Source organism: Rhinatrema bivittatum, chromosome 6 (genome assembly GCF_901001135.1).
Source record: "Rhinatrema bivittatum chromosome 6, aRhiBiv1.1, whole genome shotgun sequence".
NCBI classification, from domain to species: Eukaryota; Metazoa; Chordata; class Amphibia; order Gymnophiona; family Rhinatrematidae; genus Rhinatrema; species Rhinatrema bivittatum.
In genome coordinates, this window is record NC_042620.1 from 297484074 (window position 1) to 297772431 (window position 288358).

General features: G+C 45.8%; 1 protein-coding gene across 6 annotated transcripts; it reads right to left on the reverse strand.

Moving 5' to 3' along the window:
- Positions 1 to 24811: 24811 nt before the first annotated feature.
- On the reverse strand, positions 24812 to 217987 carry OCRL (OCRL inositol polyphosphate-5-phosphatase). 6 transcript variants are annotated; one of them, XM_029607425.1, is made up of 24 exons: positions 217610 to 217985; positions 216407 to 216477; positions 205210 to 205289; positions 195542 to 195580; positions 175695 to 175808; positions 175498 to 175605; positions 169097 to 169217; positions 168826 to 168990; positions 168164 to 168265; positions 153035 to 153152; positions 125181 to 125297; positions 124546 to 124733; positions 118191 to 118302; positions 91769 to 91878; positions 83557 to 83692; positions 81537 to 81647; positions 80988 to 81153; positions 79519 to 79754; positions 58642 to 58665; positions 55589 to 55708; positions 48715 to 48799; positions 46695 to 46822; positions 31263 to 31374; positions 24812 to 29363 (listed from the first exon to the last, which is right to left on the reverse strand). In XM_029607425.1, the coding sequence occupies exons 1-24, from the start codon at positions 217649 to 217651 to the stop codon at positions 29239 to 29241; spliced, it is 2730 nt and encodes a 909-aa protein (XP_029463285.1). In that variant the 5' UTR covers positions 217652 to 217985; the 3' UTR covers positions 24812 to 29238. The 6 variants fall into 6 exon arrangements, with proteins under 6 accessions (XP_029463285.1, XP_029463284.1, XP_029463288.1 ...); XM_029607424.1 differs by having other exon boundaries at positions 216407 to 216486; XM_029607428.1 differs by lacking the exons at positions 216407 to 216477; positions 217610 to 217985 and adding exons at positions 177660 to 177766; positions 216998 to 217386.
- Positions 217988 to 288358: the final 70371 nt, after the last annotated feature.

Here is a 288358-nt window from a genome sequence, read left to right on the forward strand (position 1 = left end):
GGATCACAAGCAAGAAACAGGAACCACACGCTGGAACAACACGCACCAGTCAGGAGTAGGAGACCCGTTGCTGAGGCAAAGACGAGCTGTCCATGGCACCCTTCTATAGGAAGGGCTGTGTGATGTCATCAGGAGTTGCTGCGTGCCCTTGAAAGCTGGGAAGAGTGCACGTACGTGCACCTATGGAGGAGCTGGGTCATAGCATCATGGCGGCAGTGGAGACTGGAGCCGATGGCGTTCAAACTGTGCTAAGGCCGGGCAGCATCGGGACCAGGAGGAGAGGCATGGCAGTGCGGGGGGGACAGAAATTGGTGGCTTCCTGCCAAGCTGAGACTTGGCTGACGTCAGAGGTAAGTGCTGCAGCTCACAGGGCCACGAATCCTAACACACACACACACACACACACCACACACAATTTTGCGATCACACAAAAGCAGGAACATAGGTGGAAATTATCTAGGTTTTGATAGCATTAAGGCATTTCAAGTCTTCTTGTACTCTTATTTGGACACTGCAACACTTCTTGGGTGTTTGCTTTTTACTCATTTTATATTTGCACTCTTTTTTAAAGTAAAAGGTGTGCATGCATGCTGTAATTCGGCATGCAGCCAGAGAGGTTCCTCTCCAGTTTCTGCCTTCACTTTCAAGTGTTTGCTGGACTACTTTTAATTCTTTGATGAAGGTTTCTTGTGGTTTCATATGCAAACTTGGAACATTTGATTCAAGCATGTGCTCAGAATGCACCGAGCCTGCTCTCAGCGGGAAGCCAAGGTAACTCGTGTTAAGACTGATTTCAAATGATCACAGAATTTGGCTCCTACCAAGGAGGTTCTGGAGTGGGCTGGGGAGAGGGCTCATTGTACATCATCAGGTCATCATCAGGTCACTGGAGCTCACCTCTCCCTAAATGGATGGGCTCTTTAGAACATAAGGGAAGTGGTTAGTTAGGCCTTAGGAAACTGTATGTGAAGGATTTTTCAGATAAGGTAGAACTAAGAGAAACAGGTTACATTTTAGAGACGTGAATTCGTTTAAAAAGGAATCGTAATCTGAATCAAAAATGGCTATTTTCATTTTGTTAAATCTGAAATGAATCAAACCCCCCCCCCCCCCCGAAAAATGGTGGTTTTTTTGGGGAAAAGTGCATGCTATTTTCTGAAACGAATTAAAACAAAATTAAAAGACCCTCCCCCCCCCCCCAACCAAAACAAAATTTGAGCCAAAAAAGGTCTGAAAATGAAATAATTGCCACAACAAACAAAATTAGTGAGGCTGATGTTGAAAAACCTCCAGCCTTCCCGTGCTCACTGCTGTGTGGGTTGTAACCATGGTCCTTCCATGCAGGAGCCTGGTACATAACCACTGCTGTTTAGAGAGGTGCAGGACAGCACAGGTCATAGGGCTTTTTTTGTGCTTTTGCCACACTTTCTCAAATTCCGTTACCATTCTGGTTTCCTCCACTTCCTCCAGGATTCCCCGTCATGCAACCAACACCCTTTCAGTGAAGAAATATTTCCTGATGTACTGTGGCTTGGCTCCTCTGAAAAGGTTTGCTTCTTGTGCCTGATGTATACCTCTGGGGGAGAATTTTCAAATCCGTGTCCATGGCTAATACAGCATTTTAACCATGAAAATGGGCTCTTTTAAAATTGCTGATCCCGTATGCAGGTAAAAGTACATGAATTGTGCCACAACATGTGTACTTCTACCTGTATTAGAGGGGAGGCATTCCCTGGTGGGGGGGAGGGGGATTAGGTCAGGGGAGAAAACAACATGAGTGCTTTTATATTTTCAAAAGTTGGAGCTGATTTTTTAGTTGGAAAAATTATCCACAAGAAAAAGGAGGTGCTATCGTCTGCAGGTACTTATTCCAAAGTTAAAGTATATATGTACTGCCACTGCAAATTACTGCAAAATGTGCAATAATGTACCTAATGTCCCCATGGATGTTGGAGCTAGGCAACTGGTATGAAAATGGTCCCCTCGAGGTATTTGAATGTCTCTGTCATATCCTCCCTGTCTCTCCTCTCCTCTAGGGCAGGGTTGCTCAACCACTATTCCATGTATCGGTGGGTGGTCCGCGGCAGCTTGGTCACTGGTCCATGGAGTGGCAGCGACCGCTCAGTTCAGACAGCGAAGAGCAAAAGCCGAAGCACAGCTGGCGGGGAGCCCAGGACACACTAGCTGAAGGAGCAAGGGGGAAGAAGGAGGAGGAAGTGAGCAGCATAGCCACATCCTTCTGCCGCCTCCCTCGCCCCAACGCGTTTCCTTCGGCTGCATGCTCTGTCGGCAGCAAGGAGGTGTGGTGAAAGAGGGGGTTTTCATGTTTTGTAGTTCATTTTTCTGCCTGTAGCACTTTTCCCCAGAGATCTCATTTCCTGTGTGCGCTGGCCTAGGGGGTGGTGTTTGACCTCTTCACTGTAGTTCAAGCAGAGGCTTTGGGTGCTGCCTTGGCTGAAGCTGGCTTTGATCAGCCCTGAGTACATGTAGCACTGAAACACTGTGCAGTGCCATTGGCAGGAAATCTACCTTTTAATACTGTAGGCCCTGATTGGCCCTGGAGCCAGAGAACTCGCCCTGAGGGTTCTGGAACTCTCCACTCTCGGCCGGGAGTCCAGAGGGAGCAGGTCTCTGTGCTGAGGCCCTGTTCAGCTCCTGTGGACTGCCTTTTTCCTGACCTCCCCAGGTACTAGATAAGTGTAACCCCCACCCCAGTGTGCCTGTCCTGCACAGAGGGGGCCATAAACTTATTTTATTTATTTATTTATTGTTTTTGTTATACCGAGTTTCATGACATGCATCACATCAACCCGGTTTACAATTAACAGAGTGTTTAAAGCATAACGTAACGTAAACAATGTTCTCAATAAACGTAAACAATGTTCTCAATAAGAACCTTGAACTTTAGATATAGTGGATCAGATAGAGGATATGAGAAAGTTACAATAAAACAGGGAAATTAACTTGGAGCTGGAAGATGGGAGAGATAGAACAGAGCAATATTTACATTTCAGTCTATTAATGTAATAGAGTAGCAGAGTGAGTAAATAAAATATGTGAGTAACTGAGGTAGTACATCACTATGAAACGGTACATAAATAATCAAATGCATAAATACGACAATGGTATGATAAAAGCACCGCAGGTATTGATGAGTGTCAATTTAAAGTTGGTTAATTCGTATTTAGGTCCAGTTATTGGATAATAGTTTGTGCTATTGAGTGGAGGTTTTATTCAAAGCTTGGAAATGCTTTTTTGAAAAGCCAAGTTTTTAGTCTTTTCCTAAATGTTAGAGAGCATGGTTCCTGTCTCAAATCTGGTGGGATAGAATTCCAGAGAGTTGGACCTGCTGAGGAGAAGGCTCTGAGACTCAATGATTTATGTTGGTAGGTTTTGGCCTTTGGAATTTGGAGTGACTCTCTGTAGTATTCCCTGATGGGTCTGGCGGAAGTGTATTTTTTAAGCGGTATTTGTAGGTCGAGGTGCGTGTGTTGGTTAATAGTTTTGTATATGATGTTAATGGTTTTGTACATGATTCTGTAGTGGATCGGTAGCCAATGGAGGTTTTTGAGGATAGGTGAAATGTGGTCCATTTTCCTGGAGTTTGTAAGGACTCTGGCTGCAGCGTTCTGAACCATTTGTAGAGGTTTGGTGTAAGAAGCTGGGAGGCCTAGTAGTAATGAGTTGCAATAATCTAATTTGGAAAAGATTATTGCTTGCAGTATTGTTCTAAAGTCCTGGGCATGGAAAAGTGGTTTAATTCTTTTCAGAATATGTAATTTGTAGAAGCAGTCCCTGGTGGTTTGGTTAATGAATTGTTTGAGGTTGAGTCGATTGTCCAGTATGGCTCCTAAATCTCTTACGTGGGCTGTTTGAAGGAGTGTGAGTGGTTTTGGGAGTGTGTTATTGTTTTCCGGTGATATGATCAGGAATTCTGTTTTAGAAGCATTAAGTACCAGGTTTAGACTGTTGAGTAGAAGTTTAATTTCTAATAAGCAACTGTCCCAGAATTCCATTGTTTTTGATATTGATTCTTCTATGGGGATCACGATCTGTACGTCGTCTGCGAATAGGAAGTGTTTCAACTCTTCGGGGCTGGAACTCTTCGGGGCTGGAACCTTGCCAGGCCAGCTTGAACACAGTTTCTTATTTCCAGGGCCTGGATTATTTGTCGAGTTGAGGGGGGGGGGGGGGGGGGAGGGGGGAGATTACTTCTAAGACCCCGAGTGCTAAGAGTGACCCTTGATGTCTTTGTTCTTGTACCTGGAAGAGGGGTATCTGTATGTTCCAATGTGCAGAAGGTGCCAAATAAAATCACTAGAGTCACTGAGCTAGTGTCCAAAAATAAAGTTCTGGCATCAGGTCACCACCATCTCCTCTGTCCTCATCAAAGTTAAAAGAGGGGCAGGTCTTCCCTAACCTATGCAGCTCCAAAAGCAGGGTTCCTCGTTCCCTGAGTCCAGGTGGTGCACAGGGACTCACCAGACTTCCCTACAAAGTAAAGTCTTTTTAAGGCCAAAATATTCCTGGGATACAAACCACCAGGGAGTGGATAGGAAAGGCAAATGCCTGACCCAACTTTTAGGACTATCATCAGGGTTTGTTGAAGTTTTCAGAGCAGAGGCAAAAATTCAAATCAAGGCGAACACTCCTGTACACCTCTACTAACTCTAAAGATCAACTCACACTGCATCCAGAGGTCTAGCCAGAGTGCTGCTATAAAACCTTTCCCAGAGACGGCCATTCCAGACCCCTTAGAGGGAGGGGCTGCATTTGAATGGTGACCTCCCCCCTACACCAGCCTGCACTACCACTAGCTGACACAGGAGAACCCAGAACTTACTGGTAGCATGACCCTAGGGTCCGCTATATAAGCAGTGAAAAGTGTTCAGTTAACTTTTGCTGTACAACCTTTTAAATCTGACCCTTGGTTGCGAGGAGTCTCAGTGTCCCTAGAAACCGCCAGAGGATCGCTTGTGGGCGGGGAACTTGCGGAAAGACAAGCAGGAACCCAGCTGGCAGGTGAGAGGTTGCCAGCGTAGAAGCACGTGCACAGGTGCAGGCAAGTCTGGGCAATGCTTGACAGGACCCTCCGAGTGACGGCAGAGTTACACGAGTGGGTGTTATGGGTGGTGCTGTGGCATCACGTGACAGGAGGTAAGCAGGAGGGGGGCAAAGGGATGAGAGTAAAGAGCACATGCACGCCATCTGTTTGCTGACTGGAAGGGAGAGATCCAAGGAATTAATTTAAAAAAGAAGAGGAAAGAGGAAAAAAATGGTGGCTGGCTTCACAGCCACTACAAGCCGCAGGCACCACTTATAATGTGGTTGGGGGCTGGGTGGAGATTAGAGAAGATTCCTGAAGCACCCCACTTACCCCTCCACACACACCACTTTGGAAGAACCTCCTCCAGCTCTTATCAGTCAGCTGGTCTATGTCAGTTTAGAAGAGTTGCAACCAGCCCCTAACATGAAAAAGGTTGAAAACTGAGGCTCTAGGATACACATTGAGATCCTTCAGTTTCATTTCATATGGATTTTGTTTGCCTTTCTCTGGACCACCTCCAGCCTGTCTACATCCTTTCAGATGCACGACCTCCAGAACTGGATGCAATGTTCTAGGTGCGGTCTGGCCAATGGCCTGTACTGAGGCCTTATTAACGCCTGGTTATATTTCTCCCTGGCTCTGGTCACTGCCTAAGCACACTCTTTCATTACCTTGAGATCACCAGACACAATCACCCCTCTTTCCTGCTCAGCGCACACTGGTATTTGTCCCAGCACGTGTACCACTCTTTTGGAACGTTTTTGCACTGAATCTCAAAGGCAGTGAAACGGGGAGCGCCATCTGGGCCATGGCCTCACCAACTTTTGGCTGAACGGTGGAGTTAGGATTTGGCCAATTTTTTTTTTTCACAGTGTCTGGTCACAATCCAATCTGGACACTAATCTCCCGTCCAGTGATGGCTCAGAGTCATTCAACTAATGGGAGCCCACACACACAACTCCCGCATTGTTATTCTTGCACCTGTTCTGTTGGTGGGGCAGGTGCAGAAGAAGAATGCCAGGGCAAGGGGCAAACCGCATCCAGGAAGAGCTGTACCTGCTGTCTTCTCAGAGGAGCTAGTTCTCACCACTCGAACCTCCCAGCCTGGTGGGTCCCACTACTGTCTCCCTCTGTCGCCACTACTCTGTTTATTTATCGTCGTGCTCCTGACTGATTCACACAGCAGCTGCAGCTGTGGCCTCGGGTAGTGGTTCCCCCGCTGTGGGCTGGGTGTCCTGCTGCATTCAACATTATTTCCCACTGCCTGCCCTGGAGTCTGCTTCCCGGCTCGGTCCCACTGTCCCAACAAGACCTTAGACAGACATTACAAGTGGGGGGGAGATGAGATGGAGAGGGTGGCAGGGGAAGAGAGAGAGGCATTGAAGGAAGACAGTTTTCCCAGAGCTCACTCCCAGAAATAAACTAACCATTTGAAAACTGCCATCATTGTATGTGAGCTATCTATAGAGGAAGGAAAGTTGCTGACATACAGAAATCATAATAAACTTCACAGCCTCAAATTTAAAAGCCTGCATATCCAAGCCTTATCAAAGCAAGGTTTATAAAAGCATAACAAACAATTATAACAATAATAAAACATAAAATAACACAGCAATAATTACAAATGTGGCTGACCTTGGGATGACCCTTATTATGTTGGGTTGAAGTGTACAGAACTGTCTGGGTAAGGGATACCGTGCCCTCATCATGTTTTGACTGGTTAACAAAATAGTCCTGGGGGAATTCTGTGCTACTGTGGAACACAGGATTTATGCAGAATCCCCCACCCCTGCGTAGAATTGCCAAATTCTGCACAGAAAATGTCAGAAGAGACCCCGGTGTGCCGCGAGCAGAGCACACGCTATTTGCGGCGAAGATGAAGGCCCTAGCCCTAGCCCAGATAACTGGAGCTAGTACCAGAAATAATTAACTTCTCCCAAGCTGGCAAAATCACAGCATTGTTTTAAAAGAAAGGCCTGGAAAGATTCCATGAATGTCTAATAAAAGTGTAACCAGTGCGTCTGAAAAATAAATCTTTACAACTATAAATGTGGGGATCATGTAAACGCATCCTATTAATCTACTAGAGTATTTTTCTGCATGTCCTGCACATTTCATGCTGACAACTTGTACAGTATATTCCAACAAAGGGGCCCCAGTCAGAGCTCTCTTAGCTGAATGAATCCAAGCTTTTAATAAAGTTCCTGCCTCTTCTTGTTATGACCATCGGTGGCAGTACCCTTGTTCAACCACCGATGACTGCCGGTACTTCCCGCTCCTCGGGCTTGTCTACGTCATCACCTGGAGACCTGAATCGGGCTTTCCCGCTCCGTGGTTTAGCCTACGTCATTGTATCAGTACCTCCCTCGCTGCGCAGCTCCACCCCTCGGGGTTGCAGTATACCTCCTGTATGTCCTGTCTCGTGCTTCCCGCTCCTCGGGTCTGCCTAGCACCAACCCCCCTCGGAGGTCTCAGCTCAGGTACTACTCTCCAGCCTGCCTACTTACTGTGGGGGGTCTCTCCTTGCTGTGTCTCTTACCCCGCTCCTTGGGACCTCTCCACAGATTCTCACCCAGAGCTCCTGCTGTCCCTGACCTCGCCTCCCAACGGTGTGGACTTGTGGGGCTCCTCCCCACAGGTGGTAACAACTCTCATCCCGGGCCAAGGGTCCACAAACCCACAAACCATTACAGATTGCCAAGTCCATGGACCCGGCAGAGGTCTCGGCCCTCCAGGCCATTCCTGGCCTGGCACAAAGGATCAGCGAACGGCAAAAATTCCTGGAGTCTCTGGCAGCTGCCATCGACAACCTGAGCACTCGTCTAGTCGCTACCGTGACTGCTACCACAACGTCTATCAAGCTCAATACCTCCACCTCTACACCGGTTCCCTGGCCGACCGTGCCCTTGCCGGCATCTCCACACTTTTCAGGGAACCCTCTTATGTGCAGGGGTTTCTTGAATCAATGCAATATGCACTTCCCAGACGTGATCACCAAAACTACCTACATCCTTTCCCTTTTGGATGGTAAGGCCTTGGCCTGGGCGTCACCCCTCTGGGAGCATGCTGACCCAGTCCTTCGAGATCTCCCAGGGTTCCTGACCCAATTCTGGTCCATCTTCGAAGATCCTGGTTGAAGAGCCATTTCCGGGGCATCACTTCTTCATCTCCAACAAGGCTCTCGCTTATTAATGGACTATGTTCTTGAATTCAGAACCTTTGCTTCGGAACTTCACTGGGACTCAGACTGTTTATATTCCATCTTCCTCGAAGGCTTGAGTCCTCGGATTAAAGATGAGTTGGCGGCTCACGAATTGCCCACATCATTGGACTCTTTGATTGACCTTACTGGGCGTATCGACCGGTGCCTTCAAGAACACTCTCAAGAGTCCAGAAAATCCTGGAAGTCTAACTCAGGCTCATTTCGGACTCAACGCTCTTCTTCTCCCAGGATGAACATGTCTCAGAACCTAGCAGAGGAAGAACCCATGCAGATGGGTCAGAGTAGACGTTCTCCTAAGGAATGACGGCGTCACCATCAATCCGGTCTCTGCCTGTACTGTGGCCAACCCGGACATGCCATAGCCTCTTGTCCAATCTGTCCGGGAAACTCCCGGGCCTAGGTTCTGCTGGAAGACTACTCCTAGGCCTGACTTCACCATCTTCCTCCATTGACTGTCCCCGTTTCCGATAAGATGGACAACCAGGAGTTTCACACTTTGGCATTGGTGGACTCCGGAGCTGGTGGGAACTTCATATTAAAACAACTCACGGAACACTTGCGGATTCCCACCATCTGCTCTCCTGTGCTGTTACTACTCTCATCTATCCATAGAGAACCTCTTCCTGGTGAGGTTACCCACACCACGGCCCCTATTCAGCTTCGCACAGGGACCTTGTACGTGGAAATCATTTCTTTCCATATATTGGACAAAGCCATTCATCCTGTAGTTCTGGGACTGCCATGGCTACAGCAACACACTGCGCAGTTCGACTGGGCTACTCTACGGCTCTCTCGTTGGGTCCCTCCTGTTATAAAAACTGCCTAGAGTCCGACTCTCCTCTGTTTTGTATGACTACCTCGCCCTCTCTTCCCGGCCTTCCACCGCAATACACTTCTTTTTCCGATGTGTTGTTGAAGAAGGCCGCAGATACTCTACCCCCTTACTGCTCCTATGACTGCGCAATTAATTTGCTGCCTAACACAGAGCCTCCTTGGGGTAGAATCTACCCTCTATCGCAGACAGAGACCCAAGCCATGTCAGAGTACATCCATGAGAACCTGGCCAAAGGCTTCATTCGGCCCTCCAAGTCTCCTGCTGGAGCATGATTTTTCTTTGTAGGGAAAAAAGATGGCTCCCTCCATCCCTGCATCGATTAGTAACGCTTAAATGAAATCACTCTAAAGGACCATTACCCATTGCCTCTTATCTCAGAGCTTTTCGACAGGCTTCAAGGAGCAAAAATCTTCTCTAAATTAGACCTCCATGGAGCTTACAATCTGATCCAGATCTGCAAGGGCGACGAGTGGAAGACTGCCTTTAACACACGTGACACCCACTTTGAATACCTTGTGATGCCATTCGGGCTTTGCAATGCGCCCGCGGTATTTCAAAACCTGATGAATGAGGTTTTCAGAGATATGCTTTCACAGTGCGTAGTTGTGTACCTTGAAGACATTCTAGTCTTTTCACAAGATCTTCAAAGCTATCACCAGGATATCTCTCATGTCTGCCAGTGTCTGTGAGACAACCAACTTTTTGCCAAGCTTGAGAAGTGCTCCTTCGAGCAGGAGAAGGTTCCTTTCCTTGGCTACGTGGTGTCCAGCCAGGGGTTTAGAATAGACCCTCAGAAATTGAAAAGCATACATGATTGGCCTCAACCTAAGGGCCTCAAGGCTCTTCAGAGATTCCTTGGCTTCACCAATTACTATCGCTCCTTTATTCACCATTATTCAACACTGAACACACCACTCACGGCCATGACTTGCAAAGGGGCCAACCCCTCTCAGTGGTCGCCCGAAGCCATGACTGGCTTTCAGGATCTTAAGTCCGCCTTTCTCAAGGAACTATGTCTCCGCCATCCGGATCCTACGCGACCATTTGTCGTCAAGGTTGACGCCTCCGACGTAGGAGTAGGAGCTGTGTTGAGCCAATACTCCACTACTCATACACTACACCCTTGTTCATTTTTTTCCTGGCACTTCTCTCCAGCGGAACGTAATTACACCATTGGGGATAAAGAATTGCTGGCCATCAAGCTGAGGAATGGTGACCCTGGCTCGAGGGAGTCCAACATCAGATCACCATATGCACGGATCATAATAATCTTGAGTATTTACATCATGCTTAGTGATTAAACCATCACCAGGCTCTTCTTTACCCGATTCAATTTCATACTGCATTACCGCCTAGCCAATAAGAATGGTTGCGCCGATGCTCTCTCCAGATCCTTCACTGCAGAGGATGTACCCGATACCCCGCGGCACATAATAGACCCTGCCAAAGTCATTCTGTCCACCACCTTTCCAGTACCACCAGGGAAGACGGTGATCCCTTGCCAGCTAAGACGAAAAGTTCTTCGATGGGCTCATGACTCTTTGACCTTTGTTACAGCAAAGAATGCATAGTCAAAAAATGAGGCACAGAAGCTTAACGGCATGCTGTATATGAGAGATTATGGGAAAAGACAGATGAGAGAGGAAAAGTGGCTGTAAAGGGATGTAAAAAGATTGATTATGTAAATTAGGAAATCAGTGAGTGGAAAGCATTGGCTATGGTTCCTTATGACTTTAATCCATTGCAGATTAAGATGGAAGAGAGTACTCACTCTTCCCGTAAACATTATTGAGCTGGTTTGTTTAAAGGGCCATGCTCTTTTGAAGCTTCTGCAGATTTGTATTGTGCTCTTCTGTTAGATCAGTTGGCCAGGTCACACAGTTCAACTAACCAAGTGATATTAATGGCTTGTATTTCCCCAGAAGTGACAGACGGCCTCTACACTGGATACAATTCCAGGAAGCCTTCGTGGTGAGTGATGACAGAACTCGGGTAGATTCAAAAATAAAACTAGAAGCTTTAAGGAACTGGAGAAGGGCTGGGTTCCATTAAACTGTAAAATGCAAGCAAATATGATCCCCCTTCTTTCGTCACAGCCCAGAAGCCATAACAAACATGCAGATGTTTTCATAGGCACCCATAGAAGGTGTCAAGATGAGGGAAAGCTTGATGCCAAAACTTAAACTATGAATATAATATAATCAGATTTGAAATAACATAATCACAAGGAAATATAGCTTTGCGGGCATTTTTACACCATAGTATGTAAGCATCAGAAGTAAATATCACAGGGCCGGATTTTAAGAATTGTGCGCGTAACCCGGCGTGCACAAATCTACACCCGATTTTATAACATGCACACGCAGCCGCATGTGCACCCCCTGCGCACCAAGCCCTAGGGGAGCCCCGATGGCTTTCCCCGTTGGCTTTCCCCGTTCCCGGAGCGGCCCGTTCCCGGAGCTGCCTCGGAGGGAACTTTTCTTCTGCTCCCTCCCACCTTCCCCTCCCTTCCCCTATCTAACCCATCCCCCAGCCCTACCTAAATCCCCCCCTACTTTATTTCAAGTATTTTCGCCTGCCTCTGGCAGGCATATCTTGCGCGTGCCGGCCAGCTGCCAGCTTGCCATCCCCCGGCACAGCCGCTGTGCCGAAGGCCTTGGTCCTGCCCCCGGACCACCCCTTTTTCAAAGCCCTGGGCATATGCGCGTCCTGGGACTTGTGCGCACCTCCGAGCCTATGCTCGCATAACCCTTTGAAAATCTACCCCTTAACTTCTAAGTTGCGCCTGCCTCCGGGCAGGCATAGGTTGTGTGCGCTGGCCGACGGCTGGCTCGCGATCCCGGGCACAGCGGCAAATGGCGGCTGTGCCTGGAGGCTCCGCCCTGCCCACCCCCATTTTCAAGCCCCGGGACATACACGCATCCCGGGGCTTGTGCGCATCACCGGGCCCATGCAAAATAGGCTCGGCGCACCTAACCCTTTTATAATCCGCCCCACAGTGAATAAGGGTCAGCAAAAATATGAAAGAAAAGTGTGCGATGACTGTGTGCATGAAATGGGATGGCATGAAACTTTCGAAACAAGAGCATAGAATATATGCGCGACCGAGTTTCAAAGTATGAAATATAAATCCTAAAACAGAAAAATATTTAAAGTCCCCAATTTCTTTTTCCAAGAAACTTCCATAGACTTATTCCAAGGGGGAAAAAAAAGTAATTCCTGAAACTGTAAAGAATGAAAGCGAATCAATTTTGAGTGGATCATGCAGAACGTCAGAAAAAAGGTAAAAAAAAACCCCCAATAAATCAGACGGCTGGAGTGATTTCTTTGCAGCATCGGTGGTCACATCCCTTTTGTGAACTGTGCACAGAAGAAAAGGAAACCTGTTAAAACATTTTTCTGCCTGGCTGTACGAGCTACAGTTCTACTCTGCAAGATCCCGAAGATGGCGAATAAATGTGTTAACCTGAGATTTATCAAATAGAGGGCTTAGCCATAAGCCCTTCTGATAGATTTATGAACATGATGGAGTACCTAAACAAGGCAGAGGCAAAGACAGAAAAAAGAAGAAGAGAGCAGCGGTGGAGCAATTCACCCCAAACATCCCCCCCCATGGGATCTGTTCTGTGCTCAGTGTTTCCCATCCAGTTTGCCCTGGTACACTGCTGTGCTTTCAGGCTGGATCAGGTGCGTCACAGAAACGCCACCGCAGTGTCTAATGCTCAGATCTAGGCCAGAGCCTTGCAGTCACAAGAGACACCAGTGATGGCTTGTAAAGTTTAGCAACTCCTTTCTGAGAGCAGGGGTAATCATGCAGGCTTCTTCTTTCAGGCTAAAGCACGAGTCCCTGAGTCTGGTAATCATTAATGGTTAGCATGCAGGGCACAAATAACTAGGACCCCGCTTTGTGCAGCACACACATTGCACACAGCACTGCCTCATTTTCCTCATCTGGGTCTTCTCCCCGGTGTGATGACTGGCATGGTTGTGAACCTTTCATGCTGTGGCATAGCTGATGCAGCCTCATAGGCGAACCCATGAGGCCCATGCCGACAGCTGGCAAATGCACGCTGGCGCGAGACAGGCTAGAGCTTCACCTATACCAGCCGCCTCCCCCGCAGGTTGAGCTCTTGGGTTCTGGCGGCTGGCAGGACTTAGGTGGGTCCCAAGAGCAGTATAGAGAGCCAGAGTCCAAGGGCATGCCGGGGTCAGGACAGGCAGAGGGCAGGAGATACCGGGACAGGCCAAGGGTCGGGGCAGACGGCAAGCAAACATAGTCAGGTGCAAGGCAAGAGGTCAGGTCCAGGCAGCAGGCAAACATGGTCAGGTCCAAGCAAGAGGTCAGTATCATGAGGTCAGGCCAAGGATGGGCAAGGACACACAAGAGACACTGACTGAGACAGGCAGGGCAAGACAAGGGCTGGACAGGAACGCAAGAACAAGGAACCAGGAACACAGGAGCAAACAGGAACGCAGGAGTAACACACACACACTGCTCCAGGCAGGTGATCCATTGCTGAGGCGAGACCTTTGCTTAAACAGCCCGATAGGGCTTGACATCATCAGGAGGTGCCGTTCTGTTTCCCACCATGGGGCCTATATTATGAGCGCACCCACCTCAGGGGAGGTGGTGGCCTGGCTGGGATGGCGGAGAGCGTGCACTGAGCACTGGATGTGACTGAGGGTTAGAAACAGCATCGGCAGTGAAGAAGCTCTGGCAGCTGTGTATGGCAGGCAAGTTACCTAACTCATAGGGTCATTCTTTATTATGCAATGTGCCGGCATCGCGGCGGTATTACTGAAATGGAGAGCAGGGGAGGAGGGTGAGCGGGGCTTGGGCGGAGCTATGTCCCGGCAGCGCTGCGGGCGATAATGTTTTCCACACTGTCGCCGGCAGCACCGGGGGAAATAACAGCACCTTTCCCCATGGCGCTATGGGGGGCGACAGTTCGTGGCCCGGCCGGCTGCCCACTGTCACTCACCACCCCCGTTTTTTATTCGCCACAGATCATTCTGCTGTAAATATAGCAGAATGACGAATCTAGGGGCGAGCTGGCTATCTGCACCTCACCAACTTCTCCCTTCTCTTACACTTGTATATAAAGGGAACTGGTCCATGGTGATGAGTTCATTTGTGGCTTCATCTTCTCTCTCCCATCGTTTTAAGTTTCCTAAGCGAGACTGGTAGGGCCTTTCAGTGCTTCCCTAGCTCTTCCTTTGGCCCTACGAGTCCTCTCCGTGTCTGCACTGCCTTCTCCATGGAAGCTGGTGTACCACCCAAGATTTTTGTTAATGTAGGTGTGCCTTGGGCATGAAAAGGTGGGGAAGCCCTGCTTTAGCTGAAAAAATAGATCCTTTGGTAAGGGCGACCCCTTTAGAGGTTACACTTGTGAGCTTGCTGGCTTGATTTGGAAGTCCACACTCGCCCTGAGATTCTGAAGCATGTTAATGTGCAGCATGCAACAGCATTATTTATTTATTTATTTAGAGATTTTTATATACCGCAGTATGTAAGGATATACATCACCGCGGTTTACAATTAACAATAAATTAGCAACATATTATCAGTGATTAAATCAGATATTCTGTGGCATTGTAAATTTAACACAATAAAAATAGATCCAAAACTAACCCCCCCCCCAAAAAAATCACCAACTCTGTTTTATACTTATAAATGGGGACAATCATACCTGGAAAACAATTTAAAAAATACTGCAGACAAAACCATTCTTTTTTTTTGTAATCATAGTCCCAATTTTAACTTCTTTTACTAACATAACCAGTACGAATCTCAGGTAGTCAAATTATTTCAAAATTCTCTTTAAATTTCACAAAGTGATAATACACGATTGAAAAAACCCCACTTCCCTTATCTTCTGATGATCGGAGACAGCATGCCGACACAGCTTCGCGTTTCCTTCATCTGCTTCAGGAGCGCAGTCAGCACTTCCGCAGCACACTGTATCGACGATTTCAATGTGTTATCCCACTATGATGCCTAGATTTCTTTCTTGGGTGGTAGCACCTAATATGGAACCTAACATTGTGTAACTGTAGCATGGGTTATTTTTCCCTGTATACATCACCTTGCACTTATCCACATTAAATCTCATCTGCCATTTTGATGCCCAATTTTCCAGTCTTACAAGGTCTTTCTGCAATTTATCACAATCTGCTCTGAACAATTTTGTATCATCTGCAAATTTGATTACCTCACGCGTCATATTTCTTTCCAGGTCATTTATAAATATATTGAAAAGTAAGGGTCCGAATACAGATCCCTGAGGCACTCCACTGCCCATTCCCTTCCACTGAGAAAATTGTCCATTTAATCCTACTCTGTTTCCTGTCTTTTAGCCAGTTTTTAATCCACGAAAGGACATCACCACCTATCCCATGACTTTTTACTTTTCCTAGAAGCCTCTCATGAGGAACTTTATCAAATTACTTCCACCATCGAAGATGCACTGATTCTAGCAGCCTCTCACCTTGAGTCGATTAGTAGAGATGTGAATTGGAACCAGAATCGGTTCGGATTCTGGTTCTGATTCACATCGTGGTTTTTTTTTCGTCCGGCCTGATCGCGGTTTTGTTTATCGGCTGCGCCCGAGCTGATAAACAAAAAACCCACCCGACCCTTTAAAACGAATCCCTTAGCTTCCCCCACCCTCCTGACCCCCCCCCATAAACATTTTCAAAATAGTCAGAAATCGGGGGCTCCCCCAAAACGATAGGAAAACCCCACAATATTGTTCGTGGGGGTTCTCTTATTGTTTTGGGGGAGGGTGGGAAAAACGGCACACAAAAAAACCCCCTAAACCCACCCCAACCCTTTAAAATTAATCCCTTAGCTTCCCTCACCCTCCCGACCCCCAAAAAACTTTTTACAGGTACCTGGTGGTCCAGTGGGGGTCCCGGTAGCAATCTCCCGCTCCCGGGCCGTCGGCTGCCACTAATCAAAATGGCGCCAATGGCCCTTTGCCCTTACCATGTGACAGGGTATCCGTGCCATTGGCCGGCCCCGGTCACTTGGTAGGAGCACTGGATGGCCCACGCGATTTTTAAAGATGGCACCGGCCATCCAGTGCTCCCTGAGAGAGCGAGCGATGGTAACTCACAGATGTAGTAGGCAGTGCTGACTTCCAGGCAGAAGTGAATTCGAAGAAGTCTGGGAATAAGGGCCCTCGAGGAGTGAGTGCCGGTTCCAGACTGCAATCTACAAAGTAAGAGAGAGAGCGAGGCCCCTGAGGAGGCAGAGTAGCTTAGATAGAACGAATCCAAGTCCGTTGTCATTCCTTATCCTTGCTAACGTGATGTGTTAGCAAACTCTAAGACCTTAAATATCCATCGCGGGTGATGTCATCTTCGGGGGACGCCCCCGAGGTTCGCGCCCTCGCCGGAACTTCAGTCGGGGCCGCGCGCGCGTCCCTAGGCCTCCAGGAAACATGGCGGTTAGCAGCGTGCAGCTGGTCCGGGGATGCCGGGGGGACCTCGGCAGAGGAACGCCGCGGCAGCAATCTTCCCGCGGGCGAAGAGGGAGGTGCCAAAGAGATGAGGAGGGCGGAGAGAGGGTGATGGGAACTGACGGACACAACAGTTCTCCCCTCTCCTGCCTATTTCACAGCTACAAAGATCTTTGCCTGGGGCTATACATTTGGAAGCAACAATTGTAAGTAACTAAAAACTACTTGTACAATAAATAATTTCAAATTTAAAGGATCTTTGTCTGAAGACTGATTGGGAAGGAAAGTTAGCTGTTTGGATGAGGGGAACTTGGACGTTTTCTATTGAGCCAGCACAGTGGCTATGAGATCTAAGCTAGTATTGTAGAACCCATGCGTGTAATATATGCATCTTTTATAAAATGCACATATCTCTACTCTGCAGGATATGTGCATATATAGGGCCGGATTTTAAGAGGTACACATGGGTGTACATTTGTGCGCGCAACCCGGCACGCACAAATCTACACCCAATTTTATAACATGCACACACAGCCGCACGCATGTTATAAAATGTGGGGTTGGCGCACGCAAGGGGGTGCACACTTATGTACCTTGCGCGCGCCGAGCCCTAAGGGAGCCCCGATGGCTTTCCCCGTTCCCTCCGAGGCCGCTTAGAAATTGGAGCGGCCTCGGAGGGAACTTTTCTTCTGCCCCCCCCCCCACCTTCCCCTCCCTAACCCGCCCCCCAGCCCTATCTAAACCCCCCTTATCTTTGTTTAATAAGTTGTGCCTGCCTCTGGGCAGGCATAGGTGGCGCACGCTGGCCAAGTGCCGGCGCGCGATCTCCCGGCACAGCCGCTGTGCCGGAGGCCTCGGTCCTGCCCCGCCCCCGCTGCATCCCGGGGCTTGCGCGCGTCGCCGGGCCTATGCAAAATAGGCTTAGCGCGCACGTAACCCTTTGAAAATCTTATCCATAGGCTTATGCATGAATACATGCACTATATTGAAAAGGCATATACCAATGCACTGAATGTACTGAACGCACTTTTTCTATCTATTATTTAAATATGTGACGGTAACTTTTAAACAGCCACATGGGCACACATGTAAGCTTGTATGCCAGCTTGCACCAATAGACATGGCCATTTTATAGCATACGTGCATATATGTGTGATTGTTATAAAATAAACAGTATGCGTGTACGTGTGCCAGTTTTCTATGGACGCTGCATGTGTGCCGCTACTGTGTAATTTGGGGGATTTTGCTAGGCAGGTACGCATGCTGTTGCAAATACCTGTTTCCCCAGTTCGTTCCCAGTTCACCCCAGTAAAGGATAGGACTTCCTAACCTCCCTAGCTAGATGGTCTCCCTTTTACCCTATTAGCCCTGACCCTTCAAACCCCACGGACTAGCCCTGCTTTTTTTTATTTTTAAACTTACACGCAGACCCGTGGCTCGGCATCCTCACCTCTTTCAAAGTACTCCAGCATCTGATTCCTCATCTCTGGCGACAGTGGAACGCCAGCTCCGTCCTCGGGCTGCCCCTAGTGCCTCCGGCTCTGCTACAGCTTCTGATGTTCCACGGAGAGACGCCGTCCCGACCAGGGCCGCGCCCCGCCCTAGGCACGTGTGCACAGCTAATCTTTAAATAGGGCCCGCGGCAGGAACCTGGCCGCGGCCCCGGCTGATGACGTCAGCAGAGCTCTGGTACATAAGCCCGGGCTGCGCTCTCTCAAATTGCCTTTGCAACAGGTCCCCTTGCTCGTCGAGTGCTTGTTGCTTCTACTGTTCCTGGTTCCTGATCCTGTTGCCTTTGTTCCTGTCTCTTTATCTGTCCTTCGGATTACTAACCTGGTTTGACCTCTGCATTGCCCGACTACTCCGTTGCCTCTCTCCATCCCCGGACCTCTGCATTGCCCGACTACTCCGTTGCCTCTCTCCAGCCCCGGACCTCTGCATTGCCTGACTATGCCGTTGCCTCTCTTCAGCCCTGGAGCTCTGCATTGCCCAACTACTCCGTTGCCTTTCTCCAGCCCCGGACCTCTGCATTGCCTATGCCGTTGCTTCTCTCCAGCCCTGGACTTCTGCTTCATCGGACCATCCCCTTGACTCTCTCATCTAGACCTCAGCCTTGCTTGCCACTGCTCCAGATTGCCACCAGTCCTGATCCTAGCTTGCTTAAGATACCTCTTCAGCTTTGTCCTGGACGTGGTTCATTCAGGCTTCGGCCTGCTCTTGCTCGGGCGCCCTCTGTCTAACTGTGTTCCTATTGGCGCCTGGGTCTCCGGGACTCTGCCTTTTCCAGTACAGACTGATACCTACACAATTTGCTGCCTCTGGGCTGATCTTGATCCACCCATCGACGTGCACAGACAGAGGCCACCTAAGTCCAACCGGCCATGGCACCCAAAGGCTCAACCCGCGGGGAACGAGGGCTAATATTGGTGAAGCACCAGCCGGCCTCCGTCCGTCAGCCCTCTCTGCCTGCTGACGGTGGGGACCTGTAAGTTCCCTCCTCGGGTAGCGTTAACCCCACCTCGGCCCAAGGGTCCACCTCCGGCGCAACAATATGTGCACAGTGTGAACATCTTTTTGATTTTTATAAAATACGGAATGTGTGAAGAGGTTACTTACGCGGGTATTTCCTAATTTCACATGCGTAACGTTTTGAAAATTCACAACAATTTGTTTTTTGTAAAATAGCACATCTCACAAATCATGAAGGTGCACAGAGTTCAGCCTAAGGCAGGCAGTATGAACGCCAGGCTTGGATTCATGAAACTGAATAAGAATGTGAGGCTGCATTTGATCTTTTGTTCACAGAGTCATTATCCATTTGGGAGCTGGAAAGAAACGGATCACCAATCTGTAAACTGCAGCGATGCCAGCTGGCAACCGACCTGCTGAACTAAAATTTGTGTTGGTTGCTGCAGTGTTCTGTATATTATAATGGGAATTTGGATTCAGTAAAAAAAGAAAACAAACAAGTCGTCTGAAGGAAAATAAACAGATTAAGCACTTATATCATAGTGTCCAAGAGGCATTTTTTTTTTTAATGAAATGCTGGTGCATAATAATTTAGGAAAGAAGACAGGCAAAAATCAAATATTAAGAAACGTAAACCAGCAAAACAGAGAATAGTAATTGTTATAAAATAGGAAAAATGTAAAATATGAAAAAGTGTATGCATAAACAATGAAGCAAATAAATAAAAAACAGTCCTAGGTGTTTGGCTTGGTAAATTAATTTGTTCATGCACTACTTACAATTTTGTTATCTTTAATATTTTTATTATTACAATTATTTCCATATTTGCTTGTTTGACACCATGTTTCCGATTTGCTGGCATAGTGCAGTTGGCAACTTTGGTGGCTGTTAGTAAGACCCTTGCTAACTGGTAAGGATTATCATGTATGAAAGCTGCCCTCCAGGGGTTTGGGGTGGGAAGAGAGCGTGGGGCAATTGAAATGAACTGCAAAGAAGAGGCAGTGAAATTATGGGCCGTTTGCCTGTGAAAATCACAACCAGGCTGAAAAGGAGATCAAACCCTATTATAGGGAGAGGAGTCAGAATTTCCGGTTGCAGATTTGCTTATGACAACCTCCTGACCTTTACTGCTAAATTACAGATAATGTCATTTCACTAACAAATAATGGCAAAGTCCTAAACTGCAGGAATTTGACTACATGAGGAATTTGTGTAGAAAATGTATTGAAAGATAGTCATTATTAAACAGGCAGATCCTTGCCCTGAGTGATAAGGGGTGGGGGGAGGGGGTGTTTCAAAATCCATGGGCATCTCTTTTTTTAGGGCAGAGAAGAGTCAAGGAGAGTTTGCATGTTTTCTCTTCCTATATCCTGCCTGAGTCTCAACCTTTTGGCTGAAAGAAGGTTTTTTTTGTTGTTGTTGGTTTTTTTTTTTTCCCCCAAGCAGAGTAACATCTGACTAGCAGGTAATGGATTTAGCTGAGTTAGAATCACTGTAAAATAAACCAAGATCCTAACTTAACTATAAACCCCAGCAGTTAAAACCCCTGCCACTGAGGAAGAAAGCCTCAGGATGTCGGAGGTAGTGGGGTAGAGTTGGGTCCCTCGGGGGAGCATGGAAGCCAGCAGAGGTGGAGTTAGGTTACCCAAGATGGTGCGGACCCCAGCGCTGATCGGGAGACAAAGTTCACTCACCCAGGAGAGTGAAAACTCAATAGCAGATCAGAAGGTGGGCGTTGGTCCTCAGGAGGGCTTAGAGCCAATAGCAGAACAGAGGTGGAGAAGAAGAGACAGCAGCAGATATCTCCTCCCATTGTGACTGGCAGTACCCACCAACCTAGTTGCATTTCTTCACATAGGAGACTTTGAGATAGAGTGAGAAGGGATAAAGAGAGAAGGTATTTGTATTGCATCACAGGGAATGCAAGAGGTTCTTCTCTTTTCTTTATCGTGTTACCTTTTGGGTATTTATACCCCCAAATAGCTAAATGTGCTGTTTGATATCTTGTAGAAATGTATACAGTCTTAGGGGTAGATCTTTAAAAAATACACGAGCGCGAACAAAAGTACGCTGGATTTTATAAGATACGCGCGTAGCCACGCGTATCTTATAAAATTCGGGGCTTGGCGCGCGCAAGGGGGTGCACATTTGTGCAACCTGCGCGCGCCGAGCCCAGCGCGTGCTGCCTGTTCCCTCCGAGGCCGCTCCAAAATCGGAGCGGCCTCGGAGAAAACTTTCCTTCGCCCTCCCCCCACCTTCCCCTCCCTAACCCACGCCCCCAGCCCTATCTAAAACCCCCCTACCTTTGTCGGCAAAGTTACGCTTGCTGAAAGCAGGCGTAACTTTGCGCGCGCCGGCCGGCAGCCCCGCTCCGTCCTCCGGTCCCAGGGGCTGGTCCGGAGGCCTTGACCACGCCCCTGGGCCGGCACCACGCCCCCAGGCCCGCCCCCGAAATGCTGCGGCACGCCCCCCGAAACGCCGCGTCGTTTCGGGAACGCCCCCCGGACACGCCCCCTCCCGCCCCTTTTCGAAAGCCCCGGGGACTTACGCACGCCGGCGGCCTATGCAAAATAGGTGCGCCGGCGCGCGCAGGCCTTTTAAAATCCGCCCCATATAGTCTAAAAAAAAACCTTGTACATACTTGTAAATATTGCCAGCCCCATTTATAGTTTCATTTGTGAAAGCTGAGAAATCCTACCACTAATACTTCTTCCTCAGGTGGATGCATGAGGTGCCAAGCACTCAAGGTTGATGGAGCTCAAGTGACTGGGGACTCTTGCCAGGTGCCTGCCCAGGTAACTGAACACGGGGGGCGGGGTGTTAACATGGGGACATGAACTTAAGAATGTAATCCACGTTGAAGTGGGTGAAAAGTGAAATATAAATAAATGCACAGGGATGACAGAACAGACGTTATAAGAACATAAGAAAATGCCATACTGGGTCAGACCAAGGGTCCATCAAGCCCATCATCCTGTTTCCAACAGTGGCCAATCCAGGCCATAAGAACCTGGTCCCACATCTCAGAGCCCGTCATGACTCACGTGGCTGCATTCTGGATAATTTTCATTGCTTGGACAGTGCAAGCTGGAAAGGCTACATGTAATGAATACTCGTTGCCTTTGGTTCCTAACAAATGTTTTCATTTAGCCACTCAATGATAACAGGGCTTAAGTCAGAAAGGGGAGAGATGTATTAATCTGCTGAAATGATCCTGGTCTTCTAGCCTCCATTCTTACCTGACTGGAAGATTCCTCAGCAGTTTAAGTGATTCTGAGAAGCTCCATCCTGACGCAGACAGCAATATTGCCCCAGCTTCAGAAGCTTGAGGACATAGGATGGGCTAGGCTGGGTCTATTGAGTCCAGCAACCTGTCTCCGACAGTGGCCACTCCGCATTACTAGGAAATACCCGGCTGATCCCATAGGGCAGAGCATTTCCTTGTTGCTACCTCACCGCAGTAATGTGGTAGCTTTCCCAAGTCTACAAGGCAAACAACTGTTTATAATTTTTTTCTTGCAGCAACTTGTCCAAACCCCTTTTAAACCTGCTAGATGTCTTGACCCCCTCCTCCAGCAACAAATGTCATAGCTTGATTGTGTATTGAGTGAAAAAAAATACTTTCTCCAATTTATTTTAAATCTGCTGCCTGTTAGTTTCCTGGAATGTCCCCGTGTCTTGGTAGTATTTGAAAGGCTAAATAACTGATCCCTACTCATCTGCCCACCCCACTCAAGATTTTAGAAACCTCTTATCATATCCCATCTTATTCATCTCTCTAAATTTAAGAGCCCTAACCTGTTTAGCTTTTCTTCATAAGGAAGCTGTCCCTTGCCTTTTATAATTTTTGTTGCTCTTCACTGTACCTTTTCTAGTTCCACACTATCGTTTTTGAGATCAGAACTGTACCCAGTACTCGAGATGTGGTCATAGAATGGCGTAATTGCTATTATGAAGAAACATGGCATGTTTTAGCCTTGCACCAGGTGTTTAATGCGTTTCTAAGGGTTGCTTGTTCCTGAGGTCATAGCATCGGAGATATGGTGGTACACTCAGACGTTCAGAATGAAACCTCAGCAGCTACTGAAATGGGAAATGGCCATCAAGCTTGTGGACACTGCTCGGCATGTAACACCACTATTACTTGTACACATCAAGCCATCCTACATCAAGCCATACACTACATCTCAAGAGTCATTGTTCATCATCTGGTGTTGTTGACATCATTTAATGCCTATGTAATTTGATATATGCTGGCCGATTCGAGTGCAGCTTACAGAACATAAGAGCTGCCTTAATACACAGAACACCACTGCACTGTTGCTTGTTGCTCATTATCTTTTGAAACAGCATTCAGCCTCCAATACATGGGGGAGATATACAGGGATCCTTAAACAGACGGAAGCAATTTTGGATTTTCATGGTGGGGGGGGGGGGGGGGTCTGTGCCCCTGGTTAGACTTAAATGAATAGATAAGAATGGTATTCATTGATTTAAAATTTTCAAAAATTTCTTCTCTATGGTTATTTTTTAGCTGATGATGACATTTCTGTTTCCTTTTAAACACAGAGTCTCACTTTCATTCTTTCAGTGACTTCTAAAATTGAATCGGGCAGGACCATAATATCCAGTTCAGGTTCGGCTTGGTGTGAGAGGATCAGCATGGTTTTGAAATATACCCAGAGGCAGTTTTCTATGAAACATGGCACCATGTTGGGGTCAACTAGTGTGAAGCTAAGCGTTTTATTATTATGTGACTGAGCTATACCTTAGGAAAAAGTCACCAGTTTTGGGCCCATTGGGATTTAAATCCCATATTTTTGTCTAGTTTGGAATATGTTTTTTTTTCCATTTTAAATGCATTGGATTACAAAAAATAAATAGCCCTTATCTGCCATAACATATTTGACACTTAAAAAAGGAAGGCATTATATAACTGTGCTTCCAAGGTAGCAGTAACTCTTATTAACTTCTAGGTTCTAAGTAAGGCCTTCTGGGCCAAAACACAGATTGTTCATCTTCTTGGAGTACAGCTTAGACTCAGGAAAGCTGTAACAGCACACAAAAATGTTTTTTTTTTTATAAATCATTTTCCACTAAAAGGGAATTCAGACAGCGTTGCTTACAAAAAGGCACCTTTTTTCATTTAAACTATTTCCCTTTGAGTAGCTTGCTGGCATTTTAACATAGTAGCACGGGAGCTGGCTTTCTATATTAAAAACAGCTGATTTTCTCTTATCAATAGCTTGCCAGCTTTTTGCTAGAGCGCCTTCTGATTTCACAGGCTTCTTTTAAGTCTGAAATTCTGTGAAAGTAAGGCATCCACCCAAAGTCTCATTGCCACAGGAACTAAAGCAAAACTGGGCAGTCAGTCTTGGTTTCTTGTTAACATGACCTGTTCATACCACTTGGTGTAGACTGAAAGTTAAATGGAACACAAAAAGCTAACTCTCCTTCCATGTTTTATCACTCTCCAATAAACAAAGTGTTTAGAAACAATGTGTTAAGTACCGAAAAGCAATTCCAATCCATCACTTGTAGGTAGATACGGAGAAGCAATCCTAAGGTTTCCTCATACAGCTCTCTTTGCAAACAGTATTACTGGATGCTAGCCCTACATGTTCCTGAGAGGTGTGAAATGGTGAGGTCAGCAGGGGGCAGAGAATATTTCACACCTGCTTACCACACTTCACCATGACATTGTGTGCGATGAACAGGTGAGACCGTGTGCAACAAGGGTTTGAAAACCCCTAAAAAAAACAAAACACTACTCATTTCCCTCCGAGATAAAAGTAGCTTTATTGATTGCACAATGTACAGTTATTGTGAATATGCTATTTTCCAATAAATTATTTAATAAACTGAAACATGAACCAGAAAACCTGCTAATGTTCTGCTGCATGACAGAAACTCATGTCTGAACATTGCAATGGCTATGGAAGAAAACATGAGGGTGGAAACAAGCATAAGAAAACCATGACAGAAAACCAGACCAGTGAATGCTCTAAGCACATTAAAGAACCACCTTCTTCGTAGAAAAGGGCGGTTTTGCTAAAAACAATCAGACTCTCTAGCTATATATATATATATATATATATATATATTCTCCTTTTGTCCCCTCACTCTCATGATGTTACAATGTCCATCCAGCTATTGTAATGACATTTTTCAATAAAACTAAAACAGTAATATCACCAAAGTACTGTGTGCTTCCAGATTGTACTAGTTACTGCAAAACCATCCCTCCAGAAGCACATCAAGATGGGTTCCCTTTGTTCACATATTACCAAAAATCACTAACAGTAAACACTGAGATCAAATGCTGGATTGCCTGTTTGAAAATAATAGTGTACTTAGATAGTTTTGTTGAAAGCCCTCTACAGTTTGAATAAGTTCAATTCATAGTCATTTTACCTTGGGATGTGAAGGAATTGGTGTCCTCTATCTTTATACAGATGATGAAAGCATACGCAGTAGAGCTACCCCCTCAGACCTTCAGTATGGGGCAGAAGAGAAGTTATCTTTAGCCATACTACCACATATTCTGAGTGATAAAACGAGAGCAAACACAGAACGGAGAACACAAGGGGAACACACTTGAACTTCATCATGGGCTCATTGTCACAGAGAGAATAAGTTACGGAATGAGGTGCTTTAAAGTGGCCTTTTAACAGAGTAGAACCTGCTGCTCATGTGGCTCTACAAATGATAAAGTTGAAACAGCGTATTATTAAGCAGCAGTGATATCTTTTTCTTAAGGTGGTCAGATGGCTTCAGTTTTGGAAGTCAAGCTGATCTAATCTTGGGCTTACTCCACTGATTTCCCTAAGAAAAGCAGGTTGACACATCCAAGCATGCAGTCAGGAAAAACCAGAACTGGAGAAGTTTACCCAGCAAATATAGAGCCAACAGTCACTCTAGAAATCTGGGTGATAAGTCTAAAACTGAGACTTTTAGGCTGCTTGTGTATATAGGGGCTTTAAATTTTTCTGCTCATATCTGCTTAGTTAACAGCATTTCTACTATGTACTCCATGACTGCAAACAGAAACTGTGATGTGAAGCCCAGACTGTGTTCTTACAAGAGAGCAGATCATGATCAGACTATTAGATGACATCACTCTCAATACACAGCACCAGTTTTTTTTTATTTTGCTGTCACTCTGCAGTAACTAAGAACGCTAAAACATGATCTGAATCAATAAACTGAGCAAAAATAAGTTGGAATTCATACAGCAATCACATATAGATAATCCTAAGGTTTTGTTCTTACATAGTAACTCGAAGTGGAGTGACACTTTATTCAGTTATTCTACAGATTGCATTTCTGAGGAGTAAACCCAGAATCGTAAAGGGCTTTTACAGACGATTATCTTTATGAAAAAGGACCTACCTATCTGGTAATTACTTTACCAAATAGGTAGGTAGGTAATCAGAGACTGATTGCTCTACATTCTCTTTATACTGCTAGCACCGATTACAGCACATTTCTTCAGATGGCTACTCTGTTCCTGTCTGACCTCTAGCTACATGGCCTACCCATGGCCGCTGCGTGCATTTTTACTGTTTGCTAGATGTAAACAGTTGTGACAAAATGTACGGCGTTATCCATATGCACAGCACTTCTCTAAACATATCTTACTGAAGTTGGAGCCCTGTTATGAATCTAATGGGGGTCAAACAAACTTCTCCCCCTCAACTCCAGTGACCATTTTCTATCCTACATGAAGTTCAGTAGACGATAAGAGTTGTTTGAATTTAAGTATTAGTTTCTTCCAAGCTTAACTCCTGGAGCACTAACACTAGAGGTTCTACCAGAAGAGCAATATAATGAATGACACAGACATCAACCCTGAGCGTATTAGGCTTCCCCATTAAAAGTCTTCATGGCCAAGATCTGCACCCAGTTTCTATGCTATGCTGTACACATGTAGGAATGCAGAGCTGAATATATGACTCGGGTTCCTCTCCCTTAGATCAGACACAGTTCAGAGTACTGCAGGCTCTACCACACAATTACATCCCCTGCGAGTAAAAAGTACCTGGGACTGTGATAGTGGTGGCAATTGCTGGCCATCTAAGAATGAGCGACAGAAGAATTGGCACTCTGCTCACTCAAAGAAGCTTTTACGGAACCTATTTTCAGCTGCAAGCCTGCAGAAAGAATGAAGGGGAGAGATGACCTAAAGTTGTGAATGAAAGCTTCACGACCCTGTAAGCAAGCAAGGCTGGAAAATATTGACAAGGCAGTGAGGGGCTGTCTGAAGCTGGTACATGTCTCAGTTCAGGATAAAAGTCTCAGAAAGTACCAGGAACAGGTTAGCTGTCCTAAACTCTTCTGATGATTCTGCATCACACCATTAAAAACTCTTTCAATGTAAATACTAAAGAATAGAGTAATTCGGTCCCTCATGGAGTAACCAAGGATAGGCTGGTCTTAGGACACGCTGGTCTTTCAGTGTCAGGCCGTGCTTATCCATGTCAAGTTGTACAGATTATGGGTGCCTCTCTATCAGGCAAGAAGGGTATAAGCACAGCGTGAGTAGATCTCAGAGCTATGACAGGACACAGGCGCATAACTATGTCTCAGGTAAAGACAGAACAAAAATTCCAAGAGAGTTTTATTCTTAAGTGCATATATAGCTCAAACAAGCTTGAAACGTACGACCGACAGACATCGAAGGCTAGAACCGACTGGATACCAATTTATACATCAATGCAACAAATCAAGTGCCGTCCCGTCCAGCTCTGCTTCCTGTCACAATATCACTCTTTGTAGCATTGCCTTTTCTCTAATCCCACCATAGCTTATAGAACACTGCTCCCACTGTTGGCACGCACATAGCATTACCAAATCTTCTCTGAGCAGCCCATCTCCGTCTCAAATAAAGATGGCCCAGAATTTAGTTGCTTCAGTCTAGTCGGTGTTTTACCTACATCACATAGAAAAATGGAATATCCTGCTGTCCAGAATCAAAAGAGAAAAGTGTCGCCTTGCTGCCCCAAACACTAGCCTTGCAAATTGTTACTTCTTTTCCTTCCCATCCCTTATGACCATAAATGCTACTCAGGAGTTGCACAGCTTTTCTACGACTTCATACATTACAAGACTGAATCATATGTATTTAGTGTTAATCTTGATAAAAACCCCTTCAATTAAAAGTTGGGGAATCTTGGCAGTAATCTGTGGTACCCAGAAGGTAAGTTGCGTGTGTGTGTGTGTGATGCTGAGAGGGTTTAAATGCTATAGCGAGCACACTTCCATCAGAAAGAAACACAACTATAATCACTGGCACTCACTAGTAATGCACACCCTTTCTGGAAGAGAGCTGTAAGACGACACTGGCAGAGATTCAGCGATGGTGAGGCGTGCAATACCCTTCTGCAATACTTCCATTTTCAGAAGAACCACCCAGTCTTGCTGTGCAGTCTTAGGAGTAAATAGCCCTACCCAACTGATACCACTACTGAGACCAACATATATTTACATGAAAAGCCATTCAGGAAGGACCACACAAACACGTAGAGACCGGCACAACATATTTAAATAACAGATGTATAACAAGCACTTACTCATTGCCACAGTGTATCAGAAACTACCCCGGTCCTGTGTATTGATGCAACTGTCCTTAACTTCACTGATTTTTCTGTCCCCAAAACAGTTGCAAACAATAGGCATGGGCAAAAAACAGGAAAAAAAAAAAGGAATATATGAGTGTAAAAAGACGTGAGCAATTCTAAAAACAAGAAGACTGGAGCTATAATCATTTATCAGGGTGGAATTAACAAGAGGCTGGGATGGAGCTGGTGGAGATGAGAATTGGATTTCATCACTGACCCTACAAACTGTTCAGAGTACCCTGTGAACTTGCCAAAACCCAACTGGATTCCACACAGAAATAATACACTTTCAGGGGAAAAATATGGAGCTTCAATGTAGTGTCCTTCCTTTTAATTAAATACAATCATCTGGACAGCAACGCTGGGTGCTGGAGTTCTACTTTGATGAGCAGGTCAGTTCACTGGGGCCTGTGGGGTACGGTGCTAGAAAGTTGTAAACCCCACCCTTCTGGACTGACAAAATATTACGGCCTGAAAGGAGATCCAGACCCACAGCTTCTGCATGACTCCGTTCCTCATCAGTTCAGGACATGCCTGCATGTTGGGGGGGAACATGATATTTTGCTCCATGGATCTCTTGATTACTCTTCCTCGCTCCCCAATAAAAAGCCAAGAATAAAATTGATGGCTCGCTGGCGGTCAAGATGAGTCTGTCTCCCAATCAGGTTTGGTGGTGGCCGTAATAGAAGAGTGGCAAAGAGAGTGGCTAGGAAGGAAAAGGAAAAACATTAGTGACATGACCTTAGGAAATATCAGTACTCTCATGATGAGAAAGAAAGGGCTATGCATTACCAGAAATAACGGCTCTCTATACAATGCATGAATTATCAGTGATGCATGAAACATAGGATCCCTAATCATGTACAGTGCCCACATCACTTTTTACAGGAAAGCGTTACTGGTGGGTATAATGATATAACTACTAATGCAGACATTCTGAGCTGATGGCTATATGTCTGAAGGAATTGTTATTTTAATTGTTGCAGCAAAAGAAAGGATGTGATATTGCCCCTGGTGAGACCTCACTTGGAATACTGTGTACAGTGCTGGAGACCGCACCTTCAAAAGGATATAAACAGGATGGAGACAATCCAGAGAGTGGCTACTAAAATGACCAGTGGTCTTCATTCTAAAGCATATAGGGATAGACTTAAAGATCTAAACATGTATACCCTAGAGGAAAGGCAAGATAAGGGAGATATGAGAGAGACGTTTAAATATCTTGAAGGTTTCCATGCACAGGAGGTGAGCCTCTTTCAACGGAATGGAGACTCTGCAATAAGATACTGTGGGATGAAGGTGAAATGAGGTAGACAAGGAGTCCTCTAAGGAAATATTTCTTTACAGGGAGGGTGGTGGATATGAGGCACAGCCTCCCAGTAGTAGTGATGGAGACAAGGACAGTATATGAATTCAATAAAGTATGGGATAAATACAGGGGATCTCTGAGGGCGTGGGACTGTAAAGCTGAATAGTTGGTGTGGATGGGCAGACTAGATGGTCTGTATAATTTTTTCTTTGCCATCAGGTTTCTCTGTTTTTACCATGAATTACCATGTAAAGAAAATGGTTAATAAATCAAAAGACAGTTGAACACAATGAACCTCTAGTCTTATAACCTATTCCAAAACATATGTAACATATATGTGGATAGGGCTTTTTAATCATGTATAGTGTATGCTGTATTTGCGAGAAAAGGATATTCAATAATTCAAAGTGTATTTACAGGGAGAATGAGTAGTCAAAATATTGTACAGGTGGGGTATAAATGTTTTAAGCAAATAAAGTGGCTGGAACCCTAGGTTAAAATCAAGAACTCAAAGTTTTAATGTCAGTTGTGTGGCTCTTGAAACAGTAGTCTAGGTAAACCACTTTGTCTGCCTGTGACGTTTAGGAGTATAACTGACACAAGCTAGCTACAACCAAACTCCTGGCTAACTGGGAATCAATCTAGTTAAGCATCAGGCTTGAAGTGTGAGGGAATTTTCAAAGACTGCTCAGTAATGGGGAGGTTTGTGTAGCAGAGATAATAGGGACTGGATGAAGTCATGCATTCCTTAGATAAGGTCCTCTATTCTTGCCCATTCAGCCTTATAGCTAATTTTTTTTTTAGATTTTATAAAACATGCTGATAAAATCCTGGGTTAAAAGTATAATCAAGGAGCTGAGCAGGAAAAAAAAAAAGACAGTAAAACTTGCTGACATTGAATAGATGGTAGTGACAGAGTTGTCTAGGTCTAAATGGATGAAGGAACAGGATGAACCAAGTGGTTCTCAAATATCTGTCAGAGGCAGAAGGATGAAGGGAGTGATTATCAACTGAATAAAAAAAAGAATGAAGCATCAAGAAGTGTAGTGATCAATTTTAATTCATTTACTAAGAGTCTTTAAAATGCAGCATAATGTAAATTAAAATATGAAGTGACCTAATTAATAAGATACTGTGCTCTTTTAACAAGCTAATGGGCTAAAGGATCAACAAAAAGATCCATATGTCCATAGGTTCCCAGGTAGGGAATAAGCAGGGCAGCAGGTGTTAGTGGGATGATTCTATATATTGGAGGAATTGGTGAGTAGGGAAGCGCAGAGGGAAGTATGTGCTTACCAATCATGTTGGCACTAACATTGTTGTCACTTGAATATTTGAGCAGCTCTCGTAGGAAAGCCATCAGATATCGGAAAACATTTCGGTGACACCGTGGCAGCTGGGAAATTACCTAGAGACAGACAGGGAAAAGATGGACTTCTATCAGTTAAGTATACCCTACTCTCTGTTTATATTCTCATACTAGGAACTAATATACCACATTTTTCCCATTAATAATAACCACACTAATCACAATATAAAATTATACATTATGGGACAACTCACAGTTTTAGTTTGTAAATAGGTTGTGTTTAGACAGGTTGCATTGGTGAATTCATTACTGATTTCTTATGCGAACACTGAATTTTGCAGGAAGCAAGATAACATTTACTATTATCTAATAATTTCCTTTCCTTGAGTCCAGCCAAACCAGTCCAGATGCATGGATTCTGCTCTCCAACAGGTAAATGAAGACGACAAGTTTGCTGACATCACCCTTATTTATTATTTATTTATTTAAAGTCTTTTATATTCTGCTTATTATGGATCCCATCTCTAAGCAGATTACAATAAATAAATGATATAAATAAAACAAAAGATACAATGTAAGATAATAAAACAGTTAAACATAATAAAATTTACATTATGAAAAGGCTGTTTGAAAGAGTAGAGACTTCAGCTGTTTGTGAAAAACCTTTATATCAAACATTTGAAGAGAACCTTGTAGATGATTCCAAACGGTAGGGCTGATGGCAAAAAAGGCTCTGCAATGAATGCTCTTCAATCGTGCTTTCCTAACCAAGGGGTCACCTAAAAGAAATCTCCCTTGCGAACGTACAGTCCGTGTAGGTTCATAAAGTATAAGGAGTGATAAGAGGTAATTTGGGCCATCCTGTTTTATGATTTTAAAAGTCATTGAAAGTAATTTAAATTTAATTCGATACTTTACAGGAGCCAATGAAGCTCCTTTAAGACAGGAGTAATATGGTCCCATGGGAACCCACCTACAAGAAGATGTGCTGCAGAGTTTTGTAAGATCTAGAGGACAAAAATTTGGAAGACCTATGAATAGAGAATTACAATAAGGATTTGCTAATCCTTCTAGGGTGTAACAAACTACCCTGCCACATAACCAAAGGGCTTCTAGAGAACAGCCAAGAAAGAATATAACACAAGTTAACCCCATGCACTCTTTTCTTCATTTCTATCCTCTAGTTCTTTAGGGATCAAAGGGACATGGGAGAAACACTGCGGATCTCTAAAAAAAACAAAACTAGAGGATGGAATGAAGAAAAAAAGTGCACGGGGTAACTTGCTGGTGTGGCGGTTCAATAAGCCTACATACTGTTAATGCAACTCCATTATTGCTCTCTGCTTCAAAGGCAGGGAAAAAGGGGAATGGGATTCAGACAGCAACCGAGAGCCCCTACCTTTTACAGTCTGGGGAAACAAATAAGCACAGGGGTAATTTGCTGGTTCGGCGGTTACTACCCTTAACCAATAAGCCTGATACTTTTAATGCAGCTTCAACGACAGGGAGTAAAAGGGAATTGGATTCAGACAGTAAGCAATGAGGGGCCTGACTTTTACAGTGTGGGAAACTGATAAACATGGGGGTAACCTGCAGAGCGTGGCAGATACAAGCATAAGCTTGCTGGGCAGACTGGATGGACCATTTGGTCCTTTTCTGCCATCATGTCTATGTTTCTATGATAGAAACTTTATGGGAGGAATCAAAAATAGATCACTCACCTGAACAAAGAATTCCATGGCTCCACCAGCACTAACACTGACAAACACACTTTCCCAGCATGAGCCAGTAAAGCAGAGTTGCTTACCTGTAACAGGTTCTCCTAAGACAACAGGATGTAAGTCCTCACACATGGGTGACATCATCAGATGGAGCCCGGCACGGAAAACTTCTGTCAAAGTTTCTAGAACTTTGACTGGCACACTGAGCATGCTCAGCATGCCTTAATCCACATGTCCATGCGGGGTCCCTCTTCAGTCTCGTAACATAGAATTACAAAAAAATAAAACAACAAACGTAGACGGGGTGGCGGGTGGGTTTTGTGAGGACTAACATCCTGCTGTCCTAGGTACAGGTTGCTTACCTGTTACAGGTAAGCAACTCTGCTTTCTCCTAGGACAAGCAGAATGGTAGTCCTCACACATGGGTGAATCCTTAGTTACAGACTGTCCCCGAAGGCAAAATGACCAACAGACACCTAATCACATACCAATGGGCACAACAGTGGTGCTGTTGGTAACTGAGGGAGACAGTCTGAACCCGAAAAAAGGGCACTAGGAAGGAAGAGTTGGGTTTACAGCTGAAAGAGATTCCGGAGGACGGACTGGCCAAACCTACTGTCACATCGGCCATCTCTATCCAGATAATAGTGAGAAGTGAACATGGGGGGCAACTCCACGTTGCAGCCTTGCAGATCTCTATAGGTACAGTCCTTAAATATGCCACCGAAGTCGCTATGGCTTTGATGGAATAAGCCTTGAAAGACCCCCAAGCTGCAGTCCCACCTATGTATAACAGAACAAGATGCAGTCCGCTAACCAGTTGGACAGTGTCTGCTTATCAACAGCAACTCCCAATATATTTTTGTCAAAAGAGACAAAGGGTTGCATGGATTGCTTTTGACTTTCTGTCCACTTCAGATAGAAGGCTAAAGCCCTCTTGCAATCCAAACTGTGAAGGGCCTGCTCGCTTTGGTGTGAGGCTTGGGAAAAAAGGTCGGCAGGATCACTGACTGGTTCAGCTGGAACTCTGTTACCACCTTGGGTAGAAACTTGGGGTGCGACTAGAGAACCACCGAGTCATGAAAAACCTTTGTGTATGGAGGGTAAGTTACCAGCGCCTGAAGTTCCCTGACTCTGTGCGCTGAAGTGACCTTCACTAAAAAGATGACCTTCCAGGTCAGGAGTTTCAGCTCGAAAGGAGCCTTCATCAGCTGAGCAATCACCACACTGAGGTCCCAAGACACAGCGGCAGGCTTCAGAGGAGGTTTCAACTGAAGCAGATCTCGCATGAAGCAACCCACCAAATATTGTATGGAGATGGGCGAGTCATCTACACCCTGATGATAAGCTCCAATTGTGCTCAAGTGCACCCTAACGGAGTTGGTTTTTAAACCAGCTTCCGAGAGGTAGAAGAGGTAATCAAGCAGTTTGTGAATGGAGCAAGAAAAATTTTCTAGACCACGTTGCTCACACCACACAGAAAACCTCTTCCATATCAGCCCATAAGACTTCCTAGTGGAAGGTTTTCTGGAAGATACCAGGACCTGAGAAACATCATCAAGAGGTCAAGGGGCAGCAGAATCAGCCTCTCAATATCCAGGCCGTGAGAGACAGAGCCCGAAGGTTGGGATGCTGCAACCTGCCCTGATTCAGAGAGATGAGATCTGGGGAAGTTCCCGGATTGGTTCCCGGAGGGAGAGATCCCGCAGGAGTGGGAAATAGAACTGCCTTAGCCAACGTGGGGCCACCAGGATCATGGTCCCCCAGTCCTGGCAAAGCTTCAAGAGAATCTTCAACACTAGCAGGATTAGAGGATACTCATACAGAAGGCCTTGGCCCCAGTGGTGGGCAAAGGATTCAGAGGCTGGGACAATGTCCGCTCCATACAGAGAGCAGAACTGAGTTATCTTGCTGTTGCAGGGGTATGCAAACATCAATGTCCGGAGTGCCTCAGAGACGAAAAATTTGGTTTGCCACCAACTGGTTCAGGGACCACTCATGGGGTTAGAAAACTTGACTGAGCCAGTCCGCTATCACATTGTTTGTTTTGGCCAAGTACATGGCTCAGAGCACCATTTCTTGGGACAAAGCACAGGACCAGATCTAGACCGCCTCCTGGCACAGGAGGAACGACCTCTTGTCCCCCTGCTTACTGATATACCACATGGTTGTCAGTCTGGATCAGGACCATCCTGCCCAGAAGGCGTACCTGATTACTCAGAACTCCAGGAAGTTGATCTGGCATTGTGCTTCCTGGGCGGACAACAGGCTTTGAAAGCAGAGTCTCTCCACGTGGGTTTCCCACTGCAGATGGGAGGCATCTGTGGTGAGTACAGCCTGCACAGGAGGAGACTGAAACGATACCCACACTCCAGGTCGGAGAGGGTCCCCCACCAGGATAGAGAGCCCCAGAGAGAGAGTAACCTGGATGCAGACCCAGAGGCTCTGAGTGGCCTGATGCCATACCTCAGAGTCCATTGGGGCCTACTCATATGCAAATGGGCAAGGGGAGTAACATGGACGGTAGTGGCCATGTGCCCAAGCAGCCTTAACATCTGCCTGGTGGAGACTCGCTGGCTCCACTGCACACTCCCGCCAGGGATGCCAGAGACAGCGCCCTGCTGTGGGGTAGAAAGGCCTATGCCTGTGTCGTGTCCAGCAGGGATCCAATGAATTCCAGACACATTGACAGTTTTCAGGTGAGACTTTGGGTAGTTGATAATGATTCCCAAAGGCTCCAGCACGTGGATGGTTAATTGCAGGAAACGTTGCCTCCATCTGGGTAATGTTTTTTACTAGCCAATTATCCAGGTAGGGGAAAACTTGCACTCCCAATCTGCGCAGGTATGCCCCCCACCACAACCAGACACTTGGTGAAGACCTGTGGTGCGGAGGCCAGGTCGAATGGTAACACCCAGTATTGAAAATGGCATTCGCCCACCACAAACTGGAGATGCTTCCTGTGACCTTGGAAGATCTCAATGTGGGTATAGGTGTCTTAAGTTGAAGAAGCATAGCCAGTCCCCTTTTTACAAGAGGGGAATCAGGGTGCCCAGAGACCATCTTGAACCTTTATCTTTTTCGAAACCTCTTCAAGGCCCTCAGATCCAGGATGGGGTGGAGGCTCCCAGTTTTCTTTTGAATCAGAAAATAACAGGAATAGAAACCCCGTTCCAATTGTCCTGGGGGAACAGGCTCGACCACTCTGACAGTTACTAGGGCGGAGAGTTCCTGCAAGAGGGTCTCCTGACAAGCTTATGGCCCCCAAAAAGAGCTTGATGGAGAATCTGGCAGGACATCCAACAGATTCAGCCGGTATACCTGCCGCAATATGGACAGAACCCACTTGTCCAAGGTGATCCCTGGCCATCGAACTGCTAAGAATCGTAGCCAACCTCCGACCTAGGGGTCCCACGGCATGAGAACGGGCATCTGGCTCCTGCTCCCTCCCCATCAGTCAAATCCCCGTAGCGGGGCTCGGCTGGGGAGCTGGCTGACCTTGAGTGCTCCCTGCTGACTCTAACGGCCCCAAGAGCTCACTCTCTGTGGGCAGAAGTGAGATACGCAAACAGGTAATACTTCCGCTGATGGTAGAATGGTCATTGCGGCCTTTGTCGCGTTGACCTTCTGGCTGAAGATGGCGGGTAAGAGGTACTCACAGAAAGATGCTGGAAGATCTCATGGGGGTCCCACAACTGAGCCACCGCATCCCTCACCTTATCGCCAAAAAGATTTTTGCCAGTACACGGCAAGTTAGCGAGCCTCTACTACACCTCCTGCTGGAGGTCTGAGGCCCGGAGCCAAGCCATCCTGCGGGCGCCAATCCCAGCAGCCGTAACTCAAAGACATCGAATGTGGAGCGTACTTCATACTTCCCACATTCAAGGCTCTGATGCACGACCGCCAATAGAACATCCTGCTGCTGTTGGGGCAGATGGTCGGCCACCTCCTGAGTCTGTTTCCAGAGGTTTTAGGAGTACTGAGTCATAAAGAGCTGATAGGAGGATATTTGGGCTATCAACATGGTGCCCTGAAAGACCTTCCTACCCAGCGCATCCAGTGCCCTGTGTTCCCTCCCTGGGGGAGCAGAGGCATGAGTCCAGGAGCGTTTGGCTTTTTTCAGCGCAGACTCAACCACCACCAATTGGTGGGGGAGCTGCTCTTTTCAAAACCAGTGGAATGCTGGACCAGGTACACTCCATTTACCTTTCTATTCACAGGCTGAATTGTGAGCGGGTGCTCCCAAATCCTGAGGAGTAGTTCCTTGAAGATATCATGAATCGGAATGGCCACAACCTCCTTTGGGGCATCCACAAACTGGAGGACTTCTAGCATCTTGTGCCTAGCGTCCTCCTCTGTCATCAGCTGGAACGGAATGGCTTCTGCCATGGTCCGCAAAAACGTACAAAGGTTAAGTCCTTTGGTGAGGACCTCCGCCGTTCCTCTGGGGGAGACGGGTTCGAGGGAAAGCCCTCGGAATCCTCTGAGGAAGAATCTGAGGTGTCATCACCCTAAAGGTCATAAGGGGCATTGTTCTCACTAAACTGGGCCAGAGACGAAGGTCCGGACATTTATTTATTATTTTTATATACCGACTTTCGATCTGAGATAGCACATCCGTTTACATTCAGGTACTGTAGGTATTTCTCTATCCCCAGAGGGCTTACAATCTAAGTTTTGTACCTGAGGCAATGGAGGGTAAAGTGACTTGCCCAAGGTCATAAGGAGTGACAGCAGGACTCGAACCCTGGTCTCCTGGTTCGTAGCCCACTGCTCTAACCACTAGGCTATTCCTAGTTAGGACATGCCCCAAGGCCTAAGCAACGTGGGCACAGATTGTGCTGACAGACCTGTGGGCAAACCCGGTAGGGCAAGCAGAGAAGCGGGAAGGCGCAGTGGCACCACCGGCCTCGAAGAGCCTTCCTCATCCGAGGAGCCACAAATGAGGATGGCATCTGGCCCCCAGGGCACTGGAGTCAGCTGAGTAGGGAGGACGCCGAGAAGAACATCAAGGTGCTCCAACAGCGGTTCCAGTAGGGAAGCCACGACCACTGGGGCCGGCGGCGGCACAGGCTCGATCCATCGCCAAATGCACCCTGCGCTCCAGGCTTCTCTTCGAAGGTCACAGACACCAGAACGGGCTGCGCTGGAGGAGGGGTGGCATGATCCTCCTCGGAGTCTCAAGGGAGTTCGGTACCCGGCACTGGAATCAGTAGGGACCGCTCCGTAGCCCCGGCGTTGGAGGGCGGAACCTCCTCGCCTCGGGGATGCTTCAGGGGCATCATGTCAAGAACTGGTGCCATCCCGAGTCCTACTCTGAGCACAACTGTGACAGATATCAATGCTTTCTTGACATCCCATGGTACTCGGCCCGGTCTTTCCCCCACACCGAGGTAGAAAGTGAAGATCCAGATGTCCTCGACCTAGAAGAGACTGAAGAGGTTCAATCCCCAGCTCCCCATTCCTCTCGGGTCACCAGGGGCGGGTGAAGATTGATGCCCATCGGTTCCCCCTGATCCTTCGATGTCAAAGACACCGATGCAGACATCGAAGGCTCGGACCTCTTAAGGCCGAACAGCCTATCCATCTTATTGAGGCGGGCCCACATGAACTTGGGGGGTCATCTGGTCACAAAGGCAGCACACTCGAATGTCGTGGGACACCCCCAGGCAGAAGATGCTCACTTTGCGTGGATCTGTAATCAACATAGTCCGAGGGCACTGGGGTTACTGATGAAAACCCAATGAAGCCATGACAAAAATTAAGGCCAGCGAACAGATGATGGCCTGCGGGCCCTGAAGGACACCGCTACTGGGAACTGACCGTGAACGAGAACGTACCACATCGCAAGACTGACTAAGGCCAGGTGGAACTGAGAGGGACCTGGCGCAGGAACAAGGCAAAAAACAGCCGAAATTTGGATTAGTTTTCCAGAAAAAGAGCAGAGGCTCCAAGACCGTGAGACAACAGCTTTGCAGGAAAAGAGAGGCGGAAAAAAAGTGACTGAAAAGGGACCCCGTGTGGACTAGGGCATGCTAAGCAAGCTCAGTGTGCCAGCCAAAGTTCTAGAAACTTTGACAGAAGTTTTCCATGTCAGGCTCCAACTCATGATGTCACCCATGTGTGAGGACTACCATCCTGCTTGTCCTAGGAGAACACCACAATCACTCTACAGAAATGGCAGAATAATTGTTGGCAGTCAGGGAGGGTTCTGGATTGGTTTGGCTGGACTCAAGTAAAAGGAAAGGAAGTTATCAGGTAAGAGTAAATTTCACCTCTCTCATCATCCAGCCAGATCAGTCCAGACCCATGCAATGTACCCAAGTTACCCCTCATATGGTTAGGACTACCAACACCGCTCTCAGCACCCTCGAGCCAAAGGCTGTTTTTCTTTTCTGACCCAGCTATCAAGACGATAATGCTTTGAAAATGAATGCAAAGATGACTAAGTTGCTGCATTGCAAATGTCCAGTGGTGATACCAGATAGAGCTCCATCCAAGATGTCACATGTGCTCGAATACAGTGAACTATCAATCTCTTAGGAAGAGGCAGACCCTTGTCCACATAAGCAGTGCCTATAGTTTCCTTAATCCATCAGGCTAACAAAGCTTTGGAAACCCACCTCTCCCTTTCTAGGACCACTGAAAACGACAAACACATGATCTGACTTCCTAAAGTCATTAGTTTCCTTCAAGTACCAGAGTAAAACTCTCTTTACATGCAAACAATGTAACACACTATAATTGTCTCCGCATGCAGCCCTCTGAAAAGAAGGCAGAGAAACTACCTGATTCAGATGAAAAGCTGAAACCACCTTGGGAATAAAAGAAGGCATTGTGCAAATATATACCATTTCATCTGATAAATTCAGAAAGGGCTCTATACAAGACAGGGCTTAAATCTCTAAGAACATAAGAAATGCCATGCTGGGTCAAACCAAGGGTCCCATCAAGCCCAGCATCTTGTTTCCAACAGAGGCCAAATCAGACCACAAGAACCTGGCAAGAACCCAAACACCAAGATCATCCCATGCTACTGATGCCAGTAATAGCAGAGGCCATTCCCTCTGAAATAAACCTAGCTGCACAAACAGCCACTAAAAATCACTACCTTCAGAGTAAGAATTTTAATCAAAGCCTTCCTCATTGGTTCAAATGGCTGACCAGTAAGGTATCTCAACAGCAGATTCAGATTCCAGGCATGAGCTAGATCTCTTACTGGAGGCTGAATATGCTTCATACCTCAAAGAAACTGAGTTACATCCAAATGGGAAACCACAGACTTGCCTCCCAAATTACCTCTGTAATAAGCAATTGCCGCCATCTAAACTTCCAGAGAGTTTAGGGCTAAGCCCTTATTCAAGCCCTGCTGCAGGAATGGAGAAATTACTTACCTGATAATTTCGTTTTCCTTAGTGTAGACAGATGGACTCAGGACCAATGGGTATAGTGTACTCCTGATAGCAGTTGGAGACGGATCAGATTTCAATCTGACGTCAGCCCTAGTACATATACCCCTGCAGGAAGTGCAGCTCTTCAGTATTCTCCTCGAAAAGCATTGTGGATATTTGTATGACTGAATAATTTGAATAACTTGATTAACTTTATAACTTGGTTAACTAGATTAATTTGAACTGGTTGAATCGGCTATAGCTGGAGACCGCCAGTGCCCTCCACTGAGAAACGTCGACATCCTGTAGGTGGGTGTCCTAGATGAAGGAAAGCATGGCTTACCCGTGAATCACTCGCTCCCGGGGATGTCCCCCGAGAATTCCATGAGTAACGGGATGCTGAGTCCATCTGTCTACACTAAGGAAAACGAAATTATCAGGTAAGTAATTTCTTCATTTCCTAGCGTGTAGCAGATGGACTCAGGAACAATGGGATGTATAAAAGCTACTCCCAAACCGGGTGGGAGGCTGCCCGTGTCCCACTTAGTACTGCCCTTGCAAATGCTGTGTCCTCCCGACCCTGAACATCCAGGTGGTAAAACCTGGAGAAGGTGTGGATGGAGGACCATGTCACCGCCCTGCAGATCTCGGCGGGGGACAGCATCTTGGTTTCCGCCCAGGACACTGCCTGGGCTCTAGTAGAATGGGCCTTGACTTGTAAAGGCGGTGGCTTGCCTGCTTCTACGTAGGCCGCCTTGATGACTTCCTTGATCCAGCGGGCTATGGTTGCCCGCGAGGCTGCTTCCCCTTGTCTCTTCCCGCTGTGAAGGACGAAAAGGTGGTCCATTTTTTGTATGGGTTCCGACATTTCCAGGTATCTGGATAGGAGTCTGCCGATGTTGAGGTGGCGTAGACTACGAGCTTCTTCCGAATTCTTAAACTCATCCGGCGATGGTAGCGAGATGGTTTGGTTAAGATGGAAGTGTGACACCACTTTGGGAAGGAACGAAGGGACTGTGCGTAGCTGGATGGTTCCCGGGGTGAGTCTGAGGAACTGCTCACGGCAGGACAGTGTTTGTAGTTCCGAAATGCGGCGGGTTGAACAAACTGCCAGCAGGAATGCTGTCTTTAAAGTTAAGAGTCGGAGGGACAGACCTCGGAGAGGCCTGAAGGAGGCTCCTGCTAGAAAATCCAGGACCAGGTTGAGATTCCAAAGAGGTACCGGCCACTTTAGGGGTGGGCGGATGTGTTTGACTCCTTTCAGGAAGCGTGGGAAACGTCCGGGTGAGAAGCTATGCTGTCGCCCTCGCTCTTGGAGCTGTAGCATGACAATGCAGCCACCTGTATCTTTATGGAGTTGAGGGACAGACCCTTCTGTAGCCCGTTCTGCAGGAATTCCAGGATCGCGGGAACTTTAACTGAGCATGGTATGATGTCGTGGTGTTCGCACCACGCTTCGAATACTCTCCAAATCCTTATGTACGTTAAAGATGTGGAGAACTTGCGTGCTCGGAGTAGGGTGTTGATTACAGCCCCCGAGTATCCGCTCTTTCTCAGGCGAGCCCTCTCAATGGCCAGGCCGTAAGAGAGAATTGAGCTGGATCCTCGTGGAGGATCGGTCCTTGTTGAAGCAGATCTCTGTGTGGAGGCAGCGGCAGGGGGGTCCCTGCCAGTAGTCTTCTCGTGTCTGCGTACCACAGTCTTCTTGGCCAGTCTGGGGCCACCAGAAGTACTAGATCCCTATGTAGCTGTATCTTGTGAATGATTGCACCCACTAGGGGCCAGGGCGGGAAGGTGTATAATAGGGTCCCCTGTGGCCAGGTCTGTACCAGGGCATCGATCCCCTGGGACTGAGGTTCCCGCCTGCGGCTGAAGTACCTGGGTACTTGGGCGTTGGACCGGTTTGCCAGAAGGTCCATGTCTGGTGTCCCCCACTGGTTCACTATCATTTGGAACGCTGCGGACGACAGCTTCCATTCTCCTGGGTCTAGACTTTCTCTGCTGAGGTAGTCCATCATGATGTTGTCTTTCCCGGCGATGTGGACGGCCGAGATCTCCTGGAGGTTTACTTCCGCCCATGACATTAGGGGATCTATTTCCAGAGACACCTGTTGGTTTCTGGTTCCCCCCTGACAGTTGATATAAGCCACTGTTGTGGCATTGTCCGACATTACTCTGACCGCTTTGTCTCGGAGTCTGTGAGCGAACCGTAGGCAGGCTAGTCTGACTGCCCGTGCTTCTAGGCGCTTGATGTACCATCCCAACTCTTCTGCGTTCCTTGGGCGGTTAGCTCCTCTCAGTGTGCTCCCCATCCTCATAGGCTGGCGTCTGTGGTGAGCAGGATCCAAGTTGGTGAAGATAGCCTTGTTCCCTGGCTCAGGTGGCTGACCTGCATCCACCATCGTAGCTGGATCCAGAGTGATAGACGTACGGCGTAGTTCTGAGACAGTGGATTCCATCGCAATAGAAGTGAGTGCTGTAGGGGTCTCATGTGAGCTTGCGCCCATGGCACTACTTCCAGTGTGGAGGCCATCAGACCGAGGACTTGCAGGTAATCCCATGCTGTAGGGCGAGGTTCGCTCAGCAGGATTTGTAACCAGTTCCTCAGTTTTGATCTCCTTGTGGGAGTCAGGCTGACCTTATCTTCTTTGGTGTCGAATCGGACTCCTAGGTATTCTAGAGACTGTGAGGGCTGCAGACAACTTTTGTTTGTGTTGACCACCCATCCGAGGTTCTCCAGTAGAGTTTTGACTCTGTTGGTTGCTTGGTGACTTTCCTCTGGGGATTTCGCCCTGATCAGCCAATCGTCTAGGTAAGGGTGTACGAGGATTCCTTCCTTCCTCAGTGTTGCCGCCACCACCACTATGATCTTGGTGAACGTCCGGGGTGCTGTGGCTAACCCGAAGGGAAGTGCCCAGAACTGGTAGTGACGGTCCAGGATTTTGAAGCGTAGATGGCGCTGGTGTTCCTGATGAATTGGGATGTGTAGGTAGGCCTCCGAAAGATCCAGGGATGTGAGAAACTCTCCCAGTTGTATCGCCCTTATTACGGAGCATAGGGTTTCCATGCGGAAGCAGGGGATCCTCAAGTGGTGGTTGACCGACTTGAGGTCCAGGATGGGCCTGAACATCCCCTCTTTCTTGGGGATGATAAAATAAATGGAATAATGCCCAGTATTTATTTGTTGTGGAGGCACTGGGGTTATGGCCTCGAGGGCCAGTAGTCTGGTCAGTGTAGCTTCCACTGCCACCCTCTTGGAGAGGTCGTGGCAGGGGGATTCCACGAACTTGTCTGGAGGGGTTTGTAGGAAGTCCAGATAGTACCCCTCTCGAATGATGGTTAGGACCCACCTGTCTGAAGTTATCTCGACCCATCTGTGGTAGAATAGGGCTAGTCTGCCCCCTATGGCTTCTTCCCTTGGACAAGTCTTCTGAATCTCATTGTGGGGTGTGGCTGGGGCCTGGGCCCGAGCTGGTTGCCCTCTTGTTGTGCTTGTTCCGAAAGGGCTGGTTCCTGCCTGTAGTGCGGGGCGCTTGATAGTTGTTTCTGTATGGATTGAAGCGCTGTGAACCTCTGCTCCTGGAGGACCGGGGGAAGGGTCGCTGGTTTCTCTTATTCCTGTCCTCCGGTAGGCGCGCAATGGGGACTCGCCCCATTTGTTGGCCAGTTTCTCTAGTTTGCTGCCAAACAGGAGGGATCCTTTGAAGGGCATCCTTGTGAGACGCGTTTTGGAAGATGCGTCGGCCCGACCAGCTTCGGAGCCAGAGTTGTTTCCTGGCCGCCACAGCTGATGACACTCCTCTGGCCTCTGTGCGCACCAGATCGGAAGCAGCATCTGCAAGGAATGATACTGCTGATTCCATGGCCTCCTCAGGGGTGTTGCTCCTGGTCTGAGATAGGCAGGCACTTGTCACTACAGTGCAGCAGGCCGCTATTTGTAGGGACATAGCAGCGATGTCAAAGGACTGTTTAAGGATGGATTCCAGACACCGGTCATGAGCATCTTTGAGTGCTGCTCCTCCCTCCACTGGGATAGTAGTGCGCTTCGAGACCGCGCAGACCATGGCATCCACTTTTGGGCATGTCAGAAGGTCTTTGGCCGCCGGGTCCAGGGGGTACATGGCTGCCATAGCTCGTCCCCCTTTGAATGTGGACTCTGGAGCACTCCATTCCAGGTCAGTTAGCTGCTGGACGGCTTGTAACAGAGGGAAATGGCGAGAAGTCTGGCGGAGGCCCTCTAGCAGGGGATTCTTCTTAGGCTCCCTCGAAGCACTTGCGCCCGGGATAGCAAGCTCCTTCAGGCTGTGGCTGACCAGATCTGGGAGCTCGTCCTTGGTGAAGAAGTGCCTCATGGTTCAGTGAGGCTCTATCCCCGGGGGGAGTTCCCCCTCTTCTAGGGGCTCTGCTTCCTCTTCAGAGTTGTCCATGTCCCCATAGGTGGGGCTTCTGGGTGGTGGAAACATTTGTCTGGGCCTAGAGGGGCCTGGGACATAAAGGACTTCTGGTGGAGGCTGTGGCTGTTTAGCTGGAGGCTCCGTCTGCATGTGAACGAAGGTGTGTAGCCCTTTGAAGAATTCCACCCATGAGATAGATGCTGGGTCCAAGCTAAGGGGCGTTGAGTCCCTGGCGGTCCCCCGTTTGAGGGGGGGTCCCGCTGGAATTTGCTAGGTCCGGGGTACTCACTGAGGACCTAGTACTCGGGCCTGGGTGGGACTGGCCCTGGGCTGGATCTCCCAGGGCCTCCTCGCACTGAGCGCTCAGGGCGTTGGCCTCTTCGCTTTGTGCGGCTCTGATGTGGCATGCTGGACAGAGGCCTTGAGCCTTGATCTCCGTTTCCGGTGGTGCCATGGCTATAGGCGCGTAAATCCTTATGCGCTCCGGCACATCTAAGATGTGCGTGTGGGTTGTGTGCGTAGGTGTGCGCCCAAGTCGCAGGTATGCGCCCAGCCCAGTAGGTGCACGGTGCGCGTATATCTTATGTGCATGGCCCTTGTGCGTGTAACTTTATGCGCACATGTATTTTGTGCGCCTAGCTAGCCTTGTGCGCCCGGGTTGAGATGGCGGATGGAGCAGCGAATAGGGCCAAGATGGCGACGGCGACCACGTGGGCAATATGGCGACCACCTCGGAGGGTCTCCATGTGGGAAGACCCTTGGAACTAACTGGGGCCTGGCCCTGCTAGGGCGGATCAACCTGGCAGCACTGGTCCCGGCTGGCGACCTGTGTGACTCCTCAAACCTCGGAGACCGGAGTCTATGCTGAAGATTTCTACCTTACCTTGTCATCTTCAGCGTTTCCCGGTTTCGTTCCGGGCGGTCTCCGGCTGCGGGGGGAGAGGGCAAATAGCTTCACCATTGCGCTCGAGGGTGCACCCGCTGCCTCTCAGCCGCGCCAAGATTGGGGGCTAGGTCCTCACCGCGAATCGGCCGCCGGACCGAGGCTTACCTCAGAGGGACCACGGAAATCACCTCGGGAATTTTCAACTAGGGGAGGGACCCGAGGGTATCACCGCAGGAGAGCGGGGCTCATCTGTAGAGGTAGGTTTTCTTCCAAATTTGGGTTTTCTCCATTGAATTTGTTCTAACGCTGTGAGAGTGTGCAGATAGTCCCTAACTGCTATGGACACGGAAAATACTGAAGAGCTGCACTTCCTGCAGGGGTATATGTACTAGGGGCTGATGTCAGATTGAAATCTGATCTGTCTCCAACTGCTATCAGGAGTACAGTATACCCATTGGTCCTGAGTCCATCTGCTACACGCTAGGAAAGTGTCATTTTTGACAGCCACATAAGGATATAATCTCCAACAATGCTTCTCTTTATTAAGAATAAATAACATTTTACATTCTTCTCATTCATGCATGTTCCACAGCCACATCTACCCTTCTTCCTACCTTATCTTTTGTAAGTTTGTCTACAGAAAAGGAAAAGGCAGAGGATTCAATGGGACAACTAGGCCATGAAACATGTTGGGAACAGAAACCCCCCCTCAATCTACTTAAATGTGCATACACTTAAAACCAGAGAAATAACGAATTTACATATACATGAATCTGAATATTAGAAACATTCTGTACTACATGAAACACAACTTTTCAAAATGTAACACACTGCAGCATTATTTCTCTTAGTTTACCTTAGCTTGTAGGGAAAGTGTCACTTTTATAATGATCTCTCTTTAAATGCCCAATATTTAACTGAGTAGTTGCTTCCCTATTCAAAATGAAATTAGAAGCTTAAGATCATTACCAAAATCTGGGATCTGGCTCAGAGAATGAAATGTCTATAGGGAATGAAGTTGAAGTACCTGTCTGCAGAGCCGGGTGTCATGTGAACAGTCCAGGCAACGCTGGTACAATTCATAACATATCACAGGCTCTGGCAGGGCCTCCAGGAAGATCAGAAGGGCTTCGGCTACAGAATGGTTACTGCCAGCTGGATCAAAGAAAGTTAAGGAGTCCAAATATAGTGCCAAAGTAGAACATCTTTACAGACCTGTAAGGCAATGACTGAAAATCTATGAAAGTCAAGTGAACTGTCATAAAAATCAAATCAGTGCATACTACTAAATGCTGTATCATAAAATACCTTAGTTTAGAACATAAAAACACAAGACATATCAAGCTGAGTGACAGCATCGAGCCTAGCATTCTACATTCGACAGTGGCCAATCTGGATCACAATTACCCAGCAGATACTAAAGAGTAGATCCATCCCTTGTTTCTCACTACCAGGGATAAACAATGGCTTTCCTAAGTCTACCTAGCTAATGTAGGATTGCTTACCTGTAACAGGTTTCCATTTCCATTTATTAAAATGTATTGATCGCCTAACACAACAAGGCCTAGGCGATGTACATAAATACATACATAATATAATTGACTAAATACAAACACCACTTAATTTCACAGAAACTGAATGACAACATACCATAAATAGTTGGTATTTCATATTATAATATGTCATTTACATAAACAATAGTAAAATTTAGACATCCTGATGCAATCTCCAGGGAAAACATCCATATAACTGAAACATCTGTAATATGCTATCAAGCATAATCCGGCAAATTCATACTGCATTATTACACATTGTACACACGGCTGAGCAGATATTCTTTAAAAGACATTTTAAACTTCTTAACATCTTCCAAAGATCTTAAATCAAAAGGAATACGATTCCATTGAGTGGGTGCCGCAATTGATGGCATCCTACTGTCCACTGAGGTGTTCTGAGTGGACAGCAGGATGCCAGTTCTCTCACATGGGTGACATCTTCGGATGGAGCCCGGCATGGAAAACGTATGTGAAAATTTATAGAACTTTAACTGAGCATCTCTGAGCATGACCTGCATTCCATTATATTAAGTATCCACACGGGGTTCCCTCAGTCTTATAGAATTGAGGAACAAAATTTAATTAAGAATGTTACCCAAAAGTGAAACCCAACTCCGCAGGGTGGCAGATGGATTTCGTGAGAACTGGCATCCTGCTGTCCCCTGAGAACACCTGTTACAGGTAAGCAACTCTGCCTTGTCTTGATTTAACAGTTTTCTCTTGCTGCTTTGGGCTTCTAGCTCAGTTAGAGTTGGTCACTATTAAGCTTTCATTCTATCTGTTATTTTATTTTCCTAGTTTGTATTTCCCTCCCAACTCACTTAGCTGGTGAATATTGCCATCGATAAGAGTTTATAACAATTCGCCATCATTGCCACTGACATGGAGAGCTCCCCTAATGCCTGAAAACACTCCTCCCATTGTTCCCTTGCCCCCATATCTTTTTCCCTCCCACCAAATGGGTTGCTGCAGCAGACTTCCCGGAGATAAGCAATTGATATACCTTAGATATACTATTCCGTAATTTGCTAGCAAGAATACAATAGCCCTCGAAAATTGAACGGCCTTGTTGCAGGTCCTATTGAAGTCCACTTGTAAGCAAAAAATGGGGCTAAACAACACTACTTTCCAGACATGGGAGGCTAGTCGCCTTGCAAGCTGGGGGCAGTTGTGGTCCAATGGGATTGTCTTCTTCTCAGAGTTACAGAAGACCTTTGGACTACCTAACATGGATTTTCTAGTCTATGCCCAAGTACGGCGTAACCCTTTGAAAATCTTCCCCTAAGTATTTCTATTGTAATCAAAGAGAACCTTATTGAAATACAGACATTACTGATCTTCTGGCATACATGAGTGCCTGTATATTTTTCTGTCTGCACACACCCGATTTTTAATCTTGCTTCTCTGTTCCAGCAGCATCACCCCTAAATATTTGTTAAGCACTGGTTGCTTAGTCCCATACCCTCAGATTTCTACAATTAGAAAGGATACGGATTGTCTCAGGAATACTGGTATCCAAACAATCAATGATCTGCTGCAATTCCTCTTGCATCCCTGGGGTCTGGAACAGGTCCTCCTGCCACAGAACACAAGTAAGAATCAAAAACCTAAGATGAGGATCCAGAGGAAGGGAAAGCACTAGACTAGAGCAGCAGGTTATATATTGAGATAGATGCTATGACACAGAGTTGTCAAGGAAGATGGGATAGCATCTGCTGTTCTACAGAAATCACAATACTATGCAGCAATAATAAGGTTCAGATTACATTTCCCTGCTGTGGGATGAGGTGAAGAAATGGGAGAGTGGAGATAGAAAAGTTGCTTACCTGTAACAGATATTCTCTGTGGATTGTAGGACAAACCAGCTACACAAGTGGGTGATGTCATTAAATGATGTCAACATGTAATGAACTTTCTCAGAGTACCTACAAGCCTAAGAGTCTTTCTGAGCATGCGCGGCTAAGCCAGTAGCTTGTGAATGGACTGATCTCATGAAGGTCGCTCATTCTGACGGCAGAAAAGCCTTCTCCTATAGTGAATCTATACATGCCCCAATGAATGTTATTTTCTGGGTTGGTTGCAGATTTGAATTCTTGAAATTCACCAGAAAGACAATCTCTGCAGAAGCTGAATTGCCTTGTGCAGAGAGATGAACAACCCCCCTTGGTTGCTGGCTGTGATAAGCCAAGCATCCATGTAGAGGAAGACTTGGAGTCCCCTCTACGTGACATGGCATCAAAGAAATCATTAACTGAGCAAAGGAGATGTCTTTCACATCTAAGAGCAGATGGGGTTAATAATTTCCATTTTTCAGTTGACTGAAGGAAAGGTTTTAGTTACTTTGTATACAATCATGTAGATACTGCAGCATATAAAACTGGTGAGCAAAGGTGTATTGTTACTACACCATGCACTTGGTGAAAACTTTCAGAGCTGCTGACAGAAGGAAGGAAAGATAATGGGAAGAACCCACCTGGAAACATCCATTCTCCTTTCTGAGTATAGGGAAGAATCATGCTGATGGAATTCATTTTGAATTTCTCTTAGAGCAGGTACTTGTTCAGGCCTTTCATATCCAGAATAGGTGCAGTTCCCCAAGTTTCTTGAAGATGAGAAGATATCAGTAGAATACTTGTCCATGCTGAGGCACAGGGACTGGCTCGAAGAGGAAGGCTGCTTGGGTCCTGTCAAGGGGAACCGGCCTGCAACGTTTTACTTTTATTTGCGTGACTGTTTCTCTAAGCTTCTCTTCAAAGAGATGTTCTCCCAGACAAAAGGACATCTGTCAACTTTTTGTACTTCATCAAAAATGCTGCTGGCTAAGTGGGCCATATGTCTAGCTACTATGGAGGCAGCTGAAGTACATGATATGGCATCAAACAATTCATTAATTCATTTAAGTCTGATACTTCACTTTGAATACATATACAGCGCAGCTCACTGCTTCAACGGCAGGGGGGATGAAGAAAAGAAGATTTAAATTAAGCCAATCAACAAGGCTAAATTGCACAGGCTGGGTAAACAAATAAGCGTGGGAGTAGCTTGCTTACTGCGGCGGTTACTACCCCTAACCAATTAGGCTTGATACTTCACTTTTATGCAGCTCCAGCACTGATCTCTACATCAATGGCAGGGGTGGAAGGAAAATTAGAACCAAAAAGTTACCAATAAGGGCCCTGACCTCAGCAGTCAGAGTAACAGAGAAGTATGAGAAAAATAACTGTGAAAGCTTGCTGGGCAGACTGGATGGGGCCGTATGGTCGTCTTCTGCCGTCACTTCTATGTGTCTATGTATATATTAACTGAGCAAAGGAGATGTCTTTCACATCTAAGAGTGGTTGAGGTTAATATTTTACATCTTCAGTTGGCTGAAGGAAAGGTTTTAGTTACTTTGTATACAGTTATATAAAACTGGTGAGTAAAGATACGAACAGTTAGCATAGAACTCTGAAAAACTTTTCTTCCAAAGTCATCCAGTAGACTTGGATCTTTCCATGAATCAAATTGGAATAAATCCTAATTGTCTTTGCCTTCTTTAGGCAGATACAACAACAAATCACTGATGAGGTAATTGCACTAACTGAAATCCAAGTGATTTCTGTACTTTATACTTGAGATCCAATTTTCTCACTGATGGAACATAAAAGATAGGGTTTTCCCACATTCTCATCTGCAGTTGATGCAGAACGGTGTGAACTGGCAGAGCTGCTTTTTCTGCTGGGGTACACAGTGTCTGAAGGAGATCAAAGACCTCTAGTTCTAGGGTCTTTATCCCTGTGCACAACAACTCTAAATATTTTTCCCAATTTCTCTATAAATTTTGAATAAGAGAGGTCTTTCAGGGGAGAAATATGTTCCAGAAGATCCAGAAGCAGATCAGAAGATATTCCTGTCAAACCTTCTTTGGAACCCAAGGGTGTGGGAACACTAACAGAGGATTCCAATGTTCAAGATGGTGAGCAAGAGGTTCCATCTGTTGTCTCTGAGGGGATGAGCTTGGTCAGCAACCTCTGAACAGGTTGACTCTGCTGCAATCAAATAAGTCTATGAAGAATTTCTCAGCAGGGGTTCTGATGATGTGCTCACTCTAATTGGGGAAACAAGGATTCCGGCTTGTGGGATTACAATAGCAATACTGAAGAGAGGTTGGAAGGTACTTTGTGTCAATTAGCCAAACAGGTAAAGACTGGCAAGTGACCAGCATGTCCTCTGACCTAGAGTGGGTGGTGGAACATCTTCCTTGGGGATCAGGATGGGCTCCTGTTCCTGAATAGGAGGCCTGTTGTAGGTAAGAGGTGCTAGGGAACAAATTAGGTCTGGTGTTTCCAATCTTATACCCTCTGCCATAAGTATTAAAGGGGTGAGGCTCTAGTAACAGAAGGTCGCAGGAGCAGCATGCCAGCCTGCTCTTGGCCAGCTGGCATAAAATTGTGTTGGCATTTCTGGGTAATGGCTACAGTCTGGGGTTTAACTCATCAGATGATGCACTAAAGAAATCAATGCAGCATGCTTTGATAATGCTTGGAAGTCTGCTGCAATTGCATCAACTGACTTTGCTTCAAGTGCATCATTAGAGTCAGTGTTGAGTGAGATCGCATCAAGACGCATGTGTCAACTGCATCAAAGTTGTTTGCATCGAATGCATAGCAGTGCACCATGCATCGACTGGCTATGTGTCAATGGTACCAATGCATCATGGTTCATTGCCAATCCACCATGTGATGCACCATGTGTCAAGGTCACGGATGCAGTGTGCATTGGGGATGCCAGTAGACTGTGCATCGATGGCGCTGAAGCATGGTGTTTGGAAGACTTATGCTTCTTCAGTGTAGGTTGCTCAGATGGTGCCGAGTGCTGCTGCTACTTCTTCAATACAGGGCAGTCAGCACTGCTAGACCGCAAGGCTTTGCCCTACTTACAGGATGGGGGAGTTTTTGAGGAGCTCCTGCTCAACTCATGTCCCGGTAAGGCAGATGATGCTGCACTGCAGAAGAGGACAGACTGCGATTCCTGAGAGATTTATACAATTCCTTCATTTTACATGTCCTGGAACACTAAGGGGCAGATTTTAAATGCCCTGCGCGCGTAAATCCGCCCGGATTTACGCTCGCAGGGCCCTCGCGCGCCGGCGCACCTATTTTGCATAGGCCGCCGACGCGCGTAAGTCCCAGGGCTTTTTAAAAGGGGCGGGAGGGGGCGTGTAGGGGCGTGGCACGGCATTTTGGGGGCGACGACGCGGGTGTGGTTCGGCCCAGGGGCGTTCCAGAGACGTGGCCGCGACCTCCGGACCAGCCCCCGGGACCGGAACATGGAGCGGGGCAGCCGGCCGACACGCGCAGATTTACATCTGCTTTTCGCAGGCGTAAATCGTGGAATAAAGGTAAGGGGGGGTTTAGATAGGGCCGGGGGGGGTGGGTTAGGTAGGGGAAGGTGGGGGGAGGGCGAAGGAAAGTTCCCTCCGAGGCCACTTCGAAATCGGAGAGGTCTCGGAGGGAACAGGCAGCGCGCGCTGGGCTTGGCACGCACAGGTTGCACAAAAAGCATGTGTATATGTGAGTGCCTGAGAGCATGTGTGTATAGGTGTGAAACTGAGAGCCAGTGTGAGAGAGAGCGCTGGTATGTGACTGAGAGAGGAGAAAGTTCCAAGCAAACCACCCCGCCTCCTGCTAATTCAGAACAATCTCAGGACACCTGGATATCAAACGTTTCCAGGTATGCAGAGCAAAACATTTTTGTATCCTTATTTTTCATTACTGAGTCTTTGTGTCTGCTATTTTGAAATGTTTTATTGGTATCTAGACATTTTTTATATGAGTTTTTGTTTTTTTTTAATTTTAATTGAATTTTTAAATTTTACACAATTTATACATTGTGACAATAGATAAGTGGTATCCAGATGCAAATAACAAACAATATTTCAATTATACTTTTCCATAATGTCTTCTATAATGCCACTATATAAAAGGAAATTAAGTGGGGGTTGTGTATATAAAGAACTATAAGCGAACATTATCTCCAAACAATAATAGGAATTTCAGGCGACCGGATGAAACCCTTACTCATTGCCATTCTGAACCGTATGGATCGGTTCGAGGTATGAACTAAGAAAAAAACGGAGCTGTGATGGCTCAAAGAACACATAGGAAAAACTTTGATACTTAATAATACACTTGCAAGGATATCTTAAAGTGAACTTTGAACACTTTAACACAGCTTCTTCTCTCAACTCCAGGAATTTCTTTCTCCTCTCTTGGGTAGATCTCGTGATATCAGGAAACATCCATATCTTTTGTCCCCGAAACAGTTCTTGGCTATTGCGAAAAAACAATCATGATATTATTTTTTTCTGAGGTAAATGCAAATGTTACTAATAATGTTCCTCTCGTAGTAATTTCTTCATTACTACTTAACTCTAGTAGCGCTGAAACATTCAATTATTGTTGTTGCCGCAGTTCTTGCTGTTCTCTATTTCTCTGTGGTAAGAAATATGCTCTAGTTATCAGAGGAGCTGCTTCTTTCGGGATCTTTAATATCTTATTCAAATATTCTTTAAATAGATCCATAGGTACAATATGATCTATTCGTGGGAAATTCGTTACTCTTACATTTAGACTCCTCAAGGAGTTTTCAATGTTTTCTAATCTCTTATCTTGTATTGTTTCCTTCTGAAACATCCTCTGATGATGGTTTTCTATGGTTTTAATCTTTTCTTCCACAGTTCCAATCTTTCTTTCTTGAACTTGCAATTTTCCTTCATTCTCAACTGAATTTTTCGCAACCACAGAGACTGTTTTAGAAAAGTTTACAATGGCACTCTCAATTGCTGCTAGTGCTTCCCATATTGCTTCATTTGTAATGGCTTCTGGCCTTACCAAAAAAGGAGTTAAAGGTTGAGATAACTCCACCCCTTTCCACGGTCTCGGTTACAGAGTCCCCTTTCATGCTCCCGCGGATCTGCGAGCTCACCGGCCTCCAAAGCGGCAGGAATGTATATCCCCAGTGCTGGGCTTTCACTAGTTTCTGCTGCAACTATTCCTTCCCGGCAAGATCTTTTCTCTCCAGCAGCTTGCAGCAGCTCTTTCAACTCCGCCTCTGGCACTGATCTCTGTCGCTGAGGCTGGGACAGCGTCTCTGGCTCGCCGGGACTAAGCGAGATCTCTTCAGCCTGACGCACGGGCGTTCGCTCTCCACCCAGGCCTCCCGCAGCTCTCGCTTCCAGCTCTTTCGGGGTTGACGCGTAGAAAGTGGAAATAGTAGTTTGTTTTAATTCTTCTAAATCTACATTCGCAAGGCTCTCTCGAAGACGAGCCTTGAGTTTAGTGTGAGGCATTCTTTAGGCAATATTGGCAAAATTTCAAGAAGGAAAAAACGCAGCTCCTTCAACAGCGTCTCATGCGGTCGCCATCTTGAACACGCCCCCTCTATATGAGTTTTTAATTATTGGATATTCCACTCATCAGCTGTTTCAAAATAATCTGTTCTTTTTGTTAGTATGGTATTGCTGCTACTGATTTTATATTTCTTGATTTGTTTTATAAGGATGGGTGATGTTTCTTTTTTCCTTTGTTACACTGCATACAGAGACTCTGGCTTATTGCAGTTTCCAATTCAGTTTTTCTGCATGCTTCTAGTTATGCGTTTTGGTCTCTTTATTAGGTGAGGGTCAGTACATGTGACTCAGGTGAGGTTTTCTTCTGGTGTGTAGTTTCTGTGTAGGGGTCTATAGCAGCCTGACTTGGTCCGTTTTCCTAATAGGAGATGTATTGGTGTCTTAAGGCCTGGTGTAATATTTCAGTGTTGCCTTTTCTTAGGTAAGGTGGTTACTGTTTAAGTGCTGGAAATTGGTGCTGTTTTGGTGTGGGATGTTTACTATTTATGCAATTTCTGTTCAGACTGAATATGTATCTTTTCCTTGTGTCATTTTAAACAATAAAAATAATTACCGGACCTTTACTTTTTATTTCCACCGTGAATTGTAATGAACAGTGTGTCACACGTTTGAGCGTGGCCTATCCGGTGTGTCACGATGGGAAAAAGGTTGAGAACCACTGCTTTAGGAGGTAGGAAATAGCATGTACTCTACCAAATGCGATAAAGGTAGCTTCAGGAGGCAAAGAACTGAGGCTCAGAAGCACTGACTGAGGAGTCTACATTGCACCAATTGCAGAACATTGACAATTTGGATGAGGATGGCAGAATGCCTTTCCTATAAGTCAAAGGACAATTGCAATTATGTGAGGCTTTGCCTATAAGGAGCAAGGAACAGTGATTCTTACAGAAAGGCTGGATGAGAATCTTAGGTTTCTCATACTTGTCAGCTGCTCTCCTTTGTCAATACAACTATGAAAACCAAAGCCTTACAAACCTGGTGGCAAGCATTTTTAAATAGGTGGTCTACCAAGAGCCAAATTTCCTTGGGGATCTTCAAAGGTTTTTCACTGGTCTCATCACACTCCAGTGGAAGCATCTGCAAGATTGATTTTTCCTGTGGGAAAGAGGATAAAAATCAGTAGCTGTTTGATACACAGACCTCAGTTGCTCTCAGAGAATGACACAAAGAAAACTCAGATAGTGCAGCTCTACCAGAAGGTTCACGGTCATCATCTGAATACAATGTAGTAAACCTTGCATATGGTTCGCAATGCACAAGCTGACAAAATAGCCCAGACATACAGAAGAATCTGCCTCTGATTAATAACAAAAATAGACAAGTAGCTAAATTGCAATTTCAAAATCTTCAAGCAAGTGAACACACCAAAAGAGGTCAGAAAGTGTTGCTTGTAAGGAAAACATAAAAGGTCAGAAGCTATTGTTTGTAAATAATTGGAAAACAGAATGGAGAAATATTACCTAATGAGGCAAAAGGAAAGTGGTACAGGGGAGGGTAGAGTGCTGAAACAGCTAGGAGATAAGATTAGAGGAAGCCAGTCTTAGAAGTATAAAAATAAGACATATTGCTTTATGCCTGAGGGAAGCTGCTCTCCTAATTGAGAACTAATTGATCTATTCCATTAAACGTCTCTATATGACTATCTTAGATTAGGTGAGTATGTTTTAATTTCACCATCAAACAAAAGAACCAAATTTGGATTCAAAGACTTGAAAGCTGATGGGCAGCAAAACTAATTTCTCTCTCCTCCTTAAATCTTTATCCCTGTCATGCTGACAACCACAGCTTCTCTAGCACACAACCCCATCGCATTCACTCTGATTGATAGAATGAAGACTGAAACATCATCTCTTTCCAGGCTGCCTGATAATTATGCAGTGTAGGGGGGCAAGGGTCAAGATGACCATGGCTTCAGGTTCTTCTCACGGAGTTGCTGCATAGCAGGTATCAGCGAGACGACAGCCTTAAGAAATCCCATGAGACAAGAAACTCAGGCTCCATCCAAAATTGACATCTAGAGAAAGCAAGGCATTAAGTGGAACTATTCAACATACATCTGCATTTTTTTCTTCTTTTAATTAACAACCATAAGAAAAATGATTCACAGATGAATTAAAAGGATCCATTTCAATCAGACTACCAAAGTCTCCCTCTTGCTCTGCAGGCTGCATATGTCCCACCATCATTCAGCTTCAATATTCCTAAAGAAGATAACCTGTACAAATAAGCAGATGCTAAGCTGGAAAGAAAGAGAATTAAGAGAGTGGAACTCAGTCATTCTGAATAGCAGAATCTCATGTATAGCCTAAGCATTTTTCCTATAGACATATGTAGAAAAGTCTTAGTGAATCAGGCCCTTATTGCCAGTCATTGCAGTTCTGAATGCTTGATCTTAGCAGCCTGGAAGTGCCTTAGGTGCCAGCAGTATAAAGAAACACCTTACACAGATCAGTTACACTTCTCTGAGTTACAAAGCACAGTAATGTTAAGACTAAGATGTAAAAACTATCATATTATTTGTAATTACCCATTTTCCTGGCCATATGTACTAGCTCAATTCCAAATGGCATAGAAACCATCATTAGATAGATGGAAACCAATGCCTACATACGTATACCAACATTGTACCCAATAGTTTTGTTTGTGTTTTGGTTTTGTTCGTTTGCTGACTGTATAACTACAAATGTCACCTTGTAAACCGTTGTGATCTATACATGGAATGACAGAATATAAAATGTCCAAATAAATAAATAAATAATGCAATTGAACCTTTAATGTTTACCTATATATTATTTCTTGCCACACCATGCAGTATTCTTTTATTTACATTTTGAGTAATGCTAAAATTGGCCAAGATTTATTCTAGCAATAACACAATGAAAACATGTTTTACTTACATTTACCCTAGTGTTTACTATATATCCTGTCAGCATGTCTTTACTATATATATTTTATATATATGTCTTTACTATATATATATTCAAGAAAAAACTTAAGACTTCACTTTTCAAACAAGTGTTTCCTTAAAAGGCTGCAAGTTTTTCACTGACTCGCGAACCATGTTGTAATCATGAAACCATCCCTGTGCTCAACCTTTCCCCCCCCCCCCCCCCACTCCTCCCTGACAACCCTCTTGTCAACCCCTCCTAAGTATATATCCTCATGTTTACATTGTTCCTTGCGGTGTACCCCCTCCCCCACCCTACTCTTCCCAACCCGGCTTATCCGGCACGTATCTCTTGATACCACAGCTCTTGTTACATAAGATATAAGTTATTCTGTTCTTATCCTTATTCTTTGAATCTCGCTCACGTTTTTACCCTCGTGATCCACTTGTTATTACCCAATCCAGGTTGTTCTGTTCAAGATTGCCTCACCAGGGTCATTACCCAATTTACTGGCCAAGTTATTACCCCCTCGATGTACTTCTCCCTTGTTTGATGTAAACCGATGTGATATGACTTCTCATGAACGTCGGTATAAAAAAAAGTATTAAAATAAATAAATAAATATCCTATATGAAGTAATAATATATCAGGTCTTAAATTTTATGTTCTCTATTCATCTTTATTAATGTGCTCTAGATAGTCAAATAAAATGTGGAATGTCAAATATACATAGAGAAAACAGTGCAACAATCTTTTCTGGCCAAGTGGAGACTCACCATTTAATAGACAACACAGAATATAACAACAGAAAAGGACTAGTAGGCCCATCTAGTCTGCCCAATTTTATTTCAAGTGCAATGACATTGACCTCAGTTAATGTGTCTTTCCCTTCACTTCTTCACAATTAGGGATCCTCTTTTCTTTTGTTCTAGCACCTTCTAGCAAAGCCCTGGTTGATATTCTGCTTCTGGTTCCTCCTCCCTTGCTTTGGCAGGGTTGAGGTTACTAGATTTCAGATGCAGACTTGTTAGAAATTGTTTACAACGTTAACACAGCAAGTATAAATCAACAATAAGATAGCAGAAAGTGAAACAGAAAAAAGGCACTGAAAAGATCCTGTCAAGCCTTGGTTACTGTTACCTTCTCTAGGAAGCTGTCTTCTCCCTGAGAGTAAATCAGCAAGCAGGAGAGAGAGAAAGAAAAGAGGAAGAGGATTAATGACTGGGAGAGTATGAGTTAGCATGAAGTTACAGAACTGAAAGATGAACAGATGTTGCTGCCTTGTTGCTTTTTCGCAAGAACCGCTCTAGATTACGGGTGGCTAATTCCAGTCCTTGAGAGCCACAAACAGGTCTGGTGTTCAGTATATCCACAATGAATATGCATGAGATAGATTTGCATACAATGGGGGCAGTGCATGCCAATCTATCTCATGCATATTCACTGGAGAAATTACTTACCTTATAATTTCGTTTTCCTTAGTGTAGACAGATGGACTCAGGACCAGTGGGTTATGTTCCCCTGCCAGCAGATGGAGATGGAGCAAGCTATCGTCACAGTACATATACCCCTGCAGTGACCCCAACCTGCCAGTATTCTCTTCAAAAGTAACTGAGGACAGACTAGCAAAAAGCTTGATTAAAAATAGCCAACCATAACTGTACTCAATTAACAAGAAACACTGAAATCACTTAAGAATCTAGGTACCCCAATCTAGGGACTGGATGAACAGTAATCCCTTGGGATCCAAAGCCCCACAGGAGGACTATTAACACAGCTATGCAACAGCTGAGGGCAGAAAGCTAAAGAAAACAAAATTATCAGGTAAGTAATTTCTCCATTTCCTAGTGTGTGGACAGATGGACTCAGGACCAGTGGGATGTACCAAAGCTACTCCTGAATAGGGCGGGAGGCTGCCCACGGTCCAGTCAACACCGCACATGCAAATGCTGCATATCCAGACGATAAAACCTGGAAAATGTGCGTAAGGAGGACCACGTCGCAGGTTGGTAAATGTCGATGGGAGACAGCAAGCTAACCTCCGCCCATGACACTGCCTAAGCTCTAGTGGAATGAGCCCTAAACTGAGTAGGCAATGGCTTTTCAGCATCCACATAAGTGGCCGTGACCACCTCCTTAATCCAGCGAGCTATCATAGCCCACGAAGCTGGTTTGCCCTGTTTCCTTCCACCATGAAGGGCAAACAGACCATCTGACTTTCGGAAAGGTTCAGAAACCTCCAGGTACCGCACAAGTCTCTTGACATCCAAGGAACACAGGAGGCAATACTCCTCTGCATCCCTGACCTTATCCAGGGACAGCAAAGAAATGGACTGATTCAAATGAATCTCCGAGACCACCTCAGGCAAGAAAGATGGAACAGTACACAACTGCAATGCCCCTGGAGTAACCCGAAAGAACAGCTCTTGGCAAGACAAGGCCTGCAACTTGGAAATGCGACACACAGAACATATAGCCACCAGGAACATTGTCTTCAGGGTCAATAACTGCAAGGAAAGGCTATGCAGCAGTCGAAACGTAGAGCCCGCTAAAACATCCAGCACCAGGTTAAGTCTCCACAAGGAACCGGTAACCGCAAGGGAGGCCAAAGGTGCTTCACACCCTTCAAGAAATGGACCACATCAGGATGAGACGATAGGGAGATACCACTTACCGTGCTTCTGAAATATGAAAGAGCCACAACCTGAACCTTCAAGGAATTAAGGGCCAATCCCTTATTCAACCCATCCTGCAAAAAATCCAGAATAAGTGGGATTTTAACCGAATGAGGAATAACACCGCGCTCCTTGCACCAGGCCTCAAGCACACTCTCCAAACCCGCACATATGCTAGATAAGTGAACTTCTGAGTGCGGAGTAAGGTAGCAATCGCTGCAGAGAATATTCACGCTTCAATAGGTGAGCCCTCTGGAGAGCCAAACCGTAAGACAGAATGGAGCTGGATCCACTTTAAGAACCGGCCCCTGCTGCAACAGATCTATGTGTGGCAGAAGGCAAAGGGGGTCCTCTACCAGGAGTCTCCGCAAATCTGCATACCACGGATGCCTGGGCCAATACGGAGCCACCAGGAGTACTAGCTCCTTGTGGCTTTCGATTCTGCGAATGACCGTGCCCAGCAAAGGCCAAGGAGGAAAGGCATAAAGCAACTCATCTTCCAGCCAGACCTGTACGAGAGCATCAATGCCCAGGGACCACCAATCTCTCCTGTGACTGAAGAATTGAGGAACCTTCGCATTGCGAGAAGTCGCAAGCAGGTCTAGGGATGGAAGGCCCCAGCGATCCACTATCAACTGAAATGTCTCAGTGGCAACACCAATTCCCTGGGGTCCAGACTCTCCCTGCTGAGAAAGTCTGAACGTATATTGTCTTTTCCTGCGATGTGAGAAGCCGAGATCATCTGAAGATGTCCTTCCGCCCATTCCATAAGTTAGTCTATTTCCTGCGACATGTGCTGGTTTTGGTTCCTCCCTAGTAATTGATGTAAGCCACCATTGTCACGTTGTCCAATATCACGCAGACCGCTTGATCCAGTAGTCTGAGGCTGAACTGCAAGCACGCCAACCTGACCACCCAGGCTTCCAGGCGATTGATGTTCCAGAGAGCCTCTTCGGCCGTTCAACATCCCTGGGCCGAAAGTTCCTGACAGTGAGCTCCCCAACCCTGGAGACTCGCATCTGTCGTGAGCACCAACCAGTTTGGGGAGGACAAGGAAATTCCCTTTTTCAGATAAGCCTACTGCAACCACCACTGGAGGCGAGAGAAGATTTCCATTGGCAAATGGAGTCAAACCAAATAGTCCTGAGACTGCGGGTTCCAATGAGACAGCAGTGAGTGCTGAAGAGGACACATATGCGCCCTCGCCCATGGCACCACTTCCAGGGTTGTCACCATCAAGAAGAGCATCTGTAGATAGGACCACACCGTCAGGCATATCGCATTTACCAACTGACGCACCTGAGAACTCAATTTCTGACTGTGAACTTCCAGCGGGAAAACTTTGCCCTGTCTCATGTCGAAGCGAACTCCCAGTTACTCCAACAAATGAGAAGGCTGGAGACTGCTCTTGGCCAGGTTCACCACCCAACCGAGTTCCAGCAGCAAGGAAATTGCCTTGTTGGGCACCAGACTGCTCTCTGCCAAAGACTTGACCCGAATCAGCCAGTGTGGGAGTACCAGGATCCCATCTTTTCTTTATGTTGCTGCCACGACCACCATAACCTTGAAAAATGTTCTGAGGGTGGTGGCCAGACCAAAAGGCAGCGCCCGAAACTGATAATGGTGACCCAGCACTGCAAAGCGTAGAAAACATTGGTGCTCCAAACAGATGGGTATATGAAGGTAAGCCTCAGACAGATCCAGGGAGGTCAGAAATTCCCCTGATCGTATGGCCATTATCATGGATCGTAAGGTTTCCATGCGAAAATGAGTCACTCGCAGGTGACGGTTGATACTAGAGGTCCAGGATGGGACAAAAGGAACCTTTCTTCTTGGGTACAACAAAATAAAAGGAATAGCGCCTTGTAATTTCCTGAGACGTAGGCACGAGAACCACAGCCCTCAGCCGAAGGAGCCTCAGAAGTGTAGTCTCCATTGCCTGCTTCTTCAGCGAAGAGTGGCAAGGAGAAACCATGAATACGTCCCAAAGAATACTGCGAAACTCCAGCGTATATCTTTCCCATATCATTTCCAGGACCCATTGATCTGATGTGATCTTGACCCACCTCTGATAAAAGAGAGATAGGCGTCTTCCTATCTCCACCTCCCGAAGGTGGGTCAGCAAGTCTTCATTGGGAAGCCCGGGACGGGCCAACACCCGAGCCTGCTCTTCTCTTGGACTATCGGGGATGAAAGGACTGAGACCTACCAAAAGGCTGAATCCTCTGAAAGGTCGGGATTCTGTAGGGACAAAAACACTTGGAACCCCTCAGACTACCACTCATAGAAAGGAGGTGCTACAATTGCTTCTTATCCTTCAGTAACCGGGGAACTGGAAATTCACCCCACTTACTTGCCAGCTTTTTTAACTTGCTTCCAAACAAGAGTGAGCCTTTAAGGAGCATTTTTGTAAGATTAGCTTTGGACGCTGCATCAGCTGACCAATTCTGCAACCATAGCTTTGGTCAGTATCAGCTGATCAATTCTGCAACCAAATCACAGCCCGTGTCTGCCAAAAAGGTGGCAGCGGGTTCCATAACTGCTCTGGAATTCACCCCTGAATCATCCACCTCCTGAGAGAGAAGCAGATATGAACATGCCACAAGAGTGCAACAGGAAGCTATCTGCAAGGTCATAGCCACTGCATCAAAGGCCTGCTTAATGATAGATTCAATCCGCCTATCATGCACATCATTCAAGGCTGATCCTGCTGCCACAGGGATAGTTGTCTGTTTAGATATGGTGAAGTCAAGCGCATCCACTTTGGGAAAATGCAAATACTCTCTCACAGCTGAATCCAGAGGGTATATACTTTCCAATGCCCTACCCCCTTTTGAAATTTGCCTCCGGAGCGTACCATTCAAGATCAATCAATTCTTGAATGGCATCCATAACAGGAAAAATGCAAGAGGCTTTACGCAAGGAAGCCAAAATGGGATTCTTCTTAGGCTCTAACATAGAATTCGCCCCAGGCACTCCCACCATCTTCAATGTCTGGGAAATCAGAGCTGGTAGTTCATCACTATGAAAGAACTGTAGCATGGTTTAATATGGTTCCAAACCAGGAGGAATTTCAACATCTTCCAAGGAATCATGATCCACCTCATCATCCAAGCCATCCGGGACTCCACCGAGGATACCCGTGTCGAATAAAGGCATGCCACGGCGCTTAACTGTAGGATTGGAAGAGGGAGGAGCCACCGGCTGAGGGTCCGACCTGACTGGAGTGGGCAAAGAGGAGGACTACGCCTGAACAAAGGTTTGTAAACCTTGAAAAAAAAACTCCACCCAAGAAAAAGCAGGCGGATCCAGACCAAGCCCAGAAGGTACTGGAACAGGTCCAACCAAACTGCAATCTCCTGCGGAGGAGCCAGTCAAGGGAGTACCAAGATCTGGTCACTTCCAGCCAAAACGTAATCAGACCATCATCAGAATGAGAGGATCCAGGTTTATAAACATTTGAGGAAGACAACTCTCCCTGAGCATCTGAACAGCACTGACACACGTTGGAAGACAGGTCAGGCTGAGAAGCCCTAATATGACAGGCAACACAAAGAGAAAGGCATAAGAACATGCCATACTGGGTCAAACCAAGGGTCCATCAAGCCCAGCATCCTGTTTCCAACAGTGGCCAATCGAGGCCATAAGAATCTGGCAAGTACCCAAAAACTAAGACTATTCCATGTTACCGTTGCTAGTAATAGCAGTGGTTATTATCTAAGTCAACTTAATTAATAGCAGGTAATGGACTTCTTCTCCAAGAACTTATCCAATCCTTTTTTAAACACAGCTATACTAACTGCACTAACCACATCTTCTGGCAACAAATTCAAGAGTTTAATTGTGCGCTGAGTGAAAAAGAACTTTCTCCGATTAGTTTTAAATGAGCCACATGCTAACTTCATGGAGTGCCCCCTAGTCTTTCTATTGTCCGAAAGAGTAAAAAACCGATTCACATCTACCCGTTCTAGACCTCTCATGATTTTAAACACCTCTATCATATCCCCCCTCAGCCGTCTCTTCTCCAAGCTGAAAAGTCCTAATCTCTTTAGTCTTTCCTCATAGGGGAGCTGTTCCATTCCCTTTATCATTTTGGTCACCCTTCTCTGGGTGACCAAAACGATAAAGGGAATGGAACAGCTAAAGGGACCTTCTCCATCGCAATTATATCTTTTTTGAGATGTGGTGACCAGAATTGTACACAGTATTCAAGGTGCGGTCTCACCATTCTTGTTTATCGACGCCATGAGCGGCGGTAACTGTGCGTTCAAACAGCTCAAGCTCAAAAAGGTTACACACACAAATTATGTGTCCCAGCAATAAGCATGGCAAGGCGCATGCACTACTAGCGTGCCCTGTTGGAGCATATCACTATGCTCAAAATAGTTATGCAAACAAAAGTCACGCCTAGCGCAGTGCACACTGCGCACTCAGATGTCCTGTAGAGGAGTGAAAGCATGCACAAGTATGCAAAAATGCCACCGCGGCCTACCTCGTAGCGTGCTGAGAAAAGCCTACTGCAGGGTTTAGCTCACTTGGGGCGCTCAACCCGCCAGGCTGCTCAGTTGCCCTCACTGCAATGGAAGCGGGAATGATGTCGGGACAGCGCGCCAAGCAAGGAGACTGAAGGAAGGCCTAAAAACCCCTTAACTATCTCTTTAGGTTAAAGCTCTTTTTCTTCTTTCCCTTTTTTTTTTGTTTTTAAACTTTCCAGAGCTCAGTGCTTACCGGCAGAGCACAGAGACGATTTTCGGCTACGGGGGGGCGAGGGCATCTGCAGTCACCGCCGCGCTTGGCCTTCTGCACCCACTGCCTTTCAGATGTTTAAGCAGATAAATCCATGCCGGGAACTGGCTACTGGACCAAGGCACACCTCGGAGGGACCACAGAAATCACCTCAGGAATTCTCAACTGAGGGAGGGACCTTTAGGTATCACCACAGGAGAGCACGGCTTTCGTTTTTTCCATATAAAATTCTCCTTTCAAAATTCACAGCAATCCCCATAGGGAGATGCATTTCCACCATCTGCTGGAGACAGAGAATTCAGGCAGGCTGGGGTCATTGCAGGAGTATATCTATACTGTGACGTCAGCTTGCTCCATCTCCATCTGCTGGCAGGGGAACATAACCCACTGGGACTGAGTCCATCTGTCTACACGCTAGGAAAAGCAGAGTTACTTACCTATAACAGGTGTTATCCAAGAACAGCAGAATGTTAGTCCTCACACATGGATGACATCATCAGATGGAGTCCGGCATGGAAAACTTTGACAGACACACTGAGTATTCCCAGCATGCCGTTACCCACGCGTCCACATGTGGCCCCTTTTCAGTCTTATAATATAGTATTCGCGAAAAATTTAAATAAATCAAAATAAGCCCAACTTGGAGAACACCTGTTACAGGTAAGCAACTCTGCTTTCTCCAAGGACAAGCAGTATGGTAGTTCTCACACATGAGTGAATATGTAGCTACAGGCTGCTTTCAACATAGGAAGCATTTAACAAGTGCAAACGTGCACAACTAGAACTGCTAAAACTTGGGGAGCAAGCCTGCACCCATAGAAAGGGCCCAAGGCAGGAAGAGTTGGGATTTCATGGATGAAATAGATTATGGAGGACTGACTGACTGAAATGAATGTCATGTCGTCCATCTTTGTCCAGATAATAATGAGAGGAGAATGTGTGGACAGAACTCCAGGTTGCCGCCATGCATATCTCGTGAATGGGCACCGCACGCAAGTGAGCCACCAAAATTGATATGGCTCGAACCGAATGAGCCTTGATGTGGTCCTCAAGTTGTAGTCTTGCTTGGGCATAGCAGAAAGAAATACAGTCTGTTAGCCAATAGGATAAGGTCTGTTTGGACACTGCAACTCCCAACCTATTTCTGTCGAAGGAGATAAAGAGTTGAGTGGACGGTAAAAGGACAGAGTGTGCAGGGCATGCTCACCCTGGTGAGCGTGTGGTCTTGGAAAAAATGTAGGCAATACAATGGATTGATTGAGATGGAATTCTGTGATCACCTTTGGAAGGAATTTCAGGTGTGTATGCAAGACCACCTTATCATGACAACATTTTGTATAAGGTGGATATGACACCAAAGCCTGAAGCTCACTGACCCTGTGTGCCGAGGTGACTACCACCAAGAAGATGACTTTCCAGAATAAGTATTTCAGATCACAAGATCGCAGGGGCTCAATCAGAGCCCTCATGAGATGGGCCAAGACCACACTGAGGCCCCAAGAGGCTGCTGGGGGCCGTGTCGGAGGCTTAAGTGGCAAAAAGCCTCACATGAAATGCACTAAAAGTGGATGGGTGGAAATGGAAGCACCATCCATCCCCTGATGATATGACCCAATGGCACGCAGGTGAACTCTCATCGAAGTGGTTTTCAAGCCTGCCTCGGAGAGATGCAACAGGTAGTCTAAAAGCTTTGGTGGGGAACATGGAAACGGATCCAGACCGTGCTCTGTACACCAAAGTGAAAACCTCTTCCACTTGAAATTGTAAGAACTCCCCATGGAGGGTTTTCTGGACTCCAAGAGAACCCGGGATATGCTATCCGAAAGGCCCAGGGCCTGCTCGGTCACCCAGTCAACGTCCATGCCGTGAGGAACAAGGCTCTGAGGTTGGGGGCCGAAGCTTGCCCTGGGGTCCTGTGTGATCAAGTCTGGAGCAGTCCTTAGCTGGATTGGTGGGCACGAGGCCAGTTCCCGTAGACGTGGGAACCAAATCTGGTGTGGCCAAAAAGGCGCAACCAGGATCATGGTGCCTCGGTCCTATTGGAGTTTCTGAAGTGTCTTCGAGACCAATGGCAGGAGAGGATAAGCGTACAGAAGACCGGTGCCCCAGTGACGTGAAAAGATAGACACCGATCCCCTGCCTGCTCAGTCCAGGGAACAGAATCGATCTACTTTCTTGTTCTCTGGGGAAGCGAACCAATCTATGTCTGGGGTCCCCAAACTCCTGTTTCAGGGACCATTCGTGGAGTCGGAAGGTCCGACTCAACGAGTCTGCCAGGATGCAGTCCATCCCCGGGAGGTACACAGCTCGGAGGAAGATGCCCCTTGTGAGAGCCCAGGACAAAATCTGCCCTGCCTTTTGGCAGAGGAGGTATGATCCTGTCCCCCCCCTTGCTTGTTCAAGTACCACATTGCCACTTGATTGTCGGTTTGAACCAGGACTACTTTGATTATCAAGTGCTCCCAGAATGCCCTCAGGGCGTAACAAATTGCCTGTAGCTCCAGGAAGTTTATCTGGAAATACTGCTCCTGTATGGACCAAGGACCATGAGGCCTGCAAAATGGGCTCCCCAACCCGTGTGAGATGCATCTGTGGTGAGGACGATTTAGGGCTGAGGATCCCAGAAAGGTATCCCCTTCTTCAGGTTGGATAGGGTTTCCCACACACGAAGTGGACCAGTGACTAGGACGCGAGCCTGAAGATCCTGGGCGACTTGGTGCCACTGTGAGCAGCAGGAGACTACCCTTGCCAGAGAAGCAAGGGTCATCGTCTGCTCTTGGGGTAAGAAGGCCTTCCCCTGGACAATTGTAGTGATGACTGGAGATGGGATTTCAGGTAGGTGATTAGAAATCCCAGGCCCTCCAGGGCACGCATGGTAGAATGTAGGGAACACAATGCCCCCTGCCTGAAGTTGCTCTTGATTAGCCAATCACAGAGGTAAGGGAAGACATGCACCCCTTGCCTCCTGAGATAGACCCTCACTACCACCATGCATTTTGTGAAGACATAAGAACATGACATACTGGGTCAGACCAAGGGTCCATCAAGCCCAGCATCCTGTTTCCAACAGTGGCCAATCCAGGCCATAAGAACCTGGCAAGTACCCAAAAACTAAGTCTACTCCATGGTACCGTTGCTACAGTGGCTATTTTCTAAGTCAACTTAATTAATAGCAGGTAATGGACTTCTTCTCCAAGAACTTATCCAATCCTTTTTTAGAAAAAGCTATACTAACTACACTAACCACATCCTCTGGCAACAAATTCCAGAGTTTAATTGTGCATTGAGTAAAAAAGAACTTTCTCCGATTAGTTTTAAATGTGCCACATGCTAACTTCATGGAGTGCCCCCTAGTCTTTCTATTATCCGAAAGAGTAAATAACAGATTCACATCTACCCGTTCTAGACCTCTCATGATTTTAAACACCTCTATCATATCCCCATCAGCCGTCTCTTCTCCAAGCTGAAAAGTCCTAACCTCTTTAGTCTTTCCTCATAGGGGAGCTGTTCCATTCCCCTTATCATTTTGGTAGCCCTTCTCTGTACCTTCTCCATCGCAATTATATCTTTTTTGAGATGCGGCGACCAGAATTGTACACAGTATTCAAGGTGCAGTCTCACCATGGAGCGATACAGAGGCATTATGACATTTTCCGTTTTATTCACCATTCCCCTTCTAATAATTCCCAACATTCTGTTTGCTTTATTGACTGCCGCAGAACACTGAACTGATGATTTCAATGTGTTATCCTCTATGACGCCTAGATCTCTTTCTTGGGTTGTAGCACCTAATATGGAACCTAACATTGTGTAACTATAGCATGAGTTATTTTTCCCTATATGCATCGCCTTGCACTTATCCACATTAAATTTCATCTGCCATTTCGATGCCCAATTTTCCAGTCTTACAAGGTCTTCCTGCAATTTATCACAATCTGCTTGCGATTTAACTACTCTGAAAAATTTTGTATCATCTGCAAATTTGATTATCTCACTCGTCGTATTTCTTTCCAGATCATTTATAAATATATGGAAAAGTAAGGGTCCCAATACAGATCCCTTCCCACTCCCTTCCACTGAGAAAATTGTCCATTTAATCCTACTCTCTGTTTCCTGTCTTTTAGCCAGTTTGCAATCCACGAAAGGACATCACCACCTATCCCATGACTTTTTACTTTTCCTAGAAGCCTCTCATGAGGAACTTTGTCAAACGCCTTCTGAAAATCCAAGTATACTATATCTACCGGTTCACCTTTATCCACATGTTTATTAACTCCTTCAAAAAAGTGAAGCAGATTTGTGAGGCAAGACTTGCCCTGGGTAAAGCCATGCTGACTTTGTTCCATTAAACCATGTCTTTCTATATGTTCTGTGATTTTGATGTTTAGAACACTTTCCACTATTTTCCTGGCACTGAAGTCAGGCTAACCGGTCTGTAGTTTCCCGGATCGCTCCTGGAGCCCTTTTTAAATATTGGGGTTACATTAGCTATCCTCCAGTCTTCAGGTACAATGGATGATTTTAATGACAGGTTACAAATTTTTACTAATAGGTCTGAAATTTCATTTTTTAGTTCTTTCAGATCTCTGGGGTGATTACCATCCGGTCCAGGTGATTTACTACTCTTCAGTTTGTTAATCAGGTCTACCACATCTTCTAGGTTCACCGTGATTTGATTCAGTCCATCTGAATCATTGCCCATGAAAACCTTCTCCATTACGGGTACCTCCCCAACATCCTCTTCAGTAAACACCGAAGCAAAGAAATCATTTAATCTTTCCGCAATGGCCTTATCTTCTCTAAGTGCCCCTTTAACCCCTTGATCATCTAACGGTCCAACTGACTCCCTCACAGGCTTTCTGCTTCGGATATATTTAAAAAATGTTTTTACTGTGAGTTTTTGCCCTTACGGCCAACTTCTTTTCAAATTCTCTCTTAGCCTGTCTTATCAATGCGCCAACGCTAGGCCGAAAGGCAGCACCCAATACTGGTAGTGCTCCTACCATGAATCGAAGGTACATTCAATCTGCAGGATAAATGGGGATATGGGCATATGTGTCTGAGATCGAGGGAGCAGAGCCAGTTCCTAGCTCTGAGGAGAGGGATCGGGGTTCCCAATGAGACCATCTTGGAATTTTTCTCTGACAAGAAATCGGTTTAATACCCTCAGATCTAATATGGGGCGAAGGCCATCAGAAATCAGGAAATATCTGGAGCAGAACCCGTCTAGCTTTTAAACTAGAACAAAGGGAATGTTGACAGTCAGTCAAAAGGATACCGACAATGCATTAGAATTAGGGCAATCCTAACAGTGAGGTTCCAATAATAAGACAAGTAGTCCAAGTGCCTGTAATTAGAAACTCACCTGAGCTAAAAGATTCCAATTTATCCCTATCAATTAAAACGCAGAATGAAAATACAAATAAAAAACATACTTTGAAATGTTTGTATGCTTGCCAGAAGTCTAAGAAGTAAAATGGGAGAATTAGAATGTATAGCAGTGCATGATGACATAGTCTGAAGGCATTTGTGACTTCCAAATAACTTAACAAAGAACGTTGAACATCCAGCCGACGAAGCTCTCTTGCGTGTTGTACATTGTTCGATAAATCAGGAAAGGCCGGAAGCTCAACGGACTGATTTAAATGAAAAGAGGAAACCACTTTGGGCAAAAAGGACGGTACTGTTCGAAGAGAAACCCCCGAGTCAGAGATTCTCAAAAAGGGTTCCCTACATGAGAGGGCCTGCAATTCAGAGATTCTGCGAGCTGAGCATATGGCCACCAAAAACACCGTCTTCAAGGTGAGGTCCTTCAACGTCACCAACTTAAGGGGCTCAAAAGGTGGTTCACACAATCCGCGAAGAACCAAATTAAGACTTCATGACGGACAGACCGGATGGACAGGAGGCTTCAAATGCCTCACCCCTCTGAGGAAACGCACCACATCCGGATGTGACGCGACCAAGCTACCAACCAGATTGCCTAGGGCCGCTACCTGTACCCGGAGAGAGTTAAAGGACAAACCCTTGGCCAAACCATTTTGCAAAAGCTTAACATCTGAGCTATCGTAGAATGTCTGGGAAGAATCTCTCACTCCCGACACCACGTCTCAAAAACTCTCCACACCCTATTATAAGAGAGAGAGGTAGACGTCTTTCTGGCTTGTAGCAATGTAGTGATAACTGCCTCAGAATACCCTTTCTTCCTCAATCTCTTCCTTTCAAAAGCCAGGCTGCTAGATAAAAGCGATCTGCCTGGTCGAAATATATAGGACCTTGACGGAGAAGATGTGGAAGATGCCCAAGTCGTAGAGGGCCATCTACGGCCAGATTGATGCAATCCGCGAACCACGGACGTCGGGGCCACTCTGGAGCCACTAGGATTACCCTCCCCCTAGGTGGACCTCTATCCTGCGAAGCACCTTGCCCACCAGAGGCCAAGGAGGGAAACACTTACAGGAGTACTGAGGCTAGCCAAGGAAGCACTAGCGCGTCGACCCCTCTGCGCCGTGATCTCTCCTGTGACTGAAGAAGCGAGGAGCCTTGGCATTGTCTCGCGTTACCATCAAGTCCATGTGTGGAGTCCCCCATCTGCGAGAAATGAGATCCATTGCTCGGTCTGAGAGCTCCCACTGTCCGGGATCTATGCGTCTGCGACTTAGGAGGGACGCTTGTATGTTGTCCTGCCCGGTGATATGAGAAGCCGCTAGCATTGCCAGATTTTGCTCCGCCTAAGTCATGAGCAACTCCGCCTCATCGGCCACAGCTTGACTTCTGGTGCCCCCTTGACGGTTGATATAGGCCACCGTCGTTGCATTGTCAGAGAGGACGCGAACCGTCTGATGGCGTAAGTGTGGCAGAAAGTGTTGCAGGGCTAAGCGAACCGCTCTGGTCTCCAGGCGATTGACCGACCATCTGGACTCCTCCGGGGACCAGATGCCCTGTACTGACAGATACTGGCAAACAGCTCCCCAGCCGGAGAGACTGGCATCTGTAGTCACCACTATCCAGTTTGGAACCTCCAGATTCACCCCTTGCAACAGGTTGTGTGGGCAGAGCCACCACCCAAGACTGGACCTGGTGAGATCTGTGAGTGGTAGAGGGAATTAGAAATTCTCTGACTTGGGATCCTATCGGGAAAGCAATGCTCGTTGTGACGGTCTCATATGAGCAAATGCCCAAGGCACCACCTCCAGAGTGGATGCCATCGAGCCTAGACAGTGGACATGTGGGAGAGCCAACAAGCGACGAACTTGTCCCATCAGTTTGTTCCTTCGATCTGTCGGGAGAAAAACTTTCCTTACAGTAGTGTTGAACCGGGCTCCCAGAAATTCCAACGTCTGAGAGGGGACAAGGTTGCTCTTGGCCTGATTGATCACCCATCCGAAGGATTCCAAGAGAGTGGTCACCTTGTGTATCGATTCCACACAACAATCTCTCGATTTTGCTCTGATAAGCCAATCGTCCAGGTAGGGATGAACGAGAAGGCCTTGTCTCCGGAGAAACGCTGCTACCACCACCATGACTTTGGTGAATGTGCGGGGAGCGGTGGCGAGACCGAATGGTAGAGCGCAGAACTGGTAATGTATTCCCAGCACCATGAAGTGAAGGAACTTTTGGTGATCCTCACATATGGGAATGTGCAAGTAGGCCTCCATTAGATCTAGAGAGGCCAGAAATTCGCCCTTGCATACCCTCTGCGATGACTGAACGTAGAGACTCCATGTGAAAGTGTGACACTTTGAGAGACTTGTTTACCTTCTTGAAGTCCAAAATTGGGCGGAAGGATCCCTCCTTCTTTGGGACTACAAAGTATATGGAGTACCTCCCTTTCCTCCAGTGTTCTGGAGGTACGGGCTGCACAGCTCCGAGAGCCAGGAAACGTTTGAGAGTCTGACGAACAATCTGCTGTTTGACTTGGGGACCACATGGAGATATTAAGAAGAACTCTCTGAGAGGCCGAGCAAATTCCAAAGCGTAGCCTCGTTCTATTACGCTTAGCACCCACTGATCGGAAGTAATTGTGGCCCATGCCTCGTAAAACCGGGACAGGCAATCCTTAACCCGAGGGATCAAGGGATGGGCCGGCCCCCATCTCACTGTGGAGTCTTAGAGGCGGAAGCGGATGAAGAACCACCTCCGCGGCCCCGGAAGGACGAGGACCAGGCTTGACTCTTGGCAAACGGCTATCGCTGTCTGGCTGCATGCTGCCTGTTCTGCCGAAACCTCCGTTGCCCCCGAAAACGAGAGCGGGATGATGGAAACCCTCTGGAGGGCTTCAGGCTGTCCTCTGGTAACTTGCAAACTTTGTTCTCCCCCAGGGACTTTATCAACTGCTCCAAATCATCCCCGAATAAAAAACCACCTTTAAACGGGATAGCCCCAAGCTGAGCCTTGGATGAAACATTGGCTGATTAGTGACAGAGCCACAAAAGATGCCTTGCCGACACTGCCGACAACATGGAGTGAGATGGGGTGCGGAGCAGGTCATATAGTGCATCCACCCCATATGCCACCGCAGCTTCCAAATGTTGCGCCTGCTCTGACTCTCCCGGAGGAAGATCTCTAGATGTCAGCAATTGCTGAACCCAGCGCAGGCTTGCTCGCAGCATATAACTGCTACACACTGCCGCTCGGACACCCAGGGCAGACACTTTAAAGATGCGCTTAAGCAGGACTTCCAGCTTGCGGTCCTGAAGATCCTTGAGAGCTGTTGAGTCTGCGACAAGAATAGTGGTCCTCTTAACAACAGCCGAAACTGCAGCGTCCACTTTAGGGGACCGCAGGAGCTCCAGAAAATCTGACAACGGATAAAGCTTATACATGGTTCGACCAACCCACAAACCAGCATCCGGAGCATCCCACTCCCTGGTCATCAGCTGCTGCAGCATGGCATGGACAGGAAAAACCTGGGTCAGTGTACGCACTCCCGCTAGGACCAGATCCACCAAGTCCTGCGGTGAAGCCTACAGAACTGCCGGAATGAGAGGTTCTAATTCCTCCCTCTGGAACAGATGGGTCACCTTAGGGTCATCCCCCTCTAAGGGAGTCTGTTTCCCCCTGATCCTCGTCCAATCCCCCACCGACAGGAGGGAAAGGAGAGGTTCCTGCATCTGCAGCCGCACTGCCCGGGACCTCCGGAACAGCTGTGCCTCCTGAAGCCACAGCGCCTTTTAACTTCACGACCCGTAGAGACGCGGGAACATCCGTGCACTTGGCTACCTTGGGGGCGGTCCCCGCGGCAAGGAACCACCTTGCAAAGATCTGGAAGCCATGAAGGCTTTGTTCTGAATCTGTTCTATGATCTCCTTGTGGAGTTAGCAATCTGTTCTGGACTCTGTGAGGAGTTAGCAATCTGTCAGAAAGCTCTGTTGTTAAAGCTGGTATTTAGAATAGTTGTGAGTGGATCCTTGGACCAGTGGCAGATGACCACGCCCTCGAGGGAAATCCCGAGAGGGACCACTGGTCAGGCTTAGTGTAGGAGACAGACACACTAGTTCTTTTATTAGACAATATAGTAGACCACCAGAGGTGGCAGTAGTGAGCTGGAAACGCCTGGCTGGGCTGTAGTCCCTCAGGTATTGGAACAGCGATCCCAGGGTGCCTGAGCTGTAGAGAAACTACGAAAGTGAGTAGGCAAGCATGCGGTGTTCAGAAACAAGTCCTTGATGGTAACACTCCCACAATAGTCTCCTAAGACAGCCCAGGAGTTGGTATGCATTAGGCCCTCGAGGAGCGAGTACCTGGTTCCAGGGAACGCTCTGAGAGAGATACAGACTCACAGATGTTAAGCAGCCAAGACTTCTTAGAAGTAATATATTAAACCACCAAAGGTGGCAGTAGTGAGCTGAAAGCGCCCGGCTGGGCTGTAGTCCCTCAGGTATTGGAACAGCGATCCCAGGGTGGCTGAGCTGTAGAGAAACTAAGAAAGTGAGTAGGCAGTATATGCAGAGTTCTGGAACAAGTCCTTGATGGTAACACTCACACAATAGTCTCTTGAGGCAGCCCAGGATATGGTATGCATTAGGCCCTCTAGAAGAGAGTACCTGGACCCAGGGAAAGCTGTGAGAGATAGATGGAAACTCACTGATGTTGTAAGCAGTGATGGCTTCTTAGCAGAAGTGGTATCCAGGAGCAAGTCCGGGACGTGGGCCCTCGAGGAGCGAATACTGATTCCGGACTGCGACCTGCAAAGGACAAGAGAGAGCGAGGCCCCCGAGGAGCGGGTACCTCTAGTGAAGTCCGAGGAGGCAGAGTAGCTAGGGTTGCGGAGAGCGAATCCCATCCGCAGTGACCAGGAGGAAGCTAGCTAACGAATCCCCTTGTTAACTCGTATTGTTAGCGAAAACTGAGACCTTAAGTATCTGGAGCTAGTGACGTCATCTCAGGGGGATGCCCCCGAGGTTCGCGCCAACATGGTACATCAGTCGGGCCGCACGGGCCCACCCTTAGGCATCCAGTCAACATGGCGGCTTGCAGCATCGAGCCGGTCCGGGAACGCCGGAGGAGGACGGCCTAGAGACGCCGCAGCAGCTAGCCTTCCATCAACCCCGAAGGGAGTCGCCAACGAGGTAAGGTGGGTGGAGCAGAGACGTTGGACAGCGACAGACACAACAGGCTTTATGCATAAGAAGGACAAAATCTAAAGAAAAGGAATCAGAATCAACATCCTGTCTCCCAGGGAAAACAGGGTCCTCCTGTAAAAAATCCTGGTCCTGATATAAATTATCAACAGGACTGGCAGGGACTGGTGTAAGCGCTGGGGGAAGCTCACCCTTCCCCATAACCCTTGCCTGAGCTGCAGCAAAAGTATTTAAGATGGCTGCCGTCCCTGCACTGAGGGGAAAAGGATCAGCACTGAGCTCCCGCGGAGCAGATCATTTTACAACCCCTCGAGACTTGGGTAATGCTGCAGACCCTGAAAAAGAGCTGTCTTCCCATCCAGGAAGGCTGCGGGAGCAAATACCGGCCCCTAGAAAGCCACGCAGACGATTCTCCACATGCCACACACAAACATGGCCGTGGCATCTGGGGGGGGGGGAGGGGGGGGAACGGCCCGAAAAACACGGCGAAAATAGTCAAAAACATGGCGATTCAGGTGGGGAAGGGTCCTGGAGTGCAGCAGACCAAAAAAGAACATTTTTGAAACATTTTGATTTTTTTTTTTTTTTTACACCAGTGCTCAGGAACACCACAGGGTAAGAGAGGGACTGGACCACCAGTAATCTCTTCCCAGGCTGCTTACCTTACTGGAGTCCTGCGGGGTTACCAACCCCCAAGCTCCAATAACCTGCTCCCAGAGAGAATGACTCCGTAGGATCTAACAACCCTCTGGGAGGATAGGGATAATACTCCCTGCTGCAGAAGAATTTCTTCCTTGTTTCTTTCTTTTTTTTTTTAAACTTGCTTGTTTCACAACTTAAAGCTAGTTCACTCTTAGTTAAATTTAAAGGGTAGCCTAACCCCAGAAACAGGGCAAGACTGCAGGGTTTGCACCACCTCCATCTGCTGGAGACAAAGAAATACTGTAGGGATGCAGATGGCAGACCAGGTTAAGTAAGGGTGCCTTTCAAGTTTTTCTCTGTCTCCACCTGCTGGAAGGGAGGCATAACCCATGATTTGGACTGATCCGGGTACGTACATGGAAAACTGGCTTCTTGTTGACTGTCTGGGAGGCTTCTTGCCTGACGGCTGGGTGTCCGAGATGCTGGCTGACAACTGTTGAAGGGTTTCATGATAATCCTTCAGTTGTGCTACAGTCTCTTTAATTTTGTCTCTGAAGAGGTTCTCCCCGTATCGAGATCCGCCAGACGATCCTGCACTTCAGGATGGAGGTTGGAAGTGCATAGCCAGGCCATGTGATGAGCCCCAATGCCAGATGCCACAATCCTCATTGCGGTTTCAAATGTGTGTCATACGCAGAGCGGACTCTGTGCTTGTCACATTCTAGGCCCTGTTGAACCATCTTCTGGAACTCGTCCTGAAATAGTTGTGGGAGGTGTTCCACCAATTCTTGGACTTGTTTCCAGAGGTTTCTGGAGTATTGGCCCATATAAAGTTGACAGCAGACAATCCTGGCTGCCAACATTGAGCCTGGAATTCCTGCCATCCAAGAGCATCCAGAGCTCTATGCTCATGACCCGGGGGGGGGGGGGGGGGGGGCAAAGCATGAGTCCAGACCCTCTTTGCCTTCTTCAAGGCAGATTCTACTACCACTGACTGGTGTGGAAGCTGCTGGCGTTCAAAACCTGTGGTGGGCTGGACTAGATAGACCGCATCTGTCTTCCTGTTCACTGGCAGGATGGAGATGGGATGTTCCCAGAGCCAGACAACTGGCTCTGAGAACATATACTGACACAGCCATCACTTCTTTAGGAGCATCAATAAATTGCAAGATCTCTAATATTTTATGTCTAGAATCCTGCTCTGTTAAGAGCTGGAAAGGTACACACTTCGGCATGGCCTTCACAAATCCAACAAAAGTCAGATCCTCTGATGGGGCCTTATGCCTCTCCTCTGGTGGAGAGGGTTCGGAAGGTCTCAGATTCCTCTGTGGAGGAAACTGATGCCTCTCCCTCCCAAGGATTGTATGGGGCTTCCTCCTCACTTTGAATGCCCGAGACACGTGATGTGGAGCCCCCACCGGGGTCTTAAGCCGAGACCCTGGAGGCCTTGGGAGCATTGGTGGAACCGAATTCGGCACCAAAGGCACCTGCAGCGCATCGGCACCAATGGATCCATAGGCATTGGGCGTGCTGGGGGAAATCGATGGCTCAGAGGGTACCGGGCCTGAAGGCCCCAGGAGGACTAGTGCCTGTCGAGGCATCATACGCGGTCTGGGCGCTGTCGACCCTGATGGACTTTCCTTGTCCGAGGAATCACTCTCCGGAATGGGAACCGGTGGAGGCAGCAGCAATGCACCCTTCGATAGTGAAGGGACTCGGGGCATCAGGGCTGGCTGAGTCGGTAAGACACCAAGCAGTAGGTCCAGCTGCTCCAACCGAGGCACAAACACCAGTGAAGTCGGCTCCTGTGGCAGTGGTGGGCCCGGTGGAACTGGAGGCTCGATGCCCTGCAGGGCCAGGCCGACCGCCAGCTGCACACATCTCTCCAACTCCTCCTCAAAGGCTGCCAAGGACAGGACAGCTTGAGGAGGAGGGGGCAGTGGAATCAGATTGCCCCCGGAATCGCAGTGGGGGGGAATGAACACTCCACCTGTATCAGTGGGGACTGCCAAGATTCCCTAGGATGTCCGGATGGTACAACATCTTCCGCATGGGACCGTTTCGGGGGAGGCACGGACGATGTTGGTATCTTCCCGTGCTCAGACCGCCTAAATAGATAGATCTCTACCCCACCGTGCGATATATAAAAACTTTTAAATAAATAAATAAATAAATAAATCAGATGTCTTCGAGGAGGAAGACCAAAGTCTGTGCTTCCTAAACTTTTCCCGGTGCTCACGTTGGTCCTTCACCAGAACTGTTGGGAGATGGAGAGGAACCTGATCTGGAACCCAAGGATATCAATCTCGCTTGGTCCCCTGCCCCTACCTCTGGACCGGGACTTGGAAATGGAGGGGAACACTGAAGGGGACGTGGCAGATACTCCCTTTCCCTGCGGCGTTGAGGTCCCGGACGCTGAAGTCGATGGTTCCGATTTTTTAGTGCCGAACAGTTTCTCCATTTTGTCCAGGTGTGCCCAATAATGCTTGGGGGGTAATTTGGGCACAAAGGTCACAGCCACAGACATCATGCAATGCCCCCAGGCACAAGAAACAGACCCTGTGGGGGTCTGTAATGACATGGTCTGGGGGCACTTTGGGGCAGCGGCGGAAGCTGGATGACGCCTTGGCAAAAAGAACTTGGCAAGCAGTCGATGACCCGTGGCCACCGGGAGGTGACAGTCGGTAATCGACCACAAAGTACCTAAAAAACTTTATCAATACTGTGAGAAAAGATCTGAAAACGCGCAGAGGGACCAGACGGGACACAGGAAAGAAGAAAAAAAAGTTATTTTCCACAGCAAAAAAGTGCGAGCTCCACAGCCGCGAGGCTTCAGTTTTGCGGAAAAAGAGAGACTGAAGAGGGACCCCGCATGGATGCGTGGACCGCGGCATGCTGGGCATGCTCAGTCTGTCAAAGTTTCTAGGAGCTTTGACAATATTTTTCCGTGCCGGGCTCCATCTGATGAAATCACCCATGTGGGAGTGCTACCATCCTGTTGGTCTGAGATGCCTTCTAAAACACATGTAAAGCACTTCTGGGAAAGACAAACATTTTTTCTGCGCAAGCTCCTCACATATACAAAGTAGGAAGAGGGCAGAGGAAATGTCACTGACAGTGACAGACGTGTACAGCACATGCTGAGAAGTAAGAAAGTGATTTCTGGCCCTTAAGACACATTTCTTAGGCTCAAGCAGCAGATGGGTGAAAGTATACTCCCAATAAGGCAGATATACAATCTATCCTCAGCAGAAGCAATTGCTTTTTAAAGGCAATGATCACTGCCTGGCTTCTGAAGTCCCTGCATTCACTTCTGAAAATATGGCTAGACACAAAGGTCTCCAAGAGTGTAGCAGAAAGCCACTTCTTACCAAATCTATGAGTTTGGTGATAGGAACTTCTCGAATTGGTCTCCTCATTCGGCAAAGAGCTTCCAGGGAGGTGCCAAAGCAGCTTGTCAGGTAGCTACCGCTGATGGTGAGAAAGTAATCCTTGCCTCGGTCCAAGTGAAGCACCAGAATATCCTCAATTTTATCCTCTCCTGAGTTCAGGATTGTCACCGAATCCTTACTGACATACACATCTAGAAAGATGTCCACAGTTTCATCTGGTATAGAAAAGAATAAAATCACATTAAGATGGAGACTTTATTAGCAAAAAATGGAAGCAACTGGGAAAGAAAGACAAAGAGGAAAAATGAAAGACAACCATAAAGAAATAAAGATCTGACAAGGAAAGAGAAAGAAAGAAATTGGAAAAGGAAAGGTGAAAGAACAAGGAGAATGAGAAAGATTTGAAGAAAAGGGATCCAAGAAAATCAAGGAAGCAGAGACACTAACCCGAGACAACAGTTGGCAAATATGAAATGTCTTGCACTAATGGACACAATAATATTTTGTGTGACATTATTGTAATCTATTAAAAATAAAGAAAAGAAAAAGAACTTCTGCAATCTGATTTGCTTGTAAACCCATAGAGATGTACACATGCAGTATTATGGATCGTAACTATCAGAAGCACTCTCATTACAGGGATGATGCAGATTTATTCTTGCTTAGTCTGGTTACCAGAATGTGATATTTTTACTTTGGCAACAAACGTCCTATCTCAGCAATATATTTAATTGTGCTGTAGATAACAATGCTAATGCATTTCGCTTCTCTTTCTTCATTACAAAAAAAAAAAAAAGTTGCGAGGGGTACAAAGATTCTTACAATTCATTACCATACATAATACATTCATCTCTTTCAAATATTAACAGCTAAACTGATCAAGCAAAGGTTTTATTCCTATCTGGGCTTATTAGATAACATCTTTAATAAATCACAATTTCTGGTAGCCAGATCTGTCTGGCCGGCTATGCAAGATGTTTAAGAGGCCAGAAGTTTGGTCAATGCCTAACACTGGTGCTGCTGGCTATTCAGATGATTACAGTCGTGGTTAGGCATGGGAAATGTGGGTGTTGGCAGGAACTAAGTGGAGATCTTGTATGCTATTCTACCCAAGATGGGTCAGTACAAGATAGGAAGACAAAAAAAAAAGACTGTCCTGGATAGCAAGAGCTCAAGTGGGAAAGGAAGCAGCCTCAGACACACAGCAGCTCCCTCTAGGCCTGGGATGGCCACAATGGCTCATCCTGAGTCTGGGCTTGCAGCAACTCCCAGGACTACACCCAGGTCACTGGCAGATCCCTGGTGCTAATTTTTAGGCACTTGGGAATTTTCTATCCATGACTAATTAGGAGGGGAAAGAACCCTGAAAGAGAAAGATATATAACCAAAGAGCTGGAGAATAGAGGGTTGATGGGAACTGCAGATCATCTACCCCGGATGGTACTTACTAGGCTCCAGGTAACCCTCAGAGGGCTCAGCTCGCAGCCAGGGTTTGCAGTATTGGGTGTCATTTAGTTTAGGAATGAAGGAGAAGTGACAGGTGACCTGCCCGTCATTTTTAATCTGGAATTTCTGTTTTTGAAGTTGTCGAAACTTTACATTTTCAAACCAGAACTGGAACAGAAGAAAGAAGCAAATACTTATTATAAAAACAGACATGTGCTTAAGTAAGATCACTGCATACAACTTGTGTTTATAAATGATTATGAGTGTTTAGAACTCAGTATATTGCACACTGCTAAAGTTTATTGCCAAACAAGTATAAGGTTATTGAACAGTACTAGGGTTTATAACACTGACTGAAGTTAGTAGGAATTACATGGGTTTCATGTAAACAGAGTTATTGCACAATAGTAAAATTTACAATTCATTTTAAGCAAGATTACTGCATACAGATGAAATATACAACTCATTTATTAAAAAAGTGAGTGAAAATGTGAAGGTTCTGCGTATATACTGATAGATTTATGGAAATTAGAAGCAAAATTCAAACTTGCCTCTCTTCCGCTCAGATTTAGTGAAGGAAGAAAATCGTTCTCCATTCTGTCCATCTCACGAACAATATCTTCAAATGTTTTTCTATACTTTTGCTCATCCACAACCTTCACCTGTCAAAGAATAGTAGATATTCTCTTTAATACTCTCATGCCCAGACAAAAATGACAACTATGCATATAGCCAACCAAACCAGCTGATCCTGTGAGCTCAATCAGTAGATGCAAGCTTCCACCCCAAATGCTCACTCATTAACAGGTGCAGGCTGAAGACCATGCATGCCTGCTTCTGAACATCAACCAGCTAATCCCAAAGGCTCATTGCTTAACAGGTGCCATCCCCAAGCATGTCTTCCAACTAACGCCAGTCTACTAACCCAGAGTGCCTGTTCTCCAACAGGTGCCATCAAGCTGACTCTGAGCATTTATTCTCTCAAGAGACGCCGGCCAATGAACCTCAAAAGTGCTAGTTCTTGAACATGTGCTTGGCATCAAATCCAAGCAATCACTGCCAGCTGTTGAACCTGAACTTAACCAACAAGAGCCTCTGGTGTTGACTCTGAGATACACCAATAGCCATCAACAGACTATAAGGTGATCCAATAAATACCACTCAAGAGCTCACCAAGTTCAACGTACTGGTCACTAATGCCAGTCAGATTCATGTGGCTTTGCACCACTGCACCTAGGTATCTATTTTCAAAGGATTTCATTAGCTAACCTCACGAGTTAGCCAGCTAAACTTCTGCTATTGAAAGCTCCCCCCCCTCTGAGTAACTAAATTTATAGCCAATTGAACAATATGTAGCCTCAAGAGTTGGATTTAGTTAGGGGAAGTAAGTTATGTATCCAAATATAGGTGTACCAAAGGCAAGCCTAAATCTTGGTATCAGTCAGTATTCAGGGATCAAAAACCAGCTTCCTTTCTTCCCCCAGTCAGCAACACACCGCTGCCATGGATCTATCAATCTGTGAATAAATATGCTTCCCTGATCTTCCTTCCCTCAGCCTGGTGACAAATAATCACATATAGGAACCCGAAGCTGCCCTCCCAGACCCAATCCTCAATGGACCCCACACTACCCATGTAACTCCTTCAGAAACAACACTTAGGATGCCAAAGGGTCCTGTTTTCACTGGCAGAAGGGATGCTATAGCTCTCTTGCAATGCACTGCGGCTGAGTGAACAGTGCCATCTATCTGCACTATAGCAGTACACGTGTTAAGGCACAGACAAGTGGTACCATTCAGCAGTCAGCTGTGCTGTCAGCAGAGGGCTCTGGTATCCATTTTGTTGGTGAAGATGGGACCCTCCAGAACAGTAAATGCTAATTTTGAAGGTGAATGTATGTGTGAATGACATGGGTCGGGGAGGTGGGAAGGATCTGGGGAGCTATTAAGCCAGGCTTGAAAGGGAAGATCAGAGGTTAATTAAGGTGGGTCTTTTATTGAATCAGGTGTCACCAGGGTAAGGGAGGGGGAATTGGAGATTTGGCAGTGGGAAGTGAGGAGTGAAGAAAGGCCTTCATATGATTGGATACTGCTAGAGTGAGGGGGGTGGGTTCTCTGCAGTATCAGTCTTTGGGAAAAGGAGTTGCTTGGCATGTCTGGAGTAGGGAGGGGGAATATGAATAAAAGATCAGGGCTTCTGAGGGGTAAACATTCAGTAAGCCACTCAGCGGAGAGATAATCAGCTAAAATCAAACTAGCTAAGTTGAACTAGACTACTTTTCAGCCACAATTTAACTAGTTAGATTGCAGCTGAAAATGTTCCTAAATTTCACTAAATAAAAATAGCTGGATATCTTAACTGCTCAGTGGCTCTTAAAATTTACTCCTTAGCTACTACCTTAAATTAAACCTTCAGACATCACTCATACTTCTTCCAAGTCTCCTAATGTTCCTGTTTTACACCATACAATTTTAACATGTGAACCAACAAATATTTATGTAATTGCATTTAACATGATTCTCACAGTATAAACTTTGCATGTAAGTAATAATGGCTGAAAATGAAAGTTACCCCAATAAGAAACAGAGAGCTGACTGGTTTGTGGTCACTAGTTTTCAGTTCCATGTGACTCCGATAATTAAGCTGCTTGATGTTTGACCCTCTCCACAGGATGCGATCACACCAAGCTGGCACTCGACATTTCCCACTACAAACACAAAGAGAGGTTAAACTTAGGGCAAAGGAATTATTATTTTTGGGCCCCCTTACCTTCAGAGAAGGGTTGCTTCTAGTCATTTTTAACCAGTTGAGGTAAAGCAAGTTTGCTTACCGTAAACAGGATTCTCCATAGACAACAGGATGAATTAGCCATGACATGTGGGTGACATCATCCAATGGCACTGATCGGACCTATTTCTATAGCTCAGTAAAATTTTATCACTGAGCCTAAGCAAGAGTTCCTCCATGTGCACTGCCTAATGAGCCCCTCTGTACAGTTTAGGATTATCTAGGTAGTTGACTCTCCATGGGGGCGAATTAGTATTAAGCATGGCTAATTCATCCTGCTATCTACAGAGAACCTCATTTACAGGCCGATACAGTGCGCGCCGGTGGAGCGCGCTGTTAACCCGCATTTGGATGCATGTTTTCGATGTGCTAGCTTTACCCTTATTCAGTAAGGGGTAATAGCGCGTCAAAAACGCGTGTCCAACCCTACCGAAACTAATAGCGCCCGCAACATACAAATGCACATTTTACTTTCAGAAATTAGCGCCTACCCAAAGGTAGGCGTTAATTTTTGCCGGCACTGGGAAAGTGCACAGAAAAGCAGTAAAAACTGCTTTTCTGTGCACCCTCTGACTTAATATCATGGTCGGAGGTCCCAAAAGTTAAAAATAATCAAAAAAAAAATAAATTTAAAACCGGCCCGCAGCTCGAAAACCGGACGCTCAATTTTGCCGGCATCCGGTTTCCGCTGTCGGCGGGTTTGAGGACAGACGCCAGCAAAATTGAGCGTCAGCTGTCAAACTTGCTGACAGCTGCCGCTCCTGCCCAAAAAGAGACGCTAGGGATGCGCTAGTGTCCCTAGCGCCTCTTTTTACCGCGGGCCCTCATTTGAATAATTTCTTTTTCTGAATCGTGCACACAGGAGAGTGGCGCTCGCCCGCTCTCCCACGATTTTTACTGTATCAGCCTGTTAATTTCTCTCTTGACATGCAGGGCTGAATTAGCCATGACAATTGGGAAGTCCCAAACTGAGGATTGTGTAGAGGAGCATATACTGAAAAAGCAACCCAGAACCCCTCAGTGCTTGCCCAAAGCTACTGTTGCTTCTTGTAAGATTGTCCAGACAGTTATGGGATGTGAAGCTGTGAAATGACAACGAAGTTGAGGTTTGCAGATGTCTTCAAAGGACTCAGCTCTTAGGTGAGCCATTGAGATATCATGGAGCGCAGTCTGCCAGCCAGTTGGACAACATGCATTTGGCAACAGCTACTCCCAGTCTGCTAGGATCATAGAAAACAAAAAGCAAAGAAACCTGACGATGTTGTCGAGTTCTCTTCAGATAATTCTAGGTCCTTTTACAGTGAAAAAACTTTGAGTACAGAGAATAACGAACCAACGCTTGCAGCGCCATGACTCTTCTAATCTAAATGATGGAGGCTAGAAATACCAATTTCCAAGTTAGCAACTTTAAGGAAGTTGACGCCAACAGAACGGCATGTAGGGAGACTTCATCAGTTGTGCCAATACATTGAGATCCTAAGGCACCAAGTAGTCTACTCTCCACTGAAGAGTTCTGGGTGCTTTTTCAGTAAGTGCTTCTCTACGCAATCTTCAGTTTGGGACTTCCCACATGTCACGGCTAATTCAGCCCTGATTGACAAGAGGTCAGATTTATATACCGACATTCAACCTGCGGCACAAAGGGTCCTGGCCAAGCCACCACAAAAGACTGGACCTGGAGGACTCTGTAAGCGGTAGCAGGAGATGAAACTGCTCTGACATCGGATCCCACCGGGATAGCGACGCTTTCTAAAGAGGTCGCATATGAACAAACACCAGCTCCAAGGTCGAGGCAATGAAACAGAGGACCTGCAAGTAATCCCAGACCCTGGGCACTCGGGCCTCCAACAGGTTCTGAACTTGGGCCTGCAGCTTGACAATCCGCTCCTCCATGAGAAATACCTTCCCCAATCGGGGATCCAAGCATGTGCCCAAGAACTCCAGCGCCTACGAAGGCGAAAGGTGGCTCTTGGACATATGGACTATCCATTCCAGTGATCTCAGGCATTGCAACACCACTTCTACCGCACCTCTGCAAATGATTTCCAACTTTTCTTGGATGAGCCAGTCATCCAGATTTGGGCGGATCAGCACGCCCTCCTTTCTGAGAGCCAACGTCACTACCACCATCACCTTGGTGAAGGTCCTCGGGTCCTTCACCAAGGTGAAGTCCGAACGGGAAAGCACAGAACTGAAAATGCTTCCCCAGGACCATAAACCTGAGGTACCGATGACGATCCAGTTGAATCCCTATTTGTAGGCATGCCTCCATTAGATCCAAGAAAGCCAAGAACTCCCTGCTTCTCACCGCTGCTATGATGGACCGCAGAGTCTCCACCCGGAAATGGGAAACTTTGAGAGCTAGATTCATCTTCTTTAAATCCAGAATTGGTCGAAATGTTCCTTCCCTGTTGGGCATCACAAAATGAATCGAATAACACCCCATCCCCTTCTCATCCCAAGAAGCGGGACCAATGGACCCCAACAATTGCAGCTGCTCTATGGTCTGCTGAACGATCACCACTTTTTCCGCCGCGGCACAAGAAGACACCATAAAAAGGTTTCTGAGCATCTGAGCAAATTCTAAAGCATAACCTTCTCCTATCATGCTTAGAATCCACTGGTCAGTCATAATTTTGACCCACTCCTCGTAGAATTGATTCAAATGACCCCCGATGACCGGAATTGAGGAGTGGGCCTGCCTCATCTCATTGCGCGGGCTTGCGCCGCCACTACCTTGTCCAGAGTCATCATTGAAATCGTCCGGTTCCGTGTGCTGCGGCAGTCAAAAAAGCAAACAGAATGATGGGAATTATTAGAAAGGGAATTGCGAATAAAACAGAAAATGTCATAATGCCTCTGTATCGCTCCATGGTGAGACCTTGAATACTGTGTACAATTCTGGTCACCGCATCTCAAAAAAGATATAATTGCGATGGAGAAGGTACAGAGAAGGGCGACCAAAATGATAAGGGGAATGGAACAGCTCCCCTATGAAGAAAGGCTAAAGAGGTTACGACTTTTCAGCTTGGAGAAGAGACAGCTGAGGGGGGATATGATAGAGGTGTTTAAAATCATGAGAGGTCTAGAATGGGTAGATGTGAATCGGTTATTTACTCTTTCAGATAATAGAAAGACTAGGGGGCACTCCATGAAGTTAGCATGTGGCATTTTTAAAACTAATCAGAGAAAATTCTTTTTCACTCAATGCACAATTAAACTCTGGAATTTGTTGCCAGAGGATGTGGTTAATGCTGTTAGTATAGCTGTGTTTAAAAAAGGATTGGATAAGTTCTTGGAGGAGAAGTCCATTACGTGCTATTAATTAAGTTGACTTGGAAAATAGCCACTGCTATTACTAGCAAATATAGCATGGAATAGACTTCGTTTTTGGGTTCTTGTGGCCTGGATTGGCCACTGTTGGAAACAGGATGCTGGGCTTGATGGACCCTTGGTCTGACCCAGTATGGCATGTTCTTATGGTCTGTGCCCATGAAATGGTTGGTTCCAGGACTGCGACCTCCCCGAGGCCTGCCTTTGACCACCACTCGGAACTCTGCTCTTGCGGAAATGCCTTTGCCCCCGAAAACTAGAGTGCACAGGGAGAAAACCTTTCGATCCTCTTGGCTTGTCTTCGGTAACATATATATGGGACTTATTATCTCCCAGAATCTTTATCATCTGCTCCAAGTCCTCTCCGAACAGAAGTCTGCTCTTAAAAGGCAACGCTCTCAGATAAGTTTTGGACAAGACAGCCGCTGACCAGTTCCACAACCAAAGAAGTCTCCTGGCTGAGACTGCTGACATCGTCGTTTGAGAAGACATGCAAACTAGGTCATACAAAGCATCCGCCCCATAAGCGACTGCCGCTTTCAATCGCTTTGCCTGTTCAGGCTCCTAGATTGTCAGATTCCTATCACTCTGCAACTGTTGCACCCATTGCAAACTAGTCTGGAGCATAAAACTGCTGCAGACAGCCACCCGGATGCCAGCGCAGACACCTCGAAAATCTTTTTAAGATGCACCTCGAGCTTCCTGTCCTGCAGATCCTTCAGAGCTGCTGCCCCAGCTATTTGTAGCTGCCAAAACCAATGCATCCACCCTGGGCACTTTCAAGAACTCCAGAGCATCCATGGCTCTGCTCACCTTAAGGCCAGTCTGTGGAATATCCGACTCCCTCACCACCAGCTCTTTCACCGACCTGTGAAAAGGGAAGTCTTGGCTAGACCCCTCAAACTGGACATAACCGGATCCAATTCTTCCAGGTCAATCTTCTCCTGCGGAACTGATATTCCCAGTTCCACCAGGATCGGCAGAATGAGGGATCCAAATTCCTCCCTTTGAAAAATCCGAACCACCTTAGGATCATCACCCTCCATTGATGGGGGCCTTTCCCGCGTCATCCTCTAGCCCTTGCGCTGAGTGAAAAATATCCGCATCAGGAGAACCATTTATTTATTTATTTATTTAATTAAAAGTGTTTGTATATCACTTTTACAAATACAATTTAATCAAAACGGTTTACAGTTTAAAACGTACATAGTTAAAAGACAATAAAATAGACAAAATTCAACTAATCTAATATACAACAAAAACGAAAGCGCTTTATAAGTGCTTTACAAAATGCCACAACTCGATTTGATCTTAGATGATTATTAGAGAGAGTAGGGGAGTAAGGGTATGTAAAATGGTATTTGAGATAGGCATTAGACAGGGAAGGACTAGGTGAGGGGACTTTATGTTCAGTTTGAAGGAGGAATGTTGAATGCTTTATGAAAGAAGTAGGTTTTTAAGGATTTCTTAAATTGCTGTGGGGTTGGTATTAGTTGGAGAAAATCTGGTAAAGAATTCCACAAAGAGGGGCCTGCCACAGAAAAGGCTCTCTTGCGGGTTATATCTAGTCTTGCTAATCTAATTGTAGGTATGTCTAGAAAATAGCAATCCCCAATCCGACTCCTCCAAGAAACCCTCCTCAGTGACCCTTGCCCCAGAAGGACCCAGGATCCTCCAATTCCTAGTGGCCCCTGAAGCCCCTGAAAATCTGGAATTCTTCCTGGGGGAGGATCGGGTATCCTCCTCTTAGAAGAGGGCCACTTCGCAGCCTTACGGGCGAAATAAGCTTTATGAGGCAACAAAACAAACTCTGGTGAAAAAAGGGTAGGAACCCTGCACATCCTCCTCCTGAGGATCCAGTTCCTCTACTTGGGTCTCCTTAGCTGAAAGATCTGCCTCCCCCTGCTGCAGCTTGTACTTTGCGCATGAAGGAAACCAAAATGGCCGCCATTCCCGCACTCGACGGGAACAGATCAACGGCCTCCCATGCTGCAGCTTTAGGCCCGCTGGACCCCTGCTGCAAAGTCAATGGCAGTGCGGTCCCCCCTGACTTACCCTCCCCACCAGGGAGGCAGTGGTAGAGGCGACTGGCTCTGAAGAGTTGCACAGCAGTCTCTCTGCACACAATGCAGCTGCAGCCACGCGGCATGGCCCCACACTGTAAAAACGACTGTGCAGCACATGCTGAAAAGGAGACGTGCTGGGATCTGTAAGGGTAACCCCACTCACCAGGAGCCCTTCTGCCACCGATGAGAATCAAACATGTTCCCTGTACTTTGCCTATTTCTCCCCCCCCCTTTTTTTTTCTTTAAATAAACTTTAGAAAAGACAGACAGAAAACAACGAGAAACAGCAACTAATAAGCCTTATCTGAAATTGGCAGAGGCTTCCTCCCAAGTCTCCTGAGGAGAGGGAACTGGACCATCGGCTGTCAACCCCTGCTCGTCCTCCTCTGAAAAAACCAGGAGGGTTGGTCCTACCAGGACCTGCCAACCTCCTAGGAGGGAATTTCACCTAATCTATCCTCTTCTATTTCTTCTTCCTTTATTTTTTTTTCCTTAGGTACAGAACTGCAGGTTTTGCACCTCCTCCATCTGCTGGAGACAGAGAAATACTGAGGAGGTGGCACACCAGGTTAAGAGGCGGTGCCTACGAAATTTTTTCTGTCTCCATCTGCTGGAAAGGAGGCAAAACCCAACAGTCTGGACTGATCGGGGTACGTACAGGGAACTTTGACTTCATATGCTTCTGCACCATTGTGGTAGCCCTTTTCTAGACTGTACCTCAATTATATTCAAGATGCAGCCCCCAAAATGCACACAATATCCAGATAAGTTATGCAGAAGCATCATCACCTCCTTCTTTTCTACTGATTTTTTTATCTCTCTGTATCTTAGCATGCCTTTGGCATTCACCACTGCCTTATTGCAGTTTGGCAATCTTTAAGTTATCAGATATGGCCACCCCGAAATTTCTCTCCTATTTGACGCACATCAGTACCTTACCCTCACCTTATACTACTTTTTTGGTTTCCATACCCTCAAATGCATCCTAGTACCTTGTCTTGTTTACATTTAGTTGCCAAACTCTTGACTACTCTTCAAGCTTTCTTAGATCACGGCCCATTTTATTTACTGAATCGCAGGGGTCTACCTGCTGGATATTTATTTTATTTGCTACATTTTTAGTTACTCAATTCTAACAAAACTTCTAGATGGAGCACAACAGAGGTTTGACACATAACATAAATAGGTGATAAAAAATAACAATGTTAAAAGCATTACTAAAATCTAAATACATCACCATCCATTGTTTGCCCAGATCTAATTCTTTAGTCACACAAAGAAATTGAACAGATTTGTATAATATGATCTCCCTCTAGTAAATTCAGGCTAACTTGAATCCTGTAATCTGGAGGATTCACCGACTTCTTTTAGTAGTGACTACATTAATTTATCCGCTACTAAGGTCATTATAGAATACCAACCTCCTTCCTTCTGCTTTTGCTCCAATGTCCAGAAAGTATTTGGACAGAACTACCAGAACCCCTTTAAGCTCTTAACATCCAGGGTTCCCGTCTGGCCCTACTGCTGTCCGCTTTCAGTTTTGCTAGTTCCTGCAAGCCCTCCCTTCTGTATCTAAGGCTTGACACGTGAACTCCTGCCATATAACTTCAGTCTGGCTTTTACCCCTTCTTCAGCGAGCATTAAACTTAAGTATTTGTTCAGTAGTTCTGCTTTTATAGAAACATAGAAATGACGGCAGAAGAAGACCAATCGGTCCATCCAGTCTGCCCAGCAAGCTTCACACTTATTTTTTCTCATACTTATCTGTTTCTCTTGGCTCTTAGTAACCTTATGTTCTAATTCCCTTTCACCCCCACTATTAATGTAGAGAGCAGTGATGGAGCTGCTTCCAAGTGAAATGTTAAGTTTGATTAGTTGGGTAAGCGGCAGTATAGCTCTCTGCCATGAAGCAGAGGGCAATGCTGGATATGTTGTCACTCTTCACGTTACTCCTTTTCACCTCTGTTTTACAATCCCATCCATACACTTTCTCTTTTCACTAACATGTCTGAAAAAAGGTTATCACCTTGATACCATGATCTTTTCTTAACAAATTGGCTAGACACCAAAACAATATTATAAAGCAGATTTGCTGAAGCAGAATGTAACTGTTAAAACATATAGGAGGTAATTTTCAAAGAAGTTGTGCACATAAATATAACATACTATCGTAGCAATTTTCAAAGCCCATTTTCATTGCTTAAAGTGCACTTATGTGTATAAAACCTATGGTTAATTCGATGACACTGTAGCAATTTTCAAAAGCCCACGAACACGCTAAAAGTGTATTTACATGTTTAAAACCCAGTTTTAAGCGAGTAAATCCTTTTGAAAATTACCCCTCACTCTCCAATTATTGAAGGAGACAAGATTTTTGTTTTCTGCATCCAGAGTTTATTGTAGCGGTGTTAATTAAAAAAAATGTGGTAGGATACAGTACATGTTGCCCAATAATACATTAAGATAATACAACTGTTTATAACAACTATGACAGAAGCTGATAATTCACCTGAATCCCTGCTTATACTAAGGATAAAACAGAAGCTGATAATGACTATACTGTATTGACAAAAACACAGATGTCAATGTGGATTTACCTAGAATCCCAGCGATCTGTTTTAGGGTCAAACTTATAGGTGGGGATGAAGCTAATATTTCCCTCAGTAAAATCCGAGAAAACATTCTTCAGACCACGCTGTATATTCAGCTGTAGGAGAGAAAGAAAATCAATAAACACCAGAATAAATTCTAAAAGGCCTGCTTCAGACTACATATTCAGCTGTGTATCAGATTTGCAGAAAAACAAATTCTTCACCTGACAAATTGGTGCCTCCATCAGATCCTGAGAGAAAAAGTGAAAGGCCATAATACATCACAACTATGTGCTTCATTGGAACCATTCTACCTACAGTATGCAAGTAATTTGGGTAGACAAAACCATTACCATCACAGCCAAACCATACAAGGAATGTTCGCCCTATACCCCTGCAACTTAAGATCTCTACCCAATTCAAACAAATTACTCCCCCATCCCTTCAGCTAGGCCTTCATAATGTTCACTCTGCAAATAGAAAATCTCACCACATTCAGGATCTAATTGAAGAAAACACATCCTATATATCACTGAGACCTGGATAGGAGACGGTGACACTGTTTTTCTCAGCTCTGCCTACCTGGCTACCAAATTCACCACACCACAGACTCATGGGCCATGGAAGAGGATTTGCTGTTATCTTCAAAAATTCACTGGCCCTGGAGTTAGTGACTACTAACCAGATAAGGAAATCTGACTGCCTAGTAACAAAGCTCCAAGAAAATAAGGGTCTTAACATCATCCTTACATATCACCCACCTGATAACCACTCTGACTCCTTCCTTAAACTATCTGAATTTCCTGTGTGACATCTCTACTACTATCAAAAACCTCCTGGTTCTAGGAGATTTCAACTATTATGCAGAATCTCACCTCAAAGGGCATGTTGTCTGATTTCAATGCAACATGGACAATCTTGGTCTCACCCAATCAATCAAGATCCCTATGCACAGACAAGGTCACTCTCGCGACCTAATTTTCTAATCTGTCAGATAGACCCTGACTCAATCTCAATGGTCTCCATTTCCTGGTTGGATCATAAACTTGTCCAGGCCACCATCTCATTCCCAAATCAAATCCCTCAGTGTTCCTACATTGAAACCTGCCACCACAAACCTATCCTGTGTTACAAGTGAAAACATAAGTAATCTCATCAACATACTCATAACTACCACCTCAATCCCATTAGAATTTCTAGTTCAGCAATGGAATGATGACTACTCTACAGAAATCGAGACTCTAGCCCCTCTCAAATACAATCCTACCAGAACCCCCAAAAATTCTCCATGGTTCCATGAAGATCTTCTTCTACGCAATCTCAACAACTTGAACAGGCATGGAAGAAACATAAAACTGACATCAACCTTTGTGCCTGCAAAGAATACTCAAAAAAATACAAAGCTGCCATCTGGCAAGCAAAAAATGATTACATTTCCAAACAACTAGAATTGTCTATGAACTACCCAAGTAAACATTTTGACCTGAAATGGAAACTCTCCAAACTGGAAACCCAAACTCCTATCAACACAGCTGAAGACTGTTAACTTTTTCACTGAAATAAATACAAGTTATTTAATCCCTCTTTGCATCCCACCACCTCTTCCACCTCACATACCCCTGTCACCAACCACCCCATTAATGCAAACATTTGTAAAGATGGTTGGAGTTTTAAACTACTGGCCCTGGAGGTGGTAGGCTGGAGCTCTGCAGAGAACGCTATTCTAACCATGGAGACCTGGGAAAGCAGTAGCATTATTACTCTCCTAAATATTGTGGGCAGAATTTTATTGGCTATAAAGTAGACCCACCTTGTTCACCCAGCTGTTTTAAGATCTAGCCAGCAGGCATTTCTCTGCTGGCATAACATCAATGTTTAAGGCTTGGCCTGAACAGGGCTGTGCTGGACTATACTGAACGGTCCTGGAACTCTTCCCTTGGTTGCCCGGTAAGAGAAATCACATTTCTTTTTTTTTTTATTATCTCTTTATTGATTTTTTAACAAAAAACACTCAAAGTATCCACTTTGAAACAGTAATATGGCATTACATACAGTTAAGGTAAAATAGGTTCTCAAAACAAAATACAGATCATATAACAATTTCTCCATATGTAACATCCATTAGACCTCTAGCAATTTGGGGGGGGGGGGGGGGGTGAGTACAGCAAGAAAAAGGAGAAATCCTAAAGAAATACTTTATATTCAACAATTGCATTGTATAACCATATTTTTACTCAGGACCAGTAACATTAATGCTTAGTTGGTGTATAGCTTTCTTCCCTTCCACAAAGCTTTTTAAATGTTCTTGTTGATAAAAAATATATGTGTCCTCTTTATATTTCACGATGCATTTGCAAGGGATGCGTAAAAAAAAAAATCGCTCCCAAAGCAAGCACCTCAGATTTTAAATCCAGAAATGCTTTTCTTCTCTGTTGTGTCATTTTAGTGACATCTGGGTAAATTCTTACCACAGCTCCCATGAAACTTTTATTGGCCTTGTTAAAATAGGCCCGCATAATATCTCCCAAGTCCTTTTCATTGAAAAGAGAAATTAGCAGAGTAGATCTCTCAGCAATTTCATACGCTGAAGACTCTAAAAATTCTGTTAAATTTTCCAGAACATTTGGGGTTATTATTTGTCTTTGAGTATTGCGTAGAGGAAGAAAAAAAAACTTTATCCAGAGGGGGAGTTCTTTCAGTGGCAATTTCCAAAACTTCAGCGAAGTATCTTTTTATAGTCATTCGAAGTAACTCTCCTACCACTCTGGGAAAATTCAACAGCCTTAAATTTAAATGTCTCGCAGCATTCTCCAGATTTTCAATTTTCCTATTAATAGCCCCAATGTTCTGTATCATGGTTGTCTGAACCGTTTTTACATGCTTAATATCTTCTTCCATTTTCTGAAAGTTTGCTTTCACTTCCAATTTGGCTTTCCCAAAATTATCATTAAGCAAGCACATTTGAGAAGATAGGACACCAATATTTGTAGAACACTCTGTCAAAGACTTTGCAAGACTTGAAGTTAGAGACCAAAGAGCCTCTAAAGTGACTACCTCCGGCTTCTCATAGTTCATAACTTTGCTGGGTATAATGGGGGTAATAGAAGACAGGTTCTCACCTCTTTGGCTGTTTAAATTCCCCTCCATTTCCAGCCCTAGGCCTCCAGTGGCATTTTCTCCGATTCCGTCGGGTGTCCGAGCGCCTTGCTCCCACGACGCCGCCCCCTCTGCACGATCAAGACGCACCTCCACATCGGGACTGCCGATCGGGCGAGGCGTCGAGGTTCCGCGTTCGGCAGGAGGTAATCTCTGGTCCGGGCTGAGAGAATGTAACTCCGAGGCAGGTTCGTGGTCTCCTTCCACAGAGCCTGCAGCCGGACTACTCAAACCCTGTTCCAATGGTTTGGTAACGCATTGCGAGATGGTTTTTTGCCCCGGGGGTAGCGAAGTCGTCGAGGGGTAAGTTCTCTGCTTCCCCTTTCGTTTAGGAGCCATTAGAATTCAAGAAACAAAACAAAATTGAGGAAAAAACGCCGGAGCAATTTCACAATGCTGCTTACTGCGACGCCATCTTGACTCCGCCCCCCTGAAATCACATTTCTTTTGATTACCTTGGTTGTTTGCCTGCACTTTGTAAGTCAGGGACAACATGTTATGTTTTCACCTCTCTTTTCTTTCATTAAACATCAGTGAAAGGAGTGGCTACTGTATTGCACTTTTATTAGACCTGGACAGATTGTGCCAGCCCACCTTAGAGATCCAACAGCTTCAGGTTTGTTTTTTTGTTTGTTTTTTTTTTACACAGGCAGAAAGGGAAATAAATTTCAGAAAGTAAGAGCTTGACTGAGCTAGGTTTTTTTTCTCCCTTTTGTTTATTTTTGATTGTGCCGCCAGCTGTAATGCTGCTGGAGAGTTGACTACACCTTTAGTCAGCTGACTCAAACTCCAGTTTTCGAGGTGTTAAGAAAAAGACTTTAAAGCCATTGGGAAGTTGCTGAAGTTAAAGGAAGCCTTCTTTTTTCCTTCCCCTTCATGATTTTGACAATGAAAACATTAGAGAATCAACAGCAGCAGATTCAGTATCTGTTACAGCAGATGTTCCAATGCAAGATGAAGACCTTATTAAATCATGGCAACAGAAGTGCCAGCAGCTGGAAAGAATGCACACACTTTATGAACACAAGTGTCAACAACCAGAGGCTATGACCTCTAGTTGCCCCCAGAGGAATTTGAAGGTGATAGAGGGCACTACCAAGGGTTTCTGAATAAATGTGGCTTACATTTCAAGCTTCACCCAGAAATATTTACCAATGAAGTAAAGAAACTGTGTTGGGTAATAACTCTACTCCCGGGAGATGCCTTGAAATGGGCCACCACTTTAATGTATGATGTGGAATACTTTGCTTCAGGAGTTTAAAAAGATGTTTTCCAATCCATACCAAAAACATATGGTGGACAGAGGCTTAAGACAAGTACAACAAGGGGCAGGTTCTATTCAATCTTTTGCTGCCAGCTTCCGCCAGTTACAAGCAGACATGGGATGCAGCGAGGAGCCACATTGGCATCAATTCCATCTGGGTTTAAGAGAAGAAAACAAGGACAAATTGGCCCAGACTGAACCTCCCTCCTCTGAGGAAGAGTTAATCAACACCTGTATCCAGATTGACAGACATCGGGAGGTCGCTCCTTGTGACCTTGGGCAAGACACTTTACTCTCCGTTGCCTGAGATACAAAATTAGATTGTAAGCCCTCTAGGGATAGGACATGCCTATAGTACCTGAATGTAATCCGCTCTGAAGTGCCAAAAAGCGGAAAATAAAAATCTAAAAGAAAATTTAAAAAAAAAAAGAATCCTGAGATGGTCACACCCTTTCCACATTAAATTCTTCTTTGGTGGTTGAAGAACTGGATATCCCAGAACCAATGCAAACTTGCATTGCCCCAACCTGGAAGCCAGTTTCAGGAGGTAACATCTGAATGCTGCAACCATGGCCCCGCCCCCGCAGGGTGGGGGTTTAGGATACTTTATGGCCCAGTATCCCCTCTGGGAGTTTACTCCAAGAAGTAACATGTTACCCCGAGGGATCCTGAGCAACTAGGGGAATGCGTGACCAAGCATAACCTCAAAACAATGGGAAATGGGACAGAACAGGACAAATTACTTGTGTAGTACAATATCGGGTGGCAAAGGCCAGGCAAAAGGATCACCTCAAAATTAATGGAGCAAACTTGGAAGGCATATGTCAGGGAAATTGGGGTGGTAATGGCGCCTCTCATCTTACAGTTAGATAAGTTAGACACTGTAGTTCTTCCTGCCATAGCCAATTTGGGTGAAGAAGGCCCATATATCAAGAAAGACCAGTGGGCAATGAATCAAGAACTCAAAGAGGTTACTGCTAATAGAGTCTGAAGAGAGTATAGCAGAGGCCAGGGCACTCTTAGGCAATCCTCAAAGCCTTGTACTCCCAGGAGAGGCTTTCACAATTTTGAAAAAGAAAGACCACTGGCAAAGGGCTAGCCATGCTGGAGGGAGGTCACTGTCACCGAAGAAGTGGGCTCCAAGTATGGAGTCATTTCGAAATATCCACTGACCAACACCTCAATGAAAAAGAATTGAGATACACAGTTACTGAGTCAGAAGAAGCCTTATCAGAGTCCATTCCACCATATATTAACTGTGCCATATGATCAACAGGGACACCCTTTGCACCCCTCTAGGGCAATGACTACCAAAGAGTAGCCTGTAAAAAAAAAAAAAAAAAAGACTTTTTTCTTTCTTTTTTTGTTTCAAACAATCTCTGCAAATAATGTGTGCCTCTTATGGTAGAAAGGTCAGAGGGATGGAGTGGGGAAGGTACAGGCTGAGGATGCTAGAAGAGTAAAGGTGCTGTGGGAAGCTTAGGGTGGTCGGTAGGGGCCCAGAGGACCCCCTTGGGAGGGGAGAATAATATAAGGATGGTTGGAGTTTTGAACTGCTTGTCCTGGAGGTAGTGGGCTGGGACCCTTCAGAAAGCTATGTTAACTGTAGAGAATTGGGGAAGCAGTAGCACTTTTACTTTCCCAGATATTGTGAAATGGGTTATGTCCAAATAAGCAAGAAGGGAGGCGATCTATGAAAGCCATAATGGTATAAACAAAAAAAGATAGATGCTGGATGTCCTATTAAAATCTTTAATATGGTGGAGACATATTAAAATGCCCGACTCTGGCCGAGTTTCACCACTATTCAAGTGGCTGCCTCAGGTGCTACAATTAAATGACATAAATAAATAAATACATATCAATAGTCAGAACAGGGAGACCACGTGATGTGGTGAACGGGACCGGACGTGTCTGGTAACGCTCCGGAGGCTGGGCCCCCCAATCCCTCACCATCCGCACAAATTTGACGATTTGGACACTTACAATTCTAGATTGACATATGTCGATTACCAACTACATGCATAAGTCGCCGCTGACTATGCCGCCGAGGGCTGCCAGGAGAGAGAAAGAAAAGACGCGAGGGCCAGAAGCTAAAATGGCGGCGGAAGTGGGGAAGCCGACTTCAGGTGCAGAACTTGGAGAAAACTTGCCCACTCACCCCTCCACACAGGAATTACAAGAAGCTATTGTGGCGGCGTTGGAGAGCAAATTCACTGGGCTCTCGAAACAAATCACCTCGGTCCAATCTGCGTTGTCAGAATTTGCACCCCGACTAGATCAGGTGGAGGGACGGACGGGAGTCCTAGAAGACGATGTGCTAGCTTTGACAAATCGGGTGTTCGCCCTTGAAAAAGCCCTTACCGAACAAAGAGATAAAGCAGATGATCTGGAGAACCGATCACGGCGATCGAACCTGCGATTGCTGGGAGTGCCGGAGTCGATTGCAGATCAAAATCTGCGGGCGATTTTAAAAACCTGGATTCCGGAGGCGCTGGGCTTATCCGATATTCAACAGTCCTTTGAAATAGAACGGGCGCACCGGCTGGGAGCCCGTCGGTCGGAGTCAGGAGCAGACACGCGACCACGCATTGTAATTATAAAAATCTTGAATTTTCACCATAAGGAGTGTGTGTTGCAAGCTGCTCGCAAAATGCCGGAGCTGCAGTTACAAGGCCATCGAGTGCGTATGGCGCCGGACTATTCACCACGTGTATCGGCCCAGAGGAAAGTTTTTGTACCGGTTTGTGACCTATTGATAAAAAAGCAAATCCGGTTTACCCTCCAGTTCCCGGCTAAGCTACGGGTCTTCAGGGAGGGGACTTGGACAGTCTATAATTCGCTTGAATCTACCAAGTCGTTGCAAGAAGAGCTAAATAAGTGATTTAACTTGTTTGTTTATCTTACGCTGGTATGCACCCATAGAGGTGGGGGAGAAGGAGGGCCTAGCCTCCTAACACATCATAGCGTGTTCTCTACATCAGGCTTAGCCTGGTGAGGTGTTATGTGTTTTAGGGTATGGGGAGGGGAGGGGGGAAGGGAAATGGGGGGATACTCTTGCCTTTATTGGGTTTTGGTAGATAATACATGTGGGTATGAAAATGAGCATGGGGGGGTTCAGAGAGGAGAAAACTTCTTCTGGCAGTTGGATGGGGCATATAATACAGTAGGAGGAGACCAGGCTGGGGGTCTTCTTCTTCCCATTACTAGCTGGGTAATACAATCTCACTTTTACACTGTTTTTGTCAGCTACCATGGGGTCAACTTATAAATTTATATCATGGAATGTGGATGGCTTGGGAAGTCCCATCAAACGTAAAAAGATCTTCCAACATTTAACAAGATTGAAGGCTAATGTGGCATGTCTCCAGGAGACGCATTTAAATTTATTGGAAAGCAAAAAGCTTTGCCGGGACTGGGTAGCGACTTGCCATTTTGCTCCAGCAGTGGGTAGGAAAAGAGGAGTAGTAATTTTAATTAATAAGAACACACCTTTTATGGTGTCCAAGGAATTCGCAGACCCGGAGGGCAGATACATCTTTATTACGGGTCAATTGGAAGGGCAACCCCTCACGTTATGTAATGTGTATGCTCCCAATAACCCCGACAAAGGGTTTTTCAGGCACCTAATTAGCCAATTATTGGAACATTCTCAGGGGAAACTACTTTTAGCAGGAGATTTAAATAGTGTCTCTGATGCCAGTCTGGATAAGTCCGGTATTCCAAGCAGTTTTAAAATTCCAGCAGAATCCGATATCATGTATACCTGCAAACGATTGGATCTGCTTGATATCTGGAGGGTCTTAAATCCTAATACCCGTGATTACACACATGTTTCCAGAGTGCATAATACAATGTCGCGAATTGATTATGTACTAGTGGAATCTGCTCTGTTCCCTACTGTTGATGATGCCGGAATAGGAACTGCGGTGGTCTCCGATCATGCTCCAGTGTGGGTGAGTCTTCGATTCACTTCAGTGAGACACTCGCCCGGGATCTGGCGTTTTCCAGCTCAGTTCAGTGATGACAAACAGTTTCAGGAATTCCTACTTCAGAAATGGGAGGATTTTGCGAGTAATAACAGTCAACATATAGAACAACCTGAATTATTCTGGGCCACCGGGAAAGCCGTTATTAGAGGAGAGATACTCGCATATACTATTAAACGACGTAAACAATTGTTGAGTTCCATTTTACAATTAGAAAAAGAATTGCAGGGGAGGAAGCGAGACCTAGCGCAAAACCCATCATTGGCTACCAAAGATGCCTATTGGGCATGCCTGCATCAGTTAAACTCCTTACTTCACCTACGAGCACATAAGGCATTACAAAACACGGAGATTAGCTTTCACCGTTTTGGGAATAAAGCGGGGAGACTGCTAGCCCGGTTGGTAGCCACTAAACGGAGAAAAAATTTTATTAGTAGTCTCCATACGAAACAGGGTGACCTAGTGACAAACACGACGGCTATATGTGCAGTATTAAGGGAGTTTTATGCTGACCTTTATACTGAAGACCGTACAGGGTCTAATCAGGATGAGTCGGAGTTTTTTCAGAATCTTCCCTTACCGCAGATGACTGAATCCCAACTTAATGCTTTAAATAAACCAATATTGGAGCAGGAAATCCGTCAAGTTATAAAATCTAGTAAAGCCCGTAAAGCTCCGGGCCCCGATGGATTTTCAGCGGATTTTTATAAAATCTTATGCGATAAGGTAACTAAACCTTTATGTCATTTCTATCGGGAGGCAGAGAAGGTGGGCAGTTTCCCGTCTGACTTTAATCAGGCATTTATTACGATCCTTCCCAAGCCTGGTAAGGATCCCTTGAAAGCCGCTTCATATAGACCAATTTCCTTATTAAATTGCGATTTTAAAATTTATACTCGCATACTAGCTGAACGATTGAGTCATATATTACCTGAGATAATTTCTCCATACCAAACTGGGTTTGTCAAATCCCGCAAACCAAGCGCTACTATTCTTAAGTTAATTTCAGCTATTGAGGAGACGTGCTCCCAGGGCCACCCGTCATTGGCTATCGGGTTTGACTCCGAAAAAGCGTTTGATAGGGTGGCCTGGGATTACATGTTTTCTGTGTTGCGCAGGTTTGGATTTCAGGGCCCCATTTATCAAAGAATTATTATGCTTTACCGAACCCCTGAGTCCCGATTGATAGCTAATGATTTCCTTTCTGATATTATACCCATTCAGAGAGGAGTAAGACAGGGTTGCCCTTTGTCCCCTATTTTATATGTTCTTTCCTTGGATCCCCTGTTGAGGAAATTGGGTACCTCAGAGGTCATTAAAGGGTTTAATCGGAAGAAGCATAGTTTTACAATAGCCGCATTCGCTGATGATATGTTAATTTTTCTTAGTAATCCCATGACAGCATTATCAGAGGTGTTAATGATACAGAATGCTTTTGGGAAGTTTGCAGGCTTAAAGATTAACGCTGAGAAATCGGAGGCCTTAGATATTACAGGCACCTTGAAACAGCTTTGGCCGGGTGCCTTCCCCTTGAAATGGGTTTCTACTGACTTAAAATATTTGGGAGTCCGGATTCCAGCGGACCTTAACCAGCTCTATGACCTTAATGTAGGATCCTTGAAACAAAAATTTTTACGCAATCTCCGCCTGTGGCGGGATCTCCCCTTGTCCTTGTCCGGGAGGGTTCAATTAGTGAAGATGATGGAGATATCTCGCTGGATATACTTGTTTCAGATGTTACCCATTTGGTTAGCACCAACTGATACTCGTGAACTTGATACTGCCTTACGCAAATTTATCTGGGGAGGTAAGCGGGCGCGTATACCTCTGAATATGTTAAAGTCTACCAAAGTAAAAGGAGGACTACATTGCCCTGATTTGGCTATGTATAATTGTGCATGTTTGTTGCGACATATACGAGACTGGCTATTTGATACTGATACGGTTACACCCTTGGATTACCTTAAGTCCTGGGTTGCCCCCTGGTCACTCAGTTCTATTTTACATATGCCACCTGGGTCCATTCCGGCCGCTATCCTCAACAGTAGAGTGATACTCCCGATGAGGAAGGCGTGGAGGTTTATTTGTAAGCAGATGGACATAGTAGCCAGCAGCACGGCTTGCTTGGAAATTACAGGCTGTCCTCTTTTTGACCCAGGAAGGCAACAACCAATTTTTCTCCGCTGGAGAGAGAAGGGACTGATATGGTTATCGCAATTATTTAGTTCTGGAGATGGTACTGGACATTTGCTAAGTTTCTATGAATTGAAAGAGCAATTCTCCCTTGAAAACAGTGATCATTATGGATTTCTTCAGCTGCGTCATTTTATTCAAGATATGATGCGGACAAATCCGAAACTTATCTCCTATTCCACGTTGCATCTCTTACTGTTGGGCCCGGATAATAAGCGTGTGAAATGTGCTCAATATTATACAGCGCTCATGGATCTACGGCCGAACTCACACATGCAAAATCTACTTCACTACTGGAATGGAGTTCTGGGTTGCACCCATATCACCATAGAAATGTTACTGATGTGTTTTAAAAGAATATTCATCATGGTGGATAATGTGACCTTACAGGAAAAGCAATATAAACTGTTACACCATGCTTATTATACCCAACAACATGCTTATTACATGGGATTGGTTTCGCAGCCCAACTGTCTACGCTGTTCAGCTTTAAAACCTGACTTATTGCACAGTTTTTGGGTCTGTCCTCCTGTCTACAAATTGTGGGATTTCCTTCAGCGTAAAGTGGTCAGTTTGTGGAACAGGGATATTCCCCTAAACCCTGAGATTTGGCTGCTTGGGATATACTCTTCCCAAATACCATGGAGTTCTTCCTCACAACGGCCTTTTCTGGATAAAGTGGCTCTGATGGCAAAGGCGGCAATTCTTTCTTCATGGACAGTGCAATCCCCAGACTTGGAGGCTTCTTGGACTAAACAGTTTCATCATTTACTTCAAATGGAGTTTCTAATTGCCTCCTCTCTCACCACTAAGAAGCTGTCACATTTCCATGCGACATGGGACTTATATTTGAAGTCGTTGACGGTGGAACTGCAAGCCCAATTAACCGCTACATGGAATTCTCAGCATAAGCCAAGTGTTTCGGTGATGTTATGACTTTTGGTGCGAGTTTCTTTGGTTTGGTGTGTAAACATGGGAAGTGGACTTCTTTGCTCATTATTATCTGGGGACTGGGCATGTCATTCACATAGTATGTTCCCTGATTCAACTGTTCTTTACCTTCTGTGCCTCTTGTGCTCATTGTTCCTATTTTGCCTGAATATTAGTGGTTATTATCAGAATCTATGTAATTGTATAGGCGGTTAAATTGTATCCCACTTTCTTATTCATGTGTAGGCGAGTAATAGGGGAGGGGGAGGGGGTAGGGGGGAGGAGTAGGAATGGGAGTTTAGTAGGGGAAGAGAGAGTTCATGATTTAAAAAGAAAATACTAGTTTCAGCCATGCCTGCTGAGGTATACTATGGTTTATACAGGCTGTTGTACTGTTAAAGTCTGTTGTTATTATTGGTATATCTTCTTATGACACTTGCCATGTCATTATATCCCTGTTTATTATTGTCTATGTTCTTTGACATTGATTTGGCATGGAAAGTGTTTCTTTGGTTGTATGCTTAACTGACCTAGTTTCAATAAAAATTAATGAAAAAAAAAAAAATAGTCAGAACAAACAAAAATATAACTCAAATACATAACTCAAATCAATCAAAGACAAATATACACACAGACTTCAAATATTACAATTAAAATGGTGACATAAAAATGTAAAACAAGAGCATAAAAATAATATAAGAATCAGAAATAATGTGTCTAAATGAGAGGGGGTAAAAGTATGAAAGCTATATACATAAAGATGAATTTTTCTCATGCACACTCATAAAAAGGCTTAATTATAAAAAGTGTGCGTTAAATATGATCAACACACGAATAAGCTGTGCTTGAGTCCTGAAGATAAAGGTAATTATACAAAAAAAAATGTTTTTTTATAACAAATATTAAAATACATGTTTAATTTGAGCCCTTGATGAGATATGAGTCTTATTAATTAAAAATATAAATTTTTCATTTTTTTATTTTTACAATTAAGCCTTTTTATAAGTGTGCATGAGAAAAATTCATCTTTACCTATATAGCTTTCATACTTTTACCCCCTCTCATTTAGACACATTGGGGCGGATTTTCAAAGGGTTACGTGCGTAACCCCGAGAATCCGCTCCTGCGTGCGCTGAGCCTATTTTGCATAGGCCCGGCGAAGCGCGCAAGCTCCGGGGCTTGAAAAAGGGGACGGGGCTGGAGCCTCCAGGCACAGTGGCCATTTGCCACTGTGCCCGGGATCGCAGGCCGGCCGTTGGCTGGTGCGCGCAACCTACACCTGCCCAGAGGCAGGCGCAACTTTTAAGTAAAAGGTAAGGGGGGGTGGGTGAGGAAGGAAAGTTCCCTCCGAGGAATCTATCTCCAGAGACACTTGCTGGCTCTTGGTTCCTCCCTGGCGGTTGATGTAGGCTACCATTGTTGAGTTGTCCGACATCATGCGGACTGCCTGACCCTGGAGTAAGTGGCTGAACGGTAAGACATGCCAATCTGACCGCCCAGGCTTCCAGGCAGTTTATGCTTCAGAGTGCATCTTCCTTGGTCCAACATCCCTGGGCTGTCAGTTCCTGACAGTGAGCTTCCCAACCCCCGGAGGCTCGCATCTGTTGTGAGGACCAGCCAGTTCAATGGGGACAGGTTTACACCCTTGCCCAGGTGAGTTTCCTGAAGCCATCACTGGAGCTGAGACATAGTTCCATTGGTAGGTGGAGGTGAATCAAATAGTCTTGAGACAGCAGGTTCCAACATGGCAGCAGGGAGTGTTGAAGTAGCTGCATGTGTACCTTCGCACTCAGTACTACCTCCAGGACTGACGCCATTAAACTGAGGACCTGAAGATAGCTCCACACCTTGGGGCGTATCATGTTCATCAACAGATGCACTTGGGATATCAACTTCCTTATTAGCGAAGGTGGGAGGAAGACCTTGTCCTGTTTGGTGTCGAACCATACTCTCAGATATTCCAAGGACTGGGAGGGCTTGAGCCTGCTTTTGATCTGTTTTTACGACCCAACCAAGCAGGGATGTCACCCTGCTAGTCACCCAGAGACTCTCTTCCAATGACTTCGCCCGGATCAACCAGTCGTCCAAGTACGGGTGCACCAGGATTCCCTCTTTCCTCAGTGTGGTCGCTATAACCACCATAATTTTGGAAAATGTTATGGGAGCAGTGGCCAGGCCGAAGGGCAGTGCCCAGAACTGATAATGGCGGGCCAGTACCGCAAAGCGTAGGAAACGCTGATGTTCTTGCCGGATTGAAATATGAAAGTAGGCCTCAGAGAGGTCCATGGAGGTTAGGAACTCTCCTGGTTGTAAGGCCATTATCATGGAGCACAGAGTTTCCATACGGAAATGAATTATCCGTAGGTCTTGGTTGACACTCGAGGTCCAGGATGAGGCGAAAGGAACCCTCCTTCTTGGGTACGATGTAATAGATAGAATAACGTCCCGTACTGGAATTATAGCCTCAAATTGAGGAGCCTTATCAAGGTGGACTCCACTGCCTGCTTCTTGTGCTGGGAGTGGCAAGGAGACACCATGAACAAGTCCTGAGGAGTGCTGCGAAACTCCAGTGCGTATCCTTCTCGTATGACATCCAGTAACCATTTGTCTGACGTTATCTCGACTCACTGCTGGTAGAAGAGGGATAGTCAATCCCTTATCTCCTCGTTTCGTGTATGGTCAGCAAAACTTCATTGGGAGTTCAGGTTGAACCTGAACCTGCCGCTGTCTTGGGCTGTCTGCTCCAAAAGGACTGAAACCTCCCCAAGGACCAAGGCCTCTGAAATGCCTAGTTTCAGTAGGGCCGATAGCATTGGGCACCCCTGGATCGACCTCTCATAGGTAAGGGGCACTGTGACTGCTTTCTCTTATCTTCCAGTAGAGAAGCGCAGGTGTTCTCTCACCACCGGATCCAGTAATGCTCGATCACCTTTAAAACTCGTTTCAGGGGCATCCCATTCCAGATCAATCAACTCCTGTATGGCTTCTAGCACATGAAAATAGCAAGAGGCTTTCTGTAGAGACACAAGAATGGGATTCTTCTTAGGTTCCGTCATGGAGTCCACCCCAGAAACTCCCAGGGTCTTCAGAGTCTGGGAAACCAGGGCCAGCAATTCGTCTCTATGGAAAAAACATAACATGGTCCAATATGGTTCTAAACCTGGAGGGATTTCGCCATCCTCCAAGCAATCTGGATCCCCCTTCTTCATCTGTGCTGTCCAAATCCCTGCCAGGAACACCTTTGGTGAGGCGAGGCATGTCTTGAGGTCTGCAGATAGGGCTGGGAGAGGGAGGCCTGTCATTCTGTCCGGACAGGGGCAAGAGAAGCAGACTGCATCTGTATGAAGGCTTGAAGGCCTTGAAAAAATTCCACCCAAGAGAAGGCCACTGGGTCCATACCTAGCCCAGGAAGAACTGGAATAAGTGCTGATGAATTTCCCTCTCCTTCGGAAGACCCAGTCCTGGGTTTATTCAGATTCAGGGTGCTTCTAGTTAAGGTTGTGGCTGACCTATCCTCCGAATGGCTTGGTAAAGTCTGCAGAGGTCAAATCTCTCTGGGCATCCTCACAGTGCTGACATAAGAAATAATCCAGGTCAGGCTGAGTAGCCCTAATATGGCAAGCAGCAGAGAGAGAATGGCGCTTATGTTTCTTTGCTGCTGGAGCCATTAGAGATGGCAGTTGCGAATTCAGTCGGCTCGTACTTGAAGACTCTGTGCGCACCTAAGCGGGCCGCGGCAAGATGCACACACAGCCCATGCGCTCAGGAATTCTGCGCCTAAGTAGTTGTGCGCATAGACTGTGTGTGAAGTTGTGCACATACGTATGAGCGCGCTGTTGTGTGCAGAGCCGGAACGCACCTGTGCATACCAACGCTGTATGGAGGTCAATGCAAGGCACACAAAACCGCACACAAGATGGCACCGCTGCCTTTCAGCTGCTTCTGCAGAAAGTCCACGCCGGGGAACAGCTATCAGACCAAGGCACACCTCTGAGGGATCTCGGAAATCTAGCTCATTGGGGGGCCCCATTGGGGGGCCGCTCAACCTGCTCGGATGCCCACTTCTCTTTACAGCAATGGAACGGGAACGATGTTGGTATGGCATGCTGAGCAAGAAGACTGGACGAAGTCTTACCGAAACCCCTCCAATGTTTCTGAATGGGAAATCCTCTTCTTTTATTTTTTTTTATTTTTTACTTACCTGGGCTCAGCTTACTGGCTGAGTACAGAGATGGTCTCTGGCTGAGGGGGGAGAAGGCTTTGGCCATCACTACCACACTCGGCTTCCTGCACCCGCTGCCTTTCAGCTGCTTCTGCAGAAAGTCCATGCCGGGAAACAGCTATCAGACCAAGGCACACCTCTAAGGGATCTCGGAAATCGTCTCAGGAATTCAAAACTGGGACAGAGACCTTTAGGTTATCACCGCAGGAGAGCGGGGCTCAATCTTTCTCAAATTTAAAAGGTAAAAGTTCCTCTTCTGATGAGTACAGCGATCCCGATAGGGAAGGCACGTCCACATCTGCTAGCAGACAGAGCACTACTGAAGGGCTGAAGTGTACCTAAAGTGACATCAGCTTTGAAACCTGACTCCATCTCCATCTGCTAGCAGGAAAGCATATAACCTACTGGTCCTGAGTCCATCTGGCTACATGCTAGGAAATGAAAAGTTGATCTTATCTTTCTCATTTTGAAGGCAATTTTCAAAGTAATTTGCCTTGGTAAATTCGTCCGTCTGGAAATTGTTCCCCTCTGCTTGGCAAGAATGTGCAAGGTTCTACAGTGTGCGTGCTTGTAACTGGGCTAAAATCGGCCGCTTCCATGGGCATTCATGTTGGAGAAGTAAAACAGTATGCATATATTTGATTTTCAAATGTATATATGCTATTTTGCCCCCGCTCAGCTGTTTGCACTAATAGCAAGTTCAAAGTACATAGAAGATTTTAGTGCGTATACTTCGTGGCTGTTGACTTTCAAAGGGAAACAACATAGGAAAGTTCCCTTTTGAAAATGATCTGCAATATATGCAGGCTAAAAGAGTTGGTGTACGCTGCAAACAATGCTGGGTATTCAAAATTGCGACCTTTAAGTTCCTGGAGGGATATATGCAGAGGATTCTTTTTCCTGAGAAAATCAGTAAGCATGTGGTTCACTTTCTTATAAATAGTATCTGGAAAAAGTACAGGCAACATACTTAAAGGCTGATATTCAGTGGGCTGGTGAACATGAAAGTTACGTGGATAATTTTACCCAGATATTCAGTGGTACACAGCTGGATAATTACTCTACTACCAGGACAAGATCTAGCCAGGGAGCAGGGGAAATATTTAAATCTCAGGTTTTTGTCTGGGTAACTCAAAAAGTTATCCAGCACAAACCCTTTATAATACTGAACATAATTAATCTGTGGTGTAATAGACATTTTAATAGCTTCAAGCCTTCTCCACCATGACAAATATAATAGTGATCACTTTAAAGTACAATCTTGTAACTTCCATATTAATTAAAATGATCTTTCTAAATGCCGAATGGATGACATGTTTTCTGCACTCATCTACTTAAGTCAACCGTGAATGGAATTTACCTTGATCCTCTTGAGGGATGACAGGTGAATCACTGTGCCCTTTCTAAAAGGGTATGTAAGTGTTAGAATATGCTATGCTGAATTGGAGCTTCCTAAATGGTCCAATGTCTGAGACTTGCATATAATGGGCATATTTATTCTGGATAGCCTAGCCTGAAAACCCTTGCTGACTGTGGAGTCAATAGGAGAATCATTCACCTAGGCATTAAATGTTGCCATTATGCATTTGCCTGAGACATCCCTGAGCTATGATTGCTACCTCTGGTGCAACCCTAGTTCGGCCTGGCCAAAGGAACAGAAGCCAGATTCAGGAACTAAATCCAGATCTCACTTATAGCAGCATGCAATACTGCCACTGAGCCATCAGGCTAGTACTGACAGAGTTATTAACTGCAGTTTGCCATGTATCTCAAAGCAGGTACTATATAGGCAGGGGAAGCAGCAGTTCAAGCTATTCCCATACTGCCCTGGCACAAATTTCCTCTAAAGACTCCTTTCATATTCTTGCCCATTCCGCGTAAAAGCCGGATAATCTGCTTCAGACAGCTTCTACGATGGAATGGGTGCTCGTGGCTTCATTGGACGCGTTTACTGCTATCCACCCTGAGGTGTCCAGAGTCCCCCCCAGAGCGGCGGCCACCACGAAAGGACTGTTGGCGACCCGGTGTCGACTTAGGACCCGCTGGAGCAGAATATCCGCCAGATCGAAAACGGCGAGAGTCCCGAAAACGAGCCCGAGGGGGGGAAACTTTCTTGGTCGCTCTTCTATCCTCTGGCAACCTATGGCCCTTGGACTCCCCGAGGAGCTTGACCAACTGATCCAACTCCTCCCCAAAGAGAAGCTTGCCCTTGAAGGGAAGGTTACAAAGTTGGGATTTTGAGGAGAGGTCCGCTGCCCAATTCCGTAACCAGAGAAGACGACGAGCTGCCACCTCGGACACCATGGACTGAGCAGAGGTCCAATCGAGGTCGTATAGCGCATCTGCTCCATAAGCAATTCTGGCTTCCAAACGGGCCAGCTGCAACGCTCTACCATCGGCGTCCGCCGCATTAGTACTCGCCTCTTGGACCCAGCACAGGCACGCTAGTTGCATAAGACTAGTGCAGACTGCAGCTCGAAGGTTCAAAGTGGCCACTTCAAAAACCGGCTTCAACTGGATCTCCAGCTTTCGGTCCTGCATGTCCTTTAAGATGGTAGATCCCGCCACGGGTATCGTGGTGTTCTTTGTGACCGCCGAGACAGCCGCATCCACTTTCAGAATCTTCAGCAGGTCCAGCACCTCTGACGACAGCGGGTAGAGCTTTCACATCGCCCTACCCACCTTTAAGTCCGCATCCGGAGTATCCCACTCGCGGGTCACCAGCTTTCGGACTCTCTTAGGCAATGGAAAAGCTGTTGATGGTCCCCGAATACCATCCAGAACCGGATTAACCCCTTCATTATCAGAATCCTCTTGAGTAATCTTAAGACCGAGGACACCCAGTACCTGGGGAATAAGCGGACGAAGCTCATCTTGCTTAAACAGGCGGACAACAGTAGGATCATCACCCTCCACCGGAGGGACGTCATCCCCATCAGGATCATCCGTATCCGTGTCCACCGGATCAGGATTCTGGTCCGGATATGCACCTGGTAGCTGTGCAGATCCGACCCCAAGACTCTGAACCGACGCTGCCCCTGCCCCAAAACCTGGGTCATGGGGATCCCCGCGACCATCCTCCCCAGGACGAGAGCGGACCACCGGGCGCTGCTGGGTGACTGCAGGACGCCCCTGCTTCAGAGGGGGCTCAGCTGGATCCCCAGTGCGCCTGGGTCTCTTTAAGAAAGTCTGTCTCCGTGCCAAAAAGGCCTGATGCATCAACAAGATAAACTCTGGGGAAAAATCTCCCACGTCCTACCTCCCCATCTGGGGGGTCCTGCGGGGCCGATTCCCCAGTCCTCAACATCGGATCTACTGCCATGGGGACCAAATTGGGAGGGGGGGAATGCTCTTCTTGTTCAGAGTGTCGCGAGTCACCCCCCGACGGGCCTTCCAAACCGGAGCAGTCTGGGCAGAATGACGCAGAGTTCAAATTCTGCCCGCACGCCCCACAGGAGCGGCAGACCGCTGATTTTTGCGGCGCCATGCCGGGCCGAGTAGCCACGCGGTCAGAGCAGCTGAGGGAAGAAAAAAATAGGCCCGAGACCTGCAGCCGCACAAGCGTCGCCGGCAGCGCGGGAAAAAAAAATAGAAAAGTAGAAAAACAAGGCCTCCGTGAGGAACCGCGCTGCTCAGCCACCCAGATGCTGAAAACACGGCCTGGACCCGGTACACACACTGCCTACCTTCACTATCAACCCGGAGCCCCGGAAGGAAACGAAACTGCGACGGCTCAAAGCTGTCCCCACAGCCTGCTGCACAGCAGGCTCCCCCGGTGCCAACTCCTTACCTCAGACTGAAGAGCCTTTTTTTTTTTTTAAGCTAACTTTAAACAATTAAACTACTGAAGCCTGCACTAACAGGGGTCGAGGGAGCAGCTTCGGGGGTAGGAAGACCAGGAGCCCCTGGCCTGTACACCCCGGGACGGAGCGGGCGAAACACAGTCAGGGGTGTCTAACCCCCTGGACGCCCGGCTTCCACTGAGGGATGGCCACCTCAGGAAGCAAACGAGAAGAAAAAATAAAATAACAAATTTCCTAACTACCCTGAAAAAAACTAAGACTGCGGGAGATGCACCCTACCACCTGCTGGAGTCAGAGAAAAACTGAGGGGACTCTACTTGCTGGTAGGGATACACAACCCACTTTTCTGGACTGATCTGGGTATGTTCAGGATCTTCTTAGTTTTTGGGTACTTGCCAGGTTCTTGTGGCCTGGTTTGGCCTCTGTTGGAAACAGGATGCTGGGCTTGATGGACCCTTGCTCTGACCCAGCATGGCAATTTCTTATGTTCTTATGATCATCCATAAACTTAGATATAGAAACAGCACAGCAGGCAGAAATAAGCAAAACTGACAATGAAAGACAGAAGGGAAAATAATTTTCTTTTCAAAAGAAAATTCACTTCAAAAATAAAAATGGCTTGTAAAACTGGCAAAAATCTGTCATAAATGCATTTCTAGGAATACATTTACAATCTCAACCTCCTCCAAAACAAAACACAAAAGGTAAAAACTGATTCTGCTGACTGCTAATTACAGAAGAGGATGATCAGGTATTACTGGACTAGCTGTCACACCCTCACCTTGTTTTTGCACACTTTCACCTAACAGAGGTACATGCACTAATCTGACCCATTGTGTAAGACAATGGGTTTCTCATTTTATTTTTTTGACTACGCAATTTCCTCTTTCCCTTTTGGGCTTCATTTTAATTAGAAACTGCCTCTACAAGCCTTCATTCACAATTACCCAGGGTTTTGCCATTTTTCAACTTCTCTCCCATTTAGCTCAATCATTACAGCAGCAGCCTTCATCTCTGCACATTTGAAAAAAAGAATCTTTGTGGTCTTGCAAGCTCATAAATATTATGATCTCTGGATTATTCTTATGATGGTCCAAGGAGAAATTACTACTTACCTGATAATTTCCTTTTCTTTAGTGATGGGTAAGTCAATCCCAACAAGTGGGTTATGCACCTCTGCCAGCAGTTGGAGATGGAGCAAAAGCTGATGTTATGGTTATATAGTCCCGCACTGACATCAGCTCACCAGTATTCTTTGGAAAAGTCACTGTGGACAAACATTATTAGCAACAGGCATCCATTCGTATTTCTCAACTAACTGGAACACTGAGCTCAGCCAAAAGAAGGAATATAGCTAGCAAACTAAGAGCTAGAGAAACCACTTACCAGTTATCAATGAGAAAAGCAGAAATCATACTCTGCATCGCTCGCCCTAAGAAGACTAACCATAAAATCCATATCTGGCAGCCAAGGGCAGGTCTGGGATTGACCAACCCATCACTAAAGGAAAGGAAAGTATCAGGTAAGTAATAATTTCTCCTTCCTTAGCGTTCGGATAGGTCAATACCAATGAATGGGATGTACAAAAGCTAATCCCGAAAAGGGCGGGAGGCTGCCAGCGGCCCAGTCAAAACTGCCCACACAAAAGTGGCATCCTCCCTAGACCCAGATCCAAGCGGTAATGCTTGGAAAAGGTGTGCAAAGATGACCATGTCACCACTTGGCAAATTTCAGCAGGCAATAACAAATAAAGCTCCACCCACGATACCGCCTAAGCCCTCGCGGTCTAATCTGCTTTGGTAAGGCAACCTCAGCAGCCACATAGGCTGCCATAATGAGCTCCTTAACTCAGCGGGCAATTGTTGCCCACATCGCTGGTGCTCCCTTTTTACCTCCACCATGGAGCACAAACAAGCAAATCAGACTTTTGAACAGTCTTAGTCACCTCCATGTAGCACAGTAAATAATGTCTGACGTCCAAGGAAATCAAAAGGCAGTACTCAGCTTCATCTCTATCCCTGTCCAAGCCAGGCAGAGTAATGGACTGATTCAAATGAAAGCCAGAAACCACTTTGGGCAAAAAGGAAGGCACAGTCTGAAGTTGAACTGCACCCACAGACATACGGAGAAAAGGCTCATGGCAGGAAAGAGCCTGCAGCTCAGAGACCAAAAGAGTCAAACAGATTGCTACCAGAAAGACTGTCTTCAAGGTAAACAGCTGCAAGTAAAGAGTATGCAGCGGTCAAAAAGTCGGACCTGCCAAGAACTTGAGGACTCACAAAGGCACTGGAAGCCACAATAGGGGGGGGGGGGGGCTCCCCGCAAGAAATGGGACATATCTGGATGGTATTACAAAGGCCCTCCATTGACTCTTCCCCTGTAACAAGCCAGTGCTGCAACTTGAACCTTCAAGGTATTAAAGGCCAAACCCTTAAGCAAGTTGTCCTTTAAAATTTCCAAAATCAAAGGAATATCCACCTTGAGCGGCTGAGTACCTCGCTCAGAACACCAGGCCTCAAGACCCTCCAAACTCCATTATAAGCTAGAGAAATAGAATATTTCCACGCCCGAAGAAGAGTGGAAATTACAGAAGGAAAATAATCACACTTCAAAAGCTGAGCGTTTTCAATGGCAAAACCATAAGACAGAACCGATTGGATCCTCGTGCAGAATGGGCCCCTGACGTAACAAATCCATCAGAGACGGTAGTCGGAGGGGATTGCCCACCAGAAGTCTCTGGAGATTGGCGTACCATGGCCTTTGAGCCCAATCCAGAGCCACTAAAAGGATGAACATAGGAACATAAGAACTTAAGAAATTGCCATTCTGGGTCAGACCAAGGATCCATCAAGCCCAGCATCCTGTTTCCAACAGAGGCCAAACCAGGCCACAAGAACCTTGCAATTACCCAAACACTAAGAAGATCCCATGCTACTGATGCAATTAATAGCAGTGGCTATTCCCTAAGTCAACTTGATTAATAGCCATTAATGGAATTCTCCTCCAAGAACTTATCAAAACCTTTTTTGAACCCAGCTACACTAACTGCATGAACCACATCCTCTGGCAACAAATTCCGGAGCAGCATCTCCTAAGCATATTCGCCTCTCACATTGCCGGAAAGCACAATATCGGAGCTGATTTCCTCAGCAAGAGAATGGGAGTGTTGGTTTGACTGCAATCTTCTGTACCAGCCTGCCTATCAAAGGCCAAGCTGGGAACGTATACGCAGGGTACCTTGTGGCCACTCCTGATCGACAGCATCTATGCCCATCACTTTTGGGTCCCGCCTGCTACTGAAGGAGTGTGAAATTTTCACTTTCACATTGTTGAAGCTCGCTAACAGGTCTAGATCCGGTAGGCCCCAGTGGTCTACCAGGAGCTGAAAGGCCTCATCCACTAGCTCCCATTCTCCTGGGTCCAAGCTTCTCCTGCTGAGGAAATCAGCTCGGATATTGTGCTTTCCGGCAATGTGAGATGTGAATATGCTTAGGAGATGCTGCTCCGCCCATACCATGAGCGCATCTATCTCCTCCGACACTGTCAACTCTTGTATTCACCCTAATGATGAATATAAACCATCATTGTCAATTGTTGGAAACTGTCCGGACTGCCCAAGCCTCTAGCCACTTGGCGAACCGCAGATACGCGAACCAAACTGCTTGTGTTTCCAGTCTGTTGATGTTCCACTGCTGCTCCACTGCATTCCAGCTCCTGACAGTGAGCCCCCAGCCCTGGAGGCTCACTTCTGTCTTGAGTACCAACCAATCTGGTGTCATCAGGGAAATTCCCTTCCTGAGATGCTCTGTGTGTAACCACCAGTTCAACTGGGATTTTACCTCTAACGGAAAAAGCAGCTTCACCATATAGTTCTGTGACTGCGGACTCAATCAAGAGAGCAAGGTGCACTGAAGAGGGCGCATGTGTGCCCTCGCCAAAGGAACCCTTCTAATGTGACAGCCATGAATCCCAGGACCAGTAGATAAGACCACATGGTCAGGCCAACAGAGTTCTGCAGAGTGTGGACTCGCAGCATCTAAGAGTGGCTCCGAGACTCTGGCAGAAACACTGTGTCCTGCCTTGTATCGAATTGAATCCCAAAAAACTCCAGGTCTGCGATAGCTGAAAATTACTATTGGCCAGATTCACCACCTAGCCTAGCACCTGTAGCAAGGAAACCACCCTGCGGGAAATGCAAAGACTCTCTTCCAATGTCTTGGCTCAAATCAGTCGTTCAGATAGGGGTGAACAAGAATGCCCTCCTTGCGAAGGGCTGCCGCTCCCACTACCATGACCTTGGAAAAGATCCTGGGTGCTGAAAGGCATGGCCTAAAGAAAGGTAATGACAAACCAGGATGGCAAACTGGAGGAACCGCTGATGGGCCTGCTAGATGGGAATATGCATATATGCCTCCGTCAGATCCAGAGATGTGAGGTACTCCCCTGCTTGAACTGCCATTATGACAGAATGCACCATTTCCATTCTGAAACATGTGACTCGTATATGTCGGTTGACGCCCTTGAGATCCGGTATGGGTCGAAACGACCTTTCCTTCTTGGGCACGACAAAATAAATGGAAAGGCAGCTTAGTCAGACTGGACTTTGAAATAGTTTCTATGGACCAGTTGCGCAGCCACAGCTATCGCCTAGCTGCAATAACTGAAGCAGCTCCTCTGGCAGCTGTGCGTACCAAGTCACAGCCCGCATCAGCCAAGGCGGCGGCCTCTGGTTCTACCATAGATCCTAAATCGGATCCAGCTAGACTCTTGACAAAGCCACAGCCAAGGTGCTATAAGAAGCAATTTGCAAGTTCATTGTTACTGCCTCAAAGGCTTGCTTCAGGACAGCCTCAATCCTTCTAGCCTGAGCATCCTTCAGAACCGCACCTCCCTCTACCGGGATGGTGGTACGTTTCGTAACAGAACACACCAAAGAATCCACTTTAGGGAAACAAAACTACTCTCTGACCTGCGGATCCAAGGGGTATAAACCCGCTAAGGCGCATCCTCCTTTAAAGGATGCTTCTGGCACATTCCTTTCCAGATCAATGAACTCCCAGATTGCATCCAAGAGGAGAAACAAGAAGCCTTAAGCAGGGTGAACAAAATAGAATCCTTCTTCTGCGTCCCCAAGGAGTCAGGCCCAGCCACTCTGAGGGTCTTCAGGGTCTGAGTTATTAGACCTGGCAACTGATCTCTCTGAAAGAAATGTAGAGGAGTTCTATATGGCTCCAAACCTGGGGAATATCCCCTTTCTCACTAGGAGGGCCCCCACCATCAACATTGGTATCATCCTGATCCACCTGCATTTGAGTTTGGTCAGACTGCAATGCGCTATGGTGCTGTGGAGACAGGCGGAGGAGCACTCGAAACGTCTGGACCTACCTTAGTAGGAACTGCTACTTCACAAACCGGCCCTGTAGAAATGTCTGCAATCCCTGGAAGAATTCCACTCAGGAAAAGGAGGCCGGGTCCATTCAGCCCCATAGGCCCGAACCTGAAGTCCTGCGAGCCAATGTTTCCTGAGGGACTTGACTCGCGGACCAATTAGGGGAGGAGACACCCCTGCATCTCTCTCAGTCCCACTCCCCTCAGACCGAGGAGATAGACCATCGCCAGCAAAATGAGGAGATAAATCTACATGATTATCCAGGCAACGCTGACACAGGCTTAAGGAAAGCTCTGGCTGAATAACTCTGATGTGGCAGGCAGCACAAATAGATAAACACTTAGGTTTATTCGCCGCAGGCACCATGCTTTAAGCGCACAGTCAGATAAAGGCTCGCGCCTAGTTTTTCTGCGTGTACAAGTCCGCCTAATATGGATGAACAAAAAATGTGTGTCCAAGCGCATGCACCTAGGCCACTTGTCTCACTGAATGCCCACACTGGATGCCCAGGACCAATGCCTAAACTGAGCACACAAGATGTGCATCCAGAAGGAAGAATGCCCAATTGCACACACAAACAAGAATGGACACACACACGGACATGCAAGCGTGTGCCAACGGCCTATAGCAAAAAAGTGCATGAAAGAATCCCATGGCCTACTGAGCGCCAAAATGGGAGAAGCCTGGAAGCGGGTCTAGTGAAACAGCTGCTCAACCCGCCTTGCCTGCACTTTCTCCTCACCTCACAGAACTCCCCAGAGATGTGAGCGGGACAGCCAAATACCAAGGAAACAGACCCTTCTCTTCTGTTGTCTTCCTGTCACTGACTTTTTTTTAAGTTAAAAACATTTACCTGAGCTCAGCCCTCCCTGGCTGAGAGCAGGAACAGGTCCCTGCTAAGGAGGGGGTGGGGGTGAGGGAGAGGGCTAAAGCCTTCACCATCAAGCCTCTCTTGGCCTCATCCGCTAATTGGAATTTAGGTCCACGCCAGACAAGGCTATCTGACTGAGGCACTCTACTGAGGGAGGTACTGCATGCTATCACCTCAGGAGGCAAGCAGCGCTACATTGACATCTCATTTCCAAGTTCTTTCTTCTTTTCTTTTTTTATTTACTCACAGGCAATCCCCTGAAGGGAAATGCATGTCCACCATCTGCTGGAGACAGAATACTGGCAAGGCAGGACTATATATCCATGACATCAGCTTTTGCTTCGTCTCCATCTGCTGTCAGAGGTATATAACCCACTCGTTGGGATTGACCTACCCGATCACTAAGAAATAAAAAATATCATAGCCTGTTACAATGGAAGGAATCGGTAAAGGAACAAACCAGGGAACTCTGAATTCACTGCAGGTCAAATGAATGTACTGTGAAAAGTATACTTAAGGAATTGTCATTTTGGAAGTATAGGTTCCTTTAAGAAGAATGTTGAGACTCAGCCCCGCTCATGCCCCCTTTATTTCTGGGGAAATTCACTCACCTGATCAAATTGTAATAAAGTCTGAATGTCATTCTTATTTATTAAAGTTTTCACTTCATTGGCATCATATTTGCATAGTCTGTAGTTCAAGTCTCCCAGCCAAATGACAACACTATGAAAAAGAACAAGGTCATCAGTACAATAACCCAATCAAACCATGACATGCAGAGAGAGGGACTGACTCAGAGTGAACCTATCCTAGAAAGAGGAGTACACCTGAGGCAGCTGATTGCAGATGTACTGAAAAGTAGCTTTGGAAAATCTATGAGGTTTAGAGGCATGCAGAAGTCCAACAAAAACTCTCTCACGTGCAACATTTGTGTTCATAAGAAGAAAATTATTCCTTACCTGCTAATTTTCGTTCCTGTAGTACTAAGGATCAGTCCAGACTGTGGGTTATGCTCCCAGTCCAGCAGGTGGAGTCAGAAGCAAAAATTAGAGGGGGTTCTATATGACGTGACCCCCTGTGCCTCAATCCTCAGTAACTAGACTTAAAAAGCCAAAGAGAAGAGACGGAGGGATCAAGAATAACAATTGTTCAACAATAATGAACGAAGATTAAACTAATAACAAACAACCTACAAAAGGAACTTGTCAAACCGAAACTGTGTAAGAACAGAAAGTCCTGAAACCCCAGGACGAGCTTGAAAGAAGAAGCAGTAGAAATGATAGGAGTGAAGAGCAGAGGCTTATCCCAAAAACAACCCTTAAATTCTAGGGAGGGCGTCTGGACTGATCCTTAGTACTACAGGAACGAAAATTAGCAGGTAAGGAATAATTTTCTTTTCCCTGTACGTACAAGGATCAGTCCAGACTGTGGGATGTACCAAAGCTTCCCTACTCCGGGTGGGCCGATACCAGCCCTGCTCTCAAGACACTATCTCCAAAGGAACCGAAACCCGGAGCCCGAACATCTAAACGATAGTGTCTAGAGAAAGTATGTAGAGATTTCCAGGTGGCCGCTCTACAAATTTCTTGAGCAGACACCAAAGAACTTTCTGCCCAGGACGCAGCCTGCGCCCGGAGGGAATGTGCCTTAACCCCCAGAGGTGGTTGGCGCCCTTTCCCTATGTATGCAGCAGAAATCGCACCTTTCAACCATCGAGCAATGGTTGTCTTAGAAGCCATCTGACCCTTCCTGGGGCCAGACCATAGAACAAAAAGATGATTCCATGAGACGAAAGTCATTGGTAGATTCCAAGTACTGCATGAGACATCTTTTAACATCCAGACTACGTAGTTGTCTGGAATCAGACACGGAAAAAGAAGGGAGTTCTACCGACTGATTCAAGTGGAAAGAAGAAACCACCTTTGGAAGAAAAGAGGGAACAGTCCTTAGGGAAATACCGTCCTCTGAAATACGGAGGTAAGGTTCTCGGCAAGACAAAGCTTGGAGTTCTGAAATACGAAGAGCTGAACTTATGGCTACCAGAAAGACAGACTTTAGAGTGAGGTCTTTGATGGTGGCCGTGCGTAAAGGCTCAAAAGGAGGTCCTACAAGAGCCTCGAGGACCAAATTGAGACTCCAAGAAGGACATGGCGATCTGGAAGGAGGATTCAATTGTCGCACACCCTTAAGAAAACGGAGTATATCTGGATGAGAAGAGAGTGGAGAAATCATTCCCGTCTGCAACAACGCTCCCAACGCTGCTACTTGCACCCTAAGGGAGTTATATGCAAGACCCATGTCAAGGCCAGCTTGAAGGAAAGCTAAGACTTGAACTACCGAGGCATTAGTTGGCACAATGTCACGACCAACACACCAATCCTCAAAAACTTTCCAAACTCTGATATAAGTGACCGAGGTGGAAGTCTTTCTAGACCGCAACAGAGTGGAAATAACCGCCTCAGGATATCCGTGATGTCTCAACTTGCGCCTCTCAAAAGCCAGGCCGCAATACAGAAGCGATCTGCCTCTTCTAAAAATATTGGACCCTGTTTGAGAAGACGAGGAAGATGACTGAGACGTATCGGCCCTTCGCGAACTAGAAGAAGTAGGTCCGCGAACCATGGTCTCCTTGGCCATTCCGGGGCTACCAGAATTACCGGTCCTGGGTGAACTTCTATGCGACGAAGTACCCGTCCCACTAGGGGCCACGGGGGAAATACATACAGCAGAATCTGTCTGGGCCACGGGAGGACCAGAGCATCTACCCCTTCTGCCCCGTGCTCTCTTCTGCGGCTGAAGAAACGAGTGGCCTTTGTGTTCTTGGCTGTGGCCATGAGATCTACGTGGGGGGGACCCCAACGATCTTCTATGAGAATCATCGCCTCTCTGGAGAGCTCCCACTCTCCCGGATCCAGACGTTGTCGGCTGAGAAAATCCGCCTGAACGTTGTCTATGCCTGCGATGTGAGAGGCAGCTATCCGAGACAAGTGTTGTTCCGCCCACTGCATTAGCCTTTCCGTTTCCCACGCAACCAGGTGACTCCTCGTGCCTCCCTGACGGTTGATGTAAGATACCGTGGTTGCATTGTCCGAGAGAATCCTGACTGCTCTTTGACGAACAAGAGGAAGGAATCCCTGTAAGGCAAGGCGAACGGCCCTTGTCTCCAACTGGTTGATGGACCACTGACTCTGCTCGTGTGTCCAAATTCCTTGAATGGAGCTCGACTGGCATACCGCCCCCCAACCCGTGAGGCTGGCATCCGTGGTGACTACTAACCAATCCGGTGTCTCCAAGGATACTCCCTGAGCCAGATTGTGAGGATCCAACCACCAAAGGAGACTGAGTCAAGCTGCCGGTGGAATTGGAAGAACCGCACTGTACTCTTGAGATGTCGGCTTCCAACGGGATAGCAGAGCCTTCTGTAGAGGCCGAAGATGCGCAAAGGCCCATGGAACTAGATCGATCGTGGAGGCCATAGTTCCCAGTACTTGTAGATAATCCCAGGCTGTTGGAACTTGGAGAGTCAAGAAACGAGAGACCTGTTCTCTCAATGCCTGCGCTCGCTCTGGACGTAAGAACACTTTTCCCTCTCTCGTGTTGAAGTGAGCGCCCAGAAAATCCAACGACTGAGATGGAGTAAGACGGCTTTTGTCGTAGTTGATTATCCAGCCCAGGGACTGAAGCAGGGACACTACCCTGTCCACTACAAGGATCCCCTGTCTTCGGGACTTTGCCCGAATAAGCCAGTCGTCGAGATATGGATGAACCAGAATTCCTTCCCGACGAAGGGCCGCTGCGACTACAACCATAATCTTTGTAAAAACTCGAGGAGCTGTGGCTAGACCAAAAGGTAGCGCCTTGAATTGGAAATGCTGCCCCAGGATTTTGAAGCGAAGAAAGCGTTGAAAATCCGGATGGATCGGAATATGGAGGTACGCCTCCGTTAAATCCAAAGAAGCAAGAAATTCTCCTCGATGGACCGCTGCTAACACCGACCTGAGCGTTTCCATGCGGAAACGAGGTACCCTGAGTGCCCTGTTGACGGTCTTGAGGTCTAGAATGGGTCGGAAAGATCCCTCCTTTTTGGGAACCACAAAACAAATGGAGTAGTGACCTCGACCCAGCTCGGTGACGGACACTGGTCTTATCGCTCCTAAAGCCCGCAGACGCTGAAGAGTCTGACGGACGGCTTGCTGCTTGTGGAGAGAACCGCAAGGCGAGAAGAGAAATCTGTCTCTGGGGGCGTAGACAAAATCCAATGCGTAACCTTGACTTAGGATGTCCAGAACCCACTGGTCTGACGTGATGCGAGCCCACTCCCTGTAAAAGAGGGAGAGCCGGCCCCCCACCCGCGGGGTCAGCTCGTGGGCTAATTTGGCATCATTGTGATGGTTTAGGGGTTGAGCGAGAGGCTGTAGCCTCTTTGCCCGTTCGCCTACCTCGAAAGGACCGATTCCAGCCTTGAGAGCGATAAGATGGAGTCCTTGAAGCTGGCTGTTGCCTGTTTGTTCGAGCGCGACGCTGGTTCCGAGATCGGTTTCTGGAAAAACTAAAAGACCTAGCCGAACGAGGTCTGTCCTCTGGAAGTTTATGCACCGCATTCTCATTCAGGGACTTGATTATCTGGTCCAAATCCTCTCCAAAAAGGAACTTTCCCTTAAAAGGTAAAGAACCCAGACGTGTCTTGGAAGAGGAATCCGCCGACCAGTTGCGGAGCCAGAGAAGACGGCGGGCCGAAACAGCTGAAACCATTGACCGAGAGAGAACTCTAAGAAGGTCATAAAGTGCGTCCGCACCATAGGCTATCACAGACTCTAGCCTATCTGCCTGTTGAGCTTCAGCAGTAGGGAGATCCTGCGAGGTGAGTAGTTGTTGAATCCAACGTAAGCCAGCCCTCTGCGCAAGAGCAGTGCAGATAGCCGCACGCACTCCGAGAGCAGAGACCTCAAAAATTCTCTTAAGAAAAACCTCCAACTTTCTATCCTGCAGATCCCTCAGAGCTGTACCGCCCGTTACAGGGATAGTGGTGCTTTTAGTCACCGCAGAGACCGCAGAATCTACTGCCGGTACTTTTAAAAGGTCTAGAAAATCCATGGGAAGAGGATATAACTTTTCCATAGCTTTGCTGACCCTGAGGGAGGCCTCTGGAGTATCCCATTCTCTAGAAATCAGTTGTAAGAAACTGGGGTGAGTAGGGAAAGCCTTTGCCATGGGTCGAAGGCCCGCCAGGAGAGGGTCTCCCTTCTTAATTTTAGGGTCTGAGGGTGTTGGGTCCGGAGGAGGATCAATGTCCATCTCCTGTAGAATATGTGGAATGAGACCTTCCAACTGCTCCAGCTGAAAAATGCGAAGCACTCGGGGATCGTCCCCTTCCAGCTGAACTGAAAGAGAAGGATCATCTCCTGCCAAATCCTGTAGTACATTTCCCTGTGGAATAACCGGAGAATTCCGTGGTAGACCCACGGGAGGTTTGTTAGGCAGTGGAGTAGCACTTGTAACTTGGGCCACACCCTGTGCCGAAGGTCCCCCTAATGAAGGATCCAAACGTGGTAACTTGGCAGGAGGAGGACCCCTGGCCGTACCCATAGGCTGACCGCAGCTCTGTAAAAAGGCGCGGTGCATTAAAACTACAAATTCCGGGGAAAAACCTGGTAGTCCTGTAGGTAGCCCCCCCCGGGGGTTCCCCTACTGTAAATGGGTCTTCTGAGCCGACTGTGGGTGTCAGAACGGCCGGTGGACGAGAAACTGAATCCCCTGTGTCCTCACAATCAGAAGCGCCGGTTTCTCCCTCAGAAAACAAAATGGCCGCCGTTCCCGCGCTCAACGGGAACGGAGCCTGCCGCTGACGAGAAGTGCCGTCCTCCAAGTGGTGTCCTGTGCCTTCCCCTGATGGTGTGTTAACTTTCTCGGGGAGGTTACAATTGGAGCACAGCCCCTCGGCAGAGAGGCGGCTGCCCAAACGCCCGCAGGAAGCACAAGAAGGAGTACGCGACATGAGGGAGGAGTTTCTTCCCCCAGGGAGGCAGGAACCAAACGGCGCGGCAGAGACCTGAAACAGGTACTATTAAATAGCGAACAACGCTAAAAACACCCTCCTTCTTCCTACCAGCCCAAGCACTGCCGGGGAAAGGACCTCCCAGCAGGCAGCAGTCCCGCAGAATGGCGTGTCGCGGGACCGCGGGTAGGAAGACACGACGGACTCGGGAGGAGGGTGGTGAAACTGACAGGAAAAATTTTTGTCAGAAAGTTGTCCTCCAGTGCCGCCCAAAAACGGCAAGAGGTAAAATTCACTGTTTCTGAAAGAAAAAAGTATTAAAACACTTACCCCAAAGTTTCTTCCCCAAGAGAGAATAAGAGAGGAAAGGTGTTCAGAAACAGTAAGTTAACAAGGTCCTGTCAGTAGCAGACAAAAGTCTGAAATAAAAGCTTTAGCAAAATAAAATATTAAAATTATGAAGCTCTTTTCCTTTTTTTTTTTTTTTTTTTTAATTTCTTGATCCCTCAAGAGAATAGGAAAAGACCTAAAGAAGCTGTGCTGGGGACTGAACAGTCCCCTGCTCACACCTGCTGGAGTCAGAAGATACTGAGGATTGAGGCACAGGGGGTCACGTCATATAGAACCCCCTCTAATTTTTGCTTCTGACTCCACCTGCTGGACTGGGAGCATAACCCACAGTCTGGACTGATCCTTGTACGTACAGGGAACTGATGGATTTCAAGGAATTAAACATTAGAGGCAAACAGACTTCACCCTCTATGCTGGAACAGTAAAAGAAGTCCATAAGACTAAGACAGCAGAAGCTGTTAACACAATAGTTACTGGGCACTGGCACACATGGGAGGGACACACTACTGGCAAGTCAACTCTTTGAATAAAGTTCCATTAGTCACTTGCAGGGGATAAATGAGATATCACACAGTTAGCCCTACAGTCAAAACACCAATGTATAACTTCTTGCTACTCACTCATGTTTCATAATGTTGAGCAGAGGTAGGTTCTGGTCAAGTACCATAAAACTCATCCGGGCACAGATATCCTTATAATCCTGATTCCGCCGTTCAAAATCTTCCACATGGGCAGCAAGGTGGGAATTAATGATACAGAAGGAGGTGTTGTGAAAGACAAACCTCACAGCTACTGCTCCTTTATTACCCTGGAAAACAGGTGACGTATTAATCATCTGGGAGTAGTCAAGCCATTACTGAAGCTGGCTGAGGTATGTTAGAGGCAGAGCTGGACAGGAATGGAATCTCTAATGAATTTACAGAACCCACCATTGGTCATTGCTGCTTACAGTCCTTAATCAGACTGACTGAATGAAAGACTAAAATAACATGAGTGAAAAGGGAAAGGAAAAGAAGAGAGAGAGAAGAGAGAGAGAGAATAGTCTAGCCAGAGAAAAAGTGAGAACCAAAGAATAACATTTACAGAAACCACACTAATTATTCAGTTTCACTTGCCATGAAAGCTAGAAACACAAAGTATATGTTATCATTCATATAGTATTGCTTTTAATGACAGAAGTATAGTCAGTTGCTGTGTTTCAGAGGACAGACACAGTCCATAGATCTGGAGATGTAACTCGAGATAAGTGACTCACCATTTTCCCCATAATGCCGGTGCCCACTGTTTCTGCCACAACATCGCGAATATGTTTGAAATGGTCTTTCTTAGCAAATACCAGCAACATCATTCCAACCAGCCGGATCAACCGAATCTGCAAAACCAATACCATGAGAATCTGAGGATCTTCACATGATCTGCAAGGAACTCAGCACAACATACTACATAGTTCACATGGTGGGTAAGAAGCAGTGCCAAAGATCTGCTATGCACACCCAAACATTAGGTATTAGTAATGGTTTAGACTTCATTTCGAACCTGCAATTCAACAGAATTGGAAACTCTGCAATGAGGACATGGTCTGAGAGAACAATAATTCAATATCTACTTTGGGATAACTTGGCAAAGCAGAGATTGAATTATTGTTCTGTTTGGGGATTTTTTCTCAACATTCTATTAAATGACCAAATAAGTAGTGTTTTACTTATTTGCAAATGTTAAAATTCAAAGAAAAAAGTAATATCATGCAATGACAAAGATGGACCTATGATTGTATATAAAGCTCTGTACTAAAGATCATTTTTATTGTGATCAGTACAACCCAGTACGATGATCCTCCTTTGCATGATCTAGCTCTTGATGGGCGTTTTCTGCTACTAGTGTAGAGGAGGATTTTTTCTTTTGGTTTGACTAACCAAGAAACACATTTTCAGAGCTTTAAAGAAAAAGTTCCAATGGGTCCAATGGACACACAGAGTAGTTTCTGATCCTCAAGCCACGCAGTATGCCTCAGTTCTGTAATTAAGCTAATCATAACTCAACTCTAGAAAGGGAGGAGGGAGTTTATATGTAACTGTTGATTCCTCTGACTTCAGAGAACACTTGTCACCAATAAGCAGCTTCACTTTCTCTGATGACAGGGTGACTTACCAAGTCTCATTAATAGCACTTATTAGCTAAAAGTTGCCTTTTAACAAAAAAAGGGGTAGATAATAAGTCCCGTCAACAGCATGGAACAACTCTATTTGGTTTGTTAAAGCTCCCTTTTTTTTTCATTTAGGATGACAATCCTAAATGAAAACAAGAGGCCGTGGTGGAGCTGAAGTTGGATTCTAACCCTCTAAACAAACCTTGAAAAATAAGTTGTCCAAATGTGCCATCAGGTCAGGAGTTAGAATCTAAATAATGGGATGCAACAGTGCGTAATGAACTCCAATTTACAATTTTGCAAATATCTTCAACAGCCATGACCCTTGATTTGCCCTTCTGAAGTAAAACTAGCTTGTGGCATAAGTGAAAGATAGGCAAACTGTTATTCAATTAGAGTTCTCTTCAAAATAGCAATCTCAGGTTTATTGGGACAAAAAGAAACAAAAAGGGGGGTGGAGTTTCTAAAGCCTTTAAGTTGCTCCAGATAGAAGGTAATGGCTCACTTGTGATCTAAAGCGCGTAGTGCTTGTTCACTTATTGTGTCACTGATCCTTTAAAACAAATGTTGGAAGGACAGTTAAGATGGAAATCCATAAACCTATTGCCATGAACCTATTACCAAAATACTCAACTGTTCTCTCTCCTCTGGTTTAGTCCCTGATTCATTAAAACAGGCTATTGTCAAGCCAATTATAAAAAAAACACCAAGCTTGACCTTGCAGACCCAGCTAACTACCGGCCAATCTCAAACTTACCCTTCCTAGCAAAAACCTTGGAAAAGGTTGTGAATAAACAATAATAATAGAAGGACTAGGGGGCATTCCATGAAGTTAGCAAGTAGCACATTTTTTCGCTTAATACACAATAAAGCTCTGAAATTTGTTGGCAGAGGCTGTGGTTAGTGCAGTTAGTGTAGCTGGGTTCATAAAAGGTTTGGATAAGTTCTTGGAGGAGAAGTCCATTACCTGCTATTAATTAAGTTGACTTAGAAAATAGCCACTGCTATTACTAGCAACAGTAACATGGAATAGACTTAGTTTTTGGGTACTTGCCAGGTTCTTATGGCCTGGATTGGCCACTGTTGGAAACAGGATGCTGGGCTTGATGGACCCTTGGTCTGACCCAGCATGACATGTTCTTATGCTCTTACAGACCATTTAGAAACCCATAATTTCCTATTCCCCACCCAATTCGGCTTCCACAGATTTTTCAGCACCAAGACTCTTCTAATTTCCCTCTCGAACACTCTCCTCAAGGGACTGGACCAAGGCCACTCCTACATTCTTGCCTTTATTTTTTTATTTATTTTTAATTTTTATATACCGAGGTTCTTATAGAGACTACAAATCACTCCGGTTTACATATAACAATAAACTGCCCAACAGAGATAAGGGGCTTTACATAGAACAGTGGCACATATGTAACAATATAACTGGATGACAATATTGCCTTGCTCGACATCTCTTCCACCTTTGACACCATAAACCACAACACTCTAATTAACCATCTCACAGAAATTGGTATTACAGGAACAGACATATTCTGGTTCAAATCCTATCTTGAAAACAGAACTTACAAAGTCAGAATAGGAAACACCGAATCCAATCCCATCAAACTAACACAAGGTGTCCCGCAAGGATCCTCCCTCTCATCCACTCTCTACAACATCTACATTTTGCCCCTTTGCCAACTGCTAACAGATCTAGACCTAACGCATTTCATATACGCAGACGACGTCCAAATCCTTATCCCCATCAAGGACTCCCTCTCCAAAGCCCTCCAATTATGGGGAAAACTGCCTTACCGCAATAAACAATCTCCTCACTGATCTGCACCTAGCCCTCAACACTACCAAAACAGAACTAATCATTTCTACCAACAATAACTTTCAGTCTGCAACTCTTTTCCCTCTCCCATCTCTTTCTCCCAACATGTTAGTGATCTTGGTGTCTCCACTGACAAACACCTTAACCTAAAAAAATTCATTAACTCAACCACCAAAGAATGTTTCTTTAAATTACACGTCCTCAAAAATCTAAGACCCCTCCCTCATTTTAATGATTTTCGCACTGTCGTCCAGGCTACCGTCTTTTCTAAAATCAACTACTGCAATTCCCTACTCCTCGGCCTCCCCGCCACCTCCATCAAACCTCTACAAATGCTTCAAAATGCCTCTTCTAGGATTCTAACCAACACCCGTAAAAATGAGCACATCACCCCCCCATCGGCTCCCAATTTCATTCAGAATTCTCTATAAAACTCTCAATTATTCACAAAACTCTCCACAACAGTAATAATCATTGGCTAAACGATTCTCTCTGATACTATGCCTCCACTCGCCCCACTAGATCAGCCTATAAAGGAACCCTTCATACTCCCTCGCCCAAGATCACACACCTTAACACCACTAAAGAAAGTGCATTATCAATTGCTGGACCTACTATCTGGAACTCCATGCCCCCCGATCTACGACTAGAACAATGCACCCTGAAATTAAAAAAAAAACTGAAGACCTGGCTCTTTAAACAGGCATTCCCGGATTAGAGAGCTTGTCCCTACCACACCCCACACTCCCCTTGCTGCTATGACTGCCCTGTAAATTTTTCCTCCCGCAATTCCTCCCTTGATAAACACATTTTTAACCTTGCTTCCATCCTGAACCAAATAACATCAGTGGCTACCTGTAAGCCACTTTACTTATTTTGACATTGAATGTTACCTCTATTTTATGTTTATTTCTCATTGAATGTTACACTAATTTAATAACCACGCTGTTACACACCACAAAATCTCCTTTTTACATTATCTTGTTCCTAATATTCCTAACCCTGTCTCTTTAACCGCTCTATGTTCCATGTATTGTATCAAGTTATATGTAAACTGATATGATGTACCTACAAATACAAAAACAAACAAACAAATAAATAAATATACAAATAATAATAATAATCTTGGCAGAAATTCAGGATGCATATAAACTACGATCCTGACGAAATGAAATTTAGTATAAGGTGAATAAGTTACTAAGGCCTGAAATTCCCAAATTCTGGTGACTGCTACCAAAAATGCAACCTTCCAGATCAGACACTTTACCCACAAGAGGTCAGAGGCTCATAGGGGTTTTTATCACATTGAGACCCCATGACACTGCATGTGACTTGAAGGAAAATTGGTCTTACCTGCTAATTTTTGTTCCTCTAATATCACAGATTAGTCCAGACAAGTGGGTTTTGCATCCTTACCAGCAGATGGAGGCAAAGAACAAAACTTTGAGGTACTGCTACATAATTGAGAGTGCCACTTGCAGTCCCTCAGTATTGACCTATACCCAAGTCAATGTGTAGAGAAAATTGATCCCCCAACTAGAGCGGAAAGTTAACTCAGGGTTGAAGCCCTCCCTTAACTGGAACCCCCACTTCCTCGCAAGGAACGATAAACTCTTAACCTCAGCGCATCAACCTATTTACAATCTGTGGATACAATTTGAGAATGCAAACAGGAAATGTGGTCTTTCAGCAGCCAGGGGAATGGTCTCTGGGCTGATCTGTGGTATTACAAATACGAAAATTAGCAGGTAAGAACCAATTTTCCTTTCCTGTTCATATGCCCTCATGTAACCGAAACTTTATTGGCACCTACTAGCTAATTTATAATCCTAACCAGACTTATTTATGTGCCTATCTGTAAACCATTGTGATGGTATACTACTAAACGACGGTATAGAAAAGTTTTTAAATAAATAATAAATAAATGCCAGATCAGTCCAGACAAGTGGGATGTACCCAAGCACCCTTAAACTGGGTGGGGACCCAAAAGACCCGCACACAATACACTTTCACCAAATGTGGCATCTTCCTGCACCCGAACATCCAAACGGTAATGTCTGATGAAAGTATGGAGCAAAGATCACGTCACAGCTCTGCATATCTCTTGAGGCAAAACTGACATTCCACCCAGCAGGCAGCTTGTGCTCTTGTAGAGTGCGTGCGCAGACCTATCGGTGCTTCTTGGCTTTTACAAACATAAGCCTAACAAATGGTTTCTTTCAGCTAATGCAAAAGAAGCTTTGACCCCTTTCTTTGCCCCACCAAACAACACAAAGAGATGATCCAATCACTGAAAACTGTTAGTGACCTTAAGATATCGTAATAGAACCTGGTGCACATCCAAAAGATGAAGATCTTTGGACTCTGGCGAAACCCGAGACCACTCCGGAAAGGCTGGCAGCTCAACCATCTGATTAACAATTGGCAAGAAGAATGGAACCGTATGCAGTGTATCCCTGTGACTGAAAATATGCAAGAACGGATCTCTGCAGAACAAAGCCTGAAGCTCCAAAATCCATCTGACCGAACAAATGGCCAACAGAAACATTGTCAAGGTCAGGTCTTTTAGTGAAGTTCCTTGCAAGGGCTCAAACGGAGGCTCACAGAGCACTTTCAGAACCAAATTAAGACTCCAATCATGGCAAATCTTATGTACTAGAAGGCGCAAATGCTTAATGCCTCTCAGAAAACAAACAACATCAGGATGAGAGTCCTAAGGCAACCCAAGGCTGACACCTGCATGCGGAGTGAGCTATATGCCAACCCTTTTGATAACCCTTGTTGCAAAAAGGCCAAAATGTGAGGAATATCCACACCCAGCGGATCCAGCTGCTGCTCCAAACACCAAGACTCAAAAACTTTCCAGAACCTGACATAATTTATTTATTTATTTATTTAACTTTTAATATACCGACATTCATAGGGCATATCATGCCGGTTTACAAAAAACTGAAGCAGGTAGAAAATACAGTGAACGAGGGTAGGGGAGAAGGGGAGCAGGCAAGAAAAAGGTGAGAGGTGGGCAGGGGAAGAGCAGCAAGAAAGAATAGGGCAGAAGGAGAGAGAGGAACAAACAACTTGATAAATATAATAAAAGGAACCTAATTGTAACTGTTTTAAAATTATAAATTAAGGCGAAGTATTCATTTACAATAGATCAGTTGTATGATTAATTGATTGAAGGGGGAGGGGGGGAGGGAGGCGGAAGAAGAAGGACGAGGTGGGAGGGGGAGATAGGGGGCAGGGAGGGTGGGCTAGGGAGGTAAGGGGAGGCTGGGGGGTGAAGGGGGGGAGGACGGTGATGGAAGGGGTAGGGAGTGGGCTAGGTTTGATTGGCTTCTGGGTAGGCTTGCCTGAAGAGCCAGGTCTTGATGCCTTTTTTGAAAGACTGTAAGGAGGGCTCAAGTCGAAGGTAATGGGGAAGTGAGTTCCAAAGGGTGGGGCCAGCTATGGTAAACGCTCTTTCTCTCGTGTTGGAGAGGTGTGCGGTTTTGAGAGGTGGGGTGTGTAGGGTGCCTGCAAGGGCATTTCTAGTAGGACGGTTAGAGGTACGGAAGTGAGGCATGTTTTTAAGCCAGGCGGGGTTGTTTTTATGAAGGGCGTTGTGCAGGATGGTGAGGGTTTTATATTTAATGCGGTATGGTATGGGAAGCCAGTGCAGGTCCTTTAGGATGGGGGTTATGTGGTCAGTCTTACGGGTATTGGTGGTGATTCAAGTGTTCTATGGAACTTGACAGATGGGGCAGAGAAGTAGAAGACTTGGAACTTGACAGATGGGCCAGAGAAGTAGAAGTAGAAGACCTTCTAGCCTGGAGCAGAGTGGAAATAACTGGCTCCGACTATACTTTTAGTGGCAATTGCCGGCTCTCAAAAGACAAGCCGCGAGACAAAAGTCATCCTCCCGATCCGAGAATATGGGCCCTTGATGAAGAACCCCTGGGAGATGAGTCAATCTGAGAGGTTTGTCCATCGCGAGAGACATCAGATCCACGAATCACGTCCGGCATGGCCACTCCAGTGCTACCAGAACCATCCTCCCTGGGTGCATCTCTATTAGACACAAGAAGCGTCTGACGAGAGGCCAGGGAGGAAATACGTACAGCAGAACTCCTCTCAGCCATGGGCACACCAGCACATCTATTCCCTCTGATCTGACTTCTTGTCTGCGACTGAAGAATCGGGTTGTATTGGCACTGCCCCGTGTGGCCATGAGGTCCACTTGGGGATTGCCCCATCTGTCACAAATGAGAGCTTCAGGGGACTGCCCCATCTGTCACAAATGAGAGCTTCAGGGGACTGCCCCATCTGTCACAAATGAGAGCTTCAGGGGACAACTCCCATTTCCCTGGATCCAACTGCCGCCTGCTGAGGAAGTCTGCTTGCACATTTTCCCACTCCTGCGACATGAGAAGCTGATATTCCTTCTAGGAAAAGTTCCACCCACGCAAAGGGATGCCGAGCCTCCAGAGCCACAGCATAATTCTTTGTCCCTCCTTGACGACTGATGTATGCCATTGTCATCACATCGTCGGAAAAGACTCACCATCTGACCCTTAATCCAAGGCAAGAATGCCTCCAGGACCCTGGGAACTGCCCTTGTCTCTAGGTGATTGATTGACCAGGCCACCTCCACTGGCATCTAAAGACCTTGAGCCGACCGTCCCCCAACGTTTGAGGCTGGCATCCTTAGTAACCACTACCCAGTCCGGAGACTCCAGATCTACTCCCTTCTCCAGGTTGTGTCGCAACAGCCACCATGAAAGACTGGACTTGAACTCCCCCCTGTAGCGGTAAAGGCAGTTGCTACTGCTCTAACAATGGATTCCATCTGGACAAGAGCACCTTCTGCAAGGGTTGCATGTGAGCAAAGGCTCATGGAACCAAATCCAATGTGGACACCATGGAACCCAGAACCTGCAAGTAATCTCACACTCTGGGTACTGGCAGACATAACACTTGATTCTGCAACTTCGACACTCTGTCTGAAGTCAGAAACACACTGCCCCTCTGAGTATCGAACAGCACCCCCAAATATTCCAGCGATTTGGTTGGAACCAGATGGCTCTTCGTCAGTTTTATTATCCAACCCAGCGATCACAATCTGTCCATCACCCGCTGCACTGAGCTACCGCACTCCTACTTCATCTTTGCCTAGATGAGCCAGTTGTCCAGATATGGGCAAACCAGAATCCATTCTCAGGGCTGCCGCCACTACCACCATCATCTTTGTGAAGGTTTGTGGCACTGTGGTCAGCCCGAATGGAAAAGCTTTGAACTAGAAATGTTGCCCCAACACCACGAACCTCAGAAACATCTGATGATCCACCCGGATGGGAATAGCAGGTAGGCCTCCATTAGATCTAATGCTGCTAGGAACTCTCCTTTGCAATCCACTGCTATCACTGTGCGCAACGTTTCCATGAGAAAACGCAGAACCCGCAGGGCCACATTAACCCTTGGCAGATCCAGAATGGGTCGAAACATGCCCTCTTTTTTGGGAACCACGAAATAAACAGAGTACCTCCCCCGCCCTTGCTTGGAGAGAGGTACTGGAACGACTGCATCCAATCTTAGCAACCTCGGCAGTGTATCCCTCACTGCCTCCTGTTTGCTTCAAGATGAACAATGGGACTCTAGAAAGGCCTCCCTGATGGGGTGCGAAAATTCTAAGCTGTAACTGTCTCTTAGCACCTCCAGAACTCACTGGTCCGAGGTGACCTTGGTCCAAGTTCCATAGAAGCGGGCTACTCTTCCGCCTACAGCCTCCATGGAGGAATGGACCACCTTGGCTTCATTGCGTTGACTTTCCTCCCCTAGTCGCCTGACCGACAGAATCTCTGAAGGATCTGTGGGAGCCTTGAACAGATAGTTGTCTTCTCAAAAATTGCTTCTGTCCCATTGCCGAGGAACTCTTGCCTGAACAAAAATGTCTTGTATCCTGAAAACGGGAACCAGCAGGAAAACTGTTTTTGCCACTCCTCTTATTCTCCGGCAACCTATTCCTTTTTAACACTCCCAAGCTCTTCATCAGCTGGTCCAGATCCTCCCCAAACAGGCGTTTCCCTTTGAAGGGGAGATTACAGAGCTGGGACTTGGACCATGTGTATGACGAGCAATTTCGAAACCACAAAAGCCTGCGAGCCGCCACTGCCGAAACCATTCTTCTGACAAATGTACAAATCAAATTATATAGCGCATCTGCCACATAAGCGACTCCAGCTTCCAAGCACGCCGACTGCGTGGAGCTGCTGGGACATGTAGAACTCTGCTCTTGAGCCTTCTGCACCCAGCATAAGAAGGCTCTCTGCATCAGACTGCCACAGATTGCCACCCGGAGACTCAAGGCAGAAACCTCAAATATCCGCTTTAACTGCATCTCCAGTCTACAATCCTGAATATCCTTCAGAGTGGCTGAACCTGCCACAGGAATAGTTGCTTTCTTGGTGACAATGGAGACTGCTGCATCCACCTTTGGCAGCTTCAACAGGTCTAAGGTCTCTTCCATCAGCGGGTATAGCTTTGCCATTGCCCAGCTTAAGACCTGTGTCCGTGGAATCTCATTCCCGATTAACCAATTTTTAAATCTTCTTAGGCAATAGGAAGGAACTAGGATCACCCCTCAGCCCCTGATTTACTCCCTCATTGTCTGACTCCTCTTGAGTGACCTTGATACCAAATTCCTCCAAAACCTGAGTATCAGGGGATGCAGCTCCTCTTTCCTAAACAGGCAGATAATTCTTGGGTCATCTCCCTCTGTCACCGGTATCTCGTCTGGATCAGGGTCATCCTTGTCTGTATCCGGGTCTGCATCGGGATCACCCCCTATAGGGGCACCTGCAGGATCCTCCTGAGGATCATCCGAGCCGTCCAAATTCCTTGGATCACCTTCGGTTTCTGAACCGTGCTCCAGACCCAGATGTCTGAGCAAACCGCCAGAACCTCTCGACGAGACCTCCCTAAGTCTCTTGGAAGGATTTTGCGGCTGCCGTTTCCCTGGGTTGCTTCCCGCCTGCCCTCTTCCATGCTAGGAAGGCCTTATGCAGGAGTAGAACAAAATCCGGTGAAAACTCTTCCAGATCCTCCTCCTCCCCATCGAGGTTGCTCCCATCTGATTCTTCCCCTATGCTAAGGTCCTGCGCTGCCGACAGTCTCATGGGAGAAAGAGCCGGAAGAGAGTTCCTGGGCGCCCTGGAATTTGTGGTCTTCTGCCTGCAACCCTCGGAGGGCAAGGCGGCCCATTCCAGTCCCGCCGGGACCTCTGCTGTGGGCCCTGAAGACCTAGTGGCCATCCTGTCCGGGGTCATATCTGCGGAGGCTCCCTCCAGCACAGAGCACAGGGCCACCTCATTCAACCACACAGATCACAACTCGCATGCTTTACAAGCAGCCATGCTTCACGTCATCAGGTTCAGGGAAGAAGCAGTGGTCTAGCAGAAGGAAAAACACGCCGCGCTGGTGGTTTGCTCAGAGGCACGCACCTGAACAGGTCTGCCAGAAAAACGTGCTTGAGCAATCAGCATGTTAGCCCCCCAGGGCCCCTGGAGAAGCAGCGGCCTAGGGGAGAAAAAAAAAACCCACTCCAGCGCTTGCAAGCAGGCTGCTCACATGGTATGTCTACAGAGCTGTGCGCCTGCACAGGCCCGCCTTTGCGCGTAGTGAAGCAAACACGCCTGAGCCTCCTGCCTGACAGAACCCCAGATTCCCCAGTGGCCACGGCAGCTCAGCTTCTCCCTCCTTCCAGCACCGACAGCTCCCACTGAATAAAAACAGCCCCTGCCACCGAGCCGTCTTGACCAAAGCTCCTGTTTCTCTCTCCTTTTTACTTTTTTTTTTTTTTTAAACGGTAATACTCCCCTGCCAGGAGGAAGACGGCTTGAAGGAGGAGACCTCAGAGGAAAGAGGGAGCCAGTCCCCTGGCTATCAGTCCCTCCGGAATTAGCGGGCTAAAGCCAGACAGGAATAGCCAACCCCCCGCTTACCCGGAACCACCTGAGGGATGGTCCACCAAGGTACCTAACACTTCAGGGAACACTGTAGCATATTCTGTCTTCTTTCTCCATTTCTTTTCTTTTTCTTTTTTTTAAATAGATTGCAGGATTGCACCTCTACCATCTGCTGGAGACAGAGAAATACTGAGGGGCTGCAGGTGCAGTGCCTCAAAAAGTTTTGTTCTCTGTCTTCATCTTCTGGTAGGGATGCAAACCCCACTTGTCTGGAGTGATCTGGGGTATGAACAGGAATGGAAGGTTTCAAATGAAGTAAACCTTACAAGAAGAAGCCCAAATTCATTTGATGCATTCAACTGCTTGTTTACTTTTAATTTTAATGGCTTTTTGCAAGGCATCTAGTATAAGATGTATACTTCAATACCATGTTACTTAAAGTTTTTTATATGTTCTTCGTTCTATGTAATGCTCTCAGGCAAGTTTAATTGTTTCACTGTAAACCGGTTTGATTTGTATCCAATGCAAGAAGATCGGTATATAAAAAAAACCCAAAAATAAAATAAATAAATAAGAAACAACTAAGAGTTCTACAAAAATCTACATAATGGGTGGTATGCACTAAATACACTAAGATGAACCATAAAAGACCACATTCTGAGATATATAGAAAATAGTCGAGCTGGTTTTGTGCGAGACAGAAGAAAGGATTAAGGGACTTGCTATTACAATAAATAGGAAACCTCCTCTGTTTACAATCATATAACCTTCTAATGGATTTGTTCCTAAATACTTGGCAAATTTCCTGATGTGGCATATATGAACCATCATATATGTGAGGTCATTGCAGCTATTATTAGAGACCCCTTCACTTTCAGTTGTACAGATGACAATTATTAGGAAGGCTAAATTTAGCTGTTTTGCCCCGATCCTTTTGGAATCAGCTTCCTTTGGAGTTGCATGGGGATTCTGAAATTCTAGAAGGGTGTGAAACATGGTTGTTTATCCTTGTTTTGATTAAATTGTTGGCAGTTTTTAGGGTTAGCAAAGCTGTGGGAACATTTTAGGGGCAAGGTTTTATTTTATGGGTAAACTGGGTTGGAGATGGGATGGTGTGTGAACTGTGTATGATATATGTTTTAGTTATTAAATTTGTAAAGTATTATTGCTGTTTTTATCTGCTCTGAAGTTATGAAAATAGTGGGAATTAAATGTCAATAAATAATAAAATAAAGCCACTGGAATGAAGAGACCAAAAGAACTTATTAACTTTGCTCTAAAAATCCTAGCTGTGAAGGCAAGGAATCGGAGGTTGGGATAAAGCATTGCTCTTGGGTTCTGTGATATTAGATTTGGAAAAGTGAAGCTCATAATCCCTTAGTCTGTCAGCAAGCCAGTCGGTATATGTTCCACCCTGTCTTCTCAATCATCCACCTTATAAAATTAAACCTTTTTATTTTTTACACAAATAAAAACCCCAACATTGGTAAATGTTTCCTGATGAACTGCATCGGGGGAAATTATATTACTTACTGAAAAGACATGTTTTCTGTTAGACATCAAATGGCCTCATGACATGTTTCATGTCCAAGACAGAACACGTCTTTTTAATAAGTTATATTATCATTTCCCCCTGATGCAGATCATCATGAAATATTGGCTGTCGGGGTTTATATTTGCATAAAAAAGGAGAAGTTTTAATATATAAGATGGATGATTAAAAAACTGGGTGGTCTTTAGAGACATGTACTGACTGGCTTGCTGACACTATAAGACAAGTGTGTGAGGAAGAACAGAGTCTTCTGACTGCAGGTATTCCCAGATTCGCTAAATGAACTTTTACTGTTTAAAATATATTTGAGCCTAGTATAGAAGTTGTGTATGATTGCATAATTGTGTGCCTTGGATTTTACGATGGGACATATTTTAACTGAAACCAAAAAGTGTGCAATCTAGACTGCTTTTCTGGGTTTGAGAAAAAAAATCAAAAAACAAGAATACCTAACTTTCGGTGGATTAGATAAACAGAATAAGTGCATGTCAAGGAATATTTTGGTCATTGATAATCTCAACTGTTAAAAGCCCTCCCTCCCTCTCTACCCACCCACCCCAGGGTTGCTCTTCAAATACAGTCTTGCTGGGATACATAATAGGTAACAAGATAATTTGCTAATTCTTTATCAGATTAAAGGAGTTTTCTATCAAAATCAAATGAACAAGATGACTATTAGTCAATGTAACAACTGTGAAGCCTTTATCTTAAAGCAAACCATCTGGAGGCTTGGGACTCTCCTCAATGAAAATGGAATTAGCTCACCTTAAAGCTGAATTAGTAACTACCAAGGAAACCTCAGCCACTTTACAGCATTCAGGAATCTTTAGCCCCTACCACAGAAGAGTCACAAACCCAGAAACAAAGGGTTTACAGTTGGCTCAGGTAGGATAAGACCAGTGACCCAAAGACACCCACTCTTTACAACAGTGCTGCCCAGATGCCCTCCTCCACTTGCACAAAACATCCAGAAACACAAATAGAAATGGATTACAGTGGGTTTTGGTAGGATAAGACCAGTGATGCGGAGACATTCACTCTCTCAAATGACATAAGTACAAATTCATTCTCCGTATTGGAAAATGAAGAAGCTCTAGTAATGGAGACTGGGTTTCATCTTTCCTTTCTGATCTCACATCGATGCGCAGAGAAATTCCATAACACAACCAAAAACCATAAGAAGCAGCCTGTTGTACTGGGAGACTCAGTCATTAGAGGCACTAATTTGGGAAAGCTTCTCGAGGGGAACACTATAGTTAAATGCTTTCAGGATCCTCAGCTGGTAGAAATGCTAATCAGATACTCAATGCAATCAATGAAGAAAGTAAGGATTCTGAAGTTGGAACTAATGACCTTGCTAGAAACAACATCCAAGCCGCACAGAGAGATTTCCAGACTCTGGGCAAGCAGAGTCTGGAAATCTGCCTTTTCAGAAGTGTTACCGGTTCATGGAAAGCAGCAGGATAGGCTAAGCTGTATAAATAATTTCAATGCATGGCTCAAAACTTGGTGTAAGGAAGAACGTTTTGGGTATATTGGGGGCTGGGGCCATGTATGGAGCAGTACGAGGCTCTATGTCAAAGATGGCTTACATCTATCTGTGGCAGAAAAAAAGATCCTAAGTAATAAATTCAAATCATACACCGTAAGACATTTAAACTAGAGGACGGGGGTGGCAAAAGGAAATTGAAATATCACCCCATCATCTCCAAGAAGTGGGTGAAGAAATTAACAAAAATCAGCTGAATAGGGCAAAAAAAAGCTGTCCACGGAGAGAAGCTGGAAAGCTATGAGCACAAATGCTCATAGTCGGGGCAATAAAATCCCAGACCTGCAGGCTCTAATGGTGGAAGCAGTTTTGGATATTGTTACTGTTACAGAAACATGGTTCACGGAGTCTCATGATTGGGATATGGCCATCCCTGGCTATAACTTGTTTAGGAAGGACAGAAAGTATAGAAAAAGTAGAGCAGTAGCTCTTTATGTCAGAAACAATATCCAAGCAATTGAAATGTAAGGGATGTGGGGTAGGGAAGAAGCATTATGGGCTGTCCTAAAAAAAAAAAAGATGATGCTTCAATTTACATTGGTGTGGTCTACAGGCCAGAGATCTGATTAAAGACATCCAAAAGGTGGGAAAGAAGGGACTAGTGTTGCTAGCTGGAGATTTTAATCTGCCGGCTGGAGATTGGAGCATCCCATCTGCGGACTCTACAAGTAGAGAGATAGTGGAGGCTTTTCAAGGGGCTCTGTTCAAACATAGTAATGGAACCCACGAGGGAGGGTGTGATACTTGACCCGATGCTCTCAAATGGGGATAATGTCTCAAATGTCCGAGTAGGTGCCCACCTGAGCACCAGTGACCATCAGATGGTATGGTTTGATATTGCAAACAGGATACAGAGAAAACGCACAAAGACCCAAGTTTTGAATTTCACAAATACAGATGGTGTCAAAATGGAAATGTTCCTTGAGTAAGAACTGGAAGCTTGGGAGAAAATGGGTGAGTTGGAACAACAGTGGGCCACACTGAAAGGAGCTATTACAAAGGCAACAAAATCTATATGTTAGAAAAGTGAACAAAAGTAAGTGAAAAAAGAAACCGATCTGGTTCTCAAAGGAGGTGGCTGACAAAATAATGGCAAAAAGAATAGTGTTCACGAAGAATAAAGGATCTCAAAAAGAGGAACACAAGGAAGAATACCTGGTGATTCTGAGGGACATGAAGAAAGAAATCAGGAAAGAAAAAGGTTAAGTGGAAAAAAGGATTGCCAATGAGGTAAAGTGATGTGACAAAACATTTTTCAGATATATCAGAGAAAGAAGGAAGGTCCGTAGTGGTATAGTGAAACTGAAAGGTGACCAGGAACAATGTGTGGAGAGAGACGAAGAAATGGCAGAAATATTAAACAAATACTTCCGTTCAGTGTTCACTAAAGACGACTCTGGAGAAGGACTGTTGCTCATAGACAAGATTGTAGATGGGAATGGGGGTAGGCAAAATTCTGTTTATGAAACAAAGTATGGGGAGAGCTAGACAAACTGAAAGTGAACAAGGCCGTGGGGCTGGATGAGATACATCCCAGGATACTGAGGGAGCTCAGAGATGTGCTGGCGGCTCCGCTGAAGGATCTTTTCAATAGATCCCTGGAAATGAGAGTGGTGCCGTGAGATTGGAGAAGAGCACTGGTGGTCCTGCTTCACAACATTGGTAGCTGAGAGAAGGCTGGAAACTACAGGCCAGGTAGCCTCACATCGGTGGTGGGAAAATTAACGGAGACGCTGCTAAGGAAAGGATAATGAACTATCTACAATCTGGTGGGTTGCTGGACCCTAGTCAGCATGGATTCACCAGGGGATGGTCCTGCCAGACAAATATGATTGATTTTTTTGATTGGGTGACTAGAGAATTGGATCGAGGAAGAGCGCTGAATGTGATCTACTTGGATTTCAGCAAAGCATTTGATACGGATCCGCATAGGAAGCTGGTGATTAAAATGAGAAGATTGGGAGTGAATGCCAAGGTGGTGGGGTGGATTACAAATTGATTGCTTGAAAGGAGACAGCAGGTAATGGTAAATGGAATCTACTCTGAAGAGAGAGTTGTGTTAAGTGGAGTGCCACAAGGATCGGTGTCTGGACCAGCTCTGTTCAATATCTTTGTGAGCGACATTGGAGAAGGGATAGAAGGTAAAGTTTGTCTATTTGTGGACGATACTAAGATCGTGGGAAGATTTGGACACACCTGAAGGAAAGAATGAAAAGAGATTTAAGAAAGCTAGAAGAATGGTCAAAAGATTTGGCACCTGGGACTCAATGCCAAGAAGTGCAGGTTCATCCGAAAGAGCTGTAGGTGATAAAGGGTGAAAGGCTGATGTGCACAGACCAAGAGAGGGATCTTGGGGTGATAGTGTCTGGGGATTTGGAGGTGGCAAAGCAATGTGACAAGGCGAAAGCTAAAGACAGAAAAATGCTGGGCTGTATAAAGAGGAATAACCAGTAAAAAAAAAAAAAAAAAAAAAAGGAGGCGATAAGGGACCTTAGTGAGGCCTCACCTGGAGTTCTGTGTTCAGTTCTGGAGCCCGTATCTCAAAAAGGTAGAGACAGGATGGAGGTGGTTCAGAGAAGGACGATGAAAATGGTGTGGGGACTGTATTGGAAGATCTATGAGGAGAGGCTGAAGGATCTGAATATGTACACCCCGGAAGAGAGGAGGTGCAGGGAAAATGTGTCACAGACCTTCAGATACCTAAAAGGTTTCAATGATGTATGGACTTTGAACCTTTTCGGTTGGAAAGAAAACAATAGAATTAGGGGTCATGAAATCAAACTCCAGCAGGGAGACTCAAAACCAATGTAAGGAAATATTTCTTCACAGGGAGGGTGGTGGAGGCCTGGAATGCCCTTCCGGAGGAGGCAGTGAAGAAGAAAACAGTCAAAGAATTCAAAGGAGCATGGGATAAACACTGCGGATCTCTAAAGGCTAGAAGACAGAAATGAGATAAGCATACAGGAGGTAACTTGCTGGTATGGTGGTTACTACACAGCAGAAGGCATGGAGATTACTATTCTTAACCAATAAACCTTGATGCTTTTAATGCAACTGCAACATTGCTCTCTTCTTTGAATGGGTGGGTGGGGGTGGGGGAGGGGAGGCTGAAAGGAAAGAGGAATTTGAATTCAGAAACAACCAACACAAGCCATGACTTTTTTTTTTTTTTTTTTTTTTTTTTACAGTCTGGGGTACTGATGCTCAGACATGAAGAAAAAAAACACAGGACTGCTTCTACGGCCAAGTCCATAAGCAAAGCACGGCAAGCAGCACTGACTGATCCATGGGGGTAACCTGGGCAAGCAAATACTACCGTGGGAAGCTTGCTGTCATTTCTGTTTCTTATTATCATCCCTATATTACCAGCATTCAGGATTCTTTGCATCCAGCAGCAGCACTTTGTATATTTGCGCAGTGTCTTTTTTATTTACATATTTTAACTTTGTTGCATGTAGTGGTCGTGGAAGCCTCTATCCGGTCTATCGTGTTAGAGATTTATTGAAACATACAATTTGACCAGGGGTTCTTAATTTTTGCACACAACTGTAAAATAATAAAGCTTATTCTCTCTTTATGGGAAGGATCAGTACTATTACACAAGAGGCATCCATTTTTTTTTTTTTTTTTTTTTTTTTTAAAGAATGCAGATCCAGATCTCCAACGGTTCTATTCTTGCTTTTGTTAATTAAACTTCACGTAATTAAGATTTAAAGGACAGCCGTTTTCTCTGAAGCAACTTATCTTTGCTCTGGCACTGCCTGGAGGCACCCAGTTCTCCCAAAGGACTTTTTCTTTTTTTTTTTCGATCTGGCAATCTCCTCCAAATCCTTTGAGCTTCCGCTCAATCAGAACCTAAGCTGAAATCCAGGACCATATGCCTGCATTCACAACTAGTGGCCATCTCCTCCCTCCCTATGTTTTTTGTTTTTTTTTTTAATCACTACAGGGCAACAGTCCTCAGCCGGGGGTCATGCACCAGGGCTCCTTCCAGAATCTTGCAATCACTGGCCCAAGGTCTTGCCACTAGGTGTTACCATTGTGCAATGATTATCACTCCTCCTCCCCTGGGGGCTATGAACACTGCCTCTGCCCCCTGCTGGAAAACCTCAGCCTGGAATCTAATCCGGTTCCCTTCACACGGCAGCGCGTAGCACTGCCACGGTGCCAGCCTCTCAAAGGACTTTACATCCAGTAAAACAAATCAATACGCGAGAGCCTACATAAGCAATTAAGATACGAAGATATACGAGTGTAACGAAACCAAGAATTGCAGCTTGCTGTACAACTGGCAGAAGAAGGTCAGATGATTCAAAACAGAAATAACTTCTACCATTAGAAAGTCATTTTGTCAACACAGCAATTTCTAAATTAACTATTGGCTTGGAAGCAAATTTCAATTCTGTTTCCTTTACTTTGCACAGAAATAAAGGTTAATAAACGGAAAAAATAATATCTTTTTATTGGAATAACTTAATACAATTTTATATTTTTCCTTCCCTAAAACACAGGGCCTGTTAGTATTTCTATCAATAAATCTGCACATACACACACACACAACAGGCTAAATGCACTAAGGATGCTTTCCCATTTTATACCAATGGAAAAAACTGCTTAGAACATCAGTACATCTGATAAGGAAAGTAAATATAAAAGCAGAACTTATCAGAGAATTAAAATACAATATTTGAACTGGACTTGAAAGGTTATACATGGAAATATTTACTCCTTATCAGGCCTCTGTAATAATCTGCGCATTAAGAAACCGTGCACTGCATTTCAGCACACAGTTTTAATGCACAAATTACACTTTTTTTAAACCCCGATGCAGTAAACATATGCTATGCTAACGTAGCGAGAGTTTAAAAAACACACTGACTGGAAAATGTGTATTCAGCACAGGTCGAATGCACATTTTGGCTTGGGAAGAGAGTGGGGTCCCTTAAAACATTTATTGCAGGGGGGGAGAGAGTACTTATCTGGCTAAGTGGCAGCAGCTTAACCGTGGCCAGATAGCTGGATATGTCCAGACTTATCCGCTATCTGGCTGTGGTTAGATGCCACCACTTAACCAGATAAATCAAGACGTATCCAGCTATCTGGCCACGGTTAGCTGCCACCACTTAGCTGGATAAAGTATGAACCAGGGGTCAGAATTTATCCAGCTATCTGGCCCAAAGCAGGAAAAACCTAGTTTGTTTCTACCTGTCCCTTTTAAGTTTCAAGTGCCAGCACAGCAACGCTAGAAACGTTACTCCACCTCTGACCAGGAGTAAAGTTTCCATGGTTAACAAAACCTGGGCTAGGGCTAGTGGACGTCTCTGCTTAATGCCCTCATTCGCATGGGATTTCCATGTGAGGGTGCTAAGTGGTACTCACATTTTTTTTTAACACACATTTTGTGAGTGTAAAGCTGCGTGCTACGTCGGCAGTAAGGTTTACACTCCCAAAACGTGCGTTCACGTGCGGGTAAAGCAGTTGCATTTGGCTGAACGCACCTTTCTGCATTGGCCTGTCAGTGTGTGACAACTTGATCTCCACAGACACACCAATGCTCTCAACCTTCAGGTTTGGGCGCTGTAACGCTGGACTCGTTTTTCACCCATTGGGCAGGTGGAGGGAGGCAACACACACCAGCTACTCACTACAATCAGACAGATTCAGTAAACACATACTATTTTATGAAGATAATAAAAGTTACAGATATCACTTGTCAGGTAAGGAGTGTCAGTGTTAAGGTTCACATTCACAAGATTTATGCAGTGCAGATAAAAATCAGCTTTTACCTGCATAAACTGGGCCTTTTAAAAATATCCCCCCCTTTGACAAGATACTTGTTTTTGCAACAATTTTGACAGAATAAATGAAGCCAAGGATTGCATAGCAAGGTTAACATGCTTCCTAATTCACAACACCCAAAGGTGTACTGACCAACTCCAAACCCACCATACACACAGGGGACATTCAATCACCCCTCAGATTAACATAACTACCTACCCCCGACCGCTACTTTAACCATTACACTATTCTGCAGATAACCCCAAAACTATTTCTAGATACGTTCATGTTTATCCAATTTTTCCCTTAATGAATAAGTAATTTTCTCAAGGATTGCAATCGTCATCATTTGAGAATACCATTGATATATATATATATATTGGGAGCACCCTTCCAGCATTACACCCTACCCCTTAATCTGGTCAGGGCATTCCTCATCTGCAGGTATAGGGTCTGCGCATTCTCCGCTATCTGAAACTGCTTAATCAGGTCAGCAAATGACTCAATGCTGTCTCCCCTCCATAGCTGACAGAAAAATCAAAGACCACACTTCTACAAGTTAGCCATGGCCAGGAAAAAGGAACTGTATGATAGATATGGATTTTTAGCCAGTGGCAACACTGGAGAACATTCCCCCCTTGGGATCCCCAGATGTTTACAGGCCTTCCTACAAATATGCACCATCTGTGCAATTAAAGGATTACTCTTTAGGACTCTCCTGGCAACTACCGAAAGAGAAGATAAAGTCTGGAGTAAGGACAATTCTATTCCCTCCACATGAGCCCTTTCCAACTGAAACTCCCACTTGAGACTTCCGGGTTGAACCACTCTCGTACACACACCAATAACAACTCTGGAAATCCCATACCCCCCTGTGATTTGGGCCTACACAACACCTCTCCCTCTTAATACGTGCTACCATGTTATGCCAAATAAAACTCTCCACCTGTCCATTCAAGGCTATAAAGACAGAATGAGACAGATTACAAGGAAGATGTTAGAACAAAATACATCAGCTTACGCAAAATACACATCTTAATTAAATTTATCCGCCCCCAACTAGGAAATGTACAGGTCAGGCCAGACTTCGAGATCCTTCCTCACAGTTGCTAGGAGTGGAGAGTAATTTAAATGAAATAGTTCTCTAAAACTTGGGGCAAACCTAATGCTTAAGTATGTGAAGTCCAGGTAATTTTGTCTACAGAAAGTTTTTGTATGGACAAAGTTAGCCTGACAAAAAGAAGGTGGGGCTGAAGGTCTGGTGACAGTGAGCTAACGTATTTAGCCAGATAAGACCATATTGAGTATTATCTGGCTAAATTTGTGCAGAGGAGTTGGTCAGCACAAATGGCAGGCCTAGTGTTATAAGAAAATTGGTTCTTACCTGCTAATTTTCATTCTTGTAGTACCAAGGATCAGTCCAGAAAAGTGGGTTGTGCATCCCTACCAGCAGATGGAGTCAGAGAACAAAGCTTTGGGCACTGACATATATACAAGACTGCCACCTGCAGACCCTCAGTATTGTCCTATACCCAAGCCCAAGCTAACAGAACTAAAGAGCGAGAGGTAGCAAACATCAAAACCCAGACTACCCCTCTGCTCTAATCAAAAAGTAACTAACTCAACCGTGCATAACTGCTCCATCAATCCGCTCTGCCAAAAAAGGAGCTTAAAGAAATGTTTCAGGCTACAATATTGGCCAATGGTAGCCAACACAGTCTTTCGGAATCTGAAATAAGGGGTGGGCCTCTGGACTGATCCTTGGTACTACAGGAACAAAAATTAGCAGGTAAGAACCAAATTTTCTTTTCCCAGTACTTACCAGGATCAGTCCAGAAAAGTGGGATCTACCCAAGCCACCCTACACTGGGCAGGCTCCCGAAAGACCTACACGCAGCACACTCTCCCCAAAGGACAATTCATCAGACGCCTGGACATCCAAGCGATAAGGCTTCGTGAAATTGTGAATCGAAGACCACACCGCTGCCCTACAGATCTCCTGAGGTGACAAAAGCTGACACTCTGCCCAGGAAGCAGCCTGGGCCCTAGTGGAGTGAGCCCTAAGATCCAATGGAACCTGCCTTCCATGGGCAATGTACGCCGAGCTAATGGCTTGTTTAATCCACCTAGCATGGGTCGCTTTAGACGCTTTGTCTCCTTTCTTCGGGCCCCCGAACAGGACGAATAAGTGGTCAGAACGTCGAAAGTCATTGGTAACCTCTAGATAGCGCATCAAGACCCGGCGCACATCCAAGAGATGAAGGTCTCTATCCTGAGGAGAGTCCCGAGACCAATTTGGAAACCCAGGGAGTTCCACCGTCTGATTCACGTGAAATGAGGAAACCACCTTAGGCATGAAGGACGGGACCGTCCACAAAGATACCCGATCCGGCGAGATACGTAGAAAAGGATCCTGACACGACAGCGCCTGTAGCTCTGAAATTCGATCAGCCGAGCAAATAGCCACCAGAAACACCGTCTTCAAGGTCAGATCTTTCAAAGATCTGCTGAGAGGTTCAAAAGGAGCACTGCAAAATGCCCAGAGAACTAAATTTAGGCTCCAATCCGGGCATACTGGGCGGACGGGAGGATGCAAATGTTTAACTCCTTTAAGAAAACGAGTAATGTCCGGGTGCGCTGCCAAGGAACAACCATTGATCCGTCCCCGTAAGGCACCCAGAGCCGCCACCTGTACCTGCAGAGAGTTGAACGCCAGTCCCTTAGTAAGCCCCTGCTGAAGAAAATCGAGAATTCGAGGAACCTCTACCGAGGGTCGCAGGCCCGTTGACTACACCATGCCTCAAACAGCTTCCAGTCGCGCACATAAGCCATAGAGGTGGCCAGTTGTCGCGCCTGAAGAAGGGTGGAAATAACCTGCTCAGAATAGCCCCTCAAGCGTAAACGTCTCCTCTCAAAAGCCAAGCCGCGAGAGAGAGAAGTGATCTTCCCGATCCGAAAATATGGGCCCCTGTCGAAGCAGACTCCGTAGATGAGCCAGCTGCAAGGGGCCTTCGAGAGCTAGTCGCACGAGATCCGTGAACCACAGTCGACTTGGCCACTCCAGTGCCATGAGGACCACCCGGCTCGGGTGAAGTTCTATACAATGTAGCAGCCGACATATGAGCGGCCAGGGAGGAAAGGCATACGATAGAATTCCCATGGGCCAGGGACACATGAGGGCCCTCGTGAAGAAACGCTCCATCTTGGCATTCGTCCGAGTTGCCATTAAGTCCAACTGAGGCACGCCCCCATCTGGCGCAAATGCAGTTCCACGCGTCGGCGGACAGTTCCCACTCTCCGGGATCGAGTTGTTGCCTGCTGAGGAAATCTGCTTGAACATTCTCCACCCCGCGACATGTGAGGCGGCAATGCCCCCGAGATGACGTTCTGCCCAGGCGAACAGAAGTCATGCTTCCAATGCCACAGCGGGACTTCGTGTCCTGCCTTGTCGGTTGATGTACACCACCGTCGTCGCATTGTCGGAGAAAACTCGGATCATCCTGCCCTGAATCCAGGGGAGAAAAGCTTGCAAGGCTAGACGCACTGCTCTCGTCTCGAGACGATTGATGTACCACGAGCCCTCGTCTCGAGACGATTGATGTACCACGAGCCACAGACCCTGAGCGAACCTTTCCGCGCAGACCGCTCCCCAACTGGAAAGACTGGCATCGATGGAGATTATCAGCCAATTCGGAGGATCCAAATTCACCCCCCGTTTGAGATTGATGTGCGAAAGCCACGACAACAGACTGACACGGGATTCCTGAAGTAGTGGCATAGGGAGTTGAAACTGCTCAGACACCAGGCTCCACCGGGATAGGAGTGCCCGTTGCAAGGGGCGAAGGTGAGCGAACGCCCAGGGAACTAAGTCCAGAGTGGAGGCCATGGATTCCAGGACTTGAAGACGATGCCATACTGTGGGTGCGCGCATCCGAAAGAGCGAGTGAATCTGGTCTTGCAATTTCGTGATTCGATCCGCTGACAGAAACACCTTCCCCTGTATGGTATCAAATTGGGCTCTGAGATAAGTCAAACCTGGGAGGGTTCCAAATGGCTATTCTGCACATTAATCACCCAGCCTAGGGACTGCAACGTGACCATCATCATGCGCACCGATCTCTCGCAGTCCTCCCGCGATTTTGCGCGAATCAACCAGTCGTCCAAGTATGGGTGGACCAATATCCCTTCCTTGCGAAGGAAGGCTGCCACTACCACCATTACTTTTGTGAACGTTCGAGACGCCATCACAAGGCCAAAAGGAAGGGCTTGAAATTGGAAGTGTTGTCCCAATACCTTGAAACGCAAAAACCTCTGGTGACTGGACCTGATGGGGATATGAAGATATGCTTCGGTGAGATCCAGGGACGCTAGAAATTCTCCTGTCCGAACCGCCGCCATCACCGTCCACAAGGTTTCCATCCGAAAATGAGAAATCTGGAGACAACGGTTCACTTTCTGCAGATCGAGAATGGGACGAAACATGCCCTCCTTTTTGGGAACCACAGAGTAAATTGAGTAACGGCCCCGTCCTTGCTCCATCTCTGGGACCTGGACAATTGCCTTGAGGTCAAGAAGTCGTTGCAAGGTCCCCCAGACCGCCTTGTGTTTGCTGCGTGAGGACACTCGGGATTCTACAAACACCTCTGGGACCGGCCAGGAGAATTCCAAGGCGTACCCCTCTCTGATGACCCCTAAAACCCACCGGTCTGAGGTAATCCTTGCCCATTCCGTGTAAAAGTTGGATAATCTGCCTCCAACAGCTTCGGCAACGGAATGGGTGCTCGTGGCTTCATTGGGAGGACTTGGTGCTTCCCGCTCCCAGGTGTCCTGAGTCCCTGCCAGGACGGCGACCCCCGCGAAAGGACTGCTGGCGTCCTGTAGCCGGCTTAGAAGCAGACGGTGTCGTGTATCTGCTAGACCTGTAGCGACGAGCGTCCCGGAAATGAGTTCTAGGAGGGAAGGCCTTCTTGGACGATTTCCTGTCTTCTGGCAACCTATTGCCCTTAGACTCCGCCAGCAATTTTACCAACTGATCCAGTTCCTCTCCAAAGAGAAGCTTGCCCTAAAAGGGCAAGTTGCACAGCTGAGATTTAGAGGACAAATCTGTCGCCCAATTTCTCAGCCAGAGGAGGCATTGTGCTGACACCATGATGACCATACCTCTTGCCGAGGTCATCACCAGATCATACAGGGCATCTGCCACATAGGCGATACTCACTTCCAACCGAGCGGACTGTAATGCTCCTCTGCCGCTAGAGCCGGATCCGGCTGTCGTCTCCTGGATCCAACACAGACATGCTCTCTGCATCAAACTGGTGCAGATAGCCGCTCGAAGACTCAGCGCCGCTACCTCAAACGCCCGTTTCAACTGGATCTCCAGTTTCCAGTCCTGCATGTCTTTAAGGGCGGCTGTCCCAACGACCAGGATAGTGGTCTTTTTAGTGACCGCTGAGACCGCAGCATCCACCTTAGGGATCTTCAAAAGGTCCAAGACCAACGACAGGGGATATAGTTTAGCCATTGCTCTGCCCACCTTCAGACCAGCATCAGGAGCTTCCCACTCCCGAGTCACCAGCATGTAGACTTTCTTCGGAAGAGGAAAAGACGTAGTGGAACCCCGAATGCTGTCAAGGACGGGATTAATCCCCTCATTGTCCGATTCCTCCTGAGACACCTTAATGCTCAGGACTTCCAGGACTTGAGGAATAAGGGGGCGCAGCTCGTCCCTTTTGAATAAACGTACCACACTGGGATCGTCACCCTCCGTTGGTGGGATATCAGGATCATCTGTGTCATCCGTATCCACATCCGCCTGGTCCGGGTCCTTATCCGTTCCGGTTCCCACAGGTGGGGCTGACCTGGAGCCCGGCAGAGATCCCTGAGTGCCCTCCTTGCTCGGTTGCCCCTGATCCATAGGATGCCCTGGATCCGCAGCTCTATTAAACTTCTCCGGAGGAAGATAGAGGTCTCCCGGGAGCCCGGGTCTCTTAACCGCCGTGCGTTTGCGGGCCAAAAAGGCTTCGTGCATGAGTAGGATAAACTCCGGGGAAATCACCGGAGGTGCAACACTTGATCCTGCCAGGAAATCCTCCCCTACAGGGGCCAAAACGGGAGGGAGGGGTTCTCCTCCCGCGAATCAAGCCCCAGGGAAACGGGGGCGTCTCCGGAGATGTGGCCTTCCTGCCCTGATAAATCCCCTGCCTCCTCCGCGCATTCGGGCATTAAAACGCCGCATTCAGAGCTTGCCCGCGTGTGCCACACACGCGGCAGTCCGGCTATTTAGAGCGCAGCGCCATTCCTGAAGCCGCGCCGCCACGTGGAGGAAAAGAAAAAAAGGCCGCACTAGATCTTGTCGCCGCGGGAAAAATGTCCCCACCAAGCGCGAGCTAAATTTCAGTTAAAAAAAAACCCTCGCGTGCCATTGGGCAGCGGACAAAAAAGCTGGTCCCCGCCTGAAAACGTCGCCGCGAGAGAGAGAAGACAAGGAAAAATCAAAGTGAACTCACCCCTTCCCTTCCGCGGCAGCCCGGAGGCCGAAGGGAAATGTAGCTGACAGCCTCCCCACACAGCCTACTCGGGCCCGATCCCACTGCACTGACTCCTTACCTCAGAGCTGCTTCAGACCGAAGTACCAAAAAGAACACTTCCTTCCTGTTAAGAACTTTATATATATATATATTTTATTTTTTTTTAACAAACTTTACTAAAAACAGGAGGTGCTCTAAGTGGCTGGGATGAATGGAGCAGCTGCAGCAATGTCAGTGTCGCGTAACCAGAAGCCCCTGGCCTGCACACACTAACCCGGAGCGGACGAGACCCTGACAGGAATTTCCAATCCCCAGGACGCCCGGCTTCCACTGAGGGATGGCCCACGAAGGTGCCTAACACCTCAAGAAGCAACAGTAAGTCAATAAAAAAATTCTTCTAACTAAAAAACTGAAAAATTCAAACTAAAAACTGCAGGAGTGCATCTCTGCCATCTGCTGGAGTCAGAGAAATACTGAGGGTCTTCAGGTGGCACTCTAGTATATATGGCAGTGTCCAAAGCTTTGTTCTCTGACTCCATCTGCTGGAAGGGATGCACAACCCACTTTTCTGGACTGATCCTGGTATGTACTGGGAACCAGATATTCAGTGGAACATTAATCTGGCTAGGTTCCACTCAATATCCAGATAACTGACCTGCTAAGCAGGTTTTTGAATATGGGGCTCTGTCTTTCCAGAACATTCTCAAACTGAATCACTAACAAGTCAAATGAAAGTCAACACAACTTGAGCTAGGTATGTACAAAACCACTCACCCACTATTCCTAATTGTTAATTATAATCTCTCTCCCTATAAAAACTCAAAATCTATCCATTATCTCCAGTTGACTTTTAGTCATCAACGCTTTACCTTTAAATCATACCTACTCCCTCTGCGAACCTATGTCTCTTAAAAAGAGTACAATAGTGCTGCTGCATAATATGTTCATATTTTTTAAGCTTCTGGTTTTTTATTTTGTTTATTTTCGGAGTTGCTGCAATTTCTAGTCCTCCCAGTCCATCTACATTTCATTGGTGCAGAGGAATGTGCAGAATGGCCTGAAGGCATTGTAGTGTGATTTTCTGCAGGAGCTCCTATAAATTACAAGGCTTGTAGGATTAACCCTTATTATAGTTTGCAACAGCATTCCTTAGCCCAATAGTCATGCGCTCTCTAGCTAGTATCCTATTTCCTAAACTACACTGTATAAAAAGTAATTAAATTTTGAAGAGCACATATGAATATAGCTCTCTAAGATTAACCCCCCTGCTACAGATGTTTGTGTGCCACTGCTTTAAAAACAAAGAGACAATTTTGCTTTTGTGTCGAGACATGAGCCATCATGCTTCAGGGATAAAAGCAATTCACAGGGCTGCACTTCATTCAGCTTCATGTGCATTTTCTCACCTCTACACAAAAGCAGCCCCTTACCTTGCTCCCTGGCCTAAATTAAATTCTCTGCATGGGACGTGTTAACCTGTACGAAAGAAGTCAAGTGCTCTTTGCTAAATACATTTTATTATCCTGGCATGACAGTTACATCAAATGATCAAATTCATAGTATTTTCAACTTGCCCTTGAATTCCACCTCTGTGTGTATGTAAACAAAAGTCACACTGTCTTCAGAAGCAGGGAAAAAGAGGATAATCTTGACGGCTGCTCCAAGAGGGTGTGGAGCTTCTGGGTGAATGAGGAACTACAATAAAAGGGATAGCTTTTCTTTCCCCTGTGCCACGGGTGCTGGGCCATTGATTGTACTTCAAACAAAATATGCACGTTTTTCTCACCTTCTTATACTTGGCTTTTGGGTACAGGCTTTTCTCCACAGCTTCCAGCCACTCCTGCTCTTTCTTCCCTGAGTCCAAGTAGAAAAAAGCTTCTGTACTGAGGTCCAGTTCTTGAAACCTAAAGATGAAGCAATGTAGGTTTAAAACAATGTTTCTCCAGTTTCAATGTGTACAGATCTATTAAGACATTGCCAGATGCTAATGCACGCTTGAACAGCAATAAAGAAAAAGTAAGTTTGCTTACTGTAAACTGTTCTCCATAGACAGCAGCATCAATTAGCCATAACATGTGGCTGATGTCATCCGGTATTGCTCGTGAGCCCCTCCATCGATATTAGAGCTAAATCTAGGTAAGCAGTCAAATTTCGAAGGAGGTGAGCAGGTATTTTAGCATGGCTAATTCATCTTGCTGTCTATGGAGAACACCATTTATGGTAAGCAAACTTTCTTTCTCTCAACAAGAAGGGCTGAATTAGCCATGACATATAGGGAATCCCAAGTTAGGGTTACAGCAGAGCATTTACTGAACAAACAACATGGAGAGTCACTTTTTGATAAACTGTCCAGACAGACATGGGATGTGAAGATCTGCACTGATAGTTGCGGCTTTGCATATGTCTTCAATAGAACTGCTCTCAGATGAGCCACTGATGCAGCCACTGAAAGCTTACTAGAGCATAATAATGTGCAATACAATCTGCTAGCCAATTGGACAATGTTCATTTGGCTACTGCTATTCCCAGTCGGTTCGAGTCATAAGAGAAAAATAGCTGAGAGACTCGATGATGTGGCTGCATTTTTTTCTTGTACTAAGCCTATGCTCTTTTACAGTCTAAGAAATGTAGGGCCTTTTCACCTTCATGTGCATGTGGCCTCAGAAAGAAAGAAGGTATGATAATGGCTTGATTAGTATTGGACAGAGGCATGGGCCATGGATCCCTACTTCATACTTGCTTTCATGTTTCAAGCTTATGCCCAAAAGCCTACCGGACCTCTCTCTTCAAGAGCTACAATTCAAGATTTGCACCACATTTTTTGCGATGACATTTGCCGCTGCCGGATGGGGAGGGTATCTTCCCCTAAATGTATTAAATGTCATCAAGTGACAGGTACTTTGGCGCACAGGTTGTTTGCTTGCTCTGGTCTGAAAGTCTTTTGGACGAAAGTGCTTGCTGTAGTCGCTCAATGCACGGGCTCCTCTATTGGTTGGACGGGCAAGTTACTTCTTTCTGGATTAAGGGGTGCTCTCCCTTCTTATAAGTTGTCCTTGGATAAATTTGGCCACACTGCAATATTACTAGCATGTCGAACGATCTTAGCTGACTGGATAACACCGGATACGCCACCCAATCTGCGGGCCTGGTTTGGACGGCTGGCATTTACAATGCAAATGAAGTGGCTGGTCGCCCTGAATGATGAGAAGGCACGGGACTTGATCTACCAGTTTTGCTGGTCTACTTGCTGTGCTCTTTTACTGTCGGATCTTCTTGGAAATGACTGGAAATCTAGCAATGTCTTGTGCATTGCCACTTGATTTGAGATCAGTGTATGCTATGATGGGGATTGATCTTGGTTGGGGCCTTTGAAATCTTTTCTCTGCAAATGTTACCAATGTTTGTTCTGGAGGGGATGTCTCCCAGGGTAGGGCAGGGGGAGGGGGTTTAGGGTAGTGTGAGGAGTGTCTGTGGATGTCTGTGATGTGACTGGGTGGTGGGTTATGGTTTGAGTTTACTCCAATCATTTTTTCAAAAGGAGAGTACATGGGGTATTACAGTTGTCCTTACTATGTTGGGGGATTGCTCTTGTAGTGAACCATAGTGTTACTTTTGACGCATATTGTGTTTTACATCCCCAAAGTCTGGTTTTGATTATCCTTGTGTCGCTCTAATAAAAATTGATTTTGACAAAAAAAAAAATGAAAAGCTGATACCATCTTTGGTAAAAACCTCAGGTGCATGCAGAGCACCACCCGATTGTGAAAGAACATAACGAGAGTAATGAACTACAGCCTGGCGTTTACTAACTAACTCTTTTGGCTGACATGATTGCGACCTGGAATAATACTTTCCATAAAAGAAATCTGAGAGAAATAGACTCAGATGGTTTAAATGCTCCAGAGCCACATTCAAGTCCCACAGAACAGAAGTTTGACAAATGGAGGTTTAGTATGCCATAAACCTTTCATGAACTTTGATACCAACAAATGAATGGAGACTGGCTTTCCTTCAATTTGAAAGTGGTAGGCTGCTATGGCACTAAAATGAACTCTCACTGATGAAATACTGAGACTCAAGGAAGACAGAGAGAGTAAGTAAAGTAGGTCTTTTGGTCTGCATGTGAATGGTCCAAGGAACTCTGTAGATACAAAGATGAGAAACTTTTCCATTTAAAACCATAAGCTCTTCTAGAACTACTTCTGGACAGACACTACTATATACTCAAAGTCCTTGGGTAAGGAAAACTGTGTGATTAATGAGGGTTCAACATCCACGTGCCAGCTTGAGGGAAGGAAGGTGCGGATGATATAGACTCCTTTCTCCCTAGTTATCTGCTCAGAGATGGATTGGAGGGGCATTAGACAGCTATACCAGGTATGCAACCCTGTCTGGGCCAGGCTGGAACAATACAAATCAGCTGGGTCTGGTCCTTGAGAACTTTTTATATCATCCTGGTGATCAACAGAATTGCATTGATTTCCATGACAGAAATGCAATAAATCAAGAAAAATAAACTATGAGATCTGCACTCCAGTTGAGTAGAAAAGCATCCTGAGCAGATCTGAATTCACTGGTAAAAATGGCTAAAATCCACTTTTCTGTTTTCCTCTGATGCAAACAGATCAATTGCTGAAAGTCTCCATAGACTGAACAGTCTGTTGGCAGTTGATTTTTGCATGGACCATTCGTCTGGGTGAAATACTTTGCCGAGGCGATCTGCTAACATGTTGGAAGTTCCTGGAAAGTAGGTTGTTTGCAGGATAATTTGATGTTTGCATCTCCATTTCAATATCTTTATTGTCTCCTGGCAGAGGGTCCATGATCCAGTGCCCCCTTGTTTATTCAAGTAGAACATGACTACCTGATTGTTTGTTTGAATGAAAATGCTCTTCCTTTGGAGGAGATGAGTGAAAGCTGTCAAAGCGTATCAGATTGCTTACAGTTCTAACAAGTTGATCTGAAATTGTCTATTAACAACCTTGTCTCTTGAGTTTGAAAGGGGCCTCTGTGGGTCCACATCCTTTTGTGGAAGCATCCATCGTCAATGCTACTTGGTGAGGAAGCACATGAAGTGGTGCCCTTTCAAGATGAAGCATTGTACCCACCAGGAAAGCTCCTGTTTTATGTCCTGCAAGACTTCCACAAAGATTGTCAAGGGTTGAATTAATTGATCCCATTGTGAGCGGAAGCCTGTAGGGAGATATTTCATGTTTACCAATGAAACACCAAATATGAATTATATTAGCCATGTGCAGGCCAAATTCTGACAGGCCCCAAAAGGCACTGTCACAGCAAGAAAGGAGGAGGAACTTTGCCCAGGTAAACTTTAAAACCTGGTCTCTGTGGAAAATGAAGAGTGTATCAGTCCTGATACACTGAAGGATACCTTATCAGATGTGCATGTTTATAGGGGCCTGTTTAAATAAAGAAACCAGACAGAAGGACAATATGACTAAAGCATAAGCAGGAGTCATGGTTCGGCCAAAGCAGAATGCAGAGATCATAAAGAACCCCACCCATGGAAGGAGAGGGGGGGCAGCCTGAGTTGGAGAAAAACACTCCGACACATAGCTTGGCATACAGACGTGGCAGTTCTCCCCCCCCACCGAAGCAATGGGAGGGGAAAAAGGACCTGCAACGTGTCAGGACCCCTCCTGAAGTAATGGGGAGGGGGAAAAAGACCTGCAATATGGCAAAATACCCTCTACTCACCATGTGATTATGTATGAACTTATGAATTTTTATCAGCTGGAAAGTATAAGACAGGGGGGCAAAGAAGGAAAAAGGGCAGCAGCAACGGACCCTCTGGGGGAGCGACCCTGAAACCAAGAGGAGGAGCGAGGCAAGCAAAGGACCCGCTGAAAAAGAAAGGGAGAGAAAAAAAAAGGGAGAAGGATGCACAAATCCTGAACGCAAACCCTGGAATAAAACGCGGAGAGTGAATCCAGAGAGCGACCTTGAAACCTGTGCAGAAGCATCCCTGAAAGCGAAAGGGGAGCCAGAAGCAGATCAGCATTCCCTGCTATTGAGAAGGGAGAAGACTAGGTATGGGCAGATGATTGGAGAAAGGAGACCCTGGCTCAGGTGCAGAGAGTGACATGGAGTCATAGCTGGTGAAGAGTAAGAAGCCCAGACAGCCGGCAAGCACCAGAGCCAGAAGCTAGTCTCCTTCCTGGAACAGCCTGCCTGCTCTGCCAGTACCAAGCCCAGAAAGCATGCCTCTCCCCTACTCACATTCTTCAGCTCTCCAGACAGCCTGCTTCAGAGATGAACAGAGATATCGCCCGAATTCTGGACCCAGGGTGAGTAAGTTAGCCTTAAGTATTAACATATTAAGCAGGTTAAGTTTTATGGCATGTTTTGTTACCACCCATGATACAGAACTTTCTTTAGGGAAAACTGGTGCTTAGGGGCCAGGATGTTAGAGATAGGAATTATTATTTTCTAAATGCTATGTCCTACCAAATCTGATATATAAAAGTTTATTTCGGAGGAGAATACACATTGTCTTTTCCCTGACTTAGGATCGCAAGTAAGGAGGGAGGGCAGCTGGCAATTTTCTTGTAGCAGACAGATCCCTGCACCCCTAAAACTGCTTACAGGCCCCACTGTAAAAGTTGCATGTGAAGGCAGATCAGCAGAACTACATGTACTGCTGCCGCCATTTGTCCCAGAATGACTAGAATGTCTCTGGCTGTTGTCTAATCTATGTTCAGTAGCCAATATACAAGTATTCTTGGTTTGTTCACCCTAACGGGAGGGAAGGCTTTTTCTTGCAGAGAATCTAGTCATGCTTTTATGAATCTTATTCTTTGGGTGGGAGCTAAAATCAATTTTTCAAAATTCACTAACAAACCTAATGACTGTAAGAATTGAATTGACTTCTGTAGGGAGTTGAGAACAAGTTGAGAATAGTTTCCCAAGAAGTTGCCATTACTAGGCAGTCATCTAGGTAAGGGAAGATCAGATGCCCTGATGACAAAGGTGCACTGCTGCTATAGCTAGGCATTTAGTGAACATCCTCAGTGCCACTAATAGTCTGAAAGGTACTATTTGGTATTGGTAATGAGAGGAGTCCATCACAAAATGTAGATAACGCCAGTGGGAGAGATGGATGGAAATAAGAGCATAAGCATCTTTCAAATCCAGAGGACACATCCATTTCTCTTCAGGATGAAGGAGAGAATTGTATGAAGGATATTCATTTTGAATTTCTCCGAGCAGATTTTTATTCAGGCTTCTTAAATTAGGATGGATCTCAATCCTTCAGTTTTCTTTTATCACCTAATGCGACTAAAACCCCTGATAATGCTGCTGGGGTGGAACAGATGATTGAGAAGCAACTCCACTTCCAGGTAAAGTGCTGAGTGAGATGGATCCAGATTGAAGGCTAAGCAACGAGAAGCATTGGCAGTCAGGAGAAAAGTAAGCGGTATTCAGACTTCAGGTCTTTGATAATCTTGAGTTATTCCTCCAGGTAGAGCTGGATCCTCTTTACTAAAGAGGATAAGAGCATGCCATACTGGGTCAGACCAAGGGTCCATCAAGCCCAGCATCTTGTTTCCAACAGTGGCCAATCCAAGCCATAAGAACCTGGCAAGTACCCAAAAACTAAGTCTATTCCATGTTAACGTTGCTAGTAATAGCAGTGGCTATTTTCTAAGTCAACTTAATTAATAGCAGGTAATGGACTTCTCCTCCAAGAACTTATCCAATCCTTTTTTAAACACAGCTATACTAACTGCACTAACCACATCCTCTGGCAACAAATTCCAGACTTTAATTGTGCGTTGAGTAAAAAAGAACTTTCTCCCATTAGTTTTAAATGTGCCACATGCTAACTTCATGGAATGCCCCCCCCTAGTCTTTCTATTATCTGAAAGAGTAAATAACCGATTCACATCTACCCATTCTAGACCTCTCATGATTTTAAACACCTCTATCATATCCCCCCCCCTCAGCTGTCTCTTCTCTAAGCTGAAAAGTTCTAACCTCTTTAGTCTTTCCTCAGAGGGGAGCTGTTCCATTCCACTTATCATTTTGGTAGCCCTTCTCTGTACCTTCTCCATCGCAAATATATCTTTTTTGAGATACGGCGACTAGAACTGTACACAGTATTCAAGGTGCGGTCTCACCATGGAGCGATAGAGGCATTATGACATTTTCCGTTTTATTCACCATTCCCTTTCTAATAATTCCCAACATTCTGTTTGCTTTTTTGACTGCCGCAGCACACTGAACCGACAATTTCAATGTGTTATCCACTATGACGCCTAGATCTCTTTCTTGGGTTGTAGCACTTAATATGGAACCTAACATTGTGTATCTATAGCATGGGTTATTTTTCCCTATATGCATCACCTTGCACTTATCCACATTAAATTTCATCTGCCATTTTGATGCCCAATTTTCCAGTCTCACAAGGTCTTCCTGCAATTTATCACAATCTGCTTGTGATTTAACTACTCTGAACAATTTTGTATCATCTGCAAATTTGATTATCTCACTCGTATTTCTTTCCAGATCATTTATAAATATATTGAAAAGCACAGGTCCCAGTACAGATCCCTGAGGCACTCCACTGCCCACTCCCTTCCACTGAGAAAATTGTCCATTTAATCCTACTCTCTGTTTTCGGTCTTTTAGCCAGTTTGCAATCCACGAAAGGACATCGCCACCTATCCCATGACTTTTTTACTTTTCCTAGAAGCCTCTCATGAGGAACTTTGTCAAATGCCTTCTGAAAATCTCAGCTTGCAACTGCTGTACCCAGCGCAGATCAGCCCGCAGCATAAAGCTACTGCAAATCGCAGCACGAATGCCTAGAGAAGACACCTCAAAAATCTTTTTGAAATGGACTTCTAACTTCCTGTCCTGCATATGCTTCAGCACTACAGAACCAGCCACAGGAATGGTTGTTTTCTTTGTAACCACAGACACTGAGGTATCCACCTTTGGCAGCCTCAACAACTCAAGCTTGTCCACTGGCAACAGATATAACTAACCCACTACTCTACCAATCTTCAAACTGGTCTCTGGAGTATCCCACTCCCTGACCACTAACTTCTTCAATGTTTATGGAAGGGGCAGGCTTTTACTGGACTTTTTAAGCCATCCATGACTGGCTCCACCTCTTCCTGATCAGATTCTTCTTGTGGAACCTTTATCCCCAGCTCTTTAAGAACACAGGGGATCAGGTGCCAAAGTTCTTCCTTGTGGATAAGACGAACCATCTTCAGATCATCCCCTTCAACAATTGGGGCTTGTCTCTGCCCCTCTTCCAGATCCTGTCCTTCCGGAGAAGAAGCCGCCTCAGGAGGGTCCTCCACTGGCAGCTCCCCATCCTCCAAGGCCTCGATCACAGCATCTGATTGTGCAGACTTACCAAGGACTTGTTGAATCCTCGTCGCACCACTAGCCCCTGAAAAGTTGGACCTCTTCCTAGGCTGCAAACCCATCAATCCTTGTTGCCTGGAAATACGTCACCCCTGGGGCTTTCCTGGTGAGATACGAAGCGCATCAAAAGAACAAATTCCAACGAAAAAAATTCAGGATCTTCAGGATCCTCCCCCGAAAGTTTCCTGGGGCTCCGATCACCCGGGGACAGCAAAGGAGGGAGATCCCCTTCCCCCACGGCTTCAAAAGCAGCCTTGAGTGAAGACTAAAAGGCCGCCGTTTCTGTGTTAACCAGGAAGGGGCCCACTGCTGCACTCGCATACCTACGAGCCCCTCCAGGCTCTCAATTTGTCCCCGACCTTTTGCCACCATTCCTGAGCCACCTTCCCCTCCAGAGAGGAAGCGGGAACAAACGCCGGCATGGGACAGACATGAGTGCGCATCGCTGAATGCGGCGCATCTACTATTGCGTGGCATAACTCCTGCCTGCTCGACCGTGTGCACCGACAGTAGCTCAGAAGACTCCAAAGAAGCGACATGAGAGCCACTGCAGCCGTGCCCCTGGAAGGCTGCCCCCCCCCCCCCGGTCGACCACTACCCAAAAGAAAAAAAGAACTTTGTTTTTTTTTTTTAAACTTTAAAGTCACTTCCCTTGAAGATGGGCAGCAGGCTCCGCAAGTCTTCCTGGGGGAGAGGGAACTGGCCTCATCAGTTGTCTACCCCCAGCGGCGAACAGACTGAGCTAAATAAGAGTCCCCAACCCCCTGCTCATCCACTTCAGCACCAGAAGGGATGGTCCCACCAGGACTTGCCAAACTCCTGGGAGGAAATCCTCTCTCTTCTTTTTCAAACTAATTTCCAGACCGCAGGCTTTGCACCTCTACCATGTACTGGAGACAGAGAAATACCTAAGGACTGCAGGTGGCACACTAGGTTATATGGCAGTGTCAGCAAATCTTTCTCTGCTCCATCTGCTGGAAAGGAAGTAAAACCCAGGAGTCTGGACTGATCTGGGTACATACAGGGAAAGGCTATGAATACGTTGCATCCTTGATGGCGAAACCTAAGGCCAACTCTGTGCAATGTGATGCTTACTGAAAGTTAAAGAATTAAAAAATTCAGCATGAACTGGATGTACAGGTAAGGGTGAGGAAATACCACAAGTAGCTGGGAAGTTTAGGTGGCATATTTGTTTTATTGAGTGATTGAATCTTTGCATGCATTTGACCTATGCTGTGCCATATACATCAGATGATGATTCTCTCTCTCAAACAGCTGTGTGATATTAAGAGCTCTTTTACAGGTCAGCGGAAAGTGGCAGGGGAAGGGGATAGAAGGGAAGGGGGAGAGAAGGAGATGGACAATATAATAGGCTGAGAGCGGAGGTGAGCTGCACCTGTTAAAGTTCTGTTATATTCAAAATTCCCTAGACTGACCAACATTTCAATCTAGAAATGCAGATTACTCTTGCAATCTACCAGAAACAGAAAAACAAGGAATAAGTCTCAAAGGTAAGTTAATAGATGGGGTTTGAGGACAGGGACCACTTTATTTAACTGGTCAAAAATGCAAGAACTTTACTGGCCCATAAACTTTTTAATGTTTCCTGCCCAGCACGTACATTAATTCATACTCATATATAGATTGTGTGTGTAAAAAGAAAATTATTCCTTACCTGCTAATTTTCATTCCTGTAGTACCAAGGATCAGTCCAGACAGTGGGTTATCTCCCCCTTCCAGCAGATGGAGTCAGATAGAACTTTGAAGGATGCTTCCTTGAAAGGTAGTGCACCCTCTACTAATCCTCAGTATGGAGTATATCAAAGCAAAGAGGAAAACCAGGATGGATCAAGAACAATAGAATTAAGTAACAAATAACAGTGTGCAATGGGCACAAAACAGTGTCAAACAACAAACTTGCAGAATGAACCATTAACCAGCCAAAGGGAAAAAAAGGTACTGAAGAACAATTTGAGCAGAGAGGCAATCCCAAACCCAATAAACAGTCAGGAAGGGCGTCTGGACTGATCCTTGGGTACTACAGGAACGAAAATTAGCAGGTAAGGAATAATTTTCTTTTTACACGATTTCCAAGTTGCCGCTCGACAAATCTCCTGGAATGAGACCGAATGCATCTCCACCCAGGAAGCAGCCTGAGCTCGAAGAGAAAGGGCCTTGACACCCGCCGGAGGTTGTCGACCCGCTCCAACGTAAGCCACCGAGATCGCCTCCTTCAGCCAGCAAGCAATGGTAGTTTTTGACGCCTTGGCCCCCTTCTTCGGACCATGCCAGAGAACAAAAAGATGGTCTGACAAGCGAAAATCATTAGTGATTTCCAGATAGCGAATGAGGATACGCTTGACATCTAGCTTACGTAGATCCGCCGATACGTCCGCTGAGAAGGACGGAAGCTCTACAGTCTGATTCAAGTGGAACTCGGAAACCACCTTGGGCAGAAAAGCAGGCACAGTGCGCAAGGAAACTCCCGAATCCGTAAAACGAAGGTAGGGCTCTCTGCACGAGAGTGCTTGAAGCTCCGAGATTCTGCGGGCAGAACAGATAGCTACCAGGAAAACCGTCTTGAGAGTGATATCCTTGAGGGTCGCGGAACGCATGGGTTCAAAGGGTGGTCCGACCAAGATTCGGAGAACGAGATTGAAACTCCACGAAGGATAAAGAGTGTGGACCGGGGGTTTCACGTGCTTCACCCCCCTGAGGAATTGGATGATACCCTGGTGAGAGGAAAGGGAAGTTCCCTCTCGTTGATGAAGTAGAGAGCCTAGGGCAAAGACTTGCACTCTCAGCAAGTTGTAGGCCAGACCCTTGTCCAGTCCCTGTTGAAGAAAAGATAGGATCTAAGCCACAGAGTCGGTCCATGGCGACACAGGTATGGAGGCACACCAGTTCTCAAAAACCTTCCATACCCTGATATAGGAGATGGAGGTAGACGTCTTTCTAGCCTTGAGGAGGGTCGAGATAACGGCCTCTGGGTATTCACGCCGTCTCAGCCGGCCCCTCTCAAAAGCCAGGCCGCAAGACAGAAGCTATCGGCCTGGGCGAAAGATACCGGACCTTGATGCAGCAAGCGTGGAAGGTGACCCAGACGAAGAAATCCGTCCACTACGAGGTTGATCAAGTCAGCAAACCACGGACGACGGGGCCATTCCGACACCACCAGAATTACCGGGCCCTGGTGGGATTCTATTCTCCGGAGCACCTTGCTCACCAGAGGCCAAGGGGGAAACAGGTAGAGGAGAACATGACGGAGCCAGGGGAGGACTAAGGCATCCACTCCCTCTGCGCCGTACTCTCTTCTGCGACTGAAGAACCGAGCTGCCTTGGCATTCCGGGAGGTTGCCATTAGGTCCAGATAGGGGGTCCCCCATCTGTGGAACAGAAGATTCACCGCCTCCTCTGAGAGTTCCCACTCTCCGGGATCTAGATGTTGACAACTGAGAAAGTCGGCTTGAACATTGTCTACGCCTGCGATGTGGGAAGCCACTAGGCGGGAGAGCTGAGTCTCCACCCATGCCATCAACCTGTCTGTCTCCCGAGAGACATGCCAGCTCCTCGTGCCCCCTTGGCGATTGATGTAGGCCACAGTGGTCGCATTGTCTGAGAGTATTCGGACTGCGTGACGATGGACGAGAGGTAGGAAGCGTTTCAATGCCAGACGCACTGCTCTGGTCTCCAAGCGACTGATCGGCCAAGTTGCTTGGGATGGCGTCCACTTCCCTTGCGCAGAACTCATCTGACACACCGCTCCCCAGCCAGAGAGATTGGCGTCCGTCGTGACGATTACCCATTTCGGGATGATGAAAGGAACACCCTGGAGAAGATGAGACAGGAGCACAAGGTTTCCATCCGAAAGTGGGGAATCTTGAGGGCCCTGTTGACTATCTTGAGATCCAAGATCGGGCGGAAGGAACCTTCCTTCTTGGGGACTACAAAATATACCGAATAATGTCCCCTGCCTACTTCCGGGGGGGGGGGGGGGGGGAACCAGACGAATTGCTCCAAGAGCCAGAAGCCTGTCGAGTGTCTGCCGGACTATGAGTTGTTTCTGGACTGGGCCTCATGGAGAGAAGAGGAACCTGTCTCTTAGCGGCTGAGCAAATTCTAATGCGTAGCCGTGTCTTAGAATATCCAGGATCCACTGATCTGACGTGATGTTGACCCACTCCTCGTAGAAAAGGGAGAGACGTCCCCCTATCCTGGGGATTGGGGAGTGGGCCGGCATAGCTTCATTGTGAAGACTTGGAGGATGTCCCCTGGGCCGGACCAGAGCGAGGCTGTCTTCGGGCACGAAAGGACTGAGTCCAGGATTGAGATCGAGGACATGGCTGACGAGGAGCTGCAGCCCTTGCCTGGCGGAAACAACGTTGATTCCTGAATCAGCTTCTAGTGGAATTAAACGACCTAGAAGAACGAGGGCGATCCTCTGGCAGTTTGTGTACCTTATTCTCTCCGAGGGACTTGATAATCTGGTCCAGATCCTCCCCAAATACTAGTTTGCCCTTGAAGGGTAGGGATCCCAGCTGCGACTTGGAAGAAGATTCCGCCGACCAGTTGCGAAGCCAGAGGAGGCGTCTAGCTGAGACTGCAGAAACCATAGATCTGGACAATACTCTCAGAATGTCATATAGAGCGTCTGCTCCATATGCTATGACGGCCTCCAGGTGGTCTGCCTGAAGTGCTTCCTCAGGAGGCAACTCCTGGGAGCTGAGCAGCTGTTGAAGCCAGCGGAGGCCTGCACGCGGAGCGAAGGAACTACAAATGGCCGTCCGGACCCTCAGGGCGGACACCTCGAAAACTCTCTTAAGATAAACTTCCAGCTTTCGATCTTGAAGATCTCGCAAGGCTGCACCACCCTTTACTGGAATGGTAGTTCTTTTCGACACCGCTGAGACTGCAGAATCTACTTTGGGAACCTTAAGAAGCTCCAGGAAATCATCCGGGAGAGGATATAGCTTATCCATGGCTCTGCCGACCTTGAGGGAGGTCTCCGAAGAATCCCATTCTCTGGATAACAGTTGAAGGAACGTGGGATGGGAAGGAAAGGACCTACACGGCAGACGTAGACCAGCCAGAAGGGGGTCCCCTTTCTTCGCTGGTGGATTAGGCTCAGGCGGGTCCTGAGGGGCCTCTATGTCCAATTCCTGTAGGATTTGTGGAATGAGGGGTTCCAGCTCATCCCTCTAGAAGATCTGCAGGACTCTAGGATCATCCCCTTCCAATTGAGCCGTAGTTGAAGATTCATCCGGATCTGGGACCTGCTGAGGAACAGACCCCCCGCAGAGGGTTGTACCAAACGGACCCTTGGAGCGCTTGAGGTGGTCAGAGGTTCCCCTGGTCCCGGGACCACTGACCCTTGGGCACTCCCCACGGTCTGGGCACTTCCCAAGACCTCAGTGGAATCAGCCATTCTGGGAACCTTAGGAGGAGGAGGTCCCGCCAGAAATTCCTGGTGCTGGCCCATTCTGGCCAGGTAAGCATTGTGAAGCAGGAGAACAAAATCCGTGGAAAACGGAGGTAGCCCCGATGGAGGAAGAGTGGGAAGATCCCTGACGGAGGAAAAGGCTTCAGAGGTGGAATGGGTGTCAAAACCGGCGGCTGAGATGAAAAAGGAGCGTCCTGCTCTTCTCCTGTTAGCGCCGGAGCAGCCAAGTCTGGATACAAAATGGCCGCCGTTCCCGCGGTCAGTGGGATCGGGGCCGGCCTCTGAGCGTCGAGGCGCGCCAGAAGACGAGAACCAGAGCGGCCCGGCAGTTGAGAGGGTCCCTCCCCACCAGGGAGGCAAGCTGTGCAAATCCCGTTGCGGGAGAGCCTCGACCCGGGCTCTCCACAAGCGCAGCACCTGGACGAACGAGGCATGGGGATCCCCAATGGAGCCACGAGAGAACCAGCTGTTCTTCACGCGAGAAACAGGCAGGGTTTAAAGCTGCGGGAAGCGGGAAAAACCTCCGCTTCAGCCTGTTCTTCCTCACGCTCACCAGGTTCGTGGCTGTAAGAAGTGGGTAATAGCCTCCGCTTCAGTCCTGCTCTCTCTCTATCCCTCAGCGACCCACAGATAGGGGCACAGAGGAATAACGCTTACCCCGAAAACAGAGATGGGAGGGGTAGGGAGAGCTGCAAATAGTACTGCCTGCTAGTTATAGAATGCTCCCACTAAAACAAGAGCGGAGGTTACAGGAAAGCTCTCCAAATAATTCCCTCAGGAAATTCAAAATTCAAAGATTTTTTTTTTTTTTAATTAGACTTGATCCATCCAAAAGAAAGGAAAGCTGAGGAAAATAGAGAAAATTCTTAAAATAGCTTTCTAGTCATCTCAGTGGGGAACGAAAGCCACCACTGTCATCTGCTGGAGTCAAGAGAATACTGAGGATTAGTAGAGGGTGCACTACCTTATAAGGAAGCATCCTTCAAAGTTCTTCTATCTGCTCCATCTGCTGGAAGGGGGAGCCACTGTCTGGACTGATCCTGGTACGTACAGGGAACTTATGTGCACCCTGAGAAATGCATTCTGGGAGTGGAGTCAGGATTAACGTTTCATAAAGTATGCGCATAAATTCTGTTGGAAAAAGTGCGCCCACAAAAAGCAGGTGCAAGTCTGTGTGCATACTTTTTCCAATTCAGTTTTAAAAGGGAGTTTTTCCCTTCAAAAATGGACAAAAGATCTGTGGGTAGAGCATACTTTATCTTTCCACGCAGTCTTAAAACTGCCCACAACACAAGGTGGGTGGGTGGGTGAGTAAGTGAAACCTTAGAATCTCACCCTCAGCCCCTCTCTTTAAAAGGGACGCATATCTGACTTTTCATGTGACTCAAGAGTTTTGTGCAATACAATCCACTAGGACAAAGAACTCAGAATAGAGATGACCCCTACTATTAATTGTTGTAACAGTCACAATTTGCAGCCAGCTACACTCTAAAAATAAATATATAAGCATATACACAGACATAATATATGGGCATATATATGTGCGTGCACATACACACATAAAAGCAACAGTACTAGCTAATTTTCTTAGACTATAAAGTTATCTATTTCTAAACTTGTTTCTTTATTCATTTAGTCTTAGGTTTCTTATTTTTGTATGTGAATTTTAAGAAATGAGGTACCAATAAAAATAAAAAAATGCTTTTGTTATAGCCACATTCTGCAATTTAAAAACATTCCTCAAGTTCAGCTTTTATGCTTTCTTCATACTTTTTCAAAGTGGGATCTAGGAGGAGTTCTGGTAAGAATCAGCACAGCACAACCTCAATTTATTTATATTCATAATGGTAAGAATAGCTGCATAGGGAATACCTATACATGCTTTAAAACATTAATACCTCTTCAAGCATGAATTAAGACAAAGAAGGGGACTTTAATGATTTGCAGTGCCAAAGTAAATTACCTTAGGAAGAAAAACCTTGCTTTAAATCCATAGCACCATGCACACTGTCAGGCTAATGGTTACAGCAGTAACAGCAGCACACAGAAGCAGATTAACTCCTCTTAAGTCCTTACCCAACGCAGTAGATATCAGGGGGGTCTGGGTCAGCATTTAACCATGGCTCCAACCCACTGTCTGGAGACTGACCATTCACATTCCACGTCCCGACAAAAAACCTGCAGTATACACACAAGACAAGTTACTCTCCCAGTCAAGTTCTAGTGCAGAAACTGATGAACTTGGGATAACATCGGAGAAGAGGGGTAATTACAGCTAATCATTTTCCTCTCCCCGTCCTTCAGCCTTCTCGTTTTTATCCACCTCCACACATGAGAATGGCAACGGATTCAGCACAATGATCTGTAAATCTAGGGTAACTGTGTGTATATATAAATTGACTTTCACCCTGTATAAATATATATATATAAAGGGTGAAAGTCAATTTAGAGTCCTTTGCTTGCCATATGGAAAATGTGCTACACTTTAGCCAGCCAGATATTCAGCATACATTAGCTAGATATGCCAGTTTTTCACACACACTCAGGCATCCCCCCCTCTACAGTATGGCAACGTTCAATACTCAAACACCTACTCTCTCTTTGTCTAGCATAGCCTGAAGACAGCAGCTTTAACATACATTCCTCAGAAATACATGAAAATTAAAGCAGCTTTCCTGTCAGAGAACACCCTATGAAGATGGGAGAAATCATGTTCTGGGATATCTGAGCACACTAACCTGAAGTTTCGAATGTTCACAAATTCACTCTCTCGCTTTGCCAGAACGTGTTTAATTAATCCTTCTCTCTGCCCGGACTGTGTATTTGGCACAAAGTACTTCCGCATGGTGCTGGACATTTTTGGCTGCTCCCAATTTGCTGCAGGATCCCTTTCCCTAGGTACCCTGGATATATGAAAAAAAAAGCCAGCCCACATCAGCCTTGGCAGAGTCCCCATTCCTAGGTGACAGTGAGGATCACAGATGGAAAGGGTTCCAGGATGCTACTTACGGCCTGTTAACTGAGGGAGGTGGGGGAGGAGGCTCCCGTCGAGCTCCCAGCTGCTGATTTTGTAAATTTCTTTTGTTTTCCATGCTCATGGCATTGAAATTATCTTCAAATCCTAAAATCCCTGCAAATAGAGAAGGTGAAGGATTTTTTTTAAATGAATAATTTCTCTGTGGTGAGAACATTCCTATAGACATCAAAGGAGATTCTGAGACTCCTTCTACACAACACTTTCAACTAGAATTGCTTTTAATCTGAATTTTGTAAGAAAAATCTGCCTCTACAGCTAGGCCCAGTACTTATCATCTGATCAGGTGTTGTGAATTAACAGCACAGTAACAGTTGGTAATAGCTGAAATTGTTACCTGTTCAGCAATGAGACTAAGAGTAAGGAAAGGAAAATTGGTTCTTACCTGCTAATTTTCATTCCTGTAGTACCACGGATCAGCCCAGACTCCTGGGTTTTACCTCCACCTCCAGCAGGCAGAGACAGAGAAGTTTTTGTGGATTCTGTCGTATACCCCTGAGGTGGCACCTAGAGTCTGTCAGTATTCCACTGTACCCAAGCAGAACGATAATAAACTCTCAAAACTTTACCTGAACAACCTCCGCCCGAAGAGCAGAGATAATGAAAAACATGTAACTGACGAAAAACCCAACTATGCCCTAGAATCCTTACCCTGAAAAGGGGGGCATTATGTATCTTACAGCAAACAATTGGCTAACCACCGGCTGAGCGGACTCTCCCTGGGTGGGACTCAGGGCTGATTAGCAGGTAAGAACCAATTTTCCTTTTCCTGTATGTACCCAGATCAGCCCAGACTTCTGGGATGTACCCAAGCTTCCCTAACCAGGATGGGACTGCGAGAGTCCTGCTCGGAGGACACTAGCTCCGAATGAACCAGGCTCTGGTGCCCAGACATCAAGTCGATAATGTCTTGCGAAAGTATGCGTAGATTTCCAGGTAGCCACTCTACAAATCTCTTGCGGCGCAACCTGTTGACATTCAGCCCACGAAGTGGATTGCGAGCACGCTGAATGAGCCTTAAGCCCCACCGGAATCGGACTATCCTGTACAAGGTATGCCAAAACAATAGCCTCATTCAGCCAACATGCGATAGTGGCCTTGGAAGCTTTATGACTCTATAGGACAAACAGATGGTCCGAAAGACGAAAACTGTTCGTAACCTCCAGGTAACGCAACAACACCCTCTTTTCATCCAGCTTCCGCAAATCTCTGGCCTCTGGCGTAGAGGAGTCCAGACCCGCGAAGGAAGGAAGCTCCACTGACTGATTCAAATGAAAAGCAGAGACCACCTTCAGGAGAAAGGAGGGAACCGTTCTCAATGAAACACCAGCTTCAGAAATCCTTAAGAAAGGCTCTCTGCAAGATAAAGCCTGCAGCTCTGAAATACACCTCACTGATGAAATAGCTATTAGAAACACGACCTTCAACGTGAGGTCCTTCAGAGTCTCCCGTTTCAATGGTTCAAAGGGAGCATCACAAAGGGCGCAGAGAACCAAATTAAGTTTCCACGAAGGACAGGGATTCCAGACTGGAGGGCACAAGTGTTTAACCCCTCTCAGAAACCGAGCCACATCTGGATGCGAGGCCAGCGTAACACCCTGCATCTTACCTCGAAAACAACATAACACCGCCACCTGAACTCTCAGGGAATTAAAGGCCAAACCCTTGGGCAATCCCGCCTGCAGAAATTCCAGAACCTCCAGAATTAAGGCCCTGGAAGGACGAACGTTACGATCCAAACACCAGGATTCAAACACTCCCCACACTAACAGACTCTGGAGGTAGAAGTTTTACGGGAGTGCAAGTGCGTGGCGATAACCGCAGGGGAGTAACCCGTTTTCAACCTCTGCCTTTCAAAAGCCATGCCACTAGACAGAAGCGATCTACTTCGCCGAAACAGATGGGGCCCTGACGCAGAAGAGTCGGACGAAACCTCAGCGGACCATCGACTGCTAGACTCAGGAGATCTGCAAACTACAGATGCCGTGGCCACTCTGGAGCCACTAGAATCACCTTGCCCGGATGAACTTCGATTCGGCGCAGCACTTTTCCAACCAACGGCCACAGCGGAAATACATACAACAGAACGTCCCTTGGCCAGGGCAGGACCAGAGCATCTACTCCTTCCACTCCTGGTTCTCGTTGCCGACTGAAGAATCGAGGAGCCTTGGCATTGCGGTATGTCGCCATGAGGTCCATGGAGGGCATGGTCCAATGCTTGCACAGAAGACGAAAAGCTTCGTTGGAGAGTTCCCACTCCCCCGGATCCAACTGGTGCTGACTGAGAAAATTGGCCTGCACATTGTCCAGCCCAGCGATGTGAGAGGCCGCAATCTTGTAAAGGTGTTGCTCCACCCAGGCAATCAACAGCCATGCTTCCGTTACCACTGGACGGCTCCTGGTTCCTCCCTGACGATTGATGTAAGCCACTGTTGTGGCATTGTCAGACAGTATCCTTACCGACCACCCCTCTACTAAGGGTAGAAGGACCTGTAGCACCAACCGCACCGCCCTGGTCTCCAAACGATTGATCGACCAGGAGGATTCAGTCTTCGTCCATTGACCTTGCACTGCCAATCCCAGACACACTGCTCCCCATCCAGAGAGGATGGCGTCGGTAGTAACCACTATCCATGTGGGAATCTCCAAGTCCACTCCCCGACGCAAGTGTTCTGGACAAAGCCACCAGTGGAGACTGGAACGTGCAGATTCCATCAGTGGTAAGTGAAGTTGAAACTGCTGGAAAAGTGGACTCCAGCAGGAGAGCAAGGCTGATTGAAGAGGATGCATATGCGCAAACGCCCTCGGGACAAGCTCGAGTGTGGAAGCCATTGATCCCAGAACCTGTAAGTAATCCCAGGCCCTGGGTAGAACCATGGACCTGAAAAACTCCACCTGGGTAACCAACTTGGATAGCCTCTCCTCTGTAAGAAAAACCTTGCCCAAGACCATATCGTACCTGGCACCCAGAAACTCCAACGACTGGGAAGGAACCAGATGACTCTTGTCGGGAGTGACCACCCAGTCTAAGGTCAGCCTCTGCAGTACCATCTGGACCGCAGCTTTGCATAGGTCTTCCGACTTTGCGTGAATAAGCCAATCGTCCAGTTAGGGATGCACCAGTATGCCCTCCCGTCGCAGAGCCATTGCCACCACTACCACCATCACCTTAGTGAAAACCCTGGGTGCCATCGCTAGGCTGAACAGAAGTGCGCAAAATTGGAAATGTCGTCCGAGGACCGCGAACTGTAGATATTTCTGATGATCCGGATGGATGAGTATGTGCAAGCAAGCTTCCGTCAGGTCCAGCAACACTAGAAACTCTCCCTTGTGCACGGATGCTATCACCAAGCGCAGAGTTTCCATCCGAAAACGAGGCACCTTCAGCGTCCGATTGACCTTCTTCAAATCGAGAATGGGGCGAAACGTGTCCTACTTTTTCGGCACAATGAAATAGGTGGAGTAATGCCCACGCCTGAGTTCTCCCAGATGGTGCCCAGATCCTATAAGCGCTGCAGGGTCTCTTGTACCGCTCGCCGCTTTTGACAGTAAGAGCATGGAGAAACTATGTAGCGGTCGTGGATCAGATGTGCAAAACCTAAAGCATAGCCATGTTCAATTATGCTTAGGACCCATTGATCTGATGTTACGGTGGCCCACTCCTCCAGGAATAAGGATGGCCTGCCCCCAATTCTTGGAACCGAGGAGTGAACCGGCCGCACTTCATTGTGAGGACTTGGGACCCACATGAGACTCGGGGGCTCCTTCCCTGGAGGACCGCCGGCCTCGAAAGGACTTGTTCCACGAATTTTGGCGGCCTTGCCCCTGACCAAGAGACGAACCGGACCGGGAGGAGCAAAAATGTTGATTCCCCCGAAACCTCGCCCGCTGAGGAAAGGAGCCTCTCGTCCTGGGCCTGTCCTCCGGCAGCTTATGGACCTTGTTCTCCCCCAGCAACTTTATCATATGTTCCAACTGCTGCCTGAAAAGCAGTCTCCCTTTGAAGGGTAGAGAACCCAAATGCGCTTTAGAGGAAACATCTGCCGACCAATTCCGCAACCATAGGAGCTGGCGGGTTGAAACCATTGTCCTCACAAAGATCATAAAGCGCGTTTGCACTGTAAGCCACTGCGGCCTCCAACTGTCCAGGCCTGCTGTGCCTGGGCGTCTGAAAGGGCTACAGTTGCCTGCAAATCCTGGACCCAGCAGAGACTGGCCCGCTGGGCGAAACTGCTGCATATGGCGGCCCGGACACCTTGAAAATCTTGAGCTGGACCTCCAAATTGCGGTCCTGCAAGTCCTTCAAGGCTATGGCTCCCGTCACTGGGATGGTAGACTTCTTCGTCACTGCTGAGACGGCATCATCCACCTTCGGCACCCTGAGGAGATCCAGCGCATCCTCTGGAAGCGGGTACAACTTATACATAGCCCGACTTACCTTCAAACCCAAATCAGGAGTGTCCCACTCCCTAAACAAGAGGTCAGACACCGACAAATGAAATGGGAAAGACCGAGCCAGACCTCAGAGTCCCACCATCACAGGTTCCATAGCACCAAACCAGGAATCTTCCTGAGGGACCTCAATTCCCAGTTCCTCCAGGATGACTGGGAAAAGGGGTCCCAATTCGTCCTTCTGGAACAAGCGAACCACCTTGGGGTCATCACCCTCCACTGGAGGCGAGCCCACGTGCTTGGTCGGTTGGGGCTGGGTATCCGGATCCCCATCCGGACCCTGATCAGGAGCCTGTGGTGGAGACTCCCCCTCATCCGACTGATCCGAGGAGTTGCTGTCCCCCGGACAGACCAAGGACCAAAGCGGATGCTTCTCCTTAGGCGCTCCGCTTTCCTTCGGTGCCTAAACCCACTTCCGGGCTGAAGAGGACCCATCCTCAGGCCCTGCTGACGCAGTCGCCTGGCGCGCTGCCTTGGGCTCCTGAGACTTAACAGCCTTGCAGGCCTTGAAAGCCTTGTGCATTAAAAGCACAAAATCCGAGGTGAACGACGAAGACGACCACTCGGAGTCGTCCCCCGCATCGTCCCCCTTCAGAATCCTCCACAGCTCCATCCAAGCCGGTCCCCCCAGGAGCACTAGGCTGCAGAGACAACGGGGGAGGGGAGAGCCCTCTCCCCCATAGCAGCTCTCACCTGCTTTCTAAAAATTCTTAAAATGGCCTCCGTTCCCACGCTGAGTAGGAACAGATGCAGGGCCTGCTGTGGCAAAACAGGGACCCCAGCCCCGTGACGCGATTGCGAACCACTGCCCCTCGATTTCGCCGGTGCCACTACCCCCAAGGACCCTTCTCCCCCTGACAAACACCCCGTGCAAATGCTGGCACGGGAAAGCTGTGCATGCACACTGCCGCAGGCAGCATGAACAGTGGCCTATATTTAGACCGTCGGGAGAGAAGAGCGGCGAAAACAAAGCAACTAAGCGATCGGGAGCTATCCGTGGTCTGAAGCAGATTGGCCGCTACACTCCCGCAGAGAGAAGGCTAGGCCGGCAGAGCAGGAGAAGTTAAAGAAACAGTACCCCTTTTTTTTTTTTTTTTTTTTAAACCCGTGAAAGGTCTTATTGAGGGTGAGAGACCCGGGCTCCCCGGTATCACCCTCAGTGGGCAGTTACAGGGTCCTCAACCCTCTGCTCCGAAGCCTCTACTACCAGAGGGGATGGCCCCACCAGGACTTGACAACCCCCTGGGAGGCTGAAAAAGGGGAAATCCTAGCCTGAAGACTAAAACTACCCTTTCTTGGCTCTTCTTCTTACAATAAGGACTATCAGACTATCAAATCAAAAATCCTAAATCCTGACACAAGCTACCAGACTAAAGGAGAGCATCTCTTCCACCTGCTGGAGACACAGAAATACTGACAGACTCTAGGTGGCACCTCAGGGGTATACAACAGAGTCCTCAAAGACTTCTCTGTCTTCGCCTGCTGGAGGGGAGGGAAAACCCAGGAGCCTGGGCTGATCCGGGTACGTACAAGAAACTTCATTTTGTAGGAATTAAGAAGTGACAACTTTAAAAGCATTCCTAGTGCACGCAATGGGCCTACTGAAACTGAGGAGAAGGGTAAGAAGGGTGGAGGGGGCTTGAATTAGAGGAGTAAAAGGAAGAGAGGCAGGCCTTCATTTGTGCTTAATGCCTTTTACCAATTTCAAGTTCCAAGACTGCCTTACACTTCTCAGAATAACTCAAAAGCAAGGTCAAATTATCAAACATGTAAATTTGATATCCCTAACAGGTGCCTGAAGAAGCCCACTGTCCTATCTCAAGAGAATCATGGAATAATACACAAAGTCTTTCTATTTATTGTTTAGAAGGATTCCAGTTTTCCGAGGCCTTCATACTGTTACATCCTTTTGACTGCTAAGTACCTGAAACACCAGCCTGAGTTGACGGTGCCAATATTCTCTCTGGCGATTCTGATGTCTGGTACCAGCTTGAGGCTTCTCCTTTTTCGGGGAGAGCAGGTTTAACTTGGGCTGTGCATCATGAAGGAAAACAAAACCTTATCAGTATTCATCTTTACAGAAAAGTCACCTAAACCCTCCCGGAGTAGTTCTTCATTTACCTTCCTGTACATCTTGCACTTCCAGAAGAAACCCCATGCATTTCTCTTCATCCGGGATTTCAAAGAGGCGCTCTACTGTCCAGGGATCACCTTGCACCCGAATCCTACAACCAGCTGAACAAAATGTTTCAAATTAATGAAGATAGGCCTATAACCAGTGTAGAATAAGAGCTAGAACATAAGAGTTGTGATTCCCAAAGATCCTGCTTTCATGCCCTCTATCCATGACAACCTTGAACAAATTGTTAAAATTCCCTGTCTTTAAATTTATAGGGTATGGGGCAGTGTAATCATATGCATTACCTTGCACAGTACTGCACACGCTGATGGTTTTATATAAAACGCAGTACATATAAAAAAATAAGATGGCTGAGGGGAAATGTGATAGCAGTCTATAAAATGATGAGTGGAATGAGTGAACGTGAATCAGTTGTTTACTCTTTCAAAAAGCACAAAGGCCAGGGGACACACAATGAACTTACTAAGTTGTACATTTAAAACTAATAAGGGCAAATATTTGTTGCTAGAGGTTGTTAGTGTAGCTGTGTTTAAAAAAGGTTTGGACAAGTTCCTGAAGAAAAAGTACATAAATCATTATTAAGAGGGCGTTGTAGAAATCCACTGCTATCGTTGTTCCTTTGTAATCCCTCCCCCATACCTGTTCATTGTAATTTCCACACTATAGTTTTGCTGTAAACCGATATGATGTCTCCACTAATATCGGTATAGAAAAGCCTATACATAAATACATAAATATTCTTGGGATAAGCAGCTTGGACTCTGTCTATCCCTTGGGATCCTGCCAGGTACTTATAGCCTGGATTGGCCACTGTTAGAAACAGGATACGGGGCTTGATGGACCTTTGGTCTAACCCAGTATGACAAATCTTATATTCTTATGTTCTAAGTGTAATCTCTGAATCAGAACCAAGCCTATTGATTATTATAACATGCTGGTAGCCTACAATGTACCATTATGAATGTGGAACATTGGCAGGTCCTTATGGAAGGTGATCAAGAGATATAAATATTTTTCTGCTGAAGAATATTCACTTTTACCCCAAATATATGGACATGACAGGCAATGTCAAAGATGTCAAAGTTGTGACGTCATTTTTTAAAATCATGTTTAAAGGAGTGAAAATCCACCCCCGCCCTCTGGAACTCCCTACCAACTGAACTCCGTCTAGATCCATCCCTACGCAATTTCAAAAAAGGAATCAAGACATGGCTTCTCAAACAGGCTTATCCTGACACGAACCAAACCTAGCCAGATGTCCAGATTTTGCACCTTAGGCTGTCCTTAAGTCCCTCAGCTCCATTATTCCTGTACCCCCTAGTCCAGCCCTCCCTGCTCCCCCCCCCCCCCCCACTCCCCTATTAGAATCGTACAGCTCTGTATCCTTGTAAGATTGCAAATGGTTACTATGGTCTTTTCACGCGATTTTACTGTACATATCTTACGATGTTTTTGAGTTCTCATAATAAGTTTTTGCTCTCCATGGCACTGTTATGATCTATTTTCTCTCTAATCCTTTATTTTTCCCACTGCCTGTTACCCTCTCTCTTCTAGCCTGCTCCCCTCCCCCCCCCCCCCCCCCCCCCCCCCCCCCCCCGTTCATTGTAATTTTTCCATTCTTTACAGTTACTTGTAAACCGGCGTGATGTTCCCACGAATGTCAGTATATAAAAGTTTATAAATAAATAAATAAATAAAGGGGGGAAAGACAATTTCAGTGGTAAAAAGTGAAACAGATTAAGGATAAGAATTTAAGAGATGGCAAAATGAAATGATGGAAAACACTGATAGCTAGGCCTGTACATTTGAAACTTAAAAGACGGGACTAAATTTGAAAAGGCATTTGCACACAGTCTTGTGCACATTAAGTCTTTTTTTTTTTTTTTTTAAATAGTTAATTGTGACCACATTACTTTGACTGACCTTGTTTTCACTGCAGTTCTTACCTATGGTTGAAGCCATTTCTTCACATTACATAGTGTAGAGGTCTAGTAGCCGCAGAGATCTTGGAGAAAACTGAATTCTTTACAGGTCATGATACCTTTCGTCGAATCTATATAAGAATTATCCAAAGAGGATGTTACACATGAGCTTCTGAGACTACATAGATCCTTTCTAAGGCATCTGAAGCACAAGATCAGGACCAGGACCAGGATCAATAGTTACCAGAACTGCACTACACACAGTAGTAAACAGGATTTTACTAACAACATCTTAAACATTTTTTCTTGTTAAAGACAACTGACGAAAGGACCCTATGTGGTCTCAAAAGCTCATGATGATCATCATCTTTAGATAATTCTTATCCTGACCCAATAAAAGGTATTGTGACATGCAAAGAATGCAGTTTTCACTACTATGTCAATAGCTTTCATAGAATTTCAGTTCACGGAGGGAGGCACTGACCATGAGACCTATGTTCAATCTAGAAGGACCTCTAGCACTATAAACTGGCCCACATCTTTTGTGTGCTTTCATTACAGGATTTACTCAAAACCAAAAGAAAAGGAAAACTGGTTCTTACCTGCTAATTTTCATTCCTGTAATACCACAGATCAGTCCAGACTCCTGGGTTTTGCCTTCCCTCTAGCAGATGGAGTCAGAGAAAGTTTTACTGACAACGTGCCACCTGCAGTCCCCTCAGTATTAATCTGTACTCAAGCCAGAAATATAAAGAATTAAGTAACTATGCCTACTCCCCTAAATGAGCAGGGGGAAGAGGATAACCATAAAACAGGCAACAACAAAACACCCTCACACCAAAAACCTGTATGGGATTAACAAAACCTGTGCTTCTACATAGACCATACCGCAAAAACAGACAGATCAAGCAGACTCTCCCAATACCCTTTGCTAATCAAGGGCGGGACTCTGGACTGATCTGTGGTACTACAGGAATGAAAATTAGCAGGTAAGAACCAATTTTCTTTTCCTTGTTTGTACCCAGATCAGTCCAGACTCCTAGGATGTACCAAAGCTTCCCTAACTAGGGTGGGACTGGGAGAGTCCCGCTCGCAGCACACTTGCGCCAAAATTTCCAGCCCCCAGGGACTGGTTGTCTAAGCGATAATGTCTGGCAAATGAGTGCAATGACTTCTATGTAGCCGCCCTACAGATCTCCTGAGGAGAGACTAACTGACACTATGCCCAAGAAGCTGCCTGAGAGCGAGTAGAATGTGCATGGAGACCTTCCAGAATCTGGCGACCCTGACAAATATATACAGAATTGTCTCTTTCAACCACCTCGCAATAGTCGCTTTGGACACCTTATGCCCTTTCTTGGCCCTGCTCCACAACACAAAAAGGTGATCTGACATGCAGAAATTATTTATGACCTCCAAGTATCTCAGCAAGGCTTGTTTGATGTTCAGGCATCGCAAATCCCTAGTGTGCGCCACTGCCGGATCTAAGTTTGAGAAGGATGGTAGTTCTTCCGACTTATTAACGTGAAAGGATGACACCTCTTTGGGTAAGAAAGAAGGCACAGTCCACAAGGAAATACCCTCGACCAAGATTCTCAAAAATGGCTCCCTGCAAGAAAGAGCTTGAAGTTCGGAAATTCTATGCGTCGAACAGATAGCCACCAAAAAGACCACTTTCAAAGTAAGATCCTTTATAGTCGCCCGCAGCAGAGGCTCGGAGGGGGGCGGCTCCGCACGACCACATTAAGGTTCCAAGGCGGGCACGAACGTTGAACAGGAGGGCACAGGTGTTTCACGGACAATGTCCAGATGTGCCAAAAGCAATGCGCCAGGAACCTTGCCTCTGAAACAACCTAGCACTAACCAACTGAACTCTAAGCGAATTAAAGGATAGCCCTTTTGCCAAAACCTCTTGAAGGAAGGCCAAAATAAGGCATAAAGATGCTCTTCTGGGATCCACTGTCTGACCGGAACACCAGGAATCAAAAACATTCCACACCCTCACGTAGAATAGAGAGGTAGAAGGCTTTCTAAATTGCAAGAGAGTAGCAATGGCTGTGTCTGAATAACCTTTTTCCTTCAGATGCCACCTTTAAAATCCCAAGCAGCTAGACAGAATCAATCTGCCTGATCGAAACAAACTGGTCCCTGACGCAGGAGATTCAGCAGATGGGCGAGCCAAAGAGGATCGTCCATGGCTAGGTTGATCAAGTCTGCAAACCAGGGACACCACGGCCGTTCCCGCGCCACCAGAATCACTGGGCCCGGATGAACCTCTATTCTCCGGAGAATTTTGCCCATCAGAAGCCAGAGAGGAAACACATACAGCAGGACATCGTCGGCCAAGGCAGGACCAAGGCATCTACTCCCTCTGCTCCTCCTCTCTGCCGACTGAAGGAACGCGAAGCCTTGACATTTTGAAAGGTCGCCATTAAGTCCACGTACGGGGTTCCCCACCGATGACAAACGAGGGACATCACCTCCTTGGACAGCTCCCATTCCCTGGAGTCCAGCTGCTGGCGACTTAGAAAATCCGCTTGCACATTGTCCGAGCCTGCTATGTGCAAGGCTGCCAGACACTCCAGAAGCTGTTCTGCCCACTCCACCAGAAGCCGAGCCACCTGAGCTACGGAATGACTCTTGGTGCCTCCCTGGCGGTTGATATAGGCCACCGCTGTCGAACTGTCCAACAAAATCCTCACTAAATGGGCCCTCATCAAGGGGACAAATGCTAGCAGAGCCAGACATACCACCCTGGTCTCTAGCCGATTGATGGAAACCTCCTCCTGGAAATAATGGCCTTGACCGACTGATGCTGACATACTACTCTCCAGCCAAATAGACTAGCATCAGTAGTAAAGATCGTCCAGATTGGAACATCAAGGTCCATGCCACATTTCAACTTGTGCGGGTGGAGCCACCATGAGAGACTGGACTATACAGGCTCTGGTACAGGGAGAGGTAGCTGATAATGCTCAGACACTGGGTCCCAGCGAGAGACAGTAAGGCTGATTGCAAAGGCCTCATGTGAACAAACGCCCAGGGTACCAACTCCAAGGTAGAAGCCAGAGATCTGAGCACTTGTAAATAATCCCAGGCTCTGGGAACCCATTTGGCTAACTCCCAAACCTGAAGCTTGGCAATGCGCTGCTCGGTAAGGAATACTCTCCCCGACTTCGTGTCGAAAAGCGCCCCCAGGAATTCCTGACTCTGGGAAGTAACCAGATGATTCTCAGCTAAACTGACGATCCACCCTAGCGATCAGAGACAACCGAGGCCCAAATCCACCACCGTCCGGCACAGGGATTCCAACTTCACTCAGATCAACCAGTCATCCAGATAGGGATGAAATAGAACACCCTCCTTTCAGAGAGCCGCAGCGACCACGACCATCACCTTGGTGAAAGTCCTGGGTGCCGTAGCTAGACCGAAGGGTATAGCGCAAAATTGAAAGTGATCCCCAGAATCAGAACCTCAGATATCATTGGTGATCCAATCAGATTCCAAAGTGTAGATAAGCCTTGGTCAAATCTAGAGAGGCCAGAAACTCACCTTTGTGGACTGCTGAAATTACGGGTCACAGCATCTCCATCCGGAACCATGGAACCTTCAGCACCACGTTCACCTTCTTTAAGTCCAGGATCGTGCCTTCCTTTTTGGAACAATGAAGTAAATGGAGTAGTGTCCAGATCCTCGATCGTCTGGAATGGGGAGAATGGCTCCCAACTGACACAGATGGCGGACGGTGGTCCTCACTGTGAGTTCCTTGCACCGATATGAGCAGGGGACACGGGAAATCTGTCTCTGAGTGGCCGAGCAAACGCTAAAGCATAACCGTGCCTAATCACACTTAAGACCCACTGGTCCAACATGATCTTGGTCCAGTCCTCATAAAGAGAGACAGGCATCCTCCTATCTGAGGAACCAAAGAACAGACCAGTCTCGCCTCATTGAGAAGACATGGCACCACTGCCTGCCTGGGAAGATCCATCCCTGCCAGGTCTACGACCTCGAAAGGACTGAGACCATAAGAACATAAAAAATTGCCATGCTGGGTCAGACCAAGGGTCCATCAAGCCCAGCATTCTTTTTCCAACAGAGGCCAAAACCAGGCCACAAGAACCTGGCAATTACCCAAACACTAAGAAGATCCCATGCTACTGATGCAATTAATAGCAGTGGCTATTCCCTAAGTAAAATTGATTAATAGCCGTTAATGGACTTCTCCTCCAAGAACTTATCCAAACCTTTTTTGTACCCAGCTACACTAACTGCAGTAACCACATCCTCTGGCAACAAATTCCAGAGCTTTATTGTGCGTTGAGTGAAAAAGAATTTTCTCCGATTAGTCTTAAATGTGCTACTTGCTAACTTCATGGAATGCCCCCTAGTCCTTCTATTATTCGAAAGTGAAAATAACCGAGTCACATCTACTCGTTCAAGACCTCTCTTAAAGACCTCTATCATATCCCCCCTCAGCCGTCTCTTCTTCAAGCTGAACAGCCCTAATCTCTTCAGCCTTTCCTCATAGGGAAGCGGTTCCATCCCCTTTATCATTTGGTTGCCCTTCTTTGTACCTTCTCCATCGCAACTATATCTTTTTTGAGATGCGGCGACCAGAATTGTACACAGTATTCAAGGTGCGGTCTCACCATGGAGCAATATAGAGGCATTATGACATTTTCCGTTCTATTAACCATTCCCTTCTTAATAATTCCTAACATTCTATTTGCTTTTTTGACTGCTGCAGCACACTGAGCTGATGATTTTAAAGTATTATCCACTATGATGCCTAGATCTTTTTCCTGGGTGGTAGCTCCTAATATGGAACCTAACATCGTGTAACTACAGCAACGGTTATTTTTCCCTATATGCAACACCTTGCACTTGTCCACATTAAATTTCATCTGCCATTTGGATGCCCAATCTTCAAGTCTTGCAATGTATCACAGTCTGCTTGTGATTTAACTACTCTGAATAATTTTGTATCATCTGCAAATTTGATAACATCACTCGTCGTATTCCTTTCCAGATCATTTATATATATATTGAAAAGCACCGGTCCAAGTACAGATCCCTGAGGCATCCACTGTTTACCCTTTTCCACTGAGAAAATTGACCATTTAATCCTACTCTCTGTTTTCTGTCTTTTAACCAGCTTGTAATCCACGAAAGGACATCGCCTCCTATCCCATGACTTTTTAGTTTTCATAGAAGCCTCTCATGAGGGACTTTGTCAAACGCCTTCTGAAAATCCAAATACACTACATCTACCGGTTCACCTTTATCCACATGTTTATTAACCCCTTCAAAAACATGAAGCAGATTTGTTAGGCAAGACTTCCCTTGGGTAAATCCATGTTGATTATGTTCCATTAAATCATGTCTTTCTATATGCTTTACAATTTTGTTCTTGAGAATAGTTTCCACTATTTTTCCCGGCACTGAAGTCAGGCTCACTGGTCTATAGTTACCCGGATCGCCCCTGGAGCCTTTTTTAAATATTGGGGTTACATTGGCCACCCTCCAGTCTTCAGGTACATTGGATGATTTTAATGATAGGTTACAAATTTTAACTAATAGATCAGAAATTTCATTTTTGAGTTCCTTCAGAACCCTAGGATGCATAACATCCGGTCCAGGTGATTTGCTACTCTTTAGTTTGTCAATCTGGCCTACTACATTTTCCAGGTTCACAGTGATTTCGTTCAGTTCGTCTGACTCATCACCCCTGAAAACCATCTCCGGAACTGGTATCTCCCCAACATCCTCATTTGTAAATACGGAGGCAAAGAATTCATTTAGTCTTTCTGCAATGGCCTTATCTTCCCTAAGAGCCCCTTTAACCCCTCTGTCATCTAATGGTCCAACCAACTCCCTCACAGGTTTCTTGCTTTGGATATATTTAAAAAAAGTTTTTATTAAGAGTTTTTGCCTCTATGGCCAATTTCATTTCAAATTCTCTCTTCGCCTGTCTTATCAATGTTTTACACTTAGCTTGACAATGCTTATGTTTTATCCTATTTTCTTCAGATGGATCCCTTCTTCCAGCTTTTGAAGGATTTTTTTTGGCTAAAATAGCCTCTTTCACCTCACCTTTTAACCATGACGGTAATCGGTTTTCCTTCCTTCCACCTTTCTTAATGCGCGGAATACATATGGACTGCGCCTCTAGGATTGTATTTTTAAACAATGTCCATGCCTGTTGAACATTTTTAACCTTTGCAGCTGCACCTTTCAGTTTTTTTCTATTTTTCTCATTTTATCAAAGTTTCCCTTTTTAAAATTTAGTGTTAGAGCTGCAGATTTACTTATTGTCCCCCTTCCAGTTATTAGTTTAAATTTGATCATGTTATGATCACTGTTGCCAAGTGGCCCCACCACCGTTACTTCTCTCACCAAATCTTGCGTTCCACTAAGAATTAAATCTAAAATAGCTCCCTCTCTTGTTGGTTCCTGAACCAATTGCTCCATGAAGCAATCATTTATTACATCCAGGAACTTTATGTCTCTAGCAAGTCCTGATGTTACATTTACCCAGTCAATATTGGGGTAATTGAAATCTCCCATTATTATTGCACTGCCAAATTGGTTTGCTTCCCTGATTTCTCTTAGCATTTCATCATCTGTCTGACCATTTTGTCCAGGTGGACGGCAGTATACTCCTATCACTATACTCTTACCCAACACACATGGGATTTCTACCCATATAGATTCTACTGAGCATTTAGTCTCTTGTATGATCTTTATCCTGTTGGACTCTATACCCTCCCTGACAAAGTGCCACACCCCCACCAAATTGATCCTCCCTATCATTGCGATATAATTTGTACCCTGATATAGCACTGTCCCATTGGTTATCCTCCTTCCACCAAGTCTCTGTGATGCCAATTATGTCAATCTCATCATTTGCTGCTATACACTCTAACTCTCCCATCTTACTACTTAGACTTCTGGCATTGGCATACAGACATTTCAAAGTGTGTTTTTTGCTTGTTTTAACAACCTGCTTTTCAGTTGTTTGGGATAATTCGGAAATCATTAGCTTTGGTGATTTTTTACATATAGGTTTATGAACTATGTTTGCATTTAATGGAACCTCTCTGTTGGGATGCCCTAACTCTCCTGTTTCATTAGTATCCTTCAAGGATACATTTCTCCGAACCATGCACTGCTGAGTGACTGTCAGCTTTCCCCCTTGTTCTAGTTTAAAAGCTGCTCTATCTCCTTTTTGAAAGTTAGTGCCAGCAGCTTGGTTCCACTCTGGTTAAGGTAGAGCCCATCCTTTTGGAAAAAAGTCTCCCCTTTCCCCAAAAGTTTCCCCAGTTCCTTAAAAAACTGAATCCCTCTTCCCTGCACCATCGTCTCATCCACGCATTGAAACTCTGGAGCTCTGCCTGCCTCTGGGGACCTGCACATGGAACAGGAAGCATTTCAGAGAATGCCACCCTGGAGGTTCTGGATTTCAGCTTCCTACATAAAATCCTTCCTACCTAAAATCCTAAATTTGGCTTCCAGAACCTCTCTCCCACATTTTCCTATGTCGTTGGTGCCCATATGTACCACGACAACCGGCTCCTCCCCAGCACTGTCGAGCAGAAACTTGTCTCGGAGCTGGCCCCAGGGTCTGAGCCCCCGAAATCTTCAATTCCCCTTGAAGCGGGAAGGAGAAGATGGGAAAGTCTTGCCTTTCAGCCTGTCCTCAGGTAACTTATGAACCTTAGTCTCCCCCAGAGTTTTGTCCTTTCCTCAAGATCCTTGCCGAAGAGTAACTTTCCCTTAAAAGGCAAAGATCTCAACTACGCCTTGAAAGAAACATCAGCCAACCAATTTCTCAACCAGACGAGGCGACTGGCCAACACCACCGACATCATAGTCTGAGAAGAGATCCTGAGGAGTTCATATAAGGCATCAGCACCGCACGCTACAACGGCCTCCAGGCGTTCCGCCTGGAGGGCCTCAGCCTCTAATAAATGCTTGTCGCCTTGCAGCTGCTGAACCCTGTGAAGACCAGCTCGCAGCATGAAACTGCCACACATGGCGGCCCGAGCACCAAGCGCAGAAATCTCAGAGATCTTCTTGAGGTGCATCTCCAGTTTTCTATCCTGAAGATCCTTTAAAGCCGATGTTCCAGTGACCGTAATTGTGGTCTTCTTGGTGACCGTAGAAACCTCGGCATCCACCTTGGGAACCTTGAGCAGGCTGAGTGCCTCCTAGGGCAATGGATACAATGTGTTCATCGTCCTGCTGACCTTCAAACTGGTATCCAGAGTATCCCACTCCCGGAATGGAAGAGCACTGACCGAACTATGGAATAGAAAGAACTTTGTGGGACCCCGGAAACCAACCATGACCAGGTCCACCACCCCCAGACTGGAATCCTGTGGCGGGACCTCAATGTCCAACTCCTCCAACACCGCTGGAATAAGTGGGCTCAGCTCCCCCTTATAGAATAAACGGACCACCTTATGGTCATCACCCTCGGGGGACTTATCCTGTAAGAGGGACAGATCCGGATCCAGCGGACAAACACCAGGCCCAGAGTCCTGGGAATCCGCTCCCTGGGCCCCTTCGGTCTCAGAGGCGGTCGAGGAAGAATCCATGTCCGCCACAGACACCGCAGCTCTCAGCAGCTGCCAGACCCTAGGGGCCTCCGCAGCCATGGAGGTCCTGGGCTTTTTGGCGGGCCACCCTGGGGCCTCCTTGAACGCACCCCAACGCGCAGCCTTGCTGGCCTTGAAGGCCTTATGGAGCAGGAGCACAAATTCAGAAGAAAATGAGGAAGACGAATCCGAATGAACCCTGGGGTCCTCATCGCTGCCAGGAGGGCTCCCAGCCCGCTGATGACCTCCCCCGGAGGCCTGGGGCTCCGGAGACAATTGGGGAGGGAGATCTGAAATCCCCTCCGTGGTCTGTGCTATCGATCAGGAACTGATCCTCTGAGGCCAGCAGCGCTGAACAAAACTTCCTCAAGACATGGAAGAGACTGCCCGTGTCGCCCACGGTGCTCCCAGATAATCCTTCCCTCCCCCCCCCCCCCCGCCGGGGAGGCATCAGGAGCAAAGGCCTGCATGGGAAAGATGAGACCTCGCTTCCCTGCAAGAAGAACAGGCTGTCCCATGCAGCCTCCACAAGTGAAAGCGAAAGCGAAACCGGGATCTCCCCCCACCCCCTGGTCGAGCGGCGTACGGGAGAGAGGTCAAAGGAGACAGGGAAGAAAAGAAAATAAAAGCTACCAGAAGACGGGGCCAAAGAAAGGCAAAAACACACTGCCCCCGAAGAAAGAAACAAATCTCTCTGTTGTTCCTTTTTTTTTTGCTGGCAACTTTAACAAATGTCAACAGACAAAGGAGAAAGGGGCACTTTCCTTAAAAGAACAACAGCAACAGCAGCAGGGCGAGTGATCCGGTACCTCCGGGTATCAGCCCTGTCTGGCCAGGAGCAACACAGGGTTCCAGACTCCCTGCTCTAAAGCCTCACACACCAGATGGGATGAGCCCACCAGGGTCTAACAAACTTCTGAGAGGCGCAGACAGAAGCCTATGTGCCCTTTCTGATTTTTTTTTCCCTAGACAGCCTGCAGGCTTTGCACCTCCACCATCTGCTGGAGTCAGAAAAATACTGAGGACTGCATGTAGCACCTCATCTTAAGTGTCAGTAAACCTTTCTCTGACTCCATCTGCTGGAGGGGAAGCAAACCCCAGGAGTCTGGACTGATCTGGGTACGTACAGGGAATGGGTCATTTACCCAGAATTGAAAGCCATCAAGTGCAATATACACCTTCTATTAAGGCGGGAAAGGGGACTAGGCTTCTTAAGTTCAGACAACTATATTGCCGTAGCATAAAGACAGGGAGGCACCAGCTCTCCAGCCCTGTTTCATATGCCCGCAGTATTTCTAATACAGTAGGATGAATTAACCAATAACAGTCCCAGCCAAAGTCACACTGCAAGGAAAAAAAGGTATCCCAGATCACAAATCTTTTGTTTAGTTCTACTTACAAGTTCTCTTGATGGAGATCAAAAAATTTAATGCGGTGCTCCAACTTTGTGGAAAGACAAGCAAGATCGAAGAACTTTTTTGAATGGGGCTATGTATGGTGAGGGTCTTTGTTCTATTTTGGAGTTAAATGCCATAGTCAGTGCCTACCTCCAGAAACAAAAATCCTTGTACACTCTCTACAGTAGTGAGGAAAAGGGATAACGTATAATACTGGCTATATGTTTTGGGTATGTGACTAGCCAGCCCCTCTTAACTCAGAAAAATAATTAAATTAATTAGATTTGTTTATCTGAAACTCTAAAATAACTGTGAACTAAATTAGCAGAATCCAGCATGCCCTTTAGATACAAATCTGACTTCTGTACAGAAATAACACACAATTTATTGCCGTTAGACCAAAGGTGACACAAGCACAATAAAGAGCTAAAAGCTATTTCGTGTACCAACCCCTCAAACACTGGTTTATGTTACAGGCTCCCAGCTTTGCTCCATTCATTTGGCTTCATAATCCAACTACAAACTACTCTTCCTAGGCATCAGAAATGTGCTACATGGTATTAACTAACAAATTGCATAAACATACATGTATTGCAAGAATCATAAATAAGAATTATGAGTTAGGAGAACTCCTGACACTGTTGGTTTAAAATTCTATTTTCCCACTGCCTTTCTGTGAGGCCGAAGGAAATCACTTTATCTTCCTATATCTTGTTTTGTTCAATTACAACTGGGTAACAGAGATATGATGGCATAAAAGGACCATGTGGTCTATCTAGTTTGCTCGTTCCTACCCCTATAAGTCCCTCGGAGATAGTGCTAGTCCTTCCTCTCTCCTTTGGAAGCTGTCGCATAGATTAGGCATCAAAACAGAGAGGCAGACTTTCCACCCTAGAAATGGTTATACACATGCTTTTGAAGTGTTGAATTACAAAGCTTATTGAGATTCTGTTTGGTTCAAAGAATACCACAGAAGTCTAAAGAATTATTAGCACTACTACAAGCACTAAGACAACATGGGGGCCCACTAAAATTGACAGGCGTGCCTGCAGCTGATACAGTTCTTGTACCACGGTTCACAACTTCCATTACCTAAGTGGCCAACCCCATGGTTTGCACATACACAGAACTATCATCTCCATTTCATAAATTCATATACTTTCTACCAGCATGAATTTCACTAAAAGAGAAAGAGACATGAAGAACCTTTGAATGAGACAGGACAGTGCCCTCCTACTGTCCCTCTTCTACACACCACATAAGAAATAAAAAATCTAGAGGACTAAGAAATGACTGATATTTTTTAGTCTCTTGAATACTGAATGACTAATTTGCTAACCGATGAGTGCTAATCACATACCACAACAAAACTAAAATCTATTTTCCAAAGACTAAGATTTGAGTTAATTATTCCAGAACTGGAAAAGTGACTTCCTTTTTTATGACTAGACAGAACAAACAGAATTCTTCAGCATTTGGGGTGTGACTAGACACAAAACTTCTGTGACAAAAAGTTACAGGACTTCAGACAGGAAAGGTGCATGTGCTCAGAAGAGATTTGTATGAGGCCAGAATCCTGAGAATATACTTATTCTGTGATTGAAGGTGAACTTTACCAAACTGCACTCGCTAAGTTCAAATATTTCCAATTTAACACGACTCTAGAATTAACTATTTGTATTATTTTTGGCATGGATTCTAGTACAGTCCTTTTGTGCTCTCATATCCATATGAACACTATACAGTTTCCCTTACCAATGCTTCTTATACAAGGGAAGGCAGACCTCTTGAGTATCATGAGTAGGCCCAATGCAAAACTGTGGGAAAGAAGGTCAAAAAGTGTGGAATTTGGATAAGAAAACGGAAGATATTTAATACGCTAAAATAAATTAGCTCTGCCTATAGGAAGAGGGAATAATCACAGCGTGAACACTGGCAACCTAAAATGGCTTGACACTGTGAGACAATTCAAGGGACCTCACTGTGAGAGATCGTCCCACGCAAACTCAATGTGATAATCAGAGTTGTGGTTAGGCTCCTGCTGGTGCTCTCTCTCATCTCTTTGACAGGTTGGAAACGGCGAAGATGCTATCAACCCTCAAAGGATTCCTTAACGTTTGTATAAGAGTTCTGGGGGAAATCTAAGTCTATCAAAAAGGAAAAAAGCACGTGATCAAACTCAAATCATTGAAACCAACCGTTTTACAATTTTAAATGTTTCTAGTACTCCACTCAAAAGTTCAAATCCTGCTCTCTTCTGGCCTCTGTATGTCAACTTGGGCAGCTCACGTTATTTCGCTTTGCCTCAAATTATCTGACTGGAACTGGGCAACAGTAACAATCCTCCATCCTTCTACCCTCTTGTGACTGTCACACAAAACAAGCAGCAATATTGACAGTCAAACTTTTCACCATTAGATTTGGTTGGATGCAGACCTCTGAATTATTAAGCTTTAAAAAAGCACATGGGGATGTTGTTCATATGAAACAAATTATAACTTCTCATTATCTTCAAGAAAAAAAGTGCTTGGCATATCTAGGACTTAAGTAAAGGAAAATTGGTTCTTATTTGCTAAATTCTGTTCCTGAAGTCCCACAAATCAGTCCAGACAAATGGGGTTTTGCATCCCTACCAGCAGATGGAGGCAGAGAACTAAAAACTTTGAGGCACTGCTACAAAACAGACAGTGCCACCTGCAGTCCCTCAGTACTGACCTGTACCAAAGGTTGGAACCCCTAAACAGAAAAACCACAAATCAACCCAAGGGGGCTACCCACAACCTGCAAACTTCTTTAGGTTCTGTATATGTATATATATATACACATACATACATACATACACACACATTCTGGCTTTTCTTCCCAGTAAGCATGCCAAAACACGGACTTGACATAACGGTCTTGAGAACATTAAGGGGCTGGGTCTCTGGACTGATCTGTGGTAATACAAGAATAAAAATTAGCAGGTAAGAACCAATTTTCCTTTCCTGTTCATATGCCAGATCAGTCCAGACAAGTGGGATGTACCAAAGCACCCCTACACTGAGTGGGCCCTCGAAAGGCCTCCTTCTCAACACACTTTTGCCAAAGGTCAGCTCTCCTGGAGCCTGAACATCTAAACAGTAATGGCAAGATAAAGTGTGAAGAGAAGACCATGTCACCGCTCTACAAATCTCCTGTGTCAAGATTAATTGATACTCAGCTCACAACGCTGCCTGCGCTCTAGTAGAGTGCACACGCAATTACTCTGGAATTCTTCTCCCTTACAAAAGGTAGGCCTTTTGTAAGGGAGAAGAATAGCTTCCTTCAGCCAACGCACTATCGTACCCTTGGAGGACTTGCATCCATTTCTGGCACCTCCAAACAATACAAATAAATAATCCAACAGCGGAAGACTGTTTGTGACTTTTGCCTCCAGCGACTGAGCAGACAAATTCATGAAGGCAGGAGCTCCACAGTCTGATTCAGATGAAACAAAGATTCCACCTTAGACAAGAATGAAGGTATTGCGCGCAAAGACACCCCTTGTCCAAAATCTTCAAAAATGGTTCCCTACAGGACAACACATGCAGCCCCGAGATCCCTTTGAACAAATTGCCACCAAAAATACCACCTACAGCATGAGGTCCTTTAATGACTTCTTCCTCAACAGCTCAAAATGAAGGTCCACAAAGCACCCACAAGACCAAGTTTAAACTCCATGCTGGACCCAATCTATGCACCGGGGGCCGCAGATGCTCGACCCCCTTCAAAAACCTCACAACATCTGGATGTGAGGCCAACGATCTTTTCCCTGGAGTATACCTCAGACACCCCAAGGCTGCCACCTGAATCCACAAAGAACTATAAACCCCTTGAAAATCACGGGCTCAGAGTATCCTTTTTGTCGCAAGCGCTTCCTCTCAAAAGTAAAGTCGTGAGACAAAAGTGATCCGCCTGATCTGAGAAAATAGGATCTTGTCTTAACAGCCTCTGCAGACGAGACAATCTCAGGGACCCATCAACTGCACACTGAACCAGATCCGCGAACCATGGATGACGCAGCTTCTCCGGCACCCCCAGTACCACCTGAGCCGGATGCCTCTAGATACGCCTAGACCTATTAATGGTCATGGAGGGAACACATATAGCAGGATCCTTGTCGGCCATGGAAGAACAAGAGTATCTATGCCATCGGCTGCAACCCATCATCTGTGGCTGAAGAAACTTGCTGCCTTGGTGTTGTTCCTTGACACCATCAGATCTAGATGGGGATTGGCTCAACAAAACTGGATACAGTCGAAGGCCTCCTTTGACAGCTCCTATTCTCACGGGTCCAACTGTTGCCTGTTGAGATAGTCCGCTTGCACACTGTCTACTCTCGCAACATGTGAAGCATCTATCCCCTGCAAATGTCACTCTGCCCAGGCAAAAAGGTTCTGGGCTCCTTGGGCAACTGCTCAACTCTTTGTTCCCCCTTGCTGATTGATATAAGCCACCGTTGTTGCATTGTCCAAAAACACTCTGACATTTGACCTTGGACTTCTGGAAGGAATTCCACCAACATTCTGCACACTGCTTCACCCCCAAGTAGCATCTGGGTAGGGTTCAGGTAACTTTGCCAAATTCACCACCCAGCTCAAGGACCACAACATATCCATCACTGTGTGCACAGATTGCCACCATACCTCGTCCGATTTCCCTCGGATAAGCCAGTCATCTGGATAAGTATGAACTAGGATCCCCTTTCTGCAGAGAGCTGCTGCCACCACCACCATCACCTTTGTGAAACTGCGAAGTGCAGTCAAATCGAAAGAGAGGGCCTTAAACTGGTAAAGTTACCACAGAACCATAACATGAAGAAACTTTGATGTTCTTCCTGAATGGGTATATGCAGATAGGCTTCCATAAAGTCCAGTGAGGCACGAAAACTCCACTTGACAAAACTTCCACTATCATCATCTGCAACGTTTCCATATGGAAAAACAGGGAACTTGTGGTATCACATTTCACCTTTTGCAGATCGAGGATGGGACAAAAGCCTCCTTCCATTTTTTGGACCAACACTAAATCAAGTACCTCTCATGATTGCTCTCCCTGGCGACTACTGGTACTATTATGCCAGCAACTGAAGGTGACACAACGTATCCCAAATCGCCACTTTCTTGACTCAGACACTGCGATGAGACACCATGAAAGCTTCCGTGATGGGGCAAAAAAAATTCTAAAGCATAGCCATCTCTTATTACATCTAGGACCCATTGGTCTGAGGTAATGCTGGTCCACTGTTCATAAAACTGTGCTAGATGGCCTTCCACCACCATCTCGAGAGAATGGACCAGCCTGGCTCACTAGTCCCCTGGTTGAAGCCCTCTCAGGGAAGTCTACAGGCGCTTCGAAAGGACTGCTGCCTACCGGAACCCTGGTTCTGCCCCAAAGATACTGCAGAACTCTTATTGGGATAAAAACCGCTGCACCTTCCGAAACCTACAGTGAGGCGGAAAAGACTTTCTGAATGTCATCTTATCCTCCGGAAGCTTATTCCCTTTAGACTCCCCCAAAACCTTCATCAATTGTTCAAGTCCCCCAACCCCCCCCGAACAACAATTTTCCTTCTTTTAAAGGGAAGATTACAGAGCTGAGACTTGATCCACATATCAGCTGACCAATCCTGAAACCACAGCAGATGTCGCACCGAGATCGCCGCGACCATATTCCTGGCCAAAGTCCAGCTCAAGTCATAAAGCATGTCAGCCTCATATGTAATCCTGGCCTCTACCCAAGATGCTTGGCTATTAACACCAGCGTCTGCTGAAGACACTCCTGAGACTTCTGGACCCAGCATAAACAGGCCTCTGCATCAGACCTCCACAGATCACTGCTCACAGGCTCAGCGCCGAGACTCCAAACATCCTTTCCTGATGAATCTCTAGCTTACAGTCCTGTATGTCCTTTAACGCTGCCAAACCTGCAACCAGAATGGTTAACTTGTTAGTGGCCACTGAGACTGAAGCATGCACCTTCAGGAATACCAGCAGCTGCAGGATATCCTCCATAAGGGTTTACAATTTTTCTTTGGCTCTAACCACCTTGGGGCTCGCCTCCAGGAAGTCCCATTCCTGGTTCACCAGCTTCTTGATCCTTTTAGGGAGAGGAAAGGCTTTCGGTGGGCCCCAGAGTCCAACCAACACTGGATCCACCCCTTCATTGTCAGACTCCTCCCTGGACCACCTTAATATCCAGTTCCTTCCGAACATGGGAAATAAGGGGCCTCAACTCCTCCTTATGGAACAGATGAAACACCCACGGGCCATCTCCTTCCATTATTGGGACCTCTTCCGGATCAGCCTAATCGACATCCACCATGAGATCTGCTGGGTCATCCTGATCCACCCCCGAATCATCTGAGCCACAAGGCCCCTTCAAGATGGTCCAGGACCAGCCAGCGAAGGAGGTCCCCTAACCAAGAGCCCCTTGGCTTCTTTGCAGAACGAGACAGCTGACAGAAATGCCCTTTTATAGCCAGTATTTTTCCTGGTTAAAAAGGCCTTATGCATAAGCAAGATAAATTCTGAAGAAAACACTACGTCATCCTCTCCCCTGTCTAGCCAAGAGCTTGCATCTCTTCCTACACCCCCCCCCCCCCCCGACAGGATTGAGGAGACAATGAGGGACGGGAGTCCTTGAGCTCCCGGGAATCCGTTACCTTCCAAGTTGTGACAGGCTTTTAGGCTCCCAGTATTGATCCTGACAGGGCCTTGGGAACCTGTGGCTCTCCTACCAGTCTCATTCCCCTCCCCTTCAGAAACAAATCGTGGCATAGTGCCGCTGCATTCTCTAAGCCAGGCTGTCGGCCTGACAAGCTTTCCTGCACTGGGAAATCAGTCAGTGCCATCTTATCTCCACGCGGCCAGGCCTGCTGCAGAGCAACAGAAGCCACGTAATCACGGCGCACAGAAAAGGAGGCAAACATTGCCCGACATAAGCTCTGGCTCCCCAATCACCCGAAGTTTTCCCACACTGGGAAATCGCTGTCGGAGCCATCTTGTCTCTATGCAGCTGAACCTGCTGCAGAGGCAAGAAGCTGCGTGATCGAGGCGCACGGGAGGGGAGAGGAGGGGAGGGGAACACGGCCCAATTCAGCCTCCAGCTTCCCAAGCAGCACAAAACCGCGAACAGAGGAGCTACACTGCTCCGTCCCCAGTCCAGGTCTGCCCCGATGATCAAACCAGAAACAGCCTGAGCAGTTGCTGCTGAAAGAAAAATGTAACACTTTAAAGAAAAAAAAAGAAACAGCAGGCACAGCAAAGGGAGAAATTCAAGCAAAAAACCCGAATACCGGTACTTCCCTGATGCTGGCAACACCTCCAGGAAGGAGCCTTCAGTGATTAAGGGGGAACCAGGACCCCTGGCTGTCAGAGACCCCTGGATCTGCTCGGGCTAAAGCTGATCAAGGAATACCAACCACCCACTCACCCAGCTCAACCTGAGGGATGGCCCATGAAGGAACCTAACACCTCCGGGAGCGTCTTCTAACTGAGGGACTGCAGGTGGCACTCTCAGTTACGTAACAGTGCCTCAAAGGTTTTAGTTCTCTGCCTCCATCTGCTGGTAGAGATGCAAAACCCCACTTGTCTGTACTGATCTGGGGTACGAACAAGAACTATGTTTAAAGCAAGAACTACAACCTTGAAATTAATAGGAAAAAAGTCTCCTAAATATCAGAATCTATGTCACCTGGGAAAGAGGCACCGTAATAGATTTCTAACATTTGCCATAAGAAATTTTGGACTTTCTGCCGAACGCAAATATGGGATTAAAAATATCTCTCATTTAGTTACAGTACGTGTGTGTATATGTGGAGGAGCAAGGAACAGCAGATGAGGAAAGTGACAGAGATGAGAACCTTGCTAAGCAGCAGACTCACTGTTTGTAGGGATATCAATAAGGAGTGTCTCGTCAGCCTCTGTAACAAGAGAGAGAAAAGGTAAATGAGCAGCTGTGATAATGTAAAATTTTAGTTGTTAATTTCCTTTCCTTACACAGGTGTCGGAATGGGGTTGACCACTAGGGCCATGGCCCCACCAAAAGCTGGTCTATTCTGCAGATTCACTGCAGGAGATCTGAAGCTGAGTCAGGAGAGGAGCTGCAAGGAGATCTATGATGCATTGGCTGCATCTTTCACTGCTGCAACTCTGGGCTCGACTGATGCTTTGAACCGCATGGGGCTCCATATAGTTGAAAGGTTCAAAGAAGAGGAGGCAGGCAGCAGAGGAGGAGGAGGAAGAGGATGTGGCCAAGGCACCATTATGCTTCTCCTGTCGCTAATCAGCAGGGATGGGAAATCCTGGGGTGGGGGAGTGGAAGGAGGCAAAGAGAAAGAGGGACGGGTGGGGAGGAGGTAGGGCAGACAGCAAGGTACGGCAGAAGAAGAGAGAAAGGGATGGGTTGGGAGAGTCTATAGAATGGCTGAGACAGCCAGAGACGTTGCTACTGGGTCAGTTCTTGGCCACTTTACCACTGGCTCCCTACAAATCCCTGGACCTCTTGGTCCAATGGTAAGGTAAGGACCCTCTCTATGTTCTGGACCTTCATAACACAATACGCCTGATGCGTCACTAGGATGAAATCTGACATAAAACCTCGAGCATTTGGAAAAGTTTCCATTGACTGCTCCTGTATCCCAAAGCCCAGCTGGAGGGGCCTTGTAACCTGTTTTCCCATAAGATGAGGAAATAGGAGAGAAGGAACTGGGCTTGTGCCTTTTAGGGGCTGTTCTGTTTCTGCTTCTGCCCCTGCTGGGGCCTCCCACTTGATCCATTCCTTCAGTAAGGGGGAGGCTCCTCAGCTACCCAGTAAAGCTGGCTCCTGATCACAGTCGCAGTTAAGCAAAAAGGTTACTGATGATGCTGAGGTACTTGCTTGGTGTCGCAGGCAACATGCTTGTAGCCCCTCATCATTGCACTTTTTATTTTTTACAACGCAATGTGCACTACCACACCCTTTGTGCTGTGGGGGGCTTACTTTGCCAGTAGCACCACTGTATGCATTAGTTCTGCAATAAAGCATTACCCTTTCCTACAGCGCACCCGAAGTTACTCACCACCACCAAGGGCCAATGGGGAGGATTATTTCATTTCAGTGTTTGGCTCTCCTACTTAGTGCTCCTCTACAAAACGATGAGGCTCCTCCCACTTGCTGAGAGGTTTGTTTTTTTTTGTTTGTTTTTTTTTAACAAACTTCAAATAACCGGGGTCAGGATACAGAAAGGAGAGCAGAAGACAGAGAAGGAATCTCAAGCCCCGCTCCGCCCCCCCCCTCCAAAGATGCCTGCAAGGTTCTTTAGGTGCAAAACCTCTGAGGAACCCACACCACCACTACCTCCAAGAGTGATCAACCAAGCCCCTAGGGGCACTGGGATCCATTCTAAGGGTGCATCAACCAGGGATACCCTAGGAGGTCAGGTCAATTGGAGAAATCAGCACCTCAGAACTATTGTCTTAGCAGCTTCGGTTTCTCAACCAGGTCAACACCTAATCTTCATTGTTCGTAGTAAGAGCTGTAGTGTCCGCAACTGGTGAAGACAGAGACTACTGGCAACTGCCTGGGCCACAGATCGGCTGTTGGTCCCGCCTTGACAATTGATGTATGCCACTGCCATTGCGTTGCCCGATAACACCCTCACTGGCCTTCCCCTGACCAGGGGTAAGAAAGCCTGGAGAGCCAGCCATACTGCTCTGGTTTCCAACCGGTTGATTGACAATGAGTCCTCCTCCGGAGACGTTTGTCCCTGCACCGATCTCTCCTGACAGACTGCTCCCCAACCGGAGAGGCTGGCATCTGTGGCAACAATCGTCCACGATGAGATATCCAGATCTACTCTCCTCTGTAACTTGTATGGCTGAAGCCACTACTGTAGACTGATCCTCGCCGACTCCGTGAGGGGAAGAGGCAGTTGAAAAAGCTCGGACATTGGATCCCACCGGGACAGTAGAACAGAGTAGAGGTCTCATATGAGCTAACGCTCATGGAACCAACTCCAAGGTGGAACCCATAGACCTGAGCACTTGCAAATAGTCCCAAACTCCGAGCAACGTCTTCTCCAACAGCAACCGACCCTAAGCCTACAACTTGGCAAACCTCTCCTCAGTGAGGAGGAAGACCTTTCCTATGCTTCTGTCGAACAGCACTCCCAGGAACTCCAACTGCTGTAAAGGAATCAAATGACTTTTGGCCAGGTTAACTATCCAACCTAATGCCCTCAGGCACTGAAGGACTCAATCCACCGCCGCTTGACACAAGGTATCCAACTTCGCTCGAATCAGCCAGTCGTCCAAGTATGGGTGGACCAGGACCCCTTCCTTGTGGAGAATTGCCCCTACCACGACCGTGACCTTGGTAAAGGTCCTGGGAGACATCACCAATCCGAAGGGTAGGGCGCAAAATTGATTATGCTCTCCCAGAATCATGAACCTCCGATATTTCTGGTGATCGCGCCGTATCCTTACGTGCAGATATGCTTGCGTCAGGTCCAAAGAGGCGCGATATTCTCCCCTGTGCACCAATGTAATGACGGATCGCAGAGTCTCCATATGGATGTGGGGGATTCTGAGACTTGTTTACCTTCTTTAAATCTAGAATGGGACGGAAAGTACCTTCCTTTTTTGGTACCCCGAAATAGATGGAGTATTGACCCTGCCCTCGCTCCTCCGGAGGCACCAGCACAATGGCTCCCAGCTCTCTGAGTCGGAGGACAGTGTCCCGTACCACCACCCTCTTCTGCTCTTAAGAGCACGGGGAAACCAAAAAGTGATCTCTCAGAGACTGAGCAAATTCTAAAGCGTAGCTTTCTTCTACTACACTTAAGACCCACTGGTCTGACATGATTTTGGCCCACTCTTCGTAGAAAAGAGCCAACCGGCCCCCTATGGCAGGCACTGAGGAGTGAGCCGGCCTTGCCTTATTGTGGGGATTTAACTCCATCCTGCCCCTGGGAAGAGCCATCTCGCCACGACTGCTGCCTGCTGGGCACCTTAATGTGAAGAGGACCCTGAAGATCTGGAGGACCTGAATCTCCGATTTCCTCAAAAGCGAGAAGGAAAGGCATTCCTAGCCTTCGGCTTGTCCTCTGGTAGTTTGTGCACCTTATTCTCCCTGAGGGAATCATCTCTTCTAAGTCCTTTCCAAAGAGCAATGTTCCTTTAAAGGGCAGAGAGCCAAGCTGCGTCTTAGAGGAAATATCTGCCGCCCAGTTCCTCAACCAGAGGAGTCGGCGAGCTGATACTGCTGCCACCATGGCCTGCGAAGAAGTACAGAGAAGGTCATAGAACAAATCCACACTATAGGCCACTACAGCTTCCAGCCGCTCGGCCTGAACGGTCTCCGCAGGAGATAAGGCTCTGTCCATTTGTAAGTGCTGAACCCAGCGCAGACCTGCTCGCAACATAAAACTGCTACAAATAGCAGCTCGGGCTCCAAGCAACGATGCTTCAAATATCTTTTTGAGGTGACCTTCCAGCTTCCTATCTCGAAGATCCTTGAGCGCTGCGGTGCTGGTGACCGGAATGGTTGTCTGCTTGATGACCGCCAAGACCGAAGCATCTACTTTAGGTAACCTCAGGAGATCCAGCGCTTCCTCTGGTAACGGATACAACTTGTCCATGGCTCGCGTGACCTTCAATCATGTGGTCAGGGGTATCCCATTCCCAGAAAAGCAAGGCAGTAATAGACTGATGGCATGGGAAAGAGCTGGAGGGACCTCGGAGCCCCACATAACCAGGTCTACTGCTCCCAACTCCGAGCTCTCCGGAGGAGTGTCAATACCCAGCTCCTCCAAGACTGCGGGTATGAGCGAGCTCAGCTCCTCCCTGCAGAACAGCCGGACCACCTTGGGATTATCTCCTTCAACAGTAGGTGCCTGTGAGGAATCGTGGTCTGGGCTCTAAGGATCCAGTCCAGGATCATCAGCCCCCTGAGGGTCCTGTTCCTACGGATCATCCTACCGCGAGCCCTCTGAAGAGGTGTCTGCCACAGGTGGGAGCAGAGAAGACCTCAGCCGCCGTTTGGCCTTTGGGTTCCTGTGCTTGGCTGGAGCCCCTGCATGCTTAGCAGCCTTGCCCCAATGCCACTTGGCTGGCCTACCTGCTTTGAAAACCTTCTGCAGCAGCCTCACAAAATCCAAAGCGAAAGAGGAGGAGGAGGAGTCAGAAACCTCTCCAGGATCCCCTTCGCCTGGCTCAGCAGTTTCCTGGGCAGAACAGCCCTTGCCAAAGGCCCCAGCCTGTGGCAATAATGGAGGCGAGAAATCCCCCTCCCCCCTGCGGCATATCTGAATGTCGACAAAATGGCCTCCGTTCCTGCGCCCGCATCGCTGAGAGCCTACCATGCTTGCGAGGCTTCCTCATTTTCTCCCCTGAAACAGTACCCAATGAGGGTTCCCCCCCTGGGGAAGCAACAAGAGTACAAACCATTGCGCGACAGCCGCAAGTGTCCCCGCAGGCCCTGCACGTTGTCCCACGTGGCATAACAATGGGCAGGACGACGATCACTGTACTTGGGGAAGCAGAAAACGTACGCTGGGGGAGGGGGGAAGTTGGAGAGCCACCACAGAGTGGGAGAAGCTCGAGCCATGCCTATGAACATGCTGGCAGTGCCACAAATTTAAAAAAAAAAAAGTGGTTTTAACTTGGAGGAAATAAAACAAAAAAAAAACTTCCCTGAGATGGCAGCAGGCTCAAGTGGATCCCAACAGGGTGAGTGAACTGGGACCCCTGATGTCAACCCTGAATGGCGGTTAGGCTCTAGGAACTGAAGTAGAATCCCTGACCAAGAGCTCTCCTGCCTCACATACCAGGGGGGATGGTCCCACCAGGACCTAGCTACCCCCTGGGAGGCTGTCTGAAGAAATCTTCGTAGCCGTTAGTTTTTTTTCATTTTTTATTTTTTTGAAGTCTCAGATTGCAGGATTTTGCACCTCCACCATCTGCTGGAGACAGAGAAATACTGACGGATTGCAGGTGGCACCTCGTTTTAATTGGCAGAGTCAGTCTAAACTTCTCTGGCTCCATTTGCTGGACAAGAGTCAAAACCCAGGAGTCTGGACTGATCCGGGTACGTACAGGGAAACATGGTTTATGAACATTGTTGTGTGCAAAACACGATGCGTGTGTATTAAGTCACGAGTTGTGAGACAAAATATGTTTTCTGTGCATAAAACCCAAATACAAGACGCCCCACACTACAAACCTCAGGTTCAGCCCCATAGACTAACACTAACTCCAGAAACTACTCCAACTTTGACCTGAGTTAAATTTCCATTGTTAAGAAAACATGAGCTAAGCTTATGGACCTTGCTGCATTGCAAAGTAATAGCTAATGCCTTGATAAAAGCAAGTTTTGCTTACTGTAAACTGTGTTTTCTGTAGATAGCAGGATGAATTAGCTATGTTCCATTGATGAAGTCATTGGGTGGCACTTTGTGGAGTTGTCTCTCAGTCAGTTAAAATTTTGTATAATGAGCATGCACAGGTATTCCCGCACTAACGATAGTTCCAGAACTCTTTCAGTTGATAACAAAACTAGTTGAAGTAGTAGTAGAGGCTGCTGTCCAGGGAGGAGAGTGAGTTTCGCATGGTTAATTCATCCTGCTAAGGAAAACATTATTCATGATACGAAAAACTTTCTTTTTTTCTGTTGAATTAGCCATGCTCCATAGAGAGTTCCCAAGCTGAGGGCTATTATTAAAACAGTTTTGCTTTGTAGCAATCTTTCGATTTTTCTGTGACTAAAGTTTTTTGCAGCCTGGCTTCCCCTGTGGACAGCCAACTAGGAGTATGTGACATGCTTGAGGACGGAGGTTCCCAATGCATCGTCAGCAGAGGTAGTTGTATTAAAGCAATAGTGTGATGTGAAGGTATGTATTGACGACCAGATTGCCACTTTGCATATGTCCTCAATCGAAACATTATTTAAATGTGCTAATGATGAATTGGGGCCAAGATGGCGGCAAGTGCAGTTGCTTAGTAAGACGCTCCTGAATCATTTCTACCTCGAACAAGATGCCGGCGAAGAGAAAAGGCAAAATTCGGGTCTTCCCCTCCGACCCTTCTTTGCCTGAAATCCAGAAGCGAATCACCGAGTATACATCTGCGTTGGTGGTGAAAACGGGAGACGAAGTCCCCGCTGCGTTGTCTGGAGAGGGAGCTTCAGCACCGCTTGGGGAGGTCAACCTCAGTCCCCCGGATTACCGACCTCCACCGGCGCCTGGGCAGCAGGCGGATCTCCAGCAGTCGGCGCCCTCTGATGACATCATCCACTCGCCAGAGGGGGGACGCCGAGATGGAGGAGAGATGCCAATCTCTAGACTCTCCTCGAGTCTGCTGGGAGCAGCAGTTATGCCGGGTTTGGAAGATCCGGAGCCGTTAGTGTCTCCAGTTTACCCGAGTGAGGAGTTGAAGAGACTGTTGGAGATTGCAGCGGTGAGATCTTCAACGCAGCCGAGAGACCAGGGAAGGGGTGAGTTTACCCCCCTAAACCGGCCACGGTGACGTTGGACCTGCTATGGGATTTAATGGCCAGTATCGGTCAGTTTGTTAAAGAAGCTGACGATAGATATAAGAAAGTTGATATAGAAATACAAAACCTGAATCTTAAGACGGAGGAACATTTTAAGAATTTCGGAAATAGGCTGAAAGAAGTGGAGAAGATAACTACACAAGCTCAAATAGTAGATGTTAAAATGATAAAGGACTTGTGTTCCCAGTCCAAAAAACTGGAGGCATTGGAAAACCATAACAGACATTTGAACTTGAGATTCCTGAACTTTCCTCGTGCTTTAGGAGAAGATGTCCAAAGCACATTAAAAAAGTTTTTCCTGGAAAATTTGAAATTTGAGGAATCAAAATTGCCAATCATAAATAAAGCCTATTTTCTGACGAAGATGGAGAGGAAAATCGAAGGAAACCAATTGGGAATGTTTGAGAATCTTACGCAGTTCATTGAAAGCTCTGCGATTGAGATATTGGGCAGGGGTACTTTATTAGTATCTTTTGTTATAGAAAGAGATATTAGTAATGTGATGAAGGCATACTTTCAAAACTCCTCTGAAAATTTCTACGGACAATTGGTTAAGATTTTCCCTGATTTTGCTAGACCTACCCAATTAAGAAGGCAGGAGTTTATTAAATTACGACCTCAGGTAGTAGCCTTAGGCTACACGTTTTTACTAAGATATCCATGTAGATGTCTTATTAAAGGCAAAGGTGACAATTTTGCATTTACTGCTATTGAACAACTCAAGACTTTCTTAAATGCTAGAACGGTGACCATAGTCCCATAACAAGCAATTGTGGTAATCAGTAAAGTAAAAACCTCCAAAAATCGTTAAGCCAGTTTTTTCTTTTTTGGTGATTTCTTGATTTTCTCCCCTTGGATTTAAGGCCCCATCCACGTATAATATTTCCCAAGAGGGCATAAGTGTTTAAGTAGGAAGCATTTGAGATGATTTGATTAATTCTATATATTTCTTTTATGCTCTTTTGTATTATTTTCCTGAAAAGTATGATTTTATGTATACTTTGTGAAAAATGTAATAAACTGCAAATGAAAAAAAAAATGTGCTAATGATGCAGCTGTTGCTTGAACTTTGTGTGCCTTTACGTTGTCTGGCAAATGTAATGATTGCACAGAGTAACACTGTCTAATGCATGCCATTATCCAGTTACAGAGCATCCTCTTAGATACTGGAGTACTCAGTCTATTTGGATCATGGGAAATGAGCCTGTGTCTGTTGTTTGTAGTATACCAGGGCACATTTGCAGTCTAAGCTATGTATGTTCTAGTGGTTCCTCTGGGGGGGGGGGGGGGGTGTCGAAGGTAGCCCCATGGAACTACTGGGGACTTCCCTGGAAAAGTATCTGAAGGCAGAAAAGGCAACTGGAGATAGGCGATGAATGTTCCAGTGGACTAAGTAGAAGTGGCAGATTCTCCGGTCCTTCTGAAGAAGATGAAGACAGAGGAGGTAGTGGCGGTGCACCGGGCATTTCTTTTTCCTTAGGAAGAAGTATTGAATAAGCTGGCAGAAAAGACTGAGGTGGCATTTATGGGAACAGATTAGTGAAAAATCCCCTATTTCTGTAATTTGTTCCACAGCCTGATGTGAGCATTGTCCTGGGGACTCTGGTGGGCTGTCTTCTTCTCAGGCATTAATATCTGGTCCAGATCTAAACTCGGCAACGAGATGGGAATAACCGAGGTAATCAGATTGGGGGGTCTGTAAACGGAAATCTTGTTGCCACATATTGGATGCCAAATAGGTCTTGGAACCGTAGCCGGCAAAGGGAAGATGGGTACACCCAATGAATATGCAGACAGCGGCAGCCTGGAAGGAAGACCGGCAGCTATTAAGGTGTCCTGCGGCAGTTCAGGAAGGACGTCTTATGGGACAAGGTTTAGAACCTTCACTGCTTCCATGTTTGGATTCTTGTTCCACTAGTGATTTCTTAACCTTTTTTGTTGTGGTGCTCTATTTTGATGTTTCGAATGCCAACGATGTGCCATGTTTTGATGTGCTGTGCTTCAGTGGTGCACCAATCTGTGCCATGCACTAGTCCTGCATCAACGCTAAGCTCTTTGTCGATGCGGCATCATGCGTCAATGCGCCATGTGACTTTTTCTTTGGCAGCTGTTTTTTGCTACGAGCTCCAAGGCTGGTGGCAGGGCACGTGGAAGCTTTTTGTATCGAATGTGCTGTGGTAGGCCCAGTATGTTCCATATAGTTTTTTATAGCATGTGGGTCCAGTGGCACTGTGGAGGAAGCACGGTGCTTATCCCCGTTCGTGCTCTGGGTGTTGTCTGATGAAATATTACCTGCCCGTTCTGTTCAGAGAGGACTCCATTAAACAAAAGCACCAGCCTGATAAAGGGATCATAGCTCTCTGAAGCTCGCTAAAGATGTTTTAAATGAAAAACAATTAAGACTAAAGAAACCATTAGAAATAGCTTTGACACTTGACTCATGAAGTGACTAAGATGGAAGATGAGAGTTTGAAAGTGTCTAAGAGAAATATCACAAAAGGAAATGGAAGAAAAACACATCAGGCAGAGTTGAGAACCAACACATTCAGCAGCATCGAGGTTTATATATCCTTCAATTTTTAGAATAAAGGAATTCCTTGTGCCCCAAAACTGAGTATTCAATTGATTTTGCAAGTCAAAACAATTATTTCCTTATCTTTTTTCTTTTTCTAACCAAAGAACTAATTTTGGAAATCAATTACATTTCACAGCATTTCAATTTCAAGAGTATGTACAAAACAAGAACAGAGAAGAAAACTATTCTAAACGGATGGCCTGCAATCTGTCTTTATTATTATTTTTATTTTTTAAAGCTGGTCTTGAATATAGGAGGGGGGGGGCGAGGAGACAGAAATTGCTACAGCAGCAGAGCCTTTGTGAGAGGGAGGGGAGAGGAGGACGTCTGCAGAACTCCTACCATTGACTGGGAGAAGCAATCTGAATAATCCAAGTTTAGGGATAAAAGTAGGCCGTGGTACAATAAAAACATAGCAGGAAGAAGTTGCAGAAAAGCCCTCATACCTTGCACACATTTAAAGTGGCTGTTGATAGGAATGATGTCCTGGTCATTTTTATCCCGCACACACGACTGGACAACAAGCCTAAAAACAAACAGTAAAATGGACGGATAAAGTAGGAGTTAAAAATCTGAAAACGTTTGAGAGCTATGATAACCGGAGCCAGTTATTTCCCTGCATATTGGACATACATACTTGCAGTTTCATAAACAGCACATTGTATGTGAAATTATTAAGGATACCACATGATGGTTTTTAAATGTCTTGCTGCTTGGGTAACATGTTTTAATAAGCGGATTATTAAGTTTTAATAAATGAAATGAAGATATAATTAATGGAAAGGTTGAACAATCATGATTTCCAACAAAGGAATCATTACATTTCTACTGTGCTGTAATTTTTGCATTTTTTTGGTAAATTCTGAGTAACATAACAGAAAAACAAAGGTTGAATAACATCATATTACATTTTTGTACATCTAACCATTGGTAATTTAAAAAATAAACTTTAAAATAAAAGTTTATTTCATACTATTATGAATATATCTGTGCTATATATCCTCATTTTTGCTATACTTGTTCTTTTATTCTATATGTAATGTTTATAATAGTTATTTTTATGTTTTTACTTATTTAAAAAATGTTGTCACTTTCAATGTTATTTTGATTGTTAATTTAGTATGTTTTTATTTTAAACTGTCTTTTAGCCCCTGATCAGCCTAGTTCTTTAGGGTGAAACTCGGTCTGAGTCGGGCATATGTTGATAAATCCTGCGGAATTCCATAGTGAATAAAGGCATCCCTATAACTAAGACGATAGGTCTATTGTTTGTTTTTGTTTACTCACTGTATTAATTTATCTTTGCAGGTAAGCTGATTTAAACACATTACTATTTCCAAAGAATTGCTAAATAACAGCTGACATCAAAACAATATCACTGAGATCTCCTTTTTCATTATCACATTGCATTCTTGAGGAAGTATTAGCATTAAAATGGTTAGAAAGGTGAAATTTAATCTTACCTGATAATTTCCTTTCCTTGAGTCCTGCCAGAAAGTGTATGCTCAGGACATGAGAGCAAAGAAGACTTTGATGGAAGTCTCACACTGGGGACCCTGATGAAATGATAGCGTGGAGAATCTCCATACAAAAGTATTGACTCATTTGAGGTCCAAAGCATGGCAGATGGAGTCCTTCTTTGGGACAACAAAGTATATTGAAAATGTCCCTCATCCCTGTTCTGCTGCTGGGACTGAGATCATAGATTAAACGATTCTGTAACCTTGCCAGTGGAGGAATTTACTGCCTTCCTTTGCCAGAAGAGGGACATGGGGAGGCCACAAAGGTCAAAGGGACCAGGGTTAGAAGACCTAGACCGTGTGGTGTGGGTCCATTTTGTGTAGCCTTGTCAAAGGCGGCTGCCTACGAGCACTTAACGTGATCATCAAACTGCCTCATGCTGCTCCTTTATCCAAAAGTTCTCCAAAGTTGTTACAACTCTTTTGATACAGACCTGGCTGAAAAATGCAGCATGATTTTAAAAAGGGTACTGCCGCGGCTCCTTTAATCTGGTTGTGGCTCTATCTCAACGCTGCTGCGGCTCTACCCTGATCCTGCTACAGTTTCCTCAGCTTGTCTGTGCCTTCACAGCCCTACTGAGGCTCCTTCAACCTGGCTGCAGGTTCACAGTACTGCCATGGATCTACCCGGGCACTTCTTCAGGTCCTTCAAACTGGCTGTGGTTCAAGGCCCTGCCATGGTTCCTTACAAAGTATGTTGGAGCCACTTCGAGCTTTTCTGTGGCTCCTCTGAGCCTTCCTTCTTAGTGCTACTGTTGCCTCCTAATTGCCACAGCAATCTACCGCAGGCATGGTTCCAGAAGATACCGTGGTCCCAATGCACAGTTCTCTTTAAGGAGCACTGGATGACCTCGTGTGGGCACCCCAGTGGGAATGAATCTGCAAGCTTGCCTTCTTTCTTTGTTGTTGTTTTTTGTTTTGTTTTTTTTTAAATATCTTTATGCCACAAGTTCAAGGAGGAGTAACAGTAAGGAGGGGAGGAGAAAGGCAAAAAAAAAAAAAAACACAAGAGGGGGAGCGGGAAAAAGCCCAGGCCCAACCTTAAAATAATCACTTCCGGTACAGGGTTCCCTGAGCAACAGGAGGGGGGGGGGGCTGTCCTTACCAGGGCTCCTTTACCAGGCCCTTAAGGACAGTGAGGATACAGCCAAGTAAAGCTCCACCAAGACAGAGGGATAAAAAGGAGAAATTAAACTCTCTCTCGGAGTAAGTTACTGCCAGAGGGAAAAACAGCCCCTAAAGACTGTTGGTCCAGGTGCCAGTAGGCTCAACCCGGCTGAGGCCGCAAAATGGCCCTGGGAGCAGAGTAGAGACTTGTCCTCACTAGTCCACAGTCTGCTGGAGATGGTGAAATTTAAACTTATCAGTGAATTTTCCATCCTTGAGTCCTGACAGACCAGACCAGACAAATGGGAATTTTGTTCACTCACCACTAGGTGGAGGCAGAGAACTTTGTCCTTTTTCTGATGTCAGCCTATATATTCAGGGATAGCAGCATGAACCATCAATAGCCTACTGCCTTAGCTCCCTTTCCCTATATCACTGTACTTTGCTTTTCCTTTATTCACTACCTTTATCCATGAGAGTAAAAAAAAAAAAGAAATTAAGCTCATACCCAGATTACAAGCAGGTTCTTCTTTTTCTATAAAGAAAGAGTGAACTTACATTATTATCTACATCTTTTTTTTCCCCCTTTTAATTTGCCATCGAGAATTTCAGCGGTGAGAAAGGGAAACTTTTCCCCCTATTCCTTAATTCAATTCTTTTCCCTTTTCGTTTTCCACAGCAAGAGAGAAAGGGGAAAAAAAAAAAATAAAACAGGTTTCTCCCTATTAGTTATCTCCTTTGGGGAGGGTTCCGAACTGGTATGTCAGGACTCGAGGAAAATAAATTAACCGGTAAGTTTAAATTCCACTTTCCTCTTCGTCCTGCAAACCAGTCCAGACAAATGGGACGTGCCCAAGCAATGTCTACTGCAGGTGGAATGAGGCCTTAATGGCCTCTAAAACCTTTCTACCAAAGGCTGCCTCCTCTTTTGCTTGCAGGTCTAGCCTACAATGCTTTACAAATGAATGTAGAGAGGACCATGTAACCGCCCTGTAAATATCCTTGTAACGTGGCCCTTGGACCTCATCGAATGGGCCTTTATTTTGGGTGGCACATGTCTTCTTTCCCCAACGTAAGCCGCTATAATCTCTTCCTTGATCCACCTTGCAATGGATGCCACCTGGCCCTTTCTTTGGCCCCCAAACAGGACAAAGAGCGTGTCTGACTTCCTAAAATCATCTGCAACCTAGAGATATCACAACAGAGCTCTCCTGACCTCTAGTAGATGCAGGCTTGTCTTCATTCCAACACACTCTGAGCTACTGAATACTAGAAGAGCTACTTCCTGGTTAATATGGAACACTGCACACCGAGAGTGCGGAGTAAATAGCACACACACACAATACTTAATTATAATTCCAAAAAATGTGTGGCACTACGGTATGGGTTGTTCAATACATATAGGTACTGCTTTATTTGTTTGTAGGCCAACAGAAAAGAACCCTTATTTAGAAATATAATTCTAATCTGAAAAAATACAAACACCCCGACACGGCCGTGTTTCGCACCAGGGCTGCGTCAGGGGAAACGACGAGTGTTCGTATCAAGTGAAGATAGAAAGCAATTACCAGGCCACCACAGTAGCTAGGCACTGTGAGAGCTGGGTATGGTTTCTTAAAATGGGGCAGCGCTATAAAGAATGCTTTCAAAATGGAGACCACAAAGGATCAGAAACTGATATGGTGTGAGTGGGGCGTTCCAAAAATAGGATAATGCTGCAGGAGCCGGCATAAATGCTGTAAAATCTTGAGGAATCTTGTCAAGATGCAGTGCAGCTCTCACTAGGCTGGTCCATCTGCAGAGTCCCTTAACAGGAGGCAATTCAAAGATCTCAGGACTAGTGGGAATCAGCAGATATATGTTTTACTTTCAAGAAATTAAAGCTCGGTCCGAGGTGGATAGTCTGAGGGCACAGCCTTGCCAAATAATCTCTAGGACCCATCTGTTCTTCATAATATGGGTCTGCTCTTGTAAAACCTTGTTAGTCGGCCGCCTACTGCAGAAAGTGAGGAGTGGACCCAGAAAACTTCAGTTGGAACTTCTGAGAGTTCCCGTACCTCGAGAGATTTTCTCTCTGCTTCTCGTCTGGCTACCCTGAAATTTCAACCTAATTTGGGTCTTCCCTCCTTGTGGGCATGAAACCTAACTGACCAATATTGCTTTGAGTCTTTCGGGTGACCTTTAAAAGTTCTTGCTACCACTCAGCCTCGGACGTCTGGCAATCTCAGAAATTTAGAATCTCCTAGGTTATTTACTCATTTTCCTAGATCTTCCTCAAATAATAAGTGGCCTTTAAAGAGTAGCCTGCTTAACAGAATTGTGGAAAGCGAGTCAGTTGCCCACTGCCTTAGCCACAGGAACCTTCTTGCCATAACCACTGAAGCTACTTGCTTCGGTGAGGTCCTAATTAGATCATACAAACTGTCCACCATAAACACTACCCCCGACTCCACCTGGGCAGTTTTCACATCAGCATCTAATTCGCCTTTACCTATATGCCTTTGCTATAGCCACATCATCATTGCTCTAGCTACATATCCACCACATATCGCCATCTGTAGAGATAGGCAAGTCAGCTCAAAGGACCTCTTTAGCAGAAAGTCTATCTTCTAATCTTGTGCATCCTTTGAGGGTTGCACCTCCTTCTACGAAATCGTGCTTTTCCTCATCACTGCTCCTTTTTGCTGCATTGGATATAATCTCCCCATCATATTCCTGACCTTCAGAGCTGTGTCCAAGGCTTCTCATTCTGCCATGATCATTTCCCTGATGGCTGAATAAAGGGAAAAGACTCTGGCTGTTTTCTTAATTCCAACGAGGATCGGATGCCCATGACCATTTCCTTCTCAGTTAAGTCTAATGACTGTTCCACTTTTGCTATAAGTACAGCCAGCTCCGCTTTTCTAAAAGTGTAACTGCAGCATCTTTGCCTTCTTGCAGGTCACCACTTCCCTATAAATCCTCTCCTGAGCTCTGAGAATTTCTCAAGTACTCTGTGTTGTGACTCTGAGGACTACAGGTCGAGAAGGAGAGGCTGGTGAAAAATCAGGGGATCAGATTACTTGTTTCCAGCTTGAAGCCTTTTAGCCCTTGCCTCCTCCTTCCCAGGAGCACACGGGGATAATATAGAGCATCAGTTTTCAATGACTACCTTACCTTTCATCTTCCTATATGCCTTGTGCATCAGGATGCTGAACTCCGTGGAGAAATCCATTTCCCCTTCACTGTCTTCTAGGCCTGGGCCCTGACTTCACTGCCTGTTTGAATTGGCAAACAGGCCAATTACCTCTCATTCAGTGTCAGCATTGCTGCCCCAGTCTGGGTACTTTCCCTGGCTGACACCCCTGGACTTTGCACTGTGAGGGTGCTGGCTCCTCCCCCCAGTGATACACCCTGTGTGTCTATCCTGCTACTCCAGCCTCCCACCTCTTCCATTCCTTTTCATACCTACTTCTCTACAAGGCCCAGGGCACATCACACATAGAAGAAACCTGCATGTAGCTCCCATAGATGAGGCATTTCCTACCTCTCTCCACCATGGCTCTGTTGGGAGGTGGGGGGAAGAGAGACACACACTTCTCCCACAGCGTTTTTCTCTCGTTTTGTTGCTTTTGTTTGGCCCAGCACTATGCAAGCAATGAATAAAATCTTGCCAGGCCCACATGGGACTGGGCTTCGAGAGGGGAGAATTTTTACCTGTGGACTCTTTGCCAGTAGCTCTCTCTCTCTCTTTCTTTTTATGCTATCCCAGAGTCACTGCCACCACAGTTGGAGGCAGCGAAGTGACAGTGCACCCTGCTATCCAAGAATATATAGGCTGATGTCAGTAAAATAAGGAAGAAATTCTCTGCCTCCACCTAGTGGTAAGCGAGTGTATTTCCATTTGTCTGGATTGGTTTGCAGGACGAAGAGAAAAGAGGATTATTGGCAACTGACTAAGATCTCACCCCCCTTATGATGAGATCACAACAAAAAAGTTTGTCTCTGGCAGCTGTGGAGGGAAATCCCCACATACGATGACTAGTCTAGCAAGAAGATAAGGAAGTTCTCTTCATTGGGCACTCCCACTGCTACACATCTATATACATTTGGGAAGTGGGTGTGGTTTAGCACTTCGGGCAGGTATGACACGAATGCATATAAAACGTGAAAACCCACAAACAGATGAAAAAGGAGGATTATTTAACACAGGAAGTAGTAGTGTTGTAACAAATACACTCCAACAAAGTAGAAATAGGAGACTTAAAAGACAGAAGGAAAAAAAGAGCAAAACAAGGAATTTCAAAAGACTAAAGCAATAAAATAAAAAAACTGATATTCTAAGCAGTCTTGCAAAAAACTTTCATGCTGAATTTTGCCAGCTGCCTTTGTAAAAATATTCCTAAATCATCTGAAATTACCTGCTTTGGAAAAACTGTTGTGAGCGTGCTCAGACAACTATCACTGCCAGCTGCTGTGGGGCAGTCGCTTCCTGGGCCTGACAGGACAACACCAGAAATACACCTGGGAGGTGGGGCAGAGAGAACACTGGAAGCTGAGGATAGCCACGGCTATGACTGACTGACAGCTGACCGAGCCTGGCAAAACCCACAGAACCTTTATTTAAAAAAAAAGGGAATTCTAGCTGATTTAAGATTTATTGTTATTGCTGAGCAGCACCAGATTGCATAATGTTAGAATTTGCTTCCATTTTAAAATAAAGGAGAGGACTATACTACCGACTTCCTGGCCGAAATGATGAGATGGACAATGAAATGCTAGGCGAAATCAGGGAAGCTAACCAATTTGGCAATGCAGCAATAATGGGAGATTTCAATTACGTCAATATTGACTGGGTAAATACAACATCAGGACGTGCTAGAGAGCTAGCGGTTCTGGGTGGAAAAAACAACTGCTTCATAGAGCAACTGTTTCAGGCACCAATGAGAGAGGGAGCTATTTTAGATCTAATTCTTAGTGGAATGCAGGATTTGGTGAGAGAGGTAATGGTAGTGGGGCCGCTTGGCAATAGTGATCATAACATGATACAATTTGAACTGATGACTGACAGGGTGACAATATGTAAATCTATGGCTCTAATACTAAGCTTTCAAAAGGGAAACTGATAAAATGAGGAAAATAGAAAAAAAAAGTGCAGCTGCAAAGGTTAAGAGTGTACAAAAGGTGTGGACATTGTTTAAAAATAGCATCTTACAAGCGCAGTCCAGATGTATTCTATGCATTAAGAAAGGTAGAAGGAAGGCCAAATGATTACCAGCATAATTAAAAGGTGAGCTGGAAGAGGCTGTTAGCCAAATAAACTTCCTTCAAAAATTGAAAGGATTCATCTGAAGAAAATAGGAAAAAGCAGAAGCATGGGTAAGTTAAAGGTAAAACATTGACAAGACAGGCTAATAGGGAATTTGAAATGAAGTTGGCCATACGGGCAAAAACTCGTAATAAATTCTTTTTAAAATATATCCGAAGTAGGAAAACTTCGAGGGAGTCCGTTGGACCGTTAGATGATTGAGGGGTTAAAAGGGTACTTAGGGAAGATAAGGCCATCGCGGAAAGCCTAAATGAATTCTTTGCTTCCATGTTTACTAATGAGGATGTTGGGGAGATAATTGGTTCCGGAGACGGTTTTCGGATGAACTGAACCAACTCATGGTGAATCTGGAAGATGTAGTAGGCAAGACTGACAAACTGAAAAGTAGCAAATCACCTGGACTGGTACGCCATGGTTCTGACAGAACTCAAAAATGAAATGTCATACCTATACATAAAAATTTGTAACCTATCATTAAAATTGTCCATTGTACCTGAAGACTCGATGGTGACCAATGTTACCCCGATATTTAAAAAGGGCTACAGAGGTGATCCAGGAAACTACAGACCGGTGAGCCTGACTTCACTGCTGGGAAAAAGAGTGGAAACTATTCTAAAGATCAAAATCTCAGAACTTATATGTAGACATAGTTTAATGGGACCAGCCTAACTTATATGTAGACATAGTTTAATGGGACCAGCCAGCATGGATTTACAAAAGGAAAGTCTTGCCTCACAAATCTGCTTCGTTTTTGTGAAGGGGTTAATAAACATGTGGATAAAGGTGAACCGGTAGATGTAGTGTTATTTGGATTTTCAGAAGGCGTTTGACAAAGTCCCTCATGAGAGGCTTCTAAGAAAACTAAAATGTCATGGAATAGGAGGCGATGTCATTTTGTGGATTACAGACTGGTTAAAGGACAGGAAACAGAGAGTAGGATTAAATGGTCAATTTTCTCAGTGGAAAAAGGTAAACAGTAGAGTGCGTCAGGGATCTGTACTTTAACCGGTGCACTTTAATATGGGGTAGATTTTATAACATATGCGCGTGCACTTGGACATGCCGATTTTATCAAATTGGGTGGCTGCAAGCGCGGGGGGGGGGGGGGGGGCGAACCTTTGCAATTTCCACATAGCAATGCAATCCAGGCTTCCCCAGTTCTCTCCCAGTCCTCTCCAATTAATGAGCGGACTGGGAGGGAACTCCCCTAATCCCCTCTCTCTAACCTTCCTTCCCTCCCCACCCTCTAAAACTACCTTGCCTGTTTTTTTTTTGTATTATTATTATTTGCTGCTCCTCAGGAGCAGAAGTAATGTACGTGCGCTGGCTGGCTGCTAGCGGGCGCTTCCCCAGGATGGTTGCTAATGGACCGCATCCTGCCTCACCCGCCCCTCTGAAGAGGCCCAGCACTTGTGCCATTCCAAGATTTATGCGCATGGCTGAGCCCCTCTGAAATTTGCCCGTCGCACACAAGGCACGGCCACGCGCTTAAATCCCAGGATTTACATGCGCAAGCCTTTTAAGATCCGCTTCTATATTTAAAAATGATCTGGAGAGGGATATGATGAGTGAGATGATCAAATTTGCAGACGACACAAAATTATGCAGAGTAGTTAAATCACATGCGGATTGTAATCAATTGCAGGAGGACCTTGAGAGACTGGAAGATTGGGTGTCCAAATGGATGATGAAATTTAATGTGGATAACTGAAAGGTGAAGCACACAGGGAAAAATAACCCTTGCTGTAGTTACACGATGTTAGGTTCCATATTAGGAGCTACCACCCAGGAAAGAGATCTAGGCATCATGGTGGATAACACATTGACTGCGGCAGTCAAAAAAGCAAATAGAATGTTAGGAATTATTAGGAAGGGAATGGTTAATAAAACGGAAAATGTCATAATGCCTCTGTATCGCTCCATGGTGAGACCGCACCTTGAATACTGTGTACAATTCTGGTCACCGCATCTAAATAAAGATATAGTTGCAATGGAGAAGGTACAGAGAAGGGCAACCAAAATGATAAAGGGAATGGAACGGCTTCCCTATGAGGAAAGGCTAAAGAGGTTAGAACTGTTCAGCTTGGAGAAGAGACGGCTGAAGGGGGATATGATAGAGGTCTCTAAAATCAATGAGAGGACTAAAACGGGTAAATGTGAATCAGTTATTTACTTTTTCAGATAATGAAGTTAGCAAGTAGCACATTCAAAATAAATCAGAGAAAATTCTTTTTCACACAATTAAAATCTGGAATTCGTTGCCAGAGGATGTAGTTAGGACATTTGGTGTAGCTGGGTTTAAAAAAAGTTTGGAGAAGTTCCTGGAGAAGTCCACAAACTGCTATTAATCAAGGTGACTTAGGGAATTGCCACTGCTATGGCTTTAGTAGCATGGGATCTATTTAATTTGGGGGTATTTGCCAGGTACTTGTAACATGGATTGACCACTGTTGGCAACAGGATGCTGAGCTTGATGGACCCTCAGTCTGCCCAGTATGGCAACTTCTTATGTTCTTATTTATAAAGGCATTTCAGTTGCATAACTTTGAAATGGTCATTCCCCCACCCAAGCAAATTCATGGGCATATGGAGAACAATTTTCAAAGCAATCTAGTCACGCTAAAATGGACTGAAGATTGCCCTGCCTGAAAACTGGCCTCTTCCCCTTGGCAGAAAGTGCATGTCTGTGGGCTTTCATTTCACGTGTGCTTTTAGCTGGACTGCAAGGCAGCATAGCTGATAGCATGTTTAGGCCATGGGGAGGAAAACATTGCACACACAAGACATATTCACAAAACACAGTCTATTTTACCCTCTGGCTGCCTGCACATAAAGTGAAAAGCATGCGAGCGCTTTCAGCCCTGTGCACTTTAATTTTCAAAGAGAAACTGCCCGAGTAGAATTTCTTGGAAAATTAGTGTAAAGTATGTGTGCCCGTGTACTCTGCAACTGCTCAGAGGAATCTAAATCACCTCCATGCTGCTAAAATATACTGCTATTTATCGCCAAAGGATGACATTTTCAGAAAACCAAAGACTATTAACATTTTTACAAAATATCACTTTAAAGCACCTGTTTTATTTAAAAATGTTTCAAGATAATCTTTTCTTCCCTGTAATTTGGGGGCGTGATAGGCACCAAGAGAACATGTTTGCTCCCAAACAGTACTTCATCATTCTTTTGTAGAATTGCATGCGGGTTGGATGGCAGTCGGGTACCGCATCCACAAATCTGCAGGAAAGCATTGGTATTTTGAGTATTGGTTAGAAATGATTTCCCTCCCTGACAGTACAGTGAATGTATACCCACAAAGCCAAGCAAGGGTCTCCTCGTGATCTCATGTTATAATCTTGAACTGCACATATGAAAGGCACTTCAGTTAGCCAGGCTGCAATGCCTTTTTAAAAGTCATATTGCACAGCTGCTGAGTGAAATTGATTTCTGACCAATGGTGGCAGCGATCTGTAATGTCATTTCCTCTTCTCTTCTGCTCAAAAAATGGAAGAGCCAAGACAGGTCAAAAAGTTGTGTGCTCGCCAGCACATCACTTTTTCTTCTCTAGCATTTAGCCAAAAGGACCCAGCTGGCTAAATGTTAAGGATGCTGGTTTTCAGAACCTGAAATATGCCCTTTAAGCAATCTGCCTGCCTGGGGATTTATGATGCATGCAGCAGCCTAGCATAAAGAGGAAGATTGCACATTACTTACACATATTGTCCTTTCCGCTGGGACAGGAACAGGAGACAAGGCTCTTTGCAGCCAGCCTTCACTTCCAGACCCTCCACAGTATAAGTAGACAGTTAAAGAACATTCATGGCTCTTTTTGGACACAGATTAGATTATAATCTCCTGAAACATTCTTATACTGGCATGCACAGACAAATACTCAACAGCTTTGTTTCTGGGCACACAACCCAATGTATGCCTGCTTCCGCAGAAGATCACCAGTGCAGTTTTGCCAGGTTTAACAAACATTGTACCTGTCTATCCTAATTTGTCTTCACCTGGCATCTACTGGCACATACCTAATTCCACACCTGCTACACCTGGCATAGCGTCACTGATTTAACACAAAGAGGCCCTAACTTACTTGGCAAAACAATACACACACTTGCCATTAATGAATTTCACTAAGACACAGACATCTGCATGAACTATCTTACCATCTGCACCCATATGCAACACACACACGAGACGCTGCCTTCTCTAACAAAGCAATGTAAACTTATGAAACAAGATCCATGAAATGCCCTTTAAAAGCACAATCAAATACCAATCGTTCACATCTTCAGCCCTTACCTCTTCTTTTTTTTTCCTGGGATCTTAATACCTAGGTGTCCAAACTGCGGGTCCCACTGAGATACTGTTGTGCCACTAACATCTTTTGTAAGATCCCCTCCTCAACTTGCAGACTGTTTTCAGAGATTAACTTAACAAGCACTTCGGAGACCTCCCCCTTCAGCACATCGAGGCGCTATAACCACCGAGCCCGGAAAAGCCAGCGAACATGACCCGAGCCCTTTATAAACCCACAGTGTCGGTTTCACGGCAAGAAAACTCGGGCAGGCGTCGCTCATTTTGACTCGGAAGCGGGCTCCCTCCCGGCAACGTGCAGCGGCTTCTGGCCTCGCTTTCCCCTGGAAGGCGCCGATGTCCGGCCCAAGCCCTGACGGGGAACCGTGCCCCACACCGCGGCGGCGGCGCCTGCCAGACCCGGATAACCCTCCCACTCCCGGCAACTCCCTCCCGAGACTCTCCGGGGGGGGGGGCGGCTTCCTCGCCCAGCTCCGGCGAGACAGGACCCTCCCCCTCCCCTCCGAGGTCCGGCCGAGCCGCTTCCAGACCGGCCTGGCTAAACCGAAAGCTCCCCCTCACCGGCCCGGCCCTCTCCCCGCCAGGCCCGCAGGATACGGTGATGATGGCGGCGGCAGCTCGGCGCCTCGGCTCCCCCATAGCTGAGCGCGGTCAGGCCCGAAGCGCCTCCCTCCCCCCCCTCCTCCGGACAGGCCTGCGCTCCTCAGAGCCGGGCCCGGCGCCCCTCACCGGCTCCGTCCGTCCGCCCGCCACGGCCAGCACGACACCTCGGCGAGGTCGAGCGGCGGCGCCACCAGCGCCTGCTGCCCCCTGCCGGCCGGAGAGCGCGCTGCTGCTGCTGCCGGGCCGGTACAGGTGGAGCCGGGAGAAAGGCCCGGTAGCCGGTACCGACCGTCGTAGGGCGGTGCCGGCCTAGGAAGACCCTGGTGCAGAGCCGAGTTCTCACGTCGGTGCCAGGGAAGACGGGCAGCTTTCATCGGTCATTTTTCCGGAATGTTTTTAGGGGGACAGATGTTAGGGCCTCGGTAAAAGGTGGAACGCATCTGTTTGGCGGAGGCGGGTGATAGAAAGGGCACTGGCTGCTTTTGAACCAAAACTGGGTACCGTCCCGAAGGTGCCCGCATGTTGATTAGTGGGGTCCTCCTAAACCAACAATTCTTAAGACTATAACAGGTTTGTTTTGGTGGTCTCAGAGTGCATCCCACAGATCTTGCTGGCGGAAACATTGACAATTTTTCCTAGAAAACTCGATTTACCTTTAGCCGATGAGCAAATATTGTCTCTGATAGATCATAAGCAGGAGCAAGGATCTGAATATTATTTTATACAACCGGACCCCCACATTGCACCACTGGACAATTAAGAAGTTATGGGGGCCTAACAATAATTTGAAACTGATGAGCAAAAAAGATTTAAGGTGAAAGACTGCTTTTAATCTATCAGAGACATTCCAGGTCTGGTTTGTCCCTCTTAGAAGGGAATCCACTTTTAATTCTATATTATTTTCATTTAATATTTCTTGTTTCTAATTTATAAATGCAAAAAAAAAAAAATTCTCTGATGGAGGCATTCTGTGAAAGTATGGCCATATTGGGATTTTAAAATGTAGAATTCTATGGTTGATAATTTATATTTGGTAAGAAACATAAGAAGTTGCCATACTGGGTCAGACCTAGCCCAGTATCCTTTTTTCCAACAGTGGCCAATCCAGGATACAAGTACCTGGCAAGTATCCAAACATTAAATATATCCTATGTTACTAATGCCAGTAATAAGCAGTGGCTATTCCCTAAGGGGCGGATTTTAAAAGGCCCGCGCGCTGGCGTGCCTATTTTGCATAGGCCGCTGGCGCGCATAAAGCCCCGGGACGCGCGTAAGTCCCAAGGCTTTCGAAAAGGGGAGGGAGGGGGCGTGTCCGGGGCGTTCCCGAAACAATGTGGCGTTTCGGGGGCGGGCCCGGTGGCGTGGTGCCGGCCCGGGGGCGTGGTCGAGGCCTCCGGACCAGCCCCCGGGACCGGAGGACGGAGCGGGGCTGCTGGCCGACGCGCGCAAAGTTACGCCTGCTTTCAGCAGGCGTAACTTTGCCGACAAAGGTAGGGGGGGTTTAGATAGGGCCGGGGGTGTGGGTTAGGTAGGGGAAGGGAGGGGAAGGTGGGGGTAGGGCGAAGAAAAGTTCCCTCCGAGGCCTCTCCGAAATCGGAGCGCCTCGGAGGGAACAGGCAGGCCGCGCTGGGCTCGGCGCGCGCAGGTTGCACAAATGTGCACCCCCTTGCGCGCGCCGACTCCGGATTTTATAAGATACGCGCGGCTACGCGCGTATCTTATAAAATCCAACGTAATTTGGTTCGCGCCTGGTGCGCGAACAAAAGTACGCGATTGCGCAAGTATTTAAAATCTGCCCCTATGTCTGCTTGACTAATACCAGTTTATGGACTTCTCCAGGAACTTGTCCAAACCATTTTTAACTGCCCTAACCACATCCTCTGGTAACAAATTCCAGAGCTTAATTGTGTGTTGAATGAAAAAAAAAAGTCTCTGATTTGTTTTGAATGTGCTACTTTTCAACTTCATAGAGTGCCCCCTAGTCTGAAAAATTAAACAACTGATTCACATTTACCCCTTCTAGGCCTCTTGTGACTTTGTAGACCTCCATCAGAACCCCCCAAGCTGTCTCTTCTCCAAGTTACACAGCCATAATACCTTTAGCTTTTCCTCAAGGGAGCGGTTCTATCCCCCTTATCATTTTGGATGCTGTTCTCTGTAACTTCTCCACTGCATCTATATCTTTTTTGAGATGTGGCGAAAAGAATTGAACACAGTACTCAAGGTGCCTTCTCACCATGGAGCAATATAGAGGATGATGACATTCTCTGTTTTATTCACCATTCTCTTCTTAATAATTCTGTTTGCTTTTTTGACTGCCACAGCACACTGAGCCATTGATTTCAATCTATTATCCACTATGACGCCTAGATCTTTTTCCTTGGAGGTAACTCCTAACACGAAACCTAACACTGTATAACTACAGCATGAGTTATTTTTCCCTATATGCATCACCTTATACCTGTCCACATTAAATTTCATCTGCCGTTTGAACGACCAATCTTATTTATTTATTTATTTATTTATTTTAAATTCTTATATACCGACATTGCTGTAGGATGTACAGATCATACCGGTTTACAGTACAACAGAACTGTCGCGAAGGAGCGATACATTGAAACATTGTTAAGCATTTGTAAAAAATTAGGATAATTGAGGCACAAATAACAAGGTCCTTGTGCAATTTATCACTATCCGCTTATGATTTAACAACTCTGAATAATTTTGTGTCATCTGCAAATTTGATCACCTCACTTGCCGTTTCCCTTTCCGGATCATTTATAGATATATTAAAAAGCACTGGTCGAAGTTCAGTTCCCTGAGGCACCCTGCTGTTTGCCTTTTTCCACTGGGAAAACTGACCATTTGATCTAACTGTCTGGTTCCTGTTTTTTAACCAGTTTACAATCCACAAAAGTACATTATAATTTATTCTATGACTTTTAAATTTTCTTAGGAGCCTCTCATAAGGGACTTTGTCAGATGCTTTCTGAAAATCCAAATACACCATATCTACCGGCTCACCTTTAGCCACATGTTTCTTAACTCCTTCAAAAAAATGTAGCTGTTATGCCCGTTGGTCGCAGGCGGCTGCGACCTCTCATGCTCACCTCTTTTCTTGCTGCATCGTCAATCCTCGAAAGAATGGCGGCCTCCACCAATGACCGCTGGCATCCCCGGGACGGCGTGGGCAATGCCGACCGCCATCTTGATCCAGAAGTTACCTAAGCAAGCGCGCGCACGGGCCACCTTTTCTTCACGTCATGGCAGGAACCTTGGGGGTGTCCCCTCTGCATGATGTCACCGCCTTGCTGTATTTAAACTGACTGGCCCTACGCTTCAATGAGTTAGCAAGGAGTTCCCTCATTGCTGAATTCCGCTCCATCTTTGGACTTTCGGTTCCACTTTGCTTACTTGGCGTGAGACGCTCTGGGTACCCGCTCCTCGGGGGCCCTTCCGCTCCTGGGCTATCAGCTCCTCGGAGGGCCTTTCTGCCATGTTTGCTTCCTGTCCCGCTTCTCGGGATCATCTCGTGGAACTACCTTTTGTGAGTACATGACTACGGACTTCAACGACGCGGTGTGCCCCGTGCCAGGGGCCACTACCGTATTCTCCCCAGTAGGAGTCGCTCTGGGAAACCCTGCCCTGCAGGTTATTACCGCACCATCTACAGGATCCCATTCCGGGTTCCTGCACCTCAGACTATCCTCAACATCTCCACAGAACTGTCCACGGCGTACCCCGCTCTGCGGGCCACTACCGGATCTGCATGTCTGAGGTATTGCTGCACTTCTGAAAAGACTCTGGCGTACCCTGTTCCTTGGGCTACCACCAGAGCTTCACATCGGGGTTCTTCCCCTCATCTCAGAACTGTACTTTACTACATCTTCCGCTCCGCGGGCTCTACTATCTTTCCTGCATAATAAAGTCTCTTCCTTACAACTGTCTGCTGAGGCCACGCCTACCGACGGTGAGGCTCACAGGGCTCCTCCCTGTGGACGGAGACATCTCTCACCTCGGACCAGGGTTCATACTTTTACAACAAACATAACAGTAGCAGAGGCAAGACTTCCCTTGGGTAAATCCATGTTGACTGTGTCCCATTAAACTAAGTCTATTTATGTGATTTTGTTCTTTAGAATAGTTGCTATGATTTTTTGTGGCACTGAAGTCAGGTTCACCGGTCTGAAGTTTCACAGATCACATCTGGAGCCCTTTTTAAATATTGGAGTTACATTGGCCACTTTCCAGTCTTCAGGTACAATGGAAGATTTTAATAATAGGTTACAAATTACTAGTAATACATCTGAAATTTCATTTTTTAGTTCTTTCAGAACCCTGGGTGTATACCATATGGTCCAGGTGATTTGTTTTGCTTTAGTTTATCAATCTAGCCTACTACATCTTCCAGGATCACCGTGATTTGATTCAGTTGATCTGAATCATCACCCTTGACAACCGTCTCTGGAACAGGTATCTCCCCAGCATCTTCATTAGTAAACACTGAAGCAAAGAATTCATTTAGTCTTTCCATGATGGTCTCATCTTCCCTAAATGCCCCTTTAACCCTTCAATCATCTAACGGTCCAAGTGACTCCCTAACAGGCCTCCTGCTTCAGATATATTTTAAAAAGTTTTTATTATGAGTTTTTGCCTCTATAGCAAGCTTCTTTTCAAATTCTCTTTTAGCCTGTCTTATCAATGTTTTACATTTAACTTGCCAATACTTATGCTTTTTCCTATTTTTTTCAGATGGTTCCATCTTCTAGTTTTCAAAAGGAAGTTTTTTTGGATAAAATAGCCTCTTTCACTTTGGGGTAGATTTTATAATTCTACGCGCGCACGTACTTTTGTTTGCGAGAACAAAAGTACGCCGGATTTTATAGATACGCGCGAAGCCGAGCGTATCTTATAAAATCCAGGGTTCGCGTGCACAAGGGGGTGCACATTTGTGCAACTTGTGCGCGCCGAGCCCTGCGCGTGCTGCCCGTTCCCTCCGCCTCCCCCCACCTTCCCCTCCCTTCCCCTACCTAACCCACCCCCCCGGCACTATCTAAACCCCCCCCTACCTCTGTCGCAGAAGTTACGCCTGCTCGAAGCAGGTGTAACTTTGCGCGCGCCGGGCCAGCTGCCGCACGCCGTGTTCCGGTCCGGGGGCTGGTCCGGAGGCCGCGGCCACGCCCCCGGAACGCCCCGGGCCGAAACCATGCCCGCGGCACTGCCCCCGGATGATGCACCGACCACGTCACGCCCCCGATGACACGCCGTCCGCGTCACGCCTCCCGACACGCCCACCCCAAGAAAGCCCCGGGACGTACGCGCGTCCCGGGGCTTTGCACGCGCCGGAAGCCTATGCAATATAGGCTCGGCGCGCGCAGGGGGGTTTTAAAAGGGTTACACGCATACCTTATGCGCGTAACCCTTTTAAAATCCGGCCCTTTGCCTTTTAACCAAGCCAGCAGTCATTTGGCCTTCCTTCCACTTTTCTTAATGCATGGAATACATCTGGACTGAACTTCTAAGATGGTATTTTTAAACATTATGCATGCCTGTTTTACACTCTTAATCTTTGCAGGTGCCCCTTTCAGTTTTTTTTCTATTTTCCTCATTTTATCAGTCTCCCTTTGGAAAGGGATTTACTTATTGTCCCCCTTCCTGTTAAAAGTTCAAATTGGATCATGTTATGATCACTATTGCCAAGTGGCCCCACCACAGTTACCTTTCTCAGTAAATCCTGCATTCCACTAAGAATTAGATTTAAAATTGCTCCCTCTCTTGTTGGTTCCTGAACCAATTGCTCCATGAAGCAGTCATTTATTACATCCAGGAACTTTATATCTCTAGCAAGTCCTGATGTTACATTTACCCAGTCAATATTGGAGTAATTGAAATCTCCCATTATTACTGCACTGCCAAATTGGTTAGCATCCCTGATTTCATTTAGCATTTCATCGTCCTTCTTATCATTTTGGCCAGGTGGACAGTAGTGTAATTCTGTTGCTGTACTCTTCCTCAACACACACGGGATTTCTACCCATAAAGATTCTAGTGTGCATTGTCTCTTGCATGATCTTTATCCTGTTTGGATTCTATGCCGTACTAAACATAAAGTGCTACCCTGTTGATCCTCCCTATCATTGTGGTATAATTTGTACCCCGATATAGCACTGTCCCATTGGTTATCTTCCTTCCACCAGGTCTCTGAGATGCCAATTATGTCAATCTCATCATTTACTGCTATACACGCTAATTCTCACTTACTTAATGTATTTCCTGTGTTTAAATATTAAGTGTCTCTATGGTGTTATGACTAATTAGTTTTCTAGTTCTACTTATTAAAATTCTGTTTTTATGTTTTTTTAAAATTCTCTTTATCCTTGATCTTTTGATGTTTGTTGTCGTATGAGGCATTACTCCTTTGGCTTTGCATGCTCCTTCCCTGTGGTTGCCCTTGTCTCTCCACTCCTTCCTTGAGATAGTAAAGTAACCTGCTGCCTTGTCCTACAGTTGTGCAGTGGTATCCAGCTCCTTTAAGAGGCTGACGATGGCTTCTGGTCCCAGGATGCCACAGAGCTCTTCCTCCAGTCTGTTCAGTCGATTCTGCTAAGGACCTCCATCTCCTGTCTGGAATTGCCATATTCTGGCTTCCCTCAGCTAGATGGTGCACTTGCCGTCCCGGCATTTCTGTCATCTGATTCTCTGCCTCTGGGTCCAGATCCAGTTGCTGCAGCACTGACAGCCAGAGCAGGTGTTTGCCTCCCTTTTATATATTTTTTGGGAGAGGGAGAAGAAATTTTGCACTGCATATGTACAAAATAGCACAGAGAGGGTAAATGGTGTGGCAGGCAGCTGGTATAACCCACTCAGTCGTTAATTTCCCACCAGCATTGCACATTTAAATATGTGGCCACTTTATTTTTGCAAATGTGCATTTTGCAGATTCCATCTTCGTGAGTACAGTGGTAAATGCAAGTTTAGCATGCATGGTAAAAAAATTGTTAGCATATGAATCGGTTGCCTATGTGTTGCCCACCCCCAGCTCCCATTTTCTGTGGTCTCTATTCTTTCTTCTTCCTTCTGAGTATTTCTATTGCAATTTTCAATGCAACTTGTCCCATTTACCATTTTTTCAGCTCTTAAATTATTATGCATTCTTGATGGTAGCGGTAAAGAACGCATTGGGGAGGGGCGAGATGATGTGTAGATTTTGTTTGTCTTGACTTTTCACAGATATTTGTTTGTCCAGTGTTGGTTTGTTTTGTGGAGTTATATCTCGGGAAACCAGGGAATCCGTAAATTAATTTGGTGCATTCGCACTTAAATCTGTTGGCACAAAGAGGGAACAGCGCAGATGGACATTCTGCTGGCACAGTGGGGAGACCACATCCGTCCGGATGGAATGCGAATGGTGCTGTCACAAGCAATGGCATTTGGAACGCTGCACATTCCAGAAAGGAGAACACCTGTCCCCTTTTCTTTTGCAGTCTTTCCTTACCCTCTGCTTATTCTTGTTTACATTACCTTTTCACATCTATTCCCCCTGCGATCCAGCTAGATGCACTCTTCTTCACGCTCTCTCTGTCATTCAGCCCAGTGGGAAACTCAGCGGGGTGAGTAAGTGGATCACAGAGGCAATTGGCCAGCCCATGTTTAAATGTCCGGAGCAGGTCATGCAGTACAGAGGACTCGTGTCCAAACGAAGAAACGGGGAAGTACTGTAAGCCCCAACAGGCTGTTCTCTCCTCCCTGCCCATCCTCACCAGTTTCTCACTCCCCTTCCAAGCCCATCCCATCAATATTTCTCTCTCTGCCATCGCACTCTTTTTCCCACCAGCTGATCCATACCATAGCCTATCCTGGCCTGTCTGCACCACTCCTTCCTGCCACTCTTCACCAGCCTCTCTCCTCCCTTAGGCAATCCATAGCACACTCTCCAAACCTGTGCACACCATGCTCCACCTCCTCTGTCTTACTCTTCACCCATTTCTCCTCCTTCCCCTTCATACGCCCTCTCTCTGTTTTTTCTTTACTTTTTCCTCTCCCATCAGGCAGCCCACATTTGCTGCGTTGGCTTCTGGATGATGAAGGTGAGGGTAGGAATAGGGGGATGTTATAAAGCTGACAAGCCCCCCTGCACCACCACCCTCTGGAAGAAACAGTCTGCTGAAAATGGCCTTTGGCGCATTTAAGTTGTAGAGCAGACACTTGTCAGTTATTACACATACAATTTAAAACAATTCAAAATTGTATTGAAAATATATACAAGTTTACTGCAATAACTACTGCTATGTAAATAGTATTTTTCTACTTCTTGTCTGAGGGGATTATTCATCATGAGTTATGATTTTATCTCTTGTCTGTCTTCTGAATGCTTTCCTGGTTTTCTTTCCATTTTACCTTTCCTTATGTGTCTTCTTCCTGCATTTTTCCATTTCCTTTCTTATCTTGGTAATGGGGAGGACATTTTTTTAAAGCAGCAGCTTAAGAACATAAGATGCCAAAGGACCATGCAGCTCAGCACCCTGTTTCCAACACCGGCCAATCTGGGTCATTAGGAGATACAGGGCAAATGCTAAGGAGTAGCTCCTGTTTCCTAATTGCTCACTCTCAATGATGAGTGGTCGTTTTCCCCAAGTCCTCCTGGTTAATAATGGTTTATCGACTTTTCCTCTAGGTAATTGTCCAAAACCCTTTTAAACCCAGCTCTGTCAGATGCCTTGACCACATCCTCTGGCAACAAATTCCACGGCTTCATTGTGCCTTGAATTAAAAATATTCTCTACAATGTTTGAAATCAGTTTCATGGAGTGTTGCCTATCCTAGTTCTGACTGAAAGGGTAAATAACCATTCCCCATTCACCCGTTCTATCCCACTCGTGATTTTATAACTATTAAAAGCTCTCTCCGTCATCTCTAAGTTGAAGAGCTCTAACCTATTTAGCCTGTCTTCATAAGGGAGCCATTCCATTCCTTTTATCATTTTTTTTAACCCTTCTCTGTATCTTTTCTAGTTCCGCTGTATCTTTCTTGAGATGGGGCAACCAGAAGGGCACACAATACTCGAGGTGCGACCGCATCATAGATCTATGCAGAGGCGTCATGAGATTCCTAGTTCTAACATTCTGTTTGCTCTTTGACTGCCATCACGCATATTGTCCACAATAACAGCAAGACCATTCTCCTGGATGGGGAAACCCAGCACGGTGTATCTATAGTTAGGATTCTTGTTTACACTTGTCCACATTAAATTTCATCTGCCATTTAGCTGCCCAGGTGTCCGGCCTCACGAGGTCCTCCTGCAGTTTCTCCCACCTCATCTTAGCATAGTGCCCCCCTAGTCCCAGTGCCTCTTCCCTCTCTTGGCTCCCAGCTCAGCTGCAGGCTCCCTGCATGGATTGATAGATTTGTGCAGTCCCATGCTGTTCCTGTACAGACGTGCTCCCTCAGGCTCGCCATTGCTAGGGAACGCCAAACCATGGAGCTTCAAGCTTCCTGCTCTTAGGTTACTGCCATGATGATGTGATTCAGAGCTGACCTGAAAAAAATAAAATTCAGACAAATTGAATAACCTAATGCAAACCAGAATGGGGAGAGCCCCGAATATTCCTCTCAAGCTACCTATTCAAAAACTAAACTCAAACATCCTTTAAACACCCCCATCAAACATAGAGGCTGATGTACAAAACTGCAAATGGGTTTGTGTAAATGGCTCAGTAAAACATAAAACAATTTGTGTTGCTGGTTCATTTTAATACTATGCTTCATGGAAGACTGCATATGAAATTGCAGATTTTTATTTATTTATTTATTTATTTATTTATTTTTGCAAAAATGTTTCTACGTTTCCCTAAGGTGTAGTTAATGTAATTTTGCATAAGTATTGTGATCTGCTTTCCAAATGCAAAATTTTGCAAATGTGATTTTATGTGCTGTTTGCCATTCCATTGTGCAGAATCATGTTTGTGAAACTGTTCATGCACACTGGCCTCAGAGTTTGAAAAGACTTTTAGTGGGAATGTGGGACAAAACACCAAAACTTTGGAGAGAGAGAGCACTAATCTGTAAACCAGTCAGGGCAATAGAGGAAGTATTCAAGAATGTGACACTCCTCATCCAGGGAGAGTTATATAGCAGGTGGCACAAATTCAGTTAAAACCTACATCAGTATTCAAACTAATTTTTGGTTCAAATACTATTTTTTGGAAATCATTCAGGGTTGTCGGCAAGTTTCTAATATCATGAACAGAAGAGTGTTCTGCTGTGGGAGCCAATCTCCCACTCTTCCATTCGGCATCCAGGGAATAGCTGAAGGACAGGACTGCTGGCATCTGGCTGGGAAGGAGGAGGTGCAAGTGCAGCAGTGACAGCACCATCACCACCAGAGCGAGAGGAGGCGGGGCTAAGCTGGAAAGGGGGGGGGAGGGGGGGCGAAAAAGAATTGAGAGAAGAGACCTGCTGCTTATGCTTTCTACAGCAAAATGAGGCTTGAATAATCATATCCAGCTCCGAAGGCCTGCCCCAGCACTCAGAAAACATGTGCAGGCAGAGCTGGGAATGTCTGAGATCTGCTTCTCCTGAGATTAGCTGGGAGGAAGGGCGTGGGACTGCAAACTTTCTACCTCCAGGCCTCCCCTTCCCCCACCCAGAATTACGTTTTTGCTTGGTTTGTAGTTTTTGCTCGATAATAAAATAGGCTCCAGCCATTGGTGTCTGGCTCGGTGTCTTTTTTTCCCCCTCATTATTTGTCCTTATCCTTATACCATTCTTTGTTTTCTGTCTCTCTCTGGTGTCCTTCCTTTTCTTTTTCTCTTTAAGTTCTATTTATTCCTTCCTTATTTTTTTCCTTTAGCTGTGGATAATTTAACACTTTTTCATCGTTCTTTTTCTGTCCCCTTTTTTCTCCTCTTCCTACTTGTCCTACCAGATCTCCTTTCACCCTTCCTCCTCTTTCTCCTGCATTCTCTCCTCCATTCTTTGTTCCCCTTCCCTTATTGTCCTGGATTCTTCCCCATCCCAACACAGGATCCTGTCCTTCTCTAGTTCCTGCCATCCCTGGTCCTCACACTCTCACCCCTTTCTCTTCCTCTTTCCCATTCCCCACATTTTTTTCTGCCCCATCTTCCTTTAATTCAGCTCTCTCTCCTCCTTACTATCACCTTCGCCATCCTCATCTCCCCTCACTCTTGTTCTCCCCTTTCCATTCTAACACTCTCCCTTCTCTCCCCCCCCCCCCCCACACACTTGCCCTTTTCTTTCTCCCTCTTCCCACACACACTCTTGTTTATTTATTTATTTAGGTGCTTTTTTTTATACCGACATTCATGATACAGATCATATCATGTCGGTTTACAGGGAACAATGGGCAATACCCTTAACATAAACAAATATAGCGAAAAGTTACAATAAAACAGGGGTGTTCGAACTGGGAGGAGGAAGAGCCAGAGGCAAGAGTAACTCAGAACTAAATAATATGTCATATACAGTATCAGAATTGTATCAGAACTAAATAATATCCGGTCATATACAGTATCAGAATTGGGGTATATTGACTAGAGGACCTTGGAGTGTTCCTGTAGTTGGGGAGGTCTCAGATCAGGGGAAGGTTTGTAGAAATAGCCAAGTCTTGAGGTTTTTTTTGAACGTATGTAGACAGGGTTCTTGTCTAAGATCAGGCGTTCCAGATGATTGGCGCCGCTGTCGAGAAGGCTCGATCTTTGGTGGATGAGTGGAGTGTGGATTTGGCTGAGGGAGGGTGAAGCGAGCCCTTGTAAGCTTCTCTAATGGGTCTAGAAGAGATGTGCCGCGTGAGTGGGTGGTGGATGTCGATGGGTGTCCTGTTATAAATAGCTTTGTGAACGATGGTGAGACACTTGTGTAGGATTCAAAAGCTTACAGGGAGCCAGTGCAGATTTTTTTAGGATGGGTGTGATGTGGTCTCTTCTGTTGGAATTTGTTAGAATTCTGGCGGCCGAGTTTTGAAGCATCTGAAGCGGTTTGGTGGAGGAGGCGGGAAGGCCTAGTAGAATGGAATTGCAGTACTCTTGTTCTCCTCTTTCACTTACTTCCCCAACTCTTGCTCTCTTCTCTGGCTGTTTCCTTTCACTCCCCAACATTCTTGTCCATCCCCTTGTTTGTCCCTCTCTTCCCATCCTTGCTCTCCCCTCTCCTCTTACACACTCTCTTGCACCATCCTCTCACTGCTCCCTCCCAGCACTCTCTGCTCTCTATTCACTGCCTCCCCACACTCACTCTTGCTTTCCTTTTGGCTTCCCTCCCACACGCGCTCTTGTTCTCTCCTTTCTCTGCTCTCATACCACACAGTTTCTCTCTCCCCCCTTTGGTCTCGCTCCGTCCATTGCTCACACATGCACATTTTCTCTTGCTTTCTCTGTGCTCCCCCTACCCCTCTTCATTCCCCATCTTGCCCTCTCCTTTACTCCATACTCTTGCTGCTGATTGATTCAGTCAGAGGTGGGAGAAGGAGAATTAGCAGCTGGAGCAAGCTGAGCAATTCCTCCTTTCTCCTTCAGCCTCCCTCCTAGTACCTGTCTTCTGCTGTGCGTGCTCAGCACAGGTTGAGGAAAGAGGCAGCAAGGCTGAGAAGGTGAGGTGATATCTAGGAGATCCTGAAGATCTGCAGTTGGGTCTCTAAATCTGGAGTCCCCAGATGAAATCCAGAGCCTTCATAGGGATGTGTATAATGCTGGTAACATTTTGCCAGTTTGTTTTCTGGCAGTACCCACTATGAGGTCAATATTCAAAGCCATTTAGCAAGTTATCTGACTAAATGGTAAGTTTTGAATATACCCAGTATTATTTGGCTAACTTTTAGCCAGATTAAGTTATTATAATGCTAAAGGTTAGCCAAATAAGTAAAGGGCATTTTGGGGGCACTCAACTTATCTGGCTAACCGATATTTGGGGTTAGTTGAATAAGTTATTCTGTTAACTCAAGACGTTCCTACTAGCAGGTCTAAAGTTATCCAGCCTCGTATGGCTGCATAATTTTAGCTTTAACTGGCTATATTAAAGTGTATAGCCGGTTAAGTGGCACTGCAGTACAAAAAACTATCCGGCAGACTTAGCGTCCCAAATGACAACTCCCCCACCCAAGTCATGGCAACAGGTGCTACTGAGCCAAGCATCCCATCTAAAGGAATTTTAAAAATGAAATAGAAAATTGGTCTGGCACTAGCCTGTCCCCACCCCATCCCCTTGCACACTCTGCGGTTCCACAGCTTTTAGGTTAAAAACACCTCCTCTGGCCTCCCCCCTGACTCCTATCCCTTTACCCCGACCCTAGCCCGCTCATTCTCCTGGTACCTTTAAGTCTGATACCCTTCAGGCTGAATCGTGCAATGACATAGCAACTCAGAAAGTGCCAGGCCGAGGTGGCAGCCCCAGAGTACCAAGATCCAGGCTGAAGAATGGCAAACTTGAAGGACCCGGGAGGGAGGGAGGCTTGAGGAAGTGTCTTTTTAACCTAAAAGATGTAGAATGGTGTGTGTGTGTGTAAAATGGGAGTCGCCAGACCACTTTCTATTCAATTTTTTAATCCCTTTAGAGGGGTTTGAGGGGGAGATGCCTGGCCCATTACGGCCCATTGCCATAGTTTGGGTGTGTCGGGGGGCTGTCATGTAAGCTGCTTTGTATTGCAACACCATTTAATTGGCTATATTCTTTTGAATATAGCTAAAGTTATCTGGCCACATGAGGGCAGACAACTTAAAACCTAACCAGTGATAGTCATAAGATAGCCACCAGTTATGTTTAAATGTTATCCATTAATTGAGGATATTCAGCAGGATGTTTATCCTGCTGAATATCCAGGATAACTCATCTAGCTAAATTTAGCCAGATAAGTTAGCCATTCTAATGTCTTTTAATAGTGGCCTCCATGCATATGTCACGGTTTCGCTTGCTGTACAGCCTCACCGTGCCCTGATCCCCTCCACTATGACACCTCCTGACCAGCAGAAGCCTCCCATGATCTCTGTTCCCAGCTATCCAAGCCATCTCCTCACTGCCCACCTGACTCGGCAGGTGGTGCAGCCTCCTGTCCACCAGGGGTCCTCACCGAGTTTAAACACCAGCCTTGCCAAGATTTGCCTCACTACTTGCACCACACCCAACCAAGCTCCAGTCCCATTTAACCCTTCCTTGCCAGAACTAGATGCCTCTTCATGGAGTCAACCTTGGCTCTCTGACCCAGCTGCTCTTACCTTGCTCCTAGTCTTGTGGCCTTCTAGGCCTTACCTTGCCTAGTGGCCTCTGGGTCTTATGCTTAGTGGCCTGTGGGCCTTCTGTATCGCTGCCTTCAGGCTTCAGTGTTTTTTGTTCTGTGTTGTCTTATCTAGTCCTTATCTTGTCTTGTCCTGGTCTGCCTTGTCTAGCCCTGCCCTTGTCTGGTCTTGTCCAGCTTTGTCCAGTCCAGTTCCTAGTATCCATGTCCAACCATGCTATTGCCTTGCCTTGCCTCTCCTCAGTCTGTATCCATTCCCAGTCCCTGCTCAGTATCCTATCCAAGCTTGTGCCTGTATCCAGTCCCAGTCCCTGCTCAGTATCCTGCCCAAGCCTGTGTCTGTATCCTGTCCCAGTCTCTGCTCAGTATCCTATCCAAGCCTGTGTCTGTATCCAGTCCTAGTCCCTGCTCAGTATCCTATCCAAGCCTGTGTCTGTATCCAGTCCCAGTCTCTGCTCAGTATCCTATCCAAGCCTTTGTCTGTATCCAGTCCCAGTCCCTGCTCAGTATCCTATCCAAGCCTGTGTCTGTATCCTGTCCCAGTCTCTGCTCAGTATCCTATCCAAGCCTGTGTCTGTATCCAGTCCTAGTCCCTGCTCAGTATCCTATCCAAGCCTTTGTCTGTATCCATTCCCAGTCCGTGTTTGGTATCCTGTCCATTCTTGTCCAGCTTGTTCCCATATCCAGCTCCCTGCCTGTTCCATACCCAGATTTCTGCTTCCAGCCTGTCTCTGCCCACAAGGCCTGTATTTATTTATTTATTTATAACATTTTTTATATACCGACAACCGTTTGCACATCGTATCGGTTTACATGTAACTTGCAACTTGAACCAGGACAGCCGCCGCAGTGGCAGACGCCTTTACATAGAACAAAAACTACAGGAGGATTTTAAAGTAAATTAACTAAGTGACAGGATAACTGGACTAGGGATGGTAAGACATATAAACTGGGATAAAATCAAATACAGAGTATGAATAATTAAGAACGGTAAATATTCTAATTACACTATATACAGGGAGGTTAATCGGCGTGGAGACTTACATGTTAGACTGAAAGGGGGATTTAAGGGGGTAGAGAATAAAAGGAGAGGGGGTGGTGGAGTTCAAAGAGGAGGGGTGGAGTTCAAAGGGGGAAGAAGGAGGAGGAGATGGATCTCAGTTCCAGCTTGTGCCTGCCCTGCCTTGTCCAGCCTCGTTGTAAGCCCTACTGGACCCCAGAACCAAGGGCTCAACTTGTGGGGGAGGGCTTTGGCTAGGCAGAAGACCAGCCTGGTTTCCAGCCGTGACCACAGACCAGTCATGATGTTCTGCCATCGTAGCCAAGCCCTACTGGCCCCTAGAACCCAAGGGCTCAACCTGTGGGGGAGGGGAGTGGCCAGGCAGAAGACCGGTCCTCGTCCAGCCCCACAATTGGGGGTAGTGTATTCTGACCCCATCCAGGCACCCCATGACAACATGTAATCTGTGTTTAACCAACGTCTGCTGTTTACTGATACTGCATGCAGAAGTGACTTTTCTGTTAGGATGTTAAAAACTGAATTACATGGTTAAATCTGCCCAGAGAAGGTAAAATTGATCTTTTTGGAATGGTGGTACAGAAAAAAATGAAAGACATACAGGGGTACTAGCCTAGTAAATGCATAATAAGATTTACCTAAATCTGGATTATTTTTATTTTTTATATATTTTATGCTTTTTATTTTGTATATTTTGTATGTTTTTAATGAATTGCATCTATTTCAACTTGAATTGTCTATGCAGGTATCCACATCTTGCTGTGTTCTGGGAGTCTCTTTGGGATTTGTGTGTTTATCTTTGCATAGACTGATTAAGAGACTGATTCATAAAGCTGCAGTAAGGTTTTAACATGGAAAATCTGCACTATTATTGAGTAGCCCCCTCTGAATAAAATGGGATGTGTGGTAAACAACATGGGTTTCCTGAATTAAAAACGTAAGGTCGATTTTAAAAGGAGCATGCATGTGCCCATGCATGCACATATCTGCGCATGAGAGAAGATACACTAGAATTTTTAATTGTGCGTGCATTTATGTGCGTATGTTTTAAAATGCACCAACCACACATAAGTATGCTCCTAATTTTAAGAGGTTACTGGAGCACAGCTAGCACGCGTGTCTTCAATAGTACCTTGTCGGCTTTTACACACATATGTCAGCAAATTTTAAAACATGCTCACGTGAGGCACATTTCCAGTTTTCCAATTAGTTAATAGCAAGGTCTTTCAGACTCTCTGGTTCTTCATTCTGCATGCCGCCCGGTTGACCCGGACTCCTAAAACTCAAGATCTACAGACTTGCTCCTCATCAGGAGCAGCAGTAATGTTACGAGGATATCTAGTGTATATATGCTGCAGGTTTTGTTTTTAAAATTTTGAGTTAAGTCTTGGTGCTGCCCTGGAATGCCCATGTCCATGCCCCGCCTATGCCCTGCCCCTTTTTCACCCCCTTATCCCAATGTAACCCCAGTCTTTAAAAAAAAAAGCTCCAGGGGTGATCCAGGAAACTATAGACCTAGCTTCAGTGCAGGGAAAAATCATGGAAACTGTTCTAAAAAACAAAATCACAGAGCATATAGAAAGACATGGTTTAATGGAACACAGTCAACATGGATTTACCCAAGGCAAGTCTTGCCTCACAAATCTGCTGCATTTTTTTGAAAGGGTTAAGAAAAGTGGATAAAGGTGAGCTGGTGGATGTAGTGTATTTGGATTTTCAAATGGTGTTTGACAAAGTGTCCCATGAGAAACTCCTGAGAAAATGAATTGGGATGAGAAGCAATGTCCTATTGTGGATTGCAAACTGGTTAAAAGATAGGAAACAGAGAATAGGATTACATGATAGGCTTTCTCAGTGAAGAAAGGTAGTGAAGTGCTTCAGGGATCTCTACTGGGACCTGTGCTTTTTAATATATTTATAAATGATCTGTAAAAGGGAACAAGTGAATTGATTAAATTTGCAGATGATACAAAATTATTCCAAGTTATTAAATCACAAGCAGATTGTGAAACATTGCCAGAGGATCTTTCAAAACTGGAATATTTATTTATTTATTTTTAATTTTTATATACCGATGTTCCTGTATAGCATACATATCGCACCGGTTTACAGAGAACTGAACTATCGCCTCTGGGGCGGATACATTGGAACAGGTAGAAAATGAACTTACAGTGAAACAGATGGACTACTGGGCTGATGACTGATGAAATTAAATGTGGACAATTGCAAAGTGATGCACATGGGGAAAAGTAACCATACTGATTTTACACAGTTAGGATCCATATTAGGAGTTACCTTCCAGGAAAAAGATCTAGGCATCATAGTGGATATTACATTGAAATAGTTGGCTCAGTGTGCTGTGGCAGTCAAAACAAAGAAAACAGAATGTTAGGAAAGGAGAATAAAACAGCGAATGTCATAACGCCCCTGTATCGTTCCATGGTGAGGCCGCACTTAAGAGTACTATGTGCAGTTCTGGTCTCTACATCTCAGAAAGATATAGCTGCATTGAAAAGGTACAGAGAAGGGCAACCAAAATGATAAAGGAGATGGAATGACTCCCCTACAAAGAGGTTGGGTCTGTTTAGCTTGGAGAAGAGATATGATAGAGGTCTATAAAATCAAGAGTGGAATAGAATGGGTAAATGTAAATCAGTTATTTACTCTTTCAAAAAAATACAAAGACTAGGGGGCACTCCATGAAGTTAGTAAGTAGCACATTCAAAATAAATCAGAGAAAGTTCTTTTTCACTCAATGCATAATTAAGCTCTGTAATTCATTACTGGAGGATGTGGTTAAGGCAGTTAGTGTAGCTGGGTTTAAAAACGTTTTTTGACAACTTCCTGGAGGGAAAGTCAATAAACTGTTATTAACCAAGTAGACTTAAGAAACAACCACTATTTATCACTGTTTGATAGCAGCATGGGATCTATTTACTGTCTGGATCTTGCCAGGTACTTGTGTCCTGGATTGGCCACTGTCGGAAACAAGATACTGGGCTTGATGGACCCTCGATCTGACCCAGTATGCAAGTTCTTATGTTCTTATGAGCCAGAAAATCAAGCTAGAGCTATCAAAGGATGAAAACGGTTTTGCTTTATAAGAGAATAGAAATTAAAAAGAAAGTAGTTCCCTGGGATTGTAGGGGGAGGGGTGAAGGAAGAGAGAAAGTCTTGCCTAGCCACACACCCCTTGCCTCAGCTAATCTCAGGGTGAGCAGAACAGAAAAGCTCCCAGGTGTGCTCATAAGGGAGGAGGGAGAGGGACCACCCCAGGATTTGTAAGCGTACACCATCTCACAGGTTTCTGTGCTGACTTTTTTTTTTTTGTTTTGTTACTACTGCAGCAAGCACTGGCTAAGATGAAGAGGGAGGATTTGGGGAGGACTCAAGTGGAAGCATGAAGGGAGGTCCCCCTAGATTATCTCTGCCCAGAAGGGAGAATCTGGGCAGAGATAATCTAGGGGGACCTCCCAGCATTCTCCGATCTCCCAGGAGACCCCTACTTCCTGATCCTCCAGGGGAACATCCCCAGGCTGCGTATGGATCCTTACATTTTAAATGAGGCCCTGTCCATATCCCCAGAGAAATAGCTGCCGGCCTCCGGCTCATTTGAAGTTCTAAGAGCCTGATACACTACCAGGACAAATTTTCATCCCAAACTAAGCAGCTCATTTAGGAAGACTAATTATGGCCACCTAGATTTAGCAGATTTTTCAGCTGAACCTAGGCCTCAGCCTTTTCCTCTAAGTGCCCGATATAATAAATATCCTCAGGTGGCCTCCCTTTCTCCCCTCACCATGTAGGTATGAGCAACTCTCCCTGCTCAACAAGAATATCCAAGTTGTCAACTGGCTCCAGATTTTCAGGACAGGTTGATCCAGTCCTGTTTTTACCCCTTTGCATGCAGGGATTTGTAGTCTTGTTTTTCTAAAGAACAGCAATAGGGAAATCAGAACTACAAGTCCCTGCATGCAATGAGATAAAAGCAGGACTGGATAAACCTGTCCTGAAAATCTGGAGCCAGTTGGCAACCCTATTGCCAACCAGGGGCGGTTCTATAATGAGGCAGGGTGAGGTGGCTGCATCAGGCGGCAAGATTTTGAGGTGGCAAAATTGCCCCTGAAACCTTCCTGTCACAGCCACATTATGCCTTTTTTCTTTTTTACTTCCTGGCGGAAGAGAAGAAGAGGGGCTGCTGGTGCTGTGGCCCGAAGAGAAACCTGAGGGGCCGTGGCACAGCCATCCTGCCTCGGCTGGAAGACAGCTGTGCAGGGCTGGAAGAGAGGCCTGCAAAGACGCAGCAGAGCCCATCCTGCCGCAGCTGGTAGAAAGTCGTAAGGGGCCGCTGCAGAGACCATCCTGGCCAGCAGCGGCTGAAGAATGAAAGAGGTGCTGCAAGCCGCCACCGCTGGAGCCCAAGCCAACAACAGCTGAAGAAATTGAAGAGAAAAGCAGCTCCCATTTCTTCAGCCGTTGTTGGCTTGGGCTCCCGTTGAAAGTGATGGCGTGGTAAGCACGGCCTAAGGAAGTGGAAAAGCAGCGCGGCCCCACTGGCAGCATTGCTGATTCTGGCAGTGCCTCACTGCTTGTCCATTTGCTAAGGCAGCGCTTACCACACCGACAAATTTCGGCAGGGCTGCACTGCTCTGGAGAAGGAGGATTGCCCCTGCTGGAAGTAGTCCAATGCTGGTGTAGCCCCGTGGCCGGAAGTCGTTCCCTTGGCCACGGGGGCTGAAGAAGGAGATTGCTGCTGCCTGCTAGGTCAAAGAGGAAGTGAATGAGAGTGAGCATGTGTGCTTGTGTGTAGGAAAGTGAGAGCATATATGTGGGAGAGAGAGAGCAGGTCGGTGGCGGCGGAAGAATGGGAAAAGGCACAATTTGTGTGTGTGTTGTATGTGAGGCACCCTGCTTGTGTGTGTGTGTTGTATGTGAGGCAGTGTATGTGTTGTGTGTGAGGCAGTCTTCTTGTGTGTGTGCTGTGTGTGTGAGGCAGGCTAGGTGTGTGTTATATGTGAGGCAGTGTGCTTGTATGTGTGTGTATTATATGTGAGGCAGTCTGCTTGTGTGTGTTGTGGGTGAGGCAGTCTGCCTGTGTGTGTTGTGTAAGGCAGTCTGCTTGTGAGTGTGTGTGAGGCAGTGTGCTGTGTGTAAGGCAATCTGCTTGAGTATGTGTTAAATGTGAGGCAGTCTGCTTGTGTGTGTGTGTGTGTGTCGTATGTGAGAAAGTCTGCTTGAGTATGTGTCTGTGTGAGGCAGTCTGCTTGTGTGTGTGTGTGTGTGTGTGTTATATGTGAGGCTGTGTGTGTGTGAGGAAGCTGCTTGTGTGTGTGTGTGTGTGTTGTATATGAGGTAGTGTGTGCTGTTTGTGTGATGCAGTCTTCTTGTGTGTGTTGTGTGTGAAGCAGTCTGTGTGTGTGTGTGTGTTATATGTGAGGCAGTCTGCTTGTGTGTGTTGTGTGTGAGGCAGTCTGTGTGTGTGAGTCAGTCTGCTTGTGTGTGTATTGTGTTGTGTGTGTATTATATGTGAGTCAGTCTGCTTATGTGTGTGTGTGTGTTGTATGTGAGGAAGTCTGCTTGAGTATGTGTGTGTGTGAGGCAGTCTGCTTGTGTGCGTGTGTGTGTGTGTTATATGTGAGGCAGTCTGCTTGCATGTGTGTGTGTTGTATGTGAGGCAGTCTGCTTGTGTGTGTGAGGCAATCTGCTTGTGTGTGGTGGGTGTTGTATGTGAGGCAGACAGCTTTTGTGTGTATATTGTATGTAAGGCAGTCTGCTTGAATGTGTGTGTGTATGTGTGTTGTCTGTGAGGCAGTCTGCTTGTGTGTGTATATTATATGTGAGGCAGTCTGCTTGTGTGTGTGTTGTGGGTGAGGCAGTCTGCTTGTGTGTGTGTGTGTGTGTGTGTGTGCTGAGTATATGAGGCAGTCTGCTTGTATGTGTGTGTTGTGTGTGGCAGTCTGCTTGTGTTTGTGTGTGTGTGTTGTATATGAGGCAGTGTGTGTTGTGTGTGAGGCAGTCTACTTGTATGTGTGTGCTGTGTGTGTGAGGCAGTTTGCTTGTGTGTGTGTTATATGTGAGGCAGTCTGCTTGTGAGTGTGAGGCAGTGTGTTGTGTGTGAGGCAGTGTGTGCGTGTGAGGCAGTCTGCTTGTGTGTGTGTGTATTGTGTGTGTATTATATGTGAGGCAGTCTGCTTATGTGTGTGTGTGTGTGTGTTGTATGTGAGGAAGTCTGCTTGAGTATGTGTGTGTGAGGCAGTCTGCTTGTGTGTTTGTGTGTGTGTGTGTTATATGTGAGGCAGTCTGTGTGTGTGAGTGTGAGGAAGCTGCTTGTGTGTGTGTGTGTCGTATATGAGGCAGTCAAGCAGACTGCCTCACATATATTACCATCCATCCAATAATTAAAACTAACAAGGATAAAAAAAAATCTCCCACTCTCCATATCTGGGAACTTTAGGTTTCCAGTCCTCCTGAGATTATCGTAGATTGGAGGAGGGTGTACAAACTTTAACCTCTCTCATACACATACATACAGGTACTCTCACACACGCACACACATGTGAGCATATACTCTCCCTCATAGACACACACATACATAAAAACCCTCTCATATATTCACATACACACACACCCACCCTCTCATATACACACACATACCTAGATAATTACACACACACACACACACACACATACACACACACCCTCTCATATATACACACATACCCCTCCACCCTCTCATACATACACACACCCACAAGCAGTTTCCTCACAAACACACACAGACTGCCTCACATATAACACACACACACATACTCAATCAGACTTCCTCACATACAACACACACACACACACAAGCAGACTGCCTCACATATAATACACACACACACAACACACACACACGCAGACTGCCTCACATATAACACACACAAGTAGACTGCCTCACACACAACACACTGCCTCACACACACTCACAAGCAGACTGCCTCATAGATAACACACAAGCAGACTGCCTCACACACACAGCACAAACACACATATGTGTGTTTGTGCTGTGTGTGTGTATGTATGTGTGTGAGAGAGGTTAAAGTTTGTACACCCTCCTCCAATCTACGATAATCTCAGGAGGACTGGAAACCTAAAGTTCCCAGATATGGAGAGTGGGAGATTTTTTTTTATCCTTGTTAGTTTTAATTATTGGATGGATGGTAATATTTAATTATTGGATGGATGTAATATTTTAAATATTTTTATACATGTTTTTAATTGGCTGAATTTATCAGTAGATTTGATATTGTTTTTATTGGTATGTTTAATGTTTTATATTTCTTGATTGTGTTTGCATTGTTTGCAGTGTTTGGCTTCAATTTCCAGTTCAGTTTGTTACGCTCCCCGACCGCTTCCGCAGCACGGCCGGCCCCGCTAACCTTGCTACTCCGTCCACCAGCACCGGGCTCACCTCCTCTGCGACCTCAGCCAGTCGACCAGGCCTCACAGCGGACTCCCACCGGGGCTCCGTGTTTTCCTGCTCCTCAGCCCCGCCCCTAGGCATGTGCGCGGCCGTCATCCCATTTAAAGACCCAAGCACGGGAAACCCGGGTCCGACGCTCCCCGAAGATATCACTAGCTTTCAGTATATAAGGCAGGGGCTCATTCCCTTGATCCCTGCCTTGGCAATCGGGTCGTCACCGTGAGTGTTTCTAGTTTGCCTCTGTGATCCAGTCCTGTTCCAGTCTCGTTCCAGTCCTGTTCCAGCATCCTTCTGTTCCAGTGTCCTCCTGTTCCAGCGTCCCTTGTCTCCTCGTCTCCCCAGGTAGTACTTTTGGACTGTCTTCTCGGTACTGACCTCGGCTTTCCTTGACTATGTTTGACTGCTGCCTTCCTCTGACCTTCTGCCTGCTTCTACGACCACGTCTGACTTCCTCCTGGAACTTGACCTCTGCTTTGGCTGACTATCCTCGGACTGATTATTGGCTCTGACCCTTGCATTGGCTGACCACGTTTCCTTGAACCTGGCATTGATCCTTGCTATACATTCAGAGACTCTCTTCTGGCCTTCTCAGGCACCCAGGACTTCTGGCCTAAGTGTCGACCGCGCACCCTTGATCGTGGTGGGCAAGCTCCTGAACTTCGTATCAAGGAGATCCTGCGAGGCCCACCTAAGACCAGGCGGCCCGGGTACCCAAGAGCTCAACCCAGGGTACCTACGGTTGCTAGTGGCGAAGCTCCAGCTAGTCTCTGTCTCCTTTTGTGCTCCACCTCCTGGTGGCAGGCGCTCTCTGGGTCCAAACAGGGAGCCTACCAATCCTGCACTAGGCCAAGGCTCCACCTTCTGGTGTAATACAGTTTTTGTCTGCATGCTTCAATTTATATTGTATGTGATGTGAATCATTTTTTGACGATTTAAAATATCGTCCGATATATTTTAAATCGTCAAAAATTGTTAGGGCCACGATACAATACCAATTCCCCCGATTTATCGTCAAAAAATCGTAAATCGGGGGAAGGGGGAGGGCAGGAAAACCGGCACACTAAAACCCCCTAAAACCCACCCCCGACCCTTTAAATTAAATCCCCCACCCTCCCGAACCCCCCCCCCAAATGCCTTAAATTACCTGGGGGTCCAGCGGCGGTCCGGAACGGCCTCCTGCCGCGAATCGTGTTGTCTTCAGCCGGCGCCATTTTTCAAAATGGCGGCGAAAAATGGCGGCGGCCATAGACCAACACGATTCGACTGCAGGAGGTCGTTCCGGACCCCCGCTGGACTTTTGGCAAGTCTTGTGGGGGTCAGGAGGCCCCCCCAAGCTGAACGACCTCCTGCTGAACGACCTCCTGCAGTCGATCTCCTGCCGGCGCCATTTTCCGTATGGAAAATGATTTGCGGCAGGAGATCGTTTTCCGGACCCCCGCTGGACCCCCAGGGACTTTTGGCCAGCTTGGGGGGGGCCTCCTGACCCCCACAAGACTTGCCAAAAGTCCAGTGGGGGTCAGGCTTACTATACTGGAATTGTAGTTCATTTTATTCCTGGCTTTCTGTGGGCCAAGTCCATATCCAGTGCACTTTACCATAGGCCTAATACCATATGGGATCCAGTAAACCACCTTACTATGAGAAAGGCAGCTTATTAAACTATTATTATTGAAAGTGTGGTTTTGCAGTATATGCCTACATAATATATATGTTGAAAGTGATATTTTTACTTCAGAAGATTGTACTTTGTCTATTTTTCATATGCAATCTGCCTTTTTAGGTTGGGAAAGTTAATACATTTTAAAATGGAAAAGAATGCATGTTTTAATTATGTGGGAAGGTGAGGGAAGGGGGAATGAAAAACTGTAAGGTTTGTTGAGAGCATCTAATACCCTTGTAAGAGAGAGTGTGTCACACACACAGACTCCCACCACTCACCAACCTCTCTCACCCTCAGGGGGCAGATCCTGGAGAAGGGTGGGAGGCAGGCAAGCCCCATTAAACATTTCTGCGGCGCCCCCTAGTGCGGCCACCGAAGACTGAAAACAAAAAAATAACAGGCCCAAAAACTGAGTGGTTAGAGCTGCAAACAAGGGAAGCCAGGGGTCAAATCCTATTGCCATTACTTGTGACCTTGGGCAAGTCAGGTCACCCTCCATTGCCTTCCCCCTGCCCTGGCCCTTGGTGATTTCACCTGCACCGGGCCATTGGGGGGGGGCTTCACCATTTCATCCTTGCCTTGAGCCGCCCCTGCTGCCAACCCCTTTGGAATCTGGCTCTTTGATTCCAGGCAGTTTTCCCTCTCCGTGAGTAGGAGGTGTGTGAGCCAGACCTCTCTCTCCTGCCCGGTGCTGCTGACTGTCTGATGCTGAACGAGGTCACCTAGCAACAGGCTAAACCCCGCCCCCAGCCGCACGGACTCTTCAGCTGCTCTGAGGGAGGGGAAGGTTCGGATTGGTCGATTTACCCGGGTAAACGACGCCTGTAAATGACTCTTCTCAATGCACGGGAACAGGTTCCTAAGGATAGAATTACTTGTTTTCAAGGACAATAGTAGTCAATTACTTCCTTGGCACTGCCTCTGAGAGCGGAGTCGGAAAGAGGTCTGAAAGCGTGATCCCTCTTCGGCAGGGAATTGTTTCACAAGCAAGGTGACTTTGCAAAAGCTGGAGGCAATGAACTGGTTTGGAGAGAGCGTTATTCTTCCCTATTTAAACATTGACAGAGCATTGCCATGTCCTGAGGGAATAATCACAATGGGCAGTACAAGGCAACAGCATCTGTATTGTGCAGTAGAGCAGCAATTGTTTGCTATTTATTTTCGGCCAGTTTCACTAGAAGGAGAGCGCCTATTGCAGGCGATGTGTTTCTCTGCCCTCCCTTCCGTACTGATGTTCATTTTCAGGTGTGCAATCTGCATATAAGGTAGGGAAGGACTGGGGAGGATAAGAGGAGCAGTAGGGCGAGGCCTTGCCATCAGCTCTCTGCTGACCATGCAGCAATGTTTGGGAGGATGGCAGGATAGAGGAATGATGTTAACGTTAGCTAAGGAAGGAGAAATATCTCTGTGCAATGCTTGCAGCATGCATTTAACAAACTATCAATATTTCATATACAGTTATGCTCATAAGTTTACATAACCCTGGTCAAATTTGTAAAATGTGTAGCATTTTATGAAAACACGAGTGATCACACAGAACACATCTGTTCTTTTTAATGTGTTTCAAATTAAACTATTATGCATCACAGAATAGCACAATCTTAGCAATAAAGAAATAATAAAATGGTCCAGTTGAAAACTTTGCATACTCTTAGTTCTTAATATTGTGTATTGCCCCCTTTTGCATCAATGACGGCTTGCAGTCTTTTTGATAGTTGTGAATGAGGCCCTTTATTTTCTCACGTGGTAAAGCTGCCCATTCCTCTTGGCAAAAAGCCTCCAGATCCTGTAAAATCTTTGGTTGTCTAGCATGGACTCCATGTTTGAGTTCTTCCTAAAGTGGCTCAGTGATGTTGAGGTCAGCAGACTGCGATGGCCACTCCAGAACCTTCACTTTCTTCTGCTGCAGCTACTGAAAGGTCGGCTCGGCCTTATGTTTCGGATCATTCTCATGTTGGAAAGTCCATGTGCACCCCATGCTAATTCTCCTCCAGTATTTTCTGATAAGATGCTGCATTCATCCTGCCATCAATTTTGACTAAATTCCCTGTGCCCCTATAGCTCAAAACCCCCCACCCCTCAAACAGCAGAGATCCATGTCCATGCTTCACGGTAGGGATGGTGTGCTTCTCTTCATAGGCCCTGTTGACTCCTCTCCAAACATAGTGTTATTGGTTGTGATCATAAAGTTCAATTTTGGTCTTATCACTCCAAATTATTTTGTTCCAGAAGTTTTGAGGCTTCTCTAGGCGGTGTTTGGCACATTGTAAGCAGGCTGTTTTGTGGCATTAGTGTAGCAATGGCTTTTTTTCTGGCAACTCTACCATGCAGCCCATTATTGTGCATGATGAAAAACCCATACCACTTTGTTTCAGAGAAGCCTTTATTTCAGTAGAAGTTGCTTGTGGGTTTTTCTTTGCATCCCAAGTTTTCCTGGCAGTTGTGTCTGAAAACTTTCTTGGTCTACCTAACCATGGTTTGATATTGACAGAACCCATAATTTCCCACTTCTTGATTAGAGTTTTAACAGTACTTATTGGCATTTTCAAATCTTTGAACATCTTTTTATATACTTTTCCTGATTTATAAAGTTGAACTACTTTTGCTTGCACATTATTTGACAGTTCTTTTGCTTTCCCCATGCTTCAGTAACCACCAAAGTCAGTGCACCCCTGGATGAAATGGACAGGGGTTTCTCAAGAGCTAAGAAACTTGACTATTTATTCACAGACACTAATTACAATCAAACAAAGGCACAGATGAGGATTCCTACCCTTCATTGCCATCTCAACCTGTGTGTATCAACTTGAGTGTATATTATCAGCCCAAACTTTCAAGGGTATGCAAACTTTTGAACAGGACCATTTTATTTTTTCTTTTATTGTTATGGTTTTCTGTGCTATTCTGTGATGCATGATAGTTTAATTTGAAATAAATTAAAAATAACAGATGTGTTTTGTCTGATCATTCATATTTTCTTAAAATGTTACACATCTTACAAATTCTGCCAGGGGTATGTAAACTCATGAGCACAACTGTAATTTTGGATAGTAAGAAATTAAACCCGCGATGTGATTGGCCGATGAGGTTGCTCTGTGATGTTCATCCAATGATGGCCAATCCAGAAAAGCAATACAAATGATTATCACATCATGCTTTACCATGGATATTTCCACATATCCTTTTGGTCCAAAGTTACTTACCCATAGGCCACCTTCCATCCTCAATATTACCTCAGGTTTGTTTGGGTTTTTTTTTGGACTTGACAGTTTCCTCCTGCTCCTTGGGGCTTCCAGCTTAATTGGAATCAGGGCTGGGATCTGGAACCATTTGTAACTACCTGGATAATTTTTCACCCCTATTTTGTATGCCCGCTCAATGTATTTAGTCCAGTTGTTCAGTGGCGGTATGATTCTTCCCTAACCCTGTAATCATGGGGTCCTGAAGGTGTCGCCATCGCACGATTACCATGACTGACTCCTCCTCGGGGCCTTCGCAAACGCTGCCTCTGTAGCACCTCCATCCCTGCCCATCCCGGCAGGCAGAAGACTTGAGCCTGGATTCTCTCCATATTGCAAGGAACCGCATGCCGTCGAGCCACCAAGCTGGCCCATAACCTTATTCCAGTGTCTTTCGGTGAGAGATGAGTGTTTCTCCCTTGGAAGATTTCTGCATGCCTTTCCTCATTTATAATGCCTGGTTTTCAGAAAGGCCTTGCCAAAATTCAAGCCAGTCATGAATCGATTTGCCATTTTTTTTTTCCTGGCTTGTTGAAGAACGGCAAATGAGACTTAGTCACTGTATGCCTAATTGCGGCAAAGTTGCTCCCACAGGCTGTAGATTATAGGTAAGAGCTGCTTAGATCTTGAGAAATTTCCTGCCCATCCTTGCCTGGTGAGCTGCTGTAAGGCCCTAACAGGGCACATAAAATTGTTGAGAGGCTCTGACACTGTTTGGCTACTACGGGGCAGACTCAGGCTATTCTTTTCAGGGTTCAGCTGTACGATAAAGTGGACCTGGGCTAGAGGCAGTGGGGGTAGAGGCTCCTCCTTTCTGTGAAACGTGTCTCTCTATATTTCTCTTTATTTTCATTGCTGGTAACTAGGGTGAACCCCAAACACAAAGCTTACCCACATATAGTTCAAAACAATTATTTTCTGGGGCCGCTAGCCAGCCACTCTTTACAGTATTAAAGAAGGTAAAACAAGATTGCCGAATGATTTAGAATTCAACAGGGTACTCACTGTTCACGGACCCCCAATAAAGAGCGTTCAACGAGTTACATACAGTACAATCCCTAAACGATCTTCCCACAAGACGCCACATTTTACTCCTTCAGCTACTCCCAGCAGGACTGTTTATTTTTATTTATTTAAAATATTTATATCCCACACGCTCACAAGGTTCACGGCGGGTTACAAAATTACATGCATAATTCAATGAAACCAAACCATTACAATACAACATAAAGAAACATAACTGCAGACTGAGAACTGAGGAGTCGACCCATAAAACTATTAATAGCAGGGTTTAGCTGCTTATAACACTCGTACACCCAACTGACAGTCATATGGCTATTTGTCCAGCTCAAATGCACGTTGAAAAAGCCAAGTTTTCAATGTCTGACCGAAAGAATCCCTACCTGTTGGCACACGAGGTTCCTCAGGCAACAAGTTCCACAGAAGGGGACCTGCCCCTGAAAACGCTCATGCTCTGGTTTCAGTTAAATGAGCAAACCCTCAACGCCAGAACCGTCAACAAACCTGTGCAGATCTTAAAGCACGAGATGTGTTATAAATTTGCAAAACAGAAGAAATCTGTGAGGACAGAGAGTTATTCATCAGTTTGTGTATTAGCATTAATACCTTGTATCAGGTTGCTTGATGTTAGGATTTACTAAGAGGAGCCTTGAGATGAAATTGTTTGTAAACTGTTGTATCATGCCTGAATTGTGACATTGATAAATGCCAGGCAACTGGTTCATGTAAGTTTTTATTGTGGATTCAATAAACAGATTTAAGCATAACATTAACACCTTGTATTTAACTCTCCACTGTATTGGAAGCCAATAAAGGGCTAGCAGAACTGGAGAGATACGATCACATAGGGCCTGTGCTTCCAATAGGAAAACTAAGCGGTAGTCTAGAGTGCCAAAATTTTGGGGGCGGGGGGGGGGGGGGGCGGTGTGAGGGGCATCCAAACCCGCTAGCATGTTATTCAGAAGGATGCTTTACCAGAGCCAATACCGCCAAGGAAGAGAGCACTGGTTGCAGGCATTTACCGACAGTAGGAAGGAGTGCTGTGCTGGAGCTAGCATCAGTAGGAAGGAGTGCTGTGCTGGAGCTAGCACCAGTAGGAAGAAGTGCTGTGCTGGAGCTAGCACCAGTAGGAAGGAGTGCTGTGCTGGAGCTAGCATCAGTAGGAAGGAGTGCTGTGCTGGAGCTAGCATCAGTAGGAAGGAGTGCTGTGCTGGAGCTAGCACCAGTAGGAAGGAGTGCTGTGCTGGAGCTAGCATCAGTAGGAAGGAGTGCTGTGCTGTCCTGTGCTGGAGTTAGCACCAGTAGGAAGGAGTGCTGTGCTGGAGCTAGCATCAGTAGGAAGGAGTGCTGTGCTGGAGCTAGCACCAGTAGGAAGGAGTGCTGTGCTGGAGCTAGCATCAGTAGGAAGGAGTGCTGTGCTGGAGCTAGCATCAGTAGGAAGGAGTGCTGTGCTGGAGCTAGCACCAGTAGGAAGGAGTGCTGTGCTGGAGCTAGCATCAGTAGGAAGGAGTGCTGTGCTGGAGCTAGCGCCAGTAGGAAGGAGTGCTGTGCTGGAGCTAGCATCAGTAGGAAGGAGTGCTGTGCTGGAGCTAGCGCCAGTAGGAAGGAGTGCTGTGCTGGAGCTAGCGCCAGTAGGCAATTTGTGGGGGAGGGGCTCATGTCCGAAATTTCATCTAGGGTGCCAAATACTCTTGCGCTGGCCCTGCGATCACATATAGGTGTACATGTTAGAATAAGTGCAGCTGAGCTCTGTAGAATCTGTAAAGATCTATGGGTACTTGCAGGAAGCTGGATAAATAAAGAATTACAATAATCAGTTCCTGAACATATTAAGGACTGGAGCGCTGTATGAAAGTATTTTGGCTTCTGAATTACTTCCAAATCCTCAGTGACCCTCTAATAGAGGTGCTCATGCAATAAGAATCCTTCACATTCTGTTACTCCTTTGAGGCATTCCCCTTCTTTCTTGGGGAGCCCTCATTCTCTCTCCACTTCTTCCCTCACAATCCACTCCAGGTTCTCAGGCTATCTCCTCTTGAGAGGAAACACCTCTTCCACCTAAAGGCCTAGGACCTCTCCACTTGAGGGGGAAAGCCTCTGCAGGACCCACCAGCCTAGAGGGCTGGATCTTTCCAGAACCCTATTCTATTCTGGTGGTTCTGCACTAAAACTTCCTTCTCATCAACCACGTGTAACAGGTTATAAATCCTTCTAGACCATTTCTCCAGAGAATTTCCTTTCTAGTCCTTTTAAAGGGAACTATTCCTTATGCCATCTAGTGACAGTTTTGTAGTACTGCAACCTACACCATTTTTTTTTTCACAAAATTTCCAATAGAGATATTTCTAGGGCTCCCACCAGATGTCTCTCCCAGTGCTACATTTTATATGTGGAACCATTTTATGGGGTTCTCATCACATTTGGAAAATCCAGACTGATTTGCATTGAAATTGGAGCAGCTAGGCTAAAAAATGTGAGCCATTTCACTTAAAAGATGGAAACCAAGTCAAGCCAGGTAAATTGAGATTTCAGTGTTATCTGGGTTACAGTTGACTCAGAAATCTGAGCAAAAATCCTAGTTAAGTCAAACTCACTGAAGTCAAAATCTGAAATGAAACGCAATCACTGCTCTGTCCTTAATGGGAATAAAAGGCCATAATTATCAACCTTGCATTTCCATCTACTGTTCATACTGCCCACCACTGCTAGGCAGTTGGATGGCTCCACTGATGCCCAGATTTCTAGTGCTGATTCATACTGCATAGTTTACTCATGTACCTGTTGAGCTCTCCCACCGGTAAAAGATAAACAGGAGATTACTTGTGGATGCATCTACAGTAGATGTATAATGATTTTGTAAATCAGAATGGGAAATGGAACTTGAAGTATCTGTTTATAAACTCTTAATAGAATTTGAAGATGTTTTTGGGCTGTGTGGTTTTGTTTTGTTTTGCTATATGCGATGGATGCATTGCTTCAGATCCAGACATTTATGTTCTAGCATGACTAGTCACTAGATGTCACTATTGCATCAGGCATCCTGTACCCAGTCCTAACCCGTCAAGCATGAGATTGTGCAGAAATGGGAGCCTAGAAAAAATTGGTTCAGTTATGTTAAAAAGATGAAAATCTCTCACAAACCTTTTCTTTTTAATTTCGCTGGGTTATGTTCTCTTAACAGGAATTTCTCTTTCTACAAGTTATGTCAGTGGAAGGAAGTAGGCAAGCCATAAGCTACAGAAAGGCACAGTATGCTGCTGGTGCAACATAATTATCATCAAGGTCATATTTAAGAATATCATCATGAAAAAGGCGCATTGTAAATGCTGAGAATTCTTTGTTGCCTGCAAACAAAAAAAAATACACATTTAAGAAACCAGAATCAGTCAGTTAGACTGTGTGACTGGAAAATGTTCTTGCACGTTATCTTCCCTCCATGCTGGACGTACACTCCTATGGCAACAGATTGAACTTGGGATGGGAGATAAGGGCTACAAGACCTCACTAGTCTCTCCAATTTACTTCCTGGTGCATTGCCAGAGATCAGAGATCCCCAAACTATGGCTCCAGATCAAGTTTATTCAGCCTGACTCCCTTGAAAAACAAAGAAGCCGTGCTGGAGCCATCAGCAGCGGCAGAAGAGGGGAGACAGCTTCTCAGAGCTTTGCTGGTGGGAGACCAGAGTCCTGGTGCATTGGTGGCAGAATTGAGGAGTCAATGCTCTGGAGTGTGGCTGGCAGGCAGGGGAAGCCTTTCCTATTCCTCACAGACATCCATTCCTTTCCCCAATCCATGGCCCTCAGTCCCGTCCCCCTCCACCCCGATTCCTCACCCCGTCTGGCTGTCCTCTCCTTCTTCCTGGATCTTCTTTTTCCTCATCCTCCACTTGCTTTCTCCCCCACCCTCTTGTACTCAGGCAGCTCCTGGATGCTGGTCCTGAGCCTGCAGGTGTCAACAGCAACTCACCTGAAAGCACAGGGCCTGTCTTGTTTATGCATTTTAAAAAAAATATGCCACCTCCCTGGACTCACAGGAGTGTCTGAAGAGGTGTGCATCAATCCAACAATCAACATTTATACATAAATAAAACAGAACCAACATCAAGTATATTTAAAGGATGCAAATCCATACTGCAGCGCATAAAAAAAACAAACAGAATATTAGCAATGCCCCAGCAGTCCATCAGCTTGGTTACGTTCCGTCCATCCTGTTGGATAAAAGAAAGCCTTGACCCTGGTTGCCTTAAAATTCATCTCTCGGCGAGCTTCTATGGGCAAACTATTGCATAGCATCAAGGCAGCCGCTGAAAATGCCCTAGCCTTGTTAGGAGGCAATCTCATGTATTTCAGGGAGGGCCCCTTCGGTACACAGCCCTGACAGGAGTGGAGTTCTCTTGTTGGCTTATAGCAAGCCAGCTTATCTGCTAACTGTAGGGGTTCTTTTACTCCTTACTACCCAGAAAGCCAATATGAAAAGTTTAAGCTCTCCCCAACAGTGACAGCCAATGCATCTGCTGAAGAAGAGGACTAGCACTGCCGGTGGCTACCTTTGCCACTTCATTCTGAAGGCTATAAGAAAGGTTAGATGGTAAATCCATATAGAAAATAGTCATTAAGACTACTAAAGAATGCAAGTTTTCATTAAATTTAAAAGAAAAAAAGCTCCCATAATCATTAGTCTTTCCATTTAGAAAGTTATTGCTAAACTGCTCCAAACTTGTCAACAAACGGGAATGATTTCCAAATTCCTATTTTACCAACCCTGACAATATCTCTTTAATTTATTTAATGCAGGTTTATGCTGCTGATATGAATATTAACAGGCCCCACAGTGGTAATTAATAAGATGCTTTGAATGAGACCTAATATGCAATTTAAATGCAACTAAGAAAAATACTCATCATTTGAGGACAAAGAAGGTATTAAACCTCACCCTGAAGGTAGTCGATTTTGTTTCTTTAAAATATTTTAATACATTATTTAATTTTGCTATGTTGCTAAAATAAATATGATATTCTGGTGTTACAGGTAATGCATTTTTCCATGACACGTGTCCATTTATTGTAGCTGTATTGTGACAATGCCAACAAAGCCTCCAGGCATGGTCCACACAAGAGACCCAATTAAACAGAATAATCAAAGCTCTCGGCTTCCTGTGGCAGCTCAGAAGTAGACCCTGTGGCAGAAGTTTTTAGATTACGTGATCGTAGGATATGGAAGTGAAAACATGGACTTATAGTAGAGAGATGATAAAAAAAAAAAAACCCACAGTCATTTGAAATGTGTTATTATGGAACAATTCTGTAGTTTAGCTGGAAGGACATGATGTCACATGAAAGTGTAGGAGAAGACGGGAGGTGGAAGAACTCTGGCAGAGGACGACCAAAAGGAAAATGTGATTTACTGGTCATGCTGTCAGAGGATTTGATGGCAGATTAATTCATCTAGTACTGGAAGACATTATAGAGGTCAAAAGAGAGAGAAAAGTAGAGAGCAGTTTGGGGCTAGCACTTTAAAGAAAAGAGGCTTCTAAGAAAATTAAAAAGTCATGGGATAGGAGGCAATGTACTTTTGTGAATTGCAAACTGGTTAAAAGACAGGAAACACAGAGTAGGATTAAATGGTCATTTTCTCAGTGGAGAGAGGTAAACAGTGGAGTGCCTCAGGGATCTGTACTTGGACCTGTGCTTTTTAATATTCATAAATGATCTGGAAAGGCGAACAATGAGTATGATGATCAAATTTTCAGATGACACAAAATTATTCAGAATAGTTAAATCACAGGTGGATAGTCATAAATTGCAGGAGGACCTTGTAAGACTGGAAGATTGGGCATCCAAATGGTAGATGAAATTTAACGTGGACAAATTGCAAGGTGATGCATATAGGGAAAAATAATCCATGCTGTAGTTACACGATGTTAAGTTCCATATTAGGAGCTACCACCCAGGAAAAAGATCTAGGCGTCATAGTAGACAATACATTGAAATTGTCGGCTCAGTGTGTTGCGGCGGTTAAAAAAGCAAACAGAATGTTAGGAATTATTAGGAAGGGAATGATGAATAAAAAGGAGAATGTCATAATGCCTCTATATCGCTCCATGGTGAGACCGCACCTTGAACAATGTGTTCAGTTCTGGTTGCTGCATCTCAAAAAAGATATTGATGCATTGGAGAAGGTACAGAAAAGGGTGACCAAAATGATAAAGGGGATGGAACAGCTCCCCTATGAGGAAAGGCTAAAGAGGTTAGGGCTGTTCAGCTTGGAGAAGAGATGGCTTAGGGAGGATATGATGGAGGTCTATAAAATCATGAAAGGACTAGAATGGATTAATGTAAATCAGTTGTTTACTCTTTCAGATAATACAAGGAATAGAAGGCACACCATGAAGTTAGCAAAACAAATCAGAGAAAATTAGTTTTCACTCAATGTACAATTAGTTGTCAGAGGATGTGGTTAAGGCAATTAGCTTATCTACGTTAAAAAAAAGTTATGACACATTCCTGAAGGATAAGACCATAAACTGCTATTAGTCAAGTTGACTTAGGAAATAACCATTGCTTATTACTAGCATTATTTATGTTGTGTTCCGCGGCCGTGGACGGCCACGGCTGCAGCCCCCTACCTCACCCGCGGCGGCAACCTGCCGCGGCAGCACTAAGAGAAGCCCCTGAATCCGTGCCTGTCGCTCCGGCGTGGGACCCCAGGATGGCCGCCGGGTGGAGAGCCGTCCCTGCTCCTCCCTCGTGGCATTAGGCACTTTCCTCCACGGAGGAAATCCAAGATGGCTGCCGCCATCTTTAGGCACGAGGCCACGCCTCCTCTCTAGATTTAAAGGGGCCTGGCCCCTTTAACTACTTACAGCTGTTTCCTATGAGCCTTAGTAAAGGAAGTATAAAGGGAGGCTTCCTCTGCTCATTCCTTGACTTGGCAACGACTCTTGTAGCGCTGTTTAAGTCTGCTTGCTTCAGTGAGTCTTCTAGTGCTTTGGATCCTCGTTCCTGGTTCCTGTCTCGTCTTGGTGTTCCTGGTTCCTGACTTTGGAATGGCAAGCGGTGATTCCTAGTGTGTGACTTCAGACTGGCAAGCGGTGATTCCTGGTGTGTGACCGGACTGGCAAGCAGTGATCCCTTGGCGTGTGACCTCGGACTGGTAAGCGACGACCCTCTGGCACTTGACCTTGGACTTCTGGACCACCGTCTCCAAGGGCCCACCTAAGTCTCAGTGGCCCAGGTCCCTACAGGCTCCTCCCGGGGGGACTGCGGGCTTCCAGGGGTGAAGCTCCAGTTAGCCCTTGCTCCGAACTGTCGACTCCTTGACCTCTCAAAGGTCCACCTAAGTCCCAGCAGCCCGGGTGTTGACTCTCGGCTGTTTTTGAGGTCAGGTGAATGGTAGACTCTTGTCAGCTCATCTAGAAGTGTCTCACTTCTTAAAAGGTGTGAAGCATATTCATCCTCCTCTGTGGTGCCAGTACCTTTGTGAAGTCTTAATCTGGTTTTAGAATTCTTGGTGGGTTCCACCTTCCGACCACTGCATAGCCTGTCCTTCAGGTTATTTACATTGAAAACAATGTTTCGTGTGGCAGTTTCTTCTGCATGAAGAATCTCTGAACTGCAGGCATGGTCTTGCCAGGAGCTGTTCCTGAGAGTGACTACGGGGGTGATACAGATAAATACTGTTCCGTCTTTTTTGCTAAAGGTAGTCTCGGATTTTCATTTGAATCAATCAATTTCCCTGCCGTCTCTGGATGCTGATGAATATTGCATGTTATGGTGCTTGGATGTTAAGAGGCATATCTTGAGGTATTTGGAGGTTTCTAAACTTCTCAGGAAGACTGACTGGCTGTTTATAAGCCACAGTGGGAGTAAACAGGACAAATCGGTGTTGTGGACGGATTAAGGAAGTTGTCCCTCAGGTTAGGGCTCATTCCATTAGGGCTCGGGCAGTGTCATGGGCAGAGATTAGATTGGTGTCTCTTGTTGAGATTTGTCCAGCTGCGATGTGGTCCTCCTTACATATCTTTTCCAGGCATTATCGTCTGGATGTGCAGGCCCAGGAGGACGCAGCCTTCGCATGTATGGTTTTGACTTGATCGCTGGCAGCCTCCCGCCCTGTTCGGGACTAGCTTTGGTACATCCCACTGGTTCTGGATCCACCTGTCTAAATGCTAAGAAAGGAGAAATTACTACTTACCTGATAATTTCCTTTTCTTTAGTACAGACAGGTGGATCCACCTGCCTGGTCTTGGCTGCCGAATGATTGTGCTATGGTCCTCCTGCATGGCTGTACTTACCAGGGAGTACTGGAAAGTGTCAATCCAGACCCTAGACTAGTGTTGTTGCACTCCTTGTCTAAGTTCAGTGGTTTCCTGTTGGCTGAGTACTGGAGTGGTTGTTCGTTAATAATCAAGTTTTTGTTAGTCTGTCCACAATTGGCTTTTGTAGAGAATACAGGCAGGCCGATGTCAGTGCAGGGGTATATATACTGTGATGTCAGCTTTGCTCCATCTCCATCTGTGGTAGATGTGCATAACCCACTGGATCAGGATCCAGCTGTCTGAACTAAGGAAAAGGAAATTATCAGGTAAGTAGTAATTTCTCTTTCAGCTCCTCTACCCTTCCACCATGTCCTTCCTCTTCCTCCAGTGCCACCCCTGGTCTCAAGTGGTCTATCTCCGGCTCTCCTTCTTAGCTGTCCTGATCCCTTTTGGCAGGGGTGGCCAATTCTAGAGCCACAAACAGGCCTGGTTTTCAGGATATCCTTAATGATTGAGATAGATTTGCATACAATAGAGGCAAGGCATGCAAATCTATCTCATGCATATTCATTGAATATGAAAACCAGACCTATCTGTGGCTCTTGAGGACCAGAGCTGGCTACCTCTGCCCTATGGCTACGGAATGCATAGCTCTATTTATTAACTCAGATCCATAAGTCATAGAAAATACATCTAGGAAAATGCATAATAGCAGGTACCAGGGAAGGACAAAGAGATCAGTGCCCGCAGAGAAGTGGGGGCATGTGAGGGACAGAGCAGAGGCTTGAAAAGCTAGTAAGGGGGCAGCAAGGTCTGGTTGTCTCTATCATATCTCTCCATCTTGTCTTTCCTCTAGGATATACATGTTTAGATATTTAAGTCTATTCCCCTATGCTTTAGAATGAAGACCACTGACCATTTTAGTAGCCACCCTCTGGACCGACTCCATCCTGTTTATGTCCTTTTGAAGGTGCGGTCTCCAGAGCTGTACATAGTATTCCAAGTGAAGTCTCACCAGGGACCTATGCAGGGGCAATATCACCTCCCTTTTTATCCTGACCATTCCTCTCCCTATTCAGCCAAGCATCTTTCTGGCTTTTACTGCCACTTTATCCACCTGTTTGGCCACCTTAAGATCATCAGATACAATTAGCCCCAGATACCGCTCTACCTTTGGCATAGAAGAATTTCACCTCCAATACTGTACCTTTCCTTTGGGTTTTTACCTTGTAAATGCATTACTCTGCAATTTTTAGCATTAAATCTTAGCTGCCAGACCTTACACTATTCCTCAAGTTTCACTAGATCCCTCTTCATGTTTTCTACATCTTCCTGGCTGTCCATCCTTCTGTAATATCGCTCACAAAAATGTTGAAAAGAACTGGTCCAAGGACCGATCCCTGAGGCACACTGCTAGTAACAACCCCCTCCTCAGAGAAAACTCCATTTACCACTACCCTTTGTCGCCTTCCAGTCAGCCAGTTTCTTACCCAGTCGGTCAGTCTAGGATAAGAAGAACATAAGAACATAAGAAAATGCCATACTGGGTCAGACCAAGGGTCCATCAAGCCCAGCATCCTGTTTCCGACAGTGGCCAATCCAGGCCATAAGAACCTGGCAAGTACCCAAAAACTAAGTCTATTCCATGTAACCATTGCTAATGGCAGTGGCTATTCTCTAAGTGAACTTAATAGCAGGTAATGGACTTCTCCTCCAAGAACTTATCCAATCCTTTTTTAAACACAGCTATACTAACTGCACGAACCACATTCTCTGGCAACAAATTCCAGAGTTTAATTGTGCGTTGAGTAAAAAAGAACTTTCTCCGATTAATTTTAAATGTGCCCCATGCTAACTTCATGGAGTGTCCCCTAGTCTTTCTACTATCCGAAAGAGTAAATAACCGATTCACATCTACCCGTTCTAGACCTCTCATGATTTTAAACACCTCTATCATATCCCCCCTCAGTCGTCTCTTCTCCAAGCTGAAAAGTCCTAACCTCTTTAGTCTTTCCTCATAGGGGAGTTGTTCCATTCCCCTTATCATTTTGGTAGCCCTTCTCTGTACCTTCTCCACACCAAGGGCACTCAATTTATTTATAAGTCTTCTGTGCAGAACTGTGTCAGAGGCCTCGCTGAAATCCAAGTGCACTCCCTTGATCCAACTCTCTGGTCTGTTCACCCAATCAAAGAAATTGATCAGATTCATCTGACAAGATTTACCCCTGGTAAAAGCAAGCTGCCTTGGATCTTGCAATCCATTGGATTCCAAAAACTGCACTATCCTCTGCTTTAGCAGCAGTTCCCTTAGTTTACTTACCACAGAGGTCAGATTAACCGGTCTGTGGTTCCCAGCCTCCTCCTTACTTCCACTTTTATGAATAGGAACCACATCTGCCCTTTTCCAGTCCATCGGGACTATTCCAGACTCTAAAGAAGCATTGAAAAGGTCAGCCAGCGGAGCTGCCAGGTAGGGATGTGCAGCAGGGACGGATTCGTCCCATTCGGTATTCGTATTCGTGGGGACCCAAATCCGTTGCATCCTTTCTCGGGGGACCCCGATCCGTTCATTAGTTACATATGTATTCATTTCCCAAAAAAAACCCCCATCCCAACCCTTTAAATTTAATTAACTACAACCCCCCACCCTCCTGACCCCTCAAGACTTACCAAAAGTCCCTGGTGGTCCAGCAGAAGTCCTGGCGCGATCTTCTGCACTCGGGCTGTCGGCTGCCGGTATTCAAAATGGCGCCGATAGCCTTTGCCCTCACTATGTCACAGGAGCTACCGGTGCCATTGGTCGGCCCCTGTCACATGGTAGGAGCAATGGATGGCCGGCACCATCTTGTGCTCCTACCATGTGACAGGGGCCGACCAATGGCACCGGTAGCCCCTGTGACATAGTAAGGGCAAAGGCTATCGGCGCCATTTGAATACCGGCAGCTGACAGCCCGAGTGCAGAAGATCGTGCCAGGACCCCCGCTGGACCACCAGGGACTTTTGGTAAGTCTTGAGGGGTCAGGAGGGTGGGGGGTTTATTCATTAGATACATTGTATTCGTGGGGGTTCGCCATATGTTTCGTGACCCCACGAATACAATGAATAGGGACATATACGTTGCGGATTGCCAATACGTTGAAAACGAATGCACACCCCTACTGCCAGGTCATCTCTAAGTTCCCTTAGTACCCTCGGATGTATCCCATCCAGCCCCATCGCCTTATCTACTTTAAGTTGAATTAGCTCCTCATGAACACACTGTTCTGAAAATCAATTGAGGTTTACCTCATGTAACCCTTTGTTGAGTTCTACTTTCCAAAGGCACACAAACTAATTTTTTCTCTGGGGCTGCTCCTACTAGTGCTTTTCCCTTCTTTTTTTGTCCCAAAGTGTGGGTCCTTTTTGTGGGGGAAAGCCCAAATGATGGTATGTTTCTAGCTTCTTTTTCCTTAATAACTGTAATGCTGTTCCTGGGACAAACAGGCAGGACATGGAACTGGGTGTTAAAACAAACGTTTACTGATTCTTTAAAGTTCAGTCAAAGTCCAATATATCCAAAGGGTTGATATTACAGTTGTCTGGTTTACAGTTGTTAATCTTCCTTTGGGTATGTGTCCTTTCTCTCAGGGTCCTGGGGTTATGTTTACACTTATGTTCTATGTATATAAACTGCCCCGGGGGGGGGGGGGGGGCAGGAAAAACCTACTTGTGAGGAATCCCTATTCAACCCAGAAAACTCCTACCTGAGTCCAGATGTTAATGCCCAATCACCCAGCCTGTGTCCTGGTCCCTTTGGGCGGAGATCCTGTGGAGGGTCTCCATGATCTCTCTCTCACAAAGTTCTGTGTCTGTGACTTCTCTGAAGGAAAAGTCTGTGGTGGACAGGACAATGGCTGCCCCAGCCCTTTTTCCCAATGAGGAGATGTGGATCAAAAAACCTCCGCACAATCAAAGCTGGACTACTTTCTATGTTTCAAAAATCTCTGTGTGGCTGATGTTGTGCTGTCACTGGTTCTTGCCTCTGCTGGGGAGTAGAAAAAGGCTCACAGGTCTCCAGCCCTTGTCCTTTGGCTCCAGGGGGGGGGGGGGGGGGGTTGCCTTGTCCAAAAGGGTTCAAGGTTTAAACAACAGTCCCAATCTGAAAAGAGGATAGGTTCTAGCCATGAAAAAGCCCACGCCGTGTAGTGCTGTCACTGGTGCTTGCCTCCCCTAGGGAGCAGAGGGATGGCTCACAGGTCTTCAGCCTCTGGTCCCTGGAAAGGAGACCACGGTTTTCCTCCCAAAAAGGAATCCGGCAAAAATCTATCCCTCTTCCAAATTTAGGCAGGACCTCTCAGGCTGGGAGTGAACTGAGGGAAATCTCCTGGGGAAAAAAACTCCAATTTGGCAGAGGGCCCAACTTAAAAAAGGGGAACCAAAAAGAGCTCTTGCCTCTCCACAGGGTAACTGAAAATGACCAAACCGTTCTTCCTGATTACCTCTCTAAGTACCCTGAGACAACCAATCACAGCCCTCCAGATTGGGAGGGGCTGAAAAGGAGTGGAAATCCCACTACGCTGGATGTAGGATGTAGTGCCATCTGGTGGTGGACCAGGTGGTCTTCCACACTCATTTCCAATCTTATTTGTGTTCGTTTTATGTGGCCCTGCTCCAGGACCTTCCACAGTGGAAATATTTGTTAAGCAATTTTGCTTTTTCATCATCAGCCTCTAATTATCCATCCTTTTCACCTTTGAGTCTCACAAGGCCACTTTTGCACTTCCTTCTGTCACTAAAATATCTAAAAAAAAAAAAGTCTTGTCCCCCCCCCCCCCGGTTTTACTGTATTTGCAATTTTTTTCTGCTTGAATTTTTGCATTCCAGACTACTTTCCCAGTTTCTCTTAATTTTTCCAGATATTGCCGCCTGTCTTCCTCTTTCTGTGAACTCTTGTAGTTTATGAATGCTAAACCATTTTTCCTTGACTTATTTTATTTCTGTGACCTCTAGCGGTCAAATGGTCTAGTGCTGCTTCCTGTTTTACTACTGTGACCTTGTCTAGTGTTCAAATGCAATAAAAGTAAGATGAAATATTCTAATATGGTGAAAGTGAATTTGATTTATTTAATTGTGTTTTCAAGGAGGGCAGTTCTGAAAGGGGTTTTTCCCAGTTAGAAAGCATTTTGCCCACATAAACTATCTGAAAATTGCCCACCTTGTATGTAACTAAACATACTCGCTGAGTTCCACAATCTGCGTATTTCTACCTGAATTCCCAGGGCAGACTTTTCAGCTATGAGGGTAGTACTCCCTTTAATGTTTATATTCTCTAAATAAATATTCTAGTTTATTTTTACATCACATACGGGCCGATTCAGTAAAGTCTGCATCCCTAGCGCCTCCTTTTGACAGGAGCGGCGGCTGTTAGCGGGTTTGACAGCCGACGCTCAATTTTGCTGGCGTCGATTCTCAAGGCCGCTGACAGCCACGGGCTCGGAAACCAGACGCCGGCAAACTTGAGCATCCGGTTTTCGACCCGACAGCCGCAGGCTGAATCCAAATTTTTTTTCTTTTTTTTTTACATTTTTTAGCCTTCGGGACCTTCGACTTAATATCGCCATGATATTAAGTCGGAGGGTGCACAGAAAAGCAGTTTTTACTAGGGATGTGAATCGTTTTTGAACGATTAAAATTATCGTCAGATAATTTTAAAATTGTCCTAAATCGTCAGAGTGCACGATACAATACAAATGCCCCCGATTTATCGTCACAAATCGTCCTAAATCGTTAAATAGGGCACGGGAATTATTTGGGGGAGGGCGGGAAAACCGGCACACCAAAACAACCCCTAAACCCACCCCGACCCTTTAAAACCAATTCCTTACCCTCCACCAGCCTCCCGAACCCCCCCAAAATGTTAAATTACCTGGTGGTCCAATGGGGGGGGGGGGGGGGGCCCGGCGCGATCTCCTGCTCTCGGGCCATCGGCCCCTATTATATAGTATAATAGGGGCTGATGAGTAAAGATGGCCGGCACCATCTTTAAAGATGGCGCGCCAGCCATCCAGTGCTCCTGCCATGTGACAGGGGCCGGCCAATGGCATTGATACCCTGTCACATGGTAAGGGCAAAGGGGCATCGGCGCCATTTTCTTTTAGCGCAGCTGATGCCTGGGAACGGGAAATCGTCCCCCGAGGCCCCCCTGGACCACCAGGTAATGTTTAAAAGGTTTTGGGGGGGGGGGTCGGGAGGGTAGGGGAGGCTAAGGGGGGTCGATTTAAAGGGTCGGGTGGGTTTTTTTTTATCGGGCCATTGGCGCCATTTTAATTAGTGGCAGCCAAAATGGCGCCGATGACCCGAGAGCAGGAGATCGCGCCGGGACCCCCCCCCCCATTGGACCACCAGGTAATTTAACATTTTGGGGGGGTTCGGGTGGCTGGTGGAGGGTAAGGAATTGGTTTATATAGTATAATAGGGGCTGATGAGTAAAGATGGCCGGCGCCATCTTTAAAGATGGCGCCAGCCATCCAGTGCTCCTGCCATGTGCGCACTGTACTATATTGGCCTGATAGTATGTTTTTATGCAGTTTGCTAGTTTCCAGGCACCATACCTGTCTAATCTTGCAGTGTTCAGAGTGCTGTGTATTTTTTAGATTTTATCTTTAAGCAGCACTCCAGGAAGGAGTGAGATGGGTGGAGGCATCATTGGTGCTAACTGTGAAGAATAGCAAAGGGGGTGGGGGAAGATATCATCATCATTATCATCTGCTGCAGAACAGAGCCCAGGACCTGTGACACCGCTGAGGGAACTGGTGAGGGGTAGTGTAGTAGCGGTGAGGAGTAGTGTAGTAGCGGTGAGGAGTAGTTTAGTAGCGGTGAGGAGTAGTGTAGTAGCACGCAGATGTGCAACAGGGCTACACCTCTTTAAGAAATGTATCTTTCCACAATGGCACTAACTCTGAGGGCAGAAGTAGCAATGATCTTGCCTATGAGAAAGGAGCATTGCTAAGATAATAACAGCTCCACAGCACCAGTACACCTCCTATAGAAAAGTGCAGACTGGGAAACTTAGCAAGCTGGACTGCTATAGATCCCTGCAAGCTAGCAAAATACCTTACCTTGGCCACGCAAGCAAAAACACAGACAGACTCTCACCAAATACAGACTAAGTGACCACAAATTACAAACAGAAACGTGCAGACAAAAATTGAAATAGAAACCCTCAGAAGCCAGAATGCATGTAGTACAGCACTGGAAAAACAGAAATGTATTTCATCCTGTACTGTGGAAAATACAAAGATATAGGAGATATACATTTTTCAAATTTGACAGAGAAAATAAAAGACATTCCACAAAAGAATAAGCCAGAAAACTTATTATGACTCATGGGGAAACAGAAGAAATAGTAGCTACAGAAGCAAGATGTCATATCCTGTGATCGGGCTAAAAAGGTAATAAGACCAGAGACAAACAGTGAATATCACCAGAGCCTTGTAATTACCTGATTCAGGTAAAAAGTACTTGTTAATCCTTTTGGACATTACTGCAGTGTTTGACACCCTAAATCACGACATCTTATTTGCATGCTTGGCTGAAGTTGGAATATGGGGTATAGTACTGAGGTAGTTTTCTTCCTATTTATGCAGTCTTTCACAACAGATAACATTCAGGCACTGACTTTTCAGCAGCCCATTTCAATGTTTATTTAACACCCTTATATAAACTATTGCCTGGGTTGGGAGTGCAATGTAGGCTTTATAAAGAAAAACATCCAATTCTTTTTTTCTGATGAAATCATCATGGACTACTACTTCACAATTTGCAATAATTTGCTTATCTTCGATCAGAAGCTGGTTATTCCACATTTTGCTCTTCTTTATTGTCAACAAAACTGAAATTATTTTGAGTAGATTCCCTTCCTCTGACTTTCCATCTGTATTTACTTTTGATGGTCACAATATACACATATTTCAGAATGTTCAGAATTTAGGGATAACATTTGATCCATCGCTATCCATAGAATCCCACATAGAGTCTGTTGTATGGACAGTGTTTGCAAAATTACACCTTCTACTTTATCTGTAATCACTATTTGATCCAAACTGCGTCCCCACAGTTCTTCAATCTCTAGTTTTACTGTAATTGCCTATATATTCGCTTGCCTTCTAATGTTGTGCTTGCCGCCCTGCGAGCGGCATCACTCACCCCTGACGCCATTGCCGGTCAGTTGAGGCAGAGGGAGTCGCCGCAGATGCAGCTTCGCATTTCTGCCTTCCTTCTTCTAGCCCGCGTGCCGCCGATGTCTGTTTCCGTGTGGCAGGGAGGCGCCACCTCTGCCATCTCAGTGCAGCCTGGAAGGGGCCTCCAAGGCTGCCGTGCTGCTACCCCCATGTTGTGCTGAATTCATTGCTGCCTTGATTCCTGTAGCTCCGGAACACCACGGATGCTGCTCTCTTTGTGGCCTGAATGCCACCGACATGCCGCTACTGCTCGGCGTCCTCTAGGCCAGTGGTTCTCAACCTTTTCCTCATTGTGACCCACCTGACAGACCACGCTCACATGTGTGACACACTGCTCATTTCAATTCACGGCGGAAATAAAAAATAAAGGCCCAGTATTGCTTTTATTGTTAAGAATGACCCAAGGGAAAGATAAGTACTCTGTCTGAACAGAAATTGCATAAATAGTAAACATCCCATACTAAAACAGCACCCAATTTCCAGCACTCAAACAGTAATCACCTCACCTAAGAAAAGGCAACACTGAAAATATTACACCAGGCCTTAAGACACCAATACACCTCCCTATTAGGAAAATGGAACAAGCCAGGCTGCTATAGAGCCCTACACAGAAACTACACGCCAGCAGAAAACCTCACCTGAATCACGTGGCTGACCCTCACCTAACAAAGAATAAAGAGACCATAAAGCATAAATAGAAACATGCAGACAGAAACTGAACTGGAAACCGCAACAAGCCAGAGTCTCTATCCAGTGTAACAAAGGAAAAAGAGAAACTTCACCAATACTCATAAAACAAATCAAGAAATATTATTATTTATTTATTATTATTATTTAAGGTTTTTTATCTACCAACATTCATAGGTACATCATGCCGGTTTACATAGAATGGTATTAACAGAACAAAAAGGGATACATGGAACTATCAATGATAACAAAGGAAATGGGAAGGTACGGGAAATAAATGAGCAGGGTTAAGAGTTCTAAAACAACAAAATGAAAACAATTCGAATAGGACAACAAACTGCGGAATTAAAAAAACAGGGATCATGCATAAATAATATCAAGGGCATAAAAATATGATTGAACATAGTAATTGTGAAAGCGGTGAGAAGGGTTAAGGGTAAGCCAGTTTGAAGAGCCAGGTTTTGAGTTTTTTCTTACATTTTTGGGTGCACTGTTCTTGACGGAGATCAGGGGGCATGGTATTCCAGGATGTAGGACCTGCAATGGATAGCGCACGTTCTTTTGTGGTAAAGTGGGAGAGTTTAGGTGAAGGAATGCATAGCTTGCCTTTATAGGATGATCTGGTTGGTCTGTTCGGAGTGTGGAATTATTTGGAGTCATTTAACCAGCGCATGCTCTGGTTGTGTAGGATTTTATGTATGATGGTAAGTGATTTGTAGATGATACAGTAGGGGATGGGGAGCCAGTGGAGATCTCTGAGGATGGGGGTGATATGGTCTTTTTGCGGGTATTGTGAGTATTCTGGCCGCGGAGTTTGGAGATTTGTAGAGGTTTAATAGAGGCTTAGGGAGACCCAAGAGTAGGGAGTTGCAGTAGTCTATTTTTGAAAGTATAGTGGCTTGCAGTACAGTGCGGAAGTCGTTAAGGTGGAGGAATGGTCTGAGTTTCTTAAGGGTGTTGAGTTTAAAATAGAATTCTTTCATCATTGCGCCAATGAATTTTTTTAGGTTGAGGTGGTTATCAATGGTAACACCAAGGTCTCTTACTTGTTGCGAGAACGTAATAGATTTGGGCAGGGCATTTATGGGGTTATGGGGTGACGAGATGATAATAAATTCATAATAATCAATAGTTCATAAGAACATAAGAAATTGCCATGCTGGGTCAGACCAAGGGTCCATCAAGTCCAGCATCCTGTTTCCAACAGAGGCCAAAAACAGGCCACAAGAACCTGGCAATTACCCAAACACTAAGAAGATCCCATGCTACTGATCAATTAATAGCAGTGGCTATTCCCTAAGTAAAATTGATTAATAGCCATTAATGGACTTTTCCTCCAAGAACTTATCCAAACCTTTTTTGAACCCAGCTATACTAACTGCACTAACCACATCCTCTGGCAACAAATTCCAGAGCTTTATTGTGCGTTGAGTGAAAAAGATTAGTCTCTGATTAGTCTTAAATGTGCTACTTGCTAACTTCATGGAATGCCCCCTAGTCCTTCTATTATTCGAAAGTGTAAATAACCGAGTCACATCTACTCGTTCAAGACCTCTCATGATCTTAAAGACCTCTATCATATTCCCCCCCTCAGCCGTCTCTTCTCCAAGCTGAACAGCCCTAACCTCTTCAGCCTTTCCTCATAGGGGAGCTGTTCCATCCCCTTTATCATTTTGGTTACCCTTCTCTGTACCTTCTCCAGTGCAACTATATCTTTTTTGAGATGTGGCGACCAGAATTGTACACAGTATTCAAGGTGCGGTCTCACCATGGAGCGATACAGAGGCATTATGACATTTTCCGTTTTATTAACCATTCCCTTCCTAATAATTCCTAACATTCTATTTGCTTTTTTGACTGCTGCAGCACACTCAGCCGACAATTTTAAAGTATTATCCACTATGATGCCTAGATCTTTTTCCTGGGTGGTAGCTCCTAATATGGAACCTAACATCATGTAACTACAGCAGATGCCCTGAGATTGTTTTGAATTAGCGGGGAGGGGGGGGGGGGGGGAACGTTGCTTCCAACTTTCTCCTCTGTCACACACAAGCTCTCTGTCACTCACACTGGCTCTGAATTCCATACATATACACATGCTTTTTCTCTCTCACTTATATAGGCTGTTAATCACACATTTACATGCATGCTGTCTGTCTTTTCACTCTTACATACACACAGGCTTTCAATCACACACTTACATTCATGCTGTCTCTGTCTCACACACATAGACTCTAATTCACACATACACCTATGCCCTCTTTCTTTTTCTCACGCACAGACTCTCAATCACATACTCACATGCTCTCTCACCTACACTGGCTCTCAATCACACACAGACACACATGCTCTCTCTCTTACTTATACACACAGGCTCTTAATCATACATACACATGCTCTCATTCACATACATGCTCTCAATCACTTACTTACATACATGCTGTCTCTCAAACACACACACAAAGGATCTCAAACAAATAATCTTTCTCACTCACTCTCTCTCTCTCTCTCTCTCCCCCCAATGAGCTAGCAGTAGCAGCAGCCTCCTCCTCTTCCAACCCTGGTGACAGCAGCAGCTTCTTCCACTTCCAACCCTAGCGGCAGCAGCAGCCTCCTCCACTTCCAGTCCTCGCGGCCTTGAGAAAGGAGGTTCATCGGCTGTGAGGGCTGACGTTGCTCCTTTTTTGCTCTGACCTACATTGCTCTTCTTCAGGCTAATGCTTTCCTTCCGCTCCCCCCATCTTCCCCTTCCTTCCCCTATCTAACCCGCCCCCCAGCCCTACCTAAATCCCCCTACCTTTGTTGTCTTAGTTACGCCTGCCTCTGGCGTAACTTGCGCGCAGCGGCCGGCTGCCGGCGCATGATCCTCCGGCATGTAGTCATCTTGACTCCCCCTGTTAATGCATGCTTTTGTCATATTGAATCAATTACTGTAATTCATTTTTTTGGGTCACAACTTTTACAGTTACTTCAAAATATCACTTCTAAGGTTATTCTCTGGTTCATAAAATATGACCATATGACTTTATTTTGCAGTTGTTACATGGGCTACTAATTCTTTATCGCATTAGATTTAAGGTTCTAGGTTTAACCTTTCGTGCCCTTCATTCTGGGGTTCCATCCCATCTGTTTAAACTGTTGATTTATTCCCTGATATGTATTTTGCGTTCATTCCAGAAATATTTTCTTCAGCTTCACTCTCCATCAGTCATCAGACGAGCTCAACCGAGAATCCTCTTTTAGTTACCAAGCTCCAGCTGAATGCTCTCACTTCAGATGTCCAGACTGAGTCGAGCTATCTGAAGTTTAGGAAGGCTGTAAAATCCTGGCTTTTTAATCAGGCAGTTAATGGTTAAAAATATCAGATTATACAGTTTTTATGCCATCTTTGGCCAGCCAGTTGTACTAATTATTCTATTTATTATGTTTGTCATGGTGTTGTATTTTTATTACTATTTGTTTGTTGATATTTCTATTTTGTTTTGCCTTATTGTTGATAATATGAATGTTTTCTAACTGTAAACTACTTGGTTAATTTATTTTACAGGCAGTATATTCAATTTAATAAATGAAATGACCCTTTATTACAGGGTTGGGGGCACGGATTCTTTTGGAAAACAGGATATTCCTGTAGGGCTCTAAGAGGATCACACTCAAAAAATAAATGGGCCACACTCAAAGTGTGCTTCAAACAAAAATAAAGTTTACTAATCAAAATTAAAGGACAGCATTAAAAAATGGAGATCGTCCAGAATACCTCTCAAGATAGGAAACAGTTTATTAAGCTCCAAAAGTCACAAAAAGGTGAACACAGCTCCTTGTTATTCTTAAGTCACTTTCCAAACACTAGAATCCCCGTGTTTTGTTAAAAAGACCTTTATTGCTTCAACCCTAAAAGGAAACATTGCAGAATCCCCTCATTCCTCACTGGTGGCAAGCTTGTAAAAGGCAGTCCTCTCCCTTTTCTCTGGGTTAGATTTCTCCTTCTTCCACACTTTACCCATCTTACAGGAGAGCACCCTCTCCTGCAGAACCGAGACCCCCACAGCAGAGCCCAGCACCATGGCTGCTCTCCCTGGGTACCTTCAAGATGTCTTTCTCAGCTCAGACTCCGACTCAGCTCCTCTCACTGACCCTGGAATCACCGTTTATACTCCTGCTTACTGACCCACCCTTTTAGGAGATGGACCCTCCATGTCACTCCTTGGTGATGTTGCTCTTTGGGGACCTCCCAATACTAGAACATTCCCCAGGATAAGGTATAGTGAAGCCCAGCTGGCTTTAAAACTACCTTGAGATTATCAGGCATGATTATCCTGAGGTTCTTCTCTTGGCTGGTACACATCGGTATCTTCCTCCCTCTCTTCTCCCAGTGTTTTCCACCATCATTTAATCCCTGTGGATTTCCGCATCCCAAATGCATGATTCTGCAAAGGACCATATTCAGCCGACCAGAGATAGCTGGATAAGTTATCCAGCAAACTCTGAAGATCAGAGTTAGGCACATAACTTATCCAGCTAACTCAGCTTCTCCCAGTTACGCCCCCGAAATGCTCCTGGCTTAAACCAGCCAAATTTTAGCGGGATACAAAGTTGTCTGGCTAGAATTTAGATGTATAAGTGCTCAAATATTCATTTAGCTGGGTAACCTCTGCGTTATTCGGCTAAATGCTTCTGAATATGAACCTCACACTTTTTTGAGCGAAGCCTCTGTGGACTCCATAGTTTGGATTATAATCAGAGCTGGATGGCAGCTGATTTGCACTAGTGTCTTGCACATAAACTGTGAAAGTGTATAGAGAACTGAACAATGCAGATCATCAGCAGACACAGTGTGATTCTAATTAACAAGTACTAGGTTGCATACACATAATTAGCTGTACAGACAAAAAAATGTTTTACAACTTTTATATTCAGCTTTCCAGATGTCCAGAAGACAGTGGGATGCCAGTGTTATATAATTAGCTGATAAAGTGCAGATGGAAGATTTCTAGAATTTAGAATTGGGTCAGGTTTTTTAAGACAAAGGGTTCTCGGCCTTGGATTCACTTTGTTTTGGAAGAGCTCCAATTTGCCTGAAACTTTGCCTCAGGTCAGTGCTGGTTCATTATAATTGTTGCTAGATATTGCCGTGCCACCTTTCTTCAGGAAGTATGTTTTCCCTCGGCCCCCAAAAAGGTGGAAGTTCTTGTAGAAATTCCAGGGTTCCCACTAAGGTTACTGTTCTTAGTTCAGGGACTGCATTGGTACATTTCAGGGGCAATTGTCAAGCTTCCTGCTTGGGCGCAAGGTTTTGTGAGCAGTGGCGTACCGAGGGTCTCCGGTACCCAGGAACCAATGCATTTGTGTGACTCTCCAGCACCCTCCCCAATCCTTATTTATTTATTTATTTATTTATTTATTTATCTCTTATATATCGACATTCATGAAACATATCATATCGGTTTACATGGAACAGGGGTATTATAACATTAACAATAAGGAAGAAGAAAAAGTTACAAAAAACAAGGTGTTATGGGAACTTGGGACACTGAGAGAGCAGATGACAGAGGTTTAACACTATAAGCTTAACAAGTAAAGTACTGGAAGTGCCATGGATCACATACAGAGCACTATAAAATAATATATAATATAGAACTTATATACAAGAAAATAAGGGTGGCTGCAGAGCAGTGCCGTGTACTAATGTACTAATGCTTAAGGCCACAGAAAATCAGTGGGGTCTCTAGACAGAAGAATTTGGAGGGGCAAACCAAAATGACATTTCTTTATATCACACCCACCTTCATAGCATGCTATAAAATTGGCCATAAAAAAAAGTCCCAATAAGTTAGTTCCAGGGGTCTTCTGCATAATTTTTAAAAAGATGGCTAGTTTCACACTTCTAGTAAAACTATTATTACATTTATTTGATAGCCTCATTCAACTAATTCTATACGGCTTTGAGAGTGAAGTCTGGAATGTAAACAGAAAGGGACAGAATGTCAATATAAATCCTGCACTTCCAGTTCTGTAACACATTGTGAACATTTAAGAACATAAATTGCCATACTGGGTCAGACCAAGGGTCCATCAAGCCCAGCATCCTGTTTCCAACAGTGGCCAATCCAGGCTACAAGAACCTGGTAAGTACCCAAGCACCAAGAAGATCCCATGCTACTGATGCATGTAATAGCAGTGGCTAATCCCTAAGTCAACCTGATTAATAACAGTTAATGGACTTCTCCTCCAAGAACTTATCCAATCCTTTTTTAAAATCCAGCTACACTAACTGCACTAACCACATCCTCTGGCAACAAATTCCAGAGCTTAATTGTGCATTGAGTGAAAAAGAACTTTCTCCGATTTGTTTTAAATATACTACTTGCTAATTTCATGGAGTGCCCCCTAGTCCTTCTATTATCCGAAAGAATAAATAACCAATTCATATGTACCGGTTCTAGACCTCTCATGATCTTAAAGACCTCTATCATATCCCCCTTCAACCTTTTCTTCTGTAAGCTGAACAGCCCTAACCACTTCAGCCTTACCTCATAGGGAAGCTGTTCCATCCACTTTATCATTTTGGTCGCCCTTCTCTGTACCTTCTCCAACGCAACTAGAATTGAACACAGTACTCAAGGTGCGGTCTCACCATGGGGCGATACAGAAGCATTATGACATTTTCTGTTTTATTCACCATTCCCTTCATGATAATTTCTAACATTCTGTTTGCCGCAGCACACTGAGCATTTTCCTCGGTGGTAGCCCCTAATATGGAACCTAACATCATGTAACTACAGCATGGGTTGTTTTTCCAAATATGCATCACCTTGTACTTGTCCACATTAATTTTCATCTGCCATTCGGATGCCCAATCTTCCAGTCTTGCAAGGTCCTCCTGCAATTTATCACAATCCGCCTGTGATTTAACTACTCTGAATAATTTTGTATCATCTGCAAATTTGATTACAAAACTTCTAGTATTCCTTTCCAGTTCATTTATGAATATATTGAAAAGCACTGGTCCAAGTACAGATCCCTGAGGCACTCCACTGTTTACCCTTTTCCACTGAGAAAACTGACCATTTAATCCTACTCTCTGTTTCCTGTCTTTTAACCAGTTTGTAATCCATGAAAGGACATTGCCTCCTATCCCATGACTTTTCAGTTTTCTTAGAAGCCTCTCATGAGGGACTTTGTCAAGCGCCTTCTGAAAATCCAAATACACTACATCTACCGGTTCACCTTTATCCACATGTTTATTAACCCCTTCAAAAAAGTAAAGCAGATTTGTGAGCAAGACTTCCCTTGGGTAAATCCATGCTGACTGTGTTCCATTAAACCATGTCTTTCTATATTCCCAGTTAGAATTCCCAGTTAGAATCATCCCTGTTTTATTGTAACTTCTTCTTCTGAGCACTTGTTATAATTTGTTATAATTTATTATAAGTTGTAATGTATACATTCAAGTTATAGTTTTGTATTGCTCACCCCTTGTTTTATGTAAACCGACATGATACGAACTCCGTGAATGCCGGTATAGAAAAATCACAAATAAATAAATAAATAAATATATGCTCTATGATTTTCATCTTTAGAATAGTTGCCACTATTTTTTCCGGCACTGAAGTCAGGCTCACTGGTGTATAGTTTCCCGGACCACTCCTGGAGCCCTTTTTAAATATTGTGCATCCACAAAGATTCCCCCAACAATGGAGCATGGATGTTTCCCTTACAGCTCATCATACAAAAAAATATTTTCTAATTATCCTGTCACCTCACAGTAATAGCAGCACAAACACCTTCCACTGTCAGACACATTGTGAACTAACACAAAACCCCACAAAAAAGACACTCAAAATCTATATAGCAAACCTATCATAACGTAACAGTAGTAATACCAAGGACTCAAGCAACAAGAACCCTATCTGTGAAAAACCACAGGTAAATATTATACTGGGTCCCAGAATACCAATGTTTCAAAACAGCAGGCAATCAAATAATACCCAATAATTACAACTAATAAGGATTAGAACAAGCCCCTACTGTCCACACCTGGGAACTCTTGATCTCCAGTCACCCTGAGATTGTCAAAGATTAGGGGGCTGGGGGGGCACATACATTTTATCCTCTCGCTCACACATACTCACATGTCCATTGTCTCTCACACATACACTGTCACATACACAGACATACATGCTCTTATACACACCCACAACCGCTCTCTCTCACACTCTCATGCACAGGCTCTAAGACCCTCTCCCCCCACACACAAGCTCTTACTCCCCCGGATTCCTTCATATACACATACGCTCTTGCCGGTTCCCTTACATACACTCACATGCACACACACACACACCGACAAGCTCCCGTTCATTCTCTCACACACACAGACTCGCAGGCATGTATCCATTCATTCTCACACACACACAGACCCCCAGGCAAGCTCCTAGTCATTCTCACACATGCAAACACAGACCTCCCAGGCAGGCTCACATTCATTCTCACAGACACACACACACACACCCAGTCAGGCACCCATTCTCACACAGACAGACCCCAGACAGGCACCCATTCATTCACACACACACACCCAGGCAGACTCCCATTCATACACATGCACACACTGAAGGCAGAGACCCCCTCTCTTTCTTTTGCCAGCAGCCTCAGAGCCTCACTCGTTCCTCTGCTGTCACTGTCACTGCTGCCGCGTGGCTATTGGGGAGGCAAAGATCGCTCCTACTGGCACTGAAACCTGTTCTGCTGCCTCTTCTGTGCAGGCCCCACAGTTTTAAAAATTTGCGGGGCTTCCAGTTCCTCCATGCTGATCTCGTGCATCGTGAGATCGGCATAGAGAGAGAGCTATTCTCACGAGTTTCAGTACTGCAGGTCGGCACCAATGTTCCGTCTAAGGATTGGGTTGTTGTGTTGTGAGCAAAAATTGTTGATTTCATTACCCTGTGAGCACTATTTTCTCTGATGTAAAAAGCCTATCAGTTTTTTTGCTCATAGCACTACAGTCCTTAAAGGAAACACTGGTAGCAGCATGCACACAAACTTTCTCACATACACACACTTGTATTTTCACTCTCACGCATACGTGCTCATCTTCACACAAACACACACACACACACACACACACACACTTACTCTCATACCTCTCATTCACTCCCCAGACTCTCATGCACATTCCCTCATTTCTCCTCCTCTTCCACACACACACTCATCTCAGTAACTGCAAACCCTTCACTGCCAAACACTTTGAGAACTCAATCCCTTGCAAAACAAAAGCAAAAGACACCTAGAATCTTGCCATACTATACCATGCCAGCACTATCACAGGACTCAAACAGCAGCAGCCTTATCTATGACACGGCAGCAATGCAAATATTATACCATGCCCTAGAACACTAATACACCATCTACTGAGGTTAATAGAACAAGCCAGACTGCTACAAAGCCCTACGGGAAACTTACATGCTAGCAGAAATACTGCACCTCAGTTACACATTCAGAATCTTACCTAATACAGAATAAGGGACTATAAATTAGAAACAGAAACACACAGACAAAAATCAAATGGAAAGCCAGAAAGAACAAAATACAAATATGTAATGCACATTCCCAAAGATAACATGCCAATAATATGGTAACGCTGTAACAGTGAACAGACAGATTAAATTGCAGTGTTTCCTCTCACACAGTGACACTGAGTGAGAGAAACAGCATAGCCCACCTCACCTATTTATTTATTTAGAATGGTTTATATACCGCTTTTACAACAAATGTCGGTCAAAACGGTTTACATCTATTAAAATACATAATTAAAAGGTAACGTAAAAGCCGTACCGTAAAAACATTGTGAATAAAATAAAGAAATAAAAAGGGAACATGAACATGAGCTAGGGAAGCAAAGCTCAAAGAGAAGGTGGGTGAAATGCAGAGTCATAAAACGCCTATCGAGTGACGGAAAGTGAACTAAAAGCTAGCGAGAACAAATATGTCTTTAGGATTTTTTTTAAGTCTTTGTGCGATGTTATCTGCCTTAAGTGGTCTGGGATTGCATTCTAGAGCAAAGGGCCAGTGACTGAGAAGGCGCGCTTTCTGGTGATATCGAGCCTGACCAGGCGGGCAGATAGTATTTCTAGAAGGTTTCCATGTAGAGAATGCAACTGACTGCTGGGCTGAAAGATGTGGAGAAGTGAGCAGAGCCATGCAGAAGAATTATTATGAATTAGGCTGTGTATGATAGATAAGACTTTGTATTGTATTCTATATTGAACCGGAAACCAATGTAATGAGTATAGAATTGGAGTTTTATGATCTTTCCGAGAGGTACCAGTTAGAATGCATGCAGTTGTATTTTGAATTAATTGTAAAGGGCAGAGTTCGTCATCATGGAGACCAAAATAGAGGGTGTTACAATAGTCTATACCTGTAAGAATAAGGGATTGTAGCACAGTGCAAAATTCGTTAGCAAATAGCAAGGGACGGAGACGTTTTAAGTTTCTTCTTCATTTATTTTCAAAATCTTTTTTAAACCTTTTTTTGGGGGGCTCTGAGAAAAGAGCTTCAGAAGCACAACCCCTCTGTATGAAATCCAGCAGAAAAACGATTGAATATAAAATGATGACTGGTTAAAGTTACATGTTACTTTCAGTTTCAGATTCAAGCTCTAAAAATGAGGAACTCATTGTCAATCTATGCAGGTGTCAACTGGGATTTGCTCTTTGAAAACATATTTGACTTTGATTGGTCCTGCTCGTTTCTTGTCCCTTGCCACCCTGGCTCCATTCTGTCTGGTTTCAGTGGCTTGCCCTGAGTAGGAAAAAACCTCTGTGGTGTGGTTTGCTCCATACACTTACTTGAATACAATATAAAAAATGAATGCAAACATTTCGTTATGTTCAGGGACACTGTCCATTCATTTTGTGTTAAATAAAACAAAAATGCTCTGCCTTTCATTCCATGCATGTCTATCCCTACAACCCAGAGTTAACTTCTGGTAGTCTCCAAGCAGTACTGCAGAATACAAACCTGAGAAGTTTAGAGAACTACAAAAGGAAAAAATAACTAAGGGTTCACCACAGTTCTTGGCTATGATTTTAGATTTAATTTTTTTCTTCTGTGCAGGCTTGGTTTTGTTCTGCCGTGTTGACTCGGTGAATTATTTTTCTTTCTTGTACTTCACATTCCTCCTTTTGAACATTCATAAACAGCAGCCCATTGCATTTATTTTTCAGAGTGCCAGCTCAGGGACGACTAGAATTTATCCTGTGGAGATTTACTTCTGGGTAGCTTCTTCTTGCACAGCTGCAAATTTCATAGAAGAGAGGCCTACACGCACAGAAGCCTTGCTCATGAAACTGAGCTGTGCATTTGTATGGCCACCCTTGCACTGTATTTTCGTTAAGCGCACAGGCAGCAAAGCTTCACTTGTAGAAACGTGGGGTTTGGAAATTGCCCCTCCCCCTTTCCTGCAGGTAAAAGCACACATACTGTTCACCACATGCATACTTTTACCCACAGCAAAAAAAAAAAAGGGGCAGAGTTTGGTTAGGGAAGGAAGAGTATGCATGAGGATTTCACTTTGAAAGTGCTGCAGGTACTTTCCCATAGGTACTTCTGCACTCCCTTGAAAGCAAGTGCAAATGTTGCTCATGGATACAAAATTCCCGCATTCCCTTGGCTGCCTGAATTTTCACAGGGAAACTCTGTGGAACATTTACATTTGAAAATTAGCTTACGGACCCTTCAGGCAGTTTCATTATTACCCCCTCAATTTCTACATTCAGAAAACTATTTGACAAGTGAGTAAAATTCTTTGAAATTTTAATTAGGCACGTGGATTTTGGTAAAACGATTGACGTAGCACATTTGAAATGTAAAAAGGCATTTGACAAAGTAGCACATCAGAGGTTGATAGGCGATGAGATAGGGGAAACTGCACATTCATGGAACAGTAGCTGGTTAAAGGAAAGGAGACAGCAGGTAGGATTAAATGGCCAGTTCTCAAACTAGAGGGAAGTACCTAGCAGGGTGCCCCAGGGGTCAGTACGAGGCCCTGTACAAGTCAATTTCTAGAGGATGGAATGATGAGTGAGAATTTGTGGGATTCATGGTCAATGCCAAATTATGTAGGGTAGTTAAGGCACAAGCTGATTGAGGAAAACTGCAGGAGTATTTGGAAACGTTGGAAATTATTTATTTATTTAATAATTTTTATATATCGATGTTTCATGAGTACATATCACATCGGTTTACATTATTTATCAAATATTCATTTAAAAATATTTGCATTTCCGAAAGAGAAGAGGAAGTGAGTATATTGGGGCGGATTTTCAGAGCCCTGCTCGCCTAAATCCGCCCAAAACCGGGCGGATTTAGGCGAGCAGGGCCCTGCGCGCCGGTGAGCCTATTTTACATAGGCTCACCGGCGCGCGCAGAGCCCCGGGACTCGCGTAAGTCCCGGGGTTCTCCGAGGGGGGCGTGTCGGGGGGCGGGCCCGAACCGCGCGGCGTTTAGGGGGCATGCCGGGAGCGTTTTGGGGGCGGACCCGGAGGCGTGGTTACGGCCCGGGGCGGTCCGGGGGCGTGGCCGCGCCCTCCGGACCCACCCCCAGGACGCGTCCCGGCGCGCAGGAGGCCCGCTGACGCGCGGGGATTTACGCCTCCCGGAGGGAGGCGTAAATCCCCCGACAAAGGTAAGGGGGGGGCTTAGACAGGGCCGGGTGGGTGGGTTAGGTAGGGGAAGGGAGGGGAAGGTGAGGGGAGGGGAAAAGGAAGTTCCCTCTGAGGCCGCTCCGATTTCGGAGCGGCCTCGGAGGGAACGGGGGTAGGCTGCGCGGCTCGGCGCGCGCCGGCTATACAGAATTGATAGCCTTGCGCGCGCCGATCCAGGATTTTAGTGGATACGCGCGGCTCCGCGCGTATCTACTAAAATCCAGCGTACTTTTGCTTGCGCCTGATGCGCCAGCAAAAGTAGGCCTATTCGCATAGTTTGAAAATCTACCTCATATGGGGCGGATTTTCAGACTCCGCGAATAGGCCTACTTTTGTTTGCGCTCCAGGCGCAAACAAAAGTACGCTGGATTTTAGTAGATACGCGCGGAGCCGCGCGTATCCACTAAAATCCTGGATCGGCGCGCGCAAGGCTATCGATTTTGTATAGCCGGCGCGCGCCGAGCCGCGCAGCCTACCCCCGTTCCCTCCAAGGCCGCTCCGAAATCAGAGCGGCCTTGGAGGGAATCCTCTAACGCCCTCCCCTCACCTTCCCCTCCCTTTCTATACCTAACCCACCCGCCCGGCCCTGTCTACACCCCCCCCCTTACCTTTCTCCGGGGATTTACGCCTCCCGGAGGGAGAAGTAAATCCCCGCGCGCGAACGGGCCTCCTGCGCGCCGGGCCGTGACCTGGGGGCGGGTATGGAGGGCGCGGCCACGCCCCCGGACCGCCCCGGGCCGTAGCCACGCCCCCGTACCCGCCCCCAAAAAGCTGCCGACACGCCCCCGAAACGCCGCGACGACCGGGCCCGCCCCCGACACGCCCCCGACACGCCCCCCTCGGAGAACCCCGGGACTTACGCGAGTCCCGGGGCTCTGCGCGCGCCGGTAGGCCTATGTAAAATAGGCTCACCGGCGCGCAGGGCCCTGCTCGCCTAAATCCGCCCGGTTTTGGGCGGATTTAGGCGAGCAGGGCTCTGAAAATCCGCCCCACAGTTTCTTAATATAAATAAAATAAAATAGTGAAGTAAATAATCATAAAATTTAGATAGAGAGGCAGGATAGAAAGAGCAGAGATAATAAAAATTAACAATATACATTACCTTGGTGTGTGTAGTCAGTAGGTTAAAATGATTAGGTTAACAGTTCTTGGAAGGCTTGTTTGAATAGCCATGTTTTAATGCCCTTTTTAAATAATTTGAAGTCTGCTTCCAATCTTTATTTTTGTGGTATAGAGTTCCACACTTGGGGGCCTGCGATAGAATTAGTCCTTTCTCTAATTATTTAGATGCACAATCTTAAGGGAAGGAATTAGTAACATCCCTGTACCTGTTGATCTAGCAATTCTTGACGGGATATGGAAGTGTAATGATGAGGTTAAGCATTCAATCTTTTCATTGTAGAGTGTTTTATGAATTAGGGATAGGATTTTATGTTGAGCTCTGTATTTAACAGGCGGCCAGTGAAGGTCCTTTAATATTCGGGTAAATGTGATCGAATCTTCTAGTTCCTATCAAAAGTCTGGCCGCTGAGTTCTGTAGAAGTTGTAATGGTCTTGTAACATTTGCTGGTAGGAAATTTGGGCGTCCAAGTGGTAAATGGAATTGGATATAGACAAGTGCAAAGGGATACGCATTGGGAGAAAACATGCAAAGGACTAGCACACTCTGTTGGGGGCTTCATTCTGGGAAATTACAATCAAGAAAGGATGTTTGGAATGTATGAGGCCTTACACTGAAACCATCAACACAATTTGCAGCAGTGGATAAAAAAACAACAACAACAACAACCATAAGTTAAGGATAATTTGGAAAGGCTTTGATGACAAACTCAAAGTTATTATCATGCTTCTGTATAGAGCTCTGGTGCGACCTTGCCTGGGTTACCGCATGCAGTTCTGGGCCCCCCGTCTCGATGGTGAGAGGATTGGGGCATCTTTCATAAGAAGAAAGACTGGAAATGTTAGGGCTCTTTAGCTTGGAAAGGAGAAAACAGAGGGGAGGACATGACAGAGATCTTCATGAGTGGAAAAGCAAGTGATAATGTACCCTGTCCAAAAAATACTAGGACCAGGAGGCATCCAATTGAAATATATACCAGCAGTTTTTCAAGACTAACACAAGAAAATATGTCTTTAATCAGTGGATAATTAAATTGTGGAATCTGCTGTCAGCAGATGTTACCACAGCAAGTAGCATTGCAATGTTTAAAAGGAGTTTGGATGCATTCCTGGAAGGCAAGGCCATAAACAGACATTAGGGTTTGGTTGGAGGCCAAGTCGGTTTAGACTCTTATATATCTACCTGGGATGCTCAGATGAACTCTTGTTTTCATCCGTTGTGTGCTATTAGTGACCGGGGCCACTGTCAGAGACAGGATGCTGGGCTAGATGGATCACTGGCCTGACCTAGCTTGGCCATTTTTATGTTCTCAAGTGGGAAATTTTCATCTACGCTCATGTAGGAAACCCTTAGACTCTCCACTAACAGAGTAATGCAACTCCCTTTCAAGGCACATTCAGTGATGCCTGTTTGGGAGCTGAGCACCAGCCTCTGTGGATTCAAAAGCAAAACTGTGGTCAAGAAGATGGTGTAGTGGACTTGGCACAGAGGCAAGGGTGAAAAGTGTGCTTCACAAAGCAACAGCTTGGGATAAAGAAGGGTCTCACACAAAAAGGTATATATGGAGGTTTATTTACAGTAGTTATGGCAAGTTATGAGAGGTAATTCATGGCAGTCATAGTCCCATCAGTGCAGCTCACCCACTTTCCAGAAGGTGTCAACAAGACTCTTGGTTCATAATCTTCCTAGGTCACCACATGACATTGTTCAAGAGCCAAGTAATGAGTCACTGGTCCCCCATGCCTGTCCCTGCTAGACTGAGTAGACCAGTTACCCTTCAGGAAGCTGTGAGAGCTGTCCTAAGTCCATCACAGATAAAAGGTAAAAGACAAAAGAGGAGACATTTTCCCACTCTGAGTGAGCACCACTTTATACTGACCCAAGGAGACTCCCCCTAGTGGTTCACTCTTACCCCGTTACTTAAAGGAAATAATAAACTTGCCACAATGTCTCATCGCCAGAACTCAAAGGTAGAGGTTAGGTGACATCCCTTAACATTTTTTCTTGAGGGCTATTTCTTGTGACTAGGAACTAATTTAGGGCCCCATCAGAGTAGAGTACAAGAAACGGACCAGAAAAAGGATTGACTTAGTATACTCCATTGTGTAAACCCCAGGGGAGAGTCTGGGTGTGGGTAGGAGACAGTGTGGAGAGTTGCAGCAGCGCTGGTGATAATGTTGTCTCTGTCTGGGCAGCAGTGAAGTGACTGAGCAGTGCACAGAGAAAGAGGCGAGTCTATACCAGGCTGTCTGTTAACACTAGTACATGGCACGGATGGCACTGCACTGTGTGTTTGTGGTACTATGAATGTGGTTACAGTTACGATACCAATGAAAAAAAAAATATATGTGTAATATCCAAATCCCCAGTAGGCAATGCACTAATCTCACCTGAATGAATTCCATCATGTCAGGAAAAAGCAGAGGAGGGACAGTTGGCAGGGTTGGCAAGCGTCTTAGCCTCCACTTCAGTGATGGGGGAAGTAGAGGAAACTGAGGATGATAAGGAAGAGCAGATAACAGGTAGAGAGCATAAGTAATATCCCTGGCATTGTTCCTCAGGGTCCACCTGCTACCTCAACTCCAATGCCAGCATCTGTCCCCATGGATGTAGAGAAGGGATCACAGAAGGAAACCCTGATCTGGAGGCACTTTCCGCTGAGGGAGTAACTTGTGTTTTGCTCGGTGTATTCAGTGCATAAAGGATATCAGTCGAGAAAAGCAAATGGGACATCTCACAAATGTTGTATGCAGCGTCTGCTAGCATTGGCACCAGGGGTGGGTGGCAGTACTTGCCTGGGGACCCCTTCTGCCACCTGGGGACCCTTGCCTGGGGACCTCTCCAGAGCTGATCCCACACTCCCTTCTAGCAGTCAGGAGGCAGGCTAGCAGCACTCTGACAATGTGTCTGAAGCACCAACCCACCATGGAGGAAATGGGATGATGTCCCATTGCACTATCCCGAGGCAAGAGACTGGCAGCATCAAAAGTTGTAATGAGCGGCTTTAGGTAAATTATTGCCCTTGATGACCAGCCTCTTCAGGACGTGAAGCATGCAGGTTTTAAGCATCTGCTGCACGTGTTAGCCCATTTTAGCTACTACTTGTTTTATTTTTACTGTTATTTTATGTGCTAAATGATCTTAATATTGTATGTTTTATCTACCGTATTTCATAATTTGTAAACCGTTATGATGGTTCGTCTTAACGACAGTATGGAAAAGAACTAAATAAATAATTGCAAAGTCCCCCTCCAGGACTACATTTAGTAGTAAGATCACCCCCAGCTTCTACAACCAATGCCATAGTCATATCCAGGTGCAGCTGGCTAGGGTAGAGGGGAGTATTGTGCATGTCACCACAAACACTATACACGCTTACCTCTCCCTGACAGCACGCTGGTGGGGCCTGGCTGAGCAGGGGTAGGCAGGGTGTAGTGGGCACAGAGCACACCCAGTTGATGTATTGCCCCCATAACATTTGCCAATATTCTATCAGCTATAAGAGAGATGCTGGAGGCTTGGCAGCTAGACTGGAGAACCAAGAGTCTAAATACAGGTTTCTTTGTGAGAGACAGTGGTTTAAATAAGGTAAAAGCAATAGAAGATGGGAGCTTTCAGGGTATCTGCTGTTTTGTACACTCACTGCACTTGGCAGTAAAGGCTGCCCTGGATCTGGGGTATCTTCATACAGGAATTGATGGAGAAATGCAGGAAAATAGCAAGGCATTTCCATTGAAGCGTGAAAGCGGAGCAGCTTCTCCGTGAAAAGCAGGAATAGTTTGGGATGTCTCTCAAGCATCTGATTTAAGATGTTGGCACCTGCTGGAATGCCACCTATATGATGCTGCAGAGGTCAGTGGAGCAGCAGATCTGTCTCTGGAAATAGAGATAGTGTGGGTTGCCCCCTGGCGCATCCTGACTGAGTAGTGATGAGGCAGCTGGTATAAATCCTGAAGCCCTTTCACATGGCACCTCTGAGAGTGCTGGACAGTATGTGTGTGTGTGTGTGTATATATATGTTATATACACGATGTAACCCAATTTTAGTGGGTGGTGGGCCAACAAATTGTTAGGGAGGGGGGCCAAGGATCAAAATGTTTGCGCACCCCTGGTTTATACTGCTGTGGTTGGTTCCCTCTTTTGTAGCCTTGAGGTGTTTCCCCTCCTCTTGCTACTTCTCTGCTCATCTGACGATGTCTTGGAAAACTCCTGCCGCTGCTGGTGCCCCCTTTATGGCGCCTTAGGCTGTTCATGCCACTTTCGGTGCCACTTTTCCACAGTGTACGCACCGCCCCCCTTCTTCCCATAAGTTTCATTAGAATTGATGAAAACCCTTCAATTCTGAAGCCCGAAATAGGCTTCCCGCATTGACTTTTAATGGCAAACGAATGAACAAAAAAAAACCCACTTTTTTTTTTTCATTTTGGAACTAATGAAACGATTTTAGATGTCCACAAAATAAATAAATAAACTGAGCAGAATATTATTTTTTGCACATTCCTGAACACCAAGCCTAGTCAAAGTTAAGGCATCTGGCAAAAGTAATTCCAAAACAGGAAAAGCTAATTATATAAATGAAAATCACATTGTAAAAAGTTATTTTTGGGCTCCTAAAACGTTTTATTTTCCATGTTAGTTCTATTATACCACTGTAAGATGTTTAATATTCTTTCATGTCAAGGTAATATTATTTTATTTTCATTGTACCCCTGTCATTTTATGAAATGTTTCTAAGTCATTATGCACCTTCAGAAAATCATTCAATGAAACCTTTAAAAGGTGCATAATGTATTTACTAGGAAGAACCTGAGGTTTTTGCATACTTTTGGAAACAGAAATTTACGCTCTTTATATTGCACATTTATTTAAAGAACAAGTGCCATTTTGCACACTTTTTAATGAAAAGCCCATAGGCTTTAAGTACTGTAAGAGAATATAATAACACCCTTTAAACTGACTCTGCAGAACTTTTCAAAATGGCCAGTGCCTTCGGTCACCAAAGAAGTGTAGTAGTTTTCATAAATATGCAAAATAAGTGTTGATTTTACTTTTTTCTAAATATACAGGGGTGATATTCAGCCACGGAGCAGCTAGTTAAGTTAGCTGGATATAGCTATCCGGCTAATTTAATGGGGCTATTCAGTGGCACCGCTGAATATCCCTGGCTATCTTAAAATTAGCCAGTTATGTCAAACTGGCTAACTATAGGATAGCCCTATGGACCGACCAGAGTTAGCCCCATTGGTTAAGTGGCTAACTCTGACTTAAGTGCCTAAATTCTAGAATTTATGTGCGTATGGCGCTGAATATCCATGGCCTGCTGCATTTAGATGGCTAACTTTTCAGTTATCCGTCTAAATGGCTTTCGAATATCGACCTCCCAAGAAATACATATAGCTATTGACTGACATTTAGGATCATCATTTGTATACATGTCCAGTCTTACAAATACCTATTGTATGTTGTATAACAAAAGCAAGTCCTATGCAGAACTAATGGAGTCTACAGTCCAGGACGTGTGCATCTGCAGGCAAATATGGTTCCTCCATAAAATGCCCATCAGAATCCTCTTGGTTCCCTTGAAAAATCCTGAAACTTTGGTGTGGATAGGACACCAAACACAAAGGGGTTCATATTTCGCCAGCTGTGTCCAGACAAAGGGGCCGATGGAATAATGCTCACGGAAAGGGGGGTGCCATGCAATATGTAAATTAGGGGGTCGCACTAGGAAGGAGGCGCTAGGTACGCTTGCGCGATTTAGCGCCTCCTTGGTAATGCGACCCGCCGCGGCTGCCGGTTATGAAGACCGACGCCGGTAAACTCGGCGGCCATTTTCATTACAGGCAGCCGGCCGGTTATGAAAACCGAGGCCGAGTTTACCGGCGTTGGCGCTCTGCCGAGTTACTTTTTTTTTTTTTAAACTTTAAAAAAGAAGCAAAGAAAAGAGATTTTTCTGCTTTTCTGTACTTCTTTTACCTGCGCTCAGCTATTAACGCCTGCTCCAGGCACCTTTTTAAAAAATTTTTAAACCCCTGTCATTCTGTGCCTTCTCTCACATTCAGCCCGATCCAGTAAAGTCTGTGGGAGAGCGGACGAACGCCCGCTCTCCCGGCGCGCGCACCGGCCCCTCGCCGGTGCGAGCGATCCAGTATTTAAATGAGGCGACGCGGTGCAAACGAGGAAAAGGAGGCGCTAGGGACACTAGCGCGTCCCTAGCGCCTCCTTTTGGCCTGGAGCGGCGGCTGTCAGCGGGTTTGACAGCCGACGCTCAATTTTGCCGGCGTCGGTTCTCGAGCCCGCTGACAGCCACGGGCTCGGAAACCGGACGCCGGCAAAATTGAGCATCCGGTTTTCAGCCCGACAGCCGTGGGCTGAATTCAAAAATTTTTTTTTTTTTTTTTTTACTTTTTTTACTTTTGGGGACCTCCGACTTAATATCGCCATGATATTAAGTCGGAGGGTGCACAGAAAAGCAGTTTTTACTGCTTTTCTGTGCACTTCCCTTGCGCCGGAAGAAATTAGCACCGACCTTTGGGCGGCGCTAATTTCTTAGAGTAAAATGTGCGGCTTGGCTGCACATTTTACTTACTGGATCGCTCGGGCATACCTAATAGGGTCATCAACATGCATTTGCATGTTGAGGGCGCTATTAGGTGCCGTGGGTGGGCCGCGTGTTTTCCTCCCCTTACTGAATAAGGGGTAAGGGAAAACACGCGTCCAGAGCAGGGTGACAGTGCGCTCCGACGGAGCACACTTTACTGTATCGACCTGAAGCTATTTCTGAGTTAAGCTTCTTGATGTGTCTAAACATGTAAGTTTGGCTTTAAATAATTACCTCTTTCACTAGTTCATTTGTGTATTAGATATTTATTTAGTTTACTCATTGATCACTCACCACTGCCTCTTTTTATACACTGTAGATACAGTAATTTATTATTACCTTTTGTTCTTTCCTTTCCTCGTAGATGGTTGCTCCCTCCTACATTGAAATACGGCTTGTGTCAGGGTTTGGGTTTTATTTATCCATCTATGTAATTTGGCAACCTTATTCTCATCAAGATGTATGCTTCATTTAACACTTTTTGTGTATTCTTGAATACATTTGATTTGGACTTTCACCAGTTGATGATCTTTATATTTACTGCTATACCTTTCTGACTTCTTTTTCATATGAGTTTGGGTGCATGCTTTCATTCCTCCTTGTTGTCTATGTTAAACCAAAAACATTAATAGGGAATGACAATTGCATGCCTGTATTTGTGGAAAAAGTGGATCCCAAAAATAACCCTGGCAGAATTTTCATGTTATTTCTGACATGTCCTGAAAATTTGGCATGAATAAGACACCAAATAAGAAAGTTATTTGTGGAGATACACACATACATACACATACCTACAGTAATCGCATAAGCCTCTCCCCTTTTAGAAAGTAGGCTAATAATAATAATTACATCTCTCATGACTTTTAATAAAAATGTTTGCCACCAAGAAATCCAAAGCAGTAAAGCAAATGGGAATAGTTACAAAACATTCAATCCTCTAACTGTTAATGCCAGAATGAAAGGACCAGAAGAACTGATGTAATCAGTCTGGAGCCTTCACCTGGAATACGCTTTGTTGAACCAAGAAAGACCATGACTTATTTTGGCTCATAAGATATATGTCCTTTGTTTATAAAGCATCTGGTACTTGGTGGGGTGCCTCAGGGAAACCGCTGCTTCTATGTCAGTTGAATCTTGACAATGATTAGTGGAATGCCACCTGTAAGCTTGTCTAGCCCTTGAAACATCCAAATATAGTTTATTTTCTCTATTCGGTAATGCCAATTGTGAACATGTCTGGTCAGAATGACTTTCAATTAAACTGTCTCATTAGCCACCAGTTCAATATAATTTGCACTGGATCTCTTTACCTGGGATGTTACAGTAAATGGTCTTATTTGCTCAAGGATAGTGGGATGTGACCATTAGGTAAGAAGGAATAAGAATATAAGCTGTAACATTGCCAAGGATTGTGCTTTAAGAAAAGTAAATTATGGAAAATAAAATTATATAGAGCAATTTCTTAGGTTCCCAAAAAGCTATGTTATTGTATTTTGAAACTGAGGGGAGTACGAGTGAGGTACAAAGAATGGGACTCATGCAATAGTGAGTCACTTTGTGTATGACTGTGAAATAACTCTTTGCAGTGTGTTTTTTTTTTAATTGTAAATTTGCCAAAGAAGAATTAAGCTCTTATAGTTAAAGCTGTGGACCTTATAACTCAAAATCATTTTGAATATTTGCTGAGCTATGCGAGTCCTATGAAAATGTGACAGGGGCCGGCCAATGGCACGGACACCCTGTCACATGGTAAGGGCAAAGGGCCATCGGCGCCATTTTGATTAGTGGCAGCCGATGGCCCGAGAGCGGGAGATTGCTCCCGGGACCCCCACTGGACCACCAGGTACTTTAAAAAAGTTTTTTTTGGGGGGTCGGGAGGGTGGGGGAATCTAAGGGATCTGTTTTAAAGGATCGGGGTGGGTTTTTTGTTTATCGGCTCAGGCGCAGCCGATAAAAAAAAAACCGATCGGACCGCACAAAAAAAATTTCACGATGTGAATCGGAACCGGAATTGGAACTGATTCCTGTTCCGATTCACATCTCTAGTACTAGGCGCAATCAGGGGAGAAGAACACTGGTGATTTGAATCTGTCTTAGAGGGGTCATGCAGCACTTCAGCTGCTTTTCCCTGTTTGTCTAGGATCACAGGTCTAAACCCGTCCACCACCTCAGATTCTTCAGTTTCTGGTGGTGGTGGCATTGGGAATCTTCACCCAGGAAAAGGACCCTGGAGTTCTAGTGGACAATACATTGAAATCCTCAGTTCAGTGTGAACTGTCAGTAAAAAAAAAAAGTGCAGCCACACGGAAAGAACATCATCTTTTGTACATCCTATCACCGGGCGCTTGTTTCAACTTCGGGCGGTCTTGGATTGTCTCACTAAAGGCGTGGTTTATATTGTGAAGTGTCCTTGTCCTCTACTCTATGTGGGAAAAACGACGCGCATGTTAAAAACTCGAATGATAGAACATTGTTCTAACATTCGCCTACACAGAGTAGATGAGCCCCTAGTCTTCCATTGGATAGAATGTGGCCATGCCATCTCTGATCTCTACTTCACGGTCATTGAGGTGGTGGGCCGCCCTCTCCGGGGCGGTGACTACCCCTCGGTCCTGGGTCGTAGGGAGCAGAGATGGATCTTTATGCTTAACACGGTGGTCCCTGAGGGTCTTAATAGAGAAATTGAGTGGAATCTTTTCTATTGAGTTTCGCTTGTGGCCACTGCCGGGACAGATCTGCCGAGACCTGGTGTTTTTGACAGCTCTCGCGAGAGCTGCCGCGTTCGCGCCTTTTCCTATGTTTAAATAGCCTACATCTGTGAGAGCCTGCGCGCTCCGGGTATCACTTCAGAGGTATGTACATGTTTAAAAAGGTTTTCACTATGTAGCCACTGTCACCATTATTCTGATTCAGATTTGTTTTTATACTTTAGATTTGAATGTACCCTGGGTCCCTCCCGATGCAGCCTAGCGAAACACGGGACCGTGTCGGGGGACCTGTTTAAACCCTCATATCTGAATTCATGGAGTTGCCATTATAAACAGTATTATTCTTTGCCATTTGGAACTACTATTAAAATACACCATAGAATTGGTGGTTTAACATTTATCCTGCACCAGCGTCTTGTGTTACTTGCTTATGTGCAAGGTTTATGCTTCTTCCTCATTTGGTAATTGAAGTCTCCCATTATTACTGCACTACCAATTTGGTTAGCTTCCCTAATTTCTCTTAGCATTTCACTGTCCATCTCACCATCTTGACCAGGTGGACGGTAGTATACCCCTATCACTGTAGTCTTCCCTGACACACAAGGGATTTCTACCCATAAAGATTCAATTTTGTATTTAGTCTCATGCAGGATGTTTATCCTGTTGGACTCTATGCCATCCCGGACATAAAGCGCCACACCTCCTCCCGACTGCTCCTCTCTGTCATTGCGATATAATTTGTACCCCGGTATAGCACTGTCCCATTGGTTATCCTCTTTCCACCATGTCTCTGAGATGCCAATTAAGTCTGTCATCATTTACTGCTATACATTCTAATTCTCCCATCTTACTTCTTAGACTTCTGGCATTAGCATACAAACATTTCAAAGTTTGTTTTTTGTTTGTATTTTTATTCTGCTTTTTAATTGATAGGGATAAGTTAGAATTTTTTAGCTCAGGTGAGTTTTTAGTTACAGGCACTTGGACTATTTTTCTAATTATTGGAACCTCACTGTCGGGATGCCCTAATTCTAATGCATCATTAGTATCCTTTAAAGATACCTCTCTCCGAACCATGCGCTGCTGAGCGACTGTCGGCTTTCCCCTTTGTTCTAGTTTAAAAGTTGCTCTATCTCCTTTTTAAAGGTTAGCGCCAGCAGTCTGGTTCCACCCTGGTTAAGGTGGAGCCCATCCCTTCGGAAGAGACTCCCGCTTCCCCAAAAGGTTCCCCAGTTCCTAACAAAACTGAATCCCTCTTCCTTGCACCATCGTCTCATGACGATGGTGCAAGGAACAGAAGAGTTCTATAAAAGCAAAAGTAGTCCATGTGCCTATAAGTAAAGAATCATCTGAGCTAAAGAATTCCAAATTATCCATAACTGAAAAGCAGGTTGTTAATACAAATAAAAAAATGCACTTTGAAAGTCTGTGTGCCAATGCCAGAAATCTAAGAAGTAAGATGGGAGAGAGAGTATATAGCAGTAAATGATGAAATAGGCATAATTGGCATCTCAGAGACCTGGTGGAAGGAGGATAACCAATGAGACAGTGCTATATCAGGGTACAAATTATATCTCAATGATAGGGAAGATCAACTTGGTGGGGGTGTAGCATTTTATGTCCGGGAGGGTATAGAGTCCAACAGGATAACAATCATACAAGAGACTAAATGCTCAGTAGAATCTATATGGGTAGAAATCCCATGTGTGTTGGGTAAGAGTATAGTGATAGGAGTATACTACTGTCCACCTGGCCAAAAGGGTCAGACAGATGATGAAATGCTAAGAGAAATCAGAGAAGCTAA

Coding starts and splice junctions, on each gene's coding strand:
- OCRL (XM_029607424.1), bottom strand. CDS start 217,651: ATGGGGGAGCCGAGGCGCCGAGCTGCCGCCGCCATCATCACC. Junction 175,809..195,541: donor TATTGATATCCCTACAAACA/GTGAGTCTGCTG, acceptor CATTTTGTTCAG/CTGGTTGTAGGATTCGGGTG. Junction 58,666..79,518: donor TCACCAAACTCATAGATTTG/GTAAGAAGTGGC, acceptor ATTTACTCTCAG/GGAGAAGACAGCTTCCTAGA.